The sequence below is a fragment of the Mirounga angustirostris genome, unplaced genomic scaffold, assembly GCF_029215605.1.
Source record: "Mirounga angustirostris isolate CCGP_5_RB_7025 unplaced genomic scaffold, mMirAng1.0.hap1 SCAF_1, whole genome shotgun sequence".
NCBI lineage: Eukaryota > Metazoa > Chordata > Mammalia > Carnivora > Phocidae > Mirounga > Mirounga angustirostris.
The window spans coordinates 131,933,713-132,222,070 of record NW_026991709.1 but is presented as its reverse complement, the minus strand read 5'-3'; the positions used below and the strand labels follow the sequence as shown (position 1 = coordinate 132,222,070).

The 288,358-nt window shown below is 38.2% G+C and overlaps 1 protein-coding gene and 1 long non-coding RNA gene across 7 annotated transcripts; one reads left to right on the top strand and one right to left on the bottom strand.

Moving 5' to 3' along the window:
- Positions 1-97,209: 97,209 nt before the first annotated feature.
- Positions 97,210-117,252, bottom strand: LOC123834674 (uncharacterized). Its single transcript, XR_006788482.3, has 5 exons — positions 116,814-117,252; positions 99,263-99,325; positions 98,802-98,858; positions 97,768-97,844; positions 97,210-97,333 (listed from the first exon to the last, which is right to left on the bottom strand). It is a non-coding gene; the product is annotated as an uncharacterized LOC123834674 (long non-coding RNA).
- Positions 117,209-218,822, top strand: SATB1 (SATB homeobox 1). Of its 6 annotated transcripts, none has more exons than XM_054504441.2 (12): positions 137,317-139,081; positions 140,527-140,566; positions 141,793-142,027; positions 145,735-145,911; positions 146,680-146,806; positions 147,581-147,704; positions 166,258-166,369; positions 168,675-169,129; positions 176,617-176,829; positions 185,041-185,196; positions 211,887-212,090; positions 214,478-218,820. In XM_054504441.2, exons 3-12 carry the CDS (start codon positions 141,817-141,819, stop codon positions 214,943-214,945), a joined length of 2,247 nt encoding a protein of 748 aa, XP_054360416.2. In that variant the 5' UTR covers positions 137,317-139,081; positions 140,527-140,566; positions 141,793-141,816; the 3' UTR covers positions 214,946-218,820. The 6 variants fall into 6 exon arrangements, with proteins under 6 accessions (XP_064444531.1, XP_054360416.2, XP_064444538.1 ...); XM_064588468.1 differs by lacking the exon at positions 214,478-218,820 and adding an exon at positions 212,665-213,157; XM_064588461.1 differs by lacking the exons at positions 137,317-139,081; positions 140,527-140,566 and adding an exon at positions 117,209-117,635.
- The last annotated feature ends 69,536 nt before the right edge of the window (positions 218,823-288,358 follow it).

Below are 288,358 nucleotides of genomic sequence, written 5' to 3'. Positions count from 1 at the left end.
CCTCTTCAACTTTAGTCTTTTGCATTTAAGTAATGAGAAAGTTAAGTGCAATAAATGGATCACTCAAGGGCATTACAAAGAATGTTTTGATCTATTTAGAGCCTTTAACTTCAGAGCAAAGGCCTGGTTTAGTGTGACCTTAGTGAATTCAAACTGTTTTGTTTCACTAACAAGTGAAGCATATATTTCAATAGAATTAATGAATGACTAGCTTCTCAAAGAGACTCCATTACGGGCTGGGTTGTGAAGGCGGGGTAGGGGGGTCACCTGATTTCAAAACTCCCTCAGATATATTTCTAAGAAAGCATCTCACTATAATGCCAGCTGATGAAAATTTGAGAAGTATATGGTCTTGCAGCTCTATTTTATTTGCGTTAGTTAGTAATTAGTGGTGCAAATATAGTTTTCTTCAAAAACTCAAAGCTCCAGGACTCTTTTGCAAGAGACCTGGACTTTTTCTCAACAAATTCCAACATGTTCCCCATAGGATTCAGGGGGACAGGACCCTGCTCTGTATTCTTATTTGGTTAACTGTTAATATTGAGGCCAAACCAAACTCTGAGCTGAGATTCTTTCCTGCTTCCTGGGCCCTCACCTCCCATAGACATCTTCCTTTTCAATGGCTTCTGTCCTTCCTTCGGCAGCTATGAATAATGCGCCAACATCCTTACTAAAGGCCAATTGTTTTATGGAGCCGGGATGGATAATTAGTAAATTAATTCATTAAAGTTACCCTCCCATTATTGAACCAATCATCTGTATAAGCAAGATGTCCTTAGTTTATAAAAGACATTTGTGCCCATGAGTGAATAATTGTGAACCTGTTCTTTTTCCTTTCTTGACCGAGTTTAGAAAGACATTTTACATGGAGTTCCTTTATGTCCTAACTAAAACAGCTGACAAAATATAACAGGGCCAGAGGCAGCCTAGGGCACAAGGAGCCATGGGGTTCGACACAAGACTTATAATCAAGCTTTAGAAACAGAGCCTTTGATTTAGTAATAGCTCACATTTATTGAGTTCTTGCAGAGAGCAAGGTGCTATTTGCATGCTTTCATCCTCACAATAACCTCCTAAGAGTGAAACAGCAATTGAACAGAAGGCTAAGTGACTTGCTCAAGTTCATACAACCAGAAAGTAGTGCAGCCAGGATTTGAACCCCAGGCAGCCAGGCTCCAGACCACACTCATCTGCTTTTCTTTTCTTTCTTTCTTTCTTTTTTTTTTTTTTTTAAGATTTATTTATTTATTTGAGAGTGAGAGAGAGAGAGTATAAGTGTGAGGGTCAGAAAGAGAGGGAGAGAGACTCTCAAGCAGACTCTGTGCTGAGTGTGGAGCCTGACCTGGGGCTCGATCTCACGACCCTGAGATCACAATATGAGCTGAAACCAAGACTTGGTCACTTAACTGACTGTGCACCCTTCGACTGCTTTTCTTGACTTAAGTTTTTTCAGATCTCTTAAGATCCAGTTTTAAAAGGCATAGAGTTTTGGACTTTCTTGAGGCACCCCTATGACCATCCTCCATTTGAGGATGGGAGAGGTATTCCATATAAGTAAAAGCTTCAAAGCACTTCCTCTCACTTTAAAAAACTTTGCCTCTTACGTGTCTGATATTTTAAACTACACGCTTGCCCTTTAGTCAGTGGGAGAAGAGAGAACCAGACTTCAACTTTGATGGTAAGAGTTTCTCTTTATAATTGTATAAGCTTTTTTTCTTATGATTAAATTCTAACCCGTGATTGTGGAGAGTTTGTAAAACACTGAAACAATCCTTAATAGTTACGCCTTATTAATGATCAATCCTGGTAATAATGCTATGGTAATTAGCACATCAACATATTTTATCTGTCTTTTCTATGCACACTTTCATATTTTAGGTAACATTGTATATAATAATTACTAATAATATTTAATACCTGTGCATAATCACTAATATGCTAAGAACTATTCTAAGTTTCATATACATCTTGCTTATTTCATTTATATCATAAGCCTCATGCCAGTAATGTTATTTATTACCAGGGCAATGGCTTTATGGTATTTTATTTGTGCAGTATCTACTGTGTTTACAATTAAAAACTTGTTTTTTCCTCTTTTTTTTACTATTATACATAATACTGAAATGAACATCTTCATGTGTTTCAGATTCTTCTAACATGGATAAGGCAGATTGCTAGACATGGAATTAGTAGGTCAATGGGCTGACCCTTTATAAGGCTCTTTCTGGTAGTTTTTGCCAAATTGCTTCCTAGAATCTACTATACAATTCTTGTTGGAAGCCTGAAACACTTAGTGAGGCAACCGTTGTTTGGGGAGATTAAGTTAAGGGATATGCCAACCCTCTTGTCAAGTTAAATCATCAGAAAGCTCCAAGTTTAAAAAAAGAAAAAAAAAGAAAAAAAGAAAGCTCCATGCTTGAAACTCATTAATGTGACTTCTCAGAATGGTCTTCCCAAAGTCACATGTCAAGAGTATGGCCTTGACTTTCATGGAGAACAATTAGGACTTACTCCAGGTGAGCAAAATCACTGTTTAAAGCATTGTCTAGTGTTAGTCATCATCCCTTAAATAGGAGCAAACAGCTTTTGTCCTGTTTGATTAACAGGTACACATTCATCTTTTTTCATTTGAAAAAATATAATTCCATTTGTACCTAGACAGTCAGGAAACCTAAAACCTAAGTAAATATCCTATAGTAGCCTACAAAATGACATATAAACCCTTTATTGGCAAAATATTCTGCCCACCATTTTGTCCCAGTGTAGTGTTCCAATCACATCTCCTATTATTGCTATAAGCAAACTCTCTGTCCTAGACAATTTCAAGTCCCATTTTTTTTGATGACACTTCAGGTGTCTTCAGCATCCTCATTACAGGCATAGTACCATTATCTAACCACCTTATTTAGACTTTTACATGTTACCCTATTTTCTTTACTTGCCTTTTTAAGTCCAACTTGGTGACTAGGTCATAAGCCCAGAGAGTCTCTCTCATGTTTGCATCCTGTAGGAATTCTTAGAGGAGAGGGTCTCGTATCTTCGGTTTATTTAGTGACATGTATGGGGTCTGTTGGGCATTCCCCAGGGAAATACAGTGAGGCGAGAAGAGTCCATTATTACCCCCTTATTACCCTTAAGAACTTGAAATCCCTTTACATCATAATCACTTCTAATAAAGGCATAGTCACTTAAGCTAGGAAGTCATTCTCCTGTACAATAGAAACATAAACTGCTAAACAGGTCCCACTTTCATTGTTAGGACTACAGCTTAGTATAAGATCTCTGCTCTAGAATTTACTGAGTGGTTAGCAAAAAACAAATGTTGACTCAGTACTTATCGTATGTACCTAACCTCTCTTCGAGAGAAGAGGACATCACTGAAAACCCCCTTTCAGTTTGGTTAGGGTTTAGAAATTTCTTTCCGTAACCCTGTACCAGGGAACCTTTCTGAGCAGCATTACTTTGACTACTGTAAGTGCGTTTTGTAGAAACATCTCTGGAGAGTGCTTATGTTCTATGGAAAGCCAATATTTTTCAATATGGAAGCTCAACAAACTAGCTTGTACCCTTTTGTGTCCCCTAGTCATTTCCTCTCAAGTTTCCAGAGTTACTTGAGAAATATTCACTTTATGAACCTCCCTTTGTAAAGTAACAGTTTGACCTGTACACCTCAGTCAAGAGCAGAGTCATAAAATGTGGCTAAACAAGGCACTTGAAGAAAAAAAAATCAGGGTCAGTGTGCAAGTCAGCCTAGCAAAGGGATGAATTCACTGCGTGAAATCACCAGGTAATGAGTAGGTTGGAGGCAACTGAATTTTCTCCTGGAGAAGTCTTAAACTCTTGGGAGGGCGCGGGAAGGAAAACAGATTTGTTGATCCAAGAGACTCTTTAAGTCTCTCATGTCTCAAGTGTGGAAATGTCCAAAACTAACCATTGAGATAAGAGAGGCATCTTCAAAACAGGCAGCAACAACTTCCCCTAACGCCATCAAAAACCTGCAACAGAGAAAATGCAGAAACCGTCATTCAGATCCCAGAGACCGGGAAGTAGCTAATGGAGCCATATATTCATCATATTGATTGGGCCATTGATTTTTCCCCCCCTTTTCAGCACCCATTTCTTGGTCTTGTGCCAGATGCTTTAAAGAGCTTAAACAAAACTTACACCAAATCTTGCCAAAGGCCCCCAGGGAGCCTACAAACTAACTTTCTCTGTTGCTGCAAGTTTGGCTGCCCAGGCGAATCCCCTCCAGAAGGAAATTGCTTCTGGATCCAAAAAGCTGCCTAACCTATCTAATGAAGAACCCCAACTGGGAAGGGAGGTAAGCAGAAGCCTAAGAGGTAAACCTGGGTGGCTGGGCAGAGAGGATATGAAGAAAGATTTGCTAAGCTGCCCCTGAGCAAACAAAACCTAATACCTTAGTACAAGTGGAAGAATTCTTATCTCAGCATCAAGAGTATGGAAGGAGCATATTCATTTTCCTAGAACCAGTAATAGAAATTTTGGCATCAGCTCCTTAATCTATTAGTGTCCAAACTCTGCTGTGTTTAAGAATCATTCAGCAGATTCCTCGGTCCACTTTTGGTGAGTCTGGTTCAGTAGGGAACAGATTATAACAAGCAGATTCCTAGATGAAGGGGGTCTTTGGATCAAACTTGGAGAAACACTGCAAACAGGTTAACTGCAGAGGAGTTAAATAGTTGAATGATTTAACTTTGTTAAATAGTTGAATGATTAATAATCATCTTGTTATTATTGTCCACTTATTCTATGCACAGGAATCTAGAGAGCCTCTTGCCAACCCTTGAGTAACAGAGATGCCCAAAGACTGGTATTCATTAGAAATCTTTGGTTGCAAGTAGCAGAAACTGACTTAAGTTAACTCAAGCAAATCAGTGCGACTTTATTATGAGGCTATAATGACACCCCATGGAGTTTGATGACCTGAGTTAAGGAACTAGAAATTCATAATACTCTTCCTCTCTCCTATCTGCTAGTTCTCTCTCTCTCCCTGCCCCCATATTCCTTCCCTGCTTCTCAGTTTATAAGGCAGGAAATGGCTGCCTCGAAGCTCCCCAGTTAACACATGAGAGTTCTACACAGAGAGACTAAATTCCAGTTCTAACTTGGCTTGGTTGCTGCCTATAGCAGAATTAATATGGTTCCAAGGTCACCTAGAGGTCAGAGGCCACATGAAGGGTGAAGAGTAATCTTGAGTAGGGAGTGGTAAAGAACTTAAAGTTTTAATTATACTCTTTGTAGGCTCTCACTCTGAACAGAGATGTTTCACAAGAAATCATGCAACATGTAGCCTTATATAGCAAGGAAGCAATGATCCATAGATTGCTGTTTCTTAGAAGGAAAACAAAACAGATGGACAAGATTTAGTCTTAGCACAGGGTCAGCTCAAGGTATAATTGTCAAATAAATGAAAGGTATCTGATTCCCCTTATCTTCTCTTTCCAAGCCTTTGCACTCCACCTGTGTCCCCCTGCTTACTCCATCCTCTTCCGCCAGTGGAGTTGGTACTAATCATTTGTACCCAGTATGCATGGGTTAAATTGATCTGTCTCTTACTTCTTCCGGGCAAAAGATGACCAAATGAGACTAAAATCACCCATTTGAATGACAGGACATTAATTTCATTTACCCTGAAGGCATCTCCCCTTCCTGAGGCATTGGGCAAGCGAGCATTCCTTGTGCTAAGATTTTGGTGCCTCTCACATTTGAGCAATAAAGCAAATCAAAATGGACAGAGTATAATCAGGAGTTCTGATCTCAAAAGCAGATGTATTCTCAGATATATTTTTTGGCACTTCGTGACCTATTTGTCTGTATCAGGAGATTTTTCTGTTTTTAAATATTTAAACAGGGTGAAAGAGTTCATTTCAGCCTCTGCGATGAGCAAACCTCATGGTACTCTTCCATAGGCTTAACAGAATTTTCCTTCTGAAAAATTTCATCCTCCGAAGGTTGAAGGTGGAATTGTGTGCATTTGGGGTGGGAGTAGGTGAGAGGAGTTTGATCACAATTTAGCAAACCTTGACATTCTTTACAAACTCCATCATCTATTGCTTGAGGGGCTTTTCACCTACCCAGGTGTTCTCTACTGGCAGCTAATTGGTGTGTGTGTGTGTGTGTGTGTGTGTGTGTGTTGTTTTTTAATCAAGCCAGACTTCTTTGCTTGAAATTTTATAATTTATTTCTAGATTTATTTTGTGCATTTGAAGAAAGAATCACCAAAAGGCATCTGGTCTCTTGAGGCTAAATGTACTTACAAAGACTCCCATCAGAAATTTCAGCCAACTTCAAATGAGTCTCCCTTTGAGTCCAATGAGCACAAATTTGAGCTTTCAGCTGAGGTGTGGCTCTTCAAGCCTCTAAGATAGGATGAGCTAGTGCCCCGGAAATCTGTTAGGACAAGATGCAGCAATTTGTTCCCACGCTTTTTCTACCCTCTGGGCATTCACACTCAGAGGGGAAGTCATTCTACACTGAGCCACCTTGTGGCATGTGGGAAAACAACAGCCAAAGGCAAAAGTTCTGGGTGACACAAACATTTCTGGGACACTCTTTGGAGAGGGTGTGGTAGTGATCCTGTTGGGCCTTCTTAAGGGAATTGGGCAAGAGAGCTTTTTTCGGCCATTCAATTTGTCTTCTGTAACTTAACTCTTCTGGGAGTTGGTATTATTGTAGTGATTAAGAGAGAAAACTTGGGAGAGCCACAAAAACAAATCACATCCTTACTCCACCAGCTACTTAAAAAGCTTTTCAGTCTGGTGTGAGCCTCTGAAAAATGAGAATGATAATGATATTTACCTCATACTTTTGTTGTGAGAATTAAATGAGATAATACACAAGAAGAGGGTGGCATAGTGTCTGGCACAAATCTCAAAACTTTTCCAGTGGATAACAAGAAAACAATTGTATCAGACTTGTTTGGCAAATTCTCACTATTGCTCCTTTGAAATTAGAGCCATGCTTTTCTTGCATGGCCAAAGATTTGATGACAGAGTTGCCTTTTTAGAAAAGGAAAAAGATCTTTCAGAAAGTGCTGTGAAGTCAGTGTATTCGTTTTGTGATTATTAGATTCAATTAGTCAGTAGAAGCTACTTATAAGCTTTTCTGCATTAACAAAGAGGATATCCACTTGATATCAAGGTAGACTTTGAAAACTCCCCTTTCTCTTTGTCTCCATGCCGTATTTTACCAAACTAGCTATCTTGAAGTATTAGGAGATATTAGTCAGAGAAAACAGATCTACTGATGAGTTCCAGGAGCTTAACTTGATGTCCATTCAGATGAAAGTTGAAACTTGTTGGTGATGTTCATAGGATCATTCTAGATCAGACAGATTGATTGCATTGGAAGCCCAGCTAACCCAAAACCAATGAATGAAAAGTTCTTTTCCCATTTCCTCTCTATCTTCTTGCTTTCTCTTTATATTTTAAAAGCAAGTAAATCCTTTTTAAGTCCTGATCTTTTGGATACATCAGAAAGCTTTGCCCAACTTCACAGACCCTTTGCCTCTGCCAAAATACAACGGACAATCCATTAAAGGGGAAAAAATTATAGAAAAATACTATCTAAACCCCAAAGACTTTCAATTTTGAGTGATTTTTTTTTCTCGGTAGTGTCTTAAAAAGAAAAACATTTTATAGAATTATATAGAGGATGAAATCTCACATCATTAATAGAAGGCACCAGATACCCAGGGAGATACTTCTCATTCTATTCCTTAGGCTAATTCACCGAAAGAAGCTCTTGAAAGATGGATTCAATGCACTGAAATAGTCACAGTCCCAGGTCATGGGACAAGGCTATGATTTTCCTTATCCATTTGGAATATAATTGAGATGGTGTGGAAACTAGAGTCAGGGAATCAAAAGAATATCCAAGTGTAGGAACAGTGATATTTTAAGTCTTAAAGACAGAATGTATGTCCTTTGACCTTCTTCCATCATGTTATTCAGTATGAGGTATTAGGAGGAGGGGGAAACAAGTTGGTTTTCCATCTCTACCAAGAAATTCAATATATTTTGTTGATTGTATTTTATTTTGAGAGGTGCTACATGAGTAGGAATTATGTTTAATATCCCAGGAGCTTATCATTGTACAGTACTTCACAGTTTGAAAATCCCTTTTAAGTGGGTTGTTTGGTTTGATCTTCACCACAATAAAATATGTTCCACAGATCATTATTAGAATTCAAATTTGATAAATGAGATTCCAAGAGATTAAGTGACTTGTTCAAGTCCACTCTGCTAGTAAATATTCAGGCTGAGTTAAGATGTTGTTGGGAGCTTAAATGGAACACCAAGAAAACTTATGGAACTTCCTCCCCTTCAAATCTTTCAGAAACAAAGTATATTCTCTTCTGACTAAAGTGTTTGCATACGTGGTACCCACTAATGGTAAGGAAAGAGACCAGAGACCTCTCCTAAGTATTCTGCTAGCCCTGTAATTGGGGCAGTTTCTTGCTCTCTAAATGGAAGAGCAGTGATGATAATAATTAAGTTTAGGCTTCTGTACTTCCTTTCATCTGAGTTCTTCAGCCAGACAGGAAGGAACCACCCCCTCTACATAGTATGGATCTCTTTTCAAGCTGGTCCACCTTCATTAACTATCTAGATCTTCGTTTTGGGCAAAAGTAAACATCTTATGGAAAACTCAGGAGTTTGCACACACCACCACCACCACCTCCACCCCCACTCTCTTAAATGTGTGGTCAAGTCTGCTTTTTACACAGCAAGATGTCATAGATTTATAAAACTTTCTAAGCAAATAAAGTTGCTGCTCACATAAAAATGAAGTTAAAGACCCATCAAAATCTCTAGTCAGCAACATCTGTGAGTTTAGTGGGGAGAATCTGAAGGCAGAGCCTGAATAGAAATGTGAACACTCCTTCACTCTGTCCCTGCCTCCTCTCAGCCTTCCACCTGCAATAGACTGTATTCATATCTCCCAGAGGAAATATGCTATTACTGATAATATGATCACTGAAACACTGGGAGTGGTTAGATACAGAGCTCTGGCAGTGGGTTAATAAAAGGCCTAATGAAGAACAAAAAATCCTGCCAGTCGCTGTAAAAAAATATTGCCCCCGGGAAATTATAAATCAGACACCATGGTGTGAAGTTTAAAAATATATATATATATTGCATTGGCTCACTGATAAATGCAGGAGTGGGCAGACGGGTGACGAAACAAATATGTCACTGGATGCCCTTGAAGTTTCAGTCCACCTCAGCATGATGCAGTCAAACGTCTCAGCAGTGCAAAGCCAAAACCACATTTACTCAGCCTTGTCAGATCACTCTGCACCGGGCGGCAGAAACAGGATGCCTGGTCCACAAATTAGTTATAATTCCCAGAGCCTCGCTCGCCTTTTCTCTTTTTATTTCTCTCTCTCCCTCTCTCTCTCTCTCTCTTTTTGTTTGTTTGTTTGCCTGATTCCACAGCATTAATCTCAATAGACTCCTAAATGCTGCTTCTGAATAGAGACCTGTATTTAGGGTTTTCTTAATATATCCACACTGAGCTTGTCTGGAAAGAGCCCAATAGAAAACAGTTTCATGGGCGGCCTCAAGGCAATTCCATCTGACCCATACAGGAACATATCAAGGCAAAGGCCCTAACAACCTCACCCTACCTTTTAGCTAAACTGTCAGTAATCTAGGAAAGAAGTTGACCTCTCCAACACTAGGAACACTCACATACCTTGAGTCATGAACACATTGGCTGCCTGACAAATACTCACTGAGGGGCTGCAGTTCATCTTCTTGGCTTTGCCCCTTCATGGAGTCACTCTTGCCTGTGACCTCTCTCTTTAGCCCACTACCTCCAACAGGCCAGTTCTTCTCCAAGGGATCACTTCTGCCTGCTTTTCAGCTGGTTGATTGTGTGCCAACTGTTGAATCCCCATTGGAGATAAGCATGTGTCCAGGGCACTTGAGGAAAGGTGACCAAACAGTGCAGTGGGGTCAAGGCCAAGGAGAACCCCTCATTCCCTCCCCCACCCCACCCCCATCAATGAAGCCTGCTTCACTCTCTACCTGCTGGAGCTGGTGTCACTCAATGTGCCACTAAAAGAAAAGGGCAGAAGCTGAGATGTTTCCGGAACTCCTTTCCATTTTTTAAGAATTCCAGAAAGGCAATTCCTGAAATGTAAGGAAGCTCTATTAGAGAAATTCCATCTCTTTTAGGGAAATTCAGCAGCAAAACTCCAATAGATTATACAGGGAGACATCTCTACTTATCATGAACATCAGGACCTTTATCTTGAATTCTCCTTACATCTTCCTGGAGATCTCTAAAACATCAGCACCAGCATATTACCTTGGTATCAGAGGGTCTCTTGGTCTCAGATGTGGATTCATCTTTCTTTTCTTTATTGAGATGAGGTGAGACTATGTAAACCAAACTTTACCAAGGATTCAGGGATGGGAGAAATGAGAAAAGAGATAGTAAAAGGAATATACAATTTAGTAATCTGATTCACACATTAAAGCTTTATAAAGCTGTCTGATGGAGCATTGATTTCCATATGCCAGAGCAAATTTCTGAGAGAATTTTCATGGGTGCACAGTGTTACAAAATGCAAAAGAACAAAATGCAGTGAGATTTTCATATTATATATAATATATATAGTAAATTACACTTTATTTTATTTATTCTCCTTCTTCTTCTTATCCATAAATAGTCCTCTCTTTGAATAGATTACACTGGCTTTTTTGGTGTCCTTATTTGGTAAAATAAAAACTTGGTCGTTCTGTGCAGCTCTCCCACTTTCTAAATTTTACTGGTCCCCCAGATCCAAAGACCTGGTACCCACCACAACAAAGAGGTGACTTCCTACCCTATTCCCAGTATGCCTCAACATGACAGAGGCTACCTTCCCCCATCACCATGGAACCAGTCACCTCAAACATATCCAGAGATCCTTAAGTAATGCCCAAGACAAGAAGGTTTACCCCCAAAATAAAGGAGCTCCCTTTTACTCCAACCTCAAAGTGCCAACTTCATATTTTTATTCTGAGGATATTTCTCTTTATTTTGAACTTTGAGAGAAAATTGGTTTCTGGAGGGTGCTGTAGTGCTACTAAGAGGACATCTACCATGTGGAGACCGAAACAAGACCACTGGCTCCCCAGTGTTCACACTGCCACCTTCATAAGCCAAACCAAAGATTCCTTTTCCCTTCCTTGTACACTTAACAATTGTACTGGGTATATTTTGTTGTGCTATTATCAGAGGGAGGTTTGCAATGTTGCCAAATGTGTGGCCACCAGACTTATTTGTAAAATAAAGTCCTTGACAGAATCTAGTTATGTAGTCATTGTAGTTTATGAAATCCAGCTTATAACTGGTGTTACTCAGTGCAAACTGCAAAACCCAACCACGTTAGGTTAACTAATTCTTAATTCAGTAGGTTATTATGTATATATAGCTCTCGGTCACGTGCAAAGGTAAAGACTATGAAATGGCATGTTGTGCACCCTTAATTTGGAAGTATTAAAGAAATGACTTGTGTCCAAAGGAGGTCCTTAAGGGACAGCCCTGGAGCCACAAACCATTCTTTAAGAATCAGCACTTTGGGAACCCTAAGCTACAGGTGAATAAGCCATACCTTCCAGAATGCTGGCTTAATTCTTTCTGGGTTTGTTTTCTTTTGTTATTCCTGAGCTTTTAGTTAAGTTTTTTTACATGTTCCTGTTCTGCTGAGAGATCTTAAAGAAGAGCCTTAAGTCTACATGTGAATGAGGAATACTCTGAGATAAAATAGGAAGAACCTCAAGTTCACATCTGAATGTGGAATTAGAGAAGAGAAGGAGCAGAAGCCTCTGTGCAGATAAGTTTTCCCAGGGAAAAAGGCATCTTAGAAATAGAGAGAAAAGCCTATAGCCAAAACCACCTCTCTCTCACTTGGAGGTTCTTCATCTTGGGCAATTTTAGAGAACTGGGGTCCTATTTGACTAAAGATCCACTAAATGCTGTTAGATAGTCAATAAAGATAAGGGCAAAAAATAAATCTTTGAAATTGGTCCATGAAGCGTGTTGGTGGTCTTAACAAAAGCAATTGCAGTGGAGTGGCAGGGGCAGAAGCCATTGCGGATCTGTTGAAGAGTGAATCCAATGAAAATGTAGGAGTACCATTTGCAGACCAATTTCGGGAAGCTGAACTATGGAAAAGTGTGGGGAAATGGGGCGGTAGATGGAGGGCTTACAGGGTAAAGAAAGTGTGAAGAGGGGAAATAATACAGCATGTTTGTATAAGGGGAAAGATCATTTAGGAAGAGAAAGATTGATGATGTGAGAGAGATTGAGAGATAGAGAGAATAGCCAAATGAGCAAAGACCTTAATAAATTCAGAGACAATGAGATAGGGAGGGTATATGGAAGTACCAACATTTGGAAGGAGAAACTATATGTACTTCATTTTAATAGTAAGAGAGAAGATGCTAGGTGCTGTTGTAGATTGGTTTGGATCACCAATTCTGATGATGGAAAAAATGACAAGAGTTCTCATCTTATGGTTTCTATTTTCATAATGACTCTAGGTTATTAGCTGAAATGAGGGGGAAAGAAGTGAAAGCAGAAGAGATTTTTTTAATGGTGCTTAATTTTTTTTAATGTAGGATGGTTGAGTAGCGTTGAGGAGGCTTTTGAGGTTTGGTTTTTTTTTCCCTTTAGCTATGTTGTACTTTTCCATGCACAAATATGGAGAAAAGTGGACCAAAGTTGGAATTCTACAAAGTTCAAGAATATTTGCAAGGGAAAAATTACAATAATGTATCATGAAATCTCAGCTAGAAATGAAGGGAGTAATAGCAGAAATGAGTTGAATGACTATGAACAAATGATTATGATTCAAATGAATGTCATGAAGTAGGAAGTACCAGAAAAATGGGAAGCTGTGGTCAAAGACATATATGCATTTGAGATTTTGGAGTGGGTGGAGAGGAAAAGATCACTTCAAAGAGAAAGAAAGGAACTGAAAAGCCAAATTCCCAGGAATGATGAAAGGAGCATCGAAGGGATTGAGGATGCTGGGGTCAAAATTTAATAAAAGCGAAGTGGCTAGGAGGAAATCTATAAACAATGGTCATGAAAAGAAGATGATGGTCTGTGTAGAAAGGCAGAGCCTCCAAGATGCAGGGGTTGTGTAGGAGGGAGGAGAATGCTGGTCTAACAGCAGTATGGTGCAGAGGAGGATAATTAAGTCTCCTTCCAGTCCTGGCAAAGGGAAAAAAGACCTCTCCAAAAGAGAGGGCTGCCGAGCAGTGAGGTCTTCGGAGGACAGTCAGATTTCAGTCCAAGTCGTGAGTGGACATTTATCAGAGAGTTTGACTCCCAAAGGCTGTTTATCTCCCAAGAGGAGAGTGTCAGGATTTGAAAATGAAGGGCAAGTGGAGGGCTAAGCCAGTTGTCCAGTGATGAGAGTTCAAAGACTAGAGAATGAGAAGAGGATGAGCAGAACTGAGAGGCTTGATGGAACTGTTCTCAGGTACTGCTTTTTCGGCACACATCACCACGATTAGGAGCACTGTTGAGTGTCTGCAATGTACGGGGTCTGCATTTTACATGCATCATCTCATTTAAACTGCTGACAGTTTATGAGCAAGTGGCCTCATTTCCCATTTTACAATGGATGAGATTAGGATTTAGGTCATGTAAGTTTCTTGAAAATATACAGCTTTTGAACAACAGAGTTTAACCACTCTTCTACATTGCCTGTCATTTAGTAACAGGTGTGGGACTGAAAGACCTGATCATCTTCAGAAGTTTTGTAAATCAAGCCACAGCTGTAATTCACTAAAGGAGTTCAATATTTCTGGGCATACTATTCTGAATTCTTTGTCAAGGCAGAAATAACTCCGCCCCCCCCCACCCCCAATGGAGTAATCTGTTTGGCCAATCCCAATTTTCTTGAAGCAAGATTAATTTTTATTAAATGGTGTAGTTACACAGTACTTTAGATCAGAAATGATCAAAACATTTTACAGACAATAAGGTTTCTCTCTGACTTAAAAAAAAGTAAAATAACCCAATAAGGTCAGTGGAAAAGTAAGAATTCTACCAAGGCATATGACACTACTCACTATAAAACACTGCAATTCCTTACTCATTAGCAAAGCTTTATTTTCCATGGGATGTATTTCAAATGAGGATATGCTATAAGTAGAAAACAATACATACGGGTTCATTAGTCTTGCTCTTTTAAAGATAAATGCTGTATGTGGGATAAATGCTGTGAGCAAGAAATTATAAGCAGGTTCCCATATGCTAGATATCTATTTCCACAGCTCCTATCATCATGGTTTCTGGGCACTTTGACAGATAGATGAGGCTAATTCAGGCAACGCAGTACATTCGGAAGAGTAGGTGAAAATCCTCTTTCTCCTTAGCTCCCTGCCTCGAAAAACAATAATTCATTGGAAAATAAAAAGGAGAAAAGACTTTCTGGAATGGAAGGAAACCTAAGGGGAAAGCCATGCAAGAGGGGCAAGTTTTAATCTTTTGGTTACAAGTAATAAAGGTGACAGTATGACCCTTTGACCAGGTGTTTGGAAATCTATCTTAAGTAAATAACCCTAAGTGGGGAAAATGTTGTATGCTAATCATCATAGCATTAGATAGGGAAAAAATTCAAAAACAAATAAGAAAGAGTTTTTCAAATGTAGGTAGTATTTTAAAATAATTTATGGTGTATGTTTACCTGGATATTATGTAACGGTTTAAATCATATTTATAAGAACCGTAAAATTATTTGGGAAAATTCTTATAATGTTAAATGGCAAAAGTGGTAATACATTAAACGTAATATGTGAAATGTTAAATAATTTAAGAGTGTGATTATAGCTGTGAAAAAGAAAAATATAAAGCATAGGGAAAAGATTGGGCTTAGGTGTTGAGACAAGCGGTAATTTCTTTTTATTCTTTTAACTTTCCTGTATTTTTCAAATTTCTATTAAGAAAAAAATGTCCCATTTTGAAATACAAATGATAATGCCATGATCTGGAGGTCTGAGAGCTAGAAATTTTACCAATAATAATCACATGTTCAAAAATCACTCAGTATGGGTTTCCAAGAAGTATATCATTCTGGCTAACCCTGTATTTTAATCAGATTTTCCCGATTTTACATTTCTTACAGCACATTAAAGTGTGGACAGTCAAAGGATTTTGACAAGCGCACCCACCCACGTAACCCCTCCACAATCAAGCACATGTCCATTACTCCAAAAAGTTTCCTTATGCCCATTCCCAGCCACATCCTCCCAAGCTGCCAGGAACAGGCAACCACTGCTGTGTTTTCTCTCACCGATAGATTACTTGGTTTTGTTCCAGAATTTCACATACGTGGAATCATACAGTTTGCACTCATTTGGGTCTGTCTCCTTTTGCTCAGCATAATGGTTTAAGATTAATCCATGTTGCTGCATGTATCATAGTTTATTCCACACACACACACACACACACACACGTATATATATACCATACATTTTCATCCATTCATCTGTTGATCTGTTGGTGGTCATTTGAATTGTTTCCATTGGGGGATATTATGGATAAAGATATTATAGACATTTCTGTTCATGCCTTTCTATGAATATGTTTTCATTTCTCTTGGCTAAATACCTACCAGTGGAATTCCTGGGTTATATGGTAAGTATATGTTTAACTTTATAAAAGTTAAACCACTTTCCACGTGGTTTTTCCAAAGTGGTTTTAACCATAAAGGTTCTAGAAGAAAATCTTTTCAGCCTTAGAATAGATGAAAAATTCTTAGATAAGACACAAAAAGCACAAACCATAAAAGAAAAATTTTTATATATATAGAATTTCATCAAAGTTTAAAATTACTGTTTTTCTGAAGGCAGCACTAAGGAAACGAAAAGGCAAGCAACAGACTGGGAGGAAATATTTACAATATATATATGTGAAAAAGGACTTGCATCTGAATACATAAATAACTTTTACAACTCAATGATAAGAACTCAAACACCCAATAAAAACATGGGCAAAAGATTTGAACAGACATTTCTACAAAGAAGATAAACAGATGGCAAAAAAAAAGCACATGAATAAATGTTCAATATCATTAGTCATCAGGGAAATGCAAATTAAAACCATGATGAGATGCCATTACACTTCTACCAGAATGTCTAAAGTTGCAAGGATTGACAGTACCAAATGTTGGTGAGGCCATGGAGCAGCTAGAACTCTCAGACATTGTGTTTGGTGTTTTTTAATGGGATAATTCATCTCACTTTAGTTTCTTAAATAAGCAAAGGATTATTCCCTTGAGTCAGGCCTGAGATTTAATTAGTGTTCAGACTTGTTTTCTATCTCATCATGCCCTTAGACCTCACTAATCTCCATGGCCAGATGATTGTATCTAGCATAGCTAAAAATATCAAACACTCTCTACATGAGGAAAGAAACAATTATTATTGGCCTGGTAAGTTATTTGAGGATATCATCTCTAAAATGCTACCACTTCATACATTTAATATTTCATTCCAACTTTGTTCTATTTAATTGTCATAAATTATTTTAGACACCCTACTATATCTCCTTCTTCCCATCTAAATCTTGTTCTGTATTTGACCAAAAGTAATAAAATTCACACCAGAAACAATTAGCAAATTCCTGGGTTATCTTTCAGTTTACACATCAACTTCAAGAGTTAAATTTCCCTCTGACTCAAGTCAGGCTATATGAAATGGACTAGAATGTTGATTGTGCTAGGTTGCGGAGTTTGAACTGCGAGATTAGGAAGACTCAAATATAGTTTCATTTACTTGAGGCTGTTAATTTTCTTTTTTTTTTTTTTAAAGATTTTATTTATTTATTTGAGAGAGAGAATGAGAGACAGAGAGCACAAGAGGGAAGAGGGTCAGACGGAGAAGCAGACCCCCTGCTGAGCAGGGAGCCCGATGCGGGACTCAATCCCGGGACTCCAGGATCATGACCTGAGCTGAAGGTAGTCGCTTAACCAACTGAGCCACCCAGGCGCCCGAGGCTGTTAATTTTCTATAATGCTCTCAGTCTATGATAAGACATTTCAGTGGTCTCTCTGAAGTGAAAACAGGGTTGCTCCTGAATTTTACTAATTACATTTCCCTGCAAGCCTTGTTTGTTCTATTTTTGTGTTATTCTGATTTCCTAAACCCCAAATCAGATATTTTAGGGGCAGCTGAGAGAAAAATCTGAGAAAGGTTGTTTCTATGTAAAAATAATGACAATATTTTGATGATCTATCAAAAAAATGAAATAGATATTTAAAATCTGATTTTTCCTACATCCTCAGGTCATTCATTTCCTGGAGCTATAGTCATACCAAATGTTCTCATCACACCAGAGCAGAAACGTGTTTTGATGATGTACTACTGCGACCTCCATGTTTAGACATCACATATATTTAATGGTTTTCTAAATTTTCTGTGGATTCTGCCCTACATCAACCTCCTGTCCCCTTTTCAGTACCAATATTGATGGACTCTACTTCATTGTTCATTTCTTCCTAAATTTCTTTAAAATGGAGGCATGTACAGATTACATCAGATGGCAGAATTGTTCATGGTACAGCTTGTACTTTCTTGGAGAAACATATTTAATTAATTAAGAAAATATAATAGCACTCTGCGGGAAAAGCAAAAAATGCAAGATCAAAACTCCAGCTAAACTCTTTAAGCCATTATGAGTGACCTCTAAACCACAAACAATGCTAAAGTTCTTGGGAAAACTTTGTTTAACTGGCACTTACAATGCATATTAGCTCAGAAGCAGAACCCTGCCAAAAATGTAAACTAGTCACTGTTTATAAATGTGAAAAGAAAATTAGCACGTGAGCAAAAGGAAAAACACATCTTTGGTGTCAACGTTTCTGTGAACTTCTCTACGGGTTTTATAGTTGCTTTTGCTGGTTTTTGCAAAGATGTGATGGGCAGGGGGAAAGGTACACCTGGAGTGAATGGTACAGCTATTTGTAGTTGCCGTCTGCAACTATGTCAGGTACAACTGTGCTCATTGTGATTCCTGATTCACAGAGCCCCTTAAGGTAGCTGCAAATGTAGCAAATTCCCCAAAGTTCCCCAATTCTGGCTGCCCATTAAACTCACTAGAATGTTTGCAAGAAAAACCTCCCAATGCCTAATTCCTTCTCCAGATTCACTAAATAAGAACCTCTGGGCATGGGGCCTGAGCATCAGCATTCCCTAATGACTCCTGGTGATCTTGATGTACCAGTTAGGTCTGAAAAACTCTGTACTAAAACAAACTTTAGCAGCTGTGTCCAACCTAGTCTTGTAAGATGACAGAGGAGATAGGAGCAGAATTGAAGGTCATAGAAGTATTCACGATTTGTCAAAAAGTCCAAGAGAAATCACACATGAATTCTACAACATCTGGGTTTTGCAGTGTTTTGGGGGGGTTTTGGTCTCTAATTATATTGGCTAAATATTGTGTCATGAAAGAAAGATTAATTTCTTTGAGGAATAGGCAATGAAGAAATGAATTATGACATAAGAAAGCATTTTAGTAGACAAATATATTCAAACACGGGCTTCATTTGGGAAAAACTAAAAAGAGGAATTCTAGTAGATAGCTATGGCTTTTGCCTACACTGCTGCCTACACTTCTTTTGGAAACAATGCTTTAATTTTTTATTGGGAAAAGAACCTTCCCCCAGTGTCAGTTGGAGTCTAGTTAAGCTCACCATTTGGTTCTGGGATGAGCATGTGACATAGACCTGGATAATTCCAGTATCACATCCCCTCAGCCAGAATGACTGGTTCAGGTCCTTGTGGATGACCCTAGTCAGGCTATTAGAGAGATCTAATGTCAGCTCTGGGACTTTCTAGAACAATAAGAAGGAAACCTGAGCTATCAGGACCACCATGAGGGCGAAGTCTGTGTTAACATGAAGGAAAGCAGACTAGCAAAGAAGACAGATAGAACTGGTTGAACTGACATCACTGGATATCTCAGATACAGATGTACATCAGCTCAGCAAGATCCTGGACTTGTCAATTATATCATTGAATAAATGTAATTTTATTACATTCATTCATTCATTCATCTGTTCATTTTGCGAAAGCTAATTTGAATAAAGTTTTTGTTGCCAACAGCAAAGTAAGTCCGATGAATGCAAGATCCTTGTTAGTGAAATTGCCAGGACCATTAAGAAATCTAGAGATGCTTTGTTATTCTATAGTCAGTTTTTTTGTTTCATTAGACAGACTAAAGATTTAATATCCTACCATCAGAACCTCAAGGAAATTTTGAGTCAATAATTCAATCCATCAGCAAGTATTAAATGAGCTCCCCTCTGGGCCTACCACTCTGCTAGCATGATAGGAAAAGGAAAGTAAGTAGGAAGCCTGGTCCCTGCCTTCAATAAGTTCACAATCTTCTCAGAGAAAGCACATACATTAGAAATAATTCAGGGAGAAAGAATAACCTAAGTTTCAGTGGAAAGAAGTGTTAATTAGCATGTCTGAAGTGTTTTCTGTGAGCCAAAGATCATATGAAGTGTGGTAGAAAGATCCTGAGAAATAAAAAGTACCACCACTGCCATCAAGGAGGATATTGTCAAGAACATACAACACGGTTTTGCAGAGATGTTTTAAGTGCGTTATAAAGTTACATGCCATAATTTACTAACAATTTAATAACCTCTGTACTAAGGCCTTAATGAGAAGCATGGTAAGTAGTTTACTAATTTACTCTAGGAGCTCAGAGCTTTCTTCTTCTGGGGCTTCCAAGGGCCACCAACTTTAATCTTGGAAGCTAATCTCATCTAAAGGTTGGATCTCTAGGATTTGGGGTTTTGTCCAAATTCAACCACAGAGTCCCATGACTTCTCTATTGAAACATGTCATTCTCTAAAAATCAAAACAAACAACCTCAGGCTTCCCAGTTCTCCATCATTCTCCAACCTGTCATCATCCCCCAACTCCTTTTTGTTCTCCAGATCTCCATAATTCTCTAACTGTCCGCCACCTCGCCAGCTTTGCAAACTGTTTTCAGCCCAGTTTCCAGAGTTATCCAAGTGTAGCATAAATAGAGTTCTTGTAGTAAAGGGAGAGGAAGAGATGGAACGATGGACACAGGAGAGCAGAAATTGGATGCACGTTGATACAAAGCTTTATTTTTTTTCCTTTTTCCTCTGTTTTTCTTCTTTCTTTCAACCTCCAAATCCAGACTCCTTTGGAAAGAAACCACTATTGAGTAAAGAGTTGCTTTTGTACTCCAAAAGAGGAGTTTGCTAACCCAAATGATACTCCAACATATGTGTGTCTGTATGCATGTGTATGTATATACATGTATGTGTGTGTTATGTCTTGAGGGTTAAGATTTCCGAGCTTTTGAAGAGTGAGGAGGCCAGGGGAGGTTGAGAGTGAAATTCACCAAATAAGTACCCTTGTTTACTTTATGTACTCATCATTTCTTCGGAGAGGGTGGGAGACAGATTAGATCAGTACTGCAAACATTCACACACCCAAAACACAAAAATAACTCAGTGATGGAATCAGAAAAAAAATCCAAGAATTCAAGGTTCTCTAGTATCTATTCTGGTACCTTACTACCTTAATTTTCCCTTTGAATTCTTGCTAATCTCCTTGTTAATGCATGGAGAGCATGAGGCATTGAAATGGAAATTACATGATTTGACTACATAGAACTCTTATTTTTAAATAACAAGATGACATTTAATTGAGTGATAGAATAATAATGTTAAAATATTAACCAGCATGATCCCACCCACACACCCCAAGTGGTCTCTTACCATGTCTTTGGCTTACCCACTGTTCAGTCAGCTAGGCTATTTCTATATAATTGTTTCAGAGAAAGGATATGACACCAAGAAAACAAAGAAATCGTTGCTTCCCAGCTCTTTGATTCAAAAGACTAAACAGTGAGGTAGAGGAGTAGAAAAGAGTCATGATCTAGCAAAAGATTTAGCATAAAATATCATGACAAGGCACAGAGCTCACCCTAGGTCCCCATGGCCAATTTAGAAAATAACATTCCCTGAATGTTATGAAGGTAGGAGCAAAGGATATGCAATCCTAGCACAGAGACTTCAAGGTCCTCCTAAAAGAGTGTCACTGCCCATGCTGCTAGGTTAAGCCCAAGGCAGGGGACAAAACCCCTGAGAAGTTTGTAGAATCTAGGTTAAGCCAAAGGAAACAAAACCCAAGAGAAAAAGTGACTGCTGTGTACATTTGAGCAGGTAGAACATCAGAATTCCCCACTCTGCAGTGTGGCAGACGAGAAGGAAGACGACTGGCTTTGGTCACTGTGGCTCAGAAGTGGGAGGAGGAGAACCAGTGGACAGGAAGTGACTGTGCGTACTGGAAGTAGGCGTGTCTTCAGTGATCCAAGTAAACTAACAGCGGAGGTCCAGATGAGACAATGAATGCCACAGCCACTGTGGACAGAGATCATTGAGGATCATATAAGACAATGGATGTCTTCAAAGGTGCCCATATGGGCAAATGACATTGAGGACCAGATTTTGCCTGCTCCCATCCCCGCCCATGCAGTCACCCATAATGTAAAATCTGTAACATTAAATAATTTATAAAGGCAGATGGAATATCTGTTAAGCTCTATAAAAAAACTGACATATTTAAGTAATCAAAACCCACTATCCAGCTGAATAATAATGTTCAAGTAACTGTTTTTAATGCAAAAACTTCCCTTTCATATTTCTATGACTGATCTCTTTCTAAAATGAAGCTGATCAAAATTTTAGAGCTGACAAATATGATCAACAGTCACCACATAACCTTAGAGTAATAAAAGCTGAAACAGTTGCACTTCACCCTCTTGAAAACAGACATGACTGAAATATTTGTAAGCCAACAGGCACCAAAGGCATGGCTTCAAACAATGCTCAGTAATAGCACTATTTTCCTGGTTCCCAGAGCAGTGAGTGGGTGGCTTAAGACCAGAGCAAAGTAAACCTCTGAGCTTTTATGCTGGGAGTAAATTAGAAAGTATTTATAATGTCACTCATTCGATGCCTCCACACTCATGTGCCATTTACATCATATCATGGTATGCTGCTTTTAAATGCCTTGTACATTTCCAGGATCTATGCTTTGTGCCATCAACAAAAGCTATTTGAGGACAGAGATTGTGTCAAATCCAATGGATACCTCTTAATTTTATTAGATCTTTCTCCTGTATTCCACATTGTTGCTCATTTAGTCTTCTTAAATTTCTTCTTGCACTTTGCTCCTTGACTTGAAACATTTGATCATTCAATAAATAGTTACTGACCATCTGCTATGTGGTAGGTACTGCCCTAGGCCCTGGGAATACCCCTACAAGGAAGAAAGACAAGATTTTGGCTCTCACTGTGTCAACATTCTTGTGTATACAAAAAAGGCAATAAAAAAAGAAATATATGAATTAAATAAGTTCAGATTGTGACAAGTGCTTTTATTTAGGGTTATCAGGAAAAATTTCTCTGAAGAGGTGATTTATATAAGTTGAGACTTGAGTGATTGGAATGAATCAGGCTTCCATAAATATGGGAGAAAAGAAAATAGCAGGTACAAAGTCTCAGAGATAGGATTAATCATGCCTCATGGCAAGAAGACCAGTGTGTCTTCAGCTGAGTGTCCAGAAGAGAAGTCATAGAAGGTCCTAGAGAGGCAGGCAGGGGCTGGCTCTCTTGGGCCTTGTTGGTCTTGTCAACACTCTCCCTGCTTCTTCTCTTCTCTTCCTAATCATTCCATCTTAATCTCCTCCATAAGCTTTACCTGTTCTGCCTTGCTCTCAAATAGTGGTATCCCCTAGATTTCAGTCTTGCCTCTATTCTTTCCCTTCTAGGCTTTTCCTAGGTTATCACCAACCATTTGATGAGAACTACAAAATCATCATGTCCAGTTGTAGACCATATTGATCATGATTCTTAAGTCTCAGTGATGGCCACCAAACCATATCAGTAACAACCTATGAGACTTGTCTAAGTTGCATATCTGTATAACCCATAGCCAGGTAAGGAGGAGTAATAAAGTTAACATATGTGGTAATTATATCTAGGATCAACATATGAGAGTTGTATACAGCACATTCTAACAACATTAGGAATAATATCATCTATAGGGAAGCTAATCATGAAAAAAGAAATTTCCTAATATGGAGCTGTTATACCTCTATGGCACTTCTCCCAAGCATGCACATTGTCCCTCTTCTCTCCTAACTTCTCTCATGCTTCCAGAGACAAAGAGAACATCCATCCCTACAAGGTATCTAGTGGATTATTCTGGGCATGCATGCTGTAGTTAAGATAATATGTCTTTATACCCCTTCTCCAAAAGAACATGAAAGTTGAATCCAGATAGATGAAATAATGTCATATCGGAATATTTCTATGATGTTCAATAGTCCTATAATAATTATAAGTTATTTGGAAAGGCTCCTCCTGGTCATTTCTACTTATTACATGGAAGCCAGAAGAGCAAGTCTTGCACTATTTGCTATCTTAGACCTCCATTGCTTTGACACTTGAACTCCCCTGAGTTTTAGGTTCATATATCCAACCTCCTTCTTAGTCTATCCATTTTGATACAGCCAGGAAATGCAAACTCAACAGACCCAACACTGACCCATCACTCTCCTTCAAAACCCTATCCTATACTCCTCCTATAGTTCTGATTCATCTTAATGCTGTGATTGTGTTTTCAGTCACCCATGCCTGAACCTAAGAGTCAATTTAGACTTTTCTCTCTCTCTCTCATCCTCCACATCCAATCAACTGGCAGATAGTCCCATTTTTATATCTCTTAACTATCTCCCCAAATCCATTCCTTTCTCCACACTTTCATAGCCTCTATTTAAGTTAGGTCCCATCACTTTTGGCTAAACCATTATGAGAGCCTCCTAACTAGCTTCTCTACTTCTAGTTTTATTATCTCTGAATCCCATCTAGACACTAATGTCATTGAAATCCACTATCTGCGCACACCATTCCCTTGCTGAAACCCCTCCAAAGATTTCCCATTTCCAACAAAATGCCTCTACTAAATGCACAAATCTCTCGATGGCTTCTTTCTATTCAGTTTTGTAGCAGAATCCCACTATAACTCTGTCTTAATCCTTTATTTCTTTCCAACAACAGATTTCTTGCGTTTCCTCACACCTGTGTTGTTTGCTGTCTCCTTGGAATTCTTCTTGACATTTCTATTCTTTTCATACCACCAAATCCAATCCAGCAGGAACTCCTATCAACTCTACCTTCAGAATTTATTTGGAATCTTACCACTTTACAGCATCTTTCTTGCAATCAATCTGTTTCCGAAATTTACTGTCTGTCACCCAGATTACTGTGACAGCCTCCTAATTGTGCTCCTGCTTCCACCCTTGTTCCCTGCAGTCTGTTCTCCCCCAATAAGCCATGGTGATACTTGTTCAATGACAGTCACATCATGTCTTTTATCCAATCTTTTCCCATTTTCCTTAGGTATAATCCAGATTCTTTACAATGGTTCATAAGGTCTTATATGATCTGCTACCTTGAACTCATTACTTCTCAGACCTCATCTCCTTTCACCCTCCCTTTGCTTACTCTTCTCTAGCCACATGGCCTCCCTACCCTTCATGACCATGCCAAGCATGGCCTGCCTCATGGCTGTCACATCTTCCTTAAAAGCTCTTCTCCATATCCACATGGCTTAGTCTCTAACTTCCTTCAGAGCCCTCCTGGAAGAGTCCTTCTGTGACAACCCTACATAAACTTCCATCTCTTTCTATGGTCCATATTCTGCTTCATTTCCTCCTGATGACTTTTATTTTTCTTATCAACACCACTCTATATTTAAGTAAGATTTTAAAAAATTATTTGTCTCTCCCACAAGAATATAAGCTCTGTGATGGCAGAGATTATTTTCTGCCAAGTTCATCTTCACTTTTCTGAATCTATAATGGTATCTAGTACATAATAGCTGCTCAGCAAATATTCCTTGAATGAGTGAAAGAAACTCTGTGTCCCACATAAGCTATTTTTCTGCCTGGTGTATTCCACTTTTTCTCTTCTGCTTTCCTTATGTTCATTTTCCTCAGTATAGATGCCATCCCCTCCATAAAGCCTTTCCAGAAACTCTAGTTTGGGCTAGTTGTTCCTCCTCTCTACAACCATAACACTGAATGTGTTATCATCTAGCAATTATTTTTCTATTAAAATGACATAAATCAATGCCTTCCACTTGCAGTAGACTTCCATATCCATAACAAGAGGGAATATGTCTTCATTCAACATATTCAATAAGCATGTATGAAGCATATAGTGCTAGGCTGGAAACATACAACACTGAACAGATAGGCAAGCCCTCATAGTCATGAGGCTTGCAGTCAAATGTTTTACTCAGTGATGCACTCCCAACATTTCACTGGCTTGGCACATCTTGGATGACTAATGAGTGTCTCTATTTAGAACTTTTATCTTACATCTTACCTTTGGAAAGGGGTCTCTTCTCAAATTACCTCTCTATCTTTCATCAGAATAAAGGGTACAAAATTTGAAGATGCTAACTTGGGTTTTCCTTTGTAGTTCAAAACCCTGCTCCCATTCCAAAAGTCAAAGGCATTCATGCATTTTCTCCAGGAACAGCAGGACCAAAAGTGCCCAAAGTCAATAAAGAAGTAAATTGAGCTTCTAATCTGTGTACTTTTCAGCAACTTTATTGATAAACAATTGACATACACTAAAATGTACCCATTTTAAGTGTACATTTTGATGAGTTTTGGCTAATTTATTAACCCATGCGACTATGAAGAGAGATAACATTTCCTTCACTTCAGAAAGTTCTCTTGCCTCCTTCCCAGCCAACCACACCAACACCCCTTGCCCAAAGCAACTACTGTACTGACTTTTGTTTGTTTAAATATGATTGGTCTTCTCTAGTTTCACATAAAGGGAATCATTCAGTATGTAATATCTTGGATCTGAACTACTTTTAATGTTTTTGTTTGTTTGTTTTAAAAGATTTTATTTATTTATTTGAGAGAGAGAATGAGATAGAGAGAGGGAGAGCATGAGAGGAGGGAGGGTCAGAGGGAGAAGCAGACTCCCTGCTGAGCAGGGAGCCTGATGTGGGACTCGATCCCGGGACTCCAGGATCATGACCTGAGCCGAAGGCAGTCGCTTAACCAACTGAGCCATCCAGGTGCCCCCCCCTTTTTTTTAAGATTTTATTTATTTATTTGAGAGAGAGAATGAGCTACTTTTAATGTTTTTGAGATTCATCTATAGTGTTGCTTGGTAGAATGTATTTTGTTCCTTTTGGTTGCTGAGTAGTATTCCATTGTATCTATATACCACAATTTGTTTATCCATTCATCAGTGGATGGATATTTGGGTTATTTCCAATTCAGGACAACTATGAATAAAGCTGCCATGAACGTTTGCATATGAGTCTTTGATAGATAACTATTTTTATTTCTTTTGGACAAATACTTAGAAGTGGAAATTTTGGGTCATATGATAAGTGTAGGTTTAATTTAATGAGAAACTGCTGAACTGTTTTCCAATCTGACCGAACCATTTTTCATTCCCACCAGCAAAGTGTTAGAATTCCAGTTGCTTTGCATCCTAGCCAGCACTTCTTATTGCCATTCTCTTTTATTTATGTTAATCTATTTCTTATAGTTTTCAGAGCAGACTAGTATCTTCATAACTAGTGCCAAGTTAGGGAATACTCAAGCCTTATAGGATAACAAGAACCAATCCGCAGATGTATTCTCATAGGCAACTTGCTGAAGCCTGATATTAGTCAAGCCTCGTACAAAGAAAGTAGCCAAGATTTTCTGAGCCCCAAAAGCTGAAAGGGGGCAAAAAAAAAAAACCCTAAGAAGACTTTGAGGTTCAGAAGAATACAGAAGATAAGAATGCAACCAGAGATCATGGTTGAGCCACATAGCTTTAGTAGGGGAAATACAGGGTTAGTTTCCTGCAAGGCGCTGGTCACATTTTCATCAACCAATCAGTACATAACCTCATTTTTATGTATGTTTCTGCTTAAGAACATCTTCTTTAATATATACTTTTCATTCCTAAAGATTGAACTTATGGCCAACAGCACTAGAACTCATGCCTGAATGAAGCTTATCTAACACAAAATTTTCTTCATAAGGCACATCATAGCCTTCTTGCTCTTGGGAAAGCTAGACAGCACTTCAGTGCTTAAGCTGTGTTTGGGCGCCATTTTAAGTAGCAAAATTACCAAAATTGCAAAAAAAAAAAAAAATGTGGCACCAAACAAACCATGAAAAGACTACTTGTTTACAGTATCAGAACTGAACAAGAAGACAGAATGTTGCCCTGCTCAACCTTAGCTGGGAAGGTGCACGTCCGGTGACAAGAAACTGCATGTCCACAAATGACTGTGAACATGCCACAAGGACTGAGTTTGAGGTTACAGATAAATTTTAGCAAGTAGGCAAATTTGCAAATATAGAATCCGCAAATAATGAGGATCAACTATGTGTGTGTTAGTGTGTGCACATACAGTAGATAGTATGCTCCGTGAAGATATGAATATTGTTGATATCACTGATAGACCTGCAGAAAGAAAATTAGCTCTCTGTGGATATCAATTTCATTGAACAATCAGTCATTTTGGGTCCAACATTAGTAGATCAAAGGTATTTAACCAAGACCCTGTTTCTTTGCAGAGGTGTTTGTAAATTATAATCATTTAACCTCAGACATTCTCTAGATTAGCTGAAGTGCTTTATATAGGCGATGCTTAACTTTTTGAAATAACAATTGCATCCAAAATACTAATATCCCACAGTTCAGAATCAGTCACTTTATCATTATACATCAATTTACCAGGCTTAGAAACCTTATTGCTTGGGGTTGGGTCTTTGTGGCCCTTCCTTAAGGAACCTCAGAATCAGGTCTTTGTGAGATCATACTTACTTAGCACCCCAATTTTCCCTTTCACTACATAGCCCTCCCCTTTCTAGAAGGAGCCAATATGGTACTATACTCTTCTATATTTTAAATAAACCTATGTTGTCACCTACACCAAATGTAGACTGCTCTTTCTATAGTTTTAATATTTCTTTTCTTATTGCCTCAGGGAAGATGTATAATAACTGGCCATTCATTCACTTATTTTTTTAATTTTTTTAATTTATTTTTTTGAGAGAGAGAGAGCATGCACAAGTAGAGGGGAGGAGCAGAGGGAGAGGAAGAAGCAGACTCCCTGTTCAACAGGGAGCCTGACACAGGGTTCCATCCCAGGACCCTGGGATTATGACCTGAGCCAAAGGCAGGCACTTAACCGAGTGAGCCACCCGGGCACCCCCACTTCACTTATTTTTAAAAATTATTTAGGAATTGATGATTGAGTGATGATATGTCCTTGATCACCATCATGCTCTGTGCAAGAATCTATCATATACCTAAATGCCACCCAGCCAGCTCTCTGCTGGTCTGACAGTCTTGACTCATATTTCCCAAACTTTGAGTCATCTTCATGTTTCTTTTCTACTATCTTCTTTCTTTTTCTGAGGATCTTTTTTGGTTCAAAAACCTAGAACTGAATCCAGTAAATATCTGACCTACTGTAGGTGAAACCAACAAACAACCGCAACAACGACAAATTCTTGGTATTTGAGATAAAGTTTACATTTTCCTAAATATAAAATTAGTGAATTTTATTGTCCCAATGTATTTGAAAAAGTTTTTAAACTTACAAGAACGAGAATAACATTAAAAAAATCACCTCTGACCCTAGCAACCAAAGATCATCCTTTTTACAATGTTCTGAATGCATAGGAGACTATGCATCTCATTTCAGATTGACAATTTATGTATTTCTTGCCTTTTCCACTGTCCCATAATTTAAATTACTTATAAATATAATATTCTTTTATAATGACATCATAATTTAATCAATCATTCCTGTGCTGTTAGACAAATAAATTCCTTGCAATTAAATATCATTGCAAAAGATTAGCTTGCTTTCCAAGTGAAGCCTTAGTCACTTCTGCCATGGTTGAAAATGGCCTGTTATTTCTTATTGGAATACACAGTGTTAAGTTTATTCTTGGAGAATATAATACTCTGTGTTTTTTTGCTTCCATTTGTGTTTACCAAGGTCACTTCAAATTTATTCCTACTAAAGGTGTGAATTTAGCAATGGAACTTTAAGTTGCTTTATTATAAATAAGTGACACTTGAGCAGAAAATATATAGAAGGACATCTCTGCTATAAACAAAACAAACAAAAAATATTCTTTTAAAAATAAAGAATGTTAGAATAATGCCAAAAATGAGCATGGAGCTTATATATGGTAGACTTCAAATTAAGCAGTAAAGATAACAGTGCAGTGTATTTAGGGCAGCCCATTTCACAATAGATTATATATTTTATATCATGCATGATAACTAAAAGAAATTTGAGCTCTTATTACTCAGAGCTTATGAAACAAGATCTACTTTTTCAAATGTAAGCATTTATTCACTAATTTTAATCACGGCAACCGTTCTCACCCCTTAATATTTATTGAGCCCCTCCCCAACACTCACCTCAAGGAATATGGCAATGTACCAACTTGCTTTGTATTTGCTGCAAATAACAATTAAAAAGTCAAGAGAATTTTTATTTTAAAGAAAATTGTTAACCCACTGCTAATAGGTAAAAAGTGCTCTCTTTATCTCATTAGGGTGAAGAAATCAATAGAACCTCAAGTATGGTCACCTAAGAGTATAGAATGTACTATAATTATTTGCTTATATAGTAAGAACAGGAGTAGAAGAGCCAAGTAGCCACTTGGGTCAGGCAGCTTCTCTCTGTCTCTCTGTCTCTGTCTGTCTCTCTCTCTCCACTGTGGGTATGGAGTAAGAGAAAGAATGTGTTCTGGGAAACAGTTTATGACAAGGGGCTGTGATATAAGCATAAGAAATAGGCCTCATGAGAAACGAAGCCAAAGGAGGATGTTGAAAAATACCTAAATGTGGGTGATTTTCCATGGAAATAAATCCCTCCCGCAATTCCTCAGAATAGCACATTTTGAGATGTTGCCTCCATCCACCTGGGTTCCCGAGTGACTATAATGAAGAGAGTCCCATTGCTAATTTGTTTGGGAAATGTGGCATGCACACGAAATAAATTTTTGTTGTTTTAAGCCACTGAGATTTTGGAGTTTTTACTAGGGCATAGCCCTAATTTATCCTGACCGGTAACCAGCCTTGTGAAAGAAATCTCTAGCAACAAAACATAAATTGTTTCTTGTTCTCAGAATAACTTCATCTGCAAAGGACCAAGTAGAACTGTGGTCTGCTCTGGGGTCTTGTGACTTATTTGAAATGTGCCCCTGGCAGGCACAGAAGACTTATAGAACATTCCTTATTCTGAGGTAAAATGCCCTTCTTTTTTTTTTTTTTTTAAAGATTTTATTATTTATTTATTTGACAGAGAAAGACACAGCGAGAGAGGGAACACAAACGGGGAGTGGGAGAGGGAGAAGCAGACTCCCTGCCGAGCAGGGAGCCCGATGCGGGACTCGATCCCGGGACTCCAGGATCATGACCTGAGCCGAAGGCAGTCGCCCAACCAACTGAGCCACCCAGGCGCCCCAAAATGCCCTTCTTAATTCATTTTCTTTTTTCCTCTTTTCATATTCATTCACTCCACAAACATTTATTTGTTACCTAATATGAGCAAAGTGAGCTAGAGATTATCTTCAGAGATGACAGGAACCTGGTACTTGAAGACTTTATCACCTAAGGCAGGGGATAAACTATTTCCAAACATTAGCATATAAAGTAGGAAGTGAACTTTGCTCCCGTAACTCAATACTTTGAAACAATTATTTAATTTGCTGCATAGCTTTCAGAATTTCAATGCACATAAGAATAGTTTTCCTTTTACAGAAATGGAAATGGATTCTACGTGGTTGTCTGGAACCTGAATTTTTCTCCCACTTCTGGAGGTTTTTTTCTATATGAATACACCTAGATCAACCTCATTATTTTTTTAGCAGCTGTTTTGTGTTACATTTAGAAATATCTTAGTTATGTAACCAAGCTTTCTAGGGTACATGTCTTTTAAAAGTATTTATTTATTTATAAAATCATCTTATTTATAAAATACATTTAACTACAAAAGTGACATATGTTGATTCAAACTGAATGGAAGGATATTAAAGGAAAAGAAAAACCCATCTCAGGTCCTAATTCAAAGGTGCTTAAGGTAATAAAAAAAAAAAGGCTTATTTTATCTTTTATCTCTATATTAATTTGTTTCTTATTTAACTGAAATGTCCATGGATCTTACTTTGAATATATAAGCTCTGCTTCTTCCTTATGCTTTGTTTCATCTATCATAATATTCAGATGGCACAGCTGTTCCAATGTACATTTTTCCAGACACACATCCAGAAAAAAAGAGTTTACACTCCCAGCATCTCACAAATAAGTGCCAAGACTGACTCTGACTTGACCAGTTTGTAACTCACAATGTCCCTGACACATCAGTGTGGCTGGTGGAATTGGATGGGCCATTTGACCAGGCTTGGGCGTTATGCTCCTATCTGCAGTCACAGTGATAAATAACCTGCCCAAAACATATGACTTGAGTGAGAGAGAAGGGTATGACTTTATAAAAAGGAGGAACAATAAGAGTTCTTAGCCAAGAAATAAACAATGTCCACTACAGCCCCTGCCTACCTCTCTGGAGCCCTGGTAGCTCTGCCTACATGGTATCACTCTTAGCAATCACTCCTGTATTCTTTTATAAATTTTCTATGCGTACACAAGACATACACAAATGGGACCACATTACATTTTTTTGCTATCCTATATTTCATTAATAACCTATTCTAGACTTTCCAGATTAGTCCAAAGAAATCTACTTCATGCCTTTCAATGGCTATATAATAATCCATTACAAGTATGTACTATAATTCATTTAAATAACCTCTGATTTAGGGATATTTGTTTTTTTTCAGGGTAGTCAGTACAAATATTGTCCCATTGAACATATTCGTACATAAATTTAGATGCATTTGTTCAAGTTTATCTCTACATTAAAATCCTAGACAAAAAATTACTAGGTCAAAGAGGATGTGCGTTTAAAATGTGAGTAGATATGTTCAAAAATACAAATAAAATTAGTGGTTGAACATGTTTGGACTCCTTTCAAAAGTGTATGAGAATGCTTGAGTCTCATTATATCCTTGCAGTTTTGCTCAAATGATGACTATAAAGCAGTGTTTTTATTTTATTTTGTATGTCATGGGCCACATGAATGCCATGACTCGTGAATTGCCAGTTTCCATGCTTATTTTTCTTCGGGGTACAAAATTTCTCTTATTGAGTTCTTCATATATTAAGAAGATTAGCACCTACTCTGCTCTACTAAAACATTTTTTGGGGACTTTTGACTCTTTAGTTTTTATGGTATTTTTTGTTGTATCAAACTTTTAAAACTTTTATGCATTTAAATGTGTCAGTCTCTTTCCCTTGCAATTTCTGGGTTTTGTAGGTTACTTAAAAATCACTTTGTACACAAAACTCACTGGGTTTTCTTCTATTCATCTAATGCCACTTTTTCATTGAAGTCATTGGTCAATCTGAAATTATTGTTAGTCTTCGTATGTGGAAGTCATTAATCATCTGCTTCTTTCTTTTTCCAGATACATGGTAGGTGGCTCGTACCCAACTGTAGTGGGTTGGGGCCGTGTAACTAGCTCTGCGTAATCATTTGTAAATGGAAGTTGACACAGATCACTCTGGTCAGGCTATTTAATTGCCAGTGCAAGGCTTTACATTTCCCTCTGATCCATCATTGGCCAAGTTTGAGGTAGTGGCCTTTCCACCAACTTGGGCCCTTTGAATTAACACAATCCACAGAGGTCCCCCCCCGACAACCATAAGTGAAAAATAAACTTTTGTGGCACTGAGCCGCTAATACTTGGTCACTTTTTAACTGCAGCATAACCAACCCTACCCCAACTGACACAAGAGATCAAGTACTATTCTGGAATTTTTAAAAAAATAAACACTCATTTGTCCTGAACGTCCTACCTTTTCTCTTGGGTGCAGTTTTATAGCATATGGTATCAGAGCCTCTCCCACATCGCCTCCCTGTTAGTATCTGTTTGCCCTTGCCCAACTTCCAGCTCTTAGCATCAGGAACTCTTTGCTGAGGGTGTCCTCCCATTGATGAAACTCACTCTACCACGTGTCCAACAGGTTGGAAGTTATTGGAATTCATGCCTCCAGGAGCAACTCTCAAGCAATATCTCAGGAATGTTGGAGTATAAATAAATACTGTCACTCCCTTACTCCTTAGGTGGGATAACTCTAAAGTAGAATAACTTACATGAGCTTCCGGAGCTTCTCTAGTGGGAATTATGCTGCATAGCACTGTGCTCAGTATTTATCTGATTACAACTTTGGCAACCCAGGGTGTTCACACTCAAAGGAAATATAGAGGAGGGAACATGACAGCAGTTATCAGAACTTAACGTGAACCATGACCTGGAAACTTTCAAGTATCAGTAGACAGAATCATTTCCAAAACGGTAACAAGCCAGTCAACTATCCCATATTTATTCACATTTAGTGTTTATACTTAACCTTTTTTGTTGTTAAATCTCTTCAAATTATATTTGAAATTTTCTTTCAACAAAGATCTCTCAATTTTAAACTGAATGGTTGAATTCTAATTAAAGGTATATTTATATAAATTAAGAGCAACTAGTATATGGGTGGCCAGAAAGGCACAGATCTCATTCAAAGATAATATGGTAATTCTTGAGGTATTATTAATTGAATTAAATCTTTAAATATATTTTTATCGGTGATAAAGTTCAAGTGAGAAGAAATTTTTTTTTTGAATGAAAGAGAATGTAATGGTATCCAAAGGATTGAATATTTAGTTACCTCAATTAATTCAAACCTCATCTAATGTCTCCCATGAGAAGGGCATTTCAGGAATGCAGAAGTCTAAGTTGTGAAATTGATACCTTTCCACCATGAGTTAATCAGCATCCTCAGAGTTGAACAGGTGTCAGATGAGAAAGTTCAGGCTTTGCTGACCCAGGGCGGCAGGAAACCAACAAACTGAAGTCCCTACAATATATTACCAGACGGCAAATCAACAATCAAAACACTATTTCAAGTGATAGCTTTTAATGTTTTGTCATAAGCCAATAGTGCTCTGTCTTAGAGAAAAGGAGTTTTGAGAAAGTCAGAGAGAAAAATCCACGTGAGCAGTTTACATGAGATTATGGCTGTGGGAGGAATTTTTCCATTACTGGCAAAGCCAGGAAAAAAAAAATCTTTGTTTGGTTTTTGTTTTTTGCAGAATTTGCAAAAACAATAACTTTAAATCAGCCCTCCCGATCTACCACAGTTTCTGGGTAATTATCCCCAGTAGGTTCCTTTTAGTGAGTCACTTTCTATTTTTTTCTTCAAAAGTAGTTTCTTTTTGACATTTTTATGCAGTCTTTCTGTTTGCTAAAATAACAGAATCTCCTATTACAAAAACATCAACAACTGTCAGGGATTTTGTTTCTCCAGAGCTCAGCTCTCAAGCCTCCTGACACAGGGGCTAACATGGCAATCTGAGTTGTGAATTTCATACAGATCCCTCTTTTTCTTTAACAAATTAATGAACTGAAATTGAGACGGGCCTACTGTTCTGTTTAATTGTTAAATACCTATGCTGCATACCTGAAGTGTTTGGGAGTTCCCTAGAAGATTCTTTACTTTTCTACTCTGATCTTAAAGAACCCAGTGTGAGAAAAAAAAAAATCAAGTAATGAGAAATTCTGCTTCTGGCCAGGATGGAGAAAAAAGAACCGATTTACTCTTTCACCGGAAACAATCAAAAATTAGACAAAAATATATGAAGCAATGGTTTGTAAGCCATTGGATCATCAGGTAATGAAGGATATTGATCCTTGAAGTGTGAGAAACAAGTGAAGTGAAGCCTATGTTCCTCCGCCTACTACCTTACTGAAGTTTCCAGGGCATATCCAGAGAGGGAGTCCCAAGGTTAGAGCTGACACCTTGATTTGAGGAGATTGAGCTGAGAGTCTGAGGAGACAGACAGTAAAGAGGTGCACAGAGAGAGCACCACAGATATCTACAGAGTATCCCCCCTTAAGTACTCAGCTGAATACAGATCAGTGTGTATATATGAGGAAACTACCTGAGGCCAAAGAAAGAATCACCCTAGACAATTAGAGGAATCAGTGCCCAGTGAACACCCAGGGGTAAGAACAATGCCTGTACCCATCAGGCAGACTGGAAACCTCAAGATTTACAGGGCATCGAATATAGCACTCAGAAGGATCTTTCCTCAGTAGTCAGGGATAATTAACCCATGATTAAACCCTACACTGGTTCTGCCTTGCAATTATTAAAAGCAAAACCAGAAAGGACCAAACTGTTTCTAAGTAACTTAACTCTGTCCTAGAACAAAGCTCAAGGGTATTTCTAAGAACACAAATATATCAGCATCCCACAAGATATAATTTACAACGTCTGGCACCCAATCAAAGGGTCCAGGGAAGTGACGTCACCAGGATGGCAAAATAGGTTTTTCCTGACTCTTCTCCCTTCACAAGAAGAGCTATTCAAGAACAAGACACCACTGAGAGAATATTAGAACATGGCGATGAGGCACAAGCACCCTCCTGAACCACAGAGATCAAGACAAATTGCATTAGAAGGATAAGAGAAGCAGCTACATGTTGACAGCATTGTCCCTCCTCCAGGACAGTGCAGCACCATGCGGAGAGGTCTCTCCTGAGCCTCCAGTTTCTCCGGCGGAAACAGAGAACCCAGAGGGGGACAACCACCACCCCGCCCCTAGCACTGGGTTACTTTGTAGGAGCTCCTGCCATGACCTTGCATCAGGGAGACTGCAAGAAAATCTGTGGGGCTTAATCTCTGGGAATCTGACTGTGATGGAGAAGGTGGGAAGGAGCTTGCCACAGCTAGCACATGGAACTTGGCAGACAGAGTTCATACCTACAGTGCCCAAATAGTAATCCCAACCAGTAGCTTTGCTCATCTGCCGAATGAAATCAGGGGTACACTCTGACCAAGGAACTTGGCTGAATGTAGATCTGCCTAATTCAGATCCTCAAATGAGAAGTTTTGCCTGCTGTTGAGCCTGGTTGGCCCACACTCAGGCAAGGTGCTGAGTCACAGCTCCACCAGCTATGGAGAGTGTCATCCAGGCCCATCTGAACAGAAGCACTGGTGATAACTCCTAGAAGCAATGAAGCCCACTGGAGCTTCAGCCAAAAGATGGATGGTAAGAGCTGATCACTCACAGCACAAAGCCAGTACTGGGGGTGGAGTGGTCTCCTGTGTTACTCATAGGCAGAGGGATTAATTCATAGCCAAGGCTGAGGGTAGCTCCAGACCCTTCCAACTAGAGAGACTGTTTGGGAAATTGAGAGAAGCCCAGGTGGCCTGTCCTCTTACAATCCAGGCAAAGGGGCTAAGACATAGCCTCACTGACTGTGGATAGTGTCTTCCAGCTTTATCTGACTGGAAGAGCTGGCAACAACTCCTAGAGGCTGTGCTGGCCCAGCAACACTTGAGCCTAGAAGAGGGCGGGCAAGTTGATAGTTTGCAGAACAAAGCCAGTGGTTCTCTCCAGCCAGGAAACTTGGGGTGCAGGTCAGTTAAGACATAAAATGCTTTATTGATTTTAGAGATGCTTCTCCTGCTGTGCCCAGGCAGGAAACTTAATTCGTAGCCCTGCTCATTACTAATATAGCCTTCAGCCTGTCCAACCAGAGAATCTAACCAGAGCACACAGAAAGCTGCATAGCCAATTCAACAGCCTTACATACGGTGGCACTTGAACAGAGAGCACAGCCCATTGCTTCCCCTGCTTACAGAGCAAGCCAGTGGCCTCACCTAACCAGAGAATTCAGTGTACACTGTAACCTTATTTGGATCCCAAACAATGAGCCATACAGGCCCTGGGTCCTATCCTGTTGCCTTACCAGGGCAAAAAAGCTAATTCATAGTCCTGACTACTAATAAATATAGTATGAAGTCCTAACCATCTAGTAAGTCTGACCAGAGAACTCAGACAACTGCAGAGCCCATCCTCCAGCCTCACTTGAATAAAGAACAAAGCCAAAGTCCTACCCAACTGTTCTCAGCCAGTGGCACATCCTCCCATCTTCTACCTCAGAGCTTGAACAGTAGCCTCAACCAAAATTAGACCATAATAGTAGGCCCCATCTGCCCAAGGACGTTACCAGCAAACACACCCAGAAACCCAAACTGAGCTGACTGGTAAAGAACTGTCTCTGCCAGAACAAACCTGTAAGGTCTGGAAGAGGAGCCCAATTACATAAATGTGCAGATACCAACATAAGGAATCAAAGATCACTAAAAATCATGTAAATGTGACACCACCAAAGGAAACTAGTAATGCTCTAATAACTGATTCTACAAAAATGGAGATTTATGAAATGTCAAACAAGGAATTCAGAATAATCTCTTAAGGAAGTTTAATGACCTACAAGGAAACACAGACAACTAATGAACTTAGGAAAACAATGCATGAACAAAATGAGAAGTTTGACAAGGAAATAGCAACCATCAAAGAAATAAAACAAAACAAAACAGAAATCCTGGAGTTCAAAAATACAATAGCTGAACTAAAGAGTTCAACAGAGTTTCAGAAGTAGAGTCAACCATGCAGAAGAATCAGAGACCTGGAGGATAAGACATTAAAAATTACCTAAATAGAGGAGCACAAAAAAAAAAAAAAAAAAAGATGAAAAAGAGTGAAGAAAGCCTACAGAAATTATAGGATGCAATGAAAAGAAACAATATTGCATTATGAAAATTCCAGAATGAGAAGAGAAAGAGAAGAGGACAGAAAGTATATTTAAAGTACTAATGGTTGAAAACATCCTGATTCTGGAGAATATTATGGACATCCAGATCCAGGAGAAACCAAAGGATCCCAAATAGGTTGAAACTAACTAGGGCTACACTGAGGCATACTATAATTAAATTGTCCGAAGTTAAAGACAAAGAAAGAACTTTAAGAGCAGCAAGAGAAAAGAGAGAAGTTACATGCAACCCCCATAAGATTATAGGCAGATTTCTCAACAGAAACAACAAACTTTTCAAGCCAGGAGAGAATGAGATGACATTTTCAAAATACTCTTTTCTTTCAAAGAAAAAAAGTTTCCAGATACACAAAGAAACAGGAAAATATGATCCATAATGAAGATATAAATCAATCAATTGAATCTGATTAAGAATTAACCACAGATGTTAGAGTTAGCAAAGAAGGACATTAAAATGGTTATTATAACTGTATTCCATATGTTCTAAAAGTTAAGCAAAAACATGGAAGTATAAGAAAGATTGATGTCAAACTTCTAGTGATGAAAATTACAATGTGTGAGATGGAAAATACACTTTCTAGAATTAACAGTAGATTAGAGATTGCAGAAGAAAAGATTAGTGAATTTGAAGGTATAGTAATAGAAACAATCCAAAATGAAACATAAAGAGAGAACTTTTAAGAATTGGACAGAGTAGGGGCGCCTGGGTGGCTCAGTTGGTTAAGCGACTGCCTTCGGCTCAGGTCATGATCCTGGAGTCCCTGGATCGAGTCCCGCATCGGGCTCTCTGCTCAGCAAGGAGCCTGCTTCTCCCTCTAACCCTCCCCCCTCTCATGTACTCTCTCTCTCTCATTAAAAAAAGAAAAAAAAAAAGAATTGGACAGAGTATTGGTGAAGTGTGGGACAGCTTCAAGAAGTCTAATATATGAATAATTGGAGTCATAATGGGGATGGGAGTAAAAAATTTTGAAGAAATTATGGATGAAAAATTTCCAAATTTGCGGGTGCCTGGGGGGCTCAATCGGTTAAGTGTCTGCCTTCAGTTCAGGTCATGATCCCAGGGTTCTGGGATCGGGTCCCATATCGGGCTCCCAGCTCTGTAGGGAGCCTGCTTCTTGCTCTTCCTCTGCCTGCTGCTCTCCCTGCTTGTGTGCTCTCTCTTTCTCTCTGTCAAATAAATAAATAAAATATTTTTTTAAAATTTCCAAATTTGCTAAAAACTATAAACACACATATCCAAGAAGCTAAAGAAACAAAGAAAATGATACCAAGGCACAGCATAACCAAATAGAACAAAACCAGTGATAAACAGAAAACCTTAAAAACAATCAGAGAAAAAGATATGTACAGAGGAACAAAGGAAAGAATAACAGTAGATTTTGTTGCAAATAATAGAAGAGAAAAAAAACAATGGAGCAGCGTATTGAAAAGAAAAAAAAATCTGTCATTCTAGAATTCTATACCTTTTGTAAAGGTCTTTCAAAGATGAAAACAAAATAAAGCTTTGTTCAGACATATGAAAGCTGAAAGAATTCATAAATTTCTTTGAGAACATGAGCAAAATTAATAGATTTCTAGACTAATCAGGAAAAAAGAAAATATAAATGGTTGATATCAGAAATGAGAGAGGCGATATCACTACAGACTTTACAAATATCAAAATACAAAGGGAATATTAAAGACAATTTTATACCAATAAATTCTACAACTTAATGGTGATGGATAAATTCTTTGAAAGATACAGACCACCAAAGCTCACTTAAGAAAAAACTAGGTAACATAAATAGCCCTCCATTTATTAAAGAAATTTAATTTGTAATTTAAAAACTTTCCACAAAGAAATTCCAAGGCCTACATGGCTTCATTGGATAATTCTATCAAAGGTTTAAGGAAGAAGTAATATAAATTCTACACAAATACTTTCACATAATTGAAAAGGAGAAATACTCCCCAACTCATTCTATGAAGCCAGAGGTGCCCTGTTATCAAAAACAGAGGGAGATATTACAAGAGAAAATATTGCAGACCAATACTCCTCATGATCACAGGTTAAAAACTTACCAGAATTTGAGCAAATTAAATCCAAATTATATAAAAAGATAATACATCATGACCAAGTATGGCAGGTTATGCAAGATTGGTTTAACAATAGAAAATTATCAATGTATTTCATAATAACAAAACAAACAAGAGAAATAAAGAAAAATTATATGGCCATCTCAATATTCAGAAGAAAGCATCTGATAAATTTCAACATACATTCCTGATAAAAACTCTCAGAAAACTAGGAAAAGAAGGGAATTTTCTCAATTTTATGAAGGGCATCTACAAAAATACAGCTAAAAAACTTCAAATATAGCTTTAATAAGATAGAAACAAGGCACCACTTCTCTTCAATATTGTACTGGAATTTCTAGTCAGTGCAATAAAGCAAGAAAAATAAATAAAATGCATCCAGATTGGAAAGGAAGAAATAAAACTGTCTTTATTCACAAACAACATAATTGTTTATGTATAAACTCCATTGGAATCTATAAAAAAACAACTAGAACTGTTGAGTTTAGGAATTGTTTCAGGAAAAAAATATCAATATGTAAAAATCAATTGTATTTTTAAATATCAACCATAACAATCAGAAATTAAAATTTAAAAAATAATGCCATCAAAAAATATCAAATAATTAGGGATAAATCTGACAAAAGACATGCAACACGTGTGCACTGAAAACTACAAAACATTACTGAGAATAATTAAAGAAGGTCTAACTAAGTGGAGAGAGATACTGCATTCACTGAAGACTCAATAATATTAAGAAATCCATTCTCTCCAAAGTGATCCACAAATTTAAAACAATTCCAATTAAAATACCAACAGGCTTTCTTATAAGAAATTGACTCCTTCTGAAATTAATAAAAGAATTCAAAGGACCTAGAATAGCCAAAACAATGTGGGAAAAGATGAACAAATTTAGAGAATTAACACTTATTATGAAGCTACAATACTTAAAATAGTTTGGTATTGGTATAAAAATAGACAAATAGAAGAAAAGAACAGAATAGAGTCCAGATATAGACCCATACATATACAGATAAATGATTTTGACGAGTCTTCAAAAGCAGTTGAGTAGAAAGATTAGTCTTTTCAAGAAATGGAGCTGGAATAATTGAATATATATATACCCAATTTTATATATACATATATATCTCATGGATATGTACACATATTTATGTATATATGTATGATCCATTTTTCATAACATAAAATTAACTAAGCATGGATCATAGACCTAAATGTAAAATTTAAACCTATAAAACCTCCAGGAGAAAACTTTTTTGGCTTTGGATTAGATAAGGTTTTCTTAGCTATGACGCCAAAAGCACAATCTGTAAAAGAAATATTGACAAATTGAACATCGTCAAAATTAAAATCTTCTGCTTTTTGAAATAGACTGTTACCAAAATGAAAAGACGAGCTACAGACTTAGAAAATATATTTGCAAATCACATATCTGATTAAGAACTTATATGCAAAATACACACTTAAAAAAAACTCTTAAAACTCAATAATAAAACAAATAGTGGGGAAATGATTTGAAAAGACACTTCACCAAAGAAGATATAAATGGCACATAAACACATAAAAGATCCTCAACAGTATTAAAGTAAAACAACAATAAAATAGTATAACAGACCTATTAGAATGGCTAAAATTATTTTAAAAAAAAGATTGACCATATCTGGTGTTACCAAAGATTCAGACCAACTGGAACACTCAACACTACTGTTGGAATGAATGTAAAATAGTTCAACTACTATTGAAAACCATTTGATAGTTTTCTTAAAAAGTGAAACATACCTAAATATAATCCAGGCAATCCACTTCCAGATATTTACCCAAGAAAATTAAAGTGTTTACTAAGACAAAGACTTGCACACAAACGTTCACAGTACATTTACCTGTACTAGCCCAAAACTGGAAACAGCACAAATGTTCAGCACAGAAAAATGGATAAACAAACAATACAATTGGAATACTACCTAGCAATAAAAATGAATGAATCATTGATACAAGCAACCAATGGGTGAATCTCAAAATAATTATGCTGAGTGAAAGAAGCCAGATCCCATCTCCCCCCCACAAAGGTACATACTGTTCAGCTCTATTCATAAAAATTTCCCCAAAATGCAAACTAACCTATGGTGACAGAAAACAGATGAGTGGTTGACTGGGGAGAGGAGGAGGCCATGAGCAGAGGCAGGAGGAAGAGATTACAAAGGAATTTGAGGAAACTTTTGATGTGATGGGCATTTCCATTATCTTGATTATGTTGACAGCTTCATGTGTGCAAACATATGTCAAAACTCACCAAATTGTACACTTTAAATATGCACTACTTATTTTATATCAGTTGTTCCTCAGTAAAGCTGATTTTAAAAATTTAAATATGAAATAAGTAAACTTGATCTTTCCTTTTATATGGGAATTCAGAAGCCCTTTTTTTTAAGATTTTATTTATTTATTTGAGAGAGAGAGTGCAAGAAAGAGAGCCCAGGGGTGGGGGGTGGGCAGAGAGGGAGAAGCAGACTCCCTGCTGAGTGGGGAGCCCGACGTGGGGCTCGATCCCAGGACCCTGGGGTCATGACCTGAGCCAAAGGCAGACACTTAACTGACTGAGCCACCCAGGTGCTCTGGGAATTCAGAAGCCCTTTAATGAAGACTTGAGAAGATAGCTATGGTGACCCCACAAAAAGTCATCAGACTGTAACCTTAGGAGATAACAGGATTTATCTAGAGGTTGAACTAATTCTTTTTTATTTGTTTATCTATTTTGGGTGGAGGGCGAGAGTGGGAGGAGTGGCAGCGGGAGGGAGACAAGCGGTCTCCACACTCAGCTCTGAGCATGATGTGGGGCTCGATCTCATGACCCTGAGATTATGACCCGAGCCAAAATTAAGACTTGGACACTTAACCAACTGAACCACCGGGCGTCCTGAACTAATTCTTTTCTTACCTGAAGCTTGAATAGTTCAAGGTCAGATCCAAGTGTTTGGGGCCTAAAGAATGTTTATTTGAGGATATTAATTTAAGAAAAGAAAGACATAATATGTTAAATTAGGCTCAGAATTGAATATTAATACAGAATAAGAAACCAGAAAATCTTTCTAATTTTGAAAAGCTGACAAATATCACAAATTACACAAAATTTATTAAAATGATGTTTATATTTACTAATTCACCGCTAAATACATTTCTTAACAGTTTTTTGCGCAAAATCTTTGTTCATTTCTCTCACGACAATTTTATAATACTGCCTATAAGAAAATAAAAAGATAATTCAGTCTTTCCTCTATTGACATGCTTATAGCATTAGTAATTATATAGGCAGCATTATGTATTATAGTCTTGACCAAAGCAAACTTCCCATTTGACCTCATATTGATAAGAACTGAATCCTCCTCTGGCAATTTTACATTTCTGATAATTGGAAGAATTTCCATAGAAACCTGAGTTTCTCCTCACTATGTAGATACTTCCAGTGCTGGACACCTTAGCACCCATTCACATCAGGATAAAATTTCTGACCTGAAGATTCTTGATTCAATGGCTGGTGAGTTGGCACAGTTAACTGAATGGTTTATTCCTGAAAGGTGATCCTATACTGGGATGGCTTGCGATGCTAAATATGGAAGTGTTTGTGACACACATAAATACAACCCTCTTGAACTGCAGCCCCAATAGAACTTTCCCTTAGCCAGATCCCCAAAATTTCTGTAGTTATTCCAATGCTATCAAGCCTAAGTAGAATATAATAGGCCAGCACAGATTAGAGGGGAGAAAAGACAATTGTCTTAACCAATTGCAATTAAAACATCTGGTTTTGAAAATTTTGGAAACGCTTACAGCTATAAGAACACATCACCAGAGTCTGTCCCACAGCCTTAGAAGGGGGCCCCAGCAAGTAAGGGCCTTAAGCTTAAACTTTGTTTGTTTTCCAGTGAAATGACCTTTAAAATGAGCCTCAACTTCTTGTCCACCTTCCTGTTTTCTCTGTGCTGTTTGTTTTTTTCCCTCACAGAGTCTCTCAGTTGCTTAATTTAGAGTATGATGATAAGCACTTGGTTTTATATGTGATCCATTTAGCACCTTGAGAACTATAGTTATGTATTCTTACCACATGGAAGGGAAGGGACCAATGATAATTTTTGCAAAATGAGCAATTATCAAGAGAAAGGAAAATATACTTTGCTTAAGATATATTAATATATTGTCTCAAATGAGAAACCAATGTGTACATACAGTTTTAAATTAAACATATGTAAATAATTTGAAAATTTTGCTTCTCAAACACAAGTCCAGACCCCAGATTTTATTATTCCTATGAAATTAAAACTCTGATTAACTAGAATAATCAGAGAATAGCATCATTTAATTAAGTTTTTTTCTGTCTAACTTAAGATCATTAACCAACGCATTCTTTGTTTTCATTCTGTATTGTTCAAAATCTTCGTACATTTTAAGTGGACATCTTTTCTCACTTAGCAAGAATAGCCTGAGTATATTTTAATTTCATTAATTAGGTTGCTGAATTGTCTCAGGAATGTGACTCTGGGAGTCAATTTCATCATACCAGAGGTTTGGAAGATGTAAAGGTTCTTAATGAAGGTACATTTCTTGGGCAATGCCTGGGTCACAACTTTTTTGTGGTGAAAGTACCACAAAACCTATAGAGTCACCCAAATTACAGATGGCAGTTTGAGCAAGTAAGTTTGCAGTGAAGTTAGAAGCAGCTTTTACTTCAGGTAAGGCTTGATCCAGGAGTTCAATCATTGCCAGTATGAACCCGAATCCCCTCTCTCTCTGACCTATGTCTTCTGCCCCAGTGGCTTCACACTCAGACTACATAGTGGTTACCCCAGTAGAACCATGCTCTCTCCTACAAATAAGAAAATGCTACCATCGTTTCAGAACTTCATATCCTTCTAGAACACAGTTAAAGATGGGAGCTTCTCATTCCCAGAAGACTAGCAAACCTCTCATTCTATTTCACTGGTCTGACTGAGTTGCCTACTCATATTTGAACCAGAAAATAAGGCAGGAGGAATGGTGAAGAGGAATAAAACATAGTGGTTGGTTTAAGTCAGTCTGGGCTCACTCTTAAAGCAGGTGGTGAGTTCAATTCCACACAATCTAAATGGCTATGGTATGATGTGGTACAGTATGGGGGACAGGTAGTGAGGGCTAAATTTTCCTAAGGAAAATAATGGGAAAGGAGAATGAATATCGGGGATGCAACCAACAAATATCCACCACAATATCCATGAAATGATTAGGCTTTAAAGTTAGGCAGTCTAGAGCTCTGATTTCATCAAATTTCATCATTTATTACTTTTAGAACCTTAGGCAAGTTGACTCTTTTAAGTCAGTTTCCTCTTCTGCAAAATGGTGACAGTAATTATAGTTATTTTATAGTTATTATAAAGGCTGCATAAGATAATATACATACAGTGAATGACATAGTGTCTGATACATACTAAGGTCTCAGTCATAATAATTGTTACTCTTGTATGAATTCTTCAGTCCTGTGAATGGCTGCTATTAAAATGGAAGGTAGGGTATTCTCTTCTACAGAGAACAAATCACCACTCTGGCTGCAGCAAAAGCAGCCATGGATTTCAGGGAACAATTGACTTTCCCTTATTGGCCTCACCCAGTGTGTAGAAAATTCCCTTTCAAACCTCCACTGAGAGGTATTATTAGGATGGAGATATTCCTGGGGTTGCAAATCCAAAACTGGGATTCACTTTTCCAGAGAAATAATGATCTGAATGGTGACCAAGTTTCTGAACCAGCTCAGAAGTGTCAAGTAAGTCCACAGTGTAGCTGAAAAATAGTACCTTCACAGGTGGGATTACAATGATAACCCCAAATCATAAGTCCATCCACCATTCACGTCAAACTTTTTATGGGAAAGATATTCATAAGATATGAATATGATATATTGATACAGGATATATTGATATAGGATGTATCTTATGAATATGTTCTTATATATTCAAAGACAAATTCATTACTAAATGAATTTTCAGCATGTACTCTATTATAAAATAGTGAGATAGTTCAGTCTGGCTGCAGGACATACCACACAGATGCATCATTGAGTATATAATTTTTGAAATATTTAAGAAATCTAAATGGACATCTCACACAGAAAATCCCCGCCCCCGGGGGCAGGAGCAGTGGATGGACAGAGAACAACAAAACAACAGATTAGTGAAAGATACATAACACTTCACAAGATAAGCTGTCCAAGTCCATTCTCTCTGCTACCCAGTCATTGGCTCTATGCCACACTGTAGTGTTAAAAATGTTATTTCTCTGTATTTCTCCATAAAGTGCTCTTTTACACATATGGAACAGCATTTGAGATTTTTTCTTTAGGAGACAAGGAACCACAAAAGTGAAAAAAAAAAAAAAAAAAAAAAAAAGTGTTTTCATTGGGAAGCAAACTACCAGACCAGATCAATATGTATCTTTCCCCTGGCACAAACAATATGATAGTTTCTGGAGGACCATCAGGTTCCCAAGCATCCTGGGCTCTGGTGAAGTTTACTGCTTTTGTTTGTTTGTTTAAATTCACAGTTCCCCCTCTGTGGAAGGTTGTAGGTGTGAAGCAGCTGTGTTCAAGGTAACATCTCATACATTTGCATGGCGTGGCAAGCTGGGCTCACATCTTTCTACCTTTCTTTGCTTTTCTTCTCTTTTTCTTTTCTTTCCAATTTGAGTTTATAGGATTTCACTCTAGTGCTCAATAGCAATGAAGACACGGGAGAACCCCCTAAAACTCAACCTTAAATCCTCCTGCTACAAAAGCAAGGAGGTTTCTTTTCTATTCTACTCTGTAGTTATGTGAGCACAGCTGGTCAGTCTATTTTGGGTTAAAACCCTTCATGAACTTGAAGATCATTATTAGATTCCCTCCTTTCTTCTGGACATAGAATTTTCCCCACTCATTTGTTATAATATTTTTTGATTACGAATGATTTTTATCTTCTCTCTTTTTTCTGTTTACCCTGTCCCAAATTCTCCCATCCCTTTCTGAACCGAACCCCACACTTTTGTCAAGGAATATATAACCAAAGGGAATATTGGAATATGATAGGAGGAGAGAAAAGAGGGGAGTAATAAGGAATATATAAGTGACCAGAAAGGAATATAAGAGGAGGGAAAAGTAACTGTGGACATGGTCTTTAGATAGAGCAGGATTTGACTCTTGGCTCTGTCACTTACCCTTATGGAACATTCTTACAAGTTACTTAACACTTCAGTCCCTTGGTATATAAAATAGAGATAATTCATGGGGGTATTTAAGAACTAAATGATATACAACATGAAAAGAAAGCTTCCTGGCACTTGCAAAGGCTCCGTAAACGTTTATGATGTGTAAGCACTGCAGTGCCCCACCCAGACCCTCTGGAATTCCTTTGACCATTTCTGTGCATTCCTTCCTGCACTGGTGGCTTTTACTTCCAATGGCCTCCGCATAGGACTCTCGTTTAGAGGATTAGCCTAGGGCTGTTGGAGCAGAAGTCCCTGGGAGTGTACATGGCCCTGGGGTTGGTCTCAGCAGCGACTGGTGACGCAAGAGTATAAGAGCCCAGCCTCCTCCCTGTTGCCTTGTGGTAGACTACTCAACTTCCACTGTAGGGCTCCCTTTGCAGGAACAGGCTGAAGCCTCCCCCTTAAGGGGCTTGGCCTGAAACAGACATGTTGCTTGACTTCTTCCCTTTTCCTGTCTGGAGGACCCCACTCCCTCACTGATATCTCCTGGGAGCACTTCCTTAAATAAATCACCTGTACACAAATCCTCATCTCAGGATCTGCTTCTGGGATCCCGACCTAAGACAATTTCCAATTTAATTATCATTCTCACTTCTTTATAGTGCAAATTGTTCAAATACCTCAGTTCAAGGAAGATAGTAGTGATTTTCAGCTCACGTGGACAAATGTTCCCAAACAGGAAAAAATTTCCAAACAGGGCAACTTCTTTAACTCATCACACTGTAGACAAACTGTGGTGCATAGTGAATCATTTAGTGGATTACCAAAAGTAAAGGGGGTTTTAAGCAGGTGGCACATGCATTTCCAAAATAATTCGCAATTATTCATTCTTTAGAAATTGCTTTGCCATCCTTCATTTTGTTTCTGTACTACTGAGCCTACAAGGAAGGAAACCTCCCAGCCTGTGGACTTAATTATGCTCTGCCTTAAGAAAATGTGGTTTCAACGTGTCTAATCTCCTCCCCTCCCTTGCAAGAGAGCTAGGGCCAGAGACAGGGTCTTGTGAAGTTGGAACCAGGCCTCTTACGAGAGTCATCCTGGAAAAAGAGACATAGACCCAACTCCCTAAAAGACAGGCACAAACAGACTCTGGAGCTGGAGTGGGAAGAGAAGAGCTGGTGGTCTCCCAGAGACAGATTCAGGGCAAGAACAGCGAAGAGCACTCACGCCACCAGCCAGACCCTGGAGTCATTGCACGTGAGGTGTGGGACTAGGTTAAGCTGGCTTAAAAGCCCAGATGCAGAGACCACCAGGCATGGGGGTTTAATGTATCTCAGCACTGCCGAGGGGGTTATTTGAAAGACTTAAAGTAAGTAACTTGTTTCTCTCATGGGTCATCTCTCATCTTCGCTTCTATTATCCCCATTGCTCCCAACTCTTGAATTTGTCAGTAATTAGTCAATAAATCCACTGGCCTAATTTAAGGGGCACCCAGCTAACCAGTAGGAATCAGTATGTTTAATGTTCCCCTCTGCCCTGCGAGGCAGTACCAGGTCTATCCTATACTACATGAGCTTTGTGGCAGCTTTCTTTTAAAAAACTGTGTTTCAATTAGTTGAGACTGCCAAAAACTGCAATTCCAAATCTGTAAAACAGTATCATCATTATTTTCCATATGCATTTGCCTTTCCTGCGTTTCATGGGGCAAAGGTCTACATTTTTCCAATTTTAAAATTAATCTGATCCCTCCCTTCCATTTCTCTCCCTTTTCCCAATTCTTATTCCAATCACACTGAGTTTGAGTCTCTCTAAAAGTTGAAGGGATGTGCTCTTGTTTTGGCCAAGCTCATCCCATCCCCCACCCCCAATTCTGCCACCTAAGTACACGTTCTACCAAATCCCCACCGTCCCACAACTGCAACCCCACCCATTTTTAATTGAATTTTTACATTTAAATTGATAACTTTAGAGAGGATTTTTAACCACTTACATTAGACTAGTTTTGTTTTTTCCAAAAGAGAAGGAATCACTTATTTATTTTTCCCTAGCTCTAGCTCTTATTCTTGCCAAGGCCACAGCATGACAAATACACTGAGAAAACAGAGCACACACATGCGCATGGGCACACACACAGAGTTTCTACAAGGACTTTTTCCCCGTTGTCATGGTTTCTGTTGAAGCCTATTACTTATGGTAATCCTACCTGGATGATGTTCTATTTGCTTGTTTGTTTGCTTATTTGTTTGTTTTAAATATCACATCATTTTCATACTTTTATTTATAGGATGTTGCAGGTAAAGAACTTGGAACTTTCTTCTTCAATATCTTGTTCTCTTACTCCAGCCTGCTTTTGAACAAGTTGTTTACATCTGAACCTATTTTCTTACTTAATCCATAGAGGTTGATGAGGTGTCTTGGATTATTTAGACCTTGAGCCTGACAGAATTAAGTTCTTCTCAAAGTCACTGATGAACACTATATTGTTAAATGCAATGGCTAATCCTATCTGATGATTCCCATTTTATTAGAACTTTCAAGAACAGTTGACACAATTGATCACTATTTCTGCCTTGAAACATATTCTTCACTTGGCTTCCCAGAACATCGTACTTGCTTTAACCATTCCTTCTCAGTTTCATTGGTTGATTTCTCCTTATCTCCCTGAAGCACAAGGTTCGATCCACAAACCCCTTTTCAAAGAAGTGACTTAAATGATCTCATCCAGTCTCATGAGATCTTTACATATCACCTATATGCTGATGATCCTCAAATTTCTATCTCTAACTTTGGCCTCTCTCTTTCAACTTCAGACTCACATGTCCACATGCTTATTTAATAACTCCACTTGGATATCTAATAAAGAGATCACTCTTAGTATGCCCCAAATCAGATCTTTACACACACACACACACACACACGTAGACACACACGCACACTCTCACCCTCCTTCTCCAGTCCTCCCCATCTTAACTGAATCTCCTTCTACCAGTTATTCAGATCAATATCCTGGTGGCATACCCAGCTCTACTCTTATTCTGAAAGCCATTATCAAGTCCTATTGTCTCCACTTTCAAAGTGTATCCTGCTTACCACCCCCACTACCACCACTCTGATACAGTTCTGTCTGGATAATTTCAGTAGCCTCCTAACTGATCTCCCTCCATATGCCCTTGCCCCTCTTCCACCTATTTTTTGTCAACATTAACATCCAGAGTGATCTTATTAAAAGGATCATCTCAGTCATCTGCACAAAGCCCTTGAATGGCTTCCCATGGGGCTCAAAGCAAAAGCCAATATCCTTTCTATGATTTACAAGGTCCTACATGGTCTGATTTTCATTACCTCTGTGACATCATCTCCTATAACTCCCCCCACCTCGTTTATTCCACTCTAGTAGTCCCAGCCTCTTTGCTTTGCTTTTCCCCACAAAAATGCCAGGCACGCCCCAGCCCCTGGCCTTTGCACTTGCTTTTTTGTCTGCCTAGATTACTCAATCCTCAGATACCTACGTGGTTAGTTCTTTCACTTTCTTCAGGTCTTTACTTAAAATCACTTTTTCAGTGAGGCTGCTACCCTCACCGATTCTAAAACTTCCCTTGTTTCCCTCTTTTATTACTATTAGCCCTTATCACTATCAATTATGTTATTTAGTTTGCTTACATCTTTTGTTTACTCCCTGTCTCATTCACTAAAATACAAGATCCATGAAGGCAGAAGGTTTTTTCTGTTTTATTCAGAAAACTACTGAATCCCCAACTTCTGGTGCCAGAAGCACAGTGGGTGCTCAAAGGATATTGGTGGAATGAAGAAACAATGCCAAAAATTAAGGAGATAGTTTTATCTAACCCATCTCACTTACCCCCGATAAAAAAGAAGATAGGCGCAGTAAGAGTTGCTCTGGGAATGGGTACAAGAATGACCACAGGAGGACCATCCCTGATCATTACCAAAGCAATGTAAGGTGTTGAACTATAACTCGTGACCTTCCAACTTTAACATTACTTCCATATGTATTAGTCATTGGATGCACTTAATTGGAAAGAAATGGATTTCACCCAAATTGTTAGGCATGGTAAGCTCCTAAGAATTTGTTTTGTGCAAGATTACCTGCTAAAGTTTTACCAAACCCCCAGCTTTCTTCCATGCAGTGGACTTAGCAAATTCACTATTCAGTAGTGTTGATTTTATTAGGACCTATATCATTGTCCCCTTCTTTGAGGTATATGCAAACATGAAGTCTCTTGGCCTTGATATATCAAAGAGAATTATGTGAAGTTTTGTCTAAAAATGAGGTTTTCATAAAAACATGGGTCCCACAGCTTGGTGATTCAAATCCTTTTGCCTGATTCTCCTGCCCTTTGTTTTCCTGATTTTTACCATTCTCCTTTCTGCAAATTCCTTTTTTCCAACCCCCCTTTGTTGTTATTATTATTTTTTTAATTTGAAGGTACCTAGCAGGGATTCTACACAGTTCACCTGAAAGCAACAGAAAATTAGTCAAGGAGTGAAGAAGTACCTGCGATTTTATTACTTGATAGAGACCAATTTAGACAACTTTTCAGAATTGTGGCCCGTCTTCCCATTTGGTTTGTTTGTCTTTCTGTGTCTCTGATTCCATCATACCTAAGACCTGAGGGACCTTCCCTTCCCATATCTGTGTCACCTGCAGGCAGGCACTTGCATGCGTTATCTGCTCACTTGGGGATTGGGGATATTACTCTTAGGGTGTGGAAGATTTGTTTCATACAGGGAGTTATGTAGCGTCTTCGGGGGATCTGAGACCTAGAAAACAGCGGTCCTATTCAAGGAAGGCCATGTTACCAGGGAGCCCAGTTATCAATCAATGTACCACAAAAATTAAAAAGTCTCTTAGAACAGCAGTCGAAGCACTGTGGGCAATGAATTCTTAGGGGGTGGCAAAACAGATGAAATCCAGTCATCACATTTTACAACAGATCTGCTGCTTGATAAAGTACAACTGGAGAGCAGACTGTTAGCGATAAGGCCATTTCTAAGAATAAAATGAGAGTTTGTAAAAGATCCGTTTGAATTATTAACTCCAAAAAAGTGGCTGGAGAAGAAAATGGTTGCTGCTATCACTGGCTTTTCTCCTCACGTGTATGATTAGAACAAAGGGAGGCACAGAAGAGCAGGGGGAAGAAGTGCAAACAAATTTCCCTCCGACATAAGGAGGCACATTTTCATGCAGTGCTTCATCGATACATAGAGAGGCCACCTACCAGGTAAAGAAAACACTGTGGCCATTGTGAAAGCAAGCAGATGCCGGAGCAGGGGAAAACGACGCTTATTTTTACTGAACACCGTTGCCTTTTTTTTTTTTTTTTTTGCTTGCAAAGCATTCTTTTAATACCAAGTGGACACATCTAGCCTTTACTCTACTCTGCACCCTGTGGATTTCCACTCCCTGCTCCCAGATGCCCCAATCTGGATTCAATTTAAAATGTGAGGCATGTTGGAGGTCACAGGAAAACAGCCAAGGTGACCATTAATATCTCCTCTCTTGCTCTGAGGTGACCATCCGAGGACGAATCGATCTGGAAAGACAGTATTAGTGTTTTCCAATTCAATACTTCTCACCACATTGATGATGAGATTTGAAATCTTTCATCCGAGGAGACGCAGAGAAACATGTTAACAGGCCACAGTAGTCAATGCTCTCCTTGGATTTCATGGGCATGTTTTCTCCACGTTGTATGGAGACAGACACATGCATTCTGACTCCAGAAAACAAAATGTTTCCTTATGGAATCCAGCCCCGCCAAGAAAAAGAGAATCATACTATCACTGGGACTTAACAGATTCGGGGATTTCATTTGGCTTTTTCCTCTTTAGGAAGTTGCTCTCAGGACCGACCCTTCCAGGTCTCTTTTTTCAAATCCTTCCAGTAGAAAATCCCTAAGTCTTCTTTCAAGATTGTATGACATGACTTTTCAGAACAGGTAGGTCCTATTGACCATAAAGACTGTTAATAATTCCTGTTCACTTTATTGTTAAAGACACATCCCTTTCTCATATAAAGCAATTGAATGTAAGACAAGTTAAATAATATTTGGGACCATTAAGGATTTAATTATCCTTCTATTTAAAGGAGACAGGAGAATAAAGTTTACATCTTCAATATTGCAGATCTGATCAAGGCACTTCAAGAAAGACAGTGTAAGACCCAAGATTTAAAAAAAAAAAAAAATGTTACCAATATGATTAGTCTAAAACTTTGGAGGGTGAAAGTCATATGATCAAAGGTTATAGAATCACTACAGTTAAAATGACTGTTCACTGAATTCTGAATAACATGGCTAGAATACTTGGAGAAGTAGCATTGGGTTAAATGCTTGCAATTGTTTGTTGTTGGGTTGGGTTTTGTTTTGTTTTGTTTTGTTTTTTTAAGGAAATTTTTCATATCGTGGGATGGATATAGATTTAGAAAGTCAGTTTTTTTCTATGATCTTGTATATAAGAGTCAAGGAAGAGTTGGGTTAATTTTATTTGTATATATTTACTTTGCTTTAAGCATGCTTCTAGGCACTTTTAAAAGATTACCTAGGGGGTGCCTGGGTGGCACAGTAGTTTGCCGTGGAGTCTGCTTGGGATTCTTTCTCTCTTTTCCTCTGCATTTCCCACTCATGCTCTCTATCTCTCTCTCTCTAAAATAAATAAATAAATCTTTTTAAAAATTATCTCATTAATCCCCACTTTGGTTCAGTAAGGTAGGTATTCTTATTATCCTCATTTTTTGAATGGAAACTGAGGCTCAGGGAAGGTATGACATCACACAGCTGATAGGTAGTGGAGTCTGGCCCCCAGATCTGTGCTCAAAACTACTGCATCACCTCCCATTCAATCACGTATTCAATAAATGTCCAGTGAGCACCTACTGTGTGCAGGGGACGATGCAAAGGTAAATTAAATGTTGTCCTTTCTTCAAAGTGTCTATAGATTAAGAAGAGAGAAGAGACACGAGACATGAGATGGACACAAATCCCTATATCTTAAGGAAGCATGTGACAAGTTACCTGACAGAGACACTGGGAATCTATGAAGCAACTCTGTAAACACTCCATGTGGTCCAAGGAGAATGGGACATAGGAGAAGCAGAAGAGAAGGACTTAGGAGGAGGGGGCCAACAATCATGTTGGGGATACTTATAAAGGGAGCTTATAGTAAATACCTCTCAAATGTTGAGAAAAGAGAGTTCCCCATGGGAGATAAATCAATTCTTACAAAATGCTGGAGCTGTGCAATTTCAGTGTTCTGTAGACTCAGTGAGGCCAGGTCTCTCGGACTAAAACTCGGCTGTAGCCTTTTTCCCACTTGAGCAACAAAGAAACCAAGCAAGTATTTACACATTTAAAAATACAACTGACCTACTATATACCCATGAGAATGACTAAAATTTTTAAAAATAAAAGTGAAAAGACTGACAATACAGACAATGCCTAATGTTGCCAAGAATATGGAACAAATGGGACTCCTAAATTATAGGTGGGAATGTACAAGGGTACAACCTCTTTAGAAAAAGTTGAGCAGTTTCTTATAAAACTAAATATACACCTACTTTATAATTCAGCAATTCTACCCCTAGGTATTTACCCAAAAGAAATAAAAACAGGTGTCCACAAAAGTCTTGTACAAGAAACACAACATAGATGAATCTCAAAAACATGCTGAGTGAAAATAACCAGACACAAAAGACTACATGGTGCAGGATTCCATTCATATGAAGTTCTAGACTTGGAAAAAGAATTATTTGGTAGAATCAAATCAGAACAATGGTCGGGTCTGGGGGGGTCAGTGCCTAGATTACTGGGAAGGAACATGGGAGGACTTCCTGGGAGTTTGTGTGACATGGGTATATGTATTTGTCAAAACTTGTTGAATGATCATCTAAGATTTACATATTCCATTGCATATAGATTTTACCCTGAAAGACAAGAAATATAAAAGATTGAATTCTAGCTAAAGATATGCATGACGTAGTATTTAAAAGTGAAATGTCTTTATGTCTGCTACTTACTTTGATATGTATCAAAAAATAAGACGGACTGATGGGTGGACAAATAGATATGTGATAAAGCAAACATATTAAAATGTTAATTATGAATCTAGCTGTTGGGTTTCTGAGTAGTCACTGTAATAGTCTTTCAACTTTTCTGTATGCTTGAAATTTTTCATAGTAAAATTGCTTTTGGAAAAATATAACTCAAGAATATAGTAATACATATTTTTGAAGGTTTGAAGATTTGAATTACCTACAAATCAAAATGACTTTGCAGTGAAGAAAGCTTAGGCTCCTATTTTTGTAACTACCCTCCTTTCTTGAAGTGTAGAAGGAAATAACCAGAGAGGTAATGCTACTACAGTGCATGACTGAAGGACCCTCAACTTTATGACACAAAACATGTGTCTGATGTGTTTTAGAAATATTTTGACTGTGTACTTCAAATGGACTTTTAGCTTTAAAAAATTAGAGTGGATAAACCAAAGATATTGGAATACAAGGGCAATTTCTGGAGTCCTAAGAATTTGTTAAAGACGTTTTTTGTTTGTTGTGCAGAAAATTTAGAAAAGCTCATAAGTACATAGTGAAGAAGAAGGAAACCACCCATAATCTGATCATAAGAAAAAAAAATCACTGTTAATAGTTTGAGAAACTTATTTCCAGTGATTTCTCTTTCCACATTTTTAACAGAATAAAATGGTAAATAGATCAGTATATAGTGTGAATAAAAAAATTTTCATAAATAAATTTAGGAAGTACATAATGTTATTTTAAATGGGTATGTCATATTTTACTACGGAAATGTGGGTGTATGGGTTGTTTTAATTTAGTTTTCTGTAATAAATAATGTTGAAAAGAAACATCTGTGCAAAAATACTTATTTTTAGGACAAAAATTTTCTGGAAATGTACATTTAACAGAGCATCTTAGCTGGTCTGTGGGTTAAGAATTAGTCCCCATGCGCTTTTGACAAAATGTCTTTATTGCTACAGACAGTTCAATTATAGTAAATATGAGCTTAGCCTCATCCCATGGTTTGTCAGCATTCCAACAGTCCATGGAAAGAGACTTGAACCCTGTCTACACCTGCAGTTCAGGCGAATACAGACTTATGCACTGGGTGGGGGATGGGATGGGAGGTAGAGATGAAGAACTTAGTTTGAAAGTGTTCCTTTCTTCTCCAGCAAGGGAGAAAGGAACTATAATCTTAAGTGAGGCAGGAGCCCAGCAGCGGAAGCTGCCTGAGACAGTGAAGAGCTGCCCTTCTACAGGATGAGGCTGTGCTTGAACCCTCCCCAGGTTCACGCATCTGCTGGATATCCCTGGAAAGAGCAGCCTCTGTATTAAAAAAGGATAAAGAAACTGTATCATGTCAACAGGAGAGTGGGTAAACCACTGTGCTGCGGAGGCCCTCTTTAAAAGCAGTGGACGTAAGATGATAAGGTATTTCCATTCTACAGCAGAAAAAGATGTGAGCCACTGAGACACATTCAGAAATGGGGACTCACAGCAAAAGAACTCAAATATATTGTTATTCTGAAGGCAAGAGGACCTGGTACAAGATGAGAAAAGATTTGTATCTCTCCCTTGTTCTGTTTCAGCAAATGACTCAGATCTACTAGAATACTAGAGCCGGCAGGCACCAGCTGGAGAAAGCTCATTGGTAAATACTCAGGAATTCTGCAAACTGGTTTAGTAACTTGAAACTGGCCTTGCTGGAAGTATTCACAGCATGGAAATCAGCAAATACCGCATATCAGAGCTCTCCCTGACCCCTGGAGATTTGGCTTACCAGTTCATCACAGCTCAAATCCAAAGCTCCATTTCTGATTTCTCTCCCAAATTCCAGACCCATTATTGCCGACTACATTCAGAACATCTCCACTCAAATTCATTAGGTTCAAAAGAGAACCCATTATATTGTCTCTCAGGTATGACCTTGCTAATGCGTTCGTACTTCTGTTAACAACTTACCATCTTCCCAAACACTGTAACTCAAAACCTCACAATCATATCTGACACTTCACTCAATAATAACAAGAAAAAAATGAAGGGACAGAAAGGAGAATTATTCAAGTGACATTAATTTAACACATTATGTCAGCCCTTGTGATTAGCCCTTTACAAACATTCTTACAATGTCTCTTGAAAGAAGAAATCATTCCAGTTCTGCAAAAGGAAAACTGAAGCTCAAGGAAGTTATATTACTTAACCCCAGCTTATAAGGTTATTAATTGTCAGAACTATGATTTGAATCCAGGGCCCTCTGAGTACAGAAACCATTCTTAAACCCAAATGTCATATTTCTAACCAATCAGCTGCTCAATTTGGCCCTTCAGACCTTTTGTCACTATTTTTATGGAGGTATTATTTATATACAATGAAATTCAGAAATCCTAAGTGCACATTCACTGTGTTGACAAATTCACACATTTGTGTCAACTCACACTTCTATGAAAACATAGAACACTTTCATCACCCCAGAAAGTTTCCTCCTTCTTTGTTCCAGTCATTCTACCCTGAAAAGTAACTACTGCTTTGATTTATTTTATCCCAAAAGGGTTTTATCTGTTCCAGAATTTCATATAAGTGAAATCATACAGCAGACACTCTTTTGTGGAAGGCTTCCTTAGCTGAACATTTTGAGAATAATCCATATCATTCATGTATATCAGTATTTTATGTCTTTTTATGGCTGAGTTATATTCCATTGTATAAATACATCAATGTTTGTTTATCTACTCTTTTACTGACAGATGAATGATCGGCTATTATGCGTAAGGACGCTATGAACATTCTTGTACAAGTCCTTTTGTTGACATATGTCTTCATTTCTTTTGGGTAAAACTTAAGAGCATGAGTGCTAACCCATAGGTTTGGTGTATGTTTATCTATATGAGAAGATGTCATACTGATTTCCAAAATGATGTCATCATTTTATATTCCGACTACCAGTACAGATATTCTCTATTTACAATGGGGTTACTTCCTGATAAACCCATTGTAAGTTGAAAATATCCTAAGTTGAAAATACATTTAATATACCTACCCTACCAAACATCAAAGCTTAGCCTAGCCTACCTTAAAGGTGCTCAGAACACTTATATTAGGCTACAATTGGGCAAAATTCTCTAACACAAAGCCCATTTTATAGGGAAGTGTTGAATAGCTCATATAATTAACTGAATACCGTACTGAAAGTGAAAAGCAAAATGGTCCTATGTGACCGGAATGGTTGTAAGCATATCAGTTGTGCACTCTCAACTATAGTGCTAGAAGCTGCCTGGAAGCTGCGGGCTGGCTGCCACTGCCCAGAAGCACGAGAGAGGATCCTACCATGTACGACTAACTGGAAAAAGATCAAATTTCAAAATCTGAAGTTCTGTTTCTACTGAATGCATATTGCTTTTGCCTGATCGTGAAGTCGAAAAATTAAATTGAACCATCGAAAGTTGGGGACCATCTGTATGTGATGATTCCAGTTACTCCACATCCTTGCCAACACTGAGCACGTATTGTCAGTTTTTTTAATTTTAGCCATTCTGGTGAGCGTGTAGTGATAACTCATTGGCTTTGATTTGCATTTCCCTAACGACATTTCCCTTATGATAGATGATGTAAACCTAGACGTTGAAGAAAACACGGGAGTAGCAGGAATATTATCTTCATGACTTTACAGAAGGCAGAAACTTCTTTGACAGGACCCAGAAAGCACTAACTTAAAAAATCTACATATCTATAGATATATTTTGTGTGTGTGTGTGTGTGTGTATATAGAAAGAGAGAGAGAGAGACATACAATGGACTTCATCAAAATTAAAACCTTAAGAAAATGAATAAACAAGCCAAGTCCTGGAATAAATACATACATACAAGACGTTACACCCAGACCATAGTAACAATTCTTTCAACTCAAAGTTTTTTTAAAAAAATCCAATGGGAAATTATGGGCAAAAGACTTGAACAGACACTTCACAAAGGAAGATCTGCAATGGTCAAAAAGGTACATGAGAAAATTCCTCACAGTACTTCATCTTTACCTTTTTTAGGAGCTGATCATTTTTTATTTTGTACTACAGTTTCTGTAAGTATAACTCCCAACCCAAACTGTAAACCACTTGAAAGCAAAATGAACATTTGAGGCATCTTTGTACCAGGGTATATATACATGGGGAGACAGGAAAGGCTCACAAATATTTTTAAATGGTTGACCCAATGAATTCACAATGTACACCATAAAACATTTTTAGCTGGTCATTAATATTGTAAGCAAATGAAATAGTAGTATTAGAGCAGGACCAAGAGAGAAGAAGGAAAATAGAGAACAAGAGCAATAAACCTGAGAGAAAAAAAAAGTATTTCCCACAGACAGTTGAAATGACATTTTAAGTGTTAGTGTAAAATATAAGAGGAAATAGAGTTAGTAGAATAAAACGACAACGATAATGTGAAATAAAGCTTTCCAAAAATAAGACACCTACTTTTTTGCATGGGCAACCCATCTCTGTGTGAGTAATTTTGCATCTATGAAAGCCCAGGGGAAGCCATCAGACCAAAACAGGAAGCTGTGCATGTGCTCTCAGGCGGAAGTCACCAAGACATGGCATCCTGCTTGCCAGAAGACTCAGATTCCTTGTCAAAAAAAAAATAGACCCCAAAAATGCAGATGGTAGCAGTACTGCATCACAATAGTGTTTTCAGATTCGGGTGACATCTTGGAATTCCCAGCATACCATAATTTTAACTCCTATAGGGCATGTCCTTTCTGAAATAAAATTTGTTCACTGAGGCACATGTGAATAACTTGTGCAAAACTTGTTTATCCCCATGACTCATGAACCACTGTTCAATATTTACAGTAACTCTAAAAAGGAATTTTCTAGAACCAGAGGTTTACTCAGGCCATCTTCATAATTATTAAACAACAACAACAACAACAACAATGTACTCTTTGTTCCAGATGATGTCCTCAAGAACTAGTTCTTTTCAGGAAAAAAAAAACCTGAAAAATTCCAGGGATCTTATTTCTGTCGCAAATTTCAAATTAATTTGTATAAATCATTCAATTCCCATGTAAAAGAAAGATTGGTTCTTTTCTCTTTCCTGATCAGAGCTTTGACACATGTGGAAGTTCTGACCAATAGAACCAATTTTCATGACTTTTCCTTTTTGAGATTCTCAGAAGGAAAAAAAAAAAAAAGCTTACTGAATAAATTAAATTACATTTCATGACTAGAGCAGTAAATAAGAGGATTAGAGAGACACTCTGGGTGGGATTCATACAGGTCCTGGGAAAAGAAAGAAAAATGGGAATTTTTTAAAAAGAAAGAAAAAGAGAGAAGAGTTAAAAGATTTAGAAGACTCTAAAAAAATGACATTCCAGAATTGTACAATGTGTGTGTGTGTGTTTATGGAGGTGGAAGGAGGAGGTGTCTAAGAGTCAGAGAAAAACAAACTTTAAGTGAAAGTTACAGTTTTGTCAGGAAAACCTTGGTGAATAAACATATTTCTCTCTATTCAGGCAAAACATACCAAGATAATTAGCAGAACTCCTTAAAGAATATGACCTCACCCGAGATGCCATCTCAGAAATATTATTCTCCAATAATAGAACCATTTAACACACACACACACACACACACATTTTAACATGTTAACACCAGACCCAAAACCATAGTAATAGACATAAAGGAAATTGCAAAATGGCAGAGTATTCTTAAACACGTTGGGTGGACATACTTAACACACTTCAATCTCTTGAAATCTCACTTCTTTCTCAAGTTTTCTCAATGAAAAGCTAATAAGAAAAGAAAGTATTTGTGGCCAGGGTTGGGAGAAAACAAAAAAGTAAATGGTTCAAAGTTCTGGAATGACACCAAGGCCAAGGCACCTTCAGTCCAGGTGTTGCCTTCTTTGTCCTTTTCAACCTGTGAATAGACGGAGAACGCGGTGCTTGAGGCTCCTCTGCTCTCCTTGACCGCCCTCACTCAGGGCAACCTTGGCTTAGAGTTTCCGCAAATGTGATGTGTTCCTATAAAAGATACATGTATATAAGTTTTTAGATCTGTCATATTTTTAAATGCTCAAGGAGAGCCTATCATTTAAAGGATTCCCCCTCGTTCATACATGTCGAAGTTCCAATTTTGGCATTTGGGACTTCTATAAAATGTAGTGTATCAGAATAGTGTTCCATTTCAGAATCAGTGAATGGCTTTGCTACACCAGAATGTCAGGCTTCAGCATGTTATTTCTGTATTCTAATTCAAATCCTTTATGTGACTACCTATCCATTTCTAATTTGAATTTTGCTGGGTGGTTTAAAGCTGTTAAGTCCTTTCACATCTATTCTTTAAGATGCTTAGTTTAGCATCTTGCATTTTCCCGCCAGGGTTTTCTTGTGCATAATTCTTTGGCACGCCAGGTGGCAGGTTCTGAAACAGTTGTTGGGCGTTCTGTGGCCCCCAAACTCTCCCAAGGAATATGGGCAACTTGGGAACGTCCTGAAGGATTTGGTGCCTGGGGTAACATGTGCTGTTTGTTTAGTGAATTAGCACCTTCGAAAAAGATCGTAAAGAAGGTGTTCCTGATGGCATGGAGCACGGAAATAGGAAGCATAGTTGATCTGTTTCAGCTCTAGCTGGTGCTCTGTCAGCACTACACAAATGCTAGACCCCAGTTCAAAATTGATAACCTCAATTTTTTTAGCCCGTGTTCACCATGTTTGAACATATGATTTAGAAGATGTCAGCTGGAATCCATGATCTTGGAGGAGGTTTTAATGAGAATGTGGTTTATCTGGTCATGGATGGTTCTACTGCCTGTCTTATTCTTTCGTGCTCCCTTGGCAGGAACGTGGAGCAAATTTTCCAGGGACTTCAGTTCTGATGTGGATTTTTTTTTAAATTCTGTGCATTAGCAATAAATCTATAATGACTATTTTAAGGTCTAAATATATGAAACACGAATGGTGAAAAGGCCACCTGCATTATGGTAGTACCAATAATAGCTCCCAGTTCTGCATGCTAACTAGGGCGCAGCCACACAGCTGAGTTATTTACATACATCTAATCTTTATAATAAGGCTGCAACTTAGGCACTCTTATTAATATTTTACAGATAAAGAAACTGAGCCTGTACATTACTGAAAATATGTCACCTTGACCCCAGAGCCTAAGTTTTTGACCATTACACTCTCCTGCCTCTCTCTGCAATGCATTTAAGTGTCCTTTGAAAAGCTGCAACACCTGTAAATGTCAGGTGGTATTCTCGTGGCTGTTGGAAAGGAGTCTAATTCCTGCACTCTCCTTATTGCCACAATCTAAAGGAAGAAATGCCTTAAAGTGTTTGAAGGGTACAGCTATCCTTGTGAGTCATTTGAGTGTAGCTATCCCATGGGGATTCGGTGCAGAAATACTTCAGAACTAGTGTTTCAGATTTTCAAGAACTCAAGTTAGGGGCCAATGTCACCAGAAACTGCTGCCATCTAATTCTGAGTGTGGGGAAGAAAAAGCCTTGATGAAAAGCAAACAAAATAGCTACTTCAAGGCTGAAGAAGGCCTGCCTGGGATGTCTATATTTTTCTGCTGTGGTTACAAAGAAAATGTTTGCATTCTGAGAGCACTTCAAAATGAGATCATGTATCTGCTCCTTGGAAGATCCCTCTATGTTAAGGTCTCCCAAGGAAGATATTGTTTCTGTGACACTACAAGGTAAAGACATCTGGTTCCATTATCCATCACGTTATTTAGAAGTGAGAAATGGAGTGAAGGCCAAAGGTCAGGACTCCCAAAGCAGAAAACTCAAACAATGTGTTCAGTACTTGGGTAACACCCCTCCGGCGTATCTGTAGATATGACATCTCAGAGTTTAAGGCCTATTGTTTTCTGACATATCTCTATGACAAAATATTACTTGTCAGTCCTCTCTGAAATAGAAGTACACATCACTACTGAGATATGAGACTGCTTTTGCTAACAAGTTGATCATTTGGGCAGCAATAAGCAATTGCAAGTTATCAATAATCGCTTCGTTAAGCAAACAGATTTCAGTGATTTTTCTCAAGTAAAATATTGCTTTCATGACATCAACCCTTTAGCTGAAAAGAGGAATTAATCCGTTGTTGAGGCAACTGAAGTGATCTTAATTATAGTTGTGAATTTGGTCTCATCCATAGATTAGGGAAACTATTTTGTTGATCTTAATGGATTCTTGAATTTACAAGAATTTCCTCTCTCTCTCTCCTCTTTCTTTCTCTCTCTCTTCCTCCCTCCTTTTTCTCTCTCAATTAGACAGGAATCTTCAGGCCTGAGCTGGTGTAGTAAATGTCTATTAAAGCATTCAAAAATTTACCCCTCTACAATCATTAGTAAGCACTGCTTTGGAGCAGGGACAACAACAAACAGCCTCTGTCACTTGAGAGGAAATGTCAATACATCCTTGTTGATAAGGGAAACTACCTGCGATCACACACATTCGGCGGGGGGAGGAGGGGTGCGGAGCAGATGTAGTGTGTTTGGGTAAGAAAGGTGAATAAGCCAACGTCATGACCATCCAAGCCAAGAGCAGCTTAAGAACTGGAATTGGAATATGAAACAGAGCTATGGTGCGTAAGTAAACCCATTTCTGTTTTCTAAATTCTTATTTAAAAATTCAGTGGAGAAGCTGTCCATGGTTTCCCATTTCAGCATTTTAATTTTTCTCTGTCCTAAAGAAGTCTGATTTCTTATTGAATACTGAATACAATTCTAATGTGTTTTGTGTTATTACCAATTTATCTCATTTTGTTTTAAATTGCACTTTCCTTTGTTCTGGAGGGGAAACCTTGAAAATCTAAATCTCCCTAAGGATAACGTGGTGGAGAATCCATGGTAGGTTTTTTAACTTCTATCAGCCTATATTTATAGATACAGTTTGAAAGATCACAGGATTCTATGTAAATTGTTATTCCTGAGTTAATGAGAAAAGCACGTTGGTCAATTAATACATACTGTCAGCCTTTAGAACAATGTGGGAAAGCCCTTAAAAGATTTCTGATAGAAGTAGCTAAAACATTGTGTGTGTGTGTGTGTGTGTGTGTGTACACACACATCCCTTAGGTTTGGGTTAGAAGCCAGAATGAGAGTTGAAAATTAAAACTAATAGGGAAAGTCTCAAAAATCTAAGTTTTATTTTCAGTTAAATCTTAAAGAAGGGTTTGAGTGGTTCCTATTCTATCTAAAACGGTTTGTTCATAAATAATGAATGTTAGGAAGGCAGAATGCCTGAAGTCCCTTTACATCCAAAAGGAAATTTATGATCCCTTCAAAATTTTAAATCATTTCAGGCTGGGTAAAAAGAATACCTTTAGGTATTATTTTTGACCTAAGTTCTACTCTGGCAACTTGCTAGAATTATATTCCATATAAGCCAGAGTTAATCAACCTCAGCACTATTGGTATTTTGGACCAGATAATTCTTTGTTATCAGGAGCTGTCCTGTGAATTATGAGACTTCTAGCAATATTCCTGGCCCCTACCCACTAGATTCTAGTAGCAACCCCACCATCAGTTGTGAGAAGCAAAAATGTCTCTAGACATTACCAAATGTTTCTTGAGAAAGATGGTGAAAAAAATCACCTCAGCTGAGAACCCCCGATAAAAGAATTCCTATGTAGTGTGTGTGTGTGTGTGTGTGTGTTTGGTGGTGGTGGGGGGGGTTCTTACTAAAGAAACTAACTGTAAAATAATTTCAACTTTAATTTGGTACCACACTTTGAAAAAAATGGCCTCAACACCTGTCATCTCTCATAAGACGTGGAGAATATCTTCCTCCCCTTTGAATCTGGCTTTGTCTTGTAAAAAGCTTTGGTAAAAAGAATGTGAATAAGTGACATTATGTGACATCTGAAGCTAGGCCTTGGGAGGTCTTACAGGTTCCAGTTTGCTGTCTTGGAGTGCTGCACTGAGGCCACCATGTAAGGAAGCCAGTCTAGCTTCCTGGAAAAATCAAAGGGCACATGAAAGAAAGACAAGATGCTCCAACCAACAGCAAGCTCCAGTGCCAGACATGAGTGAAGCCATCTTGGACTTTGCGGGCCAGCTGATCCTCCAGCTAACTCAGCCTCATGAGTGAACCTGGGTAAAAGCAGTGGAGGAAATAACCAGCCATCCTATAGAATCAAGAGAAATAGGAATTGTTCTTGTTTTAAGCCTCCAAGTTTTGGGATGGTTTCTTATGCAGCAAGGACTCACATGGTTCCCTGGATTGGACCTAATGTACACTACTATCAAGAGACTCCTGTATGAAATGTGGGGGATCAGATCCAGAGAGGTGAGTGACTTATAATGAGAGTCATGAAGACACGGTTCCCAGTCCTCAGAGACTTCATACAGCTTCTCAAGAGTGTACATGTAGATTGGTTACTAACTTTTCAAAACTTCACCCAATTCAGTTAGGAAAAAGCACATTTATGCAGTATCAACAATGTACAAAGTACAGAAGGGCACGGGGGGATAGGCTATAGCTCTCTACATGTTTTAAAGTAAGTTAAGACAAAATCTTGGTTATTATTGTGAAAGGAAATAAAACATAATGCCTGGAACAATAAAACTATATGCATCAAACAGATAATGATTATGGAAGTTTTGTATTGATAACTTGTCAACTTGGTTATGCTGGAAGAATTTTCCCTAAACCTCCTTTCATCCTTTAATCCTTTCTAGATTAAAGTTGACCCAAAGAGAAATTCACATGACATTTTTGATAGGTGGAGGTGAAGCTCTGCCATTATGCTCTGAAGGTTTTCATGGTTAGATGCAGTGAGAAATAGATGGAGAGATGCCAGTGGATTCCACCATGTCCTTGCTTAACCCCTACCTTGTGTCCAGTTCTTCCAAACTGCTGGTCCTGCTGATCAACAGCTACCACAGACCCACCGCCTGAAGTCGAGGCAACAGCTTGCATGTATTCTGGACCAGCTCTCATTCATAATACAACTTCAGCATCTGGACATGCTTAGCTTCCAGATTTTCCTGTAAGCTATCACTTGTTCTTTTGTATAGTGTGTCAGAAGGGCTGGCTAGTGATTTTTATGTGATCCTTCAAGTCTTCCTTTTGGACTTCTCTTCATCTTCTCCCATATTTGTGTATGGTCTTCCAATAATAGACTTTTTCTATCATGATACTCATAGTAATTTTTACTTCCCAATGGGACCCTGGAAAATAGGGTAACACAGTTCAGAAAGAAGAAGTAGAGAGGATTCGATTTCACTCGGGCTATTCTATGGGATTGCACTTAATTTGGGGGATCCCGTATATGTTGGATTTCCTAGCACTGATGAGAGTGGAAAACATCTTACAACATCGTGTCCATTCATTCTTCACCTGGTCATGGAAAAGCAGAGGATGGGAGAAAACATTAAAAAATCGCTCCTGCTCCTTAGTTGTTCCAGTTATAAATCCAGGAGGACTCAAAAGGAGATTTTTACAACATGGCCAGGGGGATTAATACACTGTCTAATGCAATAAAGATCTCATGGGCAAAAACCATATTGAGGAATAGTAACTAGGGACATTTTTTAAATCAGAAGTAGAGGAAAAGTAACACTAGACATTTGGTGACACAAGAAAATGTTTATGGCATTCAAAGGGAGGTGTAGCTCAGAAATAATTTAAATAGGTTTAAGTGCCCATCATAAATACCAAAAAAAAAAGAAAAAGAAAAACTGTAGGCAAATGGAATCTTGAGAGGTATAAATCAATAAAGAATAAAAAATTTTCTGTAAGATAAATTGAAATGTACCAGGGAGAAATAAATGCTAATAGCCCCTTGGTTGATAAAATTGAGCTTTAGACTTCTGAAAGTATTGTATGTGCAAAAAAAAAATTGTGATGTTTGTGTTCCATAATGATTAGAAGGAATCCTGAAATCAAGAAAGACTACAATTCTGAACTCTAGATAATCTTGTAAAGCTCAGTGGATCAAGTCAAACATACGCTACTGGTTTTCACTTACTTTTGGTCCTAAAAGATTACCCCTGGGCCAAAGGGGATGCAATATCTACACCAATGGTTCACAAACTCTAGAGGGTATCAGAAATCACCTGGGGGCTTGCAGAAAATATTCCATGTGGGCCCATATTTAGAGATCCTGATTCAATAGACCCTGAGTGGAATTAGGAAATTTCTACTTTTTAAAAATATCCTGGACGATTCTGACCTAGATCATCTAAGATATACCTTGACAGACAGTTATCTGGACCCAAGAGAATAACTTCACAGGTTCTGTACTGAGTATACCAAATGAAAATCCCTAAATGTTATTTTCAAAGTATAAAAATACCCCATAATGTCCAACATGATGCTTTGTTGAAGAAAAGATACCAGTTGCTTTGTTCCCAAGGAAAATGCATGAAGTTCATTATTTGTGTGTGTGTGTGTGTGTGTGTGTGTGTGTGTGTGTGTGAAAGAGAGAGAGAGAGAGAGAGAGAGAGAGATTGTGAGAGAGGGAGAGAGAGAGAGAAAGAGAGAGAGAGGACACCCTGTACTTGATGATGTTCCTGATGAGGCTGGCAGCTTTATCTCAGATGTCAAGGCATGAGGGTCTCAAATTTGCTAACAGGCTCAGAAAGATGACTTCAGACCAAAGCGGGATTTTTCCCCATCCTGTATTGCTAATTCCAAAGCAATGTATAAAATTGCTCATGTCATTTATTGATCAAGGAAAATCTGTATTTTTTCCTAATAAGGTATAATAAGGAAAATTAAGGAAAACTTTAGCTCACTATGAAGAGTTTACTTTTGGCAAAAAGGAAACATGTTCAAACATTCAGCTCTTCAACGATGGCAAGGGAGTACACATTTTGTATTTAAGGATTTTGCAATAATTCAGATGTGAAATGGGATATCAATCACCCAAACTTGGCATCTCAATTTTGCTTATATTTTTGTGAGTGGTAATGTCATTGCATTTTACAAGGACAAGTGTTTCAAATGTTCTTTCTTGCATCCTTGCTTTGTAGACTTTGTTCCCTCTGTCTAAAATGCCTTCCTCATGCCTTCTTCACTTAACTAAATCCTGCTTATCCCTGAGACTCTGCTCAGACTCCACTTCCTCCATGGGGTTTTCTTTGAAATCCCTCAATCCCTACCACTTTACTCCCTGAACTAGACATTTCTTCCTACCCCGTCCCAGAGTAGCCGGTGCTTCCCTCAATCAGTGCACTGTGACTCCGATGTCTGCAGCCCCTTTGCCTCCACCAATAACCTAGGAGTTCAACGAGATCAAAAGCCTCATCTTATTTGTTTCTATTTCTGGAACTGAGCAAATAGTAGGGGTTAAAAAATAACAGCATAATAATGGATTTTTTAAATTGAAAAATATTAAATCTTAGTGAAGCATAACACTAGTGTTAGTTGTTCCTATACAAAAAAACCAGGAAATCATTCATTGCAAGATGTGTAACCACATCAAGAAAAGCTAACATAATATATCAAACACCCACCACAGCAAACATGTACATCAACACATAACTAAAAGAGTAGTATGATCTGCTATGTTTAAGGGCTACAAAGTTACAGTATGGTTAGAATTTATTTTCCCCCTTACACTGAAATACACACACACACTCAAAGGCAATGAAGTTTTCTGGCACTTCTGTTTGCTCCGCATAGCACCTAGCACAGAACTGAGCAAACGCTGTTTCTATTTCCTTTGGTCTTATTAACAGGAACAATCTAGTTAGTACTATTCCTTGAGGTAAATGTACAGATTCTCCTACCCCAAAATAAGAACACAAATAAGTATTTGATTTTCAAAGAAAAGACATAAGATATTTCTTTCCATTGAATTATGTATTTAAAATACAACTTCTTCGGGCCCCTGGGTGGCTCAGTTGGTTAAGCGACTGCCTTCGGCTCAGGTCATGATCCCACGGTCCTGGGATCGAGTCCCACATCGGGCTCCCGGCTCAGCGGGGAGCCTACTTCTCCCTCAGACCCTCTCCCCTCTCATGCTGTTTCTCTCTCTTTCTCTCAAATAAATAAATAAATAAAATCTTTAAAAAAAAATACAACTTCTTCACTTAATTAGTATTGACTATTTGGGTAACATTTTACATTTACTTTTAACATTCAAAACTTAAAAAAAAAAAAGTACAGGGGGGTCTGGGTGGCTCAGTCGTTAAGCGTCTGCCTTCGGCTCAGGTCATGATTCCAGGGTCCTGGGATTGAGTCCCTTCTCGGCAGGAAGCCTGCTTCTCCCTCTCCCACTCCCCCCTGCTTGTGTTCCTGCTCTCGCTATCTCTCTCTGTCAAATAAATAAATAAAATCTAAAACTAAAAAAAAAGAACAAATTATTTACTTGTTTTGTAATTTTTCCCCCACTGCAGGCTGAGCTAGGCAAGGCCAAGCAAACTGTGATTAAGAAAATGCGTATTTCTTTTAATCAATTAAATTAAAAAGTTGGCACATGATGCTCATAGCTCCTTAAAATAATGACTAAATAAAGAAGAGATAGTTTAGTACTTAGGACAGTGAGACAATAATCAGAAAGTCATAAAAACAAACACCTTTAAATAGGCAAATCTATATAATGCATAGGGTTTATTCCAATATCCTTTAAAATTAATATCTCATGAAAGAGTGAGTGCAAATCACTGCACCTTATTCAGTGCAATCAGACAGAACCTGCTGTCTGACTATAAAGCTAAATGCAGAGGCATTTATATCCTCAACAAACAAATATTGTTCAGGTGGAAGATGAACACACGTGAAAAGGAAACCATGTTACATATTTCAAATGAAAAACTATTGAATTTTTTTTTAAGATTTTATTTATTTATTTGAGAGAGAGAGAGAATAAGAGAGAGAGCACATGAGTTGGGGGAGGATCAGAGAGAGAAGCAGACTCCCTGCCAAGCAGGGAGCCTGATGCGGGACTCCATCCAGGGACTCCAGGATCATGACCTGAGCCGAAGGCAGTCGCTTAACCAACTGAGCCACCCAGTTGCCCCAAACTATTGAATTTTTAAAAATTAAAAGACTTCAACTATTTTGAGCCCTATATCCACTCAAAATCCCTATGTCCCTTTATATCATTCTTAGAAATCATGAACTTTTATGATTTCAAGCATAGTCCAGCTTGAGATGTGGGTGAAGATGCATTTATTTTATTTTATTTATTTTATTTTATTTATTTTATTTTATTTTCATTTTTTAAAGATTTTATTTACTTATTTGAGAGAGAGAGAAAGCACACGAGTGGGGGGAGGGGCAAAAGAAGAAGCAGCCTCCCCGCTGAGCAGGACCCCCGGATCACGACCTGAGCCAAAGGCAGACGCTTAACCAACTGAGCCACCCAGGCATCTCTGAAGATGCTTTTAAACATTTCAGGGGTACAAAATGAGCTACTGGGACTTCATCAAGATAAAAAGCTTCTGCACAGCAAAGGAAACAGTCGACAAAACCAAAAGACAACCAACAGAATGGGAGAATTTATTTGAAAATGTCTTATCAGATAAAGGACTAGTATCCAAAATCTATAAAGAATTTATCAAACTCAACACCTAAAGAACAAATAATCCAGTCAAGAAATGGGCAGAAGACATGAACAGACATTTCTCCAAAGAAGACATCCAAATGGCCAACAGACACATGAAAAAATGCTCCACATCACTTGGCATCAGGGAAATACAAATCAAAACCACAATGAGATACCAGTCAGAATGGCTAAAATTAAAGACTCAGGAAACAACGGATGTTGGCGAAGATGCAGAGAAAGGGGAACCCTCCTACGCTGTTGGTGGGAATGTAAGCTGGTACAGCCACTCTGGAAAATAGTATGGAGGTTCCTCCAAAAGTTGAAAATAGAGCTGCCCTACAACCCAGCAATTACACTACTGGGTATTTATCCCAAAGATACAAATGTAGTGATCTGAAGGGGCACCTGCACCCCAATGTTTATAGTAGCAATGTACACAATAAACAAACTATGGAAAGAGCCCAGATGTCCATCAATAGATGAATGGATAAAGAAAATGTGGTGTATATATAAAAGGGAATATTATGCAGCCAACAAAAAATAACATCTTGCCATTTGCAACAATGTGGATGGAACTAGAGGGTATTATGTTAAGGAAAATAAGTTAATCAGAGAAAGACAATTATCATATGATTTCACTCATATGTGGAATTTAAGAAACAAAACAGAGGAGCATGGAGGAAGGGAGGGAAAAATAAAACAAGAGGAAATCACAGAGGGAGACAAACCAAAAGAGACTCTTAACCATAGGAAACAAACTCAGAGTCGCTGGAGGGGAGGTGTAAGGGGATGGGATAGCTGGGTGATAGGCATTAAGGAGGGCGTGTGATGTAATGAGCACTGGGTGTTATATACAACTGATGAATCACTGAACTCTACTTCTGAAACTAATAATACAATATATGTAAATTAAATAAAATTTAATTTAATTTAAAAATACATATATACATTAAAAAAACATTTCAGGGGTACAATACCTGGTTTGTTAATATATGTAAGAATTTTTTTTAAAAAAGGAATACCTGCATCTTAGATTCTGATAGGCATAAACATATATGTTGATTTTATGATACATACTAATATATTGAAATTGTTCCAAAAGTAGCTAGATGTTAATATGAAAAGAACTTCAGTATATTTAAGGGAATGTGCTGGAGTTAATGCATATTTGGGATTTTGACGAATCAAAATGTTTGGCCAATTTAAGTAGAAGATAAATCATGATTTCTCTCTGAAAACAAATTTCTCTTTGCAGAGTACTTAGGGTAATAGTTCATATTCCTATTTGAGTGTTTGACCTTCTTCATGTCTTCACTCAGTGAGGCCCACCCTGAATGACCTATTTAAAATTGAAATATCCCACCCATACTTCTGAACCCCTTTACCCTGGCAGTTTTTTGTTGTTTGTTTATTTTTTACTTTTTTAATAATACTTCTTCCTAACTATTTAACTTACCTACTATGTTAATTGATTACAGTTTGTCTCCTTACATGAGAATATAAACTCCTCAAGAGAGGGATATTTTACCTGATTTGCTCAATGGTAGCTGGTACATGGTGGGCACACAATAAATACTAATTGACTTTCAGTAAATTTGTATACATACCATCTGAAAAAGTCCATAACAGATTTTAGTAAAACCCACTTTACCAAAGGATAAAGTTGAGCACAAGTATTATTTGGTATCCATTCATAATACAAATTTCAAGCAATATTTAGAATAATTGTTTTCAAATGTATTTTTGTTAATATAAATATGCCTACTTCTGTATATTAGACTGTAGAAAGTCTTTTGACAGTTTATAGACAGACATATGTATGTGGGGAAACTCACTTTTACAAGAATATCTTAACAGAATATATCAGTCTGAGAAAACTGGGTTTACTTTACAGTCAAAATTTTGAATCTGAAAACTCTGCCTTAAATTTGACATTAAGAAACTTTTGAAAGAAAGAACCGAAAGGCATTTTCAAAATACATTGTTATACACCCATTTCCTTGATGACCTCCTCCATCTCCATTACTGCTCTACTGCATCTATACCACTTTCTCATCCATTTAAATTTCAACACCTGCTTCACATCTGTCTTGCCAAGATGACCTCAGTGCTTTGTCAGACATAGGACTATGAGTAGAGCAAATACTTTCATCACTTTTTTCTTTTTTGAAGATTTTACCCATCCATTTGACAGAGAGAGACACAACGAGAGAGGGAACACAAGCACGGGGAGTGGGAGAGGGAGATGCAGGCTTCCCATGGAGTAGGGAGCCCAATGCGGGGCTCGATCCCAGGACCCTGAGATCATGCCCTGAGCCAAAGGCAGACGCTTAACGACTGAGCCACCCAAGCGCCCCTGCTTTCATCACTTTTATTACTACACTTTCATTAAGTTTTCCCAGTGCCTACCTCTCTAGTCAGAGAAATGTGACCTTGTTTGTAAATTCTACTATTAGAGTAATGGGTTATCCCTGAACTAGGAATGCCCTTGCTCTTCAGGGAGCATTGACTTCTTCAACTACCCAGCACATATTTGGGAATCCACCCTGGAGTTTAGGGATGAATTATCTTACCCTCTAAATATCACATCTAACTATCTAGGTTCACAATGTGGAATTGATCATGATTCCTTGCCACTAATATTCAAATTTCCCACACAATCCTAATATAGCTTCATCTTCTAGCATTCCCATGATCTACCCATTATGCATGAAATATATGACCTGAATCCATATAACATATAATGGTAAAGTTATAGAAATTTACTGACAGTTCTCTTTTTTTTACTACAATGTAGATAAGAAAAAAGCAACAAAACAAAATACAAAAATTTGACCATTGTGGTTGGTTAATTTCATGTAGATCTTTACATAAGATTTCCTGCTGTTTTTGAATAAAAGTGCATATAGAGAAGGTATGGGGTCAGGTACATCATGCTCCTCTTCCTGTCTCTGATGTCATTACAAAAGTTCAGGCGATCATGATCCTTCTGGACTATAGTAATTGCCTTGCAAGTGGCTTTCCCTTTCCAGTCCTGCCTTTCTCCTTTTCATCCTTCACAGTATTGATACAATTATCTTCCTGAAAATTTTTAATCCCTTGCTAACTCCTTGGTGCATACAAAATAAAATCCATCCTCCCTCAGAGCCTTAACGCTGACTTGTTCAGACAACTCTCTCTGTCTCCCACCTTTTCCTGTGTGTCTCAGAGGAGCATGGTTGCTGTCTGAGATGTTCATGATGTTCCACTTGATTAGGATCTCTATGTGTCTGCTTTGGCCACGCAGTGACTAAAATGGAACATGAGACATACTAGACACCAATAAACAGATGGCAGATTTAAGATGGTTGATGAAAACTTCTAGCTTCCATCCCTTTCCAAATCACAGAGGAAAAAAAATGAAAGTAAAATATGTCCATGGCAGCACTGGAAACACAAGAAAAGTGCAAACAGTAAATGAGCTCAGTCAGGAACTTGAAGAAGATGGAAACATTGGAATATAAAATCCAATAGGGTTGATGAGTCTGTGACCCAATATATGTTAAAAAAGAAAGCTCCTGTAAATGTTCATGATTTCCAATTTTGTAGCTCTCATGGTTTCCAGTTACTTAGCATGGACACAACTGATGAACAAATTAGTGACCTGGGAGATCAAGCAAAGCAATTCTCTCAAAACACACTGAAAGGATAAAGATGCAGAAAGTGTGAGGAAACCATTAGGAAAAATAAAGGATCAATCCAGAAGTTTCTATTTCTATTTAATAGGAATTCCAGTAAGGCGGAATGAAGAAGATGCAATGTTGGAATAATTCAAAAATAATAGCAGAAAATCTCCCTGAGGTGGAAAAAAAAAAGTAAATCTTTCATTTTAAAAAGCTATCAGTTGCCAAGTTGCCATGTTCTCAGTGGAGTAAAAACTCACCGTCAAAGATAAAGAGAAAAATCATAAAAACTAAAATCACAGAAATATGAAATGAGTTTCCTTCAGCTTCAAAGGAATGGAGTTAAAATGAGAATGCAGATGTATCATCTATAAATCTGGATGCTTGAAGACCATGGAAAAAATTCCTCTCAGATTCTGAGATTAAATTATTTTGAACCTAGAATTCTACATCCAGCAAAATTATCAGTCAAGTATAAGAGTAAAAGAAAAAACATTTGGTGGGGGGCACGCCTGGGTAGCTCAGTCATTAAGCATCTGTCTTCAGCTCAGGTTATGATCCCAGGGTCCTGGGATCAAGCCCCGTATCGGGTTCCCTGCTGGGCGGGAAGCCTGCTTCTCCCTCTCCCACTCCCCCTGCTTCTGTTCCCTCTTTTGCTGTGTCTCTCTCTGTCAAATAAATAAATAAAATCCTAAAAGAAAAAAAATTAGGGGGCATAGCAAGACTCAGGCAACCTAAAATCCACAAACTTTTTGTATATGGAGTACTTGATACAGTACTCAAATAAGGCAATTGATAGATAGACAGATAGATATATACATACATACATATATATATTGTAAAGAGAAAAGCACAGAAGAAAGGGGAATGTAGCAAAAAAGAAAGAAATTAAACTCTTTATTTTTTTTTATTTTTTTATTTTTTTAAAGATTTTATTTATTTAACAGAGAGAGACATAGCGAGAGCAGGAACACAAGCAGGGGGAGTGGGAGAGGGAGAAGCAGGCTTCCCACAGAGCGGGAAGCCCGATGTGGGACTTGATCCCAGGACCCTGGGATCATGACCTGAGCCGAAGGCAGACGCTTAACGACTGAGCCACCCAGGTGCCCAGAAATTAAACTCTTGATTTAAATGATCATTATTAAGCATCTAAGACATTTATGAAAGTTCTGGAATTCTTATGTCCTAGAAATTCCTAAATAAAACAGCGACAAAGTAATTTAAAAATAGGCATGGAAAAACATAAAATAATATAATATAATATTATATTATATTATATATTACTTTATATCAATATTTTGGTAAATCTAGATTCCAGAACTCTAGAGTCTAGATTTCAGTGAGTCTATAATCTTGGGTGGCAAAATAAATTATATATTTATTCCCACTAACCTCTAGCTGAAATTTAGCGTAAGCTTCAATGATAAATCTAAGCAATAAACATAATGGTATTAGCAATACCTGGGACTTTCATCAGTACAAATCACAGAAATGTATATCTCATCTTTCACTTGGTGAAGGTATGTGAAAATATCACTTATGATACTCATTAGATCAGCCTGTAGATTGTACATAACCTCCAAGTGACTGCCTACAGATGCTCCTGCAAATGAGCTGATCACCTCCTCAGACAAATGTGCCCAATTGTCCACATTCTCACATTGGTGCCTCTGCCCCACCTTTTACCCTCTATTAGTCTGATTGACCTCTAATTACGAATACTTGAAAGGAGATGAGCTTTTTCCCTTACTTGCTAGAGGTTTGTAAAACTGGACAGTTGAAATGAGAATTTTTAACTCTCCCAAAGGCAGTACAGTGTTCTGTAACACAGATAACTGAGTGAACTACAAGTATAAGCCTTGCAAATTCAAACAAATCACATGATTAGGATAACTGTTTGAAGTATTATTTCAAGTAACTTATTAGCATTCATAGATGGTACAGGGGTACGGATCATGTGTGCTGTAAGTTCTGAGCAGCAGAGGTTCTTCTCTAGACTCAGTTTCCTCTTCCATTCCCATTCTGAACACTGAACTATGAGGTAAAAGCAAGCACACATAGTATATCACACAAGCAGGTTTTGTGCATTTGCATTCCATAAAAATACTGAGCATATTGAGAATAACATTGTGAGAACACCATACACATAACTGGGGGGGGGGGAACCCACAACCTAGCCACAAACATTATTAGCAGGAAGGCACAGAAAATCATGTGACTTCACTCATGATAACAGTCAAATTCCAGGGCGGACATTTTTAAAAGTGATTCTAAGAAGCCATCCATAGACTTCAACCACAAATGGGGTCTGTGGCATTATAAAAATTTTTTTAAAAAGTAAAAAATGTCCCTGATCTAGATCAAGTTAATGTTTTCTAAGGAGATAAAAAAATTAGCAACACCAACTCAGGAGGTGGGGAAAAAACTGGGATAGACCAATAATTATAGGAAAAACTGAAGGGTAATCAAAGATTTACACGCACACATCTCATCACCCTAGCACTATGGAAGAAACCTGTTGCAAAATGCTACTCTCCAACCCTCAACTAACAGATCATTTCTCTTAAGTCCTTTTAATAGTTAGAAAAAGGAAAAACAAACAAAAGAAAGTGCACGAATTCATTCCACAAATCAAGCAAAATAACCATGATATCAAGACTAAGAAAAGTATGTATACCTTGGAAAACCATGAAAGCAATATTACCTATAAAGATGTACAAATTTCCTAAATGAAATAACAAGAAAGCAAATAAATTTCCTCCAGGGTGGCAAGAAAGAAGGAGAGAAAAGGTATGCAATTGGGAAGGTTGGTAAATTGGTCTCTGAAAGTTGAAGCTTTGATTGTCTCTACATTGGGAAGCACTACCAACATCTGAGAGAAAAGCTGAGGAGACTGGGGGTACCTGACATTTGAAGGGAATGGAGGCAGTTTGACATAATTGTGGCAGACAGGGGGAGGGTGATTTAACCAGAGAAATAATTAGGATCGCTGGGTAGGGTTGAACGTCTATTGCTGCCTTTTGGTGAATTTTTCTGTTTTTTTCCCATTTATTTTTATTTATTTAATTTTTTTTTTTACTCAAGTATAATCAACATACAGTGTTACATTAGTTTCAAGTGTACAATATAATGATTCAAAAATTCTGTACATTGCTTGGGGCTCATTACTATAAGTGCACTCTTAATCCCCTTCACCTACCTTATCCATCCCCTGACCTGCACCTCCTCTCTGGGAACACAACAACCAAATTGTTCTCTGTATTTAAGAGTTGGCGGGGGGTGGGGTGGGTGGGGCTGTCTCTTTGTTTTCTTGTTTTTGTTTTTTTAAAGATTTCTTTATTTATTTGAGAGGGGGCGGGGAAAGAGAGAGCACAAGCAGGGGAGGGGCAGATGGACAAGGAGAGAGAGAATCTCAAGCAGACTCCCCACTCAGCACAGAGCCCAACACGGGGCTCAATTCCATCACCCTGAGATCAGGACCTGATCTGAAATCAAGAGTTAGACGCTTAGCCCACTGAGCCACCCAGGCGCCCCAAGTGTCTGGGTGTTTTTTTGTTTGTCTCTTCTGGGTTTTTTGTTTGTTTGTTTTTCCTTAAATTCCACATACGGGTTTTCTTCAACAGAGCTTGTCTGCTTGGTTATAGGCCATTGAGAGTTGTTTTGCCGATAGAAGCAAAAAAAAAGAGGAAGAATCCAATGACATAATAACTACTCTGGAAAAGATGAGAAGTGAAGACTTTAGGTCAATAATCTAGAGATCCTGCTGTTGGAACAGAATGGCCTGGTTGAAAGTAATTGATAAGGAAGATTATTACCTATTTCTATTATGTAATACTATGCAACAATTTAAAAGAATGAAGTAGATCAATATGCACTAAAATATAAAACTCCCCAAGATATACTGTTGAATATGTTGAATATTGAAACCAAGACATAGAAATGTGTGTGTGTGTTCTACCAAATGCAATTGTAAGGAGGAGGGCTTATAATTTTTTATTTTTATTTTACTTTCCTATGGTTTGAGTTTTCTACACCTAGTATGCATTTTAATTTTAAAGGCATAAAAAAAAAGCTATTTCCATGTTGGAAAAAATGGTGTGCCCAACTCCATCATATAAAGATACTGCTGCTAACACTTCTATTTGGTTTCATCCAATATTTTTTTGGTGCAAATATCTTTTCTTTTTAACAGAAGGGAATCACATTGTGCATACTGTTTTTTTTTTTTTAAGATTTTATTTATTTATTTGAGAGAGAGAATGAGATAGAGAGAGCCTGAGAGGGGGGAGGGTCAGAGAGAGAGGCAGACTCCCTGCTGAGCAGGGAGCCCGACATGGGACTCGATCCCGGGACTCCAGGATCATGACCTGAGCCGAAGGCAGTCGCTTAACCAACTGAACCACCCAGGTGCCCCTGTGCATACTGTTTTTAATCAGCTTTTTCTACCTTTTCCATGGCATTAAATATTTCTCTAGTATCATTTTAGTGGCTAAATAAAACCTTGTTGTTAAATATTTATGTTTTATTCAGTTCTTGTTTCTACCAAAAACACTTCCATAAAAATCTTGTAGCTATAATTTTGCAAACATCTATGACTATTTTCTTAGCATGAATCCCCCAAAGTAAAAATGCTTGTTTAAAGGTTTTATGCAGAATTCTGAGGCATTCAATAGCAATGGCCAAACTGCCTTCCAGAAAGATTTTTATAATTTCAGTCTCTTGGTGACAGTGCCTCTTTCTGTACCATTTTGCCAACACAGAGAATACAATTCTTTTTAAATCTAGGTCCATAAAACTAGATTTATTATGAAATTAGAATTTCTTCTCACTCTAATTCTATATTAAATGGTATTTTCAAACTCAAATACGCTGTAATGCTGACCTGAATACAGTTTGATTCTGTGGGATACAGAAATCAGGACAATATTTAGGTACTTTGTACAGACTTTTTTTCCTAAGCTTTTCTTCTTTGCCAGTCAGTTACACTGAAAGATTAAGGATTAGGTTTTGAGAGTCTGGTTCTAACCTACTTCGATGTAAAATTATTAAAATTTAAATATAAGTTTAAAAACTGTGCATTGGACCTTTGTGCCATTGAAGAAGGTCAAGTTCAAGCCCCTTATTTAAAAAGACTTCTCCCTGAGAGAGCACAAAAGGAAACCTATTAACATTACATCTTTTCCCTTTCTTTTCCTCTTTGTTCATTTTAAAACAAGGCTGATACTGACTGAAAGCTAAAATTGCAGAAAACAGTCATGGCTTATTCTATATTGATATGGCATCAAAATTGAGTATGCTCAACTGAACTCACTGGCCACGATTATTAGTGGAAATCCTTGATGAATTATCCATCTAAACAAAGCCCAGCTGTTTTGTTTTCTAAACAATATTGGAGAGGACCCATTAAACATTGCCAACTTGGGCACTGTGTGTTTTTACTTTCAAACAAGAAATTCGGAGTTTGGTATGGCTGGAGCTGGGTTATCAAACATTCTGTTATTCCTATAAAAGATAGTGTAAGTTTCCAAACAAGAATGCTGTTTGAAATACTTCAGTGCTAACCTTTGAGACTGTGAAATGGTCTAACATTTTTTAATTATTTCTTTTGGAAAGAAAAGAATATGTATTTACTTGCTCTTGCTACAGTTGTGCTGTATACATGCAAATAAAATAATCTACTAAAAGAAAGATGAAGATGATGGTTGCAAGTGATTTTATTGTAGAGACAGAACCATACTCTTCAAATTAATTATAGTGACAGTATGAACTTTCATTGTTCTTTCTCATATAAAAACTGTAAAAATGCTACAATGCTGGAAAAAAAAGAGTAGTTGAGGGAGATCAAAGAGGATCAAACACAACTGAAACCTCGGGTGTCTTAGCAGTTATCAAAGGAAATCACACAACTCTCAAGACATCTAATACTTATTTATTTCATTAAAAAGCACACCGTTGAAGTCAAAAAAAGAAAAAACAAGATACCGCAGTAAAACACTATTTTTCTCTGTAATTTTACCCAGGATCTTTTCAAACATGTAAAGACCTCTGTATCTTATTTTTAAAATAATTACAAACCCCAAAACTAACCTTTTGCTTTATCTACTAATTACCTGTCCACTGACCTATTTCTTTCTTTCATTGCCATGCTCCAGTTATAAAAGGTCCACATTAACCATGTCTATTTCATTTATTCCCAGCACAATTTTTTGTAATATATCAGCCCTATCAACATATTAAGTTGGTAGTTTCAGTTGAGTTACCACATTAGAGTAACGCCATGTGACAAAAGAGGTGCTAGACCATATGGAAATTTACAAAGGAGGTATGCTGAAACCTGGTTACAGATTTCCTGGAACCCCTCACCCACACCAAGGTTATAAGAGGATCAGGTTTGGGAGATGGAAAAGGAATCTGTGAGGGGAATAACTTGAAAGAGAACTGCCCTTGAGTCTAGCTCACAAGAGGGAAGGGAGACACCACCCCTACCCCAAACCTAATGAGAGGGGCTTCAATGAGACCCCTTAAGCTGCAGCCTGACATATGTTCCTTGCAGTTGGGGGACACAGAGGACCTTCCTTGACTCCTGTATGGGAAAGCTAAAGGGGCTTGGGCAGCGCAATGGGAGAAACGGGAATTGCTGGTCTGGGAGGAGACTGCCCTTCCCACTGACAGTAAGTTCAAGGTGCACAAATCCCAGAGTAGGTGAGTCAGACTTGAGTAATTTAAAATCCTTCCCACGAGGACCACAGAGAGGGTCTGTGTGCAGCAGACTGTTGAGAGACTCAAGGACTGGGCTGGGGTGGTGGGGAGGGTGGCTGCCAAGGGAGACACTACCACATCAAGGGAGTTTCAGTCAGAGAGGACCAGCAGAGGAAACTCTAAAGAACCTACCAAAGTGTTTATGAGAGAAAGTGTCAGTTGTAAATGTCTGCCAGGCGTAAAAAGGGTACCAGCATCTTAAAATGGCACTGCTTCTCTGTTCCAGCCCTTGGCCATAAACTAGTTAGCAAGCTGGAGGAAGAGGAGTAGGGAAAGAAAGAGGAGTTAACTTTAAACCAAGTTGGACTCATATCAGGACTGGATACACTAATTTCTCAGATGAGATTGTGACCAGAAGACTTTCAGTTACACGAGAAAGACCAGAAGAGTCAAGGAGCCTCTCCAGGTTACTAAAGAGGAGCAAGGAAAGACTACCACCTGGGCAGGTTTAATGGGCATGTAGAAAGCAAACATAAATTGTTTATTGTGAGTTCATCCCATGAGTCCTAAATGCTCCATTTCTTTTTTGAAATCACTTTCTCAAAATTGCCAATAATCTTTAAAAGGCAAGGTGATATGATGAGAAAATAAAGGGATTTGGAAGCACAAGATCTGAAATCAAATTCTGAATGCACACAGCTAAATAGTTGAGTGTCCTTGGCTGACTCGTTGAACCTTTCTGAACATTTTTTTTTAATCTATATATTTAAGAGGTTAGAATAGTTCATCTCAAATTCTTTCCTGTTGTTAATGCTATTTGTCTTAGTTTGGGTTCTCAAGAAACAGACCCTGGCAATCCCAGGAAACTTAGTAGAGAAGCAGGAGAATGAGATAGGAAAGGAAGCCAATAAAGGGTGTATTTTCAAGCCAGTTACCACTGTGGGCCACAGGAGATCCATCCCAATGTGGAACCCAGGGAAAACGTGTAGAGTAGACCAGCACTGTCCAGTGGAAATTGTAGTTTTAAATGTTCTAGTAGCTGAATTTAAAAAGGTAAAAAGAAACAGGTGAAATTAATTTGAATAATTTTTCAACCCACTAAATTCAAAATATTACATTTCAACATGTAACAAAAATTTTTTAAATATTTTATTTATTTATTTGACAGAGAGAGACAGAGAGAGAGAGGGAACACAAGTGGGGGGGGTGGGAGAGGGAGAAGCAGGCTTCCCGCGGAGCAGGGAGCCCGATGCAGGGCTTGATCCCAGGACCCTGGGGTCATGACCTGAGCCGAAGGCAGATGCTTAACCGACAGAGCCACCCAGGTGCCCCAACATGTAAAAATTATTAATGAGATGTTAAAACTTTTCGAAAAAGTCTTTGAAGTCAATTTTATACTTATAGGACAACTTGACTTGGACATTAATTTTTCATCTTGATGTGTATTTAGAGTTTGTAAAATTATAGGGGGAAGAGTACACTCTTACGGCCAAGCTTTTCCAAATATACTTAAAAGTGTTCCAGTAACTGAGGAGTATCATTTTACTTTAAATTACTTAAAATGAGATGAAATGCAAGATTCAGTTCTTCAGTTACACTAGCCACATTCTATATGCTCAATAGCCACAGGTAGCTAGGGGCCACTGCATTGGACACAGATGTTGAACATGCTTCAGAGTTATTCTACGTTAGGGGCAAAGAAGCTGGGGAGTTTACCCACCTCATGGACCATCACTGGTTAATGGCTGTTTCTGGGGCCGTTGACAGCTGTGCTCACGACTGAGCTTGCTTACCCCCAGAACAAAGCTTCTTGCAGAGAGGTGCAGGTGTTCACAGTAAGAAGCCTTCTGCACGTAGAGGTGAATGCCAAGGGGATGTGGGCAGAGCCCTGACAGTGTTTGCTGCACTATATGACCTCCATTTTGTCAGAGATTGTCATGTTTATCAAACCTCTTCTTGATCTCTTGGAAGAATGTGGCAGATCGATTTTTTGTTCCCAATACCTTTCACAGTCAGGTCTTTCCTTCCATCGCCACTGACGGCGCGCAGTGTGTCAGAAGCCTTGCCTCACCTCGCATGGTTGGCCACGTTGGCAGCAATTCCGTTCTTGCTTATGTGCTGTGATTCAGGCATGAAGGTGGATGCTGCCATATATTGGGAGCCAGGGTATTTGTTATGTGGCATTCCCCATCCTAGTCTCCAGAACCAAATCTGATTTTAGGTAGAATGACTTTAAGGTCCAACTTAATACTCTAGGAGTTGGCATTTAAGTATCTCTACCCCTAGTTCAGCTAAAAGCTTGATGTTGAGACTGTTGCACCCATGAGACCCATTCAAATTTGCACCATAGTTTGAATATCCGATTCTCTGCTTTCTTCCCTTGAGCCCCAGCTCAACTAATGTCTCTATTCACTAATCTCAGGGACAATGCGGTCCAGTCAGCCAATTTTCCTGGTAACTGTGCCCTACCTACTTGCCCCATAAACCTCTAGATACCTTGTGGCTCTGCCCCCACCCCCAACTTTATTCTCCAGGGCTCCTTGGTCTGTACTGCCCAGTGCTTTCTGGGTTGTGTAAGGCTAAACCCTCTGCAAATCATGTTCTGCCTGCCAGAATGAAACTCCTCCCATCTTCTCCTCCTGGCCTCTGCCACCTAACTGTCAGGATCTCATTCGGGGTCGCTGCCCCTACCTCCCTATCCCATAACATTGCACTTAACCAGGTCATGTAATAGCACAGTCCCAAAATAGGATAACATCTGTTTTCAAGCCTAAATTAATGCATATAAGCTAATATCATTCCTCTTTTTTTTCTAATCTATTCTGCGTTATGAAGTCATATCTATTTCTTAAAATCTTGTATTTGACATGCCAAAGTTTGCTAAGGAAAATCTGTAACTGTCCTAGATGGAGTCAGGTGTTGAGGAGACAAAAGAAACATATGACAATGTTCCTGTCTTCAAGTAGTTTTCTAGCAAATTTGAGAGGCAAGGTCCATATGTATGACAGAATTAGCAAATAGTGTAGAACAGAGATTGGCAAACCTCATCTGTTTTAAAGGGCCAGAAAGTTAATATTTTAGTCACTGTGGGCTATATGTTCTTTTTGTTGAAACTACTCAACTCTGTCTTTGTAGCGTGAAAGCAGCGACAGACAATATGTGAAAGAAGGGGCATAACTGTTCCAATATAACTTCACTGGCCACTGAAGGGGACACTAAAATTTAAATTTCATATCATTTTTCCATGTCATGAAATATTCATCTTTTGATTTTCCCCAACCATTTAAAAATATTAACATTTGGGCGTCTGGGTGGCTCAGTCAGTAAAGCATCTGCCTTCGGCTCAGGTCATGATCCCAGGGTCCTGGGATCGAGCCCCACTTTGGGCTTCCCCTGCTCGACAGAGAGCCTGCTTCTCCCTCTCTGGAGCTCTGTGATCTCTCTCACTTTCACTCTCTCTCAAATAAATAAATAAAATCTTAAAAAAATATATTAACACCACTCTTAGCTTGCAGACCACACAAAAAGGCAATGGGAAGGCTGTATTTAGCTGTCATTGTTTCTCAACCAGTGCTGCAGAATACAATTAAGTACTTAGTTGGGTGGTTCAGACCCAAAACAATATAGAAGTTTAAGAAAGAGAGACAGTCATTGAGATACCTTATAGGAAAGTTGAAACAAACTGAATCTGGAAGGTAGTAAAATGATTTGGCCGATGAAGGAAAGAAAGAGGCTCTATCCAGTCAGCAGTAGCATAATCCGAGAGAGATGAGTTGAGTGTGGTATGCTAATGATGGGGCTACACTGAATAGAGAAGGTCCTTATTATCAACCAACTGCTGCGTATCTGTTGGATATATACACTCGGCCATAAAGTTGAATAAATAAAATGTAAACATTATTTCTTCCCCCTATCTGTCCTTGCAGATTTGCTCTTAGAAAAATATGGAACCTGGGGTGCCTGGGTGGCTCAGTCAGTTGGGTGTCTGTCTTCAGCTCGGGTCATGATCCCAGGGTCCTGGATCAAGCCCCGCGTGGGCTCTCTGCTCAGTGGGGAGTCTGCTTCTCCCTCTCCCTCTGCCCCTTCTCCCACTAGTGCTCTCTCTCTTTTGCTCACTCTCTCAAATAAATAAATAAAATCTTTAAAAAAAATATGGAACCTTCTTCTTCCAGCCTCCACAACTCAAAGTCTCTTCCAAATTTTTCTTCTCTGTACTTCTTTGATCTATATTCTGAAATTTCCCTCCAATCTCTTTCCTAGTATCTAATTCTCGTTCTCAGTGGGGTCTAAAATACTGTGTAACACTTCCATTGAGGTAGGATGATATGTTATTTCTAGAATTTCACTTTTTAAAATCTTTTTTTCCTAGTTTCATATTGACTTCTTGGGTTACAGTATTAGATCTTCATATTTCTCCCATTAAACAAATTACATATACTCACTTAATAGTATAGATTGTTTTATTTCTCTCTAGGTCTTAAGGTGCTGATTCTTTTCTTTCTCATGATTATTTGTTTCTCTAGGCAGTTTATAATTTTGATAGTAAACTAATATCCGATGGGGTTTTTACCTGAGAGATCATTGTGCTCAAGATTATAAAAGTGTCCCTACAAAGTGGCTTTGCATTTTCCCCTGCTAAGCCTACAGGGGTTTTACCCATTCCATAAGTTTCTACATTAATTTCTTGACTTCTATACCATGTAGGCAGTATAAATTTGAATCCCACAACCACAGAGAGTATAGGCTTGAGTTTGATATCTTATGAGTGATTCTTTTCCTATTTATGGCCCCTGGCAGAGGGCCGACCTCCCTGACGCCTCTCTAGGCCAGTGGTTAAAGTTTTCCAGTCTCTCTAGCTTCTTAGCTGACACAGGCCTGACCTTTTGCTTCCTGTCCCAGCAATGGCATTACAACTTCAGCCCCCTGCCTTAGGTCCCTGGGCTTCAGGTCTATGGATCATTGCGCTCTGCTCTGTCACTAGGGGTTTCCTTTCCATTTGACTTTACCTACATATTTCATTTTAAAAATTCTATTTTATCCAGCATTTCTGTACTTGGAGGAACAAAAGAACCCTACCATGCACTTCCATTTGACAAATTCTTCAGAAGACCCAGTGGTTTTTATTTTTAAGGAGGAAATCAAAACATGTGAGGACTAAGAGGATGAAGACTTTTTTTTTTTTTTTAAGATTTTATTTATTCATTTGAGACAGAGAGAATGAGAGAGAGAGAGCACATGAGAGGGGGGAGGGTCAGAGGCAGAAGCAGGCTCTCTGCCGAGCAGGGAGCCCGATGCGGGACTCGATCCAGGGACTCCAGGATCATGACCTGAGCCGAAGGCAGTCGCCCAACCAACTGAGCCACCCAGGCGCCCAGGATGAAGACCTTTTTTAAAAAAAGATTTATTTTAGAGAGAGAGACAGAGAGAGAGAGAGAGCACGAGTGGTAGGGGCAGAGGAAGAGGGAGAGAGAATCCCAAGCAGACTCCCCACTGAGTGCAGAGCCCATCTTGGGGCTTGATCTCACGACCCTGAGATCATGACCTGAGCTAAAACCAAGAGTTGGACACTTAACTGACTAAGTCACCCAGGCACCCCTAAGAGGATAAAGATTTTAAATGTGGGTAGGAAGAGTATAAAGATTCTAAAAAAGAAAGATCCCTCCAGAAACACAGAGGATTGGGAGTTCTCTGTATAATAGATATTTTGTCTGTTTTTAAGATTTTTTATTCAGAAATAATTTTATATTGATGGAAGATTTGCAAAGATATTACAGAGTTGCCATATACTCTTCACCCAGCTTCCCCTAAAGTTAGCATCTTATACAACCAATGATCAAAAGTAAGAAATTAACATTGGCACAATACTATGACTAGATTACACACTTTATTCAGATTTCACCGGTTTTTCACCGATGTCCTTTTTCTGTTCCAAGATCCAGTCTAGGGCTCCATATTGGATTTAGTGGTTGTCTCTTTAGTCTCCCCCAGTCTGTGACAGTTCTTCAGCTTACCACTGTCTTCCATGACCTTGACATTCTCAATGAATACTGGTCAGGTATTTTGTAAAATGCCCCTCAAATTTGCACGTGGTTGCTCAAGATCAGATTGAAGTTATGCATGGGAATGAGATCACATTCATTGAGGCTATGCAAATTTCTATTTTCCCTTTCAACTTTTACCCACTAATTTTAGCTTTTATAGGTGGATCCTGGCTACAACAGTGTTTACTAATGTCCTGATGATGACTTGCTATTTCCTTCTTTCCTTTTACATTTATTAATTCTGTGAGGAGGAGTTGTCCTTTCCCCACCATTTACTGATTTATTTCGTAATTTATTTATATTGGTATGGACTTCTGAGTATTTATCTTACTCTGTTTCATCAACCGATACTTTCTTTTGTGGCTGAAACAGTTTCAGCTGCGGCCACTGAGAGCTCTTTCAGATTGGCTCCTGTGTCCTTTCAATACGCCCCCATCCTTAGTACTGCCTTACTTTTTGGTACTGTAAGATCCTGCAGGCCCACCTTGTCTTATCCCTGCCCCAGCTCTAGAATCAATCACTTCTCCAAGGACCTATGCAGATGTTTTAAACGACAGGACTAGATAGTTTTGAAGCCTCAACTCTCATCCAGGGAAAGCACAGAGTCAGAAAAGAAACTGGAAGGACCATGGAGAAACCCAAGATTCGAAAGTGGAAAAGAGAGGGGGCTGGGATCCGAAGAAGGAGACAGAGAAGCGGGGGGAGCTCAGAGCATGGAGTCAGAGAAACAAGAAAACACAGCTCACAGCTGAACTTTAGGGTCCTGCATAAGGCATCCTACCTGTTCTCTGCCACCTCACCTCTTCCAGCCAGATATCCTTATTGTTCCATTGCCCCGAGCTAACCAAACCCCTAACTCTGACCAAACTGTAGTAAGCACAGCCACAACTAACAAATTCAGCCTGATGGATTCTAGACCTTCACCATCTAACAGAAATGTTTCCCCATTTCTTTCTCAGGCCCAAATTAGCACTCAGCTTTCCAAAGTCAGGGCAAGTCGCACCTTTTCCTGGAACATTTTCCCAAACTTTTAGCCTACATTTATCATTTGTTTTTTATAAATAGTCTGGTATTTATCTCTTTAGTTAACTTATTGTTTGGATAATCTTCTTCTTTAAAATGTTTCTATTTGTTTCATATTATTTATTTCCCAACAATACTGTAGCTTCTTAAGGTCAGAGGCCATATCTTATACTCTCTGGTATGCTCAGTAGTTAGTAACATTTAAATACTTAATAGACATTTAATAAATATATTTCAGTTTAACATTCATATCAACAAATCAATCACTATACTGAGTCTTCAAAGAAATAGTTGGGCACTGGGAAGATTCCAGGAGCTATCTTATCTATGCAGGAATGTTAAAAACTACTCCTTAAGATACAAAGTTAGAATAGTTATGCAAATTGCTTGTGACTTTGATGGTATTCCAGGAGAATGTAAACCCTGAGCCAGGGCAATTCCTATGTTTCACCAGGAAATAATTCATTAGGATATTTATGGCTTATCTATTAATAAAGTAAGTCACTAGACTATTTTACAGGACCCATTCTTGTTTTGTTTTAAAACAACTGTCTGATCTGTTTCCATTTTTTTTTTTAATCAACTACCTGTTACAGAACTCAACATATAAAGCTATCAGATTTTCAAAGGACAAGTGGGAGAGTATTAATGGAATTCACTGATTTTTAAAAAGGTTAAATATCATTGTTTTTCTTATTAAAAACAATACATACACATTGAAAAAATCAAGAAAATATAAACAAAAAGAAAATAAGTCCATAACCCCAACACCCAGAAACAGATATCATTAATATTTTTCCAGCTTTATTGAGATTTCCAATTTATTGTGTAACATACCATCTGTATATATATGGGGATTGTGTGTATATGATTGTTTTAGACAAATTGTCTTCTAACTTACTTTTTTCATCTAATGTTTCATGTTTCTCTCATCATCAAACATTTTCTACATTGTTTCTTTGTGATGGTGAATGAATTTTATAGGTGGACGTCTTATAATTCATTAAATTACTCTCTTAGTTTGGACACTAGGGTGTTTCCGATTACTCCTCAATATATTCCATTCTATGATGAACAGTACTATGCTTAATCGTGAGCATACCCATATTTCCTTAGCATAAGTTTCTAAAAGTGAATGGCTCTGTATGAATGATTATAAAGTGAATGGCTCTTTATGAATGATTATACACAGTTTAAAGTTTTTGTTTTTGTTTTTTAAATGGCCGTGGTCCGAAGTTGTACCAGTTGGCTGTCTCAATCAGTGATAGTTAAAGCAACTTTCAAACAATGTATCATTTCGACTTTTTAAAGGAACCATGTTCACATTTAGAGAATCTCTAAGAAGATGATGAAATAAAGTTATATTTCTTGTTTTCTCTTATGGGAGAGCCCTTTTTCCTGCAACTTTGATTAATTTTTTAATATTTTGCTTTCAGATATAAAAAATGCAAAACGCAGTATTTAGTGTGAGTTGCAGAGAAAGTACAAGGTCATCTGAAATAAAGAAGTCCAAGGGGGCAGGGCTGCAACTAAGAAGAACAATAGTGAAATTTATTAATTAGGCTCCTATTTATAAATCTCTTGTCAAAAACAATTTTTTCTTAAGATTTTATTCATCCATTTGACATAGAGAGAGAGAGACAGAGAGAGCACAAGCAGAGGGAGGGGCGGGCAGAGTGAGAGGGAGAGGGAAAAGCAGATTCCTCACTGAGCAAAGAGCCTGATGTGGGGCTCCATCCCAGACCCCTGGGATCATGACCTGAGCTGAAGGCAGACATTTAACTGACTGAGCCACGCAGGGGCCCCAGAACAATTATTTTTTTTAAGTAAGCTTTCTTGCTTTCTTGGGTATTATTAGTATTATTTGCATGAGAGATAGTATTTTGCATTTTTATTTCAGAGTCATCAATTTTTCTTACATATAAGAATCTGGCTCAGCCAACACTTGTGTGTGCACAACCAATTGAGGGGATAGTTGTCACATTTAAAATATAAAATTTTCACAGTAGAAATGGATCAGTAGTTATTTATTTGTACTTATTTATACACTCACCACTGCACAAAGAATTTGAGATGAGCATATGTTTCGAAATGACAAAAATAACAACATTAAAATTAAAAACAGGCCAATAGGGCCAAGAAAAAAGGAAAATACAAATCCATCAACATGAAAGCTGGGCTTGAACTTTAAATTTGGTTTCATGAATTGTTCTTCCGTTTAAGACATAAGTCATTGTTGCTAATTCACATATCAGATTTATTTCATTGGAAACATTAAAACAGCAATTCTCTAAATTCCAATTATTAATATTTATTTCAAGAGAAAAATGAGCACAAGTACTGAAAGAAGTAGTTGGCACATATATGTCCCCATATCTACAGATAAAAATCAAAATCATGTAGGCTATGAATACTTTCAAACGACTGAACAGTTTTCAAAACCAGTCCACTTTCTCTTTCAAAGCTCTGTAAGGCAGAGGATAAAACCAACCTACATTTTTCTTCTACTCACCTAACATCAATCATGGGTGACGACATCTCGACAAGGTTGCTTTAAATTGAACAGTCCTTTAAACTAATACTGTATTCCTGAAGTATTCTTAAACTAATACTGTATTCTTAAAGTATAAAGAAGATGAAGTTGGCATCTAGGAAAAAAGAAACACTCTATTGATCCCCAAAGAGACATTACGAAAGCCAAAGATCGCATAAGCAGTCTGTTTGGCAGTGGCAACAATGCAAGGGAAAGCTATTACTAAATAGGACTGTGCCCACTGGGATGCAGGAATCCGCACATGGATCTCATTTTGCTATTTGCAATATTATTTATATTTTCTGCAAATTGGATAATATGTATCCATTAAGACAAGCAACACTGCTTCTTAAATAAAGAAATTCGGGCTAAAAAAACGAATAAGTGATTGGCAAAGCCAGATCTGCTTTGGTCAAGTTCATGACAACATTTATAAGTCATGGATAAGATCGCCAGAGGATCTACAAGACCACTGAGCAAGTCTTCCAGAAAAATACCTCAGTTTCAATGCTGAGAGAGACTCTGTAAGTGCATGTTACACCTCGGAAGCTCCTAATGATGGTGGTGGTGGTGGGGGGAACATACACATGCACGTGAATAACACTTTCTCCTCCTAGTAATGTTTTTTTTGACTGGCATGAGTTGTCTCTTTGATACAGGCAAATTACCTGTTTTTCTAGATTAAAATTTTGGAAGAACTTTTTTGTAGGTTTAGAGTATGCATTGAAAAAATGACATATTATTTTCCAGGTACTATAATCATTAGAAACTTTTGGAAGAGGGAAGAGATTCATGTAAATTGGTACCGTACAAGTCAGGAATTCCGAAAGCTGCAGTTCCTCTTTAATAGAAAATGATGAATTTTCCTTATGCAGTGAAAGGGAATGACTACATAAATGACTCTTAGTTGGAGCTTTCAATTAAACTTTAAAAACAGCTCTACATGTCCAGTGACCTCCTGATTAGTCCTTCTTTCACCCCATCTCAGTATGTGCAATAATGTCTTATTTTTGATTATTATGTTTCTTCTTTGTTTTAACTGGTTTATTTTATTTCTGGTCTTACAGAAGTATTGCACATTTCCTATGTGTCTTTAAGCCTCTGGCCAGTAAGCACTTTCCTTATGCCTATTGTGTCAGGGGAAGAGGAGATTCCTTAGAAAGGGTCCTTTACTTTACTCTTGCTACTCAGAGACCAGCAGCATGGCATCATCCGGGAACTTACTAGAAAATCAGACTAATTTGGGGTCCCCACCCCAAACCTACTGAAAAGGAATCTGCATTTTAACAAGATCCCCAAATGAAGCAAAGGCAAATTAAAGTTTGAGAAGCATTGCCTTAGAGCACATTTATTCTTCCCTGTTCAGGGATTTTTCTTCCTGGCTAGCCTTCCACTTAGAAACGTAGCTATGTGATTCAAAAAGAAAAAAAAAAAAAAGAAAGAAACATAGCTATGTGAACAGTGGTCCATTTTCAGGTCCACATAAAATAAAGGTACTATTTTTAATTTATATTAATCTATGTTCTATGTATTTTTCATTGTCTGAAGACATCACTTTCAGGGCAGGGGGATTCGTTTCATTACGGCAAGATTATTAAGAAAAGGAAAGAAAGAATTATTGTTCAGCCTACAACATCTAAAATTTGTTTTTATTCTGCAAAGGATGAAACACTTGAAAGTCAAGCTTCAGTAAGAGAAAAAGATTTTCTACCACCCATATCTTTCCTCCCGTTTGCATATCACAAAGCAGGTGGATGCAGATCATAAGTTTTCTCCATAGAATAAAAAAAATATCTATCCCACCTATTACTTAGGTCATGAATTTTTCCCTTCATTAGTTTTACTTGGAAATAATTGTATATTTACGGAAGAGCCGCAAATACAGTATAGGGTTCTCATATACCCTTCACCCAGCTTCATATAATGTTAACATTTTATAGAATGTGATACAATAATTGGAATTAAGAAATTAACATTGGTACCATACTCAGACTTTATTTGGATCTCCCCAGTTTTCCTACAAATTTTCTTTCTTTTCCAGGGTCCAATCTGTGATACCACATTGAATCTAGTACATTAGTCTTCTCCAAGCTATGATTGTTTCTTGGTCTTTCCTTGTCTTTCACGATCTTACAGTTTATGAGTAGATAGAAGTTTCATAGAATGTCTCTCAATTTGATCTCATGTTTTCTTATAACTAGACTAAATTTATAGGTTTGGGGAAAGAATGTCAGAGAGTAATGTTAGGCCATGAATGTTTATCCTTAATGTATAAGGATACACTGTGGAGGAAATAAAAAGCCAGAAAATTGCTTCTTCCGGTCCCAAGAGACGGTAGGGAGAGAAGGGAGACAGAAGTAGGGCAAGTAGATAAGATGGTATCAGGGTTCTAGTCATCAATATCTCTTCCACATACACCTTTTAGGGGCTAATCTTCAGGGGAAGGGCAGTTTTGTAACATCTAGGTAAGTAAAGGGTGACCGGAAGCCATTGGGTTAGTAGCTCACTCCCAGATTTAGGCTCTAAGCAATGGTGTGTTGGTAAATGTTTAACAACTGGCCTCGGGGAGGTGGAGATGAGGGAGAATGGAGCCCTGATTTATAATGTTTGCTCATTTCCACGGTGCAAATACTCCTATGTTGGCTGATTTGAAGCTATCAACATGGTATCTCTGAACAGAGCTAGAAAAGCTGTGTGGTAGTACATTATTATATAGTATTTCTATCAAACACATATGTTAAACATAGGTTAATAGTCCAATGTAGTAAAATAAATAGGAGGTGATGATTTTGAGTATTAATTACCTTTGCTTTTAATATAACTTGTTTAAATATATGTTCTTATCATTTAATTTTTAATAATGGCCATGTTGAACAATTGGGGTGCAAAATTCCTGAAAAACTAACAATTGGCTAGGTTATGAGTTCCTTCCAGCACTCCACTGCTTCTAGGGGATTCTGACTATTTGGCTCAGCATCACATTACACGGGGCTCAGAAGCAATTGAACAGAGGCGGCAGCAGGTGGGTAGATGCATAGGACTTAGAAGGCATCCCTGCCAGGGCACCTGGGTAGCTCAGTTTGTTGAGCATCTGACTCTTGATTTCAGCTTAGGTCATGATCTCGGGGTCATGAGACTGAGCCCCGAGTGGGGCTCCATGCTCAGTGGGAATTCTGCTTGAGATTCTCCTCTACCTCTCCCTCTGCCCCTCCCCGCCCCGGGCTCGCTCGCGCGCTCTTTCTCTCTCAAATAAAGAAATATTTAAAAAAAAAAAAAAAAAACCCCAAAAAACCAGAAAGAAGGCATTCCTGCCTCCTAATGGCCTTTATGTGGGAAACAGGAGTCTCTGGAACTTCTTACTTCCCCAGTGAGACTACTCATATGTAGACGAGCGGCCATCGAGGAGCAGAGAGAGAGGCCACAGGGATGGAACTTGGGTACTACGGGGAGTGTTCAGGGCTGTGGCAGCACACATCATTCCTAAAGATCAGGCGGGACCTAGTTGCATTTCAGGGGTCCCCATTCCAGAGAAAAAATGAATCCGAGGATCACTGAGTATCTAGAGGATGGTGCATGCTACAAGGGTCCCACAAGGATAAGGTAAGACCCCTACCACCTTGTATACCTGAATGCAATCTTGGGCAAGAGAAGGAATAGGGGTGTAAAGAATGTGAGAGAGACTGAGTCATCTAAACAGCATTACTCAAAACGTGGTCCATGGGCCGGTGCCAGTCCACAAATTATTACTGGTCCGAAGTGAGCTAGATACAAGTGAGAATTGGTATTTAGAAATTTTCATCACAAACTGACATTGCCAGGACATCCTACCATGTGACCAGAGGGCTTGTCTTGTTGAACAAGATACAGACCAGTGCAGATGCGTTGAGCTGGCACTGTGAGTGGCTTGTGCCACGAGCTGCACTCTCGTCATATGCAGGAAGATCATGTATTTGATCCAAGATAGAACAGAAAGTCAACCAACTTGACAAGTATTCATCTAAGGCTTTTGAAACCATCACCTTTGGATGGGAATGACATGCTGAACAGCATGAATCAGAGGTTCTAAAGTGTGTTCCTTGGACCAATAATATCAGCATCAACTGGGAACTCCTTAGAAATACAAATTCTAAGTTGCTACCAGATGTACTGAATCAGAAACCCTGGGGGTGGGCCCAACAATCTGTGTTTTAACATGCCCTCTAGGTGATTCTGCTGCATGTTTGAGTTTAAGAACCACTAGTTAGAATGTTTAAAGTCAAGGAATTATGTTCAAGCTGGAGAAAAATGAAACACTATTCATTAAGTGCAGATTGTTTTTGCTAGAATGCAGAGCTGGTACCCATAATGATCAGACCAGGTAGAGAAGAAGAAAAAACTAAACTTGCTTTGCATTTCTGAGTGATATGCAAGTGAGTAAAGCCAAGATGCTAAAGTTGAATACTTTTAGTGGGTGATCCTCTTTTATCTTTCTCTGAAAGCTTACCCACAGTGCTGTGACTCCACATTTTCAAGCATAATTCATTTCCCAGACCCACATCAGCTTGTTTTTTTTTGTTTTTTTTTTTTTACCAAAACGGGGTCACAGTATAGAAACGGAAGAGTATTTCTCTAGCTTTACTCTCATCACGTAATTGCTGGATTTCTGGCTTTCCTACATTCCTACAACTACTACTATTAATAGCTTAGGAGGCCCCTCTTGGCTGTTTTGTGTCATCTGTCCTTTTCTCCCTTTGCTCTCAATTCCTGGTACCCCTAGTATATAACCTTCTCGATGCTTCTGCTCCTTCCCGGGCAGTGTTGATGCAGTTTCAGCTTAGAATCAGGCCAACCTGGACATTAGCTATATCACAGCCAAGAAATTCTCTCTGTTCCCCACCAGTGCTACTTTTTTTTTTTTTTTTTAACCGGGGGGGAAGCCACCCAGGGCTCACAGCATCTTCTAAATCAGTCTTTCTCAACCCATGTGCATGCAAATCACCTGGGGCTCTTGCTGTCATGCAGGTCTGATCCTGTCGGTTTAGGGTGGGCCTGAGGAGCTGCATTTCTAACAAGCTCCCAGGTGATACTGACGTTGCCAGTCTGTAAACAATATCTTGAGAAACAAGGTTTAGAGCAGTGAATTTTCTGCTTTCACAAGGTCTCCTCCCCAGGTCTTCAACACAGCTGAGGGTGCATAGTTGTAGGGTGACCAACTGCCCTGCTTTGACAGGGATGGTCCTGAACATCCTGAGTCCTGGGCAAACCCAGATAATTGGTCATCCCAGCAGTCCAAAACCACTCTGAACAGCCCTCATCCTTCTCCTCCCCACTCCCTCCCCACCTGACACTCGTATTATGGGCTTCTAGACTCTCTCTTCAGATAACTGCTTTCCCTTGAGGCTCTTCATTTCTCTTCCGCACAATGCCTTCTCCTTTGGCAAACCTGTCTCCACCAGCCCTAACTAAAGAGCTGCATTTTCAGCCAGTGTAACTAGTTAGGCCAGTTGCAGGAAGCACTGCCCATTTGTCTTGGCAGGGGAGGTTCCATTTCATGTTTCCCCACAGCTGGCCAGGACTAAGAGGCCACTCTAAGATCAGTTAGGACCATATCTGACAGTTAATTCATGTATTTTCTTTTCTTTTTTTTTTTAAAAAGATTTTATTTATTTATTTGAGAGAGAGAGAATGAGAGAGAGAGAGCACATGAGATGGGGGAGGGTCAGAGGGAGAAGCAGACTCCCTGCCGAGCAGGGAGCCCGATGCGGGACTCGATCCCGGGACTCCAAGATCATGACCTGAGCCGAAGGCAGTCGCTTAACAAACTGAGCCACCCAGGCGCCCTAACTCATGTATTTTCACAGAAACTTTCTCATCCTGCCTGGTCTCTGTAGACCAAGCTGGTTTCTCCAGTGCCTGGGAGCAATGCCTGCTCTGCTTTGCTTCTTAGCTGATGATGTGGATACTATCTGGAATCAGGAAAAATCAAAATCTTTCACTCTGGGGCTTGGCAAATACAATGTGTTTTCCAGTATTTCCAGTGGTGCTTTTTACATTGAAGTCATAAATTCTTTGAGGCAAAGCTTCATGCCTCATCGTCCTAGAAATACAGCTCTGATTATATCCATCCACAGCTAAAAACCTTCATTAACACTGAATTTACAGCAGAATAATTTCCAGACTCCCCATGTTAGTACAAAGTAATGGTTCTCAAAACTTTACTTTGCACCAGAATGACCTAGAGGGATTGCTAAAACAGATTGCTGGCCCCACCCCTGAGTTTCAGATTCAGTAGGCCTGGGTGGGGGCCCAGGAACTTGCATTTCTAACCAGTTCCCAGATGATACTGATGCTGCTGGTCCACAGAACATACCCTGAGGACCACTGCATTCCATCCATCCACCTAGCTATGGGTTACACTCCTAACACCCAGCTACACCACATACATTCAAAGATAACCCTTTATTCCTTGTTCATATTGTATGTTTTCCTACTCTGTGCCTTTGTTTTTTTTCACTCATTTACTTACACACTGTCTTAGTCCACTCAGGCTACTATAACAAAACACCACACCTGGGTGGCTTAAACAACAGACATTTATTTTTCATAGTTCTGGAGGCTGGGAAGTCCAAGATCAAGGTACCAGTAGATTCAGTTCTTGGTGAGGGCCCTCTTCTTGGCTTGCAGATGGCTGCCTTCTCACTGTATCATCACATGGTGGAGAGAGAAAGTGCTGGTGTCTCCTCCTCTTCTAAGGGCACTAATTCCATCATGGGGCTCTGCCCTCAAGACCTCATTAAACCTAATTACCTCCCAAAGGTCCCACCTCCCAAAGACCCCACCTCTTAGGAGGTGGGATTTCAGCATATGAATTTTCGGGGGACACAGACATGACATAACATCCATAACATTCATGGATTCATTCACTCAATCAATGCTTCATTGTTTTATCAAAACTTCCCCCTTCTTTATTGACACATAATTGGCAAATAAAAATTGTAAAGACTTAAGGTTTATAGTGTGATTTTTTTTTTTTTTTATACTTCATGAAACATTTTTTTTAAAGACCAACACAACTGACCCTGTCAAATGCTCTCATGGAGTTTATGGTACAAGGGAACAGAGAAAAAATTTACCCTTTTCATTCACAGAGTGCTTCAGGGTTTCCAAAGAGATCTCATATGCAAGCTCCCCTTTGATCTTCTCCAGACTCCTGAAAGACCAATGGGGCAGAGATTATTTTACACATTTCACAGATAAAGAAATTGAAGGCCAGGGAGTAGTTCAACCGAGGTATTGCCAACCCAGGTCTTCCCAGTCCCAGGTTACTGTTTTTTCCACCCAATCATGCTACTTCAAGTAGTCTTGGTTCACTGTATCCCCTCTCTCACTGCTGCCCAAATTGTACCTCTTCTTTAAAGCCTAATTGGTCACTACCTCCTCCATGAAGCCTTCCATGATAACCCTAGTTAAAATAATTTCTCCTTCTAATAAACGAAGACAATACTTTGTCTTTCTACTGGCATTAAATATATATATATATGTTTTATATATATACAAAATATATATATATAGGTTTTATATCCTTTTTAGATCCCAATCTCCATGAGAATAGGATCACTCTCCTTTTTGTCTCCCACAGCACTCAGCTCTCAGCTTATAGCTCTAAGAAATGAAAAAAGAATGAAGGTTGGAAAGATGAAAATTCCACCTATTTTCTGAGTCAACAGTTCTATTCATTAGATAATCAATGAAGAATAATATATTTGAAGATGAAAGCAGAGTTCTCTGTTATCTCTTTATTTTCTATCTACATAAATAGGGGTAGGGAGGACTAGCACTCATGAAGTGATTGCTGGGTGTCAGGTGTTTTCCTGTTCTAACATTTTGCCTTCATAGCCTAACAGATAAATACTATTGCTCCTATTTTCAAGGGGAGATCCTGAAGCCCGGAATTGTTTAGAAATTTCAGCAAATTCAGACACCGATTACATGTTAGAGAGGGGACCATACCCAATTCCATTTAACCTCATGTGGCGATACAAACACATGAAATCACCTCCAGTTATACTATGGCAATAATAAATTGTCCAGCATTTATCTACATAAGAAATTAATTCATTGTATAGTAATAATCTTGAGGTCATCCTTTAGTAACATAATCTCTCACCTTATTATTGACTTGTCATTGATTCACCATTTGCTGGTTGAGTCTTTTGATCCATTTCTGCAAAAGGGGAAAGGAATTTCACTATTACCATGTGACCAGTCATCACTGTGAAATGCTGGCCTATGACTTAGACAGTGAATCTGTCTTAAGTGGTATTGTGCTCTAACAGAACATGCCTGTTAGGAGAGAGAGTGGGAAAGGTTTGTGGTAAATCCTGGTACAAAGTGGGGGTGGGGAAGACAAATCCAGAGATAGATCCAGTTCATGAATAACCCCAAAAGGAACGATAACTTTAGCAACAATGTAAAGCTCAGACATTAAAGCAATTTGTTAGACATTTACCGTATCATAGAACTGAGAATTCTTAGAGAGTTTAACCAAAGGACATTGCCAATGAACATTGCAGGGCCTTGACAGAGACGGGTAGGAGACAGACAGTATTCAGGAAACAGCTAACTCACCTAGAGGTGTTCAGCCCTGGGTTCTGCAGCCAAAGTCTTACAAGAGCAGAGACCTGCAACATCCTGAAAACCAGACAGACACATCAAAGGTGATCGTTCTCACAAATGTATGAAATACCTATCTGCATCCTTTCCTCTAATAGGTACTGCAATATTCTACCTGACAAGCACCCGTTAATTTTTAATTGGCAAGTGTTATTGCAAGGTCTTATCACTTCATTAGCCATTAAGAGAGCCAACAGTAAATCTTGGCATCCAACAGATTTTTTGTTTGTTTGTTTACAATTTCAATGAAACTATTTTAAGGGAAGAGGAAATTCTATAAAAATCTTCTGAACTTTTTGGATCTGCCAGGTGGAAAAAAGTTCCAAAACACATTTTCAGGCTCCCTGGGGTGTTCAATTCAGAAAAATTAAGTTACAACAGATGTCCTATTTCATAAACAGCTTTCTATTGTTACTCAAACTGTCAGATCAGGGAGCTGGTAAAAAGTCATTCATCCAGAGAAGAGTAAAAATTGGGGAAATAGATAAATATTTTCTCTAGTTTACCGATGTTGATGTTAGTACAATGTTGGCTTCAATGGGCAGTTTCAATCACTCTTGTCCTCAAGATAAAATAGAAAACATATCAGACATTTGATTATCACTGCTTCTTGGAAAGAGTTCAGAAGTGCCCCCTCAGCCAATGGTTCTTGGTTCCTAGACAGCTCTGCATTGGGCAATTCAGAATAAGGACAAGGATCTATATATAGAAACAAAACTTGTCGCTAATGTGTGTGCCTATCAGAGGACTGGCAGGAGGGAACTGTCATTTTGTCTGGTCACTCGGGGTCTAAAATGATGAGGTTTCTTTGTAAAATAACAATACTAGATCATGCTTACATATTTAACTTTCAGACACTGTTCTAAATATATTTTAAGCATATTTAATCCTCACAATCACCCTGTAAGTACTATAATTATCCTCATTTTACAGGATAAGCTTAGAAACTTAGAAACAAAAGTTCAACAACCTGCCCAAGGTCACACACCTAGGAAGTGGTGACCCAGGCAGTCTGGCTCCAGAGCCCGGGTTCTTACCCAATACACTCTCCTGCTTTTTTATGTATAGTTAGTGGTATTTTATATATGAAGCACAACGACTGAAATACATACATATAGATAGATAGATAGATAGATAGATAGATAGATAGATAGATAGATAGATGTGTGCATGTGTATGAAACACACATTATTAAAATTTTGAGAAAGTGAAAAACAGAAGAAGAGAAAAAGGAAGAAGTGCTACTAATGTCATATAATTGTCATTAGCCTTTGGGAATATTTGATTTCAATCATATTTATATGCATATTTTTTAATTTGCTGTAGTTCTACGATTTTGATTTTTTTCTCTTCATATTATATCAGAAGTATTTCCTATGTTGCTAAGTGTTCATGATGCTCATTTTTAATACCTGCATAATATTACATAGACTGGGTATATTACTTACTTGACAAGTCTCCAGTTGTTAGCTATTTAGGTTGTTTCCAACAGCCCAGGGCAGATTCAAGGGCAGGCTATGGAGCCAGAAAGCCTGGTTCAAATGTTTCTCTACTCACTAGCTGCATAATCTTGAGCAAGCTACTTGACCTCTCAATGTTTCAGTTTTCTCATCTGTAAAATGAGGATGTTAGTAGTAACTACTTCCACCTACTTGGGTTTTTGGGAGGATTAACTGCATTAATTGAAGTAAAGCACTTAAAATATTGTCTGCACAGTTATTAGTATCATGAGTAAGTCTGTAGTAAACATCTTTATACATAAAAAAATTCACACCAGAAACTTATTTCCTTAATAGATATTCCCAGACATAAGATTACTGGATCAAAAGATATGAATCTTTTTTGTCCTAATATCTGACTTACATTGCCAAAGCATTTCTAAAAAGTATTATATAGATTTATATGCCACCAGTTATGTAAGAAGAAACCACTTTCTAGTGTACTTTGCTGATTTTGCGTATTAACATTAAATCTTCTATTGGTTTGCCTTCCAGTTCATCAATCTGTTCTTCAGCTGTTTCTAGTTTGCCCTTAAACCCATCCATTGAATTTTTAATTTAGGTCAGTTTATTTCTAAGTTCCAGAATTTCCATTTTATTTTTATCATAGTTACCAATAATATACCCAAATTCCTTATCTTCTCATCTAATTTTGTTAATTTATTAATCACAGATATTTTAAAGTCTATTATCTAATCTACAGGTATGGCTAGTAATTTTATTGCCTGACCCTGTGTATGAAAAATTGTAGAGATAATTTGAGCCTCTGGGTGATCACATCTTTGTCAAGTGGGGTTTTACCTTAGCTTCTAACTACCTATTAGAACTACCTCTTTTGGATTCCCTGCTCTCTGGGTTCTCTGCTTCTCAAATCCTCTCTCTGCCCTGAATCTCTGTGATGCTTTTAAACAAACATTTGCTAGATTTTATCCAGGTTTTCCACTTTCTCTCAGAGGATAAGTTGATCCAAATGAAAATAATCCATAACAGCTGGGAATGTAAATCCTTGACATTAATTTTAAAATAACTGATTAAACCTAAATACAGCTTATTTTCGTTTTAGTGTATATCCAATTGATTATTAGTAAGGCTGAATGTTTTTATTTGTTTGCAAATGTGTTATATTTCATCTTTTGTGAAATGTGATTTTAGTCTTATCTCATATATTGGCTAGATTCTCTTCTATTCTTATCTCTTGTATTAGTTCTTAGCTGTGGAGTTTGTATAAGCTTCTGTTAATAATATGATTATTGACCCTTTCGTTATGTTCAAATAATGGTACCTTGCCTGGTGTTTGTTTTTTTTTATTGCTGTCTTAATATAACCAAATCTATTTTATCTTTACTTTTGCAATTTGTTACACTATTCTAAGCTTATAAAAACAAATCCCTTTAGACTTCCTACAGTTTAAGTTTTGCTATTTTACTTTTTTTGCTATTTTATTATAGGTGTATCATGAGTATATGAATTGATTTTTTTCCAGTTTATCAGTCCATATATTGTAAAATATTTTCCCTTCCCATTGATTTGTGTTCTGATATTATCAAATATTCCTTTATTATATAAAATATGATTTATTTTGACCACATATTTTGCCTCATTAATTTACTTTGGTGCCAGTATCACATGGTTTTAATTATTATAACTTTATATTTTAATATTTGATAAGACTAGTCTGTCCTCATTACTTTTCTTTCTTAGAATTGATTTTTACTATTCTTGCCTACTTTCTTTTCCAGATTTATGTCAAAATCAAGTTCCTCTCACCATTACTTTAAAATGTAAAAAACAAAAGAGACATTATTATTAGATTTCCCATTAAGTCTATACTTTGGAAAGAATTAACAATATCTATCTATCTATCTATCTATCTATCTATCTATCTATTTATTTATTTATTTTAGAGAGGAGTTGTAGGGGCAGAGGGAGAGAGAATCTCAGGCAGACTCCCCACTGAGTGCAAAGCCTGACTCAGGGCTCGATCTCATGACCGTGAGGTCATGACCTGATCATGACCTGAGCTGAAACTAAGAGTGAGAAATTTAACTTCTAAGTGCCACCCAGGAGCCCCAAGAATTTTAAAATGTTATTTTTTTACACCAGAAACCAATCTTTTGATTAATTTAATATTTTTATAGCTCTCAAAAAGTTTCATTTAGATAGGTAACATATTTCTGTTTAAACTCAGAGTTTTATACATTTTGTTGCTCTTGTAAAATAAGTATCTCTTAGAGGTTTATGTTTAAGCTAATCATTGCTAATATGTAGAAATACTACTGATTTATGTTAATAGTCATATGTCTGCCAATATTCTACTAATTTATTAAGTCTATTCACATTTTTGTTCACTTCTTTGGGTTTTCAAGCTACAAAAATATTTTTCCACTCATAATGATAATGTATATTTTTTCACTCTTTATAGGTCTTTATTATTTTTTTAAAAAAGATTTTATTTATTTATTTGAGAGAGAGAGAGAGCACGAGCAGGGCAGGGAGGGCAGAGGGAGAGGGAAAGGCAGACTCCTCGCTGGGCAAGGAGCCCAACTCAGGGCTCAATCCGGGGACACCAAGACCATGACCTGAGCTGAAGGCAGATGTTTTACTAACTGAGCCACCCAGGTGCCCCAAGGTCTTCTTTCTTTAGTATGTTTTATTATATTGATAAGGGCTTTAAAAATAATGTTTAATAACATTATTATGACAGAACCATTAGACCAACTTCTACCCCACGCCTGTTTTTAAACATGTATATTTCTAGTATTTTATGTTAATTTTAATATTGACTATTAGTTAAAAATATTTATTATCATACTAAAAAATAGTTTATTTTTTCTTCTTATCATTTTATCAGGAACAAGTATTAAATTTTATCTAACGCTTTACAAAACAACCTATGAAAATAATCATTTACTTCTTATTTAATTTACCAATATGAAATATTTCATTAGTTTCTAATTTTGTAAACTTTTGCACTGCTTGGGTATACATTATTTTCATTATTTTGCTATGATGAGCTTTACTGTGTTTTTAAAAAGCATGTTGAGTTATTTTAGGTTTAAGCTTATTTAATGCATTATTTTTCAGTGCCATTATTCCTTTACTAATATTACATTAACAATAATTATAAAATAGTCCTTTTTGTCTTATTTACTGTTTTTTGAAAAAAATCTGCTTGTGACCATGTTAGGCTACAAAATCTTTGCCCTTTTAAAAAGTATTTCCATGTCATTTTTCTTTAAGTATGAATCTTTTAAGCACTACCAAATCATAAGACTTTCATTTTAATTTAATGTGAAGATCTTTCCATTTGAATAGAGAAATTTAAGACATTTATACTTGTCATAATTTTTTTAGCTTGATTGTACTTATTTTATACTTTCTTCTTTTCAATAATTCCTTATTGTTTCCTTTCCATTTTGTCTTCTGAACTGTTTTGTTTTATCTCCTACAATTACTTATAAAATAGATATTCTTCTTCCCATTCAACTAGTATCTATATTAAATTGTTCACGACTACCCTTAAATGCATTCTTATCTAATGATTTAAAAATAAAGCAACAAGGGTGCCTGGGTGGCTCAGCTGGTTAAGCGTCTGACTCTTGATTTTGGCTCAGGTCAATATCTCATGGGTCATGAGACTGAGCCCTGCGTTAGGCTCCCTGGTCAGTGGGGAGTCTTTTTGAGATTCTTCCCTTCTACCCTCCCTTCTTCCCCTCCCCCCCCACGATGTCTCTCTCTCTCTCTCTCAAATAAATAAATAAATCTTTAAATTAATAAATATAAAGCAACAACTTCTAATGCTTTTGTTTTCTCCATCTCCTTTTCCCACATCGTGGTTATTAATTACAGACTCTTTTTTTAAAATTTAAAAAAAAATCTCCTTTTAGGATTATTTTATTGGAAACTTTGCTCCCTTAGTAAAGAAAAACATCTAGTCATTAACATCAATTCTTAATTCACTTCCATTTTCCCTATATTTTATTCATTTATTACTTCGTCTTGACCCTCAGTGCTTAGTTAGCACTAAGCTTTTTTCCTGGTACTTCCTATTCTTGATTTTTTTATATATCTGACCACTTAGTGATCTAGATGATATCTCTGCAATTTTTACAGAAAGTACTCTTAGTTGTTATACTTCTGACACCTTCCCGACTTAAAAATGTTTTTCTGTTGCTTTTATGTATGAGCCAATAACCAGGTAGGCATAAAACTTAAAGAATCAAATTTGTTTTGCTTAAAATTATGTAAAAATTTACACTAGGTCTTAAAAATGTCCTTGTTCTGTAAAAGACATATGAAGACAATCTACAAAAATATATATCTTTTTTCTCAGACACTTGTAGGAATTTTGTTTGTTCTAGAAATTTAAAAATTTACCAGCCTATGACTGGGCAATTATTTCTACCCCTTAATTTTGGTCAAAAGAACCTTACAATGTTAGTGCAGTTTTTATGCATAGAAAGTTTTCTTCTGTTATAAACTTTGATTTTTACTTCTGACCCACTTGCTCTATTTTCAGGGGAACACCCATTATTTTATTCACAAATATAAGAAATGTTTATCTAATACTAATAACATATACTATGTGTTAAGCCCTCTGTTGGGGGTAGGGTTATAATAAGATGCTTACTGCTCTCAAGGAGTTTACATTCTAAGTTAGACCTCCATAATTTGTCTATCCAATTTCCTCTTACCCTTTTAACTTTTATTCATTTTCTTTGGATGTTTAGATTAGTTATGAAGTTTTTCTTCTGTATCCCTAATTTCTATTTCTGTAAAACAGAAATTTCACCTACTGAATTTTTCATTTAGTCACAATCTATTCTTATTTTTACCTATTCTTGTTTAATTAAAAACAATATAGTCCCTCCTGCTATATTGTTATAATTGCATTCCTAAAAAGCCTCATATTATCAGAAGGCTATTATAAAAACAATTATTTCAAGGAGAAAAAGGGCTGGGGCTAAGTAGTTTCAAAACAATAATAAGATAATTTTACTACTGTAATTTCAATAATAAATGTGTTTTTATATTTCTAAATGTTTTTAACTCAAATTGTAACTAATAAATTGGTCTATCAAAACAAGTAAATATGATTCTCAACATTACCAATCAAGTAATGTAAGACTTACAACGTAAAGTAAAACCAGATCTTAGATAATGGGTTACTAGGACCATAAAATAAATATATTACAGTTTGCAACTCTCCAACTAAAGAAAAAACTGTAACACCAACTGATCAACCAGCTATTCAAACAAATCTATTCCAAATATTTTTATGGAATAACTGCATGTCTGCATATATAACTATAGTTCTAAATATGCCATCATGTTAAAACTAATAATAGCAAGTACAATGCAAATGATGTATCTTAATGTATCCATGATGTTATCTCCAATTCCATCTATAAAACCACAGGAAGTGGGAGAAATGATTGAACTTGCATATGGGAACAACCAGTTTCTGGTATCCTTCATGTGTTGGGATATGTTCATTGCTCCATTTCCAAAAACTGCAAGGAGACCCAAGAAAGTGGGAGCCCAAGAGAAGAAGACCCCAGGTCTTCAATGTACTTTCACAAAACTCCCGGTTTCCTGTAAGCTTGCAGAGTCAGTTTCTAGCATTTACAATATATTTCAAGTCATTGGTGCACAAGGCCCAAGAAGCCATCAAAGGGAAGTCTTATATTTGACCATTAAACTGCAGAAATGCAATTCTGGCCAGGAACAACTTTCACTCTGCTAGCATAGGAAACTGCCAAGGTATGTCCACTCTGCTAGCATAGGAAACTCCCAAAGTGTGTCAAGGCCAGCAATATAGAAGGCCACAGGAGCATGTTAGAGAGCAAACTGGAATTGATGAAGTAGCCTCTTCATTCCTTCCACTCTCTAGAATATGCTTATTTCCTATATTTTTATTGTTGATTCATAAAATTCTTTTTTAGGTGGTTCTAAATCCTTAAAAAAAGTAATTCACCAGAAGAATGTTCATATAGTGCAACTCATTTGTGTCTTCCCAGAAGTTGCCCAAGTTGGAATCTTAAAATATGCATATTGGGATGAAAAAAACAACTTAAAAACAGTTTTGTTAAATGTCTGTTTTTTTTAATTCAATGAATGATTTTAAAAATTAGCTTCATTGTTTTTTAATTTACCATCTGTTAACTCAATAAATATGAGTTCTTAAAGTTAACCTAATTGTCTTGGAATTTGCTGTTTTTGAAGCTGATTAAAGTTATTTAAATTAATTTTATTGTATATCCAGACTAGAACCAAGCATGTCTGCATTTGAATAGATCTTGGCTAATAATTTACAACGAACGTGCTTTTAAAATGGACTAATTTTGTTTATGGCCCTTAATATATATCAGTCAACTGGTAGAGAAGCAGAGATGTTATTAGATACTCAAAGGGATAGTATATCAATAAACCAAAACTGGTAGCCATTAAAAAGTGACCAAGTACAAACTTCTATCAACTCTGCCTTTTGTCTAATAAAGAGGAAATGAGGAGAGACTATCAACTGGAATGCTATTTCTTTTCACCCTACATTCCCATGGATAAAAGGAGTTGCTATGTTTTTTAAATATCATCCTGCCTCTGGTCATAGTTTCTTAGACTAAGGATGGTCACTGGATCCAAGTGAGCCAATCAGACTCATCCCTAAGAATTGTGAAGACAGAAAGATGGGCCTTTCTCTGGGTGGCTTGACTGAAAACATCCATGGTTCAAGAACAACTGGCAATCATGATCTGCTATGTAACTGAGGAGAAGAAGTAACTGTATTGCCATGAGAAAGACAGAGAAGAAATATGGAGAGAGAGGACTGACTGGGTTCCCTGTAGCACTTCAATACATCTATTCCTGAAACTCCACTGCACCCTTGACTTTGGATTCCATGAAAAGCTCCAGTTGTGCTTTTCCCTTTTCACTTAAGCTCACAGAGTCAGCTTCTATCACTTACCACCTACAAGTCAAAAGAACTTGAACTAATGCACTGGAGAGAAAATCCCACTGGAAGTAATGATTATTTAATCATGGGTTTTTTAGGCTTTACTCATCCCCCTGCTTTCCTTCAGATGAGAAGTTCTTAATTTTAACATGTAATTTAGCTAGTCTTTCTTTTATGGTTATTGCTTTTATGGCTTATCTAAGAAATTTTGTCTATCTCCAAGTGATGTTTTCCTCTAAAACTTTATGGTTTTAATTGTACATTTAGATCTATAATCCACTGGCAGTGAATTTTTGTGTATGGTTTGAGGTAGGAATCAAGGTTTTTGTTTGTTTGTTTTCTGTATGGACATCTAGTTATCCTAGCACCATTTGTTGAAAACACTTTATTTTGTGTATTGGGTTGCTTTGGTGGAGGGGAAAGTTGGGGGGGCGGTCATCCGAAGCCATCTGAAACTAATGACTCAATACTAAAATGCTGAGGCAGACTTACTAACTTTATTAATGAGTTTAAGAAAATAATAGTAACTTCTTCACTTAAAAGAATGAGTTAATAATTCATTCATCGGAATTCACTTCTTCCATAAACTTGCATGCAATATACCTAAAATACATCTCAAGACTAATAGTCAAATCCGTTTTCTGTTCCATGCTGTTGCCAGCTTACCCCTTTCCATTGTTTATATAATGTGCAACCATTTATGTTCCAAATATTAAGAGAAGCCAGGCATACTGAGGTCCACGTTAGGACTATATCTATTAGATAGAACAAACTACATATGTCCAAGAATACTAAACAAAACAAAACTGATAACCAAGTCAAAGTAGGATTCAACTGCTGGTCCTATCTGTTTGTCCCTCTTCTGTGTATCATACCTGGAACTTTTACTGCCCTTTCAAGTATAAATCAGCTTCCCAGTTGTCTCAGGAAGATCCAAAAGAAAGAATGTTATTATATATTTGTGATCTTGAAATCCATTGATTCCCAATGCGCAAGTCACAGATGACCTGCATACAAATCATCTTCATGGCACACACAGAAAATGTTTAATATTGGCCCAAAACTCTGGGGTAAATGTATGAGGCAACCGGCTCAGGAACTCTGAGTATCCTAAGTCTTTCCCAGGCTCTCGGGTGGGTCACCTTTAAGGCTGAAAGCTTCAATACCGTGGCACACTTGTTATCCTTTTGTACCATAGCACCTGGCTTATTCTAATCTAAGTACTTCTAAAAAATGTACAGTAGTGGATGGAAAATTTATAGGTTTGGCTAATAAGCATTCCCTATTTCTGGAATAATTATCCCCAATTTATATTGGAGAACAATACCTACCCCATTCCCAGCCTACACAATTTGGGTAGGGTGGCTGCACACTTAAATCCAAGGTGGGCATTTGCCCCAAGCCTGGTGAATTAAAGAACCATAGCCCTTGACCAGGGTTATAAATGCCTGCATGAGTACATGATACAACTTGATACGGTCACAATCAGGTGAAGTTCTTTTGCTGGAAACTTTAGAAAGAGGAGTGCTCTTTTGTTGGAGTTTCTATATCAGAATAGAAGCTTGGAGGGACTAGTTTACTATAGTAAAGGGAGAAGTAGACTAAGACTGAAGTTAAAGCAGAAGTTGACACAGAAGAAAGCAGAAACAAGAGATGGTGACATTATCTGAACAGATAGACCTAATTATGCCTAAAGCACTCCTTACACTGTATTTCCAACGTGTGTGTGTGTGTGTGTGTGTGTGTTCAAGGATAAAAAGTGAAACAAAACTTTCATTTATGATTTGGATTTCTGCCCCTTTCAACCCAAGTTTCCCAAATCCATATGGATCACTGGATCCCGACTTTATTTCTACCAAATCTGAATTTATGGACATGGAGCCAAGGAATCAGCATTTTAAATAAGCATTTTATTTAATTCCTATACACAGTAAAGTTTGAGATCTACCAGTATGTGTGAATTAGGGCTGAAAAGAACAAACATTCCCCACCCTGATGTTTGCTGACATCAACAAGATAGTTGGTTAGTTATAGAATCAGAACTAGAGGCCAGTTCTCCTCTTTTCTTCCTGGTGACTTATTTCCCCAAGGTCATGCTCTATTACTTTTTTTCCTACTCCAACACATTTTTCATCTAAAATGTAAACATTTACTAATGGCAAAGATTCTACGTTTGGGCAGCATTCATAGCATATAAAAATAGGAGGTGCTTCAACAATTTTGAGATAAATGTTACTAGCGAATATGTTCTGGACTTGGCAAACATTTCCACAAAAGTTATAGAAGAGAGAAAGCATTCCACTGTGTGTGTAGCTGTTTTAATAGAAAAATAATTTCTTCCAAAATCTTTCAGTAAAAAATAAATATTCCAGAAATAGAGGCCATAATTATTCTCTGGCTTTGAGTTCCCTTGGCACACCAGCAAGTCACCCAGGAGGTACTTGCTTCTTTTTACCCCACTTACATTCCAGTCAATTCACTTTCTCTTCTTGTTTACATCCCAGGATTTCCTCTCTATTAGAATAACAATGACAACATTAACAAAAGAAAACACAGTTTAGTCTTTATTGACTACTAACTGTGTTGAAGTGCTGGCATTTGCTAACTTCAGGAGTTGAGTACCACGATCCCCACCAAATGGATGAGGAAGTTGAGGCAGGAAACTAAGAGACTTGCCCAAGGTCATGCTAGTGACTAGTCGAACCTGGATTAGAATCCAGGTGGTTTGACACCTAAGGCTGCTTTGCCTATACATATAAATATAAGTTTTGTCTCTGTTTTTTTTCTCTGAAGATCACTTAAAATATTATAATCTGCTCGTGCTGCTTCTTTGTATTCAAAACTCATGGAACACATAAAATGGGTGGGTTTTATTGTCCATAAATTATACCTCAAGAAAGTTGAATTAAAAAATTACAATTTGTAGAGCCAAATTGCTAAGAATTTAAAGACTTGATTGTCCAATGAATTGAGTGGCTTTAAGAATATGGATGTGCCCCTGTATATATAATGTATACTATACAGAGTTTGGCCTTCACTAAAAATATGCATAAGTTACACAAAAGGGTATAGTGTACTTTTACAAAGCCTGGGAATACAGACTTTCAGGGCTTGCTACAAGAATCATGTGTTTAGCTGGCATTCCTTTACAAGGTAGGATCAGTAAGCTTAGCTCTAGATAATATTCTGATGCTAGGCTGATCTTTATATCCTATGCTACAGGATTTATGCATTTTTAAAAACCAATAATGTTTATCACAGAGAGAGAAAAAAATTACATATGATCAATGTAAGATCATCGTGCTCTTGAAAACCTTGTCTAACAAAGGAAGCATATGGCATAAGGAGTCCTCAAAAAATGTGCCCTCCTTCTAAAACTTCAGCTTTTTTTCTCTGTCATTCATTAGCTCTTCAAATATTTATCAGGTGCCCCCTATATACATGGAAAGTTGTATACTATAAAGGGTTTTGCATCATCCCTCAAATGATATTATGATGTTATGGAGTGTCAATTACAGCCTCCCATCCCAGGCTCCAGAATTTTCTTGTCCACTTTGCCACCAGAGGAATCTTTTTTTTTTTTTAAGATTTTTATTTTTAAGCAATCTCTACACCCAATATGGGCCTCGAACCCACAACCCTGAGATCAAGAGTCATGTGCTTCATCAACTGAGCCAGCCGGGTGCCCTCAGAGTGATCTTTCTAAAGATTTCGGTTGGTGTTACTTCCATCCTTACAATCTTTAATGACTCCCTATCTCATACAGTAGGAGACATTTGACTAGTGGTCTTTACGCTGATTTTGATCTGTAGACATGTTTTCTCTCCACGTGAGTACTTTAAGATGTGGGTAAATTCTCAACATTTAATATTTCAATTTTTCATATAAAACCAAATTAGCAACCTCTCTCCTTAACAACTGGAAGACCAGGGGCAGCTGGGTGGCTCAGTCAGTTAAGCCCCCCCGCCTCTTGATTTCGGCTCAGGTCATGATCTCAGGGTCCTGGGATGGAGACCTGTGGGGGGGGGGTGCTCCCCACTCAGTGGGGAGTCTGCTTGAGGATTCTCTCTCCCTCTCCCTCTGTCCCTCTGCCCTTCCCCCACTCTCTAAAATACATAAATCTTAAAAAACAAAAACAAAAAGTAACCTCAATTGGAAGACCTGACATTTGGCATCATTGGACAGGGAATATAGTCTCCAGATTGCCACAGTATCCACCACTGCTTATGGTCTCAACTTGGTCTGCTTTGTTCACTTGTTTCCATGCTTGGCCCAGAATAGACAAAAGAGTTTGCAATTCGATGGTTGGGATATAGCTTGTCCACAAGGTTCTTCTCAAATTGTAGTTGCTTGATTTCATCCTTCCCAAAGATCTCATGTTCCAGCCACACTGAGTTCCTCCTGGTAGTTCCCTAAACAGCAAGACTGGTCATCCCATTGCCTTTACTCACATTGATCTCTCTGCTTGAAATATCTTTTTTTTTTTTTTTAAAGATTTTATTTATTTATTCGACAGAGAGAGACAGCGAGAGAGGGAACACAAGCAGGGGGAGTGGGAGAGGGAGAAGCAGGCTTCCTGCGGAGCTGGGAGCCCGATGCGGGGCTCGATCCCAGGACCCTGGGATCATGACCTGAGCCGAAGGCAGACGCTTAACGACTGAGCCACTCAGGCGCCCCTCGAAATATCTTCTATCTTCCTTTTCTGCCTAGAAGAGTCTCACTTATCCTCAGTACTTAGTTCAATTCCTCTATGAACTTTCCTAAATCCTGCCAGAGGTATTTGCTCCTTCCCAAGTGTTCCCATAGCACTTTGTGCCTCTATTAGCATTGCAATGGCTTTTCTTTCTGTGTGCCCAGTTGGAAAATATGTTTCTTGAAAAGAAGAACTCTTAATCATCTCCATATACGCAGTTCTTAACAGAGTATCTGGCATCAATAAGTGAGTATTTATTGAATGAACAAAAAGATGGGTAAGTGAATGAATGAATACTTCCAAGGGAGTTTTTTAATTGTGTTGTAAAATTCTGAAAATTTGATCATGATCATGACATCTTCAGATAACACTTTTTTTCCCCCAGATAACAAGTCTCAAAGGTTCCTGTTCATGTTACCCTTTCTCGGAAAACAAGTCTTGAAAAAATAAAATACATATAATATTAGGAAATACAAAAAAGTGGCTTAAAACTGATAGGCCACCGCAATTTGGGGAGAAGGGGTGGGACTGTGGCGCTGCATTCAAAGAGAGAATAGATGGTGAAAAAAGTCACAGTATGCGTGTCTCCCTATAATTTGGTGGCCTCTCCAGCAGTGTTTACCCTGAAGAATGAAACATTTAGGCCACAAAGGAGCAGGGTGGGATCATTTAGCTAGAGGATATCAGTGCACAAGGGTTACTAAGAGTATATTAGTCCTTAAAAGCTGTGCACCGTAGCTCTCTACTTTGGGGCACAAGGTAGGCTGCATTATCTGGCTTCATTGTGATGATTCTATGGAGCCGTGAAACTAGTATTGGCCAATTAGTTGTGAGTGCAAAAGACGTGTGTCACTTCTGGTCATAGAATTTTTTTTTTTTTTTTTTTTGTAAAGATTTGACAGAGAGAGACACAGCGAGAAAGGGAACACAAGCAGGGGGAGTGGGAGAGGGAGAAGCAGGCTCCCCACTGAGCAGGGAGCCCGATGCGGGGCTCGATCCCAGGACTCTGAGATCATGACCTGAGCCGAAGGCAGACGCTTTACGACTGAGCCACCCAGGCGCCCCTGGTCATAGAATTTAAATGCCAACCTGACACCCTCTGAATGATCTTTATTTTTCCCATAACAACATGAAACGTTCAAGATGGCAACTGTTCTATCAGCCTGGGACCCTGAATGAGGAGACATGGAACAGAGCAGCTGACTTGCAATGGACTCAGCACGACCAAGAAAACAATTTTTGTCATTGTAGATCACTAAACATTGGAATTGTTCGTTATTCTGGCATAAGATAGCCTCTCCTGACTAATACAACAGATTTGCTCTGTTTGGCAGAACTAAGACTAGTGGTTGGAAGTTTTAGGGTTTATAGGATTTAGGAGTTTTAGGGTTGAAAGTTTTAGGAAAGCCTGCATCAATTTTGTTCAATTAAAAAAAATGTAATAAAGTATACAAAGATGGAATGAACTACTTAGGATATTCCTCATTTATACACACAATATACATTGAACTTTACCCTGTGGTAACTATTCTGTAGATAAAATCTCTGCCTTTATGTAGGTAAGTGGTAAGTTCTCCTTCACTCAAGGTGTTTGCCTTGATAGCCCCTAAAGGTTTGACTTGACAAATTAACTTCAAAAATACATTCCAACCAGGAACTTCAGGATGTCTATTTCCTCTGATCTAAAAAAGAAAAAATCTATTTTCTCAAATATTCTTTTGATTTCATCCATTTACGGATCCATTGAGTTGTCTTTTCACATTTTGATGTCATCTTGCCACCAAATTCCTTGAAGGCCAGTACTGTTTATCCTTCCTTTGCATCTTTCTCACACTATTTAGTAGGCAGTATTTGTTGTCTATTGTCCTAAGAAAATAATCAGCTTTTGACACTAGTTATTATTATTGACCATTTGATATGTTTCATATTTACTTGTCTTTCAACCATTTAAATTAGATTTGGACTTGTTAAAAAAAAATCTAGAAGCAGAAATATATTACCCTAATAACTTCCAAACAAAATACCTTTTTCTTTTGGAAAAAAAAAAGGCTTATCCTAGTACTATTGAATTTGTGGCCAATTACAATATTTCATTAACATCTTAATTCAGTAAGTATTTAATGTATTCCTACTATGTGCCAGGGGGCAAGGTTTACAAAAGAGTTTATCAAGTTATGTTACTTAATGCACTGTACGCATCATTACATAATCCTGTATTATAATAGAGCCTGTGAGCTCTCTGTTCAAGACTATTTAGGGGGAAAAAAGCAAATTCACAAGGTCAGGGCAAAATGTTCCTTTGGTTTAATTCAGGGGAGCGTATCACACTTTAGATTCGGGGAACTTAGCTGATAACTTTGGGAAATAAATGAGTATGTAAGAGTGTGTAAAGGAAAAAAAAATGAATCTTTTTTTTTTTTTTTGTATTTCAATTTCTGTTAAGCTTCACTTCAGCCTTTCAGAATTGGAGAATCAGCTGCCTGGTATAAGAAATTGCTAATAAGGAGTAATTAAAGACTGAGAATTTATTCTTTCCATTCCAAAAATGATGTCATTCCCAGATGGAGATATTGGTACTAGTTAGGCAATTCAGCATTTTGGTAAATTAAGGCAGGAGATTTGGTGTCTCTTGGGTCCTATGTATGCAGAAAGTGGTCCAGGAGGGAAATCTTGTGTTTTGTTTTTGCCCATGGCATTTATATCTTTTTCCTTTGCTTTACAGAACCAGGAGTTGAGGTGGGCACTTGCATCTTAGAAACAAGGTTAATTCTCTAAAATAACACTAATTCATAAACTTTTTATATTCTTATGTCTTTGGAATTGTTGCCTTCGCATAAAATGACAATCAACTGAAAAAGATGGACATTCCAGTGAATCCAATATCACTAATAGGAAAGAACTGGCATATCAGAAAGCAGCATGAATACATGCGCTATCCTCCTTTATTTAGAAAAACCACACAAAAATACAGCACAGTTGATGTGCTGTTACCAGGACTTGAAAGTAGAATCAACCACTGTGTAAAAGATAAAATAAGACTGCACGAATATGAGGATTTTCCCGGCGTGCTTTATTCATAGACATCTGACAGAAGAGGACCTAACAGAGCTTTTAGGAAAAACTGAATTCTCAGCCCACAGCCACTTTCCAGGAACTTCACTGCAAACAGTGCTCCGCGCTGGCGGGATGGAGATCTTAGCAATCTCCCTCCTGCTTCCATAGTTTCCTTCTCTCTAAATACAATTATGTATGGGGACTTAATGAGAGAGCAAGCCTTGTGTGAAAGGAACTCAAGAAAGTGCAGCTTCTAAAAATACACCGAGGCGGCTCTACAGTCCTTATTGTTACAAACTGACGTTTTGCAGTTCAAGCTATGAACCTAACAACTACACACACACACACACACACACACACACGAAGAAAAAAGAAGACTGTTTTTCCTTTCTGCAATCCCCTTAACTTTGAGTAAACAGTAGTAATTTTCTGTTGTCATACTCAATGCAAATTTCCCCAAGACGACACGACACAAAACAAAAGACCTGTTAGCTTCCTAGCAGCGGGGTGGGGGTGGGGGTGGAGGATGGCAGGAGGAGAGGGGCAAAGTTGATGGAGTTCTCATTTCTCCTTAGCCTGGGGTCCTGAACCTCCAAGTCACTCTGCTCTTGCAGAGGTTTTTGGAGTTTCATTCACCTTCTGGGAAGCTTCCCTTGCCCCTCTCCTCCACCACCCCCTGTCATTAAATTCTCATCACTTGCCCCCTTTGCTTCCAGCTTTTTGGAGAAATTGGACCTCAGTTCAGGGTCTTTTCCCAGTGGATTTTAAAGAAAAGTACAGCTGCCGACGGGAGGATACATATTAAACAAATGGGCAGGGGCGCGGGGTGGGGGTGTTTAAGAGGGTCTCCCTCCTTCTCCTTCCACCACGTGCTCCTCAGTTGGGGTGCAGCACTCGTGGATGGGTGCTGAGAGGGGCGAGGGTAGGATGGAGGGAGATGGACAGAGCTGGCTGTAAGGGAAGGAGGCCCCCTAGGAGAGATCGTCTCGACCGAACATTGACTAGAGAAAAAAACTGGCCCACATGCCCCTAGTGGGGAGCGATATACCCCACGCGGGCTGGGTTTCGGGGGGTGCGTAGGGCCCTCTCACCTGACTTCCTCCTCCGCTGGCACACACACTACAATCACCGGCTTCTCAACCCCCCTCAAAAAACCCCCAGCCAAACAACGAACAACAAGAGGAAGCCGCAGGCGGCAAGGGAGGGGTGCGCGTGGTGGGGGCCCGGGAGAGGTGAGGGGGTAGGGTTGGCGGGCGTCGAGAACCGCGCCGCGCACCCCGTGGCGTACTCCCAGGCGCCCACACTTACCCCTAGCGGCTGAGGGTCCGGTCTTCGGCGCCAATCCCAGCGCGCGCCTCTCGCCCGCCCTCGTCCCTCCGGCCCGCCGCCCCCCACACCCCGGCCGGCGCGCTGGGAGGGAGCCTGGGAGCGGCGCGCGGCGGCGGCGGCGGCGGCGGCGGCGGCTCGGGCTCGGCTCGGCTCGGGCTCCAGCGCGTTTAGTGTAGCCGGCGGCCGCCGAGGCTCCACCGCCAGGGGGAGAAGCCGGGGCGGGCGCTGGGGAGGCGGGCCGGGCCCTCGCCGCCCCGCCGGCCAGCCCGCGTCGCACAAGCTCGGGAGCGGCGGCGACGCGGGGTCCGCCGAGCCCCCGGGCGCAGCGTGCCGGGCCGAAGGAGCCGCGGCTGGATGCGCGCCCCGGGGAGCTGCGGGCTCCCGCGGAGGGCGCCACGGCCGCTCCGGTGCGCCTCCAGACTGCGGGCGCGGCGACCGCCGATCCGAGAGCAGCTCCCGCCGGCCCCTTCCCCCTCCCGCCCCCGCCGCCGCCCCCTCCCCCTCCCCCCGTTAACATCCCCTCCCTCCCCCCCTTCCTTCGCTCGGCCCCGCGCGCTCGCTAGCTCGCTCCTCGCCTCGCTCTCCCCTTTAAACGCCCACTTCGGATGGGGAAAGAAGACAACTTGAAGTCAAGTTGCAATTAACTTCCGCGGCAGCCGCAGCTCCGGCGGCGGCGGCGGCGGCACAAGAGGCAGAAGCCGCCGCCTCGGAAGTCCGACGCCGGCGCGCCAGCCCGGGGAGCTGTTCCTGGTCGCGGGCCCGCACTCGACAGCCACCGCCGCCCCCAACGCCAATGCCTGAGTGAGTTCTGCTCCTTTGCCTCTCCCCCCCCCCCCCATTCTTGCTCTTTCATATCTCTCTCTCTCTTTTTTCGGAATCGATCCAAACTTCTCTGTAGCACCCACCCACGGCGCCCCTTGTTGGGGCGGCGCGGCTCCCCTCTCGTGGCCGTCCGGCGGCAAGGGTCCTCCGAACCCCTTCTTTCGTGCTCAGCCGAACCCGGGAGGGGTGGGCCGGTCGAGCGTGGGAGAGCACACGGGATGGGGGACTTGGAGATGCCATTCATTCAATCTCAGGGTGTGGGCACCCTAACACACCTGCCTGACAGACCCTGGCTGAACAAACTCCTTCAGGTCATCAGTATGACCCCTCTTGGAAGAGAAAAGGGGAACCGAAAAGACCGAAGGAAGCAAACGGGAAAAGGGAAAGAAAGCCTCTCTGTGCGCCCCGGAGCTGGGCTGGCAGAAAGGTGCCCGGCGGAGTAGGCTGGGGGAGTGGAAACGTTCCCCGCCGGATCGCAAGTAAGCTCAGCATCCTTCCCCGGTCCATCTCCTCCTTCCTCCGCCCCCCGCCCGCGCCGCTGGTTGGGAGCGGCGGCGGAGAGGGGCCTAGGAAGTTAGTGGCAACTTCTCCATCCCGGGAACACTCCGGCGCCCAGGCGCTCAAGTTGGAGCCGGGATTTGAAAGCCGCGGCACTCCGCATCTCGAGCCCTCGCTGGCGGTAGTGAGGTCGGCCCTGAAGGGGCTCCTGGAGTGAATGTGGGTTTGGAGTAGGGCTGGAGGCAGGAAGAGGTGCTGCTCTCCTAGCAGGACCGAGACATCACAGGTGCGGCCTCGGGGTCCGCACCGTGTCTCCCTCCTGCGGTCCCGACCCTAGCGTGGCGGCCTTCTCGGAGCGCTTCTCTGCGGAGGCTCCCGGGGCGGCGGAGCGTGGGTTTGGGCAACCACGATAAGAGAGGCACAAAGCAGGCAGGTGGCAGGTACGGGGAGTGACACGCGTGTACCGGGCAAGTGCACTGAGCAGGACTCTTGGGATGACCCCAGAAGACGGAGAGGGGCTTAGGACCCTTTCTGGAGGTCTTGGCCCGGACCTCCAATGGGGCGTTGCAAATCTTACTAGTGTCAACCACAGGATCGCCTCTCAGAGTGCCCTGGTTGGCAACTTTGACCTCTGCGCCGGTCCTCGGCGAACTTTCCTTCGCGGCATTCCAGATTTCCAGGCAAATGTTGTAAGACTTGGACTCTACACGGTTGTATAAGAGACGGGGGAAACAGAAAGACGTCCTGTTCTCAGGAGAAAACCATTCTACCCGGACTGGCTGGGGTTCCCTGCTTGCATCCTTGGAGGCCAGGGGACCTGACTTTTCCAAGAAGACAGAGGAGGGGTAAGAAATGAGTGAAAGGCGACTGGTCAGTGTCAGGTTTTGTCCTAAGCAGTCCCTAAAATCTACAGTGTTTGTGCTACTGAGGAAGTAACTCGTGCAGTTGAAACTTTATTGAAATTTACACCCTATCTGAAGTGGATTTTTCTGAGGTGTCAGGACTGTAAGATTTATTCTATAGTAAAACGTAGCTACAAAAACAAACAACAACAACAACAACAAAAACTGTACTTTAAGCCTGGAAAAAGCCAAGGTTGAGGTGTTCGCTCTAAAAACCTTTAATCTGCTGTGGGTACTAATGCTATGATTTAGCAGCAGTCCTTTATTTCTATTGCATATTATTTTAGTAGAACAGTAGTACATTCATATACTGGCTGCTCCAGTCTGCTGGCAAACATTAGCATTCAAGCTTACATTTTTGACAAATGTGCAGACAGGAATAGCATGAATAGGCATCTTAAATATTAACAACCTAAGCATCTGTTGTGAAACAAATTTAATATATTTACTCTGTTTTTCTCACATTGTTAGAAAAGGTTATAATAAGTGCATAATTTCAACTTTAGTTAGCAGAAGTAACTGGCTGTATCTTTCACTACCTCTCCAAGTGTTTAACACAGTCACCAGACATAAATACTTTAATTAACTTGGTTAGGCGCATTATTAAATACACTTTAGACCATGTGTATACTATGTAAAATGTAACAGTGGCAAAATATGTATCCTATTTGTGCACATTTTAAGTGACTCTGCATTTTATAAATACACCAGGCATGTTTATTCTTCATCTTCATTTGACACTTACTACTTCACAGTTTTTCTAATGGAAACAGTATTTTAAATGTAGAGTTGTTCAGTCATATCTAATACATAACATGTAAACAGTAGCTATAAAATACAAAGCATTGTTAAATTTAAGTATGGCTACGTGTAGCAAGATTATACAAGAGAAACAAAAATCACTGCTCAATTTTGTATTCCTTTCTAAATAATGAATACAAAAGATGGATGAAAAAAGAATAGGTAGGGATTTCCCTCCTAAAGTAACTGGTGCCTTAAAATGTGTGTGGGGTGGGGGTGGGGAGAGCAAGGGGGAGAAGGGGGAAAAAAAGAGATAGAGAAAGAAGACATAAAGAACTTCCAAAAGTCTGAATAGTTATTTCCAGAATCAATGCATTCCTCATTTTCCCACAAGCTGAAATATGTAATAAATAATAGTTCTTTGTATGTAAAAGTATTCACAAGGAATGCCTTTTGTTTAGTTGTTGTAATAAATTAATATATTCTTTGGTTGATAATCTACAAAAGTAGTTCTTTTGTCTCCCAGCATCTTAAACAAGAACAACAACAAAATGAGTATTGGTTTATTTCTGCAGACAAGTCTGTTGCCAGCTATATGAACTTGTGACTGAATAACCTATGGTATGCTGAGTGATGGTTAAGAAAGACTACATTAAATTAGCAAAGACTGAAATATCTGAAGGAGGTTTTCAATTATTTTTTCATGTGACAGGTTGTGGATTGTAAATTAGGCCTAAAAGGTCAGGTGACAGGCACCTGTTCCTCATTATTGTAAAAATCTTTTGGTTACAAACACTATTAAAAGCTAAACACAACATGGATATACAGCAGGGACTCTATAAAGCACTCTAGTGGTTTTTCATCTCCTCTGTAAATTTCCAAGAGGGCCATACATTGATATGTCCTTTACACAAACAAATCATTTCTTCCAAAACGTGTTGTCTTGGATGATTCTTATATTAGTACTTGGGATTGATGAAGTATATAAAATAAATGCATATGACTGACTCAATCTTCAGACCATGTCTAGACATGTTGTTATCGAATGCAAAAATATTATTTTTTAAGCCCCTTTTTCCTTTGCAGTCCACTGTTAAATTATCAGAATTTGTCCACATTTTAAATAGAAACCTCCCCAAATTGCCTTCTGTCTTTTTTAGATGAGTTCCCATTTTAAATAATGCCATGAAAGATTTTGCTAAATACTTGTGTATAAGGAAAAAATTAGTTGCACTATATACCGTCAGAGCTTTGTGGTATATAGAAAATGGGAAGAAACCCACATTTTACATGAATGCTGTTAGGAAGGGTATCATCATTTGATCTTCAAACTTGCTACTTCTCTCAGGAGAGTTCAGTAATATTTCTATTAGAATTAGAGAGTGTGATTTGATTTTTATGAATGGTTTACTTTTAGATATTTCAGACAGCAGAATAAGCATACATATTGAACGGACCTAAGTAGCACAAGGTTGTGAAAATATTAAAGGTGCCAGTTGCTTTTAATTGGCAAAGGAGGAAGATTTTTGAGTAAATTTGGTAACTCAGATTATTAAATTCTATATTTAAATATGTACTTTGTTTTAGTTTTGTATAGTTTATGCTTATTATATTTAGTATTCATTTTTAGCATTTGTGATCAGATTAGAGAATAGTCATTACTCTTGCTTTTCAAATTGATTTGGTTTTCAAACTCCAAAACTCTGGGATGATTTTAACAAATTGGTTTACATTTTGACAGAACAGAGTTAAGTTAATTAATAGATCAGGCACGAAAAATCATCCACGGTAGGGTGTATTTTCTGGTAAAATGAAAGTTATGTTTCAGCATGATGAGCATCAGGCTTCAGTAATCTGTTCCTCGTGTGGAATGAACACTTCCTACTTCGAGCTAGCAGGCACCTACTGTTTATTTACGCTGCATTAAACTGACAGCTCAGCAATCAGAGGAAAAATATTACTTACCTTCCTGAAGTAAATACCAGTTTATAGGTTAGTGCACGTATTTATATTCCTGTCACCACTAAATAACGGCTCTGTCTCCACTTTAATATCTACCTGTACTATAACCCAGGGCTTCACACTCTTCCTGGTTGGGGGTAGGGGTCGAGAGGAGTTTTTCTTACCATTTACCAATGGCAAAACTTTAAAGAAGAGTAATATCATCTTATTTCTGTCGTGTGAGAACCAGTCGAAAGAAATGCTATGCACTTTTTCTATACATTCCTCCACTGTAACACCAAAACCCCCAAAGAGGCTGCATGCCACTTAAAATAGTCATCTTAGAGCCTCACCTCAGGACAAATAGGTTCAAACACATCGAAGTGTGTGTTTGCTAAATTAACTTTCTGCAAAGTTCCAAATAGATTACTTAAATTATCTTATTACTTAGGGAATAACTTTGATAAAGGGTGGTACCTTCAAGTCTTAGATGGAATGTTTCAGTTGTTAATGGAGATCTGCTAACATGAGTACAAAGTGGGACTCATCGATCGATCAATCAATTGATTGATAGTGTTAGCTTTCCTCTGAAAATATTCTCATCCCCTGTCTCCTTGTTAATCTGCCAACCTTAAGATAAGAGATTTTTCAACTTTCTTATAAGAATAATACTAAATGCATTTATTGTTTTCTTTTTAAATTAAAAGTCCCTTCTTTTCCAGGACCCCTGGAAACATCAAAATACTGTCAAAGTTGAATTCTAAAACCTAGGATTGACTTGAGAAAACGCTTATTTTCACTTACATTCTATAAGTAGCTCTTACACCATCATCTACACACAGTTGTCAATCACTAATCACATATTACATTGACATCATAGCAGAATGTGGTCTTAATACAGCATATAAATCGAATCTGTTACACAAGATTCTTCTTCACTATATCAAAGAAAAAGTGTCTACTATGGTAATTTATATATCGTTCCTGAGTGCTATTCTCAATGGTAAGTCTATTTAAACTTGATGTCTTCATAGAGTGTGATCAACACATTAACACACATTATTTAGTACTTTTGAACTTATGCCAACTGTACCTTTTGCTGTTTATTTTTTTAAAGTCTTTTTTTAAGATCAGATATTTCATTTCAGAGTAAATAGATACAGATTGTGTGTATATATATTCAGGGTGAGATTTAGTAGCAGAGCATTTCTCCAGCATATTGGCCTATTTTTATGCTTTCAAGTTATTCTGTATCACTTCCACAGTTGTTGCTGTCTGAAGGTTCATAATAGAAATTCTAATCACCTCTTTCAATGGACTTTCAAGGATGTAATTCAGTTTATGTGATGATCTAGTTTAGTTATGAGAGATAAAAATTGGTTAACTGGTACCCCAGCATTTATGTCCCTAGGTTCTGCTGAAATTTATTCAGTCCAGTTATTTGACATTTGGTAGTGAAGTATCTTGTAATCAAAAATTAAGAGTTGGTTCAGTTTCCAGTGGAGGAAAGATCTTGCTGGATAAAACATTTAACTGCAATATTTTATTACACTCATCACTCATTTTAGAGCCGCTTATTGTTGCACAAATTTTTGAGTACCTCAGGGTGCAGGTCCCCCAAATGAAGCTGAAATGCTTGCAGAAGAAGCAGATGTCAGGCTGCACCTGGTTGTGCCTTTACTAGAATGTCTGTGGACCTGCACAGGCCCCCCCTCCTCGGTACCCCTTCCCCCCAGGTGTGCAGGAAGTGGAGGGCGTTGTACCGGGTGAAGTGGGTGGACTCTACCCAGAGCTATGACCTGATTTGTGACGCACCCTCAGAACTGCAGTAATGGTCCAGCTGCTTCACAGGCAACTGGTAACACCTCATTTGGGATGCTTCTGCCTTGCTAGCAGTGCCAGAGAGAACTTCGTCATTGTCACCTCATCAAAGACTACTTTTTGAGAGCTCTCCTATAGGGCTAGATTTGGAGAGCAGCCTCTGATATTTGGAGGGTAAGTGCCAAAAAAGTTCCTCTCAGTTTCATATGGAGAATCAGGGCTACAGCCACGGGGATGAGAGACAGGCACTGAGTTTCCCGGGGAGATCTCTGTGTTGGGATGTTGCTTTTTCTCAGCTGGAGATGATTTGGGACCAGATACCAACAAAAATTCTTCAGTGGGCATTCTTCTTTGGGTGGTGAAATATGGTAGGCAGTCCCAGGGGAAACTATTAGACCCTCTTTCCTTGAGATATTTAAAGAAAAGGTGGTAATCTGTGTGAGAGGGAATTCTTTAGATGCTGTTTTCCAGGAAGCCAGGCATATAGTGGAGTTGATTGCTGGAGGTTCCTTTCTAGTCTTACTCAATGGTTTCAGATGTGCCGTTAAGAGCATGTAAATGACAATTTGGCCTTTTAATGTTTATAATGTTAAGGACTTTAAGGCAAAAGAGGTTTTATGTTATAAATATTTTATTGTGATAATTACTATAAATAAAATAGAACCTAGTATATGCAGATATCTTTTGAAATGGAGATTGTCTTGAATATAGCGTATCCATAATTAGCTGTTTGATGTTGAATGCAATTGAGTTTTCCTGTTCCAGTGAACCGGACGATGGAAATCACTGGAGATTAACAACAGGGCTATGTGATTCTTGATATAGCAAACCTCTCCCCATTCACTGATAAATTTTTTTTTTTTAATCAGTGAATGAAGAACTAAATTAAACTGCTTTCAGTTGTAAATTTTAAAAGAATATATAGAATTGATAAAAATAATCCAGGTGTTTTTCCGTTGTATTTTCACCAACTGAAATGATACCTGGATGTCCTGTTTAATGTTAGACAGATTTCTCCAGGCTGTGGATGGAAAGAACAATATTTTAATAACTATTCTTTAAAAAAAAATTCTTAGAGGTGGGCTCTCTTTTGGGTGGTTTAAGAGGACTCAAAAACAATTTAGAACATTATCTTAAAAGTTAAAAAAAAAATGACAGCCTTACTTTGTATGGAGTCATTGTATTTTAATAATACTGTATGCTTATTAGTGTTATTAGAGCAGTAGACAGTTAATTACAGCCTTTTCTGAGACATGTTAACTGTATATTAACAGTCATGTTAAAAAAGAATGATGTATACTCTTACATACAAGCTGCTACTTGCTAGACTCTTTTAAAAATATTCTTTTAGAATGTATAGAGTCAGATTTTTGGTCCAGAATCATCAAAATGTTTTCTTTCTTTCTTTCTTTTTTTTTTTTTCATCAAAATGTTTTCTACTACAACTTAATTTTAAAACTTTTCACGGGATATACAATTTTCTTCTTCTTCTTTTTTTTTTTTCTTTTTTCTATTCTCCTTTCTTTGTAATTGTTATTGACTTGGTCACTTTTGCCAGCAGCATTAGAAATTGTTGCCCCTCAGCAGTTTTAGCTTTCCCACATTGTATTTTGAGACGCCTACATTTTCTTATATTCGGATGACTTTGGCCAACATAAGCCATTAAAAGCTTATTGAGTTGATTTAGCACCTCTTCATACTTCTTTTTGTAGAATGATTTTAGTCACCGTTTTTGTAGCCAAGTTATGTTTTCTTACAATTCTCTATAACCTGATATTTAAGGTACATTTGAGCACTTGATCACAGAGGTGGTTCTAAGTCTATTTCCTTTTCCAAACTTCAACCCTTGGTTTTGCTTTGGCTTCTGGCATGGCAGAACAAAGGTGCCTGGAACTAGAGTTTAAAGCTGGACTTAGCCTTACTTAGACAATGCTACTAAATTGGTTAACTATTTGAATTCCTGTGGTTAGTTTGGATATGTAGACCTTGTAAACTTATACTATATAGCATTTTAAAGTCCGCTAATATTTCCACTTTATGAATTTTTAGGTGCTGCTGTTATTTATTTCTACAAGGTATTAAAAGACTAAAAAAAATTCGGTGTAAGCTACATGTCTGTTGTGTTCTATAAAATAGGAGAAACTCCACAGTTAGCATCCTTTGCCTTGCATAGTGAGCACTCATTAAAGATTTGCTAAACTAATAATAAAATAGTAAATTTAGCTTGTGCTGAGAATGATTTAATGGGAAAAGAGACTTTTTCCTCTAATTTTCTCTTTTTGCTGGGGTTATCTGGACACTTAATCTACACATGTCCCGGTTTTCTGGATAATTGAATGTTTTTCTTCTTTAACTATGTGCTCTGTCATTTTTTGACAGTAGCACCAGGGTCTGCTCTATCCTCATTGCCTCTGACCTTCAGGATTAGGTGAAGAATCTCAGTTTAGGTTCATGGTCCTTTGGTGTTAGGTGTAGTAACAGACTGTACTGGAGTCAACAGAGAGCTCTCCCCTAAGGTCCTTGCAGTTAGGTCACCCATGTAATGGTCTTCCTGATATCATAGAACCAAAAATACTACGGACTAGTGGCCCATGGCTGATTGACCTCTACCTGTTCTTTACTAAAATGATGATTTTTTTTTTTCTGGATCCCACTGAATAAATATCTGTCATGATCATTGCTTAAAAAGAAATTTTTCATTTAGCTGTATACATTGTTGAAAAAATGTTTTAAGATTTAGAGTACTTGTATTAACAAAGATTTCACTCCATTCCTTAAAATTGATGCTAGAGTTGCAATAGGAATGCATCTAAAACATTCTGAAAAGTTCAGTGAAAGTTATTTAAAAAACACTCTTGCTTTTTAAATTTATTTTCTTTTTGAGACCTGTATGGAGCTATTTGCAAGACAGCCCTATTTAGTTCCACAAAAGGAAGTATTCCTCAAGCAGTACACTGCTGTGTGACCTATTACATTATCATGCACATTCTGTCTCTTTAAAAACAGTCTCCTCTATTTGCCCTATTAATTGTTGATATGTTGCCATCCACGAGACAAAAATTAGAGCTGTAATTAAATAATCATGTGATGCTCCTTAGTGCCAGTGAGAGCAAACTCATTTTTCCAGGCCCTGATGGTCACTGATTATTGTATTACTACTGGCTTGCTTTATTTTTTTTTAATGATTCTCTATCTGTAGATTACCTAACTACTGTCCTTCTTTTCAAAATTAAAGAAAGTAGGGAACATTCAGCCAGTTAATTGGCTAGAGGTCCTCAGGGATGTAAGGTAGACATACCTTTTTTTGCTTTTGGTCACCTGGTAGGTTCTTTGGGGAGGCTACATCAGTGGTGTGGTTGCCTGCCATTTAATTTACACTGGTGTTTTGGCTGGGTTGGAGGCATATGGGGAATGCCAGGAGAATTACAAAAGGAGCCGGGTATTAAAATTCAGAAATGATTAAAATTGAAATAAAAGGATGCTGCTTCTTTGCCAGTACTCTGGCAATCATAATGACACATAGAGATTAGTTCCCACCTTCATCTTTTCCTTCTTTCTCATTTCCTCTTGTTTATTGTTGACACATTTTCCTTATGTCTGCCTCCCGTCTCTGTATCTTTTTGCACCATTATGCATTCATTCCTACTTCTCCCTCTTTCCTTAAGCATGGAGAAGCCTACTTAACCTTATTATAACAATAACAGAATAGGCTATTAATATTTAATGTGCACATGATTAAAATTTCTCTCCCTTAAACATAGGTCAGCTGTATTATTATTAACCGGCATGTAATTTTTCATTTAAAATATTCTTATTCTGCCCTTGCTGTTTCTAAAATGTAGTCTACTTTAGTAGTGATTTAATACTTAATGTTTAGAAAACTGTGGTCGGCTAGTGAGAAAAGAACTTACCAGTCATGGATAATCAATTATGCATGAATTCAAATGTAACAGATGGAATCTGGTGAGTTAAAGTTTCTCTTTGCCTTAGTGGGGTTTTTTTTTCCTTGTTTGTTTGTTTGACACCTGTCTCTTATATAGAGATAAACATCTAATGTAGCATGTGAGAAATTTCCTTATATCTTTATGTTCTCTTTAAAGTGAACTTCATTTTTTTAAATTACACTTGAGGGCAGAGAATTTTTTATGTGGTCTTAAAGATGATCAGATTCTTTTCCATCACTTTATAGATACAGAACCTGATTCTGCTTGACTTACAAAGGGTCACTCAGTGGGCTAGTAAAAAGGAAGAAGCAAGACCCAAATCTCGGTTCCTTGCCTTTTCTCCACTACTCTTCCCACTGTCATTTTTCTTCTTTTGTAGGAGTTGCTTAATAATAGAGGTGTTACACTAACTCTGGGTTTGAAAGAATTTCTGATGGAAACTGGTAGACGAGTGTTAAAGTGGGTAGTATTCTCTTCTATGGTGAACAACTGTTATCTGTGAACATGTATAATGTTATGCTAAATGTATATTAGATATACGTTTATTCATACTTGGATGTTGGCCAAACAATTGGATTTCCCAAACCTATTGAGAATTCCCCAAGATTTGGTTTATATCCTAAACTGTGGTATATGCCAGCCATGAAGATGCCTTTGCTTGCAGTATTGTAAATTCTTAGTGACAAAACCCCTTTGTGCAAAGTGAACTAAAAAGTTATTTTTGAGAGCCTTGTTATTTCTATGGAGAGATGAGTTTAATTTTCATTAAGTATAATGTGAATCTGTGGTGTTTTTTTCAGTTGTAGAAATAATAGAATAGTGGGTATTGTCCATCTTTAAAGCAATACAGTCTCAAAACAGTTACAAGCTGGTCCCCATCAAAATTTTTCATAAACATGCTGTTTGTTTCTCTCCCAAGTGTATTTATATATATAAAAAACAATACAAATGAAAATAGTCTTTACAGAGTAAATAAAAATAAATGATTAAAAAATAGCCTCAAGGCTCACTAGTTCTGTTTTTAAAGTTACACTGTAGCATTATTTATCAACTTTTTGCTTCATATCAGCTAGAAATTTGCATGTATATTTATACTCCATGTTAGTTATCTAATGAATTAAATCTCACAATAAACACACAAGTTAAGAAAGAGGCAACTACAAAATAGGTAACTGGATATGCTCTAGCAATAGCTGTACTGTGCAGCTATTTTTTAGTATTTTATTTATGATTTTATATATAATAAATATGTAATTTTAATTTGGCTTCACTATTCATATTCCTTAGTCATGCATCCATCAGAAAAATACATATGGGTAGGTATGAAGTCAGTGAGACCTAATTTATACATGAATTTCCAATACATTGAAAATTCCATTATTATTTTAAATGTCCCTAATATAAAATCAGTAAGAATAGATGATAGGAAACAGAATATAGGACAGTATTTTATGGAAAAAGATGGTATTAGATATTATTGCATGTAGAGGTAAATAATCCTATTACTGTTGCTAAAAAGTGACCGATAAAATTAAATTTGAAAGCCATTTGGGCCTTTTATAACCAAAAAGTTCTATTTGTTTATTTTAAAAATTTCCTTATATCTTTATGTTCTTATCCAGAGACAATTTAGAAATTATTACACTGACTACATTTATACTGTTGGTGCACATCTGTGGCTCTCCTGCATGCAAGTGTTTGACACTCTTACATGCTGTTTAATTGGGAGGGTCTACTATTTTATGAGTATAGTTAATTTTTACTCATTCAAAAACATCCAAAAAAGAGTTTTTGTGCTTACAGCACTCTTATTTGTCTGTTTTTGTCTATGTTTCTTTCTCTGCTTTTGCTAACATGCCATGGAATAGAATAAAATCTGAAAAGAGAACCATTTTCTTGCATCAGAGGACCATCAAATTACCTACTTTGGGTGGGATCTTGGTCTCTAATTACCAATCCATGTTAATTATCCTTGGGTCAGGTATTCATCATGTGAATTAATTATCTAGCATAGACTGGACTGTGGCTGTTGGCGGGTAAGGACAAAGCAATGGAAGGTTGGCGGTGAGGAGAGGTTTGTTCGGTATGTTGTAGCTCATTGTTTTTTTGCTTGGCATGATATTTTCATGATAATATACATATATATATATATATCTGCCAATTTTAGGAATATATGAAAGTTTGTTTTCCTTTAGTTTTTGTTTTGTTTTGTTTTTAGTTATTTTGTTGGAGTAAAAGATATATAACATAAAATGTTCCATTTGACAAGTTTTAAGTGTACGATTCAGTGGCATTAATTACATCCACACTGTTGTGCAGCCATCCTCACAGTCTGCGTCCAGATCTTTTCCATCATCCCAAATAGAACGTACTTTAGTTTTTCTATTCAACTTCTCCTTTGCTGCAATGCATTTCAAGCATTATAGTGGCATTTAATCATTGTCCGGGTGTGATGCAGTTGTTTCCGGTGGTGGCTTTCTTTCCTGATGGACAACCCCTGTCCACTGCCTTGTGGCAATGGGGATGGCAGTACAATATCAGGTGCGGCCTTTGGATGATACTCCCCAGAAATGATCTGGACAAACATTCAGGTCTATTGTAACCGCAATATGTTCCTCCCTCCAATTAAGCCAAGAAAGATTAGCAATACTATTCACATCACTAAGAAGATTTGGTTGATATGTCTCGGCTAAAGTTTAATTGGAAAGTCAAAGGTTTGACTTCATTGGAATTAAAATCCCCTGAGCTTCCCAAGAGTATGGCACAGCTGCGGGGGCTGTGACGCCCTGCCATTGATGGGCTCCTTGGCACGGACGATGTGAATACTTCAGTTCTGCTTAAGTGCAGGACTTAGCCTGGAAATAAGTTGAACAGTTTTTTTCAACTGTTCAAGAGGAAACCTACTCAAGGTTGAAGTTTTCTGGGAGAAAAATTCATGCTCATCTATGTTGAAAAAAGACTTACAGGAAACCAGTATGGTTCTGGCTCCAGTAAATAATAGACTGGTTTTAGAGTTTTACTTCCATGTGTAATTTTGTGGTTAGTCACTTATGTCTGTAATGATAAATCATATACTGGCACAGGATTTCTGGCACCTCAGTAAATCTCAAGCAAGTGCCCAAATGCTAATTTATCGTGGTTCCTTACACACCATCCCTGTTTCACCAAATCAGTGATCTAATAGCTTGCTCCCACGTTTTTTTTGTTGTTGTTGTTGTTTGTTTGAAACAAGTGGCTTGCCTGCACATACATTCCTTAAATTGGGGGCAAGTGCTGGTTCCTAGAACAGCCTTAAGTTTTCCAAGTGACTCCAGGTTTGGATTAAAAAGCTCACTTTGAAGATGTCCTGGCAGGTATATTTGACTTCCTATCTCCAAAACATGAACTTACCCAGTAGATGCCAAACCTGGCTGTACATGGGCATCACCTTGGGGAGCTCTAACAACTAAATGCCTGGCTCCCATTCTCGGCCATTCTGATTTTTTGCAGTGGGGTGCCGCCTGGACATCTGGATTGTTGAAGGAGCTCCTCAGGTCACATCGATGTGCAGCAAATTTGGGAAGCCACTGAGCTAACTTCTGATCCTGGCACCTGGCTTTACTTCCTAAGATTGCAAGAATCTTTCTAAGATTCTTATGAGCACTCTCTCATAAGAACAGTTCTTGGATTCCTTCTCCTGTGATGACACTGTGGGAGACTCTAGGAACACAGACATAAGTATAACCTCAGAATGCATACAGACTTGGCAGTTCAGAGGAACAGACAGGTAGATAGAGAATGTCCCGCTGAAGGACAGGTAGTGTGACGGAACATCAAAGGAAGTAACTAAAAGCTGGAGAAGGATTCAGACAGAAGAGGTGCCATCAAGCTACATATTAAAGGCTATGGCCCAGGTAGGTTCCCAGGTGAGAAGGGGGAGGAAGCAATGGGGGGGAAATGTGGCAGCCTGAAACTGTTAAGTACTTTGGTAGTGATCTCAACACTGGAGGATCAACAGCAATGACCGGATTCCTTCCTGTCCCTACTCAATTTTGGATGTGAGTCTAGATAGAGATACCAATTTTGATGGAATTACTTACTACCATTGTGCCTTGTCAAGGTTATGATCCATACTGACGTCTGTGGAAGGAAAGGTAGCTTTTAAAAAATTTTGCTCAATAAATTTTTGCTAAAATGGTACTATTTCTGGGTAAAAGACCCAGGTATCCAGTCAAGTTCTAGAAGCCATCTATAATGGCTCTTCATTTCCCTTATCCATCATTCCCCAAACTAGCTCTTTGCTCAGTTTTAATAATGACCCTTGCCTATTAAAACCATATCACAAACTACCAGTGGGTATTCACATCCACCCCAGAGTAATCAGGAAATAACTTTTGATCACTATCAGTCTGGCTATAACTGAAACCTCACTTATTAGGGAAAAAAACAAAAACAAAAAACCTTAAGCCCCATATTTAGAGTCCATTATCATTTCTCTTTTATCTCCCCTGAAACATATTCAAGCCTTTTACTATTGTTTTCTGCAGTACACCATTGTTTGTTTTGTATCTGGAACATCCCCCCGCCCCCGTTTGAGTAGGTACTTACTTTAAAGCTTCCAAAAGAGCCTTTTCTAATGGCAACTATTCTTACTTAATTCAGGGGTGGGAGTGAGGGTGGGAAATTACCCTGTGGTTTTTAACTTCACCTATGAGCTACTTAAATGTTTATGGAAAGCAGCATTTGGGGTAAATGCATATAATTCCAAATGTACAATAGGACCCTTTCAAATACAGACATGTCTAGAAAGTTGTCTTAAATTTGTGTGCGGCAACGCACAAGCCTCATTCCACGCAACTTTACAGATCTATGGGCTAATTCTAAAATGGAAAATGATTTCAATTTGGACATCATTAGAATGTCTGAAAGCCATTCAGCACCTCTAAGACTCTTCCTGGCTATGTCCTGGATTTACATAAGTTGTCTTTTATAGAAGTTCGCTAGGTAAGTGCTGTCCAGTAGAACTTCCTGCAGTGGTGGAGGTGTTCTGTAATCTACATTGTCCAACACAATGGCCACTAGCCACATGAGGCTATTGAACATATGAATCATGACTGAGGAACTAAGTTGTAAATTTTATTTTATTTCAGTGAATTCAAATTTAAATGTTAATATCACCTTTCTTCGGGGGTTACCGCCTCCTCACTCCTGCAAACTCTAAAAGGAATTATCATTGCATTTAGCAGTGGAGGCTGGTTGCAAGGGACACCATGAGCTTTTTGCTCACATTTATTTATTCATAATGTAAATATTGCAAGGATGGTGTATGAATTCCTGGTAACAGGCAGTGAGCAAGACAGTTTCTGCTCTCATAGGGCTCACAGTCTAGTATGTGAAACATTTATTAAGGTAATAATTAGCCAAATTATTAATTGATTAAGACTGTGATGGGACACCTGGGTGGCTCAGTCGGTTAAGCGTCTGCCTTCAGCTCAGGTCATGATCCCAGGGTCCTGGGATCGAGCCCCGCATCGGGCTCCCTGCTCAGCGGGGAGCCTGCTTCTCCTTCTCCTCCCAGCTCGTTTCTCTCTCTAGCTATCTCTGTCTCTCTCTCTCTCTCAAGTAAAAAAAAAAAAAAAAAAAAAAGACTGTGATGACTGTTACAAAGGAGCAATGCAAGAGGCTATGAGAAATGGGGGCCATTCCTTCTTGTGCGATTAGTCATATTAGCTTAAAGCTAATCAGAGTTCCATTTATTCACTAAGCAAGCAAATTACCTTCCCTTTCCCAAGTTCAAGGTTGGACCCAGGGCTCTCAGAGTGGGGCAGCTAACATGTGCCATGCCATGACCGCTAAAGATGTGGGGTCTGTTTGATTGAGCTTCATGCATCCGCATATACTGCAAACTTCTGAACTTGATCAAGTAGATTCTCTCCTAAGTTGTGCAGTTGTGATGATGTCAGTCACAGATAAGATGTGAGAAGAAGGGTGCAAATGTTTACAGGATATTGTATTTCCTCTCCAATATATGTTTTGACAAAGTTGTTTGAGTTCCAGCCCCAGCTTTTTCCTCTCTGTTCTTACAAATTTGTATTTGGTCCATTCAAGAAACGATGTGGAAATCAGTCCTGACATTCCAGACAGACAAAATGAGACACATGACAGCAAAACATATGGCTCAAATAGACATCCTTATATGGCCAACACAGACCATATTCCCAGAAATTCATATATGGAAAACACCACCTGCAGCTAAAGCCAAAAAACAAAGAGTTGACATGATAAAAAGAGCAATATGCTACGTAAATTGTGCTGCTCTAAGAGTGTAGAGAGATAGCCAACTGTATTTGAATTTAAAAAGATGCAAAAAACAAAACAAAACATGTCCTTAGAAAGTGCTATGGTGGTAAGCATTGCTTTGCTAACACAGTCACTGGCGGAGTTGCCATATCTTAAAAGCGTTCAAATTCTAAATGCTTTCTCTGTTTATTACAAATGTATGTGCTATTCAGAACTCTGAATGTGTTTTAATGCTTTCGGATATCTGCCTGCATATTTATCTTAATATGGTGCCATCTGAAATATGCAGTAGTCCTTTCATTATTTTTTTTTTAAATCGTGTGTATCTTTTACAATATTTTATCTTTGCTACCTTTGTGTAGTCAGTTTGAATGCCTTCTCCTGTGATAAAAATTTGGTGCACTCTGTTTTAACTGTTTAACATGTTAAATAGTTCATGTATTTGACTTGCAATATTTCATATTCCTGAGGTTTTCCATTTTGATAGCTAGATTTGTAAAGTTTATTTTAACTTTTTTTCTATACTTGCTTGCATCTTTATTGCCAAATATAAGATGCCTGTATAGAATAAATTGATGTTTTTCCCCCTCCAACATAATAGTTTATCCTCACATATGCCTAGGAAGGTGGTATTTTCCTAATTATCTTTTTTTCTTCTTTATTTTAACCTGGGTTTACAGTGGCCAATACTCAGGGTACAACAAGTATTCTAAAGAGGGAGGTACTATGTAGTAAATAAGTCCATCAATGTACTGTACCACTTGGAGGACATAAACCTCCTTGTGTCATTTCTTATATAGTTTTGAAATAAAGAATGTACTCGAAGGAAAATTAGTATATATATATGTGATTAATATGTACATAATTGTACTATATCGGCATTCTTTATAATAAAGTCATCATTAGATGTCTCTATCCTCATTTATTTTATCATTTTCCAAGGCCATGTCCATCCTTATTACACACTTAGGTTGTGTTTAAGAATTAGCTTGTAATTCCTGGATAATAGGTGCTATTCAAGTTTTAAAATTACTATTTAATTCCCATTAGTTATGTCAGTATTGGCCAAGTCATTAGGAGACTAAGGCAATCAGGATCTTTTTGTCTTATATTATTTGTGTAAATGATAGAATAAACATATTTACAATATTTTATTCCATTGTGTTTTAATATTGACATTTTCAGTAGCCCTTTTTAGTCTTCTTTTCTCTGCTCAGGTTCTGTATTATCCAACAACTTTCACTCCCTTTTTTTCTTTTTTTAATATTTCACTTGAGCTGAAGTTGCATGGATAAATTTTGTTTTGTAATCCACTATAGTTTTCCTATTTTCTAAAAATTTTGCTACTATTTGTAAATTTGCACAGCGTGATACTAGAATGCACTGTTCCTACTTGAAAACCAAGCAGGTTTCAGGGAAACATGTCAGGCATCACCAGTTTGAAGCAACTCTTAAAATATACATCTTGGAAATTCCTAATTTAACCTATCATTGCAAAAATCATTGCCATAGAGATTATTGATGACAACTGGTTATCAGTGTTTTTCTTTAAATATCAAATATCTTTCTAAAATAAGCTTAAGTACTTCCATCCACAATACCAGTTCGGACACCCGTGCTACGTTTTTGCCATGTTTGTATTTTTCCTTATTGATTGTGTTTCTTATACTTGAATTAAAAAATCCTCCATATTTCCCCACGGTTCAGCTTTTAAAAATGTGGTATCATTTGGGCTTTTTGGTAAAGATTGCCTTATGTTTTCTTGGTTTTGATGTTGTGTTTTGTGTTTTATTATCACATGTTCTTCCTTTTGCTCAAGGCTTGGGTTTATATGTGCCAAGATTCACAGTTGCCTTCCTCGATTTTGAGTAACCTTTCCGGTTTGTGGGTGAAACTTGGGTGCCATTAGAGTGATATATTTTCATTGTGTTTCTCCTTAACTTCTTCTCCCCAGGAGGCCATTATTTCCTATACTTTATCTCCTGCTTTACCTTCTGCTTTTCTTAGATTTCTAATGTAAACAGTGTCTCTGAGAGTGTATTGGTAGCTTTAAAGAGCTTAATTTGCATATTCCCCTCTTATCTCAGTACTTGTGCTAACTTGTTGCTTTTTAATGTGTAACAAAATGTTTATCTGACTGATTTTTCTCTTTTCCCTACTAGTGTATTCTGAAAAATAATTCTTAAAACATTTTTGTTTTTGTTTAATGATTAACTGCCTTCAGGCTTCTAAGATGTTAGTATTGAAACCCAAGCGATAAACGCTGCATCTCTGTTTTGAATGAGATTGTAATGTTCTTCACTTTTATAGGAACTGTATTTAATAGATTATCCAAATAAGAGGATCATACTTCTGTGCTAATGACCATTAATCTAACTGGGTAACTTACCCTAGATTACAGAAGTATTTATTGCTACGACAGATGTATTTACCAACCCAAACTTTTCTTTCACCCGGGATAAATTAATTTAGGAATGGTGGCGCGTCTTCTCCTTTGTGGTAACAAGTCACATCTCTTTCAAGTGACCCAGATTTTGTTTGACTTGGCCACTATGGGCCACGTATTTCTTCCTCCAGCGTGTTCTATGGCTCAGAAGCGAGAGAGTTTTGAACCTACCCCTGACTAGATACAGAAAGCTCTTACTCATCTTTTTTTTTTTTTTTTTTTTTTTTAAACGTCGGCTCTTAATAGTTCGGGATTCAACCTCCTTTGAGGATAAATATTCGCGAGAGCTTTTCAGGGCTCCCGGCCTTTATTCTTGTGCAATCGTTTCTGTAACCCCCGCGCTTCTCCGGAGATCGACCTCCCGAATGTTCCCTTTGGCCACTTCCTGAAGTCCCCCTACCTCTGTACTCTGTGCTCGTCACCTGCACGCCCGGGCCCCTCTCCCGCGAGCCCAGTGCGCCCTCCCTGCCTGGCTTGCCCCTCGGGGGCCCGCCCGCGACGCTCCCGACGTACTCCTTTCTGTGGCTTTTTCACGCGTGGGTGGTTGGCTAGTTTTCCCCCCTGGCCCTCACCCCCTCCTCTCTGGGACTTTCTCCCCCCCCCGCCCCCCGCCTGTCGCGTCCCTCCTCCCGCCCCGCTCGCTCTCGCACACCTGCCCCTGCCGCCCGCACGCCGCGCGCTCCCCTCCCCGCCGAGGCGGCCGCTGCCAGGGAAGCCCCCTCTCCCCTCCCCTCCGCGCCCGCCCCGGCGCGCCTGGCGGCGGCCGGCCCTAACCCTCGCGCGGCGCCCTGTTATTCTCGGTATTGTGTGTAATAAATGTCGGGCCGCCTCACTCTAATCAAGCTCATTACAAATTCTTGCGCGCCCGGGGCCGGAAATCGTGCGCTCCCCCCCCACCCCTTCCCTCACTCATTCACTAGTTACTTGTCTTTCTGCTTTTTAACTCGCCGCCCCCGCCCCCTCCCCCAATCCCGGCCCTCCAGCCCGGGTTTTAATCCCCATCCCTTTTCCGCCTTCTCCTTGCACCCTGCCCCCCCCGCCGCCTTCCTCCTCCGCTCCGCACCCCCTTCCTCCTCCTCTCCCTCCCCCCTCCGCCGCCGCCGCCGCCGCCGCCACTTTCTCGCTCGCTCCCGCTCCCCGGACGCGGCGGATGAGCCGGCCCCGCTGGGGAAGGGCTCGGGGCGGCGGCGGGCGGCCGGGAGGAGGCTGCGTGCTCGGGGCTGGGGCTGCGAGCGGGGTGATTTTGTATTAAAATGAGGAGGAGGAAGAAGAGGCAGCCACAGCGGCGGCGGCGGCGGCAGCAGCAGCAGCAGCAGCAGGCACGGCGGCGTAGAGGGCTGCAGCCCGGGCGGACGCGCGGAGCCGAGCTGGGCACGGCGGCGGCGGCGACAGCGGCCGGGATGAGTCAACTAATAATTTAATGGGGGCAGAGACGGCAGCGCGGGGGAGAGCGAGCGAGAGCGAGCGAGGGAGAGAGAGAGAGAGAGAAGCAGCCCCGTCCGGGGACTCGCGCTCACACGCACGCACACACACACAAACACACACACACACCCCTCTCCCTGTGCCACCCAGCAACAACCGGCCTCGTCACAACAACAGCAACAGCCGCCCTCTAGCCCGGCCCGAGGACCGAGCATAAAGCCGGGCGACTCCGGAGGACGCTTCCCACCCCCTCTTGCATTTCGGGAAACTCCTCATCAGTTTTGTTGGGGTTTCTGGGTTTCCTTTCCCCCCAAGTCCCAGTGCCATTGTGGTGCTCGTTGTTTACCTCGGACTCTGGCTGAGTGAGAGCTTGGCGACTTTTTGGGGGGAGGGGGCGGGGAGTTTGTCGCTGCTGAGGCGGTGGAGGTGGCTGGGGGTGCCCTCTGATTCCCTCCCCCTCCCCCCAAACCCTCTTTCTCTCTCCCTACTCACTCGGCTCGCAGGCGCTCGCAGCCCCGCGTCAATGGGCTGGGAGAGGGTCCTCGGGGCTGCTATCAGCGAGGGCCGAATCAAAAGTGGCATTTCAGTGCCTTTCCGGGGCTCTTTCCGCGACCTTCTGCCCCCCACCCTCGCTATCCCCCGGTAGATGCCCTCGTTGGGGGTGCGAGGCTGTGGGAAGAAAGTTTAAGGTTTGTTAATAATTAGTCGCAATTGTTGGGGAGGGGGTGGGGGCGACTGGAAGGGAGGTGAGGTGGCCTTCCCCTCTCTGCGTTCTCCGGGGTTGTTAGAGAATAATATTGCAAGTGACAGCCAGAAGTAGACTTTCTGTCCTCACACCGAAGAACCCGAGCGAGCAGGAGGGAGGGAGGGAAGCGAGGGGACCTTTTTTCCTTTCTTGAGACCTTGTCCGCAGTGATTTTTTTTTTTTCTTTTTAAGAGAATCCTCAGTCACCACCTCGCCTCCCCAGCACCACCACAGTGTACAGCTCATAACGGGTTTTGCTTTGTTTTTACGATTTTTCCCCCAACGAATCACTTGTCAGATCAATTTTATCTTCTCCCTCCTCCCTACTTCCCACTCTCCCCTCCTCCCCCATCGAAAACCCCGTTCTCTGAGGTTAGACATTTTACAAACCATATATGTTGTTTTTCGAATTGTGATTTTTTTTTTTTAAACCCTTCTCCCATGGCTACTCTTCTAGACGTTTACTTCTGCCCTTCCCCCGCTTAGGGGGGCGGGGGTAGGGGAAGAGAAAATAATACAATTTCAGGGGAAGTCGCCTTCAGGTCTGCTGCTTTTTTTTTTTTTTTTTTAATTAAAAAAAAAAAAGGACATAGAAAACATCAGTCTTGAACTTCTCTTCAAGAACCCGGGCTGCAAAGGAAATCTCCTTTGTTTTTGTTATTTATATGCTGTCAAGTTTTGAAGTGGTGAGTTTCAGGTCGGTTTTGCTAATTTCACTCAGTAAAACTGCAGTGTTTCTGTTTCTAGATAGTACTTTGCTTCTTTGTCTCTTTAAAAGGTCACAGTGAAAGCTTGGCCTGGATCGTGCCGGCCATATGGAATGGATAAGAGCACAATCTCTTAAAATGTGATTATGGGGTTCTTTGGGGGGGGGGGCGAATGAGGCTATCCAGCAAGGAACTCGTTGAAAAAGATCCCACGTTGCAAAAAATAGGTTGTTGAAACCGGAATTTCGTGTTTTTCTTTTTCTTTTTGGAGGAAGTAATAGCTGTGTCTGATTTCACTGTTTTATTCAGTAATGATCATATATAGACTTGGTTTATGGACAGGGAAATGGGATTTTGAGAAAGTAGCCTGCATTCTGTGTGCCAACCAGACGTTACACTAAAATGCATTTTAAAATGTGTAACTCAAAAGAAACTCTTCAGCCTGGCATCTGTTGAGACCGTAGTTAGTTCCCGTGCTGTCAGTCCAGCAGGCCCCGTGGAGGCTGCTCTTTCCAATACCATACTGAGGTTTGATGAACTTTAGCCTTGGGCATAGAGTTTAAATGAGTAAATTGGGTGTTTTATGTGCATGTAATTTCGCTTTATAATGTAAAGCTTTTTACAAGATGACTGAGTGTTTAATAGACTCTTATAGGTGGGTATTGGAAGGATAATTTTGCATGACCTATATGATGTTTTGATTGTCAATACATTAACTAAATTATAATCTATCACTTTCATTTGCTGTAGAGCTTATAATGCTGTTAAGCCTCATGACTACTTAATATGTTTTGTAGCGTTAACTTTGATGCTGTTGCCTATTCCCCTCCCCTTTTTTTCCCCTCAAATTGCCCCACGGGTTAAGTATTTTCTTTTTAAATCATATGTTTTAAAATTCATCTTCTGCTCTAGGGTAAGGCAACCAATTTCAAAAAAAGCAGCTCTGTATTATAATCCACATAAAACATTATAAACAGTGTTTTGAATAAGTTAATAATCACTGCTCTCTAATTTTGGCTTTAGACTGTAGTTTAATATAATGGAAAAGAGTAATCTTGATAAAAAGTGGTTAAAAGAGGCGCATTTATTGTTAATGAACCTCATAACCAAAAACAGATGGGACCTCGATCAACGGTAAACCTTTAGTTCTCAGCGTGCCACCCTAGAGTACAAGGATAAATAGCCATTATTTCTCAAACTTTATAGTTCTTCAGTTGGCATTCTTAAGGTTGCTTTTAAACCTACAGATTACCATTGCTCCCCCCACCCCCATTCACCTCTTTTCTTGATTATAATGGACAAAGTAATCTATGGTTAAAGAGGGAAGAAATGCTTACAGAAAGGCCATGCTAATACAAGCTGGCTTTCAACAAACACAGATCTCAATAGCTTCTTTGGTACAATAATTTTTTTTTTTTTTTAAGTACAAGATATGTTGAATTACCAGACAGCTGGAAGAAAATGGTAATTATTATACTCTCGTTAGCTTTCCTAAATATGATCCCTTTTCCCTTAGTATTGGTGAGTTCCCACACGTAAAGTACCGTGAAAGTTTATAAAATAATTCTGCTAAACCTGTTCTTATCAGTTCAGTTAAAACTGCATTTTAGAAGTGACTTTGATATTGTACTAATTGCTTTATTATAAACAGTATGAAAATTGATGTCCAATGTATAATATAACTGAAAACAATTATCTGCTATGTTTTTTCTGAAGTCAATTAAGATGTTGACTTCATTGCGTACCAAGATTATTTTTAAATGCTGGTGACTGTGTTTTACCAAAATCATCAAGATTTTTTAAAAAAGTGAGTTTGGTACTTCAATCTGGTATGTATATCACAAAGTATTTTCAAGGTTTTTGCTATTTAAATTAAGAGCATTCTATTATTAAGGGACACCTAAATATTAATGCTAAAACACATAAGTTGTAATGCTTAAGCACCTGGGGTATTTAAAGAAATCCTCCATTTCTTTCCATTTCCTTAAGGGTGATGTGATCCAATCACATGTTTGAGCCAGGACTTGACTAGATTTTTAACAGGTCACCTAATTCTTGAAACTTTAACAGTAGAAAACTTTTTCTGTGAATTAACCTGTAAAGCCAATGAGGAGTTTAAAAAGCAGATATTTGCTACCTTCTTTTGAGGTGGTATATATATATTTTTTTCCTCATAAAAATTAAACTGTGTAAAAATGTAAACATGTACATCAGATTTAATTAATATTTTGGACTGTGATAGTCTTTCCATTCTTGATTAAAGTGTTACTTACTATTATGTTCGTAATGAGTTTCTAATTTTTAAAAATTGGGACTACGTAAATATGTTGTTTTCTTTTTAGCTATACTTATGGTAATTCTTGTTCTAAAAGTAAGCCCATTTCCCCCAACTTAGTTTTGTTGGTAGGTGACAAGTTACCTTTTTATTCTAATATGTGTAGCTACAGTTTCCACAAATTATTCTGTTAACTTGAATGGAAATGTAATACTGTTACCTAAAAATACAGTAACATCCGCAGTATATTATTTACCTAGTTAAGCAATTTTACAAGTATGTTGTATTTGTGGAGAGAAATAGCTAGGGATAAAATATTTATTCAGTGTATCATATATATATATGAGAGGGTGGGGGAGAGAGAGAGAGAGACCCCCATCTAATTATAACGTGTCTTCTTTTTAAATTCTGGCAGGTGATCTTTAGAGGGTAACTGAGTATGGATCATTTGAACGAGGCAACTCAGGGGAAAGAACATTCAGAAATGTCTAACAATGTGAGCGATCCGAAGGGTCCACCAGCCAAGATTGCCCGCCTGGAGCAGAACGGGAGCCCACTAGGAAGAGGAAGACTTGGGAGTACAGGTGCAAAAATGCAGGGAGTGCCTTTAAAACACTCGGGCCATCTGATGAAAACCAACCTTAGGAAAGGTAAATACTTTTCAAGCCAAATCCTGGAAAGCTGCAAGCCCTGGTGTCTACTCAAGTCCACTTTGTGTGGGGGTGGAGAGGCAGAACATGTCTTTGTATGTTCTTTTCCTTGATTCTCTTTCTGATGTGAAATTAGTTACATTCCACGCTGCCGTGTCAGTCATGTTTGGAAGGTGTAGGCTCTGTGCTTGACTGGAGCACCTTACCCTACTATAGAGTGGAATCGTTGGGTGTTTGGATGAGAAGGACTGAGTTAAATGTAACGGCCTTTGTTACACAAGGCTTCCATTGACAAGGTGTTATTGTAGTAGGGGTTGTGTAGGTGGCTGTTACTTAAACTAACCCCGATTAAGAATAAGACACTTAGATTGTTTGAGGACTGTCTTGGGTTTTTTCAGAGGATTACTAGCTATAAGTCATTTTCAGAGATAATGGGAATCTTACGTGATATGATGTAAAAGTTTTGCGATGTCATTTTTTTTTGTGGCTTGTTTTCTTAAGAGCAAATTTATTATTTAGCAGTGAAAAACCTGATGATTCTAGTTTTTTATTTTTGCTGTGGTTGAATATTTTTTGATAAAGGAAGGGCAGACTTAAGCAAATTTATAAAGGGAGGATATGAAACTGTGTGACTCCTTTCTACCAATTTTATATTAAATTGATGAAGTTTAACAACTTTGTGTTCAGCACTGCTATTTATGTAGATCAGTGCCTATGCTGGGTATAATGTGTGTGTCTCATAATGGTCTTTATTTTGTCTCTGAATAACTGTGTTTAGGATTCAGATTTTTCCTTACATTTGCTAAGCGAAGGATAAAAATGCCATCTTTTAGCAACCAAGAATATTAAGTAGATAAAGTTAGAAGGCAGAGGAATTTCATTGTGTTTGATGCATAACATTTATCATACAATCATTTATTTTTTTCTTGGTTTGGCGAAAACAAAGAATATATTGATCCTGAAATGAACAGACACAGCAGTCCGTATTGTTAGATCTTTATCTATTAAAAATGGAAAAACAGCACTTCAGCAAATTCTTTGGCCTCTACTCATGATTACCCTATTTATTGATTGTTTGCCAAGAATGTATGCATCTTAAGAAAGCCAGGGTAAGAGCATTAAAAATATAATTTATTACGGCTTTTGAAACTGAGTGCATTAATATTGTACTGTGAAGCACTGGGGCTCTATAAAAAAGACTTTCTGACGCCTGCAAACATATAAGTTCCATAAATTCCTAAATAGGAGATTTCAGCTGTCTCTGGTATTATGTGATATTTGCACAGCAAACTTTAATGCCAGGACAGTTTTAGACAAGGATTCTACAGACTTCACTGCTCCTTATGGCAGACGTGCTGTTTACACAGGCTCATAAACCTTCAGCAAAAGCTTCTAAGACTGCCTCCAGGTTTAAATCATGTGGTATTTTTAGCATTCAGCAGTGACCAGTGCACTCCCCTTTTAATGCTGGAAGGTTATGAAGTTGCTGTAGTTGGAAGTCTCGCCAAACACTAGCACAAATAATCAGACAGTTCAGAGAAGGCTCCTGTTCAGCATTACTCCAGTATCAGGAAGGCAAGGGTGACAAGTTTGCTAGAAGGTTTAGCAGCTAGATTTGTCATTAAACGATTCTCTTGTCACTTTCTCAGTAGCCACCTTAATGGTCTATAGGGTATCTCTAAATAAAGTCTGAAGTAAATCCAGTATGTTTCGACAGCTTTGCAAAACCTATAGTTATTTTCATAGGTCTAAGGAACAGATAGTACAACACGTCTGTATCATTCTGCAAGAGGAAAAATCAATGCGTATGTTTTTGTTGTACTAACCCAACTCTTTGAAGCCATCAGAACAGGGGGAGGAGAAACCAAAGTACAGTAATTTCCCTTCCTGCTCAAATTTTTTTTTTTTAAACATTGCTTTCATAGTGACTTATTTTAAAAATTTAGTTTAATTGTAGAAGGTTCTCCGCTTGCTTCAGACAACAAAATTACTAAAGCTTTTTGGTGGTGGTGGTGTGTGTGTGTGTGTGTGTGTGTTTTAATCTTATTTTTCATGTGCATGGTTTCTGTTTGACAGGTGCTAGATAAAAATTGTGGTTGAGATGAGAAAGCGCTACTTAAGAAAAAGAGGTTGGGTGTTTTTGTTTATTTGTTTAGGAAATTTTGCCAAAGTACCTTCAAGCCAAGGAAGAAATCACCAGTTTGCATGTTGCTATTTTTGCTGTGGTCTTCCCAAGTCTTCTTCTGATCCCTGACAGGTTCTCTCTCTGGTATAAAACAGATGAATGAATGACAAGAATATTGGCAAGCCCTGCGGCTTGTTTTTCATGCCTAGCCTGTTGGGTACCTCCGAATGAGTTTGTGAGCTTTTCTAAGTAAACCTAAAGGGGTTTATTTGTCAGAGCTAGGATCTCTAGTGAACAGTTCACGAAGGCTTTGGTGAGGATGCACATGTAAAAAAATGTAGCTGTTTTACTGCTGGCTTTTGTTCAGCATAAACAAGAAAATAGAGCCTTTTTAAAGGGCATCTCTAGTGTCAGGAGGAAATCCTGATTTTGAGCTCTGGTTGGTATGCACTAGAAATCTCCAGAAGTTGGTAGGATTCTGTGAGTCCAGAGGGCAGAGACTTACAGAGGCATTAATGTTATAGGACTAATTGGGGATCCTGGGTGCCCTGTTAAAGTAACCCTTGTCATCATTTATGCTAAAGATGATACCCTCCTGGCAGTTTGCCACAGTACAGTTCAGATGCATCTGCTTTTAACCCTTTTCCGTATATCACTGGGAGTCTGACAGTGCGCTGCATAAACACCTTGAGTACTACAGCATTCCATGATTTCAATTTCTAGAAGCCTCTTTTCTAACGGTGGTGTAGCCTGTGCTTATTAATCATCTGGCTACTGAGTTACTACATTGGATTAAAGTAAATAGAGAACACATCAAATCTATGCAGATTCCTTTATCCTCGTATGTCCTTCTGAGGCCACTTTCCTTTTCTCTCTCTCATAACATGCAACAAAGATTGTTCATTTTCAAGACCTATGGTTGCTGTGGTATCTTTTTAGTCAGGTAGATTAAATCAGTGGCCATAGAAATAAATCTTATTTACATTATGCACATATTGAAATCATATATTTTGAGCATCAGTTTGGTTAAGTTTTGTGTTTCTTTTATGGAACTGTTAAGTAAAGGTCTTCAAAAAGGAAGAAAATGCTAAAAATGCTGGAGTCAAAGATAATTTGGACACAAACAGGAGAAGTTTAATATTAACAAAAGCATGTAGAAAGCATGAAGGTGGGTTCTTCTGAAGACAACTATAGTGAGTTACATTTGCACCCTGTATACCACTCATAGCAGATCAGACAAGACACTTCTCTCTCATCAGCATTATTATTTGATCAAAAAGGTAATTCTGCATTAACTGATTTTGGAAAATGTACTGCTAATATTAAAGCAGAGCCCAAGTTACCTTAGGACCAAGTTCACATTCTATTTAAATAGAATCTCTTACAACTTTAAACAATGAAAGAGTGTGTATATGTTTGTGTGTGCATGCTTGTATTTCTGTGCCCTGTCTGCCTTGGAAACACAGTCTCCCCTTCTCTCACTGTTGGGAAGATTTATTTTCATGGTTTAGTTTTTCCTCCCCCCAGATTGTATTTCTGAAGATTGTTGGTTTGCGTCTCTTTTTCTCTGTCTCTTTGATAGGAACCATGCTACCAGTTTTCTGCGTGGTGGAACATTATGAAAACGCCATTGAATATGATTGCAAGGAGGAGCATGCGGAGTTTGTGTTGGTGAGAAAGGATATGCTTTTCAACCAGCTGATAGAAATGGCATTGCTGTCTCTGGGTTATTCGCATAGCTCTGCTGCCCAGGCCAAAGGTAAATAATGCATACGTGGGGTTGGAAAAATTGCTTGGCATCCTTTGTTTACTTTGCAGAGAAAGCACTGAATATTTTTATTCAAAGAACTGTAGCCTGTGTGTTACATTGGTTCCTTATAGACTGTGGGTTTAAAAAATTGGCTTAATTCAGTTTGGTTTAGTTAACACACATTTTGCTCGTGTGGAATGTCGAGGTAGATTTTTTTTTTAAATTACTTCAGCTGAATCATTAGTATGCTTATTGACCTTAATAATCTGCTCCACTGAGGACCCACAAGGAAGTGAGGAGCGTATTTGAGCAGATGGACTGTTGAGAGTCAATTTGCATTTATGACTGAATATCTAGTTCTGTTTCTTTTATTCTGTTTCTGATGGTTTTATGGGCTGTAAAGTATTTTTCAGTACTGATTCCCATTGCAATAGAGAATCTTATCTAAATCGTAAAGCCATTTAGAACTGGTTCAGCTATGTCTTATTGGAACTTCCTATAAGTTAGGAAAATGTGGCCTATGCATAGGTTTTATTGATGGGGTTTTATTTCCAAAATAATAAACAACCCTACAGTCATTTACATAATTTCACAATTTGGAAAGCTAAGCTGTGAATATTTTCATTGACCTGCCTTTTAGAGGGAAGGGAATCATTCAAACAGAAATAACAATATTGCTTGTGGTGGGGGCAATGAAAAAAACCACCACCACCTTCTACTAGAAATATTATCTGAAAGGTAAAATATTTAGTGACATATTCTCTTTGTCTGGAATAGGGCTAATCCAGGTTGGAAAGTGGAATCCAGTTCCACTGTCTTATGTGACAGATGCCCCTGATGCTACGGTAGCAGATATGCTTCAAGACGTGTATCATGTGGTCACATTGAAAATTCAGTTACACAGGTGAGTCAGGACAGCAGTTCTAGGGCAAAACGTTCTATGTGCCTGATCTTTTGAAATAAAGTGTCTCTGGTCAGCCTTTGATTTTTATTTACTCTGTGTTTCAGAAAGGTTAATCCAAACTGATTTTATTACTTTACTCTTTCTGCTTTTATTTTTCTAACTTCAGTGTATATTTAAAAGCAGCCTCCCTCTACTACCCCCCGCCACCACCAAATTTGTAGGTTTTGTGCAGGATATCAAAAGACAAGACTTTTTATATTTAGTCAATTAAATGATGCATTACAAGAAGGCATTTTACATAAAGTTTACTTAAGAGAAAAATATTTTTGCATATCATGAACAGTGCCATCTGCGTACATTTTGTGAAAGAGTGCCTTATTCACTCTTGCCGCGATCTTATTTATTTATATTTTTTTACCATTTTAATTCGTATGAACAGAGTCATGAAAGGAAAACGGTTAATACGTTAATGCTTTTCACGATGGCTCGTGAGAAAGCAGTACACCTTAAATTGTCTTCCCAAGCGCATCAGAGCAGGAAGGTAGAAGTAACATGAAAAAATAGCCACCACAGGCAGCTGATGTATAATTCATGCATCGATACAGCAGATGTGTTGTATAAAGTAATTAACTAATCGGAACAATCAGGAGACCGAGAGCAATCTCCAGATGCATCTGTTTGATGCGCAAAATGAAATCTGTCTGTCTTAAAGGAATGTTCTGCAGCGGGATGCAATCTTGTAATAATCCCCTTTCTAATCTATGTCTCAAATAGTTGCCCCAAACTAGAAGACTTGCCTCCCGAACAATGGTCGCACACCACAGTAAGGAATGCTCTGAAGGACTTACTGAAAGATATGAATCAGAGTTCGTTGGCCAAGGAGTGCCCCCTTTCACAGGTACTTAGCATAGCATGTAATAAATAATAAGCCATCATGGGCAGCCCTGATTTGAGGTTTGATGGGGCTCCATAGTCTAAAGCAACTGGTATCTGAAGCAAGACTGTCAAAATTGCAAAGTGTCTTGACCACTGGTGACTTTAAACAGTATGCCTGATTTATTCTGAACAGAGCGTTTACACTTTCTCTCCCTTGGGGAAAAGAGCAAAGGAAAAACAGTTCAGCAGAAGACTGTGCTAGCTTGTTTTTAGATTCCTCTTCTGAGTGCTCTGATCATGGAAGCCGCATTCTCCTGAGTGCCCTAATTTGAGAAAGAGTAAAGGTGGTATAACTTTCAGGAGCCTTTGGTGAGTGGGAATGTCAGTGAGAGTGTTAATATAAAACTTTGCCATGCTACCTGAACAAAATGAGAGTACGGTTTTGGGATATTTTGTTCATTGCAAAAAGGGGGAGAAAAGCATTTAGTATAAGCAATTATAAAAATAAGTTTCTTCCCTGTAACTAAAGATTGAGTAGTTACTTTTGGGGGGATTTTGTCACCAGTTTTGTGGCATTGGTTTACTTTTTTTGTTTTGTCTCTTGGTGGAATCTTTTTTTTTTTTCTCTCTGAGATTCCTGTCCTATCATCAGAGATTCTTGAAGTGAGACAAAGATTTATTACTATTGTACTTGATATTTTAGAATGAATTTTGGTGAAGCGTAACTAAAACTCTCGATAGAGACTGCCCCTGTCTCTAAATTTAAAACCAAACATCATTTTTGATAATGCTCAGCTGACTTCACATAGAAAAGGGTGCTGTGAACCTGCTCTTAATGGGCTGCTGTGTAGTCACTACATAATTGTGTTAGAATGCCATCCCTCAGTGTCAAACCCAATGTGAGGTCATCCCATGATATAGTATAATTCAAGTACGATCTAACTGGATTTTTACCCCGTTTCGAAGTTCTTCTTTTATTTCAAGTTCAAAATGTAAGTCTGAGTGTTAGTCTGTCAGTCACTTGAATGTGAACTGATTTTGCTATAAACATTTCTGCAATTGAGATATTCTCAAAATGTATTTCCAGTGTGATGCTCGTGAGGCTACTAACACCTTTGGAAGGAAGCTTTGTGGGCTTTGGTGCTGCTGTGTTATGGAAACTCCATGCATCTCAGGTTACAGTCCATCAGCTTTACTTTGATATTTGTTAGCAGTTGCAGGAATAGAGCGAATGAATTAAATCTAAAGTTAATTACGGCTTTCGATATTCTTTTAAGGTAGGCTATAGCCATAGGTAAAATATTTTCTGTATCGCAAGTGTCAAAGGGCAAACGCTCTTTGTCATTTTAGCTTATTTCCTTCTATCTTCCCTCTCTCACCCTTGGAATAGAGAGGATGTGGATTTATAACCATCGAATAAAAGTAATTTAAATTAATTAAACACAGTTAAATCAATAGGATGATATAATGAAGCAGGTGACTCTTACATCTGGGACTTGGGGTTTTGCAGACAACTTCAGATAATATGTCACTTGGTTGCTAGCATTTGCACATTTGAAATGTCCTAGAAATAAACTTTTTTTTTTTTTTTAAACCCAGAGTTAAAATACGCATAAACACCCAGTACAGGAATGCTGTGCATCTACGTGTTGCTAAATGTCCCATTGATTTTGGAAGTAAATTCAGGCAAAGATTTAAGGCATTTACCGTGACCTGGAGAAGATGATGCTAGTACGAGTATTTACTGATAGAAGCAGTGAGAATTAATTGTTAAATGACATCAACATTCAGCCAGTAAACTCCACCTCACTATAGCTTCTAAATATAATTGTGAGTTTACTTAATGTTATCATGGGAAATGAATTGAATACAGACAATTATAACATTAAACAGAATGACAAAATGAAATTCGGGGCTTGGTTTTAGAGTCCTACATTGGTGAATTTCTGTAGAGAGGCCTTTGGAGGAACGTGCATCTGTGTGTAGCTGGAGACCCTGCAGTAATCGCTGAGCGGTGGAACTAGGCTGTAACTTCGACATCAGTTATAATTACAGTTGTCTTTTCTTTAAAAATATCTTTTGAAAAAGCTATGTGTCGTTTACCAGCAGCAACAAATATTTGAAATTAATTTAATGTTTAATATTATGAAAAAAATGCAACCTGTTCTTTTAAATGAGTGAGCTGTTTTATACTCTGCTGTGTCATCTTTTGTTTCTTTCTCTAGGATGAGTCCATGACTCTTAGTACTCAATGCAGAATGTTTTAATAATGAACTATTTTCCATTCGCTTCTTTATTTTGTTTTCTGTTATAAGTTATTAGTTAAAGCAGAGAAATCCAGGCTCTGTAAGGCCTAAGCCCAAAATATATGCTGAGCTTGGCAAAACTGCTCTTTCTTTCCCCTGTGGTTGAGAGATAGTGATGAAGATGGCATTGTGAAAAATGCCTAGCAAAAAAATATTGCCTCAGTCTTATACAAAATGGAACCTACCATCAAGAAATGCCAACTCTTAAGACTTGTTTTACCCCCCTGTGGAGTTTTGATTTATTCACTTGAGAATTTTGAACATACAATCTAGCATCCACATTTTGCTGTACATTAAGAGTTTTGTTTAATATGATAAAATACTTCAGTAGCAAGTATAGCTATAGAGTCCCTTACTGTTATGCTGAGCAGAATGTCCACCCTGCAGACCTCAGTTCAGCTCCCTTCACAGAGTAGAGGCTGGGAGAGAATACCAGTGGGAATCCAGCATGAATGTGCCTGGGGTATCTGACAAGCCTGCCTCCAGTGCTCTTAGGAGGATTGCCCACATTTGCTGGGCAGATGTCCTTGGAATCTTAGAACTAAGTTTTATCCTACCCAGACTCCTCCTTGGACAGATGAAGGAGCCAGTGGCCCTAGAGATTAAAGTCAAAATGCTGGTCAGTGACCGACCCAAAAGTCCTTTCCCAATGATAAATTTTAGAGTGTGTTGATTTTAAAATGAATACTTATGTTGTCTTTCCATAATGTCTGATAATATTTGCAAGGTTTTCTCCAGATGCAGGAACTCCATAAGGGTGCATGTGGTTTGATTTGTAACTATGCCCTTATTTCTGTTACTGCCTTCCTAAATCATAAATCTGCCCAAATAGATTGACATCCATCTATTAAGTTTTTGTACCACGCATTTATTTTTGTAAAAACCTGCTAAGACACAAACACTTAGCTCCTTATGGATCTGAAGTTGGTCACTTTCTTGTTACTCTCACTTTTTCAGTGGATGTGGTTAGATAAGGTGGGCATTGTGTTTTGAACTGCAAGTAAAGAAAGAATACATCTGGCTTGGGGAGAAGAAAGCCTGTGGTGATGAGAACATTGAGAGTATGGATTTGGGAGGTAAATGGGGAGTTAAATAAAGTAAACATTTTGATTTACAATAAAGCATTTCATTTTCATTTTCGTTTTCCCTGAAGTTTTAGAAATTGAACTTAAGAACTGGAGAAATATGTATACATTCAGTACAAGGATAGATTCATTTTGTGAAAAGTACCATAAGTAAAAGGTCAGTTATTACTTCTCCCAGCCTAACGTTTTCCTTCTAAAAACGTTTAGGTCAGGTAGTCCTGAGAAATTTTAAATCTGATAGGTAGATTTTTCCCACCCCTCCCCCACCACACACACGTGCACACACTCACACATTTTTAAGGCACTGGGTCACCTTCTATTTCCTTTCTCACCTGGGGAAAAGTAGCTCCAGGCCCAAGTCCCACATGAAGTAAGTGAGAATTGTCATTTTTATTTTCAAGCAGTAAAACATATATAAAATATATTTAGGTTTGAACGTTCCATTTAGAAGTCATACTGAGTAAAATCATTTTTCCTTTCCTTTTCCTGACAGCATCTAAGGATGTAATATATGTCAGACTTTTTATTAGGTATTGGCAAAACAGGTAAATCACCCTGCCCTCTGGAAGCTTACCATTTAACCATGCCGATTCTAGGAAACTTGATAGTCATTGCCAAAGACATTTAATAAACCTCTGTGCTCAGTTGATTTTCAGTCTATATGATGCATAACACCGGAGCAACATTTTAAAAATCCCTATCAGTTATGCTGTAAATATATGTTTTTTAAACTGCACTTTGCATTATTGTTTCATAATTTTTAGACTGAAATAACATTTCTGAAAATTTTTAAACATCAGTAATCACTTCTCTCGAGAATATCCAACATCAATATTCATATATTGTATTTCATGTGAGAGTCTAACCCTATGAAATTTATTCACATATTCACATACTTATTCATTCAAAAATATGTATTGACAGTCTGCTATGTGACAGGCATCCTATTTCCTATGTAGTAATAAAGATGATACACTTTAATGGTTGAAATAATAATAACTTTTATTTAGTGCTTTTGATGTATCATGGCCAAATCTATCACCCTAAGCAGTATATAGTTTGTATCCCATTCTCAGTTGAGGAAATCTGAGGCATAGAGTGTTTAATTGAGTGTTATAGTTACACAGCTGGTAAAGCAGAGGGATGAGAATTCATGCCCAGAGCCTGTGAGCTTAACCAAATATCCTTCTTGGTCACATATAGATGACGGACTTTTTTTTTTTTTTTAAGGCTTTCTCAAATTAATTTGATGTGGTTTATAAAATACTTCCTTTTCCCTGAAGTACTGATAACTGCTTACAGTTTTCCGATTGCATTTATTCTCACCGCTGAAATTTTTCTTTAGCATATGGGATTTGATTCTGTTATTTGTACATTGACTTCCTTTAAAGGTATCGTCATTCCATGCCCCTAGTTTAGAGGCGAGAGGGTAGTTCAGACCACAGGGACTGACTTCTGGGATAATCTGGTATTTGGGAGATTCCAAAAGGTTTGAGTTTAGCAGCTCTGTGGCAGTCACTTCCTCCCACATCCTGTCACATTCATCTGGATCAGTAGGTATAATTGAGCTACTAGCCCTTTGTTTGAGCCCCAAGACAATGTTAGGCATTTGCATCGGAAACAGTGGGCAGTTGAATTTCTTGAGTCTGTTTGCAAGTATAGACCTTAGTCAGCCACTGGCCTGCTATGATGGATGTGGATATAGCTGGCCACTCCATTTAAAAATAGAGCATTTCCTGTTTGAGATGTGCTTGTAGGATTTTGTACTTGCCCCTTCTTGGTGTAATACATAAATCTTGTTGTTAAATGTGTATCCTTTTTTAAATTACAAAACTTTTCCCAGCCCTTACCCTACTGACCATGGGAATCCAAGGTTATGAACACTGCTTGGCCAGGCCCTCAAGTACTTGATACTGATTGGATTTTATTACCATTTTCAGCAATTGTATTCATGGTGAGATCCATAAAGGAAATGGTCAACCAGTCTTACATGGGTAGTAGTATGAACTGCTGATAATTTTTCCTGCCTTCTCTTTTGAACCAGTTACTACTTCATTCTCTTTCAACCTAGTGAGTTATTGTGTTAATATTATAATATAGAGAATTTACTATATAGAAGAAAGAAGAATAAGAATGTGCTCTAAATTGCAAGTTCTGCTTTTTGAATCTCATATATCAGGCTCATTTTTAGCTGATTTAGATACATAAGAATTTTACTGTAGCTTGATGTTAGCTCTCTGTAACCTTTCAGATAAATTAATCAAAAAAGCCAAACTTAATAAAGCATCTAACTTAAAATGGATTGATCTCAAATATTTTATAGCTACTATCTTTTCACAATAGTAAAACATGAAAGAGTTTAAGCCATGCCAATTTAGAGAGTGCTTAACAGTGTGTAAGTACTTCATTTTCACTTAATAGATTTTTACCTGTGCTTTGTTTTAGATCTGAACAGGTTTCCTTTGACCTCAAAATCACTAATGCAAGGAAAATTACCATATCATGAGAGCATTTCCCCTATTTTTTTCTGATTTGCAGAATAATAAATTCTGCCAAGGTTTAGGAGTAGACATGGCCTGGAGAAAGACTACTAAATGCTATTTTCTAATTGTTTTTTTTAAGAAGTTAACCAAATCATGCTAATCAATCTGATTTTCTTGCTAAAACAGAGCTAGTTTTAGAGTGCTTTTGGAGTGTCTTTTTTCACAATTACTACTTAAATTTCAAGTTGGGCTCTATCTGGATTTGCTTTTTAAACCTGCTCTATTTCATGTTAGAATAGGCCAAACAGACTCATAAACAAACAAAAGACCTTAAATTTCAGAATAATCAAAACAAACAGATACACGCACCCAATTTTTTTTTTTCCTGTTTCATTGGAAACTGCTCGATCATAACGTGCTCCGAGTATAAAAAACATAAGAGAGCCTTTAACATAACAGGAGAGAGCCTCAGCCCGGCTCTGCAGCTCATTGCCAATTGAAGTGAGGAACGCTCTGGCTATTGGGACTTTTAAATCTAGACTTAAAAGTTATTTGTTCTGTTTAGCATTTTTAAAATGATTCTATTAGGAATTGTATGTGCTTCAGTTTTAATTTTAACTCATAATGATTGTAAAGCACCCTGGGATGCTTGCATGAAGGGCGCTTCAGAAATGTAAGATTGCATTGTGTTCTCATATGCAGAATTATGATGGGGTGCTGGAGTTTCATCGTGGACAATTCATAACGTTGCAGAATTCCTCATTGTGGAGAAGGTAGCGGACTTCCTTCAGTAGTCTTTTTTTTCTTTCATTTTTACACTAAAACTTTATCCTTTTTAGCCATCATCTTTTTCTTTCTTCTTTAAAAAAATATTATCTTTTATTGCCATATTTTCCCATAAAAATGCTAATCTAATTTAGTTTACTCAAAGGGATTAAAGATGCAAACCAGATGATAGGTTGAAAGTTAAGAAGAGATTAATGCTTCGTTAGCACCATTTGAGATCACATTCTTACCAAAATGAGAAGACAGGGGACTTCATCTCTGGGTACCACTGGTTCAACTAGGCTTGTCCCTTTCTACTGCCAATCCAGCATTTGTTCCCAGGCAGTGAAAAAATGCAGAGCTACCTGAAACAAGCATTGACTTTATGAAACGTAACAATAGGATTTCCTGGGAGGTATTGAAACTCCTGGGTTATGTTAACGTAGGATAGAGCTTGATTTTGTTTTCTTTTTATTTCTTGATGGAACTCTTTCTCCAAGTGCTGTATTTCTTCAGCAACTTCATTCTGTCACTTTTAACCTGAGTCTTTGAGTTTGTCATTGCTCTTTGCCATCAGTTTCGTCAGTGAGCTTGTAGCATTCATTACCTAGGAGTCAAGAATGTGAGCTCTCTCATTACCAGCTCTGTCAGCTCCAGGAAGTGACTCTCCATGCCTCAATGTCCCCCCTCTATAAAGTAGGGCGATAATAGTACCAATTTTTCAGGATTGTTATGACAGTTACGTGAATTAATACATGTTACACGTTTAGAAGAGTGCTCAGTTCTAAAGTGTACAATAACTTTGGCTGTTTTTCTGCAACATGGGTATTGAGAGGTTGAAATTTCCCTTGGGGGTGCTGCATAGTCTGAGAAACTGCTGCTCCATAGAAGATTTTGATGCAAAATTCATTTTTATGGAAACAACCAAGAACTTTTCATTCGTAGAAAAATCAAAGGACTGTGTTATATAGTACATTCTCACCTGTGAGGGATACTTTAAGCATCATCCTTTGAATCATTATAAAGTTCCCATGTATTTTAAAATGGAAGTGCGGAAAGGCTAAACTTTGCACTTTATTTTTTTTTTAAAGATTTTATTTATTTTTGCGAGAGAGAGAGAGAGAGAGAGAGAGAGAGAGAGAATGAGCTGGGGCGGGGGGGAGGGAGAAGCAGACTCCCTGCTGAGCAGGGAGCCCGATGAGGGAGTCTTAATCCCAGGACCCTGGGATCATGACCTGAGCCGAAGGCAGATGACACTTAACCAACTGAGCCACCCAGGCACCCCTAAGCTTTGCACTTTAAATGCCCATCTGTAAGTTAAGCAAATAAGGTACCCTAGACTAGACAATGTCCAAAGAGGATAAAGATGCCTCAGGGGACTGTCATCTAGGTGGGAGTTTGTCTGGTATCCTTTTCTTGAACTCCCGTCATCCCCACTCCCTGCACTCAGGGCTCCATCCTGCCTTTGTGCACCTGTCATAGTACTTTCCACACTGTTCTGAGATTATGTGCAGACTAACTAGGCTCAGCTTACATTGTGATTAGCTGTCACAAAGGGACTAAGTTTGATTTGGTGTCGCAATTGTAAATCCTGGCACACAGTAGGATCTCAGGAATATCTATGGAGCAGACGTAGCCTCATAGGATTTTCACCATATTAATTTCATGAACAAACTATGTCAGTAGTTTTATTAGTAGTATTTTATAGATACTCAGATCTATAGTATCCTACTGTACAAAATATTTTTCCTATTTTACTTACTTCTGAATTTTTAATTTATCTAACCAAGAGCAAATTACCTCTGAATTTTTCTCTAAGGAAACCTGTTATGCCAGGCTGTCTCATCTTTTTGCTCATGTTGTGATATTCTTGAATATATGTACAAATTTACATGTTTGTAAGCAGAACGGTAGTCTTAGAGGTACAAGGGGCCCAGAGATGTAAAAAATGCTGTGAAAGACCCAATTATAGGTCACTGTTAAGCACAATCTTTAGCAATATATTTATATGCATGTTTAAGATTTTTCTTCCATAATCGAACATGTATTTCAGCATGGCTAATACTTTTCATTTTGGCTCAGTTGTGTTATATTTGAGATCCGTGCTTTCTTACTGTTCCATTTGCCCATTTCTCATATTTAAAAATATATAAAGAAGGGAAATTTCAAAAGCCCAGTCAAATGATTTATATATAAAGATGCTGATGCTGCCAACATAGAAATGCTAACAGTCAGTACCACCCCGTATGGGCTCGCAATGTCCATTCCTCAGTTGATGTTCTAAAGTCCACATTTGGCATTGGAGACCCCGTTTAGAGCTATAAACACATTATGTGTAAAAGTCAGCTGTATAAAGGCTCAGAATCACCTGAATTTAGGGAGAGCTGCAAGTGTAGATAACTGTTCAGCCATTCCAGAATGGGCCTCAGGGACTTGGTCTGTCCACCCTTCTGCATGCGCACTAGCTCAGCCTATGGTAGCACATACCTCCAGTGATGGACACGGCTCATTATCTCTTGATGTCCAACCTCAACCTGTGCAACACATTTTTACCATTTTACTATAACTCCTAAAGAGGTGATTACCAGTATATGGCAGTTTGCAAAACTGTGAAGCATTTTCATACTGTTGATAAAGATGAGACAGATTCATTTGATTTTTCTTTGTGACCTAATGCCAATGTGACATTGGTTTATATTTATTGAGTAGACATGGAAAGTCTTGGTTAACAACAGTAACTAAGAAAACACAGAAATCAAGAACATGATTTGGACTTTAGCCTCCTGGGAAATCTTGGATCAGATCTGAGAGGATCCATGGACCCTGTAATGGGCTCCTGGGGACCTAGAAGTTAAAAGTTACTTTCGGGAGTATATGTGGCGAGACCTTTCAAAGGTTTCATGAGATTCCCAAAGAGAGTTTTGTGGTTCCATAAAAAGCTAAAAGCTGGACTGTTTTTTCTCTCCCAAGTTTCAAGCAATATGGCTTAAAATCTTACTAGCATTCATATGGAGAAGGAATGCAGAGAAGGAATATATAATCTGTAAAGAGTTACAGAGCCTAATTCTGGTACAGTTGACCTTTGAACAGCACAAGGTTAGGGACAGTGACCCCCTGCACAGTCGAAAATCCACATACAAATTTTGACTTCTCAGAAACTTAACTACTAACAGCCTACTGTTGACCAGAAGCCTTACGGATACATAAACAGTTGATTAACACATATTTTGTATGTTACATGTATTATATACTGTATTCTTACAATAAAGTAAGCTAGAGAAAAGAAAATGTTAAGAAAATCATAGGAGAAAATACAGTACTGTAAAAAAAAAAAAAAAACAAAAACTGCATATAAGTGGACCCATGCAGTTCAAACCTATGTTGTTCAAGGGTCAACTGTATTTATTTTTAAAAAAATGGATTCAAACTTCTTCAGTCCCTTTACTCTGTGGCTTAACGTTTTTCAGAATGCTTTATTTAGGACCCCTGGATCTGAACACAAATGTGCTATTTTTTTTTCTATGTCTAAATGCAGATATTAGAAATTTTAATCTCCATAGAGGATGGGAGATTTAAGTACACACGGACCATCAGAGAAAGAATAAGCAAGCATTCCCCCAAATTTGCAAGTTGGTACAGAGTACCTAAAATTTAGAATCTTAGGAAACAATTTTTTGCTGTAAAATAAAAGGTACTAGATTTAGATTAATGAGAAACTTCCAAAAATTCAATTTGGAGTAGTGTAATGTTTAATTTAATAATGATGGGTGTATTTTTAATAATCACATTATAAGCAAGATATGGGGGGTAGGGGGTATATTTTAACCTTCCTAAAAATAAAACTGTGGTTGGGACATTGGCAGTGAGTGCCTGCAAATGGATGATGTGTCTTACAAGTCAATCTTCTTAAGTCACTGAAGAGACCCTATAGGATCTCTGTTTGGGAATACATGTAGATTTCATAGACCCTGAAAGCTGTTAGAAGGGACCTTGGAGATTAGTTCAATCCCCTGCCTATTGCAGATGAACAAATGTAAGCCTCTATGTGCAGTTAATTTGAAATATTACATGCCCTTAGTCATAATACATCTTTTAACAAATATTTTCTAATTTAAGCGCTTTACTAGCATATTTAATTAATTCGAATAAGAAGGTTTAGGTATGGTAAGAAAGATCTAGAATAGTACTTATATAAGAAGAGTAGAGAATCTGGTCAAAGGATATTATCCAGGCCTTATGTAAAATTACTTTAATTATGTGGAAAAACCATATGAACTGTGAACCAACATTTTCTTTAAAAAATTATGAATTGGATATTTAAATAAGTAAGATTTCTGTGCTTTGCAATGATCACATTTTCATGTTTAGGAGATGTAGTAAGAAAATTAAAACAGTTTTAGGTGTGTTCTCTTTGTGCTTCCTTTTGTATTCTTTTGGAGCTTTGTTCTGAGATTCCATTTTTAGCATGATACAAGGTTTACTTTCTGTGAAAATGCCATTTTCAGGCACTGGGATTGATCAAGATGGCAAGAGCCATAACTATGACAACTGGAGTTTAAGTAAAATTTATAAGTGATTAGTCTCTTCTCAACAAATTGAGATTCCGAATCTGCCCCCAGTTGTATCTCCCAAGAGAATGGCTTAGAAAGCAATTGAGGATCCAGAGGGAAAGATTTGGGGAACATAAGCTAACATGCACAAACAGAGTATTACACTTAGAAATCCTGCCATTTGCTTCTCGTAAATTGAAACCATTTCCCTTCCTTCCCACCCCCAAATACCAGATGGGGGACTACCTGTTAATTTTCAACAGATTCGCTCCATGTCACCATCTCATGTGATACCTTTTTAGTAGAAATTATTTGTGGTATTTGGTTTCCTTTGGGATTAAAAGAAAACTCCCATTTGCTGAGAATCCCTATTAAAACTGTATTTGAATATGGAGTTGATTCCATTTGATTCAAAATTAAAGTTTGACCTTTGAGCTTTTCACACGCATGTAAAAAAAACTGCTGTGAAAATTCAGGCCGTAGACAGGACATGGGGAAAGAGGAGGGGACATCAGAGTATATGAAGTTACACTTCTCGAAAAATAAGAATGTAAAAGAATAGGGAGCCAGCAGTTTGACAGATTGTTCAGTAAATGCTCATTTTATTGAAAATTATAAAAAGGTGCTTAATGCCTCTGTGCCATTAATACAATACATAAAAAGGTTACTGTCAAGATTAGTGTTCCAGTCCCGAAAATTAACTGTAGGGTTTTATGCATCACTCTGCATCGACTGAGAAGTTAAAGGTTTCTGTATATACATTTTACATGGGCGGGCATTTATTTCAGAAAACAATTATTTTAGACTTTATGCCAAAGACATTAGCAGTAATGTGCTTTCATTTAAAACATGGACATAGCAGATACATATTACAGACAAGTAGAACCATGAAAATCGCCTTATAGAATTAAACCTGAGCAAGATTATTTCCCTTGCTGTCTCTGGAGTATTCCAATTCAAAACATACATTCCTTCCTACAGAAAAAGATATTCAGATTCCTTAGTTGAAATTAATTAGCATTCAGAAACCAGATAGCATGTTTTTGGGTATTCATGAGATCTCTGTTTGAAAAAAATGTTTTTAACTTGTAGAAATGTGTTGCAACACACAGATGGGAAGAAAAAGAAAAAAAAAATCTCTTTAGCAAGCACTGTGTGTAAAAGGAATATTACATTTTGCACGCTCCTGATTGCTCTGTGTAAACAGTTTTTGACATCTGTCTTTATAGTTTTCGAGGAGAGGAAGACTTTGTTAAAAGAATCATTTTTATACAGCAGTCACCATTTCAGTCTTGCTTTACCTGTATTATGAAAGCAGATGGTCTGCATGTCTTTTGAATATTTATAACTATCAAAAACAATCTCTTGCTATTCACCCTTAGGCTTATGAGATGTCAGGACTGTTCTGGTTGAAAAAAATCATCCTGGGTGTTTACAGAAAGAGGATTACATTAAGCTGAAATGACTATACATTTTCCAGTTTAATATTTGTCCATCAGCTGTTTAATCGTATTTAGATAATTGTGTAAATAAGATGTTGTAGCCTTTGCCCTCTCTGCTGATGGAGCCTGAAAGCTTTAAACATGGGTGAGCCACCATTTTGTAGATGCTCTTGCCTACCTCCTCCCACCTCAGTTAAACCGTCAGCAAGTGTTTAGTAAGTTTTGATCATGATATCCCAGTCCTGTTTAAAAAATAGAGAGAGAGTGCACAAAAGTCAGTATGGAGATCAGATGAAATGCTAGGGAGCTGCTGGCTTCCGGGACAGGCTGTTTAGTTTATTGGAGTATATTGTAATATGCAAATATGGTACAGCACTTCAATTACCCTTTAAAGATGACATGGCTTTCTCTTTATTCTCCATGAACACGCAGAGCTGGGGAGGGTATTTTGGAAAACTTTTGGTATAGTGGGGGTTAACTGTTTTTTGACTGGAAGCTGAGCAATCAGAGATAACAGATTTTGCTGTGGTTGGTTGATTTGGCAGAAAAGCATGAACAGTTTTGGTTTAAATGATTGAATAACCTGATTAGCATTGTTTTGGGGTGGGTTTTTTTGTTGATGTTAAAGGCACAACAAAGCAATTTTAAGGGTAATCAGATCACTGCCTTTCCCCAGTTGATAAACCTTTTTTTTTTTTTTTCCCTCCAGAAGGCCTCACCTCTCCCTAAACCTCTTCATTGGCTACTAAGATGACCAAGTAGAAAAAATAAAACAATCTTCCTTCGGTTTCTAAATATGTTCTAAATATATATACCTACAGCATAGTTATATTCCAGTAGGGGTTTGAAAGAATATATACTATCTTGAAAAAGGATATGACCTCAACCAATTCCTTATGGGTTTTTTGTTGTTTTTGCTTTTCACATTTGGAGACCTGCAGTATTTGAGAGCAAAGGTTCAGAATGTTCCAACTATATCTAAGTCAGGCTTTAGAAAAATTCCACCCTTACCTTTTCACAATTAGAAAGGTTATAAATAATGTATTTGGCTGAAAAGGCAGCTCAGCCTGTGGCAGATGGTATCATTCTAGAGTACTGGGGTTTCTGTGAAGATGGCATTCTTTCAGATCGGAACTTCAGCAGACTCTCAGAAAGAACCGAAGCTCTTCATAGGGAGCAGACATGTGCTTTATGGATCTTAGAAAAGCTTACAACTTGGCTCCTAGGATGAGAATATTGTGTCACACTGGGGTTATGAGACCCACAGCCAATTTCTGCCAACTTTCAGGTTGCGTTTCCCAACACTGGAAGCTGTGGGCCTATTCATTGGTTGGTGTACTGTGTGGCATTTGAACTTGGGATCTGAGCTGAGTTTGGTCAGCCTGATTATTTTATTCCCTGAACACTAACATTCTGCAGAGACCGGCCACTGAATAGGAAAACTTACGATACAAGTCGTGCCTTTTTCCAAGTGCTTTGGAGAGCTTGTATAAATAGACACTGAGAGAGAGAGAGAACTGGAATAACATAACCACCAAGCACTGCGACTTCCGAGACATCTGTGTGGATGTATTTTGAAAAACCTGGGAAGGGATCTCTTGCAAATTAATGAACAAAGTTTCTTTAAACTATGAGTTCTATCATGACAGCTAAAAGTGATGCATTTAAAAGATTCATGTGATAAGCTGCCATTCACCTTTGACCTTTAGGAACAACAAAAAAAAGGATTTTCTGGTAGCCTGCAGTAATGGCTAATTTCAGTGACCTTTAGTCCTTTGACTGATCACCTAATACGTGCCCAGCCCTGTGGTGAGTCCAGTGAGAGATAAGACCCAAGACTCACAGCCAGAAGAAGAGTGCTGTGGAGGTGCTATATGCCGGATGGACACTAAGTCAGGAAAGGCTTTGCAGAAGTGGGGATCCCTGAACTCTGTCCTGAAGGATGAGCTGCTATTAGCCAGAGAGGGGAGAGGGCATGGCTCGAAAATCCACGTCACAGAAGTGGTGTTTGTCTTCCCGAGGCCAGCTGTCAGGTACAGGCTAGCCTCACCAGATACTGCCAGACTGGAATATTGAGAAAAAGGAGGGGAATACTTTTTTCCTTTGGTGGTTTTCTCATGGTCCCTGGACCCAACTTATAACTTAATAAATTTAGTTAGTAGACTCTCTGTTCTTCATAAGAAAATGTGTTTGACTTAAAATACATCATTTGAAAATTCTGATACTCTTCTGTTATTTAAAGCATAGTCTTTCGACTGATCTGAAATGTGATCATATAATAAAAGCCAGTGAGGAGGAGGAGGCAGAGGGTTGTCATAGTAATTAACATCTCTTAAGTCCATACTCGGGTATCTTCCCAGCTTTGTGCTAATTGCGTAACATTCATTATTTTATTTATTGTCTGTGTAAGTGTAGATAGTATCTCTCTTCAGGTCATTCTTTGTCTAGTAACTTGCCTAGTGCTTGGCACCTAGTGGGAGTTCAGTAGTTATATGCTGAATGAATGAAAAAAACCATGCCCAAATGGATGGATTCTCAGAACAACCCTTTGACGTGAGTGCTGCTATGATTCCCATTTAGTAAGGGGGATTATGGTAGAAGGAGAGTCAATTACCTTGAACAAGGTCACACTGCCAGTGTGCTACACATTTTGGACTTAAATGCGGATTTAGCTATTCTCTTTCATCAAATGAATATTTAGTGTGTGTTTAGTATATGCCAGACATTTGGGCTGGAAAAGAATATGGAGCCCCAGAGCTGCATAAACTCACAACTTAGTGTAATCTGTTTAAACCAAAGTGTTTTTTTGATTGACGTAAGAATCCTAAGCATCTCTCCTTAAAAACGTGGATCTTGGTCTGCCTCCCCCCTGCCTATCCTCATCCTCTAGCAAAAATCTTACCCCCCCCTTGATTTTGTTATTTGTGTTACCCAAGTAATAGGCGTTTCTTTATGATTTTCCAAATTTAAGAACCAGTACTGAATACGATCTTTCAAACGCCATGTGCCCCACAAGATTCTGAAATCTCTCTTTCTTGCCCTGAAACCTGTAGTCCAGTCAGATGCCACACCTAAGTCTCCAATAGGGATTTTACTGCAAGAAAAAGTCCTCATGCAGTGGCCACTTGAGCAGTTTAGTCTTAGAGATTACTGCATATTGTTCCAATAAAAATAGAGTTTACCCCAAGTTACCCTGAATTATGGAATATTTTCCAGCCCCCTGAAAGCGCAGAAAGTCAGAGAATTTAAATAGTGGCTTTGGCATGTGTCATACCCTGCGGATTAGCCTTTTGATTTACGTCTTGCTTAGGCTAATATTTACATTAATCAGAGTTTCTTAAGCACACACCACTTGACAGAGTAGAAAGCATCCAAAAAGTCACTGAAGGGCAAAGCCTTCCAAGTCAGGGTTAAACAAGGGCAGGAGGAAGCTTTGATGATCATGCACATATGGATATTATTTTCCACATATGGATAATAATGAACTACATAGCACTATTACATACGGGCTCTAATGTTATAAAAATATTTCAGATGGGTTGTTTTTCCACATACCATGTATTCTTCCTTTTGTCCCCCCGTATATTTTCCACTGTTGGTCTCCTAAATCACATTAAATTGAAGTGATCTGTTTATGTATTTGTCTCCCTAATAGATGGTAAAGTCCTTATAGGCAGAGGCTGTGTCTTAATCCGCCTTTGTATCCCTAGTACCGGCCAGGCACATAGTAGGTGTGTGGCAAAGAGCAAATACAGAACTGTTGGCAAACTGAAATAGACTGAATGTCTGTCAGAAACCTCAGCAAAATTTGGGTAATTCCCATACATTTTTGAAAACTAAGACATAAACTACATCTAAAACTTGTATGTACTATTATATTGACATTTAAGAAACTGCCAGAATGTCTAGGAATAAGAGTAATAATGTCTTAAAAATTGGACCAAAGTGGAAGAACATCAACTGTCATCCATTTGCAGAATCACCATTATCCATCAGCAATCTCAGTAGTTTTATTAGTGTCTGACTTTATTGATCCATTATTACAATAGAGTAAGTGTGATTGAAGCTGACAGATTGTTAACTGGATCAGGTAATCTTCTGGCTCTGGTTTTGGCAACCTTGCTAGGTATCTTTTTGTACTCTGGACTGAGGGAGGCTCTTAGTAAAATTGCAAGCTACTGGATTAATGGCAGAGAACTACAAGCACATTAAGAATGTCTTTTTAGAGAAATAAAATGTGAAAATGACTATAAAATAGAAAGTGTCCAAAAAAAAAAAAAAAAGATATGGTGCCTCTTAGGAAAGATAGCCATATTTTACATAAATAATACAACTTCACAGGAAGTTCTTCAAAGATCCCCAAGAGTTACATATTATAGGAATGTCTTCATGTTATAATATTAACACTGATACTGGATGTCAGGAGAATGAATAATAACCAAAAGAACTCTAAATTAGAAGTAGCTTAAAGAAGATAATAAGAATACTTTTGTCCCCAAACTGACTTTTCTGGTTGTTCCCTGCCTCCGAAACAATGCTTCCCTCTGTAAACTATTTCACCATAGACCAACTGAAGTCTGAAATATAAGTTCTCGTGTATCTATACAGAGGAGCTGGGGAAGGATTGGTGGTGCATTTTATTCCTAAAATGTAGTTGGGAATTAATTGAACCGCTACTAGGTAATGGGAGTTAGGGTTAAAAATAACAATGAATTAAGTTACTGAAATTACCATAACCAAAATTTGCTGGGAAGAAAACATTTTTGTTTGTTGAAAATGAGTTTAAAAAAAACCAAAACCTCCAAAAATTATTCCTGTCTTTGTTTTTATATGTTAAACTGTTGACTTTGTTTTCAGGGTTTTTGTTAAAAGCAGAATGAAGACAAATGACAAAATAGGTCATTTTCTTTTCTGTGGTATCCTTGAGAAATTTAGTAAGCATGAAATGTGTATATTTTAAAGTTTTATGGTTAGTTTGAAATTCAGAACTTGGCTTTACTGTACTTGAAGCTAGCGGTAAGATTGTAGGATGTTTCTTTCTCTGAATGAGGATCTCTGTGAACAGTTTGTTTTCATCTTAAATGTGGTCAGTTAACCTTTGAAGAGTGTTAATGTAGTTAATGCACCTCCAGTTGAAACCCAGATTATTGGAGTAGAAAGTGCAAGTGGTGTTTCCCAAGCCTTATGTACACTCAAATCCCCTGGGGATCTTGCTAAACTTGTAGGGCCCAAAATTATGCATTCCTTTTTAAAATTTTTTTTAAACACTTTATTTATTTGGCGGGGAGGGAGAGAGAGACAGAAGAGCACCCGAGCACAAGCCGGAGGGGGGTGTGGTGGGAGCGGCAGAGGGAGAGGGAGAAGCAGACTCCCTGCTGAGCAGGGACCCTGATGCTGGGCTCGATCCCAGGACCCTGGGATCATGACCTGAGCCGAAGGCAGATGCCTAACCAACTGAGCCACCCAGGTGCCCCTAAAATTATGCATTTCTACTAAGCTTCCAGGTGATGCCAATATTGCTGGTCCCTGAGCCATACTTTGAGTAGCAGGGATGTAGAGTACAGTCACTTAACCTCAAAGTAGTGTTTATTAATGAATTGCAATCGTAAAGTCATCTTCACGTACTTGTATTTATTGGGATCAGTGAAGGTTTGTCAGCCTAAGAATAGATGAGATTGATAGAAGTTCCATAAATACTAGAGCAAAGTCTGTTGGTTTGATAGCTTTATACTGGTCTCAGTGGACTCTTGCTTTCTACTTAAATAAGCATTTGATGTGCTACTTAATGAATTTTAAGAAGTTGAGGCTTTAAGCCAAAGTGCAAAACAGAAATGTATTGGTACTCAGTTGATTAAAAAAAGTACCATTTACACAATTGAAATCATTTTTGTGTTCCATCTTGTGCCGATATGTATTACAAATGTTTCCCCCCCTCTTCATGCAGAGTATGATTTCTTCCATTGTGAACAGCACTTACTATGCAAATGTCTCAGCAGCAAAATGTCAAGAATTTGGAAGGTGGTACAAACATTTCAAGAAGACAAAAGATATGATGGGTAAGCAAAAAACTGTTGAAGTGGTGGCTACATACCATTATGTGTCATTTGGGGGTTTATCAAAGTCACATCTAAAGCCAGGTCTTGTGATTGCCCAATTAGAGATCAATTTAGAATGTTTCTTTGAGGGTGGGGAGTGGGTATGAGTATAATGAGATAATTAAATTCAATAAATGTTTGTGTTTAAATCAGCCAAACTGACTTGGTTGTCAGACATGCAGGAAATCGAGGCGGGAGGAGGGAAGCTGTCATTTTTTAACATCTCAGTGAAGACCTAACCAGGCCTTGAATAACTAATATTAGCTGTGATTTCTCTCAGAGATAAATCATGCTTTTATGTGTTTTGTTTTTGTTTGAGAGAGAGAGAAAGTGCCTATTTTTACACCCAATTTTTAAGGAAATTAAATTGTATTTATAGTTTCCACAATTGAGATCAAGTGATTTTTATAGCTCTCATCCCCAGCCCCTCTAGATAGGCACGTCGGTGAGCACACTGCTTCACCATCCATACGGGAGACCTCATTACACCATTTCTCAACTTTTAATTCCGATATGGCTGCCCATCTTCACAGGTAACTTCAGGTCAATATGCGTTATGCAGGAAATGCATTAAAAATTATCGGCAGTGTAAAAAATGACAGAGAAAAGTTGTGTGTTGTGCCTGAGCATTTAGATTATGACGTTTTCTCCCTTTTGAGTTTGCCAGTGTTGCAAAAGCAAACACTGTGATCAAGGTTAATGTTTCAATTTCTATTAATGTTTTCTTCCACATACTCGTACCTTCCAAATAATATAGGAACGGGATGTTTAATATGCATAGCATTGTGCCCTGTTTTAAATCTGCTTCTCTTTCCTTCCATTGCATCCATTTAACAACAACAACAACAATAATGACTTCTCCTAAAGATTTTAAGAAACAAGAGAACCTGAATTTTGAGCATGTTTTAGCTTTTAATATTTGAAGCAAAGCCATCCATCTACCAAAACAGATTCTTTGCCTTTTATAGCTTAGAGCTGTAATGAAGACAATGCATCATTTTTGGAATAATTGCTTGAATTACTATTCCCTGTGAATGGCCCACTTGGGCTGATATCACTGGTAGAAATGGAAGGTTTCTTTCCCAATTCTTAGTTGTATTTTGCATATATCAGTGATTATGGCAATATGATAAGTTCCTCTAAATATAAAGCCTGAATATTTAATAAAGAGAGAAATGATGATTAAAATCAAGCCAGAGTCTATACATCAGAAACATGGTGTGCTATTTGGAAAAGACTCACCTATTTACATACACCAACCATGCTCGGCCTTTCCATTTAAGAGCATCAAACCAGTCTCTTCCTTGCAATAGCAGAACATTTGACATACTTACAGCTGACTCTCAGCCAATCCACATTAGAGACCTAGCCAAGGGAGAAGCATTCATCCTGGTAGGTGATAATAAATTGCAAAATCGTGACAGTATCACCATTGTACCGGGATGCCTCCCCGCCCCTTCCTTGAAAGATTGTCTTTAGCATCTGGTGATAGCCATAGCTTCTTCAAGAAACATTTGGATCTTAGCAAAACTAGGTATACTGGCTTGCAATACAGTAAATCATTTGCTTCATTCTCTTGCAGATATACCTGCCACCCGTGATAGTTAGAATTAAATGAAGCAAGCCATATAAGATACCCAACCCCAGTGTTCAATATGTCCTCAGTTATTATTACTTATCATTATGATCATTTTATTTATTATATTGGTTACTTCTTTATATGTTCATGGCTAGGTAAAAATTGACCGTAGATAACATTTATGTCCTCTTTTTCCTTTCAAACCTTTTGCCTCGAGTAATAACAGTTAATATATATCATGAAAAAATACATGTATATTTCTTTTTTCGTTAGTGCATGTATTTTCTTAGCTCTAGTTGCTATTAAGCAATCTGTGTTCTTCTAGAAGCTGTTTTAATTTTAAAATAGTCATTGCTTATAAGCCTTCTTGGAGTAGTGAGAGTGAATAATAGTTTGACCCCAAAACTAGTCACATAGAATTTGAAAATAATTAATTTTATGCCTTAAGTCTAAACCGCATTATAAAATTAGACCTGAAGTACCTGATAGTACCCCTTTCAAAGTTTGTAGAGTTGTGCAGAAGAGGGAAGTAAAAACATAGCCATTGAGTTCCATCTTGAAATTTTCGTAGTTTAATTGGATCTTTAATGTGCCCTGTGCCTACTGTCTGTATTTAGGAGATGGTCAGAAATCCTTATCAGTACCATCGCTGTTGGCTTAACCTGACTTTCCTTTTGTCTACTTTAGTTGAAATGGATAGCCTTTCTGAACTATCCCAGCAAGGGGCCAATCATGTCAACTTTGGCCAGCAGCCGGTCCCAGGGAACACAGCCGAGCAGCCTCCGTCCCCCGCGCAGCTCTCCCACGGCAGCCAGCCCTCTGTCCGGACCCCTCTACCGAACCTGCACCCTGGGCTTGTGTCAACGCCCATCAGTCCTCAGTTGGTCAACCAGCAGCTGGTGATGGCTCAGCTGCTGAACCAGCAGTATGCGGTGAATAGACTTTTAGCCCAGCAGTCCTTAAACCAACAGTACTTGAACCACCCTCCCCCTGTCAGTCGATCTATGAATAAGCCTTTGGAGCAACAGGTTTCCACCAACACAGAGGTGTCTTCCGAAATCTACCAGTGGGTACGTGATGAACTGAAACGGGCAGGAATCTCCCAAGCCGTATTTGCACGTGTGGCTTTTAACAGAACTCAGGTCAGTTTTGTTCTCTTGGTAATGGTTCTCTCTCTCTTTTTCTCTCTTCTTTCTTTAGTCCCATCTTCTACTAATCCTTGTACTTTTACTCTGTGTTAACATTTAATTCTTCTGTGATCGTATTGTCTGTTCTTGGGGGTGCCTGAGCTTTATCACTCCTTTCCCTGTCATAAACTTCCAAGAAAGAACTATATACAGATCGATCTTGATTCAGGGGCCTTGAAAGAATAAATTCACTGTCCATTATATTTCGAACTGGCATTACCTATCCTTTTACATAATGAGAGCATAGGCTGGTGGTAGTAGCAGATTGAGAAATGTTTCATGATTTGGTCAGGGCCGTTGGTAGGACTCCTGGCTGCTAGCCTACTACTGTCTTCCTGTGAGCCCCGTGTCAAACATGACCATGTAAACGTGCCCTGTTTATGTTCCAGTACAACTTTTGGCGGGGGGAACCCCAAAACATTGTGGTACTCAGTAGCAATTTCTGCCATTTAATTTGAACAGCCATTGCGGGGGCGGGGGGAGGATACATGTACGTATACATATGGCTTATTAACCTAAAGTGTTTCTTAGCTTTGTCCTCTCCCCCTTTACATTATTGTTAGTATTCCTCCAAACTTCATTCTTTAGATCAGAGATCAGCAAATCTTTTCTGTAATAGTCCAGATAGCAAACATTTTAGGCTTTGAGGGCCGCAAGAGCTGTGTCACAGTGTCCTGTGTTGGGCAGCCACGGACAGTAGGTGAATGGATGTGAGCGTCCTGGTGTTTACAAAACTGGCCTCCGGGATAGGTTTGGCCGGCAGGCCTTAGTTGGCAGACCTCTCCCCGAGATCTGCATACACCTCCTCGTATTCACACCTTTGTCCTCCTGGGCAAATACCTGTGAAGATACCATCAGCAGGGAAGATGTTTAGAGGGACCTGGAGAAAGAGTGATAATATGGTGTGGGAAGGCCTTAAGATGAAAAGCCCGAAACAAATCCATTCTATTAAATTGTGAATGAGAGGAATTTTTTTTAATTTCTTTTTTTGGAAATTAATACAATATGTATGGTGTTTATTTTTGGCCCAGGCACACGAAGAAAACCAAGAGAACATGTAACTTTGATTAGAAATCAGGACATTATGTCCTTCAACTTTCTTGTTTTACCACTGTTCTTTCTTTCGTCAATTTGTTTTTTGGCCTGACTCATACTTTCCTTTCATATTTAAGTTATTTTGTTTATTACATGATTATAAGAATGAGATTCTGGTACAAAAATAATCTGGTATTAATTCCTTGTTGGCAGTTTCCATACCTAGGAGAATCCCAGCAGTGACTTATTTTTGGCTTGCCTTAACTGGATTGAAAGTTAGGAGGCCTGACAAAGCCTCCTAACTTAAGTAACTCCGTGTTTGTTTTCACTTTCTTTATCTGTTTTTTGTGCATCATTTGTCTTTTTTGAAGGGTAGTTGCAGAAGGTTATGTCTCAGGTTAAGATTGTATGATTTTACCTAGTTCTCTATTCTACAACTTGAAAATGTGTTCATTAGTATCTGGTAAATTTCATGATACCATATTCAACTGGGAAGCAGTAATTTAAAGAATTGAATGAATGAATGAATGAATGAATCAAGAATCAACCTCTAGATAATCCTGTTTCTGGCAGCATTCTTTATTTTTGGAAATAGCAGTAACTGCTAGTATTTCTCAGTACTGGGCAAAAAATAGGTTTCTACATAATAGATCAGTAAAATGCTTGTCAATTTAATTGAAAGCCCACGAAGACAACATTGACATGAACACAAATGAAATACAGATTTACTGATAAATGTTTTAAAAATTGAGCAATTTATTATTTCTTAAAGCACTAAGGAATGTATTTTATATGGTGAAGAATGACAAGAGACTTTAGCTGAGGGATGTGTGAAGTCACTTTCCATTGGTACAGTTTTTCTTCTCTTGGGTTTTGATGTCACACCATTACTCTGAAGATTTGACCACTTGTTCTGCATTTGGTTCTCACATTGACTGATTCCATGGATCTCTCTAGGATTTCCTGCTGGAAAGATGGCAGAATTAGAATTCACTCTCTTTTTATGCTCTATTAATCTCTTTGAAAAGATAGTTATCTCTGTGGTTAACATCAAAAACAGTGACTTAAATTTTCCTGAGGGTGGTGGGGGAATGAAAACAGTGACCGATTTGGTATCGAGCTCTCTTTATTAAAAAGAGCTAATGTAGAAAAAAGTTACTACCATAAAAATTATTTGGAGCCCTGGGTGATAGAGATTTGGTTTTAAACCTTTATATTGGTAATTGGTATCCTCAGTCGAAGTGGATATTGGCCATATGTGAAGCTGTTTCGCTTAAATAAGCGTAATTTTCTATGTATATTTAAGTGTTCACTTTTGGGGAACAAGCTTTTAAACATGCAAGCATACATGTGTTTTTGGTGGTCATACTTAAAAACCACACACACGCACGCGCTCACACACACAGCTGCATTTATTTTAATGATTATACATTCATATGAATGCATGTAGTGTGTTTATTTCAAAGTGTATGCATTTCAATAAAAGCAGGTGCAGAGTGAGAGTGTATGGTGTGAGTGTGGAGTACGAAAATACACATGCTAATGCATATGTATAGACAAGGAGCTCTGCAGAGTTAAATCACACATCACACATTTGTGTGCACTTATTACAATGTGCAATTCCAACTCCAAGTTTTAAAAAATTAATGTAAAATATGTACATGCAAATGCAAAGTTATGATATGATCAGATAAAGAAACTGGTACCCTATAAACAGTATGTTAAAACATTAATAGATAAAACTAACATGAATTGAGACTCTTTTAGTCATTGACAGCTCTGTGCAACTTTAAAATCCTGGATTTCATGTTTTAACTCTTAACTGGAGAATTTTCTTATCATCCTAATTGGGTCTCCTAAAACCCCTCTTTTAAGACTTTCACACTTGACTATTAAAAAAAAAAAGTTTACCTTTTCTGAAAATTTATGGTGAATTTTATATAATTACTTGTTCTAAGGACTTTCCCCCCCCCTTCTGAATTGATGGGCATATGTTCTTTAATTGCTACTGAAGATACCAGCTTTTAGCATATGTCATTCATTCAGTTATGCCTACTTGATGTCTTTTTAATGGAAACCTGTGGCTAAAAATAATTGCCGAAGCTTCTAGATTTATACTTTCCAGTTCACTTCTCTGTATTATTGCTATTTAAGGATTGTGATAGAAGCGAATATATTTGTTAGTGCCTTTTTTTTTTTTTTTTAATAAAACCCAGAGTTAACTCTCATCCCATTCTGTGGCTTTTTTCCCTTTTTTCTCCCCCCTCCTCTTGTCTTTGGCACACTTTATTTTCCAGTAAAATAAAGAATGAAGATGGATTATTCAAAACTGATAACAGTAATGGACCATCATGTAATGTTTTATTGAATTTGAGTTCTGTAAATTATGTGGTGGAGAGAAATTTGCCTGCTTAAGTATAACAGAAATTGCTACTGTGTTCCTATAATTCTTCACAGTGTAATTTAAGGAAAGTCCACTATCCATATCACTATTGAATAAAAGGTAAAAAGGTGCTATTACCCCAACGTGACAGCTCTCATTTAGCCTCCCAAGCGACAGAGATAAATGCGTCTGCTTATAACTTACTTGGCAGGAGTCCAAGGTAGTAGGTGGAGTTGAAAATAGTCTTTCACCTGGACATGTGATTAAAAATTCACAAAACAAGAGAGGCAGGTAGTCTTGAAGAATATCAACATATTTTCTTTTTAGAGAGGGAAGTTTCATGAAATCATATTTTCCTTCTGAGGGCTTTGAAGTTCCATGAAGCTGATAAAATCTATTTGAATCAGTGATTATGTTCAAAGAGGAGACAAACGGGAGGCCAGACAGACCTTTTGTTCTATTGGCAGTCTCTTTCGCCTATCTGCTGTTTTAAAGAATTCCTAATTAGCTTTTGGAAGTCCTGATAATATTTATTGAAGGTTTTTTTCTTTCTTTTACAGTTACTAATGAATTTTACTTGTAATAACTTGTAAACTCTTTTTGGAATGTAAAAAAGGTTTAGGAATTCATCAGTAAGTTCACTCTTTAAGTCAAAAAAATGGGAATTCTCACTTCACCCCTGTGTAATGACAGTGCAGAATAATTTTATATTTTTAGGTATAAAGCACGTAGTACATTACTTGAAGATGTAAAGTCCAAATGAAAAGCAGCTTCTCATTTCCAATAAAATTAATATTCATGAGTTGTTGGTCACTTACTACGTACCACAAATTCTCAAGTTATTTTCAGGCACAAGAATGACTGATGACTTTGTTTGATTTTGTTCAGTAAATTCATTGAGCACCTATAGTGCACAGTACTGATGATATGTTTTAGTCCTGATGTTTTAAGTGTTTTCTCTGAGATGGCAAGTAAGGTACATGATGACCTTGACATATGATTTTTTAGCACGAAGGAAAAATTTTGGTAATAGATACCTCTTACTGTTCATGGGGGATTGCTACAAATGACCTTGACCTAAGTCTGAAGTGTATTTTTGACTATGGGAAACAGAGGCCATGTACATCTTAGTCCGTAAATGCACCTCCTCAGATAACAACAACTTGAACAGGACGAGAACATGCATCCCTCATATTCAGATTCTAATAGTCATTTTGCATCCAGATTTATTCTCAAGTGACATGAATTTTTTTAGGGGGGTAATTAACACATTCTAATCAAAACATTTTCTAACAATATTTTCAAGCATTTCCACCAGGGGGCACTCCCCTCATTGAAAGCCTGGGCCAAAAAAAAAAAAAAAAAAAATCCAAAGGTTTCTAAAACACCTGACACTGTCTAGCCTGGCTGCTTTAGAGCTCGTTGAGTGTTCCAGGATTTGAAATACCGCTTTAGATTTTAACATATTTCAGGCAGAAAAACTGTACTTGCTGCAGTAGAATAATTAAGTGGAAATAAATGCTTTGCCCCTAAAACATTTTATATGCTCAACTGAGAAGTCATACCAACATCACAATACGGGTAGAGGAAATTTTAAATTTTCTCCCAGGTGACCTACTATCTTCTAGTTTTAGACATGCAGGGATGACTTAGTTTCATGTTAACAAGACTTGATAGAGAATATTATGTATTTTTTTCATGTGTTTGCTTTTCTCACTATAGTTCTCTGCTGTCTCAGAGAACATTTTTAATGGAGATGATACAGTATTTTGTTATTTGAGATTTGTAAATGTCTAATTTAAAATTTCCCAAACACAATAATGTCCTAAATATTTATAGGATCTCTTTTGACCTAATCTGTTTTTTTTTTAAATTAACTGAATAGTTAATGTAGATAAATGTCTTACAAAGTGCCACATAACTTTTCATTGAAGCCTTACCTTGATTCAAGTAAGAATTACCATTAGAATTTACCCATGAGTAGCATATCTTGTTCTTAAGTTTCTATCAGTCACTTATAATTTTTTCCTTTTGTGGTCTGAATACACATAATTAATCCATGTAGTAAATATTTATCAAACACTTATGTGGTAGGTATTGTGCTGGGATGACAAAAATGAATATTAGGTTATTATGCTCAAGGAATTGATAACATTGTATTTATCTATACTGTACATTTCTGTCTCTTGATTTCTGTGTAATTCATATATATTGCTTTGCCAAGCACATCTTTTAATATAGAACATTTGGTGAGGAAAAGTAGAGCGTAAGGACTATTTTTTTACACCTCTTTTCAAGCATTTTTTGAGACCTGTATTTTTCGGTTTCAGTGTGACACATCAAAAACACAGTCAATCTAATTAGTTGGCCTTGTGCAAATTAAATAGCTGGATGATTGACTGCCTGTTTGAATTTTAGTTAAATTGACTGGATGTTTTATTCTTGTATAAACACAGTTGCAGCATTACTTGTCAGTCTTATGAATGAAAGGACATGCACCCTTCATTCTTCAGTCACATTTTTTAATGATGAAACTGAAAGTTCGGGTCCACTCTCCAGGTTTTGGATGCAGGAACAAGTGAGAGACTAAAATTTACTCTTAAGCCCCCTCAGCCTATTGGAGGTTCTTTTTAATAGCAGCCTATTAACCATTTTTAAAGTGGACAGTGCTTCTATCTGCATGTAGGTGTTATATGTGGGCAATATGGTACCTTATCCCTGAGGAATTAGGAACAAAACTATATTTGCACTTCTAAGAAACCATGAAAAAATGCAAATGTTATCATCTTTAGTCTCAATCATTTTGATATGACACTTGGCCTCCCCTTCCCCAAATGTTCCCTTTCACCGTTTCTGCAGGGTTATTGGAAAGTGAAATTTGCAAATGGCATGGAGATCTTGACAACATTTTTATTTGGAACTATCTTGTGATAAACTGATATTCTGGCTAAATGTAGAAAGCAAATGTGTCTTGGTATTCCAGGCATTATTTCGTGTACAAGATGGAAGAGGTAAAGGCTGCTCAGCTCTTATCAAATGGGCAGAAAATTTTTGTAATCCTTCTATTACATATAATTCCTTAAACAAAAATGAGGAAATCCATTCATTTTTGAAAGGCTTCTTCCAAAAAAAAAAAAAAAAAAAGGTTGACAATTAATGCTCTAGTATTTGGGGAGAGAGAGACACCTTAAAGGAGTTTACTAATGGTTTGTAAATTTCTTCTATTACTAATAAAGACTTCTATTCCTTAAGAAATTTGGCAACTACAGAATTTAATTGTATTCTTTTCCTGGGCATGCCGTGATGGATTTTTGCAATGTAAAAATGGGGTTATGTATTTCAAATTTAATCAGTGGTTTTCTGAAGTTCAGAATTCCAACCTGTTACCCAGAGGTATAGTGATAGCATGACAGTATTTAGAATTATTCAGGGTAGGCTGTAGAGTTTCCTTAAATGGTAAGTAGAAGGAATCACTTGTCCTTAATTTGAAAATTAAGGGATAACTTAAAATATTGCCTGTGAAAACATAGCATGCTTTAGTAGTATTCTTTTTTCTAATATGTTACAATTCATTTTCTGGTATTTTCTTTGAAAGTTCTCCTTCTCTAGAAGTGGCTTTGTATCTTTACATATTGGGCTGTCGGCATTCCACTGTCTTTGTCTAGGCAGCTTGAGAACTATACAGTTCAATGCTGTTGTATTATGAGCATTTCATTTATTCTTAACTTCCCTCTATCGTCTCCCTGTGAAAGATTTCATGGCAAGTTAAGCTACTCAAAGGAAGGAGACCAATTAGGCAGTTTCAGTTTGTGTTATATGTAAAGCAGATGCTTAATAAAATTAAGAATACAATTGAGGCTCTCCTCTCTACCCCTTCAATTGTAACTCATATATTTCTGTGTAGAATTAATGCTTCTGACTATTCATTTTCTAAACAGAGTGGAGAAGGAGAGGGAAGGGTCCCCGGTGGCTGGCTGGGCAGAGCTCAGGAGCAAGCTCACCCTGTGCCTTTCATTCCCTGCAGGGCTTGCTTTCAGAAATCCTCCGCAAGGAAGAGGACCCCAAGACTGCATCCCAGTCTTTGCTGGTAAACCTTCGGGCTATGCAGAATTTCTTGCAGTTACCGGAAGCTGAAAGAGATCGGATTTACCAGGATGAAAGGGAAAGGAGCTTGAATGCTGCCTCGGCTATGGGTCCTGCCCCCCTGATAAGCACACCGCCCAGCCGCCCTCCCCAGGTGAAGTCTCCTTTCCTCTTTTCCCTTCTTCTTTTTCTTCTCTTTCTTCCCTTTCTCCTCCTCCTCCTCCTCCTTCTTCTTCTTCTTTTTCTTCCTCCTCCTCCTCCTCCTCCTCCTCCTTCTTCTTCTTCTTCTTCTTTTTCTTCCTCCTCCTCCTCCTCCCCTTCCTCCTCCTCCTCCTCATCCGCTTCTCCTTTTAATGTTTGAGGAAGAATCTCAGCAAGAAATTGGAAAGATAGATGAGCAGATATCAGTCTTTCTAAAAATAATAATTCATAGGGTTGCTTGAGGAGAAGTTGGTCCCAAATCAGTGATTCTGATAGAAAAACAATAAGCTACTAATTAGAGGAAAGAAAATTGCTTTGTGTCGCTTCCTTTTGGAGGTTCTTTGGGGGTGAAAAGTAGTCTTTAAATGGGATGTTTGTCTCAACTACAATTATTAAGTAAAGAAACATTTAAAACTCAATAGGAAAAAAAGTGATAAAGTCAGTTTTATCCCTATGAGTTTTAGAACTGCCATTTGAATAGTAAATAAATAAAAATAAATAAGTAATTCCATTTGTATTTATGCTTTCCAATACGAAGTGCAGCTGGTACCAATTACACATCATCTCGTTTGTAATCTTTCATAATTAAGTTTAATACAATCCTTGAAGGCAGCTTTAAATGGGGCGGATAAGGAATTCCACCCATATTCCCAGAAATGGGCACATTTTCTATTTCCTGAATTTTCGTACTTTTTAGAAAGGACAAAAGTCACCATGCAGGTAACTTTGTGTATGTGCATCTGTCTTTTAATTTTTTTAAATCAAGTTTTAAAGATAGCCTTATGGGGCGCCTGGGTGGCTCAGTTGGTTAAGCGACTGCCTTCGGCTCAGGTCATGATCCTGGAGTCCCGGGATCGAGTCCCGCATCGGGCTCCCTGCTCGCCGGGGAGCCTGCTTCTCCCTCTGACCCTCCCCCCTCTCATGTGCTCTCTCTCATTCTCTCTCTCTCAAATAAATAAATAAAATCTTAAAAAAAAAAAAATAAAGATAGCCTTATAATTAGGAAAATTCAATAATAAAAAAGATAAAAGTTTGATAGTGTATTAGACTTAAAATCAATAGGCAAATGTATTTCTTACACATTTATTGCATGTACAGCTCTTAAAAATAAGGTCAGCTAAAACTGGATAAAAATTGAATATGGAATACAGATTCAAAGTATTCATGTAGTATAATGTCATCCTGAAATCATATCTTGATGTTAATTTCTTTTCATCAACAGTAAAAAAATGAAATAAAACACCTTCCCATGTATGGAAATATAGAAAAAGCACACTGAGCACTAAAAATGAAACTGCCACAGATCCTTCATTGATAAGGAATAGATATAATATTCAGCCACTTGAGGTTCTTAAGCTCTATGTTATAATGTTATGAAATGAATCTTCTGTAGAAACATCCAAAGTCTGTTTTCTCCATTTTATGTAATGAAAATCAATTTGGTCTTAATGTGTAGGGCGCAGACTGTAAGGAAGTCATTGCTGTAATTGTGGATAAGAAAGTCATGTGTCTGTACCAGAGAAAAATGCTATCTATTTGCATATATACATATCCACCTGCCTACACACACAATTATTGAATTTGATCTGTAAAGCCTTCTATAAAATATTTCTTAAGAGAAAGAATGAGGATATATATATATATGACTTTATATATATATGACATATATATATGACTTTTTAAGAGTGATTAAACAAAAAATACTGTACTTTGGACTTGGTTTAACACTTAGTTTGTGGTGTTTAGAGTTAATACACCATCATTAGTTAACTTTGCTTCTACAATCAACACAGAAGGCCTCTGGGCAAAGAGTTATTTTACTTATCACTTAATCTGCAATACTAACAAAAGAATTGCTTACTTAAGATCAGTATGAACTTCAGCATTGAGCTGTTTCTTTTTTCTTTTTTTCCTTAATCTATCCAAATATTTGACTTAGTAGTTCCTTAATGCAGTTTTTGTTTTCTAATTTTTCTATGATCGCAGTGCTTTTGTTTTTCTAAATGAGATACTGCTGTCCTTATTCATCAGGTTTTTTCTTTAGCCACATTTACAGTAATTCTTAAATGGTATTTCTTTTCATGTACTATTAAGATACTCTTGGGTAGCTCCCCTATATATGTGTCTAAAGACTATGCCTGCTGATAAGTTGGGATAGAAAATATAACTTATTTTGGCCTGCATTACTGATTAACTGGTTAAGCCACCCTTATATTTGTTCTCAAGAGGGGTTGAGACCAAGCCCTTAGCTGGGATATCCAGCCAATGATGAATGTGTAAGGTATGTAGATACCACAGATTCTTAGTGAAACTCTTTCAAAGGAGAAAAGTTTCTGTTAATGCGGTATTACTGGCCATCTAACCAAATTCTGAAATGATTATCTGATGTGTGTATAATTTTATTTCACTGCTATAATATGCATCTTCAAGTATCTTAATTTGCCTCACTGAGAATCCCTTTGCATTAACTTAATATTATTGTAATAGAACTCACAACTAGTTTGTTCACCTTTACCCTTTAACAGTGACTTTATAAATGACATTTTAAGAAATCTTTAATGTATTAAAAGTATTATCAATGTAAAATGAGTACTTAAGATTTGGACAAATGTTTCTCAAGCAGCTGAATTAGTAATGTTTTGCAACCGTTGAAATTGAATGCTTTTGAAAGGGAACCAATACACTATACTTAGGGTTTTAATACGCATATTACAAATGATTAAAATGGAAGGGGGAAAAAGGACAAAACGACAAATACAGAAACAGACTGCAGAATTTTGTCTTTTTTAATTTTAAGTTTTGACAAAGAGGAGTCTATTATTGTATTTCATTTCCCCTTAAATGAGATTCAAAACATATTTTGAGACAAGTCTTTGACTTAGGTTGGACCCAAACCCTGATTTTCTTGACCTGAGTTGAGATCAAGAGTCGGACACTTAACCGACTGAGCCCCTCATTCGCCCCTAAAGAACTGCTTTTTAAAAGGCAGAGGTCCCTTGTGGCTCACAGGAGATCTAGACCACCTTTAGGCCCAAGAGAGCTGGCTTCTCTTCCGGCTCCTACCCTGTAGAGTTGAGGTCACACGGAAGATGATTGAGATGTCCTCCCCGGATCATACCAGACCGAAGACCTACACTGTTGAGGAACTTGGATTCTAAATTATATTTAAGAAAAGACTTCCCTGCTTTTAGTCAGGCCCCAAGTTTTATTCCAAGGACTACTTCCCCTGGGAAGATCTAGACCAGCCTCAGAAATCACCAGAGCTCTTGCCTCGGTGAGATGCCTCTGGTACAGACCTGTCCCTTCTGCTTCAAGAGGGGCAACCGTGCTGTGAGCTTTGTCCTCTGTCTGTAGCAGTAGGCTCCAGGCCGAACCTGTTTGCTGAAAGCCTGTTTTCATAAGTTACATGTTTTAATTCAAGAAATAGGAATATCTTGTACTTGATAATGGTTCACAGTTCTCTAACACCTTCATGCCCATGAATTCATTGAATCCTCATACCAATCTTTTGGTTGGAGAAAGAGGAGAAAACCAAATTTAAGGTTGAGTCTGTTTTCACATCCCCTGTTAAGTCTCTTGCTCTTTCTCCTACCTCAAGCCAGCTCCTCAAAACACAAACACTTTAGAAAGGGGAAAATGAGACTTGGGGAATTTTTCTGTTTGTCACAGAGGATGGGAAGTTTTATTTTTAGATTAGGAAGAAGAACACATATGAGAACCTTCTCCTGATAGAATACGTTAAATGTTTGACAAATGATCCACTCTTGAAGACTTCAGACAGTTGGGCGTTTCTGAAATGGTAGAGAAAATAACCCTTTCCAAACTTCGCTCATAGGAAAATGTTGGGGGAACCCAAGCCCTCCAAAGCTCCCTGGTCCTTTATAAAGGCTTCTTTTCTTATTATGCTTAGCAAATTTTACGAATGAGTTTCTAAGAGGGATTTGATTAATAATAATTAGTGATTACTTTCTGGAACTTGTCTGTTCCACAGATCAGTTTTAAGTTGATGATTTCTATTTAGGTGTGTGCTTATTCTGATTTATTTATGTTTTTTGTTTATGTTTTTAATATATGTGATGTTTGGAGTTAAGTTAGCACTTTGTTTCCATAAGGACTGTTTGAAAGCCTGTGATTATCAAGTTATAAATTCTACATGAATTACATAATGATTTTTTTCTTTATATTTTTATGTCTTTCTGTAATTCTTTAGTTTCTTTTAAAGGAAGATGGGATATTTTATAACAGTGCTTTAGAAAATGTAGTAAGTTCATATAAGCAATGTATAATTAATCTAGGAGCTGCACCCTCTGTCTCTTTCCAACAAAGTCTTCTAGAATGTAATGAAACATAGGTTCAGTTATGGGCAGGAACTTGATAAAAGTTTTGTTATGAATTGCTTGGCCAGCATGATTTTAAGATCTTACGTGCTCATAAAATGCTTTTAAAATACTAGACTTTTTAAAGTCCATATTTGGAAAATAATTAATGTTGTTCCTAAAAAGAACAAAAAGAAAAGTATAAAAAGATAGAACCATGATATTCAAGACAGTGTTAATACACAAAAATTTGAAAATGGGGACCATTTTCTATCACCAGTAAGAATACCTCAGAATAGCACATTTCTTATATAACATTACCAAGAAAACATTTATAGTTTGCATACCTTGATAAATAAATTCAGGTTGGATTTGTAAAATGAATGACAAAGCCATTTGCTAAAAATTAGACATTAATGAGCCAGATTTAGCAAAGGGCCACCAAAAAGCAGATCCAGTGTGTCTTTAAAAAGTTAGAATTTTTCCAAATAAAGAAATCCTGTATAACATCATGACTTCAGTGCAGTAGTTTCTAAGATAAGCATTAGCGGTTAGACAGACTTCAGTTTAGATCTCATGTTGCCTTATGAATAAATTTTTGTTTTAGGAGAGTTTTCTCAATTTTAAGATGGGGCAATAATAGTACTTATTCAGGGCTTTTGTGCAGGTGAGAGCTAATGTACCTGAACATGATGCCCAGCACGTGAGAAACAGGTAATAAATGCCAGCCTTTGTTATTATCGTAATTATTATTAAAATTACATCAAACTTTAATTGCGTGTGTGTGTGTTTGCGCACATGAGCTATGTGCTTGCAGGCAGTTCCTCCTCGATCAAGGAATAGTACGTTCAATCAGGACCCCAGTAGAGTTCGTTTCGTGTTGTACATGTGTAGTATGTAGCATGTATATAGTATTTAGAGTTCCTTTTCTAGTATGATTTCATGCATTCAGCAATCCAGGAAGAAACAGAATAAAATTTTCATGGAAAATTTGGGTTCTACTGCACAGTTTTAGGGAAATAATAAAGCTGACCCTAGTGCTTTCACCCTTTCCTCACGTGGGAGGGTAAAGAGTAGGAGCTCCAATTCCTCACTACTTCCCCGGCGCCGCTGTAATGATGGAGTAGTACGCCCTACCTTGATAAAAGCTATTCGGAAAGCAACTGCATTTATTTTACCTCCTGTGCTATTTGTGGAGAAGAGCTGAAGAGTAGTTTGTTTTGCCTGGAATGAACTACTTTATGAATTTTAATGTGTGATATAATATTAAAAGCTAAACCAGGATTAAAGAAGATTTTTTTTGTACTAAGCTAAAATAGTACTTAGTAGAGTGAGGTATAAAAGATTTTTGTCTCCCATTTTTACCTGGGGAAAAATTCAGCTTTCCTGTTTTTGAAAAGCTGTCCAAGTCAGTTCCCCTTAAGCAATAGCTTGTGTTTAGGAAAAAATGTGATTCCAGAATTCTAATAGCTTATCTATGATAAGATACGTTATCTGAGCCAACAAGATGATAAAGAAGAGCTTTTCTAAATATTTTTAAAATGAGTAATACAGTTTCTTACTTTATATTTAAAAAAAATTGTTGCTCTTTTTTTTAATTTTTAAGTTTCATGTGTATGTCTTTTCCTCTTTTGATTATGTTGGCTACTAGGGAACAGTTATTTGATTTTTTTTTGTGATTTGAAATTCTTTTTGGTTCAAGTTGTAATTGTTTTATTAAAAAAAATTAAACAATGAAATTTTTAGAAACCAAATCACAGGGTTGAAACAAATGATTATAGCCCACCTCAAAGATAAATTCTTAAACATAGTTTTTACAAAAGAATGAAAATTATTTTAAAAACATACTGAAACAAGAAGTTTCCAAAGCCTGCTCTCTTAACAGTTGCTAAGCAGATGCTACCAAGGAACCATTTCTTCCAATGCACTGGACTTCATGCCTCCATTTCCATAACATTCAATTTTCAAAGCGATTGAAATGGCTTTTCTTCTCTCTTTCATTTAAACAGTGAGAAAAATAGGTATTAAAAGAGACCCCATGGGGTGATCAAATCTATCCTTCTGCCTCAAAGCAAGACCACCCCAGAGCAAAGTTGCGAATCTCACCAAAGCAACTTTGTAGGCAATTTATGGTAATGCGTTAACTCTTCTGGCTCCTAAAGTGGTATTTAGCAGATTATTGCTTCAAAGCCCTGTGTATGTTCTTAGTGGCCTCCAGTCCTTAATATTACCTCCGTGAGTGCCCTTGCTTTCTGGAGCCACAGAGCTAGAAGGGGGACTCTGGAAATCGAGCCTACACACTTGCCATCACTGTCTCCAGCTTAGAGTTTAGCAGTGGCAAGTGACACTTTCTGTGTCTTCACTTGGGCCGGTGGTGCACTCATTTCACAGCATTTTCCTTTCAGTGCTTAGAAGGGTAGTGTCCAGGTGGAAAGCTCTAACTACCTCCTCCAGATAAGCAAGAGGTGAGTTATTTTGCTAATTGGCTAGAAGTTAGAAGGCATGTTTTAAAGACTCCTGTTCACTCTCTTAAGTGCAGAGGATCGAATTCCTTAGGATAACCTCTGCCCGTCTTTTGATACCAAATATTAGGGGGAGAATGAAGTAGACCCGAAAGACTTGTAGCGTGACTAAAAGGGTGTATCATTTCATGACAAAAGAAATCCTTCATTTATTCCAAAATGGACTTCATTTTCTATTGCTCATTGTATATGCGAACAGAAACCTGGGTTCTGGAAAGGATCCTAAGAAATGTGGTCCACAGTGAATCATCTGGCTGGGAGAAACAGGGTCCTGAATCTGTGGTAACTTTTCGTTTACATTTTCACCAATTTCCTAGTGAAAAAGCAACTACATAGTTCATGCGTATATTTCCCAGGCTGGTTCACATAACTGCATAATAAAAATTAAATTTGGAGTTTTAAAAATTAATAACAGTATCAAGACATTTTGAGGGTGAGATTTTATTTTTACCTCAAAATTTTGTGTCATTTTACTGCTGATACCTGCTTATCATTATTACCAAAGGCATTGATACTAATTTTTCACTCCAGATTATTCATTTTGAATATATTTATAAAGTCACTGATTATATAATTTGTGTAATTTGCAGTAATGTTCTGTTAAATATTGTGAAACATTTTCTTATTGTCTGGTTCCACAAGTCAAAAGGAAATAGTTATGTACAGGGGTGCCAGGAAAAGATGAAATAATTATACAGAACAGCTTGGACATGCACGTGTAAAATGCAACCAGCCTTTATGATAATTAAGCAAGGCACTCTACCTGTTTCATGGATGGATAGAAGATTTAAATATGCAGCTCTGCAAATGGCTTTGTTACGGAAGATTTTTTAAATGAAACATAAGAGGAACAGGCATAAAAAGAGAGTCTAAAATTAAAAAGGCCATAGTATGTAATAGCTATTAGTGATGCAGTTGTCTGTTAGGCACTGGGCACCCAGTGAAGATACAGCACTGGGCATTATGATTTTAATTGTGAATTTCCTTTGTTAGAATTGCAATGGACAGTAATTGGGAAACAATTAGTTTAGGGTTTTCAAGTCTTTGAAACTATTCTGTTTTCCAGAAAACTTACTTTATGGCGTTCTAATTCCTGTTTGTCAGCTGGCAGTGGCTGTCTTATCACAGATGCAATCACCTGTGACAATGTGACTTTCTTAACTTAAGCAATCTGATCTCGGGGTAATAACTAATGTTGAATGACTGCACTGTTGCTCACCTGGATCATAAAAGGAGCAACAGTGTCCAGTTTGGATGCCGAGCCTGAAAAGCTTCAAAACAATTTGGCCAATGAAAAATGACAGTCACGTTCAAAATGTTTTGTAGGTGAAAACAGCTACTATTGCCACTGAGAGGAATGGGAAACCAGAGAACAATACCATGAACATTAATGCTTCCATTTATGATGAGATTCAGCAGGAAATGAAGCGCGCTAAAGTGTCCCAAGCACTGTTTGCAAAGGTTGCAGCAACCAAAAGCCAGGTAAGAACCTTGGTGAGGCACTGAGAATGTTGATCTGCGATGCCTGTGAAAATTTCATTCAGAGGGGTGTCTGTTTGCAATGTGGACCTGCATCGCATCACTGAGAGGGCAAGGTCTCCAGGATCCTTGACAGAGCTCTGTGATGAAACAAAGTGTCGTTCAGATTCAGGGAGTAGATAAGTGGTTTTGTTTCCTCCAACACCCACTCTCCAGACCAGGGACTTCTCAGGAAATCTCGGGTCAGTTAATAGTTGTTTTCAGAAGAGTATGGTAATGTATAGGCAGTTTCTCAACGTGGTCTTTTGTACTTGTACAAGTAACTTGAATTACTATTGTTTCATTATTGTTCAGATGACCTTAATTTCCATCCTAAAAGACTACGAACGTAATAGTTTCTTCTGTTCCAACTCAGGCATCCACAACTATTAGGTACACTTACTAAAACAAACTGGCGCGCCCGCCACACGTATCTTTGCACATTAATGACCTTAGTTTTTCCAGAGATGCACGATATATAAGCCATACAAATTGAATTACAGTTAGAAAACCTGTCCAAATCTGATGAATTATAAATGAATAGACTTGAATCGGAAAAGTTACAAGTCCCTACCAAACAAGATAAAAACATAACAAAGGAGAGATAATGCAGTCCTTTATCAGTGTAATGTTCATATATTGAAAATTTATGCTCATCAAAAGCAGCAGGGTCATCTGTAGGAACAAATTTATAGTTACTTATAAACCCTCGTTCAAAACCAAGAATACTTTTTAAAGGACCAGAAGAATACTAAACTGTCTTCCCCTTCCAACAATAGTTGGTAACATTATCAAGGTGGGAATTTAGAGGCAGTCAAGGGCTCAGGTGAGATTTTAACAACTTGCGATTTTAAACAAATATATTTTCCCTATCATTAATGAACTCTCCTTTATAAAAGAGCCTGGCTGCCGTCAACTTCTGATAAAAATAGTTCTGAGAGTATTTACAATATGCTGCATTTACTATACCATACTTTTTTAAAAACTCTTCCTAAAATTTTTCTCTACCGGCGTTAATGGTGGTGCTTGGTAGGGGTTTTGCTTTAGAAAAGGTTGTTCTTAAGTTATAGGCTGGATGAAATACTTAAGGGATATCTTGGAAATGTTATATAAAAATGATTAAGCTCAAGCTGTGGACTGTAAAAATTATAGCTTTATAGGCCACATGCCTGCCTACCCTTCAATCACTGTCAAAGTGATAATTTCTACAATAATATGTTTCTTTTATTGTGAGATTCTAAACATCAAGTGCTGTTTAAACATTAAACTGAATTGTTTATGTTAGTGCTGTACTCAGCGTGTCATACATCAGGCCACCGTAATCTCTCATGGAATGTAAAATTCTGTCATGAATCATGGCTTGTATATCGGAAATTACTGTAATTTTGATTGGAAATTACAGGGCTCTTGAAATGTTTCTAATTATGATAGAATGTTAGAGCCGCTTCAAACCTGTGTGCTTCTTCAGATGTCTTCATTTACATGCCAAGACTATGCATTAAGGAGAAATGTCCTGCTCTCACTTTGCCCCTCACCCACCCACCCTGCACATTCTTGTTTTGGCTATTTAGTCTAATTATGATGAGGATCTCGTATTCAAATGTATATTATCTTGCCTTTCTTTCTGATCCTGCATCTTTTCTGACCTGTCCAATTAAATTTATCAAGAGTAACAGACTGTATTGTTACAGAGCCAAACACTTTCTCCAAATCCCAGAAATAGATAAACAGAGAAACTAGACATGTATTATTGTAATAAGGGTCAGCCTTAAAACGAACAAAAATAAATATGAAAACTTTTCGATAACTGTCATTTAGTTGCTTGTCATCTGTCACTTAATCCAATGACATAGTTCCTGCCTCCCCATCTCCTTTCTGACTATAGCATAGCTCCTTTCAGTTAGCAGCCCCTTCGCTACCTTCATTCTTTCTTTCTTTTAAATGATATCCCCAAATCTGCCCACCTGGCCTGAGTTACTGATTTGGGAACTGTTTAGACAGTGGCAACAATTGGTTGGTAATGTCATGTGAATGATGTTCTGGTGGGTTTTTTAAATTTGCTTGCTGTTTGTACCCCTGTCCTACAAAACTCCCCAGGAGTCTCTTTCAGCAGTGTCGACTGGCAGCTTCTATGTCCCTGCCAGGATGGTGTGTTTCCCAGAACCCCTAAAGCTGTAGCTAATCCCCTCATTACTGATTAAGAGAGAATCCAAGGAGCCAGTTGTTGGCAGTGGGGTCAAGCATATTGGTAACTTTCATTCTTTCAGATGGTTATTCCTAACTATTAATACCCTGTAACTTCCTAGCAGAGGATTTTTGTACTTTTCCCTTTGTCATTCAGTTTAGGTGTGAGCACTACCCTCAGTATGAAAATATGTAGAAAGATAGATGATTACTTAAAAATAAGCAGTCCAAAAAGTGTATATGTCACTGAGAGAAGAAGTCAGACTTAACAAGGGAAAGTAGTCACTGTTTAATTTCTGTTCTGCCATGATTTTTGTGAAGGAAACAGAACTAGCAAACAAACCAAAAAAAAAAAAAAAAAAAAGATCTTCAAATCAGACTGACCTTTTCGCGGTCAAAATTTTTAACTTCTAAAAGAGTTATTTACTTCTGAGATGTGTGTGCCCCAGCTTGTCAGTGTGAGGCAGAGGTCACTGAAAATGAAGCGTGTATGAAGAGGGATGAGCTGGAGTCACTTTTATCTCAGCCCGTCTCGCTCCATCTGCTTCTGGTCCTCTGAGTTGGCTTACTGTCCAGCGCCATCTTTGTGCTAGACCCCACTGTGCATTATGTATGACCTACATTTAATTCTCAGAGTAACCTTTGGAGCTAGCCTTGTTTTCCTCATTTTATACACGAGAGTCACCAGACTCACAAATGGTAGAGCCACCCCAGTCTCTCAGTTCTCTTCCTCTGTCCTCCTATTTTAGTATTTCCTCAGGGTTCTAGGAGGAAATACTAAATACCCTGCTCCGGGAAAGAGGAATTAGGGGAACTGGACTAACTGATCGAGGAAACGGCTGGAGCTTTCCTTTCTTCATTGACATTTTCATGGAATACGGGTTCTTATCAGCATAGGGTCCTAGGAATCCAGGCTTTTTCATGTCCAGTCGGGCTGAGGGGAGATACATGGTAGAGGACTCCAAGTAGGCTATGGTCCTGTCTGTATCACGGTGTTATAATATTGAGAAATTATTTAACCTTTTTGAGCCCAAGATTCTTGGGAGAAGATCATATGCTATAATAGATGCAGAAGAGCTTTTAAATTATACAGCACTCTACACAAATGGATAACGTCTTATAATGTGCCAAGCAAGAGGCTCAGACCTCTACACAGAGTGATTTATTTATTATCTCTGTATTTATCTCAAATACTTTTCATTTTAGACTAAAAGGTAAAGCTTTAGGTAGGTATCCTGTGTGGCAGGCAGCATAATCATTTTTTTAAAGTTTCTATAGTCCCAGAATGTTATGAAACCAGACACATCATAGTCGTGCTATGTACTGACTAATGCACGAAGTATTTTCAGTAAAAGAAACCAAGTCTGTGGATTCCACCATTTCACATGTATTCTATCTTCTCTTTGATGAGTAATAGAAATGAGATTGTTTTTAACTCTAATAGAAATGTCTGAATAAAATATGCAAGTAAAAACTGAAGGTAGGCTACTTTTTGTGCTTGGGTAGGAAGGCAGGCTAATGCAAACTTTAAATAAAGATGATCTGCTTAAAACATAATGTGAATAGCTACAAATGAATACACTTTATATTCCGGGTATTCAAATAAGCAGCAGTTTTTCCAAGTGAATCATATTGGAATTTTATCAAACATTTAGTCTGATAACATTCAAATAATTATGAGAGCAGAATTCACTAATTTTACAGTTTAAAAAAAATAGTTGATTTGGGTAATAACCATTACGGTATCAAGGTTCAGTTACTGTTCATTGGTTATAGTGTTTTCATATGGGAGATGGAAATGGAATTTTTTCCTTAATGGTGGCAGATGTTGGAATCTAATTTTATTCCACAGCAAACCTCCTGAGAGCTCTGAGACTTAAGGTGTATGTCCAGCAAGGGGACATTAGCCGCGCCATAGGCCTCGCCTTGTACATCGAATTGTTACATTGATTTTCATGTCTGCAGAGTGGAGCTTGCAGATACGGTAATGTGGGAGTAAAGGGCTTTGACGGAGCGGTGCCGCATCACCACTTGTGTTTAGAAAATGATTTCTCTCTACTGCTTTATTGAACAGGGTATTTCTTTTAGGTAAAGTGACTAGATGATGAAAATTCTATTTGACTGAACATGACTGAATATAATCTTTGGCAGTCTCTACCCCACCAGTCCCCTAGAGTTACAGAACTCTGGATGCTACTACTTCAGCTACTGGATAGGTATGGTTTTAGTGCTTTAAAAAAAAAAAAAAAAAAGTGGCTTTTGCCTCTGCAAAGATAGCACAACCAGTGGAAGAGAGCAAATAATTTAAAGCCTTTTGCTTTTTTCCATTCCCCTTTCAGACACTTTTGTCATTGAGATTCAAAGCCTTTAGTGAGAGGGAGAGAAGAGCAGGGGGCAGAAGAGAGAAGGAAGCCTTTGGTGCATCTTTTTGGCCTTTGGGCTTGGAAATTCTGCCATGGTGATTGGAATGTCTTAAATACAAGTAAGATGATACATCACGGATCAGTGGGGCTAGAAATGGGGCAAAAAAATGTAATTTTCATTGCCGGGAACAGGAATGTATTGTGACAAAACCCAGGGAAAAAAAATCACGGAACCATGATTGCACTCTGTACTCCAGCATGTTAGCGAAGGCATCTTTTATTGTTTAGAATTAAATTACACTTCAGGGAAACTACACTTTGAAGCGCTGTGCTGATTCATTCTTTTGGAATGTTCATGCAGCAGACTTTGCTGCAACAGGATTTCACCTGTGTAGCCTCCTAGGGAAGACACAGAGGAGACCCCTGCAGATGTGAGAGTCACTGTTTCTGTTATTTCTGGTGCCACCTCCTTTTCTGGGAGTCTGTGGGACAATCTTAACGTACTGTCCTCATCGCCCCTTCTCGGGCAAATCAAGTTTTCTTCAGGCAGGTTCTGGGGACTCTACACATTTTCCATCTTTACACACTCTCTTTACACACCCTCCATCTAGTGCTTTATTTTATTAAATTTTTTTTTAACTGGGTAGAGGTGACTCTGTGGAGATGCAGCTTAGATTTCCCTGAATTGGCTTCCCTGGGGGAGGAAGGGCCAGAGAAGTACTTTGAGGGGTGAGCAAGGAGAGAAGCAAGACAACCCCACAACCCCGGGTATAACCACGTCAGCAACCTGCCCATATGCACTTTAACACCCATGTGGGAGGCCCCTGTGCTGCATTCTTGAATAAGAAGGATGTGGAGTTCCATCAATCTCTTGTTTTAGGTAGCCAGTGTTGGTAACTACCTCAAAATCTCTTATGTCTTAATACTGGAAATCCATACTGGACTTAATTTTCTAAAATGCAGACCCATCTTTATATTTCCAGTTGGTTCCTAAACAGGACTGTTGAAATCAATGATTTTAAATACACAGGTATTGACATACTCTAACAGTTTAAAAGGTACGTAATTGTTACACAGTGTTTTAAGAAAAACTAGTTAAATTTGTGGATGTGAATATTAGCCTGTCTACATTTTAAAGACAAGCCTATGTTTTATAAATCTAGGGTTTGATCAAGGAGGTCCAGAATTATTAAGTAGAACACTTACTTGCTCGTTATATTTTGGGCTAGAAAATCATGTAAAAGGATGTTTTTCCTTCTATATACTTGATGTTTATCTATTTTAAACAAGTTGAACAGAAGGTTTTCAGTTACCTTATTGCCACTTTCAAATCACTTAAAATTTTCACTCTTTTCCCTTAAATTTAAAATTAATTCCTTAACATCATATAAATACATTTTCTTCATTGACCCACTTAATAAGTTAACTGTTACAAATACAGTCATAATTCATTAAGCCCATTTTCTCCATCTTGAGAAAATGTCTCAAAATTTTAGACAGTATTTGAAAGGAATCAGTTGGTGAATATTGGGCCAGCTCTTTATTATTTTTTTTTTAATTTTTTTCAAAAGGCTTTTGGTTTTCTTTTCTTTTTTTTTTTTTAAGATTTTATTTATTTGTTTGACAGAGAGAGATCACAAGTAGGCAGACAGGCGGAGGGAGAGGGAGAAGCAGGCTCTGCTGAGCAGAGAGCCCAATGTGGGGCTCGATCCCAGGACCCTGGGATCATGACCTGAGCCGAAGGCAGACACTTAACCGAATGAGCCACCCAGGCGCCCCTGGGCCATCTGTTTAAAGAGGATCATCATATGAGGAAGTCCAAGGAAGGTTACCACAAGAGTGGGCCACTTGAAAGTATCTCAGCATACACGTTCTAAAGCATGAGTATACCAATTATGCATCTGTAGAATCTGCTTTAATCTGAAACCACGTTTTGTCCTAAAATGTTAGGGTAAAGTTGAAAAGTGTGGACGAAGAATATTCTGTGGAAGTTCATCTTTCTGGAAGCTCTTCCATGATACGATCAGTTTTGACAGGTGACGAGTGAGTTCTTCGGGACAGGCTCAAGGCATCCATAGAATGGGAGCAGGGAAGAGAGCAGCAAGCCCGTGGGATTTAACTTTTAACAGCAGTCGGTCCTCAAATGGAATGTAACTTGCCTAAACTTAGCACGTAACTGTTAACACTGATAGAATCCTTCAACAGACTACCAAGTTGAAAGGAAAAGTGTTTTCTCAGAAGTCTCCACAGTTGTCTTTTATGTTTTGGGTAGTAAAGGTAGGTTTTATTTTAGCTTTATCTCCTTTTTTCCTCATATGAGAAATGAAAATAAAGGCCCTGTGAAATGAATGAAGTATGAAAATGCATTTATGTAAAATAACAATAGAAAAATAGATCTGGAAGAAACTGCATCATTAAAATTTCACATCAGTGAAAGGTGCTAAGAGAAGGATGGAAGAAGTTATGTTACTAATACGAATCTCAGGTGGATTTTTTTCTGCTCTGCCAGAATACCTTCAGTATCTTAAAAAGTAACCTTTAAGATTATTCATTTTTATAAGTATAGTTGTTAAGCTTTTACACATGCGATTCTTTTGCATGACAAAACACTACAGTGTGATAGACCACTCCTGTAAAAATAAATGTATATATTTTAGAGATTAGCAGAAATATAACCATCCTGTAATTTATCATGAAATACCTTGTAAAAATACAAGTTCCATCCTCTGGTGGAGTTGCCATACAATTGTTAAATTGATGAAGTTGTCTTTTTTCTAAGTCTTAATCTACTTCTGTTGTATGTTAATAGAGAATCTGTTCTCCTTTGATTGCTTGATTCAACAGCTCCAGTTGCCTTTGTGTATATTTTTTAACAATTCCCTTTTCAACCAGTATGCTTCAGGAATTGGGCTTAAACACACTGTTTCATAAACTGCCAGCCTCCTCGGCCGCCTCAGTGCCTCTGATTCTGTAAATCAGATCATAGGCAGCATGCTGTCATATAATAAGGTGTCTGATCCTTATTACCAGTTTGTTGATGCACAGACTCCTTCAAATTGACCATTGCAACACATGGTTTCCCCTGAAACTAGCTGTGATAATTAGCGTGGTTCTAATGAGACAGAATGTCACTGATCTTGTGCTGAACTGTCGAGTATCGGTGCTACGGATGGGAACTGTCAGAGCCTGCCATCTGTGACAGCTCTTGGCATATTCCAGTGGCAAGGTAGAGCATGCTCAATAGAGTATTTTCAAACAAATGGCCCTTTTCTTGATGAGGGCTCTGTGTTCTGCTCAACTGGAAGAATGTTTGCCCCAACTTTGGCCTACGCTGCACCCATTCTGAGATCCAAATGCGAATAAAATTTTAAATCTCTGTTCTGTGTTATATAAGAGAAGAATCTTTTGTTTAGCAGGTGAATTTTAAGTGGCATTCCTTCCCCTGATTTTTGACTCTCCCAGTTGCCCCATGTTGTCAGTGAACAGTCAAGCATTTACGATACTCTTCCCAATTTTAAAATTGCCTTGTTTAAAAGAGATTTGCTGGGAGTTGGGATGGCTCTTGGTGATGAAGCAGTCTGATTTGATGGAGAGGAAAGGGGAAACGAAAGAAACAGCCCCGAACGTGTATAGAAATACCCAAGCTGAATAGAAGAATTAAAATGGACAGGACATTTAGGCTCCAGAGAGAAGTAGAGATTTTTTGCTAGAGTAGAAGAAGTCCAGCGCTGCTTATCATTCCAAAATATGCTTTGTTGCTTTTTATTTCCTCCTCTCTGGCAGACCACACAGGGCTTGTTCTGAAGAACATTTTCACTAATCTGATCAGGCAGCCAAATACGCCGGGAAAACTGCTTTAATGATCCCACTAATTACCTCAAGTCAATATGAACTGTATTATTAGACTGAGGGAAAATATTCCATTAGGTCTCCCCCTTGGGAGTTTCTCCGCTTTGTGATGTCACTGAAGCCTTCACCCTCTCGCTTGTAATTAATTTTATTTACACACGCAGGCACGCACAAGGTCACACCTGCACAACCAGCGCTGGCCAGGGAGCTCGTGGCACTCCGGCTTAATCAGATCTGTCATAATTACCATCCTGCATGTTTCTGACACACGCTGTGAAATATTTCAATTTAACTGCCGCTACCAGCACAAGCAGATGTAGTGCGAGTGTGGCTGCATGGGAAATATTATTCCTCAGGATAAACTCTCTCCTCCTCCTTTTTCCTCCCCCCCACCCCTTACAGCTAATGTGGCACAGAAGCTGATGTATCCTGTAAATCTTGAATGCAGCGCTAGATTGATAACAGGCGATTAGACAGTTTAACCACAAACAGCTTGTTCATTTTTCACAAATGAAAACCACATGTGGTGTAACTAAAATTTCAGGCCCTTTTTTTTTTTTTAGAGTTGGGGTATGTGTGTGCGTTGAAGATGTGCTTAAATAAAAATAAAATGCGATGAAAAGAAGTTAAGTGTCTATAAAAATGGAGAAGTTGCCTAGTCTTTTCCAGGTTATTTTATCAAAATCCTTATCGAATCCCATTTTTGCCACTTTCACCAAAACTCGAATGAGAGAAAGATTCTCCGTTGGACTTTCCGTTATTTTCCGTAAGATTTATTTTGGTTGGGAGAGATAATATCCCTCTGGTCTGTCCCCCCCTTTTTTTTTTTTTCTTTCAGTGCTAGACCTTTTATTTGAACAGGAGTTCTGAAAGAATATTTTACTGTTGGGCATGTATAGTTTTTTAAAGGTCAGTCTCCCTATTTTTTAAAATGAAAAGTTGTTAGTTTAGGCTTTATGGTTCTATCCCAGACAATTCAAAAACAAAATGGACCCAATCAGGAAATTTATTTTAGAGACGTTTGTTGATATGCAGAATCAATCTGAAAGGTAGAGTTCAAAACAGTGAATTCTGCTTCCATAGAAATTTTGGAGATAACCTGGCAGAAAGTATACGCTTACTGGGTTACCATATAAGGCCAGAGTTATCACCAGTCTCAGAAGAATCCAGCCATAAAGAAATTAAAGTACTGGAGCCATAAGAAGGCAAATAAGCTGGTAGAAAACTAAGATTAAGAGAGGAGAAAGAAATAGGATCAGTGGTGATTTAGAGCTGTACCTCTAGAGAAGGTTCACCACAATCCAGTTTAGCGAACATTTAAAACCATAGCTGTAGCCTAGTTAAATGTCTTTTAATGCCAAATAGAATACACTCCTTTTCTTTTATCTTTATTTTTGTTTTACTACTTCAGTTATGAACCTCTCTTGGGAGCTTCCTAGGATTCTGTGGTGATTCCTGTTAAATGATAAGAGGTGCCATTTCCCATAGACTAGTGGGTTTTTTACCCTGTTCCCTTAGTTTATTCATTTCCCCCCTTCCTTGGTTATTTTCTTACATAAAAAAAAAAAAAAAAAAAAAAAACAACCAAACAAAAAAAACTTCACTTCCCCAGTTTTTCACCAGAACTTTCTTTCCCTTTACCCTGGCTGTTTTCTCTGTGTTTTGGGTTTGCTCCAGGATATCTTACAGATTTGAAATTTAATATTTTTCTGCCTCTTCATGCTTTCTTCTAGCTGCAATATCACTTTAAAGAAAAAAAAGTTGTTTGCCTTTTCGTTAGAACCCTTCTCCCATCTCAGATGCTAAGCAGTTCACACAGTTAATACCAAATTATTAGGTCAGTTGCTTCTAACATTGTTCATCTGCCTCTATAGTCATTTTGCAAGATGCAGATATTGTGGAAGATTTGATTCAACCCCCACCTCAGCGATCTGTCACAACACTATTTCCTGTTGAATACAGATGTCCCCTCAGAATCCCTCTTAACACAAAGGTGAAGGCACCGGTCACTGATCATTAGCTCAGCCGACCGCTGCTTCAGTCACTTGTATTTTAGGATTCCCAAGAAGAGGTTTGATATACAAAGCATAGGTGTATGGGGATGAGTCCAAGAAATAAGAAAAGTGGAGGTAAAAAAAAAAAACCCAAAAAACCCTATACCTTATGATGTCATTGCTACTGCCTTTGCTTTAATGACCTGGAAGTTTTTGCACAGCTACTTCAAGATATGTTAGTGATAAGCCAGCATGCAAATTGAATCACTTCTTGCAGTCATTGGTAGAGCTCACCACAGAAAGGAAACTTAACTTATTCCTTAGCAAGTCAAAGATTTCATTAACATTCTGAAAAATCATCCACTAGTTTTCCATGTTCGCAAACTTTTGTTTTTGTATGTTAGAATTTCTTTGTTCCCAGCACACCTGTTGATATAAAAGGGAACAGGAAGGAGAGGAAAAAAAAAAAAGAGTTACTGTTTAGGGATTGCCATGGTATGTACAGAGTCTGATAATATTCAATATTTTGAGTATGAGGGAAGAGCATATCTTTTCATTTCATTAAATTTAATTAGACTACAAGAATCCCATTGTTCAAAAAAAGATTATCATTTTCTTTATGGACCCCGCTGGATCCCTGTCTAATAAAAGGACAGTTTTCATGTATCTGGTAACAAATCATAGTTGAAGATCCAGGAGAAAGTAGTTCGGGAAACTTTATCCTGCCCAACTCAGTCCACTTCCTTAGCACTGTGCAGTTGTTCTTCTGCAATGTTCTTGGATCCTCATGAAAATGTACAGGAAGGAGAATTGGCTATTTGCCATTTTCTTTTGGACCCGCCGTTTGCATTTTTCGTTGTTGAAATCATCAATATCATTTACAGTGTAGCTCACCTTTGTATTCCGAAGCTGACAGGAATGGGAGGGCATGTTCCTGAATGTGTGTCAGATAAAAAATAAGGTAATGGTAGCTAATTGACAAACTCACAGATGGTTTATATAACAATTTGGACATAAACTTCATCTTTCAGAGAAAGCATTGAGGATTGCAAAGAGTGGTGATCCCAGTTCCACCGCTCTCATGCTGTGTAGCCCCAGGCAAGTCGTTTAACATCTCAGGCTCTGCACTTCCCCTTCAGGAAGGTAAAATAGGTTGGGTCAGGTTATGTCTAATGTCCCTTGCAGTTCCAGGTTCTGTGAGTTTGCTGCTGAAACAGGTGTACAAGTGTGAAAGGATGCTATTTTGATTGAAGGTACCAACGACAGGTGTGTTAGTCTGAAAATGAGTCACAGAGGAGGCAAGGTTTTGAATAATGAAAGGGCTTAGTTTGGGGGTTTGGACAGACCAAGTGCTATTTTGGGGTCTGTAGCCAAAAAGCATTCATAGGTGGGATATAGTGGGGAGAACTGATTGGGATCCAGTGTATAAACTTCATGTTATATAGTGTGAGATGAGCTGAAGGTTGACGTAAATGCGTCTGAGACTGGTTATTACACACCTGGATGACCTCTCTCTCATTATCAAGGACCTAGCAGAACCAGTACAGTGTAGAGATGAGATGAGCTCCATTTAGTTGGGGAAAGGGCTCGGCTGAATATGCGGTGGGGCGGTGGTTGCCACAAACAGTGTGACTTGAAGGGTTGCTAAAGAGTCTCCACCTTAAACACATTCTTCTGTTTTTTTAACTGATACCTGAAATTCTACCTTTAACATTTCACTATTTTTGGACTGGTATAAGTCTTGGGAAGGATAACACTTTAAAGAGAAAATAATAATTCTCGGTCCATGAGAAATCCCAGGTTTGGAAGAGGTTAGTGAAATAAGAAAAACGAGGCAGGGAATGACAGCTCAGTTGAAGGAATATCTTGAACCCCATATTTGCAAGTTCATAAATTGGTACCTGTAGCATTTAATAGCTGCTGAGGACTGCCCATTCCCAAATGTCTCCTTTAAATGTTTACCCATTTACTAATGGTACCAATACGAGTGCTACTTGTTAGGGTGCTACTTGGCTGGTTCATTGATGGAGTATTTGGTGGTTTAAATGAAATGCAGATTAGCTAAAAATAAATTACTTTCAATAAGGTCAAGGAAGTGAAGGCTGTGAATAAAATATACATTCACAAACAGACAAATGCTATTAGGAAATCCAGCTCAGTCCAATCCAAGCTGTTACTGTCTAAATTGCCTTCTTTCTTCCTGGCTTGCAATTAATTTTTGCTTGTGTGTTTGGAGATTGGGGGAAGGGTAATAGCCTAATGGGTAATGATTTTATTTTAGTATTTTGATTAAAGAGACTAAATAACTTGGACCCTGGATAACCATAAGGACTAAAGCCTTATCCATCAAGCTTAATTTCTAGACAGAAAGTTGCATTATATTTCTGGATAAATTTAGCTTTGTGTTACCTATAATATATAGTGAGGAGATGGTTGTGTGGGAGTTATTTTCTACCTATGCCCCCCCCCTTACCATCTTCCTATTCACTTTTTTTCCTTTCTTTAACCCTCTACTTGACTAGACTCCTTCTGTTCTGTCCTCAAATCTTAAAGGCAAATACTTTAAAACCATTTGCACTTTGAAAAGTGGTGCTGAGAGCAAGGACCATTATTTGATTACCTCTGGTTTCCTAACCTTTGCATAGCTCCCCACACCCCATGGCGTGCCCAGGTCACTGTTCTGTTCCTTTCCCTGCTGCCATCCTCTGTCTGCTCTGCTACCTTATCCCCTTCTGTTTGCGAAACCCAGGTGTCTTTGGAAAACCTCGTTAGTGTTCCTTTTCTGACAGAATTTCTCAAAGGATAATCTGCTAATCTTGTCTACCTTTACAGTTACTTGGATGGTATGAAGTTAACTAAATTAGAATATGGTTGCTTTATTCATGGTTGTAAACCCATTTTCTGAGTTTATAATAAGACCAGGGAAAAACAGTGCGGTCCATATGTGCTAGTTCAATTGTTAATCAAAAATGTTTAAGCTGTCAAACTATTGTTTTATGAATGAATTCTCCTCTAGCACTGAAATAAATAAGTCAAATAAAAGTCTTCCCCCATTTTCGCCAACTCGAGGATTGGGTAAGGGTGGGCATTCTTATCAACCATGGCACTATTGAGATGCCCTGATGGAAACCTGGGGCTCCTCAGGGCACAGTCTGGGAACCATCGTACTAGTGATTAACTATTTTCCTCCAGCCCATCCCTAACAGGCATGGTCCTTTAGTGGCAAACAACAACAAAAACAAAAAACAAAAAACAAAACCACCAAAAAACCCAGGAAATCTGTTTCATGAATCCATAAATACCAAAGTTTCCTAAACTACTTGGGGCTTATATAAGATAGTTCTAGAAAAATATTCGAAATATATGTGTGTATATACACACATGCATGTGGGGTGGTGGGAGTTCCTAACCTGTGGCCCACCTTCCCCCAAGGGGTCCATGAATTTGGATAGAAAAAGAAATCTTTATTTTCATTAACATGTTACTGAAATTTGACATTTTATTCAATTATCAATATGGGCAGTAAATCATAGTAGTATTAACATTAGGTATGAATTTGTCACCAGTAAAAATCACAAATATTTTCACATCACATTACGTTATTGCAGATATCTCAAAATATTATCTTTGCTCATCACTATAAAATTACAGTAGTTATCAGATCTGTTGTTAGAGCTCGTTATTTAGTGTGTTAATAAAGAAGCATTTATATTACTATAGCACAAATTTTTGATAGCTGTATTTCAGCATAATTGGTTGTCTTCATAATCTTATGTATTTTATTTCAGGCACATAAAAACATTGTTCTGGAAAGGCATCATCTGTGGGCTTTACCAGCTTGCCAGAAGGGTCGATGGCACAAAAGAAATGAGATCAATGATTAGATCAATTAGATGTGGGGGGAAAAATTACATATTTTTTCTAGTACATTAGCGGAACAATTCTTGAATTTACCAGGGAAATGTTTGTTATTACTTTATAGTATGCTTATTTTTCAAATGCCTTTCACTTCAGAGCACGTAAGCAAGGGTTAGAGTCATTGCAGTAACATTTAAAACAGCCGCAAAACCAGAAAGCTTATCGGCAGCCTTTTCTCCAACATTCTGATGCCGCATACGGTGCAGGGCTTTGAGAGAGAGGGAGGGCCTTTGCCCTTCGACTAGAGACTTTGTGTCAGGGAGCCTCACCTTTAATATCAGTTTCCATCTGAAGTGTAAGCTGTTCTTCCCTCACTGGACTCTAAGTGCTGGCAGAAATGACTCCCTATTATCTCTGTCCCCACATTGGGTGGCACATAGATGGCACTTAATAATGATTTGTAGAAGGAAAAATGATTCAGAAGCATATTTCATCTGCTGTCAGTTTTGCCCTCGCAAAACTCAGCACATTCCTGGACACCTGGGTGGTTCAGTCCTTAAGCGTCTGCCTTCGGCCCAGGTCATGGTCCCAGGGTCCTGGGATCGAGCCCCACATCAGGCTCCCTGCTTCTCTCTCCCTCTCCCACTCCCCCTGCTGGTGTTCCCTCTCTGGCTGTCTCTCTCTGTCAAATAAATAAATAAAATCTTAAAAAAAAAAAAAAACCCAAAAAACTCAGTACATTTCTAAGGGAGTCCGGGTGGGAAGATGGAGAGCTCTCCTGTGCTCAGAAAGACAGAGTAGGGGCAGACTCCTGTCCTCTTCCTCCCGGGGCGCTCCCATAGCCTGCCTTCCCCAGGTATGAAACAGGATCAGTGGTCATGAGGAGTGACTGATATGGCCTGTACAGAGAGCCCAGCCTCCCTTATCTCCCTTTATTGGTAAAATTATAACCCAGCCATTGTCACTGGGATCCACATGATGCTTCTAGAAATATTTATGCGTTCTTTTTTTGAAGTGTCCTTGTGAAGAGATTTGAGTCCCTCAGTTAAGCCAATTTCTGATTAGTAGGTTTGCATAATGGATAAAATGATGTGGGTTTTGGCCACAAAATGGGTGTTACTTTATCAGCAAAATCATAAGCAACTCGGGAGCTCATAATGACCCTGCCCGCTTAATTGTTCCTCTTAGGATATGAGTCCCATAACTTTTACAATCCCAAATTGCCTCCCCCTGGTTTTAAAAATTCTTTGTTATCTTTCCTAGGATATCAGAGAGGGAAGATTTAAATTTTTAATTCCCAGCCCCTAAATATGCATAATGGGACGTATAGCTCATTCTAGCAGATATCTGCAGTGTTGAAAAGTTTCATATAAATCAATTAAAAATGCACTGGCAGAAATATTTGTTAAAATAACCTGCAGTAAGTTATTTCTGTAAGCCAGCAAACCACTGTATCAGGTAAATCGTCACCTAAAAATGATTCATTTTATAAGTTCAAATTTTTATAGTTCTTTTTTTCTTTGCACGTGGCATATGTGGAGATTCAGCAACATTTTTTTCTTGATATCTTTACAATTTTGAATAGAAAAATAAATACTGTAAAATTTTATTAGTGACTTTAGGAGGCAACATGTAAGAGATTTGCTTCATAACATTGCCATATAAGAGCACATATTTATTTGGATTGAGGGGTTTGGGAAAAGTGAAGTTTCCCATTAAGCTTCTTTAAACAATTGATGTATTTGCTTTTGACCGAAGCCTTTAATAGTGCTTCCCTGCCTCCTTAAACCTAGTAAGCTGAGCTCAGTTTGAATCTTATTTTTTGAAATGCAACATCATTATAAATGTAAGTTGTTGGACTTTGCTACAATACATGATATCCTCAGGAATAACGAGATGTGTAGTTTCTTGCCCCTAACTAAAGGGTCCAGATTGTGCAGTTTTTATACCTTTCTCTCTCCCCGAACTTACTGCCACTTCAGTGTTACAGGGAATCCTTTGCTTCATTTTTACACTTACTCATTGAAGTGTGAGCCTCGGGGTCTGTCCAGGCCCTTTGGGTGAAGGAAAGTGAAGAGGATGCCATTCAAAGGGCTATTTGTGTGGACGTTTATTTATGGTAAATGTAATTCAGCTGAGATGGGGGAGGCCTGCATTAAAGAAACCCATCAGCGTTAGTTCACGGAAGAAATGCTGAGGGCCTGAACCAGAGCAGTAGGAATGGAAAATAAGGAACCAATTCAAGGAACGTTCTGAAGGAGAACTGGCAGGAATTCATGATTGTTCTCTTATAAAGCAAACAGACAAGAAAAATCAGATTTTTAATTGAAGCTCTTTGCTATTTTTTTTATTAAAAACAGCTACTATAGAAAAATTAAAAAATGTAAGCATAAATACATAAGGAAATACCCGTAATCCTAATTAACAAAAGATAGCCTGATTCATGTTCTTTATACACACACACGTATATGTATGTATACATACATATATGTGTGTACATGTATCTGTCTTACATTTATTCAGATGCTATTCATACCTTTTAATTCTCTACTGAGATATATTTAAGTTATATTCTCCTTTTGCTATCACAGATAATGCTAACATGAACATTATTATAGTTAAGTATTTGTATACATCTTTAATTATCATTTATTTAGGATCAGTTCTCAAAAGTAGAATTACTGGATCAAAAAGCCTTTTGTGTTTTGAAGGTGATTACTAGACATTTCTATATTCAACATTTCCACATTGCCTTTCAGTAAGATTATACCAATTTATACTTTAAATAACAGCCTTTCAGCCCAGGTGACTGGGTGGGTGGTGATGCTATTAATTGAGTTAAACTACATCAGAGGAAAACCTAGTCTGTAGGAGGAAGATAGTGGGTTCAGGTTAGGACATGATAACTGAATTCTTTTCATTAACTCTCTAGATAGTCAAATTCCTTTGGATTATCTTTGTGATAATGACAACAATAATAAAAATAGTAATGACGTTCATCATAACGTTACTGTGTGCCAATCCCCTTGCATGAATTGTCACAAACCCTATGAATAGTGGTAAAATTACCCCCATTTTATAGAGGAGAAAATTGAGATCTAGAGCATTTCAATAACTTGACCAGGTCTAGTAAATAGTAGAGTAGGAATTCAAATTAAAACCCAGGCTTTCTTAACAAATGGATCTTAGAAGTACAGTATGTACAGGAGGTGAAGTCCAGGAATTAAGTATTCTCAAGAAAGTCCAGTATGGTAAAGAGTTATAGCAAAAGAATGGTGGGCATAGTCAGTTCAGAAAGCAACTCGTCTACCTATTTTTCTTGGTACATGGCTAATTCATCTCCCTCTTTTTTTCATTATCCACCCCATTTTAAATACTGCCCATTTTTCAAACTCAAGCCAATATCACTTTGAATCAGTAAAGACTTCCTTGACCACTCAGCCCATCTCTTCTTCCTCGCCACTTGGATTCCACGTGGTGTTTGTCCATCATTGACTTTTATCATGCACTGTCTTTCACTGGTAGTTATTTTTGAATGCTTCCCAAATATACTGTGAGCCATTTTAAGGCAAGTGCTTTCAATTAAGTTCATCAGACCTTTTTGTAAATATCAGGAGCCAGGCACGGGGCTGAATGTGTTCTATTTCATTTGTACCAGCCACAATCCTGCAAGATTAATACTGTTACTGTCTGTTCTTTGTAGAGGAGGATGTGAGGCTCAAAACGGTAATTTGCTCAAATTCACATACATAAACTCCTATATGGAATATAACCCTTTATCGATATACTGAGGTGCTTGAGCATGACTTGAAGGAGAGTTAGTATTTGGATGGGCAGGAAAAAGGAGAAAGGGCTTTCCTGTAGTATGAAGAATGGAGAATAGAATGTGGGGAAATGCTGGGCAACAGCTAATAAATAGTCCAGTGAATTAGGACAGGAATGCAATTGGGAGCAGCCTTCAGGGCACTTCTAGGGAGTGTGAGCATTTTCTCTATAATAGGAAGCCTTTGAAGGTCATTTTGAGTAGTTAAGATAACTTTGGCACTTTGAAAGCAGAAGACCAGAGCAGTGATTTTCATCCCAGCATCTTTTTTCCAAGGGCATCTCAGAGATGGCTTGGGGGATTCAAGAAAGCTTAGTTACACCTGTGATTTATCTGTCAGGAAGTTCCATAGGCTAAATTAAACATCATATTTATTTGCTTCTTGTAGGCATCACAACTCTATACGATAGCACTGGTTCTCTCATTCTTCACGGAAGCTCTAGTCATCATTGGTGTACTTTTTACCCTGAGTTAAGAAAAGGAATGATTACTTAAAAGCTTCTTTGTTCAGAAATTGAAATAATTGTCTGTCGGAAGTAATTAAAAAGAATGTTTGGTGTCTAAGAACATAACTCAAAGAAGAAGGGTCCCCGACTGACAAGGCATTGGTGGACAGGTGGAAAGGAGCAGATGATTCTTTATGATAGAAACAAGGCTAAAATTGATGAACCTTGGGAGTACTGAGTTTTCTGGGGGTTTTTTCCTTGAGTTTTTTTTTTTTTTTCTTGAGTTTTCTGTTTTTTAACGAACACTAACCATGGAGAATGAGGAGAGAATAAAAACTTAAGTAAGATATTGGAGTGCCTGCGTGGCTCTCTGTTGGTTGAGCATCTGACTCTTGGTTTCGGCTTGGGTCATGACCTTAGGGTCCTGGGATTGAGCCCTGCATCAGGCTCTGTGCTCAGCTGGATTCTCTCTCTCCCTCTCCCTCTGCCCCTTCCCCACTGCTCAAGCACACGTGCTCTCTCTCTCTCTCTCTAAAATAAATGGATAAATCTTTAAAAAAAAATTTAAGATATTAAGGCACAGTGTGTATAAATGTTAAACAGGAGCCAAATCATATCACTGAAACAAAAAATTCTTTTACCAAGCCCATATCCAAGCATCAGGCATGTAAGCCAGATTTTTGTTTGTTTCATTTAAGCTTTGAAGAAACTATCTTGAAAGGTTAGTTTGTGAAGTATAAGAAAAAGTAAACTTTTAAGTTAGATATCTTCCAAATCTAATGTTTTTAAAGGAAAAGTCAGCCTTTCTTTGGAAATTCTGTTTCAAATTACAAGTTTATGTTCTTGCTAGTTTAATATGTTATCTACAGTTTCATGCTTTTCTCTTCATTCCTCCTTTTTTTCCTTACTCTGATTCTCCCTCCTGAAAATATTCTTTGAACTGTAAGATCTCCTTCCCAACAACCTTTTTAAGTGAGAACTGTTTTTATCTTCTCTGGCCAGATTGTCATCTGATAATCTTATTATGGATCAAACAATCTGTAGCAAAAGAAAAAACACTATATGTGTGCCATAAAGTCAGTGGCCTTTGAGAAGGTAGAAAAGAGGGGAACATAAAAACCACTTTCATTTTTTTACTTGCTTAAATTTTAAGCAAAATTGCATAATAAAAAGTACTTACCAATGATTCTTATTATTCAAAATTCACTAAATTTTAATGGGAGCTTTTCCTCAGATTGTATGAACACAGACCTCCAGGAAAAAAAAAAAAAAAGAAACCTCCAGGAACTCTGCTAGATGTGTTTAACCTCTTAAAGACAAAGTAGCAAAAATGGATTCATGAGAAATTTATGGGTAGCCGTTGTCTGTCCTATTTCCACAATATGGAAACCCACAGATTTTTGGCTAAGATATTAAGTTCCTTATATAACCTGGAAAGAGAAGTGTAAAAATCATAATAATTTTTAAATATCATGACTGTTTTTTTTTTTCTTTTCAGCAAATATAAGTATCAGAAACCATGCCTTGAAAATAAATATATTTGGGGAATACACACACACACACAAATATCCCATTTAAATGTTTCTTTTTAAGTAGGCTCCACACCCAACATGGAAGTTGAACTCGACCCTGTTTCTTTTTAAAACCCATCTTTAAATAAAGTGGATGTAATGTGCTACTTTTAGCATGAAAATTTATTGGTACGACTCTGTTCAAACTTATTTCCCATGTTTTCTTTTAATAAGACCACTGTTAACTTAGCAGGAAAAGTTACTCACGGCACCTGCTGAGATTCTCTTCACTGTACACAAAGTAGATGTTATTAAACTGAGGAGAAAGATTAATGTATTTCCTACTAATTCCATAGAAGAGGACATGTATCTTTATTAATGTTAATGGTGGGGGCCTCTCATTATTTTATAGAATAATCTGCTTTAGCAAAGGTTTTTCTTCTGAAGAACTTCGTAACATTTAAAGGTTAATATGTTAGGTAAAGAACAGTATCTTAAGATAAGCGTTTTTATTACAGGACATGATGGGATGGTTTTTATTAAATTATAGGATGATTTGAATGGGGAAGAAGAAAAAGTGCATCGCTTCTTGCCCTCAACTTTAATGCCTTTAATCAAATAATGACCTTCTGGAAAATAGTTAATTTTAAGCATTTGGAAAGATCAATACCACTTTGCCACCAAAAAATGGCCTAGACGATGAAATTTGATGTATTTAAAGTATCATTTCACCCTCTTAACCTAGTAAATAATTTAAAAATGCTTTCAATACCGCTTTGCCACTGTTCTGTTCCTCACTCTTTGAAGTGTGAGGATTGTGCTTGAAAAAGAGGGTCGAAGTTGGTACGTGAAGCATCCAGGCCTCAAACCTGGAAGCCGGGGTGATCCCCTCCATGAGGCCTTGTGTGTCTCTGCATTCGGGCCCCCAGAGAAGTACTGTGTGTTAAGACTGTACTTGAGGCAGCGTGTGTTAAAAACATAAAAAGTGTGAAAATGGAACGCTTCTGGTATGTTAAAGGGGTGGCTTAAAACATCACTAGTCACTTTGCATCTTTGTGATATCTTTAAACCTTCATGCTAAAGGTGAAAGATTCCGCAGCTCTGACAATTAGAACCCATTTTACCCCCAGCTTATAGAACATTGATACGAAATTACCCATGAGTGCCGACAGCTTTGTAAATAAAAAAAAAAATTGCCCTCTATTAACATGTTTGTGGGCAGATTAAAAACTGTCTTCATTAGCATAAGTAACACTTAAACGGATTCTTTTAAAAGTAGAAAATTATTTGCTGAATGATAAATTGCTAGCTTTATAGTTAGTTGTTGTTGAAAATGTACTCATTCAAAATGCCTGGTGTAGTTTAGTCTACAATACTGAATTTTTTGTGTTGGAAGTACTATTTAATGGATTATGTACTTAATCCTTGTTCCTACTACTTGCTAAAATGTAATTCATGCTTTCCACTAAAATGTTTGTATCAAATACCTCCCTATTTAGATTGATTTCTTTTAATATCATATATTATTATACTAGGTGCCCCAGAGATTGGAACAAAATACTCCTGCAAATAACACATAAAAGATGAGGGTGAGGGGAAATAAATACAGACTATAAAATGTTTTGCTTTTTAGAATTCAAATTATCCTTCCGTTTCTTAAAATGCATTTTTCCTTCTTCGTTGCAGCAAGAATTGTCATTTTCTTTCTTTTTTTTTTTTTTTTTATAGCTCTTGGGTTTAAAATGTATATGTACATAACAGTAAGAGATACATATCTGTATATTGTACGCACTGTATGAAATGAGTTTTTTTTTTCTCAGAGAATACTGAAGCCTCTTTTCCCCTGGAAAGCTAGCTGTGTAACGTGCTCCCAGCTTTGTCACAGAACGGGCTCTTGGAAGGGTTCTCCTTTTTACATGCGTGAGGCTGTAGAGGTACAATAAATTCATTCAAGAAAGGAGGTTACTTCTCTGCCTCAATTAAAATCACTGCACACCCCTTCTCTGTTAAAATGTTCAAAGTGAATTGACTTGAATTAATTGTTCTAAAAAGAGTGGAGTGGAAATCAAGGATTGAGTTTGGTTGGAAATTAGCAGCTGAGAGATGAAGGTGCCAGGATTTTTATTTAAATGTGGTACAACAAGATTCTGTCAGTAAAGCACATCATTAGAATATTGAGTTTAGAACTGCTAATTTTTCCTTTAAAATGAGCATACAGTCATGTGTTTCATGGACCATAATAAATCGCCATTGTGTTGTCATTGAATTTGTTTTGCTTTTTTTCAGTACTGGTTTGGCAGTCATTCTGCATTTTCTCTCTTTCCTTTTTTCCCCCCCGATCTTACTTTTTTTTTTTTTTTTTTAAATAGATCCCTCACCGAAACCAGTCAAACGAATGTTATTTATTTCATGCAGTCTTAGGTTTAGCATCTTCTGCACCATTTTCTTGCTTACGGTAGCAAGACATTTGCAGATGGTTCTTGGTTACTATAAAGTACATAACAGTATTTCCTTTGTGGCAGATGGATTTAAGACTTTTAGTTCTCAATAAATGTAGGTTTACAATACATAACTTTACAGGATTTGTGTTGTATATAACAGGTTTGAACATATTATCTCAGAATTCATCTGCATGGCATTTTCAGCTTATTCAGGGTTCATGCCAGTTTTTTTAAGTAATAGGGGGAGCGCTGTGATTGATAGCAACAGCTCAAGGCGTGATTTTGAATAGAAACAAAGGGTTTAGAACAGAAGGTGTCAAATTAAACTTCGTCAGTTTGAAAAGTAGTAACATCCTGAAAGTTTTACTAATTTATTTACATGTGGCTACTGTTTATATTTTGCCCTCTTTATATGCAGTGTAATGTTGCTTGGCAAATTTACTACATTTAAAGTTTAGGTTGTTCCTTGTACCATTTTAGTTTTCTGAGAATGGATCAGTCTCATTATTTTAAGGCTGTTACTCTCCTGTCTTTTCTACTGTACAGAACAGTCGTGATCTAATTTAATTTGGGAAGCAGCTCACTACTCCTGCCTATGGTCTTACAATATTTCAAGTCCCAGAGACCGCTCTTAAAAATGTAATTACGTTCACATTTTGCAACAAAGTACCGCATTTCATTTCTGGTCTCTCCTCTACCAAGTAAATCTATACATTTATCATTTAAAAACCAATACAGTACTTAGGGGAATCATCATTATTTGTCAGATATTACAATATTCTGACATGTTCATTGTCTTACCAAGTTTATTTGCTCTAACAATATCACTTATGAAAAAGTGACCTAGAAAAAGGTACTGGGGAATTAGAAAGCATTTGGCTTTTTTAGTCACTTTGTGCAAAACATAGATCAGATTACTGTCATCATTAATAGAGTCTCAATTGATAGGATTTGAGGTAGTCAGAATATTCCAAGGTATTTAAATAGTATTAGAATGAATTGATCTTATTTTTGCCAGCATAAATTGGGAATGAGCCAGTGTCTCTGCTGACAAAGAACTAGCGTGTCAAAATGTCTGTTTTCCATTATTTTTTAAGAGATACACACATCAAGAAAAGCACTCCCCCCTTAATTTTTTTTTTCTTCTTTTTGGAATACCCTTGTAGAACTAACAGTTCCCAGCTGCACCGTTAAATATTTTTCTAAGCATCATCTGATTTCAGTCTCTTAAAATCATCATGTCTCTTGAAAGGCTAGCAGAGACATGCTTCAAACTTATAATTTATCAAATTATTTTTAGATAAGGAATTAGAAGTATTATTTAAGGGCAGAGGTTAATAGCAAACTACTGGAAATGTTATGTTAGTCATGGGCAATTAATAAAAATAAGGATCCATCTCATAAGTATAGAGACACAGAAGTGACAATATGAGCAAAATATTTGTTGAATGAGTCAGGGCTCCTTTTCTGAAATATTTGTTAAACCAGCATGAGTGTGATTGTTTAGGAATTAGCTATCATTATTAGCCATTTTAAAAGAACTAATGATTTTCTTTTCCAAAGAACATCTGTGATCCACATGTTTTTTCACATATATCCGAGTGCTAACTGATCTGTTACTTTAAAAAGTTTCTAAAGGATTGGAAAAATTATTGGCGTTTTTCAGCTCTCTCAAGCATCTTTTCTCACGTGAATTGTTCTTAATTTAACTTTTAGTAATTTTTAGTTACAAGCGTTTATTTCTTTAAAAAAAAATCTTAGATATTCGATGTTTAGCATGTATTGCAATAGTATACAGTACTAGCTAAGTACAAAAAAACTCCCCCCCCCAAAACAACTTTTCTGTTCTGTTTTTTTATGAACCTGCTAACATCTGGAAAGGTAAATAGAATTGTAGCAATTTGCTCTGTTTAGGCATGGGGGCCTGTCAATTGCTGTAGCTGAAGAATGGAGACAAAGGGGAGGAGGAGAGTCATTTTAACCATAGTTAATATTCAAGCCTACAGGAAGATGTAGATCTAAAACCTGCATAGCATCAAAACTTAGAGGTAAAGTGTAAAGAAATAGCTGAGATGTAGGAAAATATAAAATGTTTTCATGGCTCAATCCAGATAGCAAATATTTGCCAATAAGAGCTAAATAAACATCTCCAGGGCATCATATGCAAGTGGGTCTCAAATACTTCAACTACTCAAATACAGTTCGAGAGTTAATATTATACTCATATAAATAGAGCTAAAATGTGACACATCATCATATTTTTCTGGAAATAAACATAGAATTGCCATGGTTAGAAAAGAAGCATAGTCGGTGACATTCTAATCACAATTATTATTTTTTTTAAACTAATATTCTCTCAGGTAAATCTTCAGTTTACTGCCTGCTCTCTTAGCCTTGAATTACGCATTCAGTGGCATTGAATGAGTGCATGATTGCATGACCGTCCCCTTGTACGTGTTTGTTTAATTACAAGACCTGCTGAGTAGAAAAACAAATGTCTCAGAAAAATTAGTAGATCTCATGAGGGTTAGCAACAAACAGTCACTCACCCTTGGCTGGTTAGTAGGTGGGCCTTGGGAAGCTGATGTTATCAGCTCTCCAGCTTTTCTTTTAAATTCTCTCAAATAGGCCATCTGGGGAAGAATGGGCCTTATTTCTTTTCACCGTATATTGCAGTTGGAAGGGGAAGGAGAATTTTCTCCAGTGGTTCAGTTTGGGAAGAAGGGAAGAAAAGTCATACCATTCTCTGGTCTCACCCCAAACAACAATCGCAACAACACACACACACAAAAACCCTCTCCTTGGCTAGTTCTAAAATCAGATAATAAACTGTGCTCCTTCCACTCCCATCCAACTAATTTACTTGGAATTTCCAAGAAATCCCTTCATCTTAGGTCAAGTCCCTAAAGCAGAGCCTAAGACAGGGAATCGGGTGTCTATGATTTGGTGAAGGACCCGGAAGGAGTGAGGGAGGATAGGGAAGAGGAGAAGGGGTCCAGTAAGAATATGGTCTCAGGTAGTCTGTATTGATGAGGGGAGGGCCATCTCCAGAGAGTAGATTGAAGGGTTGAGTGAGTTGTTACTTTGAGGGAAGAGGGCAGGGACATTGTACCACGGGGTAAGCCAGTCACTGGCCACCCCAGGGTGTGAGGGGGTCAGTGAGGACGTGGAGTAATTGTCCAGTCATCTCCAAACATTGCTCCAGAGAAGAGTATGGCTGTGAGCTTTTAGCAGGCAGCACGGCAGCTGGAGGTGGTTGCCTTGCTTGGCAAAGGGGGTCTGGGTGGGACAGGCTCCCTCTTACTCTCCACCCCATTGCCTAGTGTCCATCATGGCAGCCAAGATGAAGAACGTTTGGCATGAGGATTAGAAAATGTTAGACGATGTACTCTCTTGGACCACTCAGTTCTTGATAATCTGAGGATCAAAAATGGGGCCTTAAGGGAGCCATCAGAGAGGTTCAGGTTTTGGCATTCATTGGACATTTCCTTCTCTCTCAGCTCAGGAAATCTATTAAAATTCTTGTCTGGTGAATCATATTTCGCGCACTGCAATGAGCAGGAAAAAACAGGCTCCGAGATGTCCTTTTGGAAAGTTGTTTCTTGGAGAAGTCTTCTAACGCCCATTCTGATCATTATGCTTTACACTGGATGGCATCCTTGCTCATTGTACTGCACGTGTCTTTTCTCTGTCTCTCACACACACACGCACACGCATTTTTACATGTAGTTTCCTTCCTAATACAAAAATCCTAAACTTTGGGAATCCTTTTAGGAAACAAATTATTTTAAAAATCTGTCCTGTCTCTTCTTAAATACCTTCAGGATCTCAGATGGCCGCTCATCCGACAAGAAAGCTGGGCAAGACAAGAAGCACGTTCAACTTTGCTTTTCTCCTATTTCACATATTGCAAAGTCCGTGGTAAATGTGTCTTGCCCTTGGAATCATAAAAAACATGACCTTCCTTTAAGATGCAAATCTGAACATTTATTAGAAACAGAGCCTGCCTCCTTGACAGCCACAGCTATTCTCTCTTAACAGGTTAAAAACATTTTTTAAGCAGATTGGAGTGTTTTTGAGCATATAAAAAAAAGTTAACTTCACAGGGTCTTTTCTTTTTAGCTCTTAATGGAAAATATCAGCTCCCCACAGGCATAACTGACCTATTATGCCCTTGTCTCTAAGGGGTGGTTGTGTGAGCTGTTACGCTGGAAAGAAGATCCTTCTCCAGAAAACAGGACTCTGTGGGAGAACCTCTCCATGATCCGAAGGTTCCTCAGTCTTCCTCAGCCAGAACGTGATGCCATTTATGAACAGGAGAGCAACGCGGTGCATCACCATGGCGACAGGCCGCCCCACATTATCCATGTTCCAGCAGAGCAGATTCAGGTTCGTTTACCTTGGCCAATTCAATATAGCACTAAGTAAATAGAGCTTTAAACTTAGCAGGGAAATTAGCGTCTCTCTTCTTGCCGCCAGTCTAAACATAGGCTTTATTAGCAAGAGATAACGATACACTGCCATCTTGCTCATGGGAATAAAAGGAAAATTAGCACACTTTTTCCAACATGTGTATTGTGTTCCTTCTCCCTCATTTCCCCAACCACAAAATGCCAGGAACCCCCCTTTTTTACACTTCTGGTTTGGCAAGTGCGTCTTTGTTAGAATTGGGTTGTTTTTTGTGTGAGAGGTCAAATTTTGTTTTTTGTTGTTTTAAAATCCATTTAAAAAATACCACCTATTTTTTAATGACTACCAATACTGCCGTTTCTGTAGAGGAGGTTGTACAATCAGAACTTTCTACCTTGGATACTGTCCCAAGAGAGGAGGGGAGGGAAGCCTAATTGGAATCTTGTTTCTGACTAATCTTGTTTCTGGCCCTTCCTTCACCTTGTCGCTGTCTCCCCACACCCTCACAGAACACAGGTTAGGGGTGAGTCATGTCTGTTTGTCTTTCCTTTAGAGCCCCTCTCCCACCAGCCTTGGGAAAGGAGAGTCTAGAGGCGTTTTCTTACCAGGCCTGCTGACCCCTGCACCATGGCTCGGTGCTGCTCCTCAGGTGAGCGGGCACAAGTTACCTATGCCAGCAAGAGAGGGGGTGGTGTAAAGACCTGCTCCCTTGGTCAGAATTTGCAGACTTGCAGAGGACGTACTAACCATGGTGGTGGCCGAAGACCACTGTGCCAGCAGATTCAGCCTTGTGCTTAGCGGGTTCTGTCATGGGACTTATCTCCATTCGTCCGCTGAGGGACCTCCCCTATGAAGCTAGATTGGAAAGCTCTGGGACCAGGTAGTTTTTTGGTGCCCTATGGCCTTGATTTCTGAGGAAGCGTGTTGAATGGACTGGGGCTGTAGAACCTATTTCTGTTAAATCTAAGGGGATGTTTTTAGCTTTTCCCTTTAAGAGAAAATTCCATTGCCTTCCAGAGTCCTAAAATTCTACTGTCTTTGTTGAATCACCTGCATTATTTCTTGGTATTGCTGTGGGCGTGGGTGGGGAATGTATATATTTATCTAGTTAAAAACAGTGATAGAGTTATCCATCCACTAAGAAAAAAAAAAAAAAGTCCTTGAGTGTGTATTAAAGATAAATTGGAAAAGGGAATCCCTTAGGATATCAAGCACTAAAATAATCATGAAAGCCTGAAAAACTTACTGTTGTTTGGCAAAAACAAAAAAAAGAGACAGGTATATGTATAGTAATAAAAATAGTACTTGTTTGAAGATGCAAATTGTTTTTAATAAAATTGTTTCTTAGGGGAATAAAAGGAAATGCTTAGGCACAGTATAAACGCTCTAATATTTTGCCGCTTACTCAGGTTGATTTGCTTTGATGATAAGAATTATAGATATAGAGTGTACAGTATGTGCATGTGTTACACATTTGTTACGTATAATTGTGTATGGAAATTACAGAACACATACAGACACTAATTACGAAAACGTGTCTGTATACACTAAATTTAAATTCTAATCACATGAGTTTACTATAGACAAAACAATTTGCTAGCCGTTCGTTGTACGGTGGATCAACCTTTTACTTTTCGGTAAGGAAAAGAAACTTGCAGCGTCAGCCTAGTGCAATTTGGTAAGAAATTGTGTGTGTATTAAATCGGAACTGACTGGTAGGAAATTCACAAACGTGAGAATCTCAAAAATCCTTTGGAGTCTTAAGGGATACTGTTGAAGAAGAGCAGGCGTTTATCCATTTTATTTGGAGTTTAAATAAGGCTTTCTGTTCTTGCTCCATGCTTTAGCCATGGATGAAATGGGGCAAAACACAGGTTTCTTTCTCCCAGGGCTCTGTAGCACTCCTTTCGAAAACGCCTTTGAAATCCTTACTCCTCAGTCTTCATTTTAAATCTTTGTTAATTATTTACATCGTAATTTGCTTTGCTGTCTTCGCCTTCCGATGCATATCCTGGTGAAGTCCACGGCTCACATTTTCAGCGCGCTGAACTCTCACTTCCGTGAGCCGGGCCGGAAACGAAGGGGAGGGAGGTTCCGCTGACCTCCGATAAGGAAGCCCCGCAGCGCCCCCCCGCGCGCCCCCGCCCAAAACCCTGGTCGTGCCTCCCCTTCCTGGTTCTTACCACTTGGACTTCTTTCCCTGGTGCCGTGGGCCGTCTGGCTGGCCTCCCTTTGCGTCCTGGATCTCTGTCCCCCTCGGAGGAGCTCCCGGTGGGATTCCCAGCCCCCTGTCGCCTCCTCCGAGCCGGCTCCGTCCGCGCGCGGGAAGAACGCAGAGCCCTGACCGTCCGCTTGTTTCTTTGCAGCCGCAGCCGCAGGCGCAGGCGCAGCAGCAGCCCGCCGGGCCCCGGCTCCCCCCGCGGCAGCCCACCGTGGCCTCGCCCGCCGAGGCCGAGGACGAGAACCGGCAGAAGACCCGGCCGCGGACGAAAATTTCCGTGGAAGCCCTGGGCATCCTCCAGAGCTTCATCCAAGACGTAGGCCTGTACCCGGACGAAGAGGCCATCCAGACTCTGTCCGCGCAGCTTGACCTGCCCAAGTACACCATCATCAAGTTCTTTCAGAACCAGCGCTATTATCTCAAGCACCACGGCAAACTGAAGGACAACTCCGGCCTGGAGGTGGATGTGGCCGAGTACAAAGAGGAGGAGTTGCTTAAGGATTCGGAAGAGAGCGTCCCAGACAAAAATGCCAACACCCTTTTCTCGGTGAAGCTGGAGGAAGAGCTGTCAGTGGAAGGAAGCACGGACATCAGCGCTGACTTGAAAGACTGAGGTCCAAGTACTGCTTTCATTCAGCAGTGCCACTGGTATTTACTGACGAAGGGAGAAGTCCACCTTGTATTCCCTCCGAAAACCTTTGTTGTTCCTTGTTCGGCCAATGAATCTTCAGAAACTTGCACAAACAGGGAAGTTGAGAAAGGATAATACAGACTGCACTAAATGTTTTACTCTGTTTTACAAACTGCTTGGCAGCCCCAGGTGAAGCGTCGAGGATTGTTTGGTATTAAAAATTAAAATTTGTGTTCACGGGACACATCAAGGTGTGTACCCCGTAAGCATGATACCAGTGATTTTTTTTTTCTTTTTTTAAGAAATTATTATTCTGGAGCCTCAAACAAGCATTATAACTTCTGTGATTATTATTTCCTTCCTTTAATTATTTCTGTAACACTCCACACTGATCTTTGGAAACGCGCCCCTTATTTTAAAAAAAAGAGTTTGTTACTCTATTGTATGTTACAAAAGAACTATAGACTGTGGAATGCAGTTTAAAGATGACATATGCCAACAAATGCCTTGTATTATATGGCACTGCCGTAATTCAAATTTGTTTTTATTTTGGAAATAAAAGTTCACTGTAATTTTTTTCATTCTCATTGTTACATGATTTTTTAAAAAATGAAAAGAAAATGTGAAACACAATTTAGTCCTCATTATTTATTTGTAGATCCTGCAGCATCATGTTGTAATTAATTTTTTGGAAGTTTCCGTTAAATGTAATATTGCTTCTCTTGTTACCATACTGATTCTTTTCTATTTATAAATGTATTTTGATGGGCAGTAAAACAAAGTGTCTTAAAAGTTTTAAATAGAGAAAATGTGCTTTACACAGTTGCCTATAAAAAGTGCTCTATGTTATCCAAGCAATTCATACTATAAGCTTCACTCTTATTGTTGTATGCAATTTTTACTATCATGCAAATAAGCTTAGGTAAATAAAACTAATAGATCACCTTAGAAAATTATGCAATTAATGTGAAAATAATTGATGTTTGCAATGTGTCTTCCTTTGGTTTACAATCAATTTTAAAGCTACATCTGTATAAAATTTCTGTATAAAGGTGTATTTCTTTTTTATGAGTTTATGGCTATGAAAACACCAGCTATTTTGTTACAGCTGGCTGTTTTTATAAGTGTATCACAATTTTCTTTATGCAGAAATGTTCTGATTAGGAGTGGTTATTGACTGTAACTACACAATTAAAATTGTTTGTATGGTATGACATGGTAGGGTTTGTCTGCTTATGTGAAGTAACTTTAAAGAGTCAAAGATGGCCCTCTCAGTTAGGTGCATGTTAATATTTTCTTGATGATATTTTACTGATTTTAAAAAGAGCGATTGAAAAGTCACTAGAAACACTGTAAATTTAAATCACAAACACGCGCTCATTTTTTAAGTTTAACAGTGAAGACCATGACCTGTTTGGGGTTAGCATTTTGCCTAATAAACAGAGATAGTAGGATAGTCAGAAGACCTGCCAACAAAAACATAAATCTAGTCTCTAGGAATTATGTGCTTAGAGTGAATTCATCTGCATTTGTTTCACAATATTTAATTATGGCAACACTTCTTTTAAGCTAATGTATAAATATTTTAAAGGCCTTTAACAGTAACATAAAGTAAGTAGGGAAAAAATGGACCTTCTGTATAAAAACCTCTTAGTAAGCAATGTATTTTTTTTAAGTTATAAATGGAATAGAAGTTAATAACTGAGCTCATTTGGTTGTGTTATGTCCTAACTATGAGAACTAAATGAAGAAAGTAAGAATATCACACCTGGAATTTAAACACCGTCTTCAAAATTCTTGCAACATAAAACTCCATACACGCCATGATATAAAATGAGGTGTGCTGATGGTCACGGAAAGGATTGAGGCCAGGGTTTCGGGCTTTGTTATCATTTTTTTTGTATTCACTTTATCTTTTGCTGCTTCTTTTTAAGACTTCTTAGATGTTAATAAGGGTATCTGGGTTCCTTGATAGTTGGTTCTGAAATTGTCCAATCTCTTCATGACTAACATTTTTCCAGGCACTGATGAGCTCATTGGTAGGCAACTGGGCTGCTTTTAATATTGAACTTTTACTTAAGAAACTAAAATGGCATCATTGAAGACTCCCGATTCAGCTGTAAAAGTACTATTTACTTTGGAAGCACAGCTGAACTGCTTTGAAGGCAGCTGGTTTGCTGTAACTTGAAACTGTATTGAAAAAATTTTCAGTTCTCTTTATTAAATAAGACAACTTTTAAACATTCTTGCTCACGGTTCAGAAAACCATTTGAAGAAAAGAAATTTGAATTAATAAATTAGAAACTAGATTTTATATAGTAAAAAAATGAATAAATAGAAACTAGTATGCCATGAAGTTTTTTACAAAATCCTTTCTTTCTCCTTTTTTTCCTCTGGGCTTAGAGGGAAAAGCTAGAGCAAAAAGTAGTCTTTGATTTTATTTTAATTTTTTAACTAGCCCAACAGAATATAAAGGTGTCAGAAACTTTAATTATTTTGGAAGGAAAAATTGGGTTGCAAATACGATTTTGCCATTCCCAATAAGCTAATGTCTTTTGAAATAACATTTTGAATGAATTTGATGAGTGTGTGTGAGAAATCAATACAATACTAATAGTCTCACTTAGACCCTTTAACTTAAGCAGCATAATCTTCCTAATACAATCTTTTAAACCAAAAATAAATAAATAAAAAGCACATATCAGAAAACAGTTGATGGTCATGATGGAGTGAGCAAAATTGTTTTCAGGGAAGACGGCACAATTTGGAAATGATTTGTTTGGGTGATCTTCCACATTGCTCCCCCAATGTCATTTATTGTTCATACCAGTCCTCCTACCAGTGGCTATGGTAAAACTCCTTGAACAAGCTTCATTGTGTCCAAGTATTTCAGAAACTTTTAAAAGCTGGGCATGACATAGCGCTTTGTGCTGTTAAGACCTTAGCAGAGTCAGGTAGTTTACGGGTAATATTCAACCTTGTGCATCTGAATCTGTCATGGATTCCTTCCCTCAGCACTTTGCCACTAATTTGTATTACACTCTGTGGCCATATAATACTTGCACATTATGCAAAAAATAATGTTGACAGTATCTCCCTGGCACGTAATATGCAGAGTTGACACATAACCTTTGAAAACCAAGGTAACTAATACGTGTGCCCTAGTTGTGTGGCACTTGGTTAAAAAGTCTGTACATATGTATAAAATGTGTATTGATTAACATTTAGTCCTAAGGAATTCTGAGCTTAAAAGAAGTGGGTTTTTTTTTTCCAAGTAGTGATATCTATATCTAACTGTGCTTATCTAAAATATGTAGCTTGAGTAGAAAACATTTTCAAATGGTTCAACATTGAGTAAAAATGACAATCCCATACATTCCATTATTAAATTCTGCCCTATTCCCTATTGTTATCATCAGCTGATATTAAGGTCCTTGATTGTCACGATATTATCAATAAATGAGGTATTCTGAACTGCCTGGTGATATTTTCAAAAAGAGCAATTAAAATGTGTATACCCTATTATATAGCCAATAAAAATAGGACTATCTTGCTGAAGCCAGCCAAAAATTTGCATGATAGTGTGGAAGGTTCAAATGAAGGTTCAAAAATATGAATCACATTTAAAATATCAGAAGATACTGATGCTATAGTTTATCTTACCAATAAATATTTTTTACTTTTAAAGGGGGCATATTATGGATTCAGTATTTCTTCTGAGGCAATCCTTTTAATGTGAATACTAAATACTTGCATGTCTTTTGACAAAGGTTAAATTACAATCTATTAACATGCAGATTTTTGATAAAATACAAAGTACCCTTATTAAAGAAATGTGGTGGAAGGTGTATGTCCAGAATACGATTACCTGTTTAACAATACCAAATGTTAAATAAAAATAGTTTGGAATTAATGTTTAAAAGACGAGCAACATTTTTAAGCCTTTCTTACATTACCCTACTTACATGAATCATGTATTTCCAAATTTAACTTTATCAAAATAATTCCAAAAAGTTCCATTATGGCTTCTTGCCTTATGCCAGGGTTGTGTATGAAGTCAGCTTCTGTCAACTATTTTCAGTTGCTAGTATCCCTATTGTGATCAAAAGCATGAAACTTGGACCCCTGTTCTCTATGATGATGTTTGATGAGGAGATGCAATAAAACAGTACCTTATACTTGTTGCCTGGCCAAGGAAACAGACTCTCAAGGGACCTATTTTGCTCTAAATTAAATATTGAACATTATTTCAGTACTATTAGTTGAAAATTTTTTTTTTTTTAAGATTTTATGTATTTGACAGAGAGAGATAGGGCAGGAACACAAGCAGGGGGAGTGGGAGAGGGAGAAGCAGGCTCCCCGCTGAGCAGGGAGCCCGATGCGGGGCTCGATGCGGGGCTCGATGCGGGGCTCGATGCGGGGCTCGATGCGGGGCTCGATCCCAGGACCCTGGGATCATGACCTGAGCCGAAGGCAGATGCTTAACCACTGAGCCACCCAGGCGCCCCTAGTTGAAATTTTTTTACCGTTACTCTTTGCTTTTTGTGGTATTTAAATACATTTTCATTACAGTGACAGAATCTAATCCCGTCTTTACACTCCACCAAAAGATAGGATGCCCCATGTGTTGCTCTGATATTCCACTCACAAAAGAACACACGGTACCTGTTAAATGAGAATGTCGAGAACTTTCTAATATTTAATGTCTGTTAGTTCATCAAGTCTGTGGCAGAGTGATGCAAAGTGAGCATTTATTCAAAGCACGAACTGTCCAACAGCATCTTACTGTGGCAACAGGTTTCCCCTACTCCACCTCTGTTTCCCATTTTAATGTCCAAATTTTACCAGATCTCTCTCAAAGGCTTCTTACCTTTGAGTAGGAAGCACACTCAGATATGCTTAAAATGAAAATCACAACACCATCCGTAGAAGACTTTGTTATATAAGGCACTGCCACAAACCTATCTCCATTCCACTCCGAGGTACAGAAGGCAGGCTCTGAAACTCCCCCTTCAAAGACCAGGGAGGGCCAACTCAAAACAGGCTGATTGCTTCAGCTCTTAAGTGGCCTCATCGGTTTCAAACCCAAGCCTTCTACCCTTGCATTCCTATCGCTACTTCTCCTTAATAAAAGCTTTTTCAAATGCAGAAAATGTAAAAACATTCATCGCCATTCAGAATTTTCAGAAATCTAATGTAGCATGTATTTTGCTAATAGGAAAAAGTCTGTCACTGAGTAATTGAAATCAAGTGTATGAAATATTATCCCCCAGATTCTGCTGTCCTGGTGTAAGAGCCGTATACACAAAATATTTTTTTTCTAAAAAAGCATACACTTTGTTGTAGGAATGTTCAGATATACGGAAAAAAGGTAGAATAATATAATGAACCCCTGATGATTCATTCCCAGTTCAACAATTGTAACATTTTCCCATTAATAAGTACTTTGTGAAACTCATTAAAATTAAGATGAAACTTTTATGAAAATATTCAAACTGTTCAGTGGGTTTTGCCCATAATGATATTCTGACATTATCTTACGCTTTGCAAAGTAATGAATTTTCTGATTCTTAGAGAAAATATTGAAACGAAGTTTTTCTCAGAACGCTGAGAATTTTCAAAAAGCCAATTTTAGGAGAACCTGTGAGAATTCCACAAATATTTGTAACATAAAAAAAGAGACAACCCAGCCTCTCTTTATTTATAAACAATACGTGCTTTCATATCATTGTTGAAACTAAAGTACATAATTTTCAGTTATGCATAATAAAATATGTAATTAAGCAACATTCCATAGTGGATTAAAGAATTAAAAGCTTCAGGTGCAGAAAAGAATTTGTTGGCATTTTCTTTTTCAAGGTGGTATTTTGAGGTGTTCCTTTTCATTTTCCTTTGACATCTTATACACAAATAAATAGACAGAAACAGGTGAGAAGCAGAGAAATGAAGAATTGGCTCCTACCACAATAGACCTGAAAAATAGTGAGGTAGCGTATTTGCAATGTGCCCATAAAGGCTAAACTAAAAAGGACAGAAATCTTCTTAGCCTGGGGAGAAAAAAAATCTCTAAATGGGGGCGTGTGTTTCAAGAAAGAGAAATAACATACTAAAAAGTTAACTGCACTCAATCATCCTACATTTCAAACTACATTAAATTAATCACACTCCAATCGGTCGAGTCCAGTAGACTTATTTTTCAAGTGAAGAACTACATTTAATTAATAATCCTGTGCTAGTGATATGAGGAATTCTTAATCGCAGGAAACAAACTGAGTGTTGTTGGAGTGGGGGGTGGGGTGGGAGGGATGGGGAGACTGGGTGATAGACACTGGGGAGGGTATGTGCTCTGGTAAGCGCTGTGAATTGTGCAAGACTGTTGAATCTCAGATCTGTACCTCTGAAACAGATAATGCAATATATGTTAAGAAAAAAAAAAAAGAAGAAGAAGAAGGTAGCGGGAGGGGAAGAATGAAGCGGGGGAAATCGGAGGGGTAGACAAACCATGAGAGACGATGGACTCTGAAAAACAAACAGGGTTCTAGAGGGGAGGGGGGTGGGAGGATGGGTTAGCCTGGTGGTGGGTATTGAGGAGGGCACATTCTGCATGGAGCACTGGGTGTTGTGCACAAACAATGAATCATGGAACACTTCATCTAAAACTAATGTTGTAATGTATGGGGATTAACATAAGAATAAAAAAAAAAGTAAAAATAAAATAAAATAAAATAAAATAAAATAAAATAAAATAAAATAAAATAAAATAAATAATCCTGTGCTAGAAACACTGAAGTTCATAGAGGCATTTGGCATTTATCCTATTTTTGAAAAAGAGTAATGCATCAAATAAAATCAAGCCACTCCGATGTCAGAATGTGTCACAATGATTCTGAAAATAAATTATTCTACTGAACATTTAAGAAAAAATATTAATATAGAGATGAGATGCCACATCTAACATCAGGAGAATTTTCTAGTATCTACAGGTTTTCATATAATGCTTAAACTACAGTTATAATCAACCGTACGAGAACAAGTAAATGCAGTATCATGTCTTTATATTAGTCAAATCCTGACACAGAAATATATGTTTGGTTAGTCTATGAATGAGATGAGACAACTTAGAAGAAATACAGAATGAGACCCATATCCCATGGACAATCCTTTTAGTGGGGCTTTTTAAACTGACACATGTAAAGAGTCTTTTGTTAGCCTTTAGCATCTCAGAGTCCTGCTGCAATATGACATTTTTGCATTTGTGTGTGTTTTTATTCCCCATCTTATTACAAAAAGAATTAGCTAAGAGTTCCGTATGTACTGCAATAACATAGGACAAAAAAAGAAAAACTACAACAAAATCAATCCAAAATTACATAGAAAATAACACAAATTGAAAGGTATGCTTGACACAGAAATGCATATCATGAGATCATTTACAGTTTGTTAGAGTACACTACCAAAATTGACATGCAATAAACTGCACCTATTTAAGGCATACAATTTGGTAAGTTTTCACACACATGCATACACACACACACACACATATAGATATGCATGCATGAGTATGTATATATCCACCACACAATTGGGAGCACGATGAACATATCCATTATCCCAGTAGTTTCCTTGTGCCCTGTTGTAATAATCCCTCCCTCCCACCTTCCCATCCTCATTGATTAATCACCATCCCCATGACACCACTGATCTGCTTTCTGTCACTATAACTTAGTTTGTATATTCTAGAATTTTATATAAATAGAATAATTCAGAAAGCACTCACTTTTGTCTGCCTCCTTTCACTAAGCATAATTATTTTAAGATTCATCCATGTTCAGTTCGTTTATTATTGAGAAATACTATCTTTTGTGGATATAGTGCCATTTGTTTTGTCGATTATGCGGCTGATGGATATCTGGGTTGTTTCCAGCTTGGGGCTGTTACAAAGATGCCATGAGCATTTCTCTGTGTGCCTTTCCATGGACATATGCTTGTGTTTCTCTTGGGCAAATTCCTAGAAGTAATTTCTCATACCATAGGTATTTAACTTTTTAAGAATCTGACAAACTGTTTTCCAAAGTGGTTGTACTGTTCTACCGTCCCACCAACAGTGCATGGGAGTTCTCATGCTTTCTCCTTGCCAACACTCGATATGGTCAGACTTTTTAATTGTAAACATTCTAATAGGAGTGTAGTGATACTCATATTTTTATTGGTATTTCTGTAATAAACTGCATTTCCCTTCTGAATATGTTTTCATGTGATTTGCTATCCATGTATCTTCTTTTATGAAGTGTTTGAACTTTTACCCATTTTTTTAAAAGTTTTTCTTTTCCTTTTTAAGATCTTATTTATTTATTTATTTGAGAGAGAGAGAGAGCGAGAGAGAGCAGGAGCCGGGAGAGGGAGAAGCAGGATCCCTGCTGAGCCAGGAGCCTGACACAGGGCTCGATCCCAGGACCCTGGGATCATGACCTGAGCCCAAGGCAGACACTTAACCAGCTGAGCCATCCAGGCGCCCCTACCCATTTTTTTTTATTGGTTTTCTTATTATTGAGTTTTGAAAGTCCTTTATATATTTTGGTTATAAGTCCTTTGTCAGATACGTCATTTGCAAGTTTTTCAGTCCATGGCTTACATTTTCATTCCTTTAACAATGTTCTCTGGAGAACAGAAAGAAGTTTTTTGGTGAAGTCCAATTTAACAATTTTGTTTTTGCCTTTAAACGTCTTGCTTTTAGTGTTATATATAAGTAATATTTGCCCAATCCAAGGTCACAAATCCATGATCTATTTTGAGGTAATTTTTATATATGATACAAAGTATCAAGGTATGGGTCAAAATTTTTTTCTTTTCTTTTCTTTTTCTTCCTTTTTAAATTTTTTTTTGCATATACATTTCCAATTGTTCCAGTACCATTTGTTTAAAAGACTGTTCTTTCTCCGCTTAACTGCATTTGCACTTTTCTCAAAAATCAATTGACCAAAAAAAATTTTTTTTAAATCAATTGACTATACCTGTGTGTATCACTTCTGAATTTCTATTTTATTTATTTTTTGCTCTTTATCAACGTTTCCACCAAGACTAATGCTGTCTTGATTACTATAGCTCTAGATGTCCTAAAGCCAAGTAATCTAAGTAATCTAAAGTCTTCAAATTTTATTATTCTTAAAAGTTGTTTTGGTGATTCTGGGTCTTTTCATCTACCTGTGAATTCTAGGTTCAGCTTGTCAATTTCCACAAAAAAACATCTGCTCAATTTTGATTGAGATTGCTTCAACTCCGTAGATCATTTTGGAGGAGAATTGGCCTTTTAACAATATTGAATCTTCAGATCCATGAACATGATATATCTCTTCATTTACTTAGGTCTTCTTTCATTTCTCTCAGCAGTGTTTTATGGTGTTTAATGTACAGTTCTAGCATACCTTTATCAGATTTATCCCTAAATTATTTCTTTTTTTTAAGATTTTATTTATTTGACAGAGAGAGAGAGAGAGAACAAGCAGGGGCAGCAGCAGAGGGAGAGGGAAGAGCAGGCTCCCCATTGAGCAGGGAGCCCGATGCGGGGCTCGATCCCAGGGCCCTGGGATCATGACCTGAGCCAAAGGCAGCCGCTTCACCGACTGAGCCACCCAGGCGACCCTATTTCATATTTTTTACTCCATTACACATATTTTTAGAATTTTTGATTTCCAACTGTTTGTTCCTAGAATATAGAAACAGAATTGAATCTTTTTAAAGATTTTATTTATTTATTTGACAGAGAGAGACAAAGCAAGAGAGGGAACACAAGCAGGGGGAGTGGGAGAGGGAGAAGCAGGCTCCCTGCTCATCAGGGAGCCCGATGCGGGGGCTCGATCCCAGGACCCTGGGACCATGACCTGAGCCAAAGGCAGACACTTAATGACTGAGCCACCCAGGCACCCCAATTTTTTTTTTTTTTTTGTATGTTGATCTTTTATCCTGCAACCTAGCCTACACTCATTTAATAGTTCTGGTAGCTTTTTTGTAGATTCTATCACATTTTCTTTTTTTTAATTTTTTTTTATTTTTTAAGATTTTTTATTTATTTATTTGAGGTAGGGGGGCAGAGGGAGAAACAAACTCCCCGCTGAGAAGGGAACCTGACACGTGGCTCAATCCCAGAACCCTGAGATCATGACCTGAGCCCAAGGCAGATGCTTAACCGACTGAGCTACCTAAGCACCCCCCACAACATTTTCTATGGAGACAATCATGTCATATAAAAATAAAGACAGTTTTATATCTTCTTTGCAATCTAAATACCTTCTTTTTTTTTTTTTCTTTTCTTTTCTCGAACACCCAGGGCAATGTTGAATAAAAATAGAGAGAGAAGACATCTTTACCTTGTTCCTGAACTTAAATACTAACACTGTTTTAAGCCATTGACAATATAAATTCACTTAATCTGTATAACAACCATATAAGGTAGATACATTATTATCATTATATTACTGATATTAAACTGAGGCACTGAGAATTTATTTCACTGGTCCTAGTGAACATATCTCTCAACAAATCTTTCATTTGCCTTGGCACTCCCTGCTTTATCCTTATTAAAGGTTCATAGCTTTAACACTCAATTCTTGATTAAGTTGTTAGACTATGCTACAAAATCCAACTTGACCAAAATGAAGTTGAAATATGGAAAGGGAGTAGGGGGAGGATTGTGCAAAAACATAAAACTAAGGGAAAAAGAGAAGAGAGCTAGAAGAAAGAACAGGGACTCAGGAAGAGAAAGATGAAGACGTTGGGGAAGATACAGGAAGACTTTGATTGGCAAGTGAGATTACTCAAAGGGGAAGCATACTTCCTGCACATTTCCATATTATGAGTGAAAAGGAAATTCTGGAAACCACATGCAAACTGACCTCTTTTAATCATTCTAGAAACACTGCTTTTTTTAAGTTTGGTGCTTCTAATAAGTGCCCTAATTTCAGAAAGGGAAAATATTCTATCGATACTATTAGAGGGGATCAAATGACCATACCAAAGCCCTAGATCAGAGTTCTGCAATCTATGGCCCATGGGCCAGATCTGTCTTGTTTTATAAATAAAGTTTTATTGGAAATCAAAGCCATGCCCTTTATTTATATTCTCTGTGGCTGCTTTTATGCTACAACAGTAGAATTAGAGTGGCTGTGAAAGAGACCATATGGCCATCAAGCCTAAAATATTTTACTCTCTGGCCCTTTATAGAAAATGTTTGTCAACCTTTGTTGTAGATCACTAAACTGTGCAAAAGATTTGTAAAGGAAAAGAATTAAAGCAATTTTCTGAATAACTTGTGTCAAAACAAAATAATCATTTCAGTATTTTTTAGAAGAGTTAGAGCATATATTAACTAGAAACTCATTTGTTCTCAACTCCACGATCTCACTTGATGTGTATGAAGAACCTCATTCTTTCATTTCTACTAGTTACCTCGTTGTCCTATGCAAGAGCACAAGACTAGATATCCCACACCCTGTTGCTCACCAGTAACTCTTCTATAAATTTAGAAAATTATTGACTAGAAACTTCACCCTTTCTTGATAAACTCAAGAAGTGTTAATATTCTTGGCAAAATTGTTTTTGCACTAATTGCCACATCCATCTGCTCTGTGAGATTGATTAGACTGTGAGAGCATTTGCTCTCCCTGCAATCAATGATTCCTGGCCCAGGAGAAAGCTAGATCTGTCTTATTTCCATCTAGAGAAGGACATACCACTGACGACTATAAGCTTTTCCTTTGAGGATTTGAGAATAAATTGGCACTTGGCTTGATGGCCCTTTGGGGAATGATTCAGTCTAGAGAGAATTCTGTTGAAGTAAACCAAGGCCACAGGAACTTCAGTGATTCCTTTTTACATAGAGAAACTCCACTATTTCACAAAGCCTATTTCTGTAGACTCATTGGTTGGGTACTATGTCCTGGAGAAATATTCTATTGACCACTGGAGAATCCAGGAGGAGCAAAGGGCCCTGTCCTCATCTCTCTTAACTCTTGGGTTCATAAAACCTGCAGAGACTGAGTAATGCTGTCAGTGTGTCTAGAGGAGAGCAGCTGCAGAGCTTAATTCTATCTGGATTGGACCCGATATTTTATTTATTTGTTTGTTTGTTTATTTGTTAAAAATACACCTATTACAACAGCCTCTAGGTAAAAACATGAGGAAAAACATAAGAAAGAAAAAACTTATAATAAACATCTATCCAAAAATAGCAACAAGCTTCTGCCATTACTGTCGTTCTTATGGACCTTATTGCAACACCATATTGGACAGTTATCCCAGAACCTGGGTATGTGTAGTGCAATGTCCTACATGAAGCAAGCAACTTGACTCTATAGTTCCAGTGTAAAAAGATACCTTTCTCTGAAAACCCACATAATGAATCTGGAGAGAATTTCATTTAACAGAATTTTATATTTTCCTTACAATGGGCCAGGTAGTTTGAATTTAAAATCACCACTGCCAGGAGCTCCCACATGCTTGTCTCTCTATTGGTACTTATGTAAAGTTGAGTTTTCACTGGACCAGAGGGAGTTGAGGTAAATAAAAAAGACTGTTTAGGGAAAAAATTTAATGATGTGATATTTGTACATTTTGAAGGACTGTAACTTTTGAGATTTTGGTTTTTTAATTTGTGGTGTTAATACATTTCTTTTGTGAAAAAAATAGTGATAAATTATCAGAAGACCATTTTTTTTTACTATTTTGTGTGGTGTAATGAACAGAAAGCAACTTTATTGAGATACCTTTTAAAATCTTTGATTTTGTTTTATATATCCATGAAATCTAAAACCTGAGAACCTTTGAATATAATCAGCAGTTCTCAAACATTTTGGTCTCAGGAATTCTTTGTACTTGTAAAAATTATTGAGACTTTCACTTCTAGGAAAATTGAGTAAGCATACTTTTCCATATTCCTCTTGATAAGTACAATAAAAACCCTGATGTTATATGTAAAATAAACACTAAAAGACGCCAAAAGGTGGCAAGAAGAAGGCAGACCAACTAGGGAACTCAGGACCCAAAGAACAACATAGTGGTACATTCCCTGTGTTCCCTTTTGCCTCATCTATCCCAGAATTAGAGCTGAAGAAGGCAAAAATCCAGAAATGCCATTAGGCATAAACGAAAAAAGGTTCTGACAACCTGCTCTCTCAAGCCAAAGGAAAAGAAAAGGAGCAGCCAGTAAAAAGAAAACTTAGACAATAACTGCCCTACTCCATCACAGAAAAAAAAAACCTGTACCTTATTCCTACCTAGGCCAGCAAAGTTAAGTAGAGAGCCTAGATTTCTACTCTCAAGACACTGTAACCAGGTGAGGTGGTGTCAGAAGTCTAGTGGATAGTCAAAACTTTCATCACTGCTCAGTGGTGACAAAGCATTCCTCCATGACAAAAATGGTGTCAGTGGAGACTTTGTGAGGAAAGGTAGCAAGGTATTCCTACTTCTCCCAGCCAGGCAGATATCACTGGAGTTTTAGTGGGGAGTTGGAACTCCACTCCCCACCCAGCAATAATGAGGAGAACCCCTCCAGATGTCAAGGAAAGCCAAGTGGGGAAGCTGGACTTCTACCCTCACTTGGTAATAGTAAAGAGGTATTGCCTCTTCCCTGGCCAGATCATTGTCAAAAAAAGTCAGCTAACACAGAGGATTTAAATAAGATCCAGAAGCTCAGCAAAATATCCAGGCTTCAGTTAAAAAAAAAATCATACCAAAACCCAGAAAAATCTCAAACAGGATATAAAAAAGACAACAAATACAAACACTAAGACTATAGAGATATCAGAATTATTCAACAAAGATTTTAAAACAGTCATAAAAATGCTTTAATGAGTAATTACAAAGAAAAAAGTAGAAAGTTTCACCAAAGGTATAGAAGATATAAATAAGAGCCAGGTGGAAATGTTAGAACTGAAAGGTACAAAATTGAAATAAAAAACTGAACAGAGGAGAAAGAAGGCAAGGCTGAAAAAGTAATTGCAACAATGGCCAAAAACTTCCCAAAAGACATAAACCTATATACTCAATAAGCTGAGAAATCCCCAAATATGATAAACCCAAAGAAATCAAAGACACATTATGATAAGACTTCTGAAAACTAAAGACAGAGAAATTATCTTGAAACAGAAAGACAGAAATAACACCTAACATACAGGTGGAAACATTTTGAAAAACAGCAGATTTCTCATCAGAAATCATGTAGACCGAAAGAAAGTGGCAAAATATTTTTCAAGTCCAGAAAGAAAGGTCAATGCAAAGGTTAATGAGGAGATGGGAAGGAAGTCAGTGTAACTATAAAAGGGCCTCATGAGGGCTCCTTGTGTTGATGGAAATGTTCTGTACCTTAATTCTATCAGTGGCAATGTCCTTTTTGAGATATAGTGCTATAACTTTACCATTGGGAAAAACCAGGCCAAGAGTACATAGATCTCTCTGTATTATATCTTACAACTGCATATGAATCTATGATTATCTCAAAATAAAAACCTTAGTTAAAAATACATTATTAAAATAAAAATAGAACTACCATACAATTTAGCAGCTCCACTTTTGGTTATAAACCAAAAGAATTCAAAGCACAGTCTCAAAGAGATATTTGCACACTTCTCTTTGCAGCAACACTATTCGCAATGGCCAAGAGGTTGAAGCAACCCAAATTTCCATTGATGGATGAATGGATAAACAAAATGTGGCATCACACACACGCACACTGGAATATTACTTGGCCTTTAAGAAGGACAGAAATCCTGTCACATGTTACATTATGCTAAGTGAAATGAACGAGTCACAAAAAGAAAAATACTGTGTAATTACACTTATAAGATGTATTTAAAGTAGTCAAATTCATAGAAACACTAAGTAGAATGGTGGTTACCAGGGGTGAGGGAGGGGGAGATGGAGAGATATTGTTTAAGGGGTACAGAGTTTGAGATTTGCAACATGAAAAGAGTTCTGGAGATCTGTTTCACAACAATGCAAATATACTACCGACTGCACACTTAAAAATGGTTGGGATGGTAAATTTTATATTATATGTTTTTCTCCACAATAAAAAAATAGGAAAATAATTAAAATATATTATAGAAGACCCTAAAGAGCTTTTGTTTATGTAGATTGTATCTTTTAATACTTAACTATATTTGGAATTAAAACTAAGACATTTTAAAAATATTTATTTACAAATTCATTTAAATGTCAATTATAAAGTCATTACCTATTAATGTAATTATGATATATTTTTCCTTAAAATTACCATCTGGGGTACCTGGATGGCTCAGTTGGTTATGTGTTCAGCTCTTGATCTCAGCTCAGGTCTTGCTCTCAGGGTCATGAGTTCAAGCCCCATATTGGGCTCTACACTGGGCATGGAGCCTACATAAATAAATAAATAAATAAATAAATAAATAAATAAATAAATAGAATTACCATATATTTGAAAAGAATTATTGAAAATATAGCATTGTTTAACATTTTGCAAATATCTTCATATCTGCCTCCTCAGAAGACAGCTGGATTATCTGCTTCCGCATTCAAACTGTTGCCATGTTATATATCTCATACACTGGAAAATTGCACTGCACACTCATGAAAAAATACGAGTAAATTAGTCAGATAATATCACATTATTATTATTATGAACATAGTGTCAACCTTGCAGACTGCTTAAAAGATCTCAGGGACTCCCACAGGTTTCCAGATCACAATTTGAGAACCGCCAAACAAGACCATTCATCATCCCAGCCAGGGTTCTGTGGGAGATTGAGTTATTAGTTATAATTCCTGGCCCTCATGGGGTAAGATTTACTTCCACACCCTTGCTACAGCCAAGTACATTCTCCCACCCCTTGATTTTGAGGTTGGCCATGGACCTGCTTTGGTCAATGCAGGCAAGCAGAAGCTTTAAATGTCTTGGTTAACTACTTCCCCTTCAGCCCAGGATAAACACACATGGATCAGATCTGAGTCCAGCTCACAGGGAGGAACCAAGCTCAGCCAAACACTCAGACTAAAGCAGAGCCCAGCTGAGTCCACCCTAGATTAGCTGATTTTACAGTGAAACAGCAGACTCATGACCATAAGAATAAATATTTATTGTTAAGTGCTACTGAGTTTTTGAGGGGTTTAGTATACATTACTGTGATAATGGCTGACTAATTGAAGCCTAAATCTTACTAGTTGAATAAAAGGAAACATATAAAAATAAACAGTTATTCAGTTAGGAGGAAGAGAAAACCAATGGGCAATCTTATTCAAAGAATTGTGACCATGAACCCTGTCTTGAATGAGGTCAGAACACAAGAAAATTAAAACACAGCCCAGTATATTTAAGACAAATTCTCTGATGAGAGAAGCCCTGAAATATTACTGAATGAGACCAGGAAGAAGCTCTTTCCTTTCTTTTTTAACAGGTGACTTCACAGTTCAAGATTGACAGTCTTGCTTATCAACCCAGGAAAAGGAGTCTAAATATCAGAGGTTGTGAGAGAGGGGAAAAAAATGATGTAGAGGGTGTTTGCCCAGAAATTTTCAGTGTCTTAGTGCATTCTCTCTATTTGTTGTTCTATTTGTTGTGTGTTCTTTTCAGACAACTCCATTTAAAAAGTTACCCAACAAGTATTTATTGAATACTTTCTATTTTATTTTGGATTCCCATAAAAGCAAACCCTAGGACTAGATTTGGGTGACAGTAGTGTATTATAGACTCAGAGGAACCATGTAGAATGAAGCTCCGAATCGCCCTCCTATGGATGGGAAAGCTGAAGTATTTATCCACTGATTCTCACCTCTCATGGGTGCCAAGTTGGCTTTGGGTTTGTTAAATCTCCATCACTGTGGTAGTTGTTCTTAACATAACTTTATTGGCAAAATTTCAAATAGAGTAGGAAACCCGAGGACTACTAGCAATGTGATGAGGGTGGAACAGGCTAATGGACCAAATTCTAGATAACTGCTTACCTGGGAGCATTAATAACCCACATATTGATGAAGGCCACGACTGTCATAGAGTGGTACAAAGAGGAATGCTATTGGTGCTTTTTAGAAATGCAAATTCCTAAATCTCTGAAGAAGACTCTTACATCAACAAAATGTCAGGAGATGCATTCATATTGAAATTTATTTGCTATGGATTGGAATGCCCCAGTCCCTAAAGCAAGATTCTGTTAACAGGGAAAGTATGGCACATTGGATAAAGAATTGTTTTCGCTCTTAAAAACTCCATACTAGAAGCTACTATTTTGCAAATTAAAGCCCCACCCTTGCATATCATTGTATGTTTTCTTCTGTTCTATTGCTACCTCCACAACTCCACCGGGTTTTGGAACAGTGTGGTGAATATACAGGACATTCTGTAACTGATGACAAATAAATCATGAGTAGAAAAGCCTGCAATGAGGAAAATACTACCATAATATAGAGAGAAAGCTCTACCAAGACACCCGCTTCAAAGCTTTATTCCTGAGAATATTTCAGGGTTGCTTAATTCTTTTAAAAATCTTATCCAGTCATGAAGTTCCCTTTCCTATTGGCTAAAATGGGTAGGGTAAGGTGGTGTGGAATGGGAATTCTATGCACAGACCAAAGGACATCATCCACATGACTCTCCAAACAATATTGGCTTCCAATATTTAAAATGTCTTTTTCAGGGGCACCTGGGTGGTTCAGTCAGTTAAACGTCTGACTCTTGGTTTCAGCTCAGGTCATGATCTCAGGGTTGAGAGATTGAGCCTCGTGTAGGGCTCCATGTTGAGCATAGAGCCTGCTTTGGATTTTCTCTTTCCCTTTACCCCTCCCCACCAACTCATACACGTGCTCTCTAAATAAATAAATAAAATGTCTCTTTCAAATTTTTCAGTTGAAGATAAGTATAAAAAACAAGTTCAATTTTATTACCAACATATGCTGGGAAAGCATATCATATCATAACAAGCTGATTTAATCCATTCCAGTATACATATCAACATTTAGAATATTTGTTTCACTGGAATGGAAATTGCAGATTAGACAAAAATCAAAAATTAAGGAGAACTAAATTGGATAGAATCGAAGTTTTACAAAGTATATCCTTGGAGATAATGGAATTAAACTAGAAACTGGTAACAGAAAGATGATGGGAAATTTTCCAAACACTTACAAATTAAACAACACACTTTGCAATAATCCATGGGTCAATGAGGAAATCTCAAGAAACATAAAAAACTATTTTGAAGTGAACAGATACAACACATCAAAATTTGTAGGAGCAGCTGAAACAGTGCTTAGAAGGAAATTTATAGCATTAAGTGCATATATATAATACTAGAAAAGAAGGAAGATCTCAAAGAAATGACCTAAGTTATCCCCTTTATAAACTAGAAAAAGAACAATCAAATGAACCAAATTGAGCAGGAGGAAGAAAATAATGAGCAGAAATCAAAGAAATGAAAACAAACAAATAAAAAATAGAGAAAATAAACAAAACCAAAAGCTGATTCTTTAAAAAATCAATAAAATTTTTAAAAGTCTAGCAAGAATGACAAAGGAGGGAAAAGACACAGATTACCCATGTCAGGAACGAAAGAGGTGATTATCACCACAAACACAGCAGATGGCAAAAGGATCATAAGAGAAAACTATGAACAACTCTGTGCACATAAATTCTACAACCATGATAAAATGGAGAAATTCCTTAAAATCACAAACTGCTAAAATTCACCCAAGATGAAATGGACAACCTAAATAGCCCTGTAATTCTATAAAAAACTGAATTCAGGGTTAAAAAAATTTCTAAAAATAAATCTCCAGGCCCAGGTGATTTCACTGGTTAATTGTACCAAACATTTAAGAAAGAACAATACCAAATGTACACAATCACTTCCACAAAATAGAAGAGAAGAGGATAGTTCTTAGTTCAATTTATGAAACTAGCATTCTCATACAAAACAAAAGGCATTAAAACTAGATGTTGGTCTCAACATCTCCCAAGAACATTGACACAAAATCCTTTAAAAAAGTAGCAAATTTTATTCAGCAATATGCAAAAAGAATAATTTATTGCAAACAAGTGGATTTTTTCCAGAGATTGCAACATTGCTTCAATGTTTGGCAATCAATGCAATTCACCACATTAGCAATATAAAGAGGAAAACCACATGACCATATGAATGCATACAAACATTAAAAAAAAAATCTATTTTCAGCAAACTAGGAACAGAAAGTAATTATTTAGCCTGATAAAGGGCATCTACAAAAATATCTACAGCTAACATCACACTTAATGTTGAAAGGCTGAATGCTTTCTACTTATTATTAGGAAAAAGGCAAGAATGTCCATTCTCATCATCCCTATTCTTTGCAATAAGGTAAGAAAAAGAAATAAAAGACATAAAATTTGGAAAGAAAGAAGTTAAACTCTCCCTACTTGCCAATAATATGGTTTTTTTAATGTAGAAAATTCTAAAGAATCTACCAAAAAACTAGAAACAATAAGTGAGTTAGCAAGGTCATAGGAATCAAGGTGAACAAATAAAAATCAAGCAGATCTCTATAAATAAGCAACATGAAATTAGAAACTAAAATTTTAAAAAAGATAATTTACAATAGTGTTATATAGACGGGATGTTTTGGGGCCTCTCTCTTGGCTAGTCCAGTCAGATGAAATCTGAGCAGAAGACATTAACAGGATAAACTTCTGCTTTGCTTCCTTTCCCCTTTCTTCAGACAGTTTTTTTTTTTTCTATTCATGTTCTTTGAAGGCAGATACTTTTGGGAGGAACTGAGAAAGCTCAATGGATAATGTAAAACAGAAGAAATGGTGATTTAGAGAGCATTCACTGGCTTTTTAAAATTTAAAAAAAAATTTTTTTTAGAGAGAGATCAAGCACAGGGAGAGGGAGAGAGAGAGAGAGAATTTTACGCAGGCTCCACGCCCAGCATGGAGCCCTACATGGGGCTCAATCTCACAACTCTGAGATCACGACCTGAGCTGAAATCAAGAGTGGGGCGCTTAACCAACTGAGCCACCCAGGTGTCTCATGGATAACATTTGCTGGCTTTTTAAAAGCTGGTTATCAAATGACCCAGGCATCTCATCCCTAGATATTCACCCAAGAGAAATGAAAGCATATGTCAACACAAAGACTTGTACACAAATGTTCATAGTGGCTTAATTTATAGTAGCCCTGAGGTTTAAACAACCTAAATGGTCATCAGCCAATGAATGGAAAAATGAATTGTGGCACATCTGTGCTGTGGAATACGACTCAACAATAAAAATCAATGAATTATAGTTATATAACTACAATGTGGATGAATTGCAAAAATATTGTACTGGAGGAAAGAAGCCAGATATAAAAGACTATACACTGTATAATTCCATTTATATGTAATTCTAGAACAGGCAAAATCTAATCTACAGTGACAAAAAGTGAATTAATGATTACCTGAGACAACAGGTTGGGGTAATGGAGTATAATGGGGCATGAGGGAATCTTTTGGGGTGATGGAAGTGTTCTATCAATTATGGTGATAGATACACTGATAAATAAATTTTTCAAAACTCACTGAAATTGTTCCACTTAAAATAGGTGCATTTTTATTTATGTAAATTGTATCTCATTACACTTTTCTTCATTCTCTTCTACCATCTGGCTTAGAATCATCTTCCTTCCTTCCTTCCTTCCTTCCTTCCTTCCTTCCTTCCTTCCTTCCTTCCTTCTTTCCTTCCTTCCCTCTTCCCTTCCATTCCCTTCCCTTCCCTTCCCTTCTCGTTCTTTCTTTTTTAACTCAAATGTTTCTCAAGCTTCAAATGGTTCCACTAATCTTGGGATCATAAGGAAATCAATATCCTCTGGTCAGCATCCTGGGATATGAAAAACAGTCTGACAGCATGTTGGAACTATTTGGGGTCAAGGGTGAGGAATACATGCAGTCAACAGGCTGAAGACATAAATCAGATCTTTACACATATTTCTGAAACAAACTCAAGCTCAGTATAAAAGGGGGGGGGGGGGAACAGGCCCTGCCGTGGCATTGCTGGCAGAAGGCAAGGCTCTCCATGTCCCAAGACTGTAGAGGAAGAGAAGTGTTTTGGAGGCAAAGGTATTTACTGCCATCAGTGACTATGCTGTTTGAACCATCCTAATAGAATAGACAAAAGAAAGATGGTACTTCCTCTTAATATCAGATCTGGGCTCACCACCAGGAGGAAGAAAATGACAGGGGTAATGTCTCTTTGGGGACACTACGGCTACCAGTATGACTTTTTAGCTCTCGCTTTATATGGTTCTAATGTTTGAAACCTAATTTCTGTCTTAACATGAACTTTATTTGGACCAATGAAACATTATTCCTTCAGAGAGAAAAACCTCTGCTTGGTTCATTGGGACAGTAGTCTGCCTCTATTTTTTTTAAACATAAAGATCAGGGCTTCTCCAAAGGACAACCTATTACACAATCAAAACTTCAATCAAAGAAATTTCTTGAAGTTATTAAAAACAGAAATTAAACTAAAATAAACTTTTTCTCTGGGAACAGAAAAGACCCTGAATAGCCAGAGGAATGTTGAAAAAGAAAAGCAAAGCTGGTGGCATCACAATTCCGGGCTTCAAGCTCTATTACAAAGCTGTAATCAAGACAGTATGGTACTGGCACAAAAACAGACACATAGATCAATGGAACAGAACAGAGAGCCCAGAAATGGACCCTCAACTCTATGGTCAACTAATCTTCGACAAAGCAGGAAAGAATGTCCAATGGAAAAAAGACAGTCTCTTCAACAAATGGTGTTGGGAAAATTGGACAGCCACATGCAGAAGAACGAAACTGGACCATTTCCTTAACACCACACACAAAAATAGACTCAAAATGGTTGAAAGACCTAAATGTGAGACAGGAGTCCATCAAAATCCTAAAGGAGAACACAGGCAGCAACTTCTTCGACCTCAGTCACAGCAACTTCTTCCTAAACACATTGCCAAAGGCAAGGGCAAAAATGAATTATTGGGACTTCATCAAGATAAAAAGCTTTTGCACAGCAAAGGACACAGTCAACAAAACCAAAAGACAACCGACAGAATGGGAGAAGATATTTGCAAATGACATATCAGATAAAGGGCAAAATCTATAAAGAACTTCTTAAACTCAACACCCAAAGAACAAATGATCCAATCAAGAAATGGGCAGAAGACATGAACAGACATTTTTCCAAAGAAGACATCCAAATGGCCGGAAGACACATGAAAAAGTGCTCAAAATCCCTCGGCATCAGGGAAACCCAAATCAAAACCTCAATGAGATACCACCTCACACCAGTCAGAATGGCTAAAATTAACAAGTCAGGAAATGACAGATGTTGGCAGGGATGCGGAGAAAGGAGAACCCTCCTACACTGTTGATGGGAATGCAAGCTGGTGCAGCCACTCTGGAAAACAGCATGGAGGTTCCTCAAAAAGTTGAAAATAGAGCTACCATATGATCCAGCAATTGCACTACTGGGTATTTACCCCAAAGATACAAATGTAGGGATCCGAAGGGGTACGTGTACCCCAATGTTTATAGCAGCAATGTCCACAATAGCCAAACTGTGGAAAGAGCCAAGATGTCCATCGACAGATGAATGGATAAAAAAGATGTAGTATATATATTCAATGGAATATTATACAGCCATCAAAAGGAATGAAATCTTGCCATTTGCAATGACGTGGATGGAACCGGAGTGTATTATGCTGAGCAAAATAAGTCAACCAGAGAAAGACATGTATCATATGACCTCACTGATATGAGGAATTCTTAATCTCAGGAAACAAACTGAGGGTTGCTGGAGTGGTGGGGGGTGGGAAGGATGGCGTGGCTGGGTGATAGACATTGGGGAGGGTATGTGCTATGGTGAGCTCTGTGAATTGTGCAAGACTGTTGAATCTCAGATCTGTACCTCTGAAACAAATAATACATTATACGTTAAAAAAAGAAGAGGAAGCAGCTAGCAGTAAGGGAAAAAGGATGGGAGGGAAATTGGAGGGGGAGAAGAACCATGAGAGACTATGGACTCTGAGAAATAAACTGAGGGTTCTAGAGGGGAGGGGGTGGGAGGATGGGTTAGCCTGGTGATGGGTATTAAAGAGGGCACATACTGAATGGAGCACTGGGTGTTATACGCAAACAGTGAATCATGGAATGCTACATCAAAAACTAATGATGTAATGTATGGTGATTAACATAACATAATAAATAAATAAATAAATAAATAAATAAATAAATAAATAAATAAATAAATAAACTTTCTCTCATTTTTCAAGAAATTCTATTTAAAGGCCCAATCTAAATCCTATCTCTCAGTCTACAGTTCACTAAGCAGAGAGGAACCAGGAAGATTGCGCCAGCACCTCCGTGTAGGTGCACAAATCAGTTTGGCCATGGCAGACAGGACAGATGAGGACTATGGGGCATGATGATGAGATCAACAGTATTCTTTTCTAGTTCAGTGGACAAAGCCACATAGTGGTTGAATGGTTTGGCCAAACATCCTGAGGAAGTTGGTGCAAATGCAAAAGATATATATATAAGTATGTGTGTGTAAGGGTTTCCTGCCCCCATAGCATAGACTCATGGCTTTGTCTTGAAGCAATAGTCACTGAAAGTTTGAAATGTCTGTTTGCTTACTTTAGTTATACCCTACCAAAGAACAGGCAAAAGTGCCGTAGTCAAAGAAAGACCTACAAACGAACAGAATGACATTACTTGCTAGAATGACATTATTTGCTAGACACAGAGCGAAAACTGTCATTTCTGAGCAAAAATTACTTTTTAATTGTATAAATAATACAGTGACCAAAAAAGTCTTTTTGGAAAATAAAAGCCTAATGTTATCACCTTCATAGGACTATATTCATTCTGTGTGTTCTTTTGCTATTGGTCCATAAGAATAAAAATGTACTTTATTGAAGTCCGAGCTTGCTTATAATTTTGTTTTAGGATTTTGTCACTCGTCAGTAATTTTTCATAAGGCTTAAAGCTATTAGTCTTGAAGAATTTTCTTAGTTGGAAACAGACATATGGATCATTTAATCCAGCTTTGTTGAACTGTCTTATCTGGGTTTTAATAGGTATTAACCTGGAAAAAGGATTCCATGATTAAATAAGTGGGTTGATTTGTGATAATGCTCCATAGACTTGAGGAACGGGCACTGATATGGCGTACTTGATTGCAGGCCCCTTTTGAAAAGGAGCATCTCATAGGATTTGTGCTTCGCATAATTTGTTCTTTACAAAGTGTTATTTAGATCAATTTCTCTATCGGGAAACTGAGGCCCAGAGACATTAAGACTCAACCTTACACAGTTAATTTGTGACAGAATCTAGATCAGAATTTATAAATATGTTTCCAGAAAGAAAACATCTACCAAAATCTCCTTAATTCTTTCGACTGTCATCAAGTGACAAAACTTGGAATATGTATTACAGGGGTGATGCCAGAAGACTTGGAGCCCTGGTGAGGATATTAGCAAAATCAATGCCTAAATAAACATACATGTGTGCAAATTGTTAAAAAGTTCTGTACCCTGTGAAAACAAGAGAACATTATTGAGAAAGTACAGTAGGAAAATTTTGAGGAAAAAATTCCATTTTGGGCTGTTACTTCTAAATGCCCTAAAATAAAACTATTAAAAATTTCTGCAATAAACCATAACTCTCCATGAAAAGAACTGTCTAGTGAAAGGATGGGCTTTTCTCAGTCCCAGAGTGCTTTAAAATTTTGATTTTGAAACTACAAAATACCTGGTCTGGTTGCCAGAATTGGCTGATAAAATCCCACTGTATTATAAAGGAATGTAATCTTGGCATTGTATATAATTCTTTGTTAAACGTTCTACTAGCTCACATACTAAAGTGATCTAAGAGCTATACCATTAGTAATGTCTTAGTTCAAAACACTGTTCCCTAACTGATATTGGTTGGGGTATTTCTGCTTATTAACAAACAAACAAAACAAACCCCCCCTTTCCCTCATCCTCCAGGTGGCAATCGATATTCCCAAGGTAAATTCGTCTTTCTTTGCACTTAAAACTTGATCCCTATGTGATGCCAATACAATGAAGACCTCATCAGTTTTATAGGCAAATGAATTTTCAAGGACCCAAAGTTTTTGTTCTTGCACTGTCTACCCAGACTGGAACCCTCTTCCACTTTCAAAATCTCTGCTGAGCATTTCTGGGAGCCCCCCAAAGGGCTGATCTGTAGCTGGCGTATACTGGTGCATCAGTGATTTACGGCTGGCTTCTGGTGCAATCAGCTGCTGTCAAGTCCTTAAATTTGACACCCACGTATGTGCTGACAAATTAGGCTACGTGCTACAGACTCCTACTACCCCCATTCCTCCTACCTGCTTCGTACGGGGAGCTGCGTGTCTCAGAAATTCACTCTCAGATTTCATGCCTGCCACGGTCGGTGGAATTCACTGTGAAAGCCTTTGATGTGTCATGGCCGGCTGTGTAAAGGAAGAGAGAATGACTCTTGCCCTCCCTCCCTGCCATCCTTTGCCACCTAGAACCTGAAGCCGACTTTCTTCTGCCCAGAGCTTCAGAGAGTCCCTCATGAAAGCAGTTCTGTCCGACTGCAGCCTGCAGACAGTTCACCAGACTCCCAATCCTCGCCCCAAGAACTGGATAAGTCAGAGCTGCTACATCACCTCTTCCAGAGGGCCCATCTCCCTTCTGCATTTTCTGGACTCTGACCTCAACCGAACTCTTCCCCTCTCAACCAGTCGCAAGATGCAAGTCCCCATGAGTATCAGTGAATGCCACCTGATACTGGTGGTGGCTTGGGAGTGGGTGCTGTTCTCACCAGTTGCTATCCCGATCCCAAGTCAAGTTAGAAAAATACCCCTTTACACTTATTAAAAAGCATCAGCCCTAGGAGGAAGAAAAGTGCACGTTAGTATATATAAAAAGACTTGCCTAAGTAACAAGGGGGAGTGTGGAGGGGTGGCGAAGCTGGGATGAAGCCATCTGGAACATTTATATCGAAATAGCTGTTTCTTGGATATTTATTGAAAGCTTCGCCTGTTGACAGCATTGACTCCTCTATCTCTATTGAGAAACGACTTCCTTTGTAATTCCATGTAGAAAAAAATGCATCCATATCTTTTAATTTTGCCTTACGTGACAGGAATTCAAGTCATAGACCTATGCCTTCAGATTTAGGGCTGCAGTACAAATCTGACCTTTGATGTTTTCAGTTTGAAAACATGGATTTGGTAAATGGTTGGAAACACTGATGGGTGAGCAGCCATGGTCAGTTGAAAACTTTCATGATGGTGGTCAAATTCTGTTTTCAAAAAGTTCCTTTAAACAATCACATATGATGCAGTCCTTCAAATAAGTTATGAAGTCCACATTAGTCGGTTTGGAGTATTTCCAAGATTAAAAAATGGTAATACTCCAAAACTGATTTCACAAATTAAATCAATGTATCAACATAACAGTGACATCTAATATGACTTTTCCTCTGTGTTTTTGAAGTTACCATGCTAAAAGAAATACACAAAAAGTTAAAACATGGCCCATGTGTTATAGTTAATAATTTCACTTTTTCTTGGTAATTTTCTTCAATATAAATTTATATTGTGATTGCAACTCTAAAACATAATTGTTTTATAAACAGCGATGGTGGTCAATTTCTTGGGTTTGGTTTGGATTCCAACTCCGGAAGCCTTTATAAAAACAACAAGGGCTTTGTCAGTGTGGGTAAAGAGCAAGTGAGGGTTCAGGAAGTATCTCAGAGGCACAGTCCAGAGGTACAAAGTCTTAGAGACATGGCGATTGGACGGATGTGGACAATGATGAAGAGAGGTAAGTTTAAGACCATTCCTGTTTGGTGTGTTTGTTTGGTTTGGTTTAGCCTTGCAGGCAAGGGGTATTGTAATGCCCTTCACCAAGGTAGGCAAGCAAAACAAGTGTAATGTCAGGAAATCTGAGGAATGTGGTTCTGGACATCATAAGTTTGAGAGGTCATTAGATCCAGTAGGCAGTTATATACATGCATATGGACTACAGCAGAAGTCAGACAGGTGATAGCCATTTGGGGACCATCAGTAGAATGAAGAGCTGAAATGATGAGTAAGGGTGTGGGAATGTACTGATGATGAAAAGATGAGGCCTAGTAGAAGATCCTTGGAGAACCGTGAGATTTCAGAATCAGGGGGGAAAAGCAAAGCCTGAGAGGATGAAGAATGTTCTAGAAATAGGAGGAAAACTAGGAGAAAGTGTCATGATGGAAGCTGGCCTGGAAGAGAATTTTGAGGAAAAGAGGTAAAGTGGATATTGTTGTTTTGACTTTCAGACATCCAATTCTCTTCGTGCCTTTCCTTCGTTGTGGGTACTGTTAGTATGATACAGCACCTATTTTCTATGATGAAACTAAAGGAACCAGGTCCATCCTCTTCTTGCCCAGGGCAGACACAGATCTAGCCTGGGCCTGTGGGGACATCCTCTTCAATGACGTAGCAACTTTTAATGTAAACAGCCAGAAGACAGGAAGCAGTCAGGGTTAACTCAGCGCAAGGACAGTGTGGATAAGCCTGGGTCTGGTGTGTGTACATAGTGGTAGTCCTTTTACTCAATTTACTTGTCCCTCTGATCTTCTAGTTTCCTATTTATCTGTCCAATAACCCTATATTTTACTTAAGATAAAAAGCTAAATGTAGAGTCAAATGAATTATACCTAAAAAGGGTGGTGAAATAATGATTTCACTGAATAGATAGATGAGTAAACTCATGTTCCAGTAAAACTAAAATCACCCAAGATTAGATTTAATTATGGCGTAGATGGGACTAGAACTCATTTCTCTTAACTTCTAGGCTAAGGTATTTCTACCTTTTTAAAAAAAATTTTGTACTGAGGCAAAATATATGTAACATAAAATTTACCATCTCAGCATTAAATGTATAGTTCAGTAGTCTTAAGTACACTCACATTGCTGTGCAACTAATCTCCAGAACTCATTTCACCTTAGGCTGAGGCACTTTTCATTGTACCATTGGTGGTACATGGCCACTCATAATAAATCTACCTTCTCAGCCTTCCTTACAGCTAAGTCTGGCCAACAAGACGTGAGCCGGTCGGACTTGTGCAGCCCTCCAGGTTGTAGCCTTGAGAAGAAAGAACGTGTCCTTTTTCCGCTTTCCCGTGTGAAATAAATGTGGATCATGGGCCATGATGATGAAGGCAGTACCTAGGGATGAAGGCACGACAAGTTGAAAGACAACCGCAACAACCTTATGAAGCAGAGCTGCTATGATACGTTGCAAAAGTAAATTTCGATACCGTTGAAGCCACTGTTATTTGGGGTGTTTCTCTTATAAAAGTTGAACTAATCGCACCTGACATAACCACCCTGAAACTTATTTCCCTTCCCCTTCTCAAGCATTACAAGAAAAACATAAAAGACTTATGTTCCTTCCTTCTGAAATGTTGGCTAGGCTGAGACTCACATTTATTATCCTTAGACCCCAGATCCAAGAATGACATTCAGTTTATCCTGCTAGCAAGGCCAAGTTGACAGAGACACACATGGCATATAATGCTACAGGGTAGTGGATAGGGAAGCTGGGAGGAACTCTATTTTGGGCAACATGTTTAAAATGAGACCTTTGTGCTAAAACAACTTACCAGATAAATAAAGGGAAAAAATAACCATCTTTTTTATTCAGACTTATTTCTGGAAAATAAGTGTGTGCAAGTGGGACAGGGGATGAACAACAAGAATACCTCACAACCATTTTAACGTATTCTGACAAGTGTGAAAACTAGGAATATGCATTCAGGAGCTGGTGGTTCCACCAGGTGGTAAAATACTGGATAAAGAATTCAGGATAGAATGTTTAAGGTTTGCATTTAGCAAACGATGGCGAGCACTATAAATGTTATTCATTCTAATTCACAAAAGTCTGTAATTCTTATGAAACACTCAGTTTATGCAAAGATGAATTATAATGCTGTACACTTTCTTCCAAAGGCTTCTTAGATAGAGAAGCCAATCACGTACTACTTCAAATAATGACAAGAGAGCTACTTAATTTTTTCCCCAATAAGGTGATTCAGTGTGTTCTATATAGATGCTCAGTGTCTTCAAATCACTTGTCTAAGAATCAGAGAGACATGGGTACAATCCTGACTCAACCACTTGAGAGTGTAAGATTTGGAGAAAGTTACTTAACTTTTCTGAAACTGGAGATAATGGTATTTGCACTATAGGGTTGATATGATAATTAGAGTATATAATTATGTAAAGTGCTCAGCATATTAACAAGTGCTCAGTCAACTGTGCATGCTGCTATTGGTTATTGTTAATATTATTACTGTTTCTAAATGATAATTTCAATAGACTAAAGTTTAATAGCTATGAATTTCCTCTCTTGTGTTTCTTCTTGAATTTTCTTGACCCTGGTTTTTGGATATGCATATTAAATTTTTGATTAAGAAGCTTAAAGAAAAATTTTACATGAATTAGAATTGGGATGACTATTTCCTTAAAAGAGTGGAAAGAGAGAGAGAAAAGAAAATCTATCTCATATAGAAAAATACAGAAAACAAAGGAATCAAAAAGAGATCAAATAACAGAAAGTGAAAAACCAAGATGCCTAGTATTTTGTCAGCCCTCCATAAGTATTAGGTATCACTACCTTTAAGTGTTATTATTGAAGAACATTGCATCAACGTACATAGAGTAAACTTTTGGAAATACAAGGAATAATATACAAAACATTATTTTACCAAATTACTTAACCCACTCCGTCTTAAATAATGCAGGTAAAAAGTAAATAGATACATGGGATCTAAGTAATATAGTTTCTATGATTGAATAAAGTTAATGTTATGTATGCATTAATCCTTAGATCTTTCAGAAAATGCATCTGTTTTAGGCAACTACGGAACATGTAGAAAATTTATGCGTCAAATGGGTCTTTACTATTTCAAAACCCTAAATTTATATGGGCTCTGAATTTCAATACAGAAAAAATAGAAATCAGCACTTCAAGTTAAAATGTAAAGGCCCAACTACTCAAAAAACGTAAAACCTCAACTTTTGTGTCAAAGGGGATATAAAAAGTATAATCATGGGATACCTGGGTGGCTCAGTTGGTTAAGCGTCTGCCTTCAGCTCAGGTCATGATCCCCAGGTCCTGGGATCGAGCCCTACATCAGGCTCCCTGCTCAGCGGAGAACCTGCTTCTCCCTCTGCCTGCCGCTTCCCCTGCTTGTGCTCTCTCTCTCTCTCTGACAAATAAGTAAAAATAAAATCTTTTAAAAGGAGGAAAGAGAAAAAAAATAAAATCACAAAAAAATTTAGAAAATAGTTGGGGCGCCTGGGTGGCTCAGTTGGTTAAGCGACTGCCTTCGGCTCAGGTCATGATCCTGGAGTCCCGGGATCGAGTCCCACATCGGGCTCCCTGCTCAGCGGGGAGTCTGCCTCTCTCTCTGACCCTCCCCCCTCTCATGCTCTCTATCTCATTCTCTCTCTCAAATAAATAAATAAAATCTTAAAAAAAAAAATTTAGAAAATAGTGATGACAGCAGTACATATTTATAATTGTAATTGTAATCAAAGGTATAATCTGAGGAAAATTCATATACTTTCATTTATAATAAGAAAGAATTTAAATGGACAAAACACATGTTTAACCTAGGGAAGAGGGGAATTTGCTGAGATCTTAAATAGTCTTCATTAAATAATGTTCACTTTAATCACATAATGTGTATCCTGTATCAGTCATCTTAGATTAAGCTAGGTTGAGGTAAAAAGTGACTCAAAAATCATATTGGTTTACAATGATATAAAGACTTATTTTGAAATTATTTTATTGCTCATCATGAATTGTCTGCACATATGTTTCTTCATCTCTTCATCTCTCATCTCTGGGATGATGGAATAGACCTTAGGGCAATGGCTCATGGTATGGGGAAACAAGAGCATGGTAGAACCATACAACACTTCTTAAAAGTTCTGCCCAGGAGTGACACATGTGTCTTCTGCTCACATATCATGACAAAAACTGACCTCCATGGAGTGTGAATGTGTAATTCAACCACAGGGAAGACAGTAAATATTTTGTACACTAATATGATCTTACCATGGTCCTGAATCTCTGTCACAGGTATTTTCTCCTTCCCTTTTACATTGAAAATACACTCAGTCCCTCCCTAATGGAGACAACACAAAAGTGTCCTCCAATCATAGTATTAGGCTCAAAGAACCAGAATTCTTGTGATAATCTCTATATCAGGTCTACATGTGACTCCTTTTGATCTGGAGATGTATGAACTATAACGGAATCAGTGACAGAATAACTACAATACGCACTGCACTCCCTTTGGAAAGGGAATGAGTTGGAGGTCCATCAAAGCCACCAACCCATAACAATGCTGAAAGCCCCTGGTATTCATGGCCAGGACCCTGACCATGACACTGGAAAATATTCCTTGAATAGGTCCTGGTTCTGCCTTTACAGTAGTTGTCCAGGCTATTATTCTCCATGGCTCTTGGTTCAGCCTCTAAGAGATCCTTTCTTCACATCTTCCCTCTTGGCCAAATATAAATACTTTGGGGAACAAGTCCTCCTTGGGTGCTGAACCGCTCTCTTGATCTGCTTTTTGGCCCCAGAAACATGAGGGTCTGAGCATAATCTTCCTGAAGTTGGGGTGAAGGGGGCAGAACATACTTCGTACAATAATACAATGTACCACACATACGTTTATCTTTGTTGAAACCTTCCATGGAAAACCAGTTCCACTGGCTTGGGGCCATACTGGATTCGCTTTAGAACATACGTTTCAAGGTTTAGGTTTTTGGCTTTTTAATGAGTTCACAATTTGTCTTAGAAAAAAGCTCTTTAGATAGCAGCTTATTTTTTCTGTATGTCCATACAATTATGTTGACTTGGGCCTATTAGATCTCAACTGGGTCAGGAGCTCCCAGGAATTTATTCCTCATCAATGCACCTGTCCATCAGGTCAGAGGAAAATGAAATTTATCAAAATATGATGGCTCTTCTTGCCTTTTTGTTGTAGCTTTGGAATATTCTACCTGCAATGAAAAAGGGGCTCCCATTGAGGCACTGCAGTTTTTTTTTTTCAATTACTCTCAGTCCTAAATCCTGTCCATCAATATTAGAATTTTAAAAAAGTATTCCCTTCACATTATGGTGCTTTCCTGAAGGTCAATGTGAGTTGCTTCATGGTTTCATGTTTCAATTTGATTCAAAATTTCCATTTTGTTTTCAAAATGGAAATATATTATTCTTTTTTCCAATTATAAAAGTAATCCATGCTTATGTAAAAAAAAAAATTAAACAATGTGAAATTGACAAACCCTGTCACCTCACCTGCTGGGAAGTAAGAATTTCCATGACACTCATTTACAAAGCAAAGGCAGCTGATGCCATAACCCAGAGATGGGCCCCCATGTGTGCAGCAGACCATCTCCAGCCAGCCTGTGCTTACTTAACCAATAAATCCAGTTCATCACCAGCTAATCAACAATATTCAGAGACTTTGCTTCTTAATATGGGACACAGACGTGTGCATTATTCTAACTTTAGAAGACCTACCTTGTTTTCTCTACCATGGATTGTATTCACCAAATCCTAGACTCTGTAATCGGATTTCACATTTGGCAGTAAAATTGCTCCACTCAGTGCTCAATCTCTGAATTCACAGTCTTTTGTTTTCTTTAACAAAGATATTTTTATGAGCTTCTTGATAATTTTAATTTCTGCTTCTTGTCATTACCAGTATATGATTTTTCCTATTTTTCTGTTTTTGTCAATTTATGTTTTTAAAAACAGTTTAATTGGTAGGATATTATTCTTTTGTCAAATATGTTCTAAGCTGCTTTCCAATTTGGAGGTTTGTTTATTGTATTATTTTCTCATACAAAAGTAACTTTTAAAAAATAGTCAAAACTGCTAATTCTTTTTTGTGGGATTTATGATTTTGATGTCCCAAATTATGCTATCTTTTCCCTTACTTTTTTCCCCCTTTTTTTTGATTGACTTTATGGAAAAGTTTTTTAAAACTTTCATTTAATATAACTGCAATTCTATCTTATTTATAAGAATTTCCACTTTGTGTATGTAGTTATAATTTTATTTGGTCCAGGAAGGTTTATGATTTTCATACTTTCTTCATCAAATATACTTTTTATTAATATGAAATGACCCTTCAAGACAGGTAACTCCTTTATCTGTTATACTGAATTCTACTTTGTCTAATATTAATCCTGCAATATTGTTTCCTTTGACATTTATTAAATATACTTTTACCTGGGCATTAATGTTTACTTGTAAAATTGTGTCCTTTTTTGATGTTATGTCATTGCCAGCAGTCAGATTTTGTTTTTGACCCAGGATAAATCTTGGCTTTTAATGTGGGATTTTAATTTACTTATATTTTTTGTTATAACTTAATCATTCACTTTTAAATCTATCACCTTATTTTGTGCAATCATTATGCTTTCATATTTTTTCACATTTTTCTTACTTTCTTTTTAAAAAGATTTTTAATTATTTATTTGACAGAGAGAGAGAGCGCACAAGCAGGGCTAAGGGGCAGAGGGAGAAGCAGGTTCCCCACTGAGCAGGGAGCCTGATGTGGGGCTCCATCCCAGTACCCTGGGATCATGACCTGAGCCGAAGGCAGACGCTTAACCAATGGAGCCACCCAGGTGCCTGACATTTTTCTTACTTTTGCTATATAAACCATGTGTTCATATTTCATTATCTCTCAGGTATGTGAAGATAGGTTCTGATTTTAATTGTCAATGGTTATATTTAACAATTTCAAAATAAATCTTTATATTGCTCTAATTTTCAACATCCTTAGTGAAACAACAATTTTTAAATTTTCCCTCACTCCTATAAGCAAAACAGTTCAGTACACTTCTTCCCTTATCCCTCACTCTTCAATCTTTCTTAATATAATCTGAGGTTTTAAATGCATATTTATATTATATTACATTATATTATATTATAATTATATATCATTATAGTTACTTTTGTTTTTCAATTATATAGTTTTAATTTTGAAGACAATTATTGATAAGTATAATTATTTAATAACTAGTTTTCAACAATATTGTAGTGTTTTATACTTATTGATAGTTAATTGGCAGTGCTTACTGCTTTTTGTATCCATTTCTCCCTTTTCTTAAACTTTTTGTTTCTTCACTACCTTATTTGGAAAGTATCATCAATTATTTTTTTCCAAGAAAGACATATAGGTGGTATATTTTAAGAACGCTTTGGTATCTGCGAGTGACTTGGCTCTGTATACAATCATGGAGTCAGAGTATTTTCTTCAAATTCAATAGATAATTCCTTTACTGATATCTGCCATTTAGTAATGTAGAAGTGAAGTCAAAGGCTATTTCTATTTTTGTTAAGTAATTTTTCTGTAGAGGTGATTGCTTATTATCAGCACATAACTATTTTTCAAATAATTTATATTTAATAATTTTTGCATTAACATACAATAAATTTGAAATTAAAAATGTTGCCAGGATGTATTAGTTGTTTATGGCTGTATAAAAAATTACCTCGGGCGCCTGGGTGGCTCAGTTGGTTAAGCGACTGCCTTTGGCTCAGGTCACGATCCTGGAGTCCAAGGATCGAGTCCCGCATCGGGCTCCCTGCTCAGCGGGGAGTCTGCCTCTCCCTCTGACCCTCCCCCTTCTCATGTGCTCTCTCTCTCAAATAAATAAATAAAATCTTAAAAAAAAAATTACCTCAAAATTGGGTGGCTTGAAACAACAAATATTTGTTATCTTCTCATTTCTGTAGGTCAGAATCCGGTAAAGGCTTAGCTGGATAATTTTGGCTCAGGGTCTCTGATGAGGCTGTAGTCCAGTTGTTAGCTAGGGCTATAGTCATCTGACAGCTTGCTTGGGACTGAAGGATCTGATTTCAAGATGGCTCCTTACCTGGCTGCTACCTGTTGACTGGAAACCTCAGTTCCTTTTTGTTTGTCATTAGGAAGCCTCAGTTCCTGACCATGTAAACCCCTCCACAGGGTTGTTCATCATGGCATTTGACTTTCCCCAAAGCAACTGATGGGAGAGAGAAAGAGAAAGAAAGAGAGACAGAGAGAGATAGGGAGAGACAGAGAGGCAGAGACAGAGAAAGAGAAACAGGAAACTGTGGTGCCTGTCCTGGTATCATTTCCACTTTATTCTATTTGTTAGAAGCAAGGCACCAAATCTGGTCCACACTCAAGAGAAGAAGAAAGAAGCTCCACCTCTGGAAGGGAGAATTATAAAAGAATTCGAGGGCATTTTATAAAAAACCACCACACAGAATAAATAAGTACAGTTATGGGTAAGATCTCCCTGCTATCCCCCCCTCCAAATTATTAGCCTATGAAATCTGATTTTTATTTAGTTTGTGAGAATTTTTAAAATACTATCTCTAATACTTTCTTCTCTTGTATTTGCTTTAGCTTTTCTTCATGAATTCCATTTATTCTATGGCATATATTACAGCTTTCTATTTTCTGTACTTGTATCTCTTTTGTAACTTTCGTATCTGTGTGTTTTTTCTTCTGCAGTCTAGTAAAAGATCTCACGTTTGTGCTCTACCTTAATTCTGTTCTTTTTGACCTCCAATAGCATTTTAAATTCTGCTATTATGTTTTTCATTTATCGCAATCCTTCCACATCTCATCCACATCTATTTTTATCTCATACTCTTGCCTTTTCATGACAACTTGTTGGCTCTCTTCCTGGGTTATTCTCACTGTACACAGTTCAGCTCCTCTTCATTGAAGTAATTTTTCCTTGTATCAATCTAAGATGCCAAAAAGTTTCATGAAATTTTTTTCTGAGTTAGCAGTTTATAATTTTTATAGTTACCCTCCTCACCTGAATCTTTCATATTGACATTATTTTCTCATGGGCTTACTGGAACTTTCTTTTCATTTCTGTTAGAACCTTGGCATATGTCAACAAACACGATGTCTACTGCTTTCCCTTGGTTTTGTCCACTTGTGTCATGGTACAATTCCTTATTTATTATGACAACTAGAAGGAAAGTTGATGAGTTCACTCCAAGTTCAATACTTACCTCCTAGAAGGCATTCATCTATTGCAACTCTGCTTTATTGAGATGGCATCTTCTACAGCTACTGTGAGGCTTTACGAGGCTGGAAATGGGCAGAATACTTGGAACACAATACTCTTTGATAGATATTTCCAAGAAGTCTGCTTATCCCTGTGTCCCTGACTGACGGAGATGGTGGATGGAGCCTCCACCACCTGGGCTGGGGGTCATTACTACCACCAGGCCATTTGTTTAATAAGTTGCATTCTAAGTAAAGCTGTTTCTGTAGAGGTGTGGAATACGGGGTATTGAAAGGAAGAAGGCACATCCTTAAGAAGTACCAGCTTCTAATTTTCTGTTTAGTGACGGTCTTGAATTCTGAGTAGAGGACAGAGAGTAGGAAAACATACAGTCCCCCATCTGTGACCCCCCCTCCTCCGCCCCGTCAGAGATAAAGGAGAGGCATTTCAGAAGATAAAACCTAAACAGCTTTTTTTTTTTTGCTCAGTTCTTTTTGTCTTATACTTAATAGTCCTTCCAGATTCTAGCATTAAATTGTTCATAAATCAGTTTTAGGACTTATTGTGAATTTTCATTCTTTTCCGGTCTTCACTGATATTTTAGTTAAAAATGAGGTGAAGTTTGATGGTGGTGACCAGACAAGATGGCATTTTAACCTGGAAATTTCTCTTGGCATTTTTATATTAACAAAAAAGGATATTTTAATTGCCCAAAAATAGGGGATAAACAGAATAAATTATGGCATATCTTTGTGAACAGACACTTTGTAGTCATTAAAAATCATACTGTTAAAGCGTATTTAATGGCATAGGGAAATGCCCACAATTTATCTTTTGGGAAAAAAATTACAAAACAGTATTTACAATGTGGTTCTGATTTCATAATGCAACAAAAAAGGAAACACAAAAAAATACAACAAAGATATATAACAGAGGTATAATATAATGAAATATTAATTTCAATATTAATATTGTATTTATTTCTTTATTTTTAAATCTTCTATTAAAATACATATTACTTATTAAAATAAAACAACTTTTGAATTAGCAGTTTATAACTACAAGTTAATTTATTTGCAAAGGTGCTATCTTCTCTAAGTGTTAATATTATATACATAGCGGTTGGGGGGTGGCAAGGGAAATGTATTCTCAGATATAGAGAGAAATTTCTGTGTCTCACTAAGAACAAAGATTAGCTAGATAATGGATTGAGCTAAATTGGATTTATTGCCCTTCAAAGTAATTGATTATAAATATGATAGCATGGTGCATGGCACATCCATGTGTGTATGTGTGTGTGTCTTCTAAAATTGATTTGAAGGTATCTGATGGTCACTTTAATAGGACACTGTTATTTTACATCCATGAGAGGACAACATCTGGCCACAACAAGGAAGACTGATCTGTAGCTTGATAGTTCTCAAAGTGTAGACCCTGGACCAGCAGTAGCAGCATGACATGGGCTCATATTACAAATGCAAATTCTCAAGCGTCACCCCAGACCTATGGAATCAGAAACCCAGCCTGTGCTTTAGCAAGCCTCCCCGATGATTCTGATGCATGCAAATTTGAAAGTCACAGCTATGAACATTAATTAATGTCCATTAAAATAGGCATTATCAAAAGAAAGAAGACTGCTATAGATATGGTCATGAAGAAACACTCTGAGAGGCAGAAGCATCTCTGATGCCCAACTAGATAAGAAATTGTTCAGAAGATGTGATCTACTGTGTCACATTGAACAACAGGAGAGTGAGAACTTGATCATATGTCCTCTGTGGTTCTGGTATCCCACCTGTATTTATTATGGGAAATAAAGAATACTATGGGTACTATAAACTTCTTGTGAACCCATCACTTTAAGTGTTCTACCATCCTTCTGTAAGCATTAGCAGAGGCCCAGAAATATGCTATGCTCTGGTGGAAATGATGGCCATCACCACACGTGTGGAAGAGGGTGCTGATATTGATGAGCCATGTCTAAGGTCATGGGTTGGGCCAAAGTGCTTGGTGGTAGAGATTGTGAGGTAAAGATTGGAGGTACTGAAGCTCGAGACCCTGAAGCAGGCCCACTCTTCTTAGTGACCTTTCCTTCTTATACATGGCTGACACGAGGGAGGGGTCTTGGCTGCCTCCCATTTGGGAGGAGGCATCTTCCTGGGGAAGCTTGGGCTGAGAGGAGTTGACACATCTTCCTTCCACTTCCTTACTTGTGGTGTTTTTTGCTGGAAAGTGGGCTAGTAACGGTGTATGTGACTGGGACAGGGGTGTGGGTCCAGGTACAAGAGGCAAAGCAGGGCACTTATCTTAGGCCTACAGGCAGCCCAGCTAGTAGGAGTCCTTTTCTTCTTAGTAGGGTTGACAGATTTAGCAAAAACCAAACCAAACTAACGAACCAAACATAAAACCCCAATGCGCAGTTAAATTTGAATTTTGGATCAACAACAAATAATGTCTTATTATAAATATGTCCAATGCAATATTTGAGATTTACTATATAGTATAAATATATTGTATAAGTTATTTTAGTATAAAATGAACAAAGTATTTTATATGCATACCATAGACTATGTTGTTTTAGTGTGATTAATATTTCATTATATTATATGTCTACATATCTGATCTCACTAGATTGGATGTTTTTGTTATTTCCAACGTGCAATATTTGGGACATACTTATACTAAAAGATTATGTGTTTGGGGGCGCCTGGGTGGCTCAGTGGGTTGAACATTCAACTCTTGGTTTCGGCTCAGGTCATGATCTCAGGGTCCTGGGATCAAGCCCCCTCACTGGGCTCCAAGCTCAGCAGGGAATCTGCTAGAGATTCTTTCTCTCTCTCTCCCTCTGCACCATCACCTCCCCCCACCGCCCCCCCGGCGCTCACGTGAGTGCACGTGTGCTCTCTCTGTCGCAAATAAATCAATAAATCTTTAAAAAGATAAAAGATTATGTGTTTGTCTGAAATTCAAATTTGACTGGGGGTCTTTTATATTATCTGGAAGCCCTACTGGATATTTAGCTACCTAGGACAAAAAGGTAGCTAAATTGGGGTTTCAGACAAAAGCCTTATAAGAAAAAGGAAGATGTTGCTTGAATGTTTATCCTCCTTCAGGAACCTGGCCTTGTGACAGGTGACTAGCTGTGAGTTGGGGTGTTCAGTGTTCCCGTACCCTACCCACCCTGACACTATCCCAGTACAACTCCCAAAGAGCAGTTATACACCAGTCTGGCTATATAGTTTAATCACTTTTTCCCTTGAATAATTTCCAAATTTCTCAAGGATGTTAGAAAGGCACAAGGGGTGGAGCTGGGTCCTTTCGCATATCCCATGATTCACTTCTTTTGAGAAATCTCTTTTCCTGGTTTGTTCACTATGGAAAACACAATTCTGTGTCTTCCATATTTCAAATAGAAATAGGAGCATTACTGATCAGTGGGTCCATCTCTAGGACTGGCAGGCAAATTCAGCCAGGACCTCTGCAAAGCAGTTGTGACTTCTACTTGGTTTTCCCGTTCTAGCCTCAATGGCAGTTTGGGTAACCAATTTTGCTAACAACAAAAAGAATTTTTTTTAATAAGAGGAAGGGCCATTTTATTAAAAAATCAAGTCTGAAGCTCATCAGAGTAGGTTAAAGGAATTTATTTCGTATTCTCCAACTTGGTCTCTTTGTCAGTCTGGGAGCACGGTTCTATGCAAAGGCTTTGTGTACTGCTGGTTTTCAGCTGGGGAAGTTGTGTATGAGCTATTGCTCCTCTCCCAGGTGAGAACAGGTGTACACCACTTTAAATTTCCCGTGGATCTGATTGCATCATTTGTTATATTATCCAGCATAATGACATGAAATACGTAAATAATAAAATGCCAGTTGCCTCCTGAAAATTTAAAGTGGCAGGTCCTCTTTCTTCCGTTGAAGAGGCTGCTGTCTGCTGATGGAGCTTTCACCACTGAAAAATGACAACCAAGCTGAAGGGAGCCACAGGGGAAAACTTACTCATCTGGCTGATAAAGTGAATACAAAAAGGAACATCAGGTCTCCACTCTCCACAATTGCCATATCTTCCTACAGTCATCATATACTTGACAAACGTTAAGTATGCATGTAAATCATGAGCCTATGGAAAGGAGTGTGCAAAGGTCAAATGCTCTGCTATCACAAGAGTGAAAGAGGGGTGCCAGGTTGGCTCAGTTAGAAGGGCATGCCACCTTGATCTCCAGGTCATGAGTTCAAGCCCCACGTTGGGTGTAGAGATTACTAAAAATAATTAAAAATGTTTTAAAAATAAAAAGAGTGAAAGAGGTTGCACCGTTTTCTGCTGATTTTTTAAAAATATACACATATATGGTCACTTTTACTTGTCTTTTTATCCAAGTGTCAGTTTGGTAGGTTGTTTGTACTGGGTAGAATCCATAGCACTGGGGAGGGATGCGAAACAGAAGAGGTTGATTAAAGGATTCCTCCACGGATTTGGGAACTCAAGGCAAAACTCTTCCAACCATTCCACATACTGTCTCTCTTGCTACTTAGATTCTTTAAAATCCAAGAATTTTCGCCCAAACTTGGGTAACATTACTAGCGGATTTCCATCTGCAGCGTAAAACAAAATGAACCACAATTTCTTATTCGGCTGGATTCAACACAAATGCCCTGAGCACCCATTTGGAGGCTTTGTGTGAGGTGCAAGGAATAAACACACCTTCTGCTCCCAAGGGCCTTACGGTCCTGTGCATCATTTTCATATGCATTCAGAGTTTCAAATGTATAATGTCATTTACAACCAAAAGATGAGAATAAAGAAGCCTTCATGAAATTACAATTCTTTCCCTCTAAATGCTCTTTCAAAAAGAAAAAAAGGTGTAATTTTCAGCTTCGTGCTCTTTAATCATCGGTGAAATGTCGGTGGAGACTAACTCCCAAATGTCTCTCAAAGGTAATAGTAGGACATGCGTTGAAAGGGGTAAATGAGTATATGGAATATGAGAATAGACGACCCATGAACAAACTAACGTTTGTCCTAACCAATACCGTTGGGCTTCCAGTTCTGGACGGAGAGAGACGATACACACAAAATATATTCTGGAGGCCCTACAGGAGACATAAGCAGTGTGGGGAAGGACTTACCGGGGGATTTGGCTACGGAGCAGTTGCTGGTGTGTTGAATAAGGGGTGGATGCCAGCACCGTACACAGCTCTGAGACTTGCCAGCTCTAAGTATTCTCTGCTTATGAATTAAGGATGCATTTTGATGGCGCTCTGCTAATTTGCCTAAAGGAATGAGAGCGAGAGCTATAGGGACAGAAAAATCTCCCAGACCGGTGAGATGCTGGTGACCTCAAATAGTTCCATGTGCACGTGGGAGGAGGCAGCATTATGTATTTATATTGTTACCGTTTGGGGCCAAGTTTTGGATGGTGCACCGTTTGACTACAACTATTCCGACTTAAACTTGCCATTTGCAATAAAAGTGAAAATGAGTTTTGGAACTATTATTCGGAGCTACCATGATGTCTTACGTCTGTCTTTTGCTCATATACATGAGCATCCCTTCTCTGCTTTGTCTGTGTATTTCCTTTCCTTCCAACTTTCAACTTACTTCCTCTTAGGTATGGCAGTGCAAATGTATTGCAAACTGATGATGGCTTGAAAGTGGGACTCTGTCTCAATGAAATGAAAATGGTATTTCCCCTCAAACTGAATAGTTACACAAAATTCCATTATAGTTATATGTGTACATGTCTTATCTCACTTATGCGTGTTTTTGAGGGCATGGATTTAAAGTTATACCTCTATGAACTCTCTATAATGCCTTCAACACAACAGACGCTCACTAAGTATTAATTGGATAAATGAATAATTCTAGAAAAATGGGAGAGAAACATTCACAGACCTGTTGCAAAATGATACATAATACCACGTGTCTTAGGGGTTGGAGATAGAAAAACTAAGGAACAGAAGTATCAAAATTTGTGCGCTCACAACAAAGAGTGCTTTCTAATTCCAAACCTGCCCAATCAATCACTATTTTACTATAACAGATTTCAATCTTGCCACCAACAGGGTAGAATGCCAACTCAGGTTTGTAGAATGAGCTGATCTTTTTTCTCAGGCTCCAGCTCCACTTAATCTTGGTCTTTCCATTCAAAGAGTTCACATTCCGTAGTATAAGGAGAGATTTATAAAACTAGTTCTGATATGCTTGGCTGATGGGGGCCAGATAGATAGAAAATAAGCCAAATCTTCATAGGTTTGAAACTTAGCTCTACCACTTCCTAGCAACTTGACCTTGGTTCTCATTTCCCACTTCTATAAATGAAGAAAAATAATTGTGAGAATTAAATAAGATAAATGCATGTGAAGGACATGGCATATAGTAAGCCTTTGTACATAATAAAGTTATAGAATACTGGGGAAGACGTGATGTGATCATTTTTCCTGATGAAAGTTGGAAGTGAATTTTGAGCTTTTAGGCCTTTAAGGATAAGCAGAGGTTTGTTTTATGTTGTTTTGTTTTAGGCACAAGAACAAGGGAATGTGGGGCGCCTGGGTGGCTCAGTCGGTTAAGCGACTGCCTTCGGCTCAGGTCATGATCCTGGAGTCCCTGGATCGAGTCCCGCATCGGGCTCCTTGCTCGGCAGGGAGCCTGCTTCTCCCTCTGACCCTCCCCCCTCTCATGAGCTCTCTCTCTCTCTCATTCTGTCTCAAATAAATAAAATCTTTAAAAAAAAAAAAAGAACAAGGGAATGAGATTCCAGACAGAGGAAACAGCATGAGCAAAGGCACTGGGGTTAGAAAATATATAATACATTCAGGGACCAGAAGACCATCCATAAACGGTCGATGGGTGGCCCTGAGAGCAAGTAAAATGTACACGGGGATGGAGAGGAGAACATTCAAAGCCATGGACTTGCTCGTTGCACAGGTGATGTTCGAACGGGTCTCTTGACTCCAAATGAATAATTTTGTTAACAAATACCAATCTTCCAGAAACCTAAATTTAAATTTCTAGCAGTTTTCAGTATCTCCAAGGAAGTTTAAATGCAGTCTACACAGATTGCTGGGTAGAGGATCTTTATTCAACCACCCTGAAAGCCAAGAGCCTACCTGTTCTGGGTGAATATTAAAGCCTTCTCAGCATGCATCGACAATGAGGGCAGATGTTGCTGCCAATATTTTTAGACAGAATTCAGAGACCTGCTCAGAATTCTGAGCAGCTGAGGATTTCACTCTCCAGATAGTCTATTAGTCATTCCACAGACATATCTTTAAATGCCCTAGTATGAAGTTTGCTCATCTAGATCATGCAATTCTAACATCAGCTGTTTGTGGATGGTTACTTAGTAATTGTGATTTAAAGAAGTGCAGTGGGGTCCATTTAGAGTGGACCAACCTATTTATAGACAGGAAGCCCAGAATTACTGTCATGCTTTGGGAAAATTATGGTTCTACTTATAATGACTTCTTACTTTCCATTACATTCTGTTAAGGGGAAATAACAACTGTATGTTTTTAACCTGGTTTTTTGATTCACTGTGTAGGAGTGCAGTGATTAGCTTAACATGTTCAGTAGCATATAGATGCTTAGCATAAAGTTGGTGTTCAATGGCATGTGAAAGGCATATTTTCCACAAATATTTGTTGCATGAATGAATGAATGAATGAAATCAGATGAACCATACCCCTAAATTGTATTTCAGAATATGTGGAGTATTGGTTAAAGCTGATACTGATGACCATGTTATTATCACAGGCAAAAAAGAAGCAAGATACGTTCTAGAAAGATTCATGGGCAGGTGTCAGTTTACTGACCTTGAGCTAGTAGTTTGACCTCTTGTATTTCCTCATTAGAAAAATGAAGGGTTTGAACTCAGTGATAACTATTGTTCCTTTGAGCTCTAAAATTCTATGACCCACATTCTGGTTTGATAAGAGAAAGGCATACATGGTCCCTTGTCACATTTGCCCAAAGTTGAATTATTTCATTCTACATCTGAAGCATCACAATCCATCTTCAGTTTCTTTATGAAAATAATGTCTTCTTCTTTAGTGGTTTACTGCCGTATTTGAATGATTTTCTTCTCCACAACCATTGCACTATGTATGTGTCTCTCCTGTCCTGAGTCATTTTTTTATTCTGGTCTCACTCTGTCAAGCTGTGTGTCCTGAGAGGCGGGAACTGTGCCATATTCATCTTTGTGTCCTCTAAGCACCTACCTCCATGCCATGCATTAGTGGAATTCCTTCTTTACAATCCCAGTGTTATCTGTTTAACAGTCATCCTGGAATAATGGTTCCACCCTAATTTGTGGGTTTAATAAAATGCAGCTGCTGCAGCAGCCAACCCATTTCCTCTCTCCCTCCCTCACTGTGTTCAAGCCACGTGGCTGCCTTTGGATTCCTCAAAAAATGCCAAGTTTGTTGTGGCTTCTAGGATTATGTCCCGTCTGGAATGCTTTTTCCTGAGGTCCCCATTCAGGTCTCGGTAGCAAAGCCATCTCGGAGAGGAATTTCCTGGCCATCGCCTTCAAGGGACCCATTCAGCAAATAGTGCCTCCTCTTTATAACACCACTACCTGAAACGATTATAGATTCTAAACTTGCTTTGTTTTTTTTTTTTTTCCTCCCGTACTGGAATATAAGATCCACAGAAACATAGTGTGTGTGTCTCTGTTGTTTTCCCCTCTATTGCCGGCAGCTGGGACAGTACTTGGCATGTGGTGGGGGCTTGTTAAATATATGTGGAATAACCTAATTGCCCCCTCCCTCCATCTTCGCTGACAGCTCCCTGTCACTAGCTGCCCCTTGCCCACCGCTGTCCCCCACTCGCCTTTGGCACACCTTGGTCACTGACCATCACTCAGCACTTCCCTAAAATATCCTTTACCACACTTTCCTTTTACTCCCTTCAGCATTATCAACCAGAAAAATTCCTTATATCTGCCCCATGTGATGACTAAAAATAGGAATTATAATCTGTAAAACAAGTAAAGATTTTGTCAGGGAACAGAGAAAAATTCTTTGAAATTTTAATGTGATGTTATTGCTAGACATTACATGATTATAATAATGGGAATGGAGTTGAAGGCGTACCGGAAACTTGCCAGTTTATGGAATAAGAGCATGCTAATAATAATTGTTATTATAAGACTTCATTAGCACTGATACTATCTTGGGTTCTATATATAGAAGAAAGAAAAATAAATAGCTCATCATAAGGCAAGGCAAATAAACTAATATTTAAAAAATAACTATAATCTGATGACATAAGAGAATGCTTTGTGTGTATTATCAGAACAGCTTTTTGTATACTGAGAGCCCTCACAGACAGTTGCCTCTAGAAAGATCCATTCAATAACTCACAGGAAAAAGAAGAAGGGGAAGTAGTTTCAGACATCATCCTAGTTCCAGACTTTTCCTTAGGTTGCTGTTTGCTCTTCGGAGGACTTCCCTCCCATCTCTCACTTGGCTATGTGTCACAGCGGACTGAGATGTAGATTTCCCAGGTTCCTTTACCAACTGGCTTTCAAGTCGACCCCACCAGTGGGAGGTCCTGGCAGGAAGTGGACGTGGAAGAAAGGGAAAACCCGGTGTATTTCTCCCCATTTCCCTGCTTTGAGCTGTGTCTCCAGCAGCGTCTGCATGTCTTCTCGGGTCCACTCTCTAGAGGGAAGCCCGGGCACCTGGGATCCGGTGACACCTCCTGCATCTGTCCTTCCAACCTTAGGGATGAGAGCAACTTTTTGCTGTTGTTAATATCTGGACTTCTCACCATCTCCTCTTTCCTTTTTGTTCTTACGGTGTCTTTCTAATTATAAACTTCCCTTTATTAGAAGATGTGGAATGAGTTCTCTTGTCCTGAGTATATCCTGATTGTTACCATAGCCTGGTTGTCATCAGTTTGGGAATTTTTGTTTAAGTTTCTGAACCTATGGTCTTTAGAGAGGCCTTAAGAAAGAGAAAACCCATCTCTACCAACTTGGACCATACTCTTTTCAGGCACCTTATGCAGTGCATAATCCCCATTGAAAAAAAGTAATTGAAGTTTAAAAATGATGGATAATTCATACACAATAATAATGAAAACGTAATTTAAATATAATAATGGGAACTTCAGTTTTAAAAGACCCACTTAAATATATAATTAATAAAGGAACAAGGAAAGGCAGGCAATAAAAGGTCTTGACACAAAGCAATTCACTGAGAGCACAAACAAAAGTTGCTCATTTTTAGAAACCAAGAATGTTTGTCTATTCACAGAACATGGACGTCTCAAAACTCATTTTACTAATCTTTGAGAAGAAGCCAGATTCAAAGTCAAATGAACATTTCTAGGGAGTTATATAACTCCAACTCCAAACAATAAGTGGGGAAGATAAGCAAGAAGGGATTCAGAAGCCTTCACTAATGATGCAAGCCAGAAGAGTCCCTCATGACACAGAAAAATAGGGCTGTGTGTTCCGATCATGGACGCAAGCTACAATGGCAGTGGTGGTGGAGGGGGACAATATCATTAGAAAATTAGAAGCAAATTAGACGGCGCACACTCTGACAACTTTAATTTATCTGAACCGAGTACCTCAAGACATAGACCTGCATTTCTTTCATGAAGATATGATAGCTTGAGGAGTGTTGTTGTCACCTCCTATGGTATTCCCTGATTTTCAGCCTATGCTTTGCAAAAGACATGACCAGAATGAACGTGCCTCAAATGGAAATCTCTTTGAAAAAAAGTGTAATCTGCAAACCTTTATTTTGCAAATTTGTTCTTCTTCTTCTAGCCCAGACTACTTAGGATCTTCACTTTCTTCCCTGGCTTCTGCAGTGTAACTCTCGAGACCATGAAGACATTTTCTTTTTTATGATTTCTTTCCTCCTCTCATGGCATACCATGTTGTCACGGACTAAAAAACTTGTCATTGAACAGGATCAGACATAAATATGTCCCAAGGACTGTGTGATTGGTAACAATTCAAAATGTAGCCTATCCCCGGGACAGAGTTTAGGGTATGAAATATTAAAAAGCCACTAATTTCGATTCTACCTCCAACACATTCTTTGTGTAGGATTAAGAAAAATTACTTAACTTCCATGTGCCTCCATATATTTCATGCTTAAAAGGAGGATAATACAAATAGTATTATATTGCTCAGGGGGTCTTAGTTGCCAGTAACAGAATCTACTTTGGCTATTTTAAGGTGAAATTGAATATTTTAAAGGATATTAGGTAGCTCATAGCATCAGTAGGAGCGATGAAGTAACAGGCTCAATTCTAAAGTTTCAGGAACAGTGAACAGCACCCAAAGCCAAGAAGAAGAACTGGATGAATAAGAATACCACTAGTATAGATTCCTCTGGAGCCCAAGTTGACAAGGACTCTCTTGAATTCACCACTGCCACCCATTTCTGCTTCCACCACATCAGCGAAATGAATGCTGCCTCCCCCAACCCCAATGCAGAGCCTGTTATCCCAGATCACTCAATTCTGAATGCAGTCTTTTTTTTTTTTTTTTTTTTAAGTAGGCTCCACCCAAGCACGGAGCCCAATGTGGGGCTTGAACTCACGACTGAGATCGAGACCTGAGCTGAAATCAAGAGTCAGATGCTTAGCTGACTGAGCCACCCAGGTACCCTAGAATGCATTCTTCCATGGGTAGATCAGTTAGTTTGAATTTTTGACATAGCTCTACCCCAGCTGCAAAGCAGCCTGTGGGAAGCAGATGTTTTGTTTACACCTCGGGAAGGTGGGACTCATACAGAGAATTATCAAAACAAAAGATGTCCACCGCCAGGACTACTGGATAGAATTTGAGTAAGGAAAGCTAGAGGTGACACACGTAAAATGCTTAGTAGGTGTTCAGCTGACAATACACCCTGAAAAAGGGATGAATTTTATTAATAGTTGTTATAGGAAACTGGCCATGACCCAGATACCCAAGCTAAGCACCTACTAATGGTTTTTCAGGAAAAATTAGCTCAACCACCAGGAGCTTTCACATGACTATATTTACTTCGTAAAAAATCAAGAACAAGGCTTTAGCCACTGAACATGGAGACCACAACCCTAGATATGGGGCTAAGGGCTTGAGAAGCAAGTACAAGAATTCTGCAGATTTGTGTAAAAGGACACGAGGGAATGCTGGGAAGCAGAAATGTGATTGAACAGACATGAAAGAAAAATCCTGCTTATCAAAGAATTCTTGGCCTTTTGTGACTGTCTTTGTTTGTTTATTTCTAGCCAAAAGGTGTTTATGATTATTCATACTTTGGTTGAGTGATACTTATGAAAAGAGGGTATTATTTTTTATTGGCATTTGTTGAAATTTAACATAGAATATGTAACTAAAGAAGCTTAGGACCCTTACATCACCTTTTCTTCTTGTCCAGACTCTATTTGGAATCGTGTACCATTGTGTTTATAGAAGATGTTATTTTTCACATCACATTAAGGCAAGAGGTGGTATGTACGAAAGCTTGGATGTCATGCAACCATTTTTCTTAGCTCCTGGAAGATGTGCTTACATCCTGCCTCCCTTTAGCATATGAGGCACCTTCAGTTTAAAATGCAGATGTTCTTGGTTACAGTTGCTATGTGAAATGTTATGAGATAGAAATTACTGTCATAATTAATAATAGGTAAAGGTTTTACCTTTGATGTGCTGCATTCTACATTTGATTGAGTCTTTTTGATTGTATTTATTGTACATCTCTATCATCCCATTGGTTTTCTGTGTGCTTAGCTTGATGTCTGTTTCTATTTAGTCAAGGCTATTAATGCCTTTCAGGCTTCTTTTCAACTGCTCTGTAAACCCATATGGTTTAAGTTTAAAGGGAGATTTACACTATTACACTCTTGGATATTAAAACCCACTTGTGTCCGTCTTCATTTTGTTGTCCCAAAAATATGCTGTGATTTATTAAGAAGGTACATATAATTTTGCACTCACAGTAGCCAGAGTAAGAACAAAGACAGTATAGAAAGTAGGCTCTCCCAAAGCCAAAAATGTGGGTAAAATAAAGATCCCGAATATATGTAAAACTGTCACAACTTACACAGCCCATTCACATAGCAGGGAGGTATTTACTATAACCAGTGACTGGGGTGGACACTGCATACTGCTACTTGCTCAGCATTTTTTCCTCTTTCTTCTGGGAATAAACATCCCTAAGTCTGCTTCTTCCCTAACTGAACACAGTATTGGTGAGACTGTTAATCAAGCTGACATGACAGCTCCTGGCAAATGAGTAGACACATGGTTAAGGAGGTATTAGTCTCCTTCCTCCTGGAATGTGAATATTGGATTTCTCAAAGACAGCTCCTCAAAGACCAAAACTAGTTGTAGCCTATTCATTTTAGCCATGTACCCCTCAAGAGACTGCCTGTTAACTTTTGCTACCTACTTCTCCAGAGCTGTTCTGGTTCTAGTACTTTACAAAGCTTGAATTTGAACTTTTCCTCCTGTTCTAAGGGCTATCTGATATCCATTTAGTTAGACCATGCTTTCTTCTTCACTTGGGATCCTTTGTTTGCAACCAAAGTACCCTGATACAAAAATTGAAATATGGAGTAGGGGACAGCTAACACCATCAGGAAAATATGTAATATTTGGAACTGGTAATTTGGCAAAAGACCCTGAGACACAATATGGCAAAATAAGTAAGTTGTTGTCTCTGAATACTCGGCATTTTATGCCCATTCGGAATGAAAATCTAGGGTATGTGTTTCAATTCACAGAACAACTTAAAAGGCACGAGGAATGGTGGGACTGGAGTAAAATTGTCATTGACTGTCTTTAAGGTAAGAGGATGGCAAATTGAAATACATATATTCTTGCCTCAAGGCCCCAGATGAAATTCAGAGACTGTCTTACCTCTTTTAAGTAAGGGTCTAAGACCGCCAAGGAAACAAAGCCCAGAGTAAGATTCACAAGGTTGCTGGATTATGACAGTTGAATTCACAGCCACATAAAGCTTTTATGTGAAGGTTAAGTAGTGGCCTGACTCCTTACAATAGGAATGGTGACACCTGGAGAGAATTCAGAGTGCTTGCAATACCCTGAATCCACTAACACCCTTTGAAAAATTCCCATGAAATGTTCCCTTACTGCCTGTTACTGGAGGAAGCAAGGAGGAGACTTATAATAGCTTCCCCCACTCTTCCCCACCCCCACACACCGCCTCTGCCCACCCTGCAATTGTTACAGGCCAGTATTCAGAATCTGATCTCAGCCTGGACTGGGGTGAGAAATCTGGAGGCAGAGCAAAGACAAGTTGCACGCCTTGCTAATATGTTCCATAAAAGTCTGTGCTTTCTTTATGGGGATGGATTTTGAGGGTACCTGATCAAAAAGCATGGGTTTGTCTGAATTGTCTGGTATGATTGTGCCTTCAGAATGCTTGCCTTCAGTGTGTTAGCTCAGACAGCTGGCTGTGGTTCTAAAAACTCTCTAGGTGGTAAACGCAAACCTAGATCTAATACTTTCCTTGGTAAATTATATTGAAAGGCTAGAAAGCCTATGACTTAATGTAGAACAATGGTTCTCAAAGTGTGGTTCCTGGACCATCAGCATCATTTGGAAATTTGTTAGAAATGTAGACTCTCAGACTTCAGAAACTCTAGGGGTGGAACACAGCCTTCTGCTTTAGCGAGTCCTCCAGGAGAGTCTGATGCACGTTCAAGTTTAAGAACCACAGATGTAGTGGAATGAATTTGAAGACAGAGAGGTTGAAATGCTGGTTTGTTTTTGCCAGGTTACTTTCTGCCCTCTCACTCCCCACTTAATGCCTTTCTAGAGGGCTCAGAAGATTCTTTCATTCAGCAAAACCATGAGCACAAGATCATAGAAAGAACTCTTGGTTCTTCTCTCTAGGATGGCAGCACTCATGAAAAGGACTATAGTAGAACTCCGCCCTAACTTTAGTGAGCATGGGAGACCAGATGCCAACTGCATGTAGGCATCAAGGCTGGTGAAGGAATCGGAATTTTTTAGGCTACTCTGACTTACAGATAACCTCAGATGTGCCTAATGAAGTGTGGGTTTGTAAGGATTAAAATTAATAAACCACCACCCTTCAGTCTTTCTTGAGTTATTTAATAAACAATCAAAACCGCTCTAGGTCTGGTGACTAGAAGTCCGACTTGAGACCTTCCCCTAGAGACCTGAGTCAGTTATTGTCCCAGAGTCCCAAGCATGGAAGAAAGGCACAACCCCCAGAAGAGAAGGTATGTTGTTATGCGACTGGTGCTTAACTGCACACTTTCCATGTAGCCCTTCCAGAAGGGCCTGTCCACATGTATCGAGGTAACTGTGTGTTAGGAAAAGGAAAAACTTAGAGGGAGTTTGACTCCACTCTGCCTCATGGTAGATCCAATATATCGGAGAGTTAATCCCCCAGATTTTTAATATACGGTTGGAAGAGATGTTGCTAGCAACCATTAGAATTCCTTCCTTCGATCTTTGAGTCAGTCAGGGCTATTACAGAAAAGGACCAGTTGAACTAATGCTGCTCCCTCCCTATATCAAGGAAGCAAATCAAAAGGTACTGAGTCTCCCCGAAGGGAGTATGGCAATAAGAGCCCCTGTGACAGACTGGACGGATGCAGGGGAAGTGTAACATTCACCTATAGCCACTATCACTGAGGGTGGAGTCAGAGTATTGATGATGAATGATGTCCATCTTCAGGTTCCTTGGCATGGGACATGGTCAGGGCCACGGACTCCAGCACCAGCCTACTTAGGTTCGATCCCAGCTCTGCCACTTACTGACTGTGTGACCGTGGGAATCACTTACTGCTATGTGTCTAACTTTCCCCCTGTAGAGAATGGAGATGGTTGTAATGATTCCTAATGAAGAGGATTTATGAGGAATAAATGAGTTAAAACTTACAAGGCACTCAGAGCAGTATATCGCATATGCTAAATGCTCTTTAAGTTGTTATATAAGATCAGGGAAATTCAGAGCTATGCCTTAGTTTGCCTTTATTTATTCATCACCAATGACTATATTTGCCCTGTAGATCATTGTGTCAAGAGTTTCAGTTGGTTCAAATCAACTATATTTGAGATGCTCATCTAGACAATGGATGGTCCTTTCAGGGCATCTGTACTCCTTTCCTAGGGCTATTGTGACAAAGCACCGCAGACGGGCTGATATAAGATAACAAGCATTTGTTTTCCCATAGTTCTGGAGGCTAGAAGTTCAAAATCAAGGTGTCAGCCTGGTCACACTCCCTGTGAAACTTGTAGGGAATCTATCTTTGCCTCTCTCCAGCTTCTGGTGGTTTGCCTGCATTATTTGGTGTTTCTTGTCTTGTCGATGCAGAACTGCCATCTCTGTCCTCACGTGGCATTCTCCCTATGTCCCTCTCTGTGTCTCTTCTATTCTAAGTACACCAGCCATAGTCATTTAGGGCCCCACCATGCTCCCCCGCCTCATCTTAGCTAATTACACATGCAGTGTCCCTCTATCTAAACAAAGTCACATCCTGAGGTACTAGGAGTTAGTACCTCAAATACTTTTTCTGGGAGATACACTTCAATCCATAACAGCAGCTTAAAATGAACTTTGATGCCATGGGATGGGCACAGGTTTTTTGTTTTGCTGCAGGTCTCACCACTTCATGTGCCTCACACTGAACTTACTTTATTAATTTATGCGACCTAATTTCCTGTTGCTTTAGACCATGAATATTAACTGACAATTGGATCAGAAAAACAGAGACAACTTTATAAAAATGTTATATTCAAAACTGGATCATGTTCCACACACCTAGAAACGCCCATGTGTCTGTATTTGAATGCCATAGAGAATACCAGATTGTGAATTTTTTCTTTTTAAAAGCTCAAGCTTTTTAATCAGATTTATTTGGGGACAGATTGCAGCTCCACCATTCACAAACTATGGGTTTAAACTGAGCTTGTTTTATCCCCTACAAAATAGAGAAATTAATATCCATCACATAGAATTGATCTGATTATTAAATAAAACCAGGTATGTGAGGCATTTAGTATAGTTCCTGACACACAGTAGGCTCTCAAAAAATGCTAGCATAGCAGCAGAATAGTGGTAGTTATTCATAGGTAGATATTAATATCAAAATTGGCAAAGATATACTTTAGCCATGAATTCTGGTTTTTATTATATTTATTGCTTGTATATTCTTATTCATGTGTGTGTGTATGTGGGGGGGTTCTTTTTAGCTGATTATATGTTTAATTTAGCATCTTTCTCTAAGAAAGCAAGGCCTTAATACTTATCTGTCTTTGCACTGCAGGGTCTTGCCTGCTCTTGGCACAGACTGACCCTGTCTGTGCCCAGTGACATTAGTACAACACTTGAAAATTAATTCCATATATTTTTTATATTCAGCTACATCCCTGCCTGCTCTTAGCATTCAGACTTCATGTATCCTTGGGTCTATGTTTGCATTATTTGTTCACCCCTAGAGAAGAAAGCCAAAGAAAGATTAATTCATAAAAAATGAATGGTTGTTGAAACTCTTCAAAGCCTTGATTTACTGCATAATTAGTAGACAACACTAGAAAACAGAATATCTTTCTGCCTGTGAATTAAGTAAATTGATTAATTCATTAATTACGTATGATAACTCCATAGATAGCATAATTGTATCACTGGTTAACAAAACACAGCAAAAGAATCAAGCATGTTTTCAACATGGTCAAAAATTTAATTTACAATATTGGGTTCTTCTCTTGGAATCCTAATTAAAGAACTCAGGAAAGGCATATATAGTCCAAACACATTTCTGGAAGGAGGGTTATATTACTTGCAAAGCATGCCACAATTAGGAACCATTCTTTTTTCTCCCAGAATTCCAGCCCCACCAGAAATCACTCATTCACTCATTTATCATTAACCAGATATCACTGAGCATCATGAGGCACTTTTGTCAACACTGGGGGTATAGCAATGAACAAATTAAACAAGGATCCATGCTTTCATGGAACATACATCTGAGGGCTTTCTGTTCATTATGATAGCCAGTAGCCACATGTGGCTATTTACATTTACACTTAAATTAATTAAAATAAAAAATTCAGTTTCTTAGTCCCACTAGTTAAATTTCAAGTGACCAATAACCACCTGTGGCTAGTAGTTGCTATATGGGATAGCAGAGGAGAACATTTTCAACATTGCAGAAGGTTCTCTCAGACAGTGCCATTCTAGAGGGTGGAGACAGAGAACAAACAATAAATAATTAAGTGAAGAAGACATTTTTAGACTGTGATAAAAACTCTGCAGGAAATAAACAGGAGGATGTGGTAGAGACCTTTGGAGAGTGAGATGACCACTTTTTATTAGGTGATCGAGATAGACATCTCTGACAAGAGTGCATTTTAACTAAAACTTAAAGAATCCAACTCTGTGAAAAGCTGTCAAAGCAGAGGAATCAGCATGTGCAAAGTCTCTGAGGCATGAAAGAAGGGGATGTGCTTGAGGAATAGAAAAGAAGTGAATGTGGCTGCAGGATTGTGAGAGGGGGAGTAAGGGGCACAGGACAGAGGAGGGAAGGAAGCCATGAGGAGTAGGGTTTTATGCTAAGTTGCATGGGAAATCACCTTAAAGGATTTAAAGGAAATGACATGTTTTGATTAATGATTTAACATACAGGCTTCTGCGTGAAGAACAGACTGGATGGGGCAAGGGTGGAAGGTGAGATCCCTGTTCAAAGGTAAGATATTAAGGTAAATGGAACTAGAACTGTGGCAGGCAACTGGAAATTAGGATGGAAGCAAAATATTTGAAATGAGTGGAATGCTCATGGATTAGATGTCGGGTATGAGGAACAGGGAAGAGCCAAAGATGACCCCTGGATTTCTGCACTGAGGAGCTGAGGGGGTGAGAGTACCATCTACTGAGACTGGGAGGATTACTGAGGGGCCAGTTTGAGGTAAATCAACATGATTTCTCATTTGGCTATGATAAGCTTAAAATGCCATTTAAGATCTGAATCATTGGAGGGCTCTTGGGTCAGTTAAGGGGCCAATTCTTGGTTTCCACTCAGGTGGGGATCTCCGGGGGGTGAGATTGAGCCCGGCATTGAGCCCCATGCTCAGCGCAGAGTCTGCCTAAGACTGTCTCTTCCTCTCCCTCTGCCCCTCCCCCACCAAATAAATAAATAAATCTTAAAAAAAAAAATCTGAATCAGAGTGTTGAACAATAGATAATTGGACCTGGAGCCTGCAGAAAAATTAAGGTCAGATGTATCAATTTGAAATTACCATCAAATCAGTGGTATTTAAATCCACAAGTTTGCATGAAATGATCAATGATAAATGGAGGTAGAGAAGAAATAAAAAAGGACCATATGATGGTCATAAGATAAGTTATCTCCATCATGGCCTCCAAGCCCATACACCATTCTATGAGTCGGCTGGCATTCCTAAAACCTCCAGGTTGTAAAAGTAGTCTATTTATGATATACCCAGCTATGGTGTATAATAAACAATGCCAGAGTGAACTAAAAGCAGACTAATTTAATAAGCAATTCCTTTCCCCTACACTGTTTAAATTTACATAATCAACTGGCTATAATATTTAGCATACTTCTAATGTTTCTCATTTGTTTACACTACAATTCTGTGCTTCAGACTGCTCCATTCACCGAAATATTGATTGGTCTACAAAGGGTACAAAACAGCAAACATTCCACTGGCAATCAGTATGTGAATGTGAAGGAAGTGAAGGTGGATCTACTGTATTTTTCTTGCTAATTACAAACCTAATATTCTATTAAAATGTATGAGATGACAAAATCTCAACAAACTCTTTAAAGCTATTACTAGCAGATAAAGTGTTCTACCAAAGTATTAACATTAGCATCATTCAAATAGTTTTATCAAGTGCACATTTATCGCCACATTGGAAACAATAGCAGCCTGAAGGAGACAAATGCCCTTGCGTATTGTGGTAGGAAAACCGACAGCAGTTGCGGAGGCACGTCAAGTCTTCTTGTAGCTTCCTGACCAAAACAAAACAAAACAAAACAAAACAAAACAAAACAAAAAAATTATTGAAGCCACAGTTATAAGATGTAATAGAATAAATGAGTCTATTTTTCATCACCTTGGGTTATGAGAAGAAAACATTGCAGAGTTATCTTGATAAGGAAAGAGCTCAGATATTAAAATACATTAACTTTATCTTAATTGATTTAAACAGATCCAGAGCCTTGGAAATGCACATGATGTTATTTCTGCATTAGTGGACAAAATAGATCTGTTTTAGATTGCAAAGCTTCATCTCTGTATCTCTCGTCTGGTAAGGAGAGAAAAACCTATTTCTTAGTCTCATAAAAAAAAAAAAAAAAAACAGCACAGGAAACCGTATACATTTATTTGCTCTAGCTACATAATTTCTCTTTTTATCCTTTCCTCAAAATACCTTTTGGTTAACACTGATACATTGTTTTCCTGTAGCTCAGAATGCTATAGTCAGAAAAGAGTAACAATAGATAACACTGAGTTTTTATTCTGTCCCAAGCCCTGTGCTCCATTATGTTACTTTCTTTAATCCTCAAGTGACCTTTTGAGGCTGACTTCATTATCTCCATTTATACAGATGAGGAAACTGAGGCATAGAGAAGTTGAGTAACTTGCCCAGGCGGCAAGCAGGTCACATGGGTTAGGAAGTCAGCAGGGAGACTCTGGGGCCCTTGCTCTTTAGCAACATTTCATGACGGGTCTTCTCAAGGGAGGGATAGTGAAATCAAAGGCCAAGGTCAAAGATTCTTCTATACACCATAAAAATAAAACATTTACATCAACCCCTCCCAGTCTCCAATGGAGATGGTTTCTTTCATCGGTTTTCCCCGTTATTATTTTTTGTTTTTGCAGCATGATTTTTAAGCCAGAGACGAATTATCAAAGGGTAGAACTAACGGGAAAGGCTCACCAGATGTCACATCCAATCTCACACACACAGGAGGAAATGAGCTCAAAGAAAGGAAGAGGGGAAGTAACCTACCACAGAACTTCTTTAGGTCAGAGTCCACGTTAGACTCTACATCTTCCTTATATGATTTTTTTAAGCAGGTTTATGGTGTCCAAGAGAACAACAACAACAAAAAGACATGTAAGTACAGGATTTCATTTCAACGAATGCCTTTTAAATGTAGACTATTTCTATTTTGGGCCAAAATCCCGCAACAGTCCCCTGTTCTAATATGAGAAGAAAGTGAGAATCTCTTGTTGTTTCTCTGGCAGTTGAATTAAGAGATGAAGCTTCCTCTTTATCTCTTGGCTCATACAAAATATTTTCTTCTAGAGTCCCTGAAGACTGGAGTCCTGCTTTTAAGCTTGGGTTCACTAAGCACCAGTCAGGGCCATCCAAAGAATGTTAGAAACGTATGCAGATTCTCAGGAAGGTAGATGAAGAAAAAGGCCATTGCCATCCCACTTTCAGTGCACTGCTCCATATGCAAGGCTCAGCAAATGAAAGAGCCCACGGAGGCACACAGTGTGAAAGCCAAAACTCTGTATGTCTTTAATAACCCGAAAACAAATGCTATTGAATGGACTGCTTTAAGTGCTTTGTTTATTTTAGGGAAATATTTCCAAAGAAAGCCTTCCTATGTGGGGCTGTGAAAAGCCTTTTGTAAAAGGATATTAATTATATGCTGAAAGTTAAAAGTATCACTGAACAAGTGTATTGCTGGATAAAATACCAATATACCATCTCACAGATCTACCAATGTCGGCTAGTCCTGATCCTAGATTTCCAGCTGAGAACTGGAATTATTTAGCAATTATTTAGCTGAGCATAAATATTTAGAGACAGTTTTTGCTAACAAATCTTGCCTCCAGGAGCCAGGCCCATAACAATATTCTTGGTGCTGGTTTTCCACACATAAATCAAGCATCTAACTTCACACATTCTCTATTTCATTTTTACTATTTTGGGTGGTACCATTGCTCTTTTTTATTCCTGGCCTCTATTTGCACTGCGCTGTGGAATGGAAATCTGGCCCACCTCACGTGACCTGGACCGAGAGTCTGAAAAACGGCTCAAGAGAAATCGGTTGGATTCTTCTTGAGTATTTCCTTTGGGATTAGTCGAGTTTATGAGAGTTTGGGATTTTCCAGGTTTGGGTCTTTCACCTTTGTAAAACGTGCTTGCTGTCCAACCTTCTCTCTTGGCCTTGTTTCGTAGATGTGCACACATGTGCACAAGGACAGGCCCCCGATCTATGACGCGAAAGGCCACGCAAAACACTAGTATATTTGTCAACCCGCAAGAGATCCCTGTTTGAAATAACCGACCAGCTGTGCATATGGGATCAAGTGCTCAAAGCTGTGTGGCCCCTTTGGTGGCATGAGGTGGACTCTCCCGTACCTGGTGGTTTTTGAGCGCTGGGATTCCTGGTTACTTTTCTCCTTTGAAAATGCACAGTTTCTTAGGAAAGAGTTCACTGGTTTTCCAACTCCCCACGAAAATTTCCCAGGGACCATCCGCCACAGCACTGCTCCAGCTGAGCTCTCTCTATGTGGTAAATAAATCATGTGAACAACAGTCCCCAATTTCACATTAATTGTTTGGAAATCTCCACAACATCAAACATTTTGTTAAAAGTCTAGAAAAAAATAAGTGTAGCTCTTTTGTTGTCGTTGTCATTGTTTTGCTTCAGAGTGATTTGTTCTAAATACAGCTTAACAGGCAGATGACTGGTTTGTGACTAGAGTATCTTTTCTGAGATGAAAAAGCAATACAAATGCTCCCCAAAAGGATGCCAACCAGGCACAAAGCAACACGGGGACCATGGAATGGGTGCACCTGGGGAAATCCTTATCACAAATTGGATTGACAGGGAGGGCTCGGTTCCTTCCCAGCACACGTGCCTCTGAAAAGCTGAAAGGGAATCACAATGCTTTAGGAACGAGATCTGGGAATTGCCTATATATGAGAGCTTCAAATTGCTCAGGCATTAAGAGAATAAGAACATGAAATGCAAATATTGCAGAAATAAAGGGGGAGAAGATAGGGCACAAAACTCAACAATCACAGAGAAATGGAGGCGGAATCTGAAGCCATACACTCGGGATTAGACTGGGGGGAGATGGCTTGCTCATTGTGGAGGGCCACTCAGTTTTACCCCTGCCTTTCACTGGTGACTTCTGCGCATCCGAACAGAAAAGAGAAGACGGAGGATTCATTCAGCATTTGGTGGAGCGCGGAAGTGGAAAACCTATTTAGACCCTTGTTGGTCAAGATCTTTCTCACTTGTGAAAAAAACTACCAGACTGAAAAGATAAGTAAAAGCCAAGCTATATTTGTCTGCAAGAGTTACTGTAGAAGTTAAAAATTAAGGACTTTAGTTATTTATGCAATGGCCCCTTGGTTCCTCTAGAAATTTAAGATGCCAATGTCTCTATTACCTTGAACGTTTCAATGGCATGAACAGTGCGCTTCATTCCACAAAATTCGCCCAGAAATGTGGTCAGATTTCTTTAGGGTTCTCTTATGTTAGCTTTCCATTTTAGAGTCTGCCTTGCAGGTAAGATTATGGTGAATGGTACCCATGCTTTTATTTTCACAAGAAGGATTCTAAAATCCCTCTTTTAAAGTGTTTCTCTCCAATCAATCATGCCCCCCCAACCAAACAATCATGTTATTATTATTCTGATGAACTTACTCCTTGAAGCTACAGGCATGTGCATTAAGTTACTGATTTTTCGAAGGTACATGCATAGTTCACGCAGGCTTCTGGAAGATGAGAACACTGAGCCCCACTGAGGTGAAGGGACAGACTAAAACTCACAGGAGCAGTTTCATGGCCAAGCCAAGTGGCTGAATATCAGCCTGAATTCTTTCTACATTACTTTGTCCTCTTCATGCTCTTGGGGAGGAAGCAGGATTGGGCTATTTATATTGGCTGGTATCAATGCAGCTTAAACCTTGGGGTATCAGGATCGAAGAAATCAGCCCTATTGACTCTTCTCCACAGAAAGCAAGAGCTTGTTCATAAAATGAACAATGGGAGCTCATACAGTTTTACTGTGTATTTTCTCTTTCTCCCCACTCTGTATAGCATATTAAATATTAAGAAGGAAGCAAAGTGTTCCTTTCACAGAACTGTGAGGGATACACTGATTAGCACATCAGGGTGGGAGGCCAGAGCACTGGATCAGGAGGTTAAACGTCGCCCATGGCTGTTAGGAACCAGGGGCTGCCTCATTACCCTTCATCCCCACCCAGACCATTGCTTTTTAGAGTGGAATCAACCCTGCCCCATGACTTTGCTGACTCAACTTCCCTTCTTCATCTTAGTGCTGTTTACAAATCCCACGTAACTCTCACCACGGGGCTCCTTATGCGCACCACGGACCCTGGGCCTTCTGGACTACCAGGCTACAGAGAAAAGAGGAAGCATTCTGGTCTTATTGAGAGTGAGGGTTCAGCTACTAGTGAGACCTGTGCTGGCTCTTGAGTAAGGTGCTGAAGTTGTCTGAGCCTCAGTTGCCTCCTAGGTCACACAGAGCTCTGACTGCTATCTCCAAGGACGATTTAAGGATATCAAGAGTTTATGTAGCATAATCTGAAAACTGCCTGTCTCTTAATAAACTGGCAATAATGCTTGCTATTTGGTGTCATTATTCTTAAAATATGTTCAATAATATTTCTGAAATTGTTCCATGACCAAATTGGGAACAACAAGGCAAAGACCTCTGCCCTCCAAGTTGGAAGTGCTTTTCCTTAAAAGGTTGACCCTCATTTCCCCCGGTGGCTCTGGAAACATTTGTGTATCCCCTACGGTTCTACTGTTCTGCATGCAGCTGGCCCTGAAGTGAGACGGGCTCCTACCCTGGAATTCTTTGTCTTTTCACCGGAAGCTAAAAATGAAAGGCTCAGATATGCTAGTGATCCCTGGAAGAGCAAAGCGAAAACAGTAGTACTAATTAGTAGCTACCAGAGCTGTTCAGCATGGCAATAAGCTGTAAATTTATGGTTTTGTTAAGAGTCAGGATACATTTGAAATCTTTTATATAATATTAGATATGAAAATACACACCATCTGGACCTCTTGCTGGTAGCCTTGAAATGTCTACATCTCACAGGAATCAAACCCATTTTACCTGCTAGGGAATAAAACACCTGTTTCACATATTACTTCACACTGGGTGATGAACATTTCCACCATCTCCAGCCAGAAAGAAAAAATGAAACTGTGGCTTCACATTGTTTAGTAGATTTTAAAAAGCTAGCAGGGTTGGGGGCTGTTTTACTATCTGGTAGGCAGAAGGCTCTGCAAATCGCTCCTGTATTAATAGTCGCTCCCTAATAATTGGGGGGAGTTCTCTGCAGCCCCTGTTTAGTATTGATAAAAATGCATTTCTTTCTCATTATAAATGTGTTTATGAAAACACTTAGTGAAATGAGCCAACTGTATCTTGGCTGCTAGTTGCATCTTGTAATGGATGGTCCCAAAGTGGATAGAAGGCTGTAATTCACTGGAGGAACTCTGCTGATGACATAAAAGAGTTGAACAGTTTATGAATAGCCCTAGAATCTTCAGAAAGAAAGAGGCTTTGCATGCTTCCTAGGACATCTGTTGTTATTCTATAGATATCCTCTTGAAACTTAAAAAAAAAAGGAGCTTCCTTAGCATATCTCTCCTTTGCACTTTCCATAAATCCTTTTGTTCTTCAGCGCAGATATAAGTGCCCTCCTAGAGAATTAGGTTGCATTTTTAAAAACATAATCACAATCCCTCTCTCTCTTAAGAATATCACAATGGTTTCTTAATGTCTTCAAATATCCAGTTAGTTGTTAACATTTCCAATTGTCTTGTGATTTTTTTTTTTTAGTTTACTAGTTCGAAGCAGAATCTGAATATGATCCATACATTGTTCTTTTCTTTCCATTTATCCCTTGCATGGTTATTTGTCGTGTGGAGATTCCCCACGGTCTGTATTTTACAGTTGCATCCCTGTGGTGTCCTTGAACATGTTCTTATGTCCTCTGTATTTTGTGCATTTTAGTACATAGTATATATGCACATTCTGTATATTAGAGACTTACTCCAGTTCGGGTTTGATTTCTTTGCTAAAACAGTCTCATTGGCAGTATGTCTTCCTTCTAGCGGGAGGCATGCCATGTCTGGTTGCTTCTGTTTATGTCATGTCAATAGTCGTTATTGACCAATATCAAGATTCAGTGGTTGAATCCTTGGAAGATACTGTGATTCTTCATGTATGAGTGGTAATAATTCGATAAAGAGAAAAATTTACCCTGATTTATTAGTGGCTTCTCAGTAGTACAGGTCATATAGGAAAGGCAGGATAAAATATTTGATTTTTCCCTTTTATCTATCAGTTTTCAAAATAGTTTTCTAGCATAGTCCAATGGTTATTTTTTTAAGTACCATTGTAAAATGGATTTAAATGGCTTTGAAGTGTTTTCTACATTTAAAGTTTTTTATATTTTGAAGACTTTTCCTGACGAGGAGACTTTTGACCTGTTGCTAGTAATCTTCGATCGCTTCTTTGTTCTCATTCCAGGCTCATTCTGTGCACATTCTGCCTCAGAGCTGGAATCAGCGACTTCGGAAGGGGCCCAGACTCCTTTAGTGGGAAATGGTATTTGGATACCACAATCTGCACACTAAGACTGATCATTGTTACTGGGTTGGGATATGTTTCTAGATCTTCTCAGTGGACTGGGTGATATATGTATACCATTACTTCGTAGAGATGCTTCCACTTCAAATTCAGGACCACAGAATTTTTACTTAAACTCTTCAATCTTAAGTATGTATCTGATTTAAGAATCCTGGGTCTCAACAATGCCAGAAATTATGGAATTGGACTATCTTATACCTATTCAATTGCTTTATCCCACAGTATATTCACAGCAGGACCAGAATAGCAATACTTACACTACCAACAATAATATGATTACCAAAAATAGATAATTGTTTTAAATTCTTTTTGTACATAGACTATATCCTATCAGAGTGGTCAAATTACAGTGTTTTAGTATATCACTTGGAACTGTTTCTCTCTTTGTTGCTATGCCACCAACTGGATATACATTAGGTCTATTTGTGTCATTTTTTAATAAAAATACTTTTAAAAACTTATTTTTATTTTATAATTGTGTAAAATATTTACATGGTGCCTAAATCTACGAATAAGGCAAATTCAATAAAGTCTAGCATCTATCTCTGTCCCCTATGCCTTCCCTCTTTCTTTAATGTTTGCTTTCAAAGAGCAAACAATTCCATGGAAATTTTTGATCCACACAGTGTAGACATGAAGAGCCTATATTTGAGAAACCACAACACATGAGCATAGGTACTATGTAAGATGTCTGAGGAAACAGTGACTACTTCAAGCAGATTTTTCCTTGGCTAGTTGGACTTGGTGCAATCGGGACCCCAGTTCCCAACTCTTTATCTCTATTCCCAGTTATGTCCTATTCTTAGGAGGAATTCTAGAGGCCAGTCCCCACTGCTCCCTCAGTGAGTATTTTCAGTTACCGTCTATTTTTCTTCTTCCTCATTATGAAAGATATATTCATTGCAGAAACTTTAGAAAATATAGGAGAGTAAATATATTAAAAGAAAGTCCCCAATACCATCACCTAGCACAAACGTTGCAAATGTTGTCATGGGCCTCCTCCTGGTGTTTCCTTAAGAATACATATAATGAGGGCTCCTGGGTGGCTCAGTCGTTAAGTGTCTGCCTTCGGCTCTGGTCATGATCCCAGGGTCCTGGAATCAAGCCCCACGTCGGGCCTTCTGCTCAGCAGGAAGCCTGCTTCTCCCTCTCCCACTCCCCCTGCTTGTGTTCTCTCTCTCACTGTCTCTCTCTGTGTCAAATAAATAAATAAAAAATCTTTAAAAAAAAAGAATACATATAATGTGTATGTAATACACATATTGCATAGTTGTACCAATATATGATACACATGTATGTTATATTATATTATATGACAAATACAGTATCAATTTATATATTGCAAAAATCTCTTTTCATTATGTTTCATTTTATGAGAGGATTTTCCAATAATTCTCCTGCATATAAATCTCAATCTCCAGAGTCCGTTTCCTTGGGTTACTTGACCTAAGACACCATATCTTCACATGTTTATGTGTTACTTGAGATGATTCTGATTATACCTTTTATCCATTTTTTTTATTGCTTGGGTTGTTTGAATTTTTTCTTATTGATTTGTGAATGTTTATATATTCTGGAAATTAGTTCTTTGTTAATTTTATTGCAACTATCTTCTTTCACTTTGTGACTTGTCTTCTCATACTCTTTATGGTGATCTTATTTTTATGGTAGTTTAATTTGTCAGTCATTTCTCACATTGTCAAGGTTTTTCTGTTTTATTTAAGAAAGACTTCATACATTGAGGTCAGAAATATATTCTCCATAATTACTTTAAAGTGTTATATTTTGTCTTTCACATAGTCTTTCAGAGATAATATCCTAAAGGTAGTTGCCAATGAAAGCCTTTTTTGTGAAGTGTTTTTATGGGACCAGGTTTGCAGAGGGAAAACAGGGAAATCCTAGTGTAGGGGTTCATAATTTTCTTTCTACAAAAATGGTGTAGTAGGAAAATGTCAAAATTGACATTTGACCAAAAAAATTTGACAAAAATGTCAAAATTTTTCCAATTCCATTAAATTATCAAGGGAATTTACTGGAAGGAGTGCTAGATAGGGGTTCGATTTTATTATTTCTAAAAGGACCCCAAATCCATACATCTTGTTAGGCTCTCTTATTTCTACTAATTTATCCATAATTTTTGGAAATTTTTCTCTATTGAAGTCACATCCTCTTTGAAACTGATAATTTTGTTTCTTTGTGGCCTTTATATCTTCAAATCCTTTTGTTTGTTTGTTTTATTCCTCTGACTAGGAATTCAAATTCAAGCTTGAATAAAGTTGGTGGGTAGTGGGCATTTTTGTGTTGTTCCTCATTTTAGAGGAATATTCTCACCATTAAGAGACACATTTGCTTAACCTTTACAGTGACAGCATTTATCAGGCTAAACTACAATTGTATTCCTATTTTGCTAAAGGAATGTTTAATCATTACTGAATGCTGGAATTTATCGAATGCCTATTTTGCATATATCAAAAAGACCATATATACACATTTTAAAAAAATCTTTTAATGGTGTAATTTATATTTGTTATACAGTCCTTATACAAATATGATAAATTCAACCTGATCATGATGTATTATCTTTTTATATGCTTCTTGAATCATTTTGGCCATACATTGTTTTATCTTTTTATATGCTTCTTGAATCATTTTGGCCATAACATTGTTATCTATGTTCACATTTAAAAATGACTTATCTTATATTCTCCTCTGTCTAGATTTGATATCAAATCTTGACTCATAAATTGAATTGGAAAATATCTGCTTTTCCCCTCTATTTTGGAAAGTTTGGGGTAAATTTAGAATTACTGTTTTTGAAAGTTTATAGACTCACTTAAAAAAACCATCTAGGACAGTAGAAATATTTTAACTACTGATTAATTTCTTTAGAGGTTATTGGCTTATACAGACTTCTTCTCGAGAAAGTTGATTAAGTTACATTTTTCTTGAGAAAGTTGAGAAAGTTACATTTTTCTAGAAATTTTCACGTTTTATCTTAGGTTTCAATTTATTGCTAGCAGGTAGTGGTTCTATGTTTGTTTAAAAACAATGTTTTCTTTGGTTGCAATATTCCATGAAGTCCAGAATTACAAATTTTTTAGTTGTCCTTTTCAAATAGTCTAGCTTTACTAATTTTTTGGCCATTTGGGACAGGTATATTGAAACATCCCACTATGATCATGGATATGTAATTTTCTTCTGGGTTTCTACCAAATATTGATTACTATTTTGAGATATTTAGTGATGCACAGACATTTAGATTTTTTTATCTTCCTGGAAAATTGAAACTTTAGTCCAAGAATAGGTCCCCTCCCCTGGCATAGTCCTCATCTAATGGCTTTTTGGTAGACAGAATTCTAAAATGTCCCCAAGATTTCCCACCTTCTTGCTGTATATACCCTGCCACAATTCCTAGGACTGAGAATTTGATGGCTTTTACCCCATGATTATGTTATGGCACATTTGACCTTAAGAAAGGGAGATGAGAGATGATCTGGGTGCACCTAATTTAATCCCACAGCCTTTTCAAAGCAGAAGTTTCTCTGGCTGGGAGCAGAAGCAGAAGCCAGAGAGATTTAAAGCATCAGAGATTTGATGCAAGGGAAATTCTCTGTTGCTGAGATGGGAGGGACCCCAGGGCAAGGACCTGAAAGTGCCTCTCAGAGCCAAAAACGGTCCCCTTTTAACAGCCAGCAAAAGAACAGAAATCTCAATACCAAGGAAATAAGTTCTGCCAACAATCAGAAGATGCCTGCAACAAAGCTCTCCCTAGTCAAGATGGAGATGCATCTTGCTAACACCTTGATATCAACTTTATGAGACCCTAAACACAGAGCCTAGCCATGTTGTGCCAGACTTTTGACCCATGGAAACTATGAGATAATAAATTGGTGGGGTTTTTTTAAGCCTGAGTTTGTGACAATTTGTTATACAGCAATAAAAAACTAACACACTCTCTTTATCCTTAAGAATTATTATTTTTTTTTGGCCTTAGCATCTATTTTGTTTGTTATTAATATAGTTATATCTTTTGATAGTATTCTGGGTGTACGTGTTCCATCTCTTTATTTTCAGCCTTTCCATATTCTTATATTTTGAGTGTTATTTTGTAAGTAGTGTATACTGAATTTTTAAATTCCAAACTGAAAATCCTTTTCTTTTAACTTGAGAATTTTATCCTTATACATTTATTGTAATTACTAATGTGTTTGCATTTGGATCTACCATGTTCTTTTCTGTGCTTTTTTAATGCTTATTTGTCCTTTCCTTCCTTTAAAGAAATGATGATTTAGCATTTGCTTTTTATTTTGTTTATTTCTTATTAAATGTTTCCTCTTGTCTTGGTTTGGAAGTTATACACTCTAATTCTATTCTTTTAGTGGTTACCCTTGAAATTTTACTATGCATATTTAATAAAAATACGGGACTTACCATGAATTTGTGTGTCATTCTTGCATAAGAATGAAAATTTTCTTATATTGTTTAAATTTAGCAAATGTTTAACCAGAATGAGAAGCTTCCCAGTGATTCTTTGCCTCCGCACCTCACCTTATCTGATGTCTTTCTATTCTTCCCACCTGTGCTCTATCCATGCTGATGTTGTTTTATGCAACAGAGCTCAGATTTCAAAATTCTTTTTTTTTTTTTTTAAGATTTTATTTATTTATTTGAGACAGAGAGAATGAGAGAGAGAGAGCACATGAGAGGGGGGAGGGTCAGAGGGAGAAGCAGGCTCCCTGCCGAGCAGGGAGCCCGATGCGGGACTCGATCCAGGGACTCCAGGATCATGACCTGAGCCGAAAGCAGTCGCTTAACCAACTGAGCCACCCAGGCGCCCAAGATTTCAAAATTCTTGCTTGTTATGTGCCACTGGTCAAGCTACTTATTCTCTTTGGGCTTTACTTTGCTCATCTATAAAATGGCGATAATAAAACCTAGCTTATTGGGGGTTTGTGAGGAATAAATAATATATGTATGGCACTTAGATAAATGCTTAGAACTCAATAAAATCATTGTTTTTATTCGGTATTGATTTTCTTTTTTGTATCATAACTTCCTTTGCTGATACAATTTCTTTCTTCTTTTAAGAGTATGTGGATGTTTCTGTGTTTCTGTGTTCATATCATATTCCATCTTCTCTCACTAAATTATATCCTCAAATTAGTCAGCCTATTAGGGGCCTCTATGTATAGGATTTAGAGTGTGAAGGCTATCTTAGTCAAGTGGAAAGTGGTCCCTGGGGAGCACCATTCTGTATGTTCTCATAATACTTTTGCATATAACATGCCATGGAATGAGTGAGCAGCAATAAATGATAAACCTATGATAAATGATAAATCGCCATTAACAGCTAAGAAGGACAGGGCAAGTTTAGGAAGCTTATGTAAATTGGATACAATACAATTTTTAACTCATGTATTTGGACTTTAGTAAAAGCCGAGTGGAGAGCACTGCTCCAAAATAGGCTTTCAAAACAAGCTCCTGAGATTTTAGTAGCTTTCTAAATTTGACCATGAATGCTTATACCTTTTAATTTAGTGGACTTGAAATGCTTGGCTTCCAAGTAACATGTTGTAAGAAGGTTATTTCTGGACCTCCTCCACATGTAATGTATAAAATTAGCATCCTTCGTTGGCAACTGAACCTTTTTGTTTTAAAGCTAACCCAACTCATCAGATTGTTACAAGTGAAGACTAATTAAATGGTCTTCTGCTTCCAGTTTGAACTCTTTATTGGCACAGACTCTTAAAGGTCAAAATTTGAGTGGCATCAGTCAAATAAACCATCAGCGGTATTAAAACTGCATGGAAGCACATACACTTTAAACAATAACAACAATAGAGTTACTGCTTACCATCGCATTAAAGCCACAATGTGATTATAATGGTCAACCCTCAAAGATTCAAACTAATGTAAAAAGAAGGAAGTCTGTTTAAAGGATATCTCATACCCTCACATTTCTATCTTTGCTGAAGTTGAGCAGCTGCTGTGGAAGCAGCCAAATGTCTGCCTTCTGCAAGAACAATGAAAAACACCCCCACCATTGTCAAGATAGTTAGAACCTATGCGGGTGGAGAAGCCGATGCTGTTAAAAAGCATGCAAAATGTCACTAAAGAACAGCATAAAGACATGTCCAAGGCCTCCCCTGCTAGGGGCAGGCAGGAGAGTTCTTTGAAGACTGAAAGACACAGAAAATCATGTTGTTTTCATTTTTCTAGGAACTGGGAACATTAGAGGCAGGGAAATGTTGAATGTGGGAACAGGCAAGCAATATAACAAGGCTACATTGTATTTCTCCTTTCAAAAAAGTTCCACTCAAAGGAGAAAAATTAATCATTCTGCAGCAAGACCTCATGTAGAAAAGGGGTGCTTGGGGCACTTGAGGAGGAGAGGTACATGAAGGAGCTGTGCTTGTTTTGTTTTTAGAAATCTGTATAGTGTGGGTGCCTCCACTCCAAGGCACTTTTTTAAAAAAGGATTTTATTTATTTTTAGAGAGAGAGAGAGAGAATGCGAGTTGTGGGGGCAGGGAGTGGGGAAGAGGCCAAGGGAGAGAGAGAATCCCAAGCAGACTTCTGGCAGAGCACGGAGACCCACCCAAGGCTCGATCCCAGGACGCTGAGATCATGACCTGAGCTGAAAGAGTCCAACGCTCAACTGACTGAGCCACCAAGGTGCCCCCACTCCAAGGCACTTTGAATTATTAACTGTATTTAATTATTCTCCCCAACAGCCTTGTGAGGCAACACCATTTTTCAGATTAGGAAATGAAGGTAAGGTAGATTTAAGAAGTAGTCATCATAATACTCCTATCATTTGCCAGGTATTAACAATGCCTGAAACATTGAATTACTGAGTTGGGAAACACTATCTCACTAAGTACAAGCAATAGTCACAGGGGTAGGTCCCAATGTTACAAATTAGAGTTGGAAGTAGAGGAGTATAATAATTTCACCCAGAGCAAGCTGCAAGGGAATAGCAGAGTCCACATTTGAACCCAAGCCTGTTGGATTCCAAAGCCTTGTTCTCTTTTACAGGGTTCTCTAATCTCCCAGTCTCTCCCCATACACTATATTGTTCATATGTTTAGGAAACTCCAAGGGTGACAACAAGTGCGCAACAGTCAGTAACAGTCCTGTTTGCGCCACATCAACAGTGGCGCTATTACTCAAGTGCGCCCTCTTGAGGCTGGAGGACTACAGTGCTCCTGGAAAATGGTAGCTCTCTAATGAGCTACCATCACTGCCAGTGGGCTCATGTTAAAGTAAACACGGGGACAGCTCCAGTAGATTCTATCTTTGTGGCTCCTACCACAGGTGCTGGAGTCCATGGTGTGGCCCATCACAATGAGCCTCAGCCTCCTGCTTTAGTTGTTACGGCTGCCCTTGGAGTAAACTGCTACTCAAACCTCTATGTTGTTCTTAAGATGTCAGGGAGGACAATGCTCAGCTGTTGTAATATTTGCCAGGGACCCTGGTGCTCTTTGTCGTCATTCATATTGCTCTTTCCTCAAGGTACAAACCTGCCTGTTCTTCTTGAATCACTGAACTCAGCCCAGGCTCTTCCTGTCGTCTTGGTGTCTCGGAGATGTGGCCTGACTTTGAGCCTTAGGGATATTTGTTTCTCTAACCAATGATTTTCTGAAAATTCAGTTTCTTACAGCAATGGCATCTTTTTTCTGCTATAGACTAATCAGGGAAGAAATGCAGCATCTCTCTTCTTTCTCTCAAATGAGAGACAACAGCACTATTTTTCTAAAGGATTGACTTCTTGCTGAGGTGGGTGATGAAGCAGGGAGTTGATAGCAGTGTTTTATACTTCAGAGCAAGTAGAGAATTTGAATCCTGGCTCCAGTACTCTTTGACCTTGTGCAAGTTACTGAATCTCCCTGTGCTTCATTTGTCGAATGGAGATAATAATTGTATTTACTTCATAGGATTGTTGCGGGCATTACGGGAGTTAAAACATGGAGAGTGCTTAGACCAGGTTTGACCACAATAAGTGATATGTAGTGTTCTCTCAATAACATAAAGAGAAGCTCTATCAAGTGTGCCCACCATATTGTCATAGGGAAGGGTAGGATGAGACTGTGTACTTCAAGGACTAATAAGGTTAGCCTGATTGCGGATGATTCTGAAGAATGGGAAGGGGAGACAGAAAATTATAAGCACTACAGGGGACAGAGACCAGATTACCATGTGTGATATAATAAGATACATATTTGGTCTTTGTCCCAAGTTCCTAGCACAAAGCTTCTAAAACCCTTGGGATATCTGGGGTGATAAGAGTCTTTTGAATGCTAATGAGATGATTGCTAGCTGAAGATGAAGTTGGTGACCAGAAAACCAAGCATGATTAGAGGATTAGAGCTTTAAGCTCCAGCCCCGAGCTCTGAGGAGGGGAGCGGGGCTGGAGTTGAGTTAATTACCAGTGGCCAAAGGATTTAATCTATCATTCCTGCATAATGAAACCTTCATGACATGAAACCTAAATGACAGGGGTTGAAAGCTTCTGAGTTGGTGAACACACCGAGGTCCTGGGAGGGCGGTACACCCAGAGAGCGTGTAAGCTGCCCACACACCCTTATCTCCTGCCTTGCCCTATACATCTCTTCCATTTGGCTCTTCCTGAATTGTGTCCTTTATAATAAAACAGTAAGGGCAAGTAAAGTGTTTTCCTGGGTTCTATGAACTGTTCTAGCAAATTGTAGAACCTGAAAATGGGGTCATGGAGACTTCTAATTTATAGCCAGTTGTCTAGAAGTACATGTGACAACCTGGGACTTGCAACTGGTTTCTGAAAGGAGGGCAGTCTTGTGGGACTGAGTCCTTAACTTGTAGGGGTCTGCTGTTATATCAGGTAATTCGTATCAAAATTGAACTGATTTTTGTTGAAAACAGTGCAGAGTATGTGAACTCCCATAGGAAGTTGGGCTGTATAGTGCTGGTGTAGACCAGGCTCTCAGGCATCTTGGCCTTAAAGGCTCCAGAGGTTGAGCTTGTTATGGGGAGAGGGGAATGACGCCAGAGCAGGAATTTCAAAGAATCCATGCAGGCCTGAGCAAAAAACTACACAGGGGCCTGAGAACCTAAATTCTCCTTCATTACTCTGGATTATGCAAATCCCTAAGATTTTATGTCATTGAAGATAAGAGAAAAGAGCCTTTGAAGTTGAAAATTGACCAATGTTGGATTTCTCATCAATTTGGTTGAGTGGTGGCTAGATATGGATTTAATTTGATTTATTTAAAACAAACCAAAGCAATGTGACCTTTTTTGTTCTCAAACCTATCAGTTATATTGATCTTTCCTATTTTTTAATCCTGCAGCTTTGTAAATACCAGGGACAACTATGATCCTTGGATAATTTTGCCAAGCACTGTGGAATTTCATCATGAGTTGTAGGAAACAGGAGGCAGCCAAGCAGCTCCAGAGTAAGCCGCTAGAAGAGAGCTACTATTTTATACCAAAATTTGCCTTTCTAGTGATACCAAACTTGTGGTAGTGGGGTATCTATTGCCTTCCTATCCCCTTTTGATGCCATAAAAGAGAATTCTTAGAAAGGGTGAGGACCCTTAGGGAGGGGTGCATTAACTTCTGAAAGGTATTTCTACCGCTTTAAAGCACTGAACTTGGCTTCTGGCACACACATCCAATATGGTGGCTGCTGGGTGTTAAAACCCAGCATCTGTAACAACTCATTAGGAGACCAAGCTGAGAGACTGCTCAAAGACAACTGCTTTGCTCTACTCCTAGGAACCCGCTGAAGGTCTTGGAAGAGGTGAGGAATCTCCATTTTCAGAGTCGATGGACTTAGATCTAACTGCTTCAGTTATCTGAAATCATAGATGTTTGGTTCTCTTCAGAATAGCATAACGGATAAAAGGGCAGGGTCTGGGACTGAACTACATGGGTTTAAATCCTGGTTTAGTCATTTACTGTCTGTGAGACCTTGAGCAAGTTGTTTAACTTCTTTGTACCTCAGGTTCCCCAATCCCCATATTAAAAAGAGAATAATAATAAACACTTAATTGCTGTGAGGATTAAATATACAATGCATTTGTAATAATGCTGGCATGTGCTAAGGACTCCAGTGTTGGCTCTCATTGTTTTACTAATACTATTATCCTCTACCCTGGAGAATTCCTGATGCAGTGTTTGTGGTCATGCAGGGATGCATACCTGTGGCCTGGGCCACTGGATTTTGTGGTTTCTACATTGGATATCCATCCCAGCTGACATTTAGGTTCTGTTCACTGCTAGACATCAGAAAAGACTAGACATTCTGAGCGGCATGTGGTGAGGACTCCTAGGGCCTATTATATCAGAAGATAGACAAGATTTCAGGAAGATTGGTGAAGAATCACCTGAGACACAAGCTCCCCATGGGGAAGAGTCGTCATGTACATAGCATGGCTGGCTGATCAACACTAGCCAAATTGTTGGACATGAGGGGAAAGGTGATTCCAAATACATCATGGAACTTACTCTGTTCTCCCCACTCCTCTTGTTTTTAAATCCTGCGAAAATTTAGGGGATTTGAGAAAAACCACTGTTTTATTTCTTTCCTTTTTTTTTTTTTTTTTTAAGATTTTATTTATTTATTTGACAGAGAGAGAGAGAGAGAGAGAGAGCACAAGCAGGGGGAGGGAGAAGCAGGCTCCCC

Coding starts and splice junctions, on each gene's coding strand:
- SATB1 (XM_064588475.1), top strand. CDS start 141,817: ATGGATCATTTGAACGAGGCAACTCAGGGGAAAGAACATTCAGAAATG. Junction 146,807..147,580: donor TTGAAAATTCAGTTACACAG/GTGAGTCAGGAC, acceptor TGTCTCAAATAG/TTGCCCCAAACTAGAAGACT. Junction 166,370..168,674: donor GAAGACAAAAGATATGATGG/GTAAGCAAAAAA, acceptor TGTCTACTTTAG/TTGAAATGGATAGCCTTTCT.